Source organism: Thamnophis elegans, chromosome 2 (genome assembly GCF_009769535.1).
Source record: "Thamnophis elegans isolate rThaEle1 chromosome 2, rThaEle1.pri, whole genome shotgun sequence".
Classification (NCBI taxonomy): domain Eukaryota; kingdom Metazoa; phylum Chordata; class Lepidosauria; order Squamata; family Colubridae; genus Thamnophis; species Thamnophis elegans.
This window is the reverse complement of record NC_045542.1, coordinates 45749748-46038105: the sequence shown is the minus strand read 5'-3', so window position 1 is coordinate 46038105 and position 288358 is coordinate 45749748. Positions and strand designations below refer to the sequence as shown.

Here is a 288358-nt window from a genome sequence, read left to right as displayed (position 1 = left end):
ATGTTCCCAAAGTGCTGTATCAAAGCACATTAATAGAAAGTTATGTGGAAGGGAAAAGTGTGGAATAAAAAAGGTGCACAAGCAGCAGGGGTGACTGCAGCCTGGAGAGGATTGTCAGAAAAAGGCCATTCAAAAGACGGATCCTGGACACGGGCTTCAAATGTCGTATTCCTCTTGTCAAGCCGCTCCTGAACAACAAACAACATCAGAAGCCTCTTACCTGGGCTAAAGAAAAAACAGACCTGGTCTGTTGCTCAGTGGTCCAAAGTTCTGTTTTCTGATGAGAGCAACTTTTGCATCTCATTTGGAAACCAAGGACCCAGAGTATGGAGGAAGAATGGAGAGGCACACACTGCAAGATACTTGAAGTCCAGTGTGAAGTTTCCACAGTCTGTGTTGATTTGGGGAGCCATGTCATCTGCTGGTGTTGGTCCACTGTACTTCATTAAGTCCAGGGTCAACGCAGCCGTCTACCAGGAGATTCTGGAGCACTTCATGCTTCCTTCTGCAGACGAGCTTTATGGGGATGCTGACTTCATTTTCCAGCAGGACTTGGCACCTGCCTACACTGCCAAAAGCACCAAAACCTGGTTCAATGACCGTGGGATTACTGTGCTTGATTGGCCAGCAAACTCGCCTGACCTGAACCCCATAGAGAATCTATGGGGCATTGCCAAGAGAAAGATGAGAGACATGAGACCGAACAATGCAGAAGAGCTGAAGGCTGCTATTGAAGCATCCTGGTCTTCCATAACACCTCAGCAGTGCCACAGGCTTATAGCTTCCATGCCACGCTGCATTGAGGCAGTAATTGCTGCAAAAGGAGCCCAAACCAAGTACTGAGTACATATGCATGCTTATACTTTTCAGAGGTCTGATATTGTTCTATATACAATCCTTGTTTTATTGATTGCATGTAATATTCTAATTTTCTGAGATGGTGGATTTGGGGTTTTCATGAGCTGTAAGCCATAACCATCAGAATTATGAGAAATCACGATTTGAACTATCTTGCTTTGCATGTAATGAGTCTATCTCATATATTAGTTTCACCTTTTAAGTTGCATTACTGAAATAAATGAACTTTTGCACGATATTCTAATTTTTCGAGTTTCACCTGTAATGTAACAACCAGTTTGCCCAGCACCGAAAATGTGAGTGAGCGAGTGCAGCTTCTGCACATGCACGCTACTTAAAAAACAGCGATATAGGACGGGATAGCGCCAACCCGCTAGTCAGAACTACTGGTTCGCACAAACCGGTTCAAACCAGCAGCAACTCACCTCTGATTGTTCTGGAGTCTAAATGCAGATGGCAGTGGAAAGGTGACATTTTGGTTGAGCTCAAGAGCTTTACTAACATGTTAAACATGGTGGGGTCTTTTATGACTACAGGAGACCTGAGGAGCAATCCCTCCTACCTAACAGTTTTCTCAGTAAAAGGAATGGAGCTGATTAAAAAAAAAAAACTTGGTTATGTTTTCATGCTTTTGAGATACGGGTAATTCAGAGCTTTTTTCATTTCATGTCAGTACATAGTTACAACAGTCTCGGAAAAGTGAATTAGGATCTATCCTCAAAGTTTACAACTGTCATAACACCCTCTTGTACAGGTTGCCCTCAACTTGCACAACAGTTCACTTGGTGACATTTGAAAGTTACAACGGCACTGAAAAAGTGACTTATGACCATTTTTCACACTTAAAACCATTGCAGCATCCCCATGGTCACATGATCAAAATTCAGTAAAAATTATCATAAAATTGGGGTCCGATCATGTGATGACTGACTTATGTATTTATTGTTCCTTTAATGCAGGGCCTAGTTTGCACTTGGGGATTTTGAAAAAATGTAGTTGATGATAACCAAGAGCCATAATAGCGAACTTATGGCATGCATACCACAGTGGCACATGGAGCCATTTGTTAGGGCACCCCAGGCGTTGCCCTGTCAGCGCCAGTGTGCATGCGTGCGCTGGCCAGCTGACTGGCTTTCTTTTTTTGGCCGTTTTTTGCCCTCCGGAGACTTCCCTGAAGCCTCCGGAAGGCAAAAAAACACCCAATGCGCAAACAGGAAGTTTGGGAATGGACTTCCGGTTTCTCTGTAGGGCCATTTTTCACCCTCTGGAGGCTTTAGGGAAGCCTGAAGCCTCTGGGGGAGGGGCTGTTTTCGCCCTCCCCAGGCTCCTAGAAAGCCTCTGGAGCCTGGGGAGGGTGAAAAAAGTGCGTCAAAAGGGGGGGTCGCACTGATTGCGCTCACATGTATGCGCTGGGGTCGTGCATAGCATTATGGGTGTGGCACGCCTGCACACGACCCCCCTACGCTTCCCCTGCTTTTGGCACACAATCCAAAAAAGGTTAGCCATGACTGACCTAGAGGATATACTGCATCCATACCTCAGTGTGCTACTGAACTGAAAGCACACGCCACACAATTGTTCCAGCTAAAAGGAAATGGGATATGATAAATATGGCTCATATAATAAAGAGCAGTAGATCACTGAGAGACCACTTGACAGTTGAATTAGGAAGAAGTATCACAGAATGATTGTGCTGCTTGTTATAGCTAATAGCCTGATTTACATACAGGTAGTCCTCTAGGACCAAAATTGAGCCCCAAATTTATGTTTTTTAAGTGAATTTTTTCCCCATTTTACAATTTTTCTCACCACATTTGTTAAATTAATAATCATTGCAGTGGTTAAATTAATAACCTAGTTAATGAATCTGGTTTCCCTATTGACTTTGCTTGTCAGAAGGTCGCAAAAGGGGATCATGTGTCTCCTGGACACTGCAACCATCATAAATATGAGTCAGTTGTCAAACATCCAAATGTAAATCATGTGACTATGGGAATGATACAATGGTCATAAGTGTGCAAAACGGTCACACAAGTCACTTCTTTCAGTGATGTAATTTTGAATCACTAAAGAACTGTTGTAAGTCGAAGGCTGGCTGTATTTTGTCTTCCTCATCTAACGTTGTATCATGCACAAGTGTCACGGTACAGGAAGTCCTCAACCTACGACCACAGCTGGGCAAAGAATTTCCATCATTAGGCAAAGCCGTTGTTAAGTAAGTCGTGCCCAATTTTATGGCCTTTTGTGCCATGATTGTTAAGTGAGTCACATGCTCATTATCTGACTCCCCTCCCCCCCCCATGGGCTTTGCTTGTCAGAAACTGGCTGGGAAGGTCGCAAATGGTGATCACGTGACTCTGGGCCGCCACCGCCATAAATATGGGCCCGTTGCCAAGTACCTGAATGTTGATCACATGATCGCAGGGATGCTACGATGGTTGTTAGTGTGAGTACCAGTAGCAAATCCCTCCCTTTTTTTTTAGTGCCGTTGTAACTTTGAACAAGTCACTAAATGAATGGCTGTAAGGATTCTCATAGTCATTCTAATATAAGAGATAATGGCAATGATTTGCCATTTGGAGAAGCCTGAAAAGAGAGGGCTAACCAGACGCTACCTCATAGCTGCACACATATGGTTTGTAGAACAGCTCCCTTGTTTTTAATTATCCTGCTGTCCAAGTATCCTAGCTGAGTTTCCTTACTTAAAGAACATCATGGAAGGGGGAACACGCCAGATAAGCAATTATGCAAGTGATATAAGCTGTTTCCATCCTCCTAAGGCATCCCTGGAGAGTAATTCAGCAATGTGTGGTTCTGTATTTACTGGTTTTATAAGCCAAGTCAACCAGGTGAGGAGTCTCTTGAGGATTTGATATTTATCTTCCAGCTAATTTTTTTTTACATTATCCTCCTACCTGTCCTTTCACTCTCTCCCCCCCCCCCCCCCCCCCCCCCCCCCCGGCAATTTAAATTCACCAAACCCAATAGGAGATCTTCCTACACAGTTCCTTTCAAATGATCCCTAATGCAAAGCTTGGATAAGGAGCTTATATGTTGTATGAGAAGGCTTTGCGGACTGGCTCAGTGCAGTCCTTCATTTACATTTTAGTAATAATGGTAAAACAAACACAAAAATCAGGCAAGAGATTGCCTTCCATCAAAGTGGGAATGTAACTTAACATCCATATTTAGTATGGTTTCATCATGGGATTGCACATTGCACATTATGGTTAGTAGTGTTATAGCCATAATATGTAGAAGATATGTTTACATGAACTATAAAGCATTTGAAAGAACTGTAACTATCTGCTGTTTCCATAGCCTTAACCTGTGGCCCAGGGATGGTATAAAGCAGGTGCTGACAGTTCTGGAGAAGCGCGGAAATTTTGAGTAGTTTGTAGAACCCAGCTGATCAGAAGGAAATGGGGATTTTGCAGTATCCTTCCCCTGGAGTGGGGAGGGAATGGAGATTTTATAGTATGCTTTCCCTGTCACGCCCACCAAGCCATGCCACACCCACCAAGCCACGCCCACAGAACCGATAGTAAAAATATTGAATCCCATCACTGCTGTGGCCTACATAGGTGATGCTTCAAGATAGGGTTAAGGTAAAGGCAAAACCTTATCTGAGCTGCTGAAACACAGATGGCCACTAGATGGTAGCACACCCTTTTGCAAATTTTTGCTTCCATCTACTGGTTTTCTGTATTTTTGACCTAAACAAACCACTAAGCAGCAGGAGGAGAGTCAAGCTTCCTGTATTCTGTGCATGATGGTTCCAAGCACCAGTTTGGTCAAACCCTCAGCTCTCTGCTCCAAGTAGAAACTAAGGACCAATGCAGATTTGGTAATCCATTCAAGACAGGATTAAAACCCCAAAGGAAGCCGGCATCTAGGATTAATTACATTTGTTAAACAAGATTAAAAAACCCAACTCATTGCCGGCTTTCACGAGACAAACTAATTAAAATCAAATAACAAAATACACAAAATGAACCTCTAAATTACAAAATGCTGTAGAACAAAATGCATAAAAATCCACGTGCTCATCAAACCAGGTGATCAGCTACTCAGAATCAAACACGCTTGGTGGTTCTGCTTCACCATTAAACCACCTTTCCAATCAGTCTCCATGTTTCCAGCATCTTTCTCCCCATTTGGAACTGAATCCAGATGGACATTTCTTCCCACAAAACCATAGCTTTGCGCAATAGAAATGGAGGAAGAAGAGTATATACTAGTTAAATAAGAACCTTAAATCAGAGGTGGCATTCAGCAGGTTCTGACCAGTTCTGGTGAAATGGTAGCGGAAATTTTGAGTAGTTCGGAGAAGCAGTAAATACCACTTCTGACTGGCCCTGCCCCCATCTATTCTCTGCCTCCTGAGTCCCAGCTAATCGGTAGGAAATGGGGATTTTGCAGTATCTTTCCCCTGGAGTGGGGAGGGAATGGAGATTTTACAGTGTCCTTTCCCTGTCATGCCCACCAAGCCATGCCATGCCCACAGAACTGGTAGTAAAAAATAAATAAATCCCACCACTGCCTTAAATCCTTCATAACTCTCTTCAATGGAAGGCAGCGGTTCAGCAGAACGTTATAACACAGTTTTGTTTTCAAAATACAGCTTGTAAAATTCCCAGCCATATTACAGCAAAGGTCCAGGCAGGTTGGGAATTCTAAAACCTGTACCAGATTGGAAAAAGCTGTATAAGGGACATTATTTATTTACTAGTGGCATTTCCATAGGATAGTGGTGCATCTCTGCTATTCTGCTTGTGGGTGTGTGAGAAAAACCTGTGTAGAAATTTCACATTGCCCACCGGCTTCCTTCCTCCAATCTCCTTATTTTCTGTGGTCCAGAAAGTACCCAACAGGTCCAGCTGATTTTGTTCAAAAGATAAAGCAAAGCCTCATGTTGAGAAACCTACACCATGCCCTATGGACACCTCAGGAACATGTTGCACTGGTATCACCCAAGCACTATTTCAGTAGCAAGTGTTGGCATCACCATGGATACCAGCAGAAGAGTGTGAAATTTCCCACCACCTGCAATGACCATGCTTTCCTTATAGCAAGAGCCAAACTGTACTGCAATTGTCTACTTTGTATTCTATAGTCCAAGTTGTGCTCTTTTTTTTAATGTATACAAAATTCAGAAGAGGATTTAAATTTAAGGCAAACCAAAGATAATGATGGCTGCATTTCAGGGAATGCTTTTTCCCATAACAAATGCCTTTAAGTCATCAGCAGAGCTCCATATGACATGAAGGGGATGGGGATGAGAAGATACACAAGATTGACATCCTGGCTTTGGAATATCTTTCCTAAAGACCGCCGGTTATCCACTCTGCTTCTTTTTAACTACTTTGTTGAAGTAGTACAGATAGTCCTCGACTTACAACCACAATTGAGCCCAAAATTTATGTTGTTAAGTGAGACATTTGTTAAGAGACTTTTGCCCCATTTTACAATCTTTTTTGCCACACTTGTTAAGAGAATCACTGCAGTTGATAAGGTAGTAATCTGATTGTTAAGTGAACCTGGTTTTCCCATCGACTTTCCTTGTCAAAAGGAATGCGGTGGCTCAGTGGCTAAGACGCTGAGTTTGTCGATCAGAAAGGTTGACAGTTCAACGGTTCGAATCCCTAGCACCGCATAACAGAGTGAGCTCCTGTTACTTGTCCCAGCTTCTGCCAAACTAGCAGTTCGAATCCATATAAAAATGCAAATAGAAAAATAGGGACCACTCTGGTGGGAAGGTAACAGCATTCCGTGTGCCTTCGGCGTTTAGTCATGTCGGCCACATGATCACGGAGACATCTTCGGACAGCACTGGCTCTTCAGCTTTGAAACAGAGATGAATACTGCCCCCTAGAGTCAGAAATTACTGGCACTTATGTGCGAGGGGAACCTTTACCTTTTTCTTGTCAAAAAGATTGCAAACGGTGATCACATCACTGGTCACAAGCAAGAAACCAGTTGCCAAGCATCTGAATTTTGATCACATGATCATGTACAAAGGTCATAACTGTAAAAAAATGGCCACCAGTCACTGTTTTCAGTGCCACTGTAACTTTGAATGGTCATTAAATGAACTGTTGTAAGTCGAGGACTACCTGTCCCCTCCTCTTACTAACGTATTGTGTTAATGCTTTTGACATTTAATTTTAAAAAGGCTTTTAAAGTATCTACAATCACGTTAGTAAAAGAAGGGGGCTTCAATAAAATTCACCAAACTGGCTTTGGAGAATTTCTCAGTGGAGAATTTAGTAAAGATATACTTGCCTATTAAAAATAAATCATATAAATAAGTCTGTTATGTATGTATAATTTGATGCTAAAGACATAACTACTACAGTTATTGGCATTCACAATGACCTTCATGTGGTGGGATAAATTCTAGTTGTAGCCATGGTGATGCCATTCGGCATAGCCTAAGATGATGTTTCGGTGATACTGGTGTTTCTTGTTCCTAAGTCAGTACAGGGAGTTCCTCAATGCAATGAATGGAAATTGTTGCCCTTTGTTGACCTCAGGTATGGAGCTTTTGTTCTAATCTGGCCTGCTTACCATTCTTGCACAATCTGGGTGGGACTGGCATAATTGAGCTATTCTAAAGTTATTACTGCTTAGACAAAGGAGCAGCCTTTATGCAAGCCAGTGGTGTATGTCAATATTAGGGCTGTGCATGCTTTAAAAATGATGTGAAGGAAGTGCTTTGACTTTTCCCTGTGTGCAATGCCACTTCTGCTCTTTTTCAAATCCTGCACAGACCTAGTCAGTATCCTGGAGATTGCTGTGGGTTTTGTTTCTCCACCTTAGCTGCAAGTACATGTGATGAACATTTTATTAGGATTTGGCTGTTAAAGGTTTACTTGACTTTGGGGAGTAAGGAGGAATGTAGTGTTACTATTTAGAAAAAACAATATTTTTAAAACTTATGTTTATATTTAATACTAGCCGATAACCTGAGATTGCCTGAGTATTTATTTATAGGGGGAAAATGTCCGGATTAAACGTAATTTCTAATGTTGGATTTTCCCCCTTACTAGAGGGAGCCCCCTTGTGGAGTACTGTGAAGCTGTCACCATGGAAACTCCACTACACTGCACAGTAAAGCCATTTTAAGGCACAACAGGCTGTATCTTAACAGAACACACACCCCAAGGGGTATTAGGGGTATCTTACACCCCCCCCCCCCAGTATTTGTTTCCAGAGAGTAAGTCATTTGTGTACAAAGTTTGGTTGAAATTGCTCGAGGCATTCCAGAGTTATGCTGGAACATACACACGCACAGCCATATATATATATTAAATAATATCATTAAAAAAAAACAAAGGTGACTGTCACCAGAATCTGACGCTTTCATTAAAAGTGCATTAGGCCAGTGATGCAAGCTCCTCCCTTTTGGTGTGTTTGTGTGCCTCGACACAATGCATTTATTAAAAGGGAGAGATTTGCATTATGCCAATAGGATGCTTATTTTGTCCCTTTTTCCTTTCTTGACCAACCCTCCCTCTACCAATATTGCTAAGGGTACCCTAGTAATATCATGATGCTAAGGTTCCAGCCGTATCATTGTGATTGCTGGAAATTACATTCAGGCAGGTGATGGTTTAACAAAATAATGTTTCTAAACCTATGCTTCTCTACATTTTGTCAATGATATTATATGTCACTCAGAAAGGCTGAAAAATAGTATCTTCCTCCATTTCAATTGCTCTGATAGCTAGAAGCAAAGATACAAGAATTAAAAAGAGCTATGGTAGATTTGCAACCAACACTATTTAACTGTTTTATTTCAATCTTTTGTGGTTCTCCTAGAGACATTGCTAAACTCCAACTCCAACAGCTTTAAGCAGAATGCCCAGTGAAGAAGGAACCTGATAGTATAGTTTTATAGATCTTTAAAGATCCCTGGTTCTGCACTTGGGAGGTTATTTTTATTTTACAATATATCTTTTATGCTTGCCAAGAGTGTTTTGATTTCCCTGAGGAAAAAAATTAAACAGAAGATCGATTGATTGATGAAAGTAGAGTAAAAAGCAAAGCAATGCAAAGCAAAGTTCCCATTTATGAAAGAGAATCGGGATTACTCTAAATTCCATTTCATTTTAATCCAAGCCTCACAAGTACAATAGTTTATGCTTCAGGTTAAGACTGACTATTCTGTTTAGTTTTCAAATTCTTGACAATTCACATATGGATGATCATTGATGAATAAGCATTATTTGTTTAGCACTTAGCAATAGCACTTAGACTTATATACCCCCTTCACAGTATTTTTACAGCCCTCTCTAAGCGGTTTACAGAGTCAGCCTTTTGCCCCCAACAATCCGGGTCTTCGTTTTTCCCACCTTGGAAGGATGGAAGGCTGAGTCAACCTTCAGCCTGGTGAGATTTGAACTGTTGAACTGCAGCTAGCAGTCAGCTGAGGTAGCCTGCAGTACTGCACTCTAACCACTGTGCCACCTCAGCTCTTGTTTACTTTTCCTACGTAGTACTCCTTTGTGCAAAACTAGGCCGGCATCCATGTCTACCCCATATCAGCTTATGTTTTTACTTACTTAACTTTCTCTATTCACAATACTTGTTCAGACATTGTAGCAATGATAGAATAGAGAGAAAATCTTTAAGAGGAGAAAGTGAATGAAAAAGTTATTTATGCATATCAGTCCCAAAACATGTCAATATTGGCTTGTTTCTTTGTGCTATCCTCTAGTCTATACTGATCTAAGGTGTCCAAGGATCCATTCAACAAATCCAACAGTTATGGGAGGCTTCCCCCCCCCCCCCACATAATAATTGAAAATTAGATGATGGGAAAATGGCTTAATGTCTTATTTGCATAACTGTATTCAGATACCTAGGAAGACTGATGCCATTTTAGTTCAGGTTTCTGCTCCAGCCAGTCGGAATGTCTCTGAGATATTCACAAGGACAAAAGGAAAACTTTGTCCTCTAAGCAAGGTTCTTTAGAGGAGTATTGCCTCAAACACTGTAATAATAGAATCAATGTCATAATAATTCGATATTTTATCTACCATTATTTTTTGTAATATTTTCATAAAACCACCCAAATTGACGGCTGCTGTTCCCTCTTGTTCTTTAGCAACTTTGTTAATTCATTGCTATAAAAATAGTGTGCTTATTGTTGTCATTGTTACCATTTCTGCAAGGTGGGAAATGAATAACGGAGGCAATTCTGGATGATTATAGAGATTTCCTCAGTTGCATAGCCTAGCCAAGAGCTCCTTAGGTTCCATTGTTCTTTGGGGTTCAAATTTTCCTGAGTAACAGTTACGAGTTATTAGAACTGCAAGAAAGTCTTCTTGCTGCAGGGAATTGGAAGCTGAGTCTTAAGAGTTTTAAGAACCACTTTTGACCTCACAAATTGAACAGTATCAGAAAGTTAACAGCCTTGGCAAGAAAAGCCAGCATCAAATATTTTTTGATACCAGCTACCTCTATTATGATAAAATATCACTAAACATCACTGAAGTTCTTCTTTAAGCACATGCACACTCAAGCATTCATAGGTACATACGTTTGTGTGCATGCACACCAGTGGTGGGTTTCAAAATTTTTTAGAACCTCTTCTGTAGGTGTGGCCTGCTTTGTGGGAGTGGCTTGCCAGCCATGTGACTGGGTGGGCATGGCCAACTTGTAAAATGTGGTGAAACTCACTTAACAACGCTCTTGCTTAGCAACCAAAATAATGGCTCAGAAACTCTGGCATTTGAAGCACGCAAGTCTTAAAGCTGTCAAGTTACAAGACCTTGGCATCCCTAACCCTTTAGGAAAAAAAACCCAGGGGTGTTCAAACAGCTTTAAGACTTGTGGAGTTCAACTCCCAGAATTCCTCCTCCAGTCATGTTGGCTCAGGAATTTTGGCATTGAAGTGTGCAAGTCTTAAAGCTGTCAAGTTACAAGACCCTTGCACCCCTAACCTTTTAGAAAAAAAAAACCCAGGGGTGTTCAAACTTGACAGCTTTAAGACTTGTGGACTTCAACTCCCAGAATTCCTCCTCTCGCTCTTCACCTTGATGACGGGCGGGGAAGGGAGCTGGAACCGGTTCTAAACGGCACTGTAGATTTGTGGAACCTTTTCTTAGAAGAGGTTAGAACTGAGAGGAACCCATCCCTGACGCACACACTGGGAACTGATAATGTGGTAGTTCACTAGATGGCAGCAGCCAACTCCTGGAGCTTTTCACTATAGGTTACTAAGTCTTTATCTGGTAGGAGGAGGAGGAGGGCTGGTGTTTCTGTGTACTTTCAGTTGGCATAGAAGCTATGCCAGATCTCGATGACAGCTGTGAGAAGGCAGCTTTGTCTCCACTCTGCTTACCCATCCAGACAATCAAAATAGATCAAATGGAAGTAGTGTAGATAGCAAACATGAATTGCATCATTGCTGCTCTGCAGGTTAAGTTCACAATAGTGTCTCTGTACTATTATATCATTGGGCAATACACTTTTAAATAGCTTACTTATGACACATTTTAGCCACAGAGCCACTGCGCCTTAGCTCCACGTAACAGGGTGAGCTCCTGTTACTTGTCCCAGCTGCTGTCAACCTGGCAATTTGAAAGCATGTAAAAATGCAACTGGAAAAATAGGGATCACATTTGGTGGGAAGGTAACAGCGTTCTGTGCGCCTTCGGCATTTAGTCATGCCGGCCACATGACCACAGAGATGTCTTCGGACAGCGCTGGTTCTTCGGTTGTCAGGGTTCCAAATAGCATCCAAAATTAAATCAGAGTCTAAGACAATGTATTGCTCAAAGTTCCAATTTATTAAGAGAGCCATGTTGGCACATCTGGGAAAACCCAAATCTGAAAACCACGGTTTCCCCCACCCATTTGAAAGTCCAAGATCTTGCCCCCACATCCACAAGTCCATCACATGGTCCAATCTTCCACTGCCATGCTGGTAGTTCCACCCATCCAGTTCCGGTCACGTGCAGAGGTGCAAAGACAAAGGATGACCTTGGCTTTCTAGAAAGGAATTTTGTTATGGCTACATAGCATCGTACAGTCCCCCCCTCCCATTTTCCCACAATAGAAAATGCATAGTAGAATAATAGAAAGTGTGACAGGTCAAAGATCCAACAGAAAAGATGGCTGCGGGCCTCCCCTCAGAAGAAAAGCATTTCAGACCTGCAGGCCTGACATTGGCTTTGAAACGGAGATAAGCACTGCCCCGCCCCCCAGCGTCGGGAATGACTAGCACATATGTGCAAGGGGAATCTTTACCTTTACCTATGATACATTTTAAAAAGTGAATTGGTCTGCAAACTGGATATGAGACAGAGGACTCATCTATACACAGTTGCTTTCTCATTTCTTGCAGAATCGAAGTGGAACCCATTGAGCCATCTTTATTATCCTGCTGACTTGGTCGTGTGGTGGGTTTCAGAGATTATATTTCTGGTAGAAATCAATAGAAATTTTATATCAAGGGGCCAGGAACTCTTGCACATTGTCATGTTGCATTTGTATCCATATGCAGCTGTAGCATGGTGAATGGACACGTATTGCTTGTGAAGTATGGTCTCACATCTGCGATCTTGAACCCAAAATGGAGATGGTACAGCATAACAGGCAAGTGATTTAGTCAGCCCATTCATAAAACTTCCTCATGTTGGCACAGTAATTTATTGCAAGTTCAGGTTTACTCTTATCTTAATAAATGATCAGCAAACATGTCAGCCAGTGTACAACTGCCATCAATTCAGACCAGGTGTCAAACGCCAAAGACCCTCCAGGATTGAAATCAGCAGGCCCGTCATTGTTGACTTCATTTTTCACTGTTGAAAAGAATATCAGACTGAGCGAGAGGAGTGGCTCTCTCAATTTTTTACCTATTCTTATAGATCACAGGCAGGCAAATTATGTCCTTCATAAATCATATCTCATGCAAGAGTGATGATCCCGTTTCCTGGCAGGCTGCTAAATGAGAAATGGGGGGAAGGGAATAAGACAGAAAGATAGAGTGGGTCACCCCCGCTGCCTTGCCCCTGGTAAATGAACCCAAAGGAAATATAGAGCTCAACAGAAAAAAAATGTCCCCCACATCCCACTCATATTACTTTATAGAAGCTGGAGGTATTATGAGCTTTCAATAAAATAACACTGAACATCAAGCAATGCTGACAAGAGTCAGAATACAGAATTAAAAAATTGGAAGAGACCTTGGAGGTCTTCTAGCCCATCCCCCTGCTCAAGGAGACCCTATGCCAATGATGGCAAACCTATGGCATTCGTGCCACAGATGGCACACAGAGCCCTCTCTGTGGGCACACCAGCCGTCGCCCCACCCCAGCTCAACCACACACGCGCATGCACCTCCTATCAGCCAGCTGGTATTTGGGTTTCTGTTGTGCATGCGTGGGGGTGGGGTGCATGTGGGGGATGTATGCGTGCGTGTGCAGGGTGGACATATGTGTAGGGTGCTCAGATTGCATTTTTGGGGTTTGCCCGTGTGCATACGCCTCCCCCCACCCTGTTTTAGGGAAGCCAAAAATGGGCAAGGGGAGGAGCATGTGTGGGGAAGCACGTGCATGCGCAGGGCCATACACGCGTGCCCAGTGGGAGCAGGGCGTATGCATGGGGCGCTCGCATTGCATTGTGGGGGTTCACTCGCATATGCATTCACATGCACACACACGTGCCAAAAACGCTAGTCATAAACGTTAGCCATCAATGGCCTATACCATTTCGGACAAATCTCTTAAAAGCCTCAAATAATGGAGCAACCATAATTCCTGGAGGAAGCTCTTCCATTGGTTAATTGATCCAAGGGATTTGGAGCCACTTCTCCTCCCTTTCCTATCCCTGAATTCTGAAAAACAGCCATTAACTTCTCCAAGGAGGCTGCTGGAAGAACTTTTCTAACCTGGAACCAGGTTATGACACTATGCCTAAAAATGCAACACCTTCCTGCTCTCCCCTGTGGCCCTTCCTAATTCACTTACATGTTTAGCATGGAACTTCCAGAAGAGACTTGAATATTACCATTTGAACTGGATTTATGCTACCTAGCATTATTCACCCCTATTGAGGTTAGTGCAGAAATGTCTTCTTTGTCAGTTCTATTTTATAAGCATTTGTTAATAAACCAGAAATACCACAATGTATTTGGTTTCTGTGAGCCATCAGTTCTAGGTTTAGATGACTTGTTAGTAAAGCCTTACTCTGCTTGGTTCCCTCAAAGTGTATTCAGCTGTAAACCCCATCATCCCTGATCATCATAACTCAATTGGCTGGGGTTATGGGGACTATAGTCCATCATATAAGAGCCCTGGTAGTGAAGGTGCAGTATTGCAGGCAAACTGTGCCCGCAGCCTGGTGTGTGATCTCGATAGAGCTCAAGGCTTACTCAGCCTTCCACCCTTCTGAGTAAAATGAGGACTCATATTGTTGGGGGCAATATGCTGACTATGTAAACCGCCCAGAGAGTGCTATAAAGCACTATGGGGCGGTATATAAGACTAAATGCTGTTGCTACTGTTATCATATCTGAAATTTTAACTGGGAAACCTAAAATAATTCCACAATTCTAATTTGTGATCTTAACCTTTACTGTAAACAACTGGCATTGGGATCCTTGCAAGGATGGGATGAAATAAGAATGGAGAACAAAATGTTCATACGCCATTTGATCATGTTACAATTCTAGGTAAAACAACAAGGGCCCTCATACGCTCTGCTAACTTCAGAACAAATCTGAATTCATTAAAGTACAAAGAAACATCTTGCTATGAAATAATAGAAAATATTTGTACCTCGGCTTTTAGATTTTGGCAGCAGTTGGCTCTCTAAGCTGGTTTCAATTTAGTTTCTGAACGTTTCATTACCAGACTAGGTAACATCATTAGCAGGATTTTCTTGTCCTATTCTCCTTTTAAATGTCTTGCGTGCCAGTTTAGTCAGTTGATCGTGTGATTGGTTGCTCGTTTGGAGCTATATTTAAATTCTGAGCAGCTCTCGTTGACTGGTTGTTTGAATGGTCTGGTTTCTTACGTATTCATATCACTGGTGGGATTATTTTTTTTTACTACCGGTTCTGTGGGTGTGGCTTGGAGGGCGTGGCAGGGGAAGGATACTGCAAAATCCCCATTCCCTCCTGATCAGCTGGGACTCGGGAGGCAGAGAATAGATGGGGGCGGGGCCAGTCAGAGGTGGTATTTACCGGTTCTCCGAACTACTCAAAATTTCCACTACCAGTTCTCCAGAACTGGTAAGAACCTGCTGAATACCACCTCTGATTCATATGCTGGATCTAGATCAATATGCTTGTTAATTGCTCCTTTGGTAGAATACCAGACTTCAATAAATTCACTTGTTTGGCAGATGTTGGCATGGCCAATGATATTTCTTCCTTCCTAATCAAACTGGTGATGTTTATTATCAATGTGGTTTGAGATTAGGGATTTTTGGTCGTGCCGTTTAACTGCCAGTTGATGTTCATGAACCCTTGTTTTCAATTGCCTTACTGTTAAGTCCCACATAGAATTGGTTACAATCATTGCAATTGATTTTGTCTTCCTTCTGTATTTTGTCTTTGACTTTAGATAGCTCTTTTCTGAGTGTAAATGTGGGTTTGTGAGCAATGGTTATTCCTGGGGGTTGCAGTATTCTGGCAACCATTTCGGATGTTCCTTTGATGTAAGGCAGGACTTGTTTTTGCATTGTAGTTGGCTGTTGTATTTTGTCGGCGTTTGGATGACAAGGATCTCATTATGAAATATTTGGGCTAGCCACTGCAGAGGAAAACATTGAAAAGGTGTTTCTCTTCTGCTTTTCTTAATGACTCAGTGCTGCAGTGCATTTTGGCTCTTTTGAAAAGGGTCTGGATGCAGCTCTTCTTGTTTGCAGTGGGTGGCTGCTTGTGAAATTTAGAATTTGGTCTGTGTGCGTGGATTTTTGGTATACACAGGTTGTTAATTTGCCATGATCTTGTCTCCTTATGTCAATATCTCAGAAGGGGAATCGCCATTCTTTTTCTCCCTCACTCATGTCTTGCTGATTCATTTTCTCAAAAATTGCTTGTTCACTTCATCCTGTTTTCCTAATAGAAAAGCTGGCAACAACTAATCCAATATCCATTTGTATATGCTGTAGCTGGTTACATCTGACAGGTTAATCTGAAGAAACAATTACACAAGATTAGTCCTAATTAAATATTTTCCACTGTAGAACAAGATCTTTAAAATAAAGAAAGAGAAGTAAATATGTATCATCTTGAACTGAGCAAGAAACAAGTCATTCAGAAGAGATAAAATTAAATATGAGTGCAGGGGGAAAATTGGGAGAATTGGACTGCTCTGAACTGTAAAACAACAGCGAGATAAAGCATCAGCTCTGGTGCGAAAACCAATTAAAGGGACCGGAGGAGAGAATGATAAATTAATCCAATTCCTGCACATTTGAAGAATCCCCAAAGGACGGTATTAGAGCTCAAAACATCGGAAAATATTTTTAAAAGTATTTTAAACACCTCTGTCTTCTGCAGATAGTCCATAACTATCTAGATTGTGTGGAGTGGTGTAAGGTGACCAAATCTGGGCTACAAAATTCTCAATGACCATGAGATGGCAGCAAAGACATACAGGAAAACTAATGCTCTAGTGCCCCCTAGCAGTCATTTATAAGATTGGGGGGGGGGCATGTTCAGAGAGAAGGCAATAGAAGACAAAACAATAAAAAAAAAGAATTCTCTGCCTGGAAAGACTAGAAGAAGAGATTCAGTCTTATCATCGTCTTTTCTTGGAATATTATGTCTGCCAAGAGATTTTTAAATTATCTTCTTATTCTGGTTTGTAGTGATATGGGAGCATAGATCTGAATCGACCCAAAGATGCAAAACATTTCTGTCAAAAACCATATTTGTTCTTTGAACAGTGTTGTTATGGTTAGTTTACAGATTGATGAGGACTCAGGAGGCAATTTTGTAACTCCTCCATTAGCAATAAAAAAATTCACCCCTTTGCCATTATAGGAAGTTAAAACCCACCCCTCTCCTAGAAAAATGAAATATCCTGGAAAATATTGAAAAGGCAGAATATTATACTTCCCTCGATCCAAAATGGAGAAACATGTTTTTAGGCAGGAAACAGACTCACTCTTAATAGCCCCCGCCTTTGTCAATGGGCCATTAAAAGGCCTGAGTCAGTTTATTCTACATAACAAATATCTCCCCCTTCAGGTCCAGGGTGATGGGATTAAGGCATGTTAGTATTAGCCCTTTACCCATCTCACCACAGGGCACCTGGGATGGAGCAATACTTAACCAAACTTGGACTCAAAGCAAAGCCTAGAGAGTTGCCCCTGCATGGCCCCATGGGAGTCTGACAACCAATCAGAATACAAGATCAAGATCAAAGGCCAGAGAGGGGACAAAACCAGGGACTTTCAGGATCTTGACCTCTTTTCTTCTTCACCCAACATCTGGAAGCACCTGATCCACCTTTTCTGTTCAGGACCTCAAGGCATGTGATCCTGTTCACCATTAAACCACCTTTCCAAGCAGCCTCCATGTTTCCAGTGTCTTTTTCCCCACTTGGAACTGAACCCAGAAGGACATTTCTTCCAACATCAGTTCCCAAGAAAGCCACTAGAAAGAAACTGGAAAAGTTTCTGCCCTGTTGGACTATTAGAGGATAAATTGATTCTGAATTAGAAATATTCCAGTTGCTGAAATTCTTGTAAACCTATCCCTTTAATTTCAATATACCTTGCTAAAAATTCTTTGAGAATCTTGTATGAATATATATATAATTTATTTTTATATGTTGACTTCCTCCTGTTGGAAGAAATGTCCTTCTGGGTTCAGTTTCAAGTGGGGAAAAAGACACTGGAAACATGGAGGCTGCTTGGAAAGATGGTTTAATGGTGGACAGGATCACATGCGTTGAGGTCCTGGGGGAAAAGGGTGATCACATTCTTCAAGATGTTGGGTGAAGAAGAAAAAAAGGGGAGATGCTGAAAGTCCCTGGTTTTATGCCCTCTCTGGCCTTTGATCTTGAACTTGTATTCTTTTTTTTTATAATATAAATTTTTGATCTTGTATTCTGATTGGTTGTCAGACTCTCATGGGACCATGCAGGGGCAACTCTGCAGGCTGTGCTTTGAGTCCAAGTTTGGTTGCCTTGCTGCCTGATGCAATCCTCCCAGGTGCCTTGTGGTGAGTTTCTGTAGAGAGTTAATCCTACCTTTGTAATGTCGAGTAGACTAGCTCAGGCTTTAATTGCTCATTGACAAAGGTGGGGGCTATTAAGAGTGAGTCTGTTTCCTGCCTAAAAACATGTTTCTCCATTTCTTATCCAGGGAAATATAATATTCTGCCTTTTCAATATTTCCTAGGATATTTCAATTTTCTAGGGAGGGGTGCATTTTAACTTTGTACACTTCTTTATGCACCAGCCTTTTTACCAGTAGATGGGATTGCTTAGACAATGTTCCCTGATACATGAGCCAGAAAACCAAGTTGGGTCAAGTCTCCTTTAAGTCAAACTGGACTTACGATGACTTCACAGGCACATCCATGCAGTTCTTTTGGCCACAGCATGGAAATTATGTACCGCAGCTGATTTCTAGGATCATCTTTAACTTCTGAGGCTAATTTACAGCCTCCAAGTACTAAATACGTCCAGCCCTGCTTAGCCTCCCAAATGATCCAAAATATCAGACAAGAGCTATCACTTATTGAAAACTTCCTTTCTTCCTTCCTTCCTTCCTTCCTTCCTTCCTTCCTTCCTTCCTTCCTTCCTTCCTTCCTTTCCTTCCTTCCTTCCTTCCTTCCTTCTTTCCTTTCCTTCCTTCACTCACTCACCCACTCCCACCCTCCCTTTCTTTTCTACAGGATAGTTCTATATATTTGAAGCAGCATATTCAATTCAAAGATCAAGGGCCTTAGGGGGGGAAACCAAAAACTTACATCTGTCTATCAGCAGCTTTTAGCACCTGAAGAGCTGCACATTCAGCAGGCCTACAGATCACCTGGATATTACACAACATTAACATTAATTGTATTGATGCTTCAATTATGTAATTGTTTCTGCCTTTGAAGCCAAGCTTTAAATTACTATCTCAAGCATAATTTATGCAAATCTGAGTCCTCTTTTTTAAAATACAATTTCCTCATTTTGAGAGAATGGTTAAGTGGCCTCCCTAATGTATGCAATTTTAGGAGGACATCCACACCTCTAGAAGATTTGGGAGCTGCAGTTTTAATCAGCATAGTATAAAGCCTGATCAACCTATTGGGGCGGCGGTGAGGTTTGATGGGACTGGATAATCTAATGGCACAATGCCAGTGTTGTGCACTTCAGCAGTGGCAGGAACTGTTGCAGATATTACCATCAGTCTGCAATAACCACAGTGGGTTGCCTGGCACCAGTTCAAATGTTACACGGCAGAATAGAATTGGAATGGAGCTGAAGCAAGTAATTAAAATATCCGTTTCAATGTCTCTACATTGAAGTATTGGCTAAATTCATATAAAGCAATATCATCCACCTTCACTCTCAGCCAAATATAGTTAAACCTGAAAATAGTAAAGAAGAAATGCAGTCAAATAGCTCCCTGGGGCGTCCATTTTCAAGTTATGATAGAATTGTTAGATCAGATCAAAGGCAACACGGATTATCAAGTAGCTGTGTTGCCTTTTGTGATTACCGGCTGATATGCTGCTTTGCTTTCTTCCCTCCATACTTATAGGTGGAGCACTAGTTATTTACTTATTATTATATTTTATTTAGTTCGTCAAACATGTATAAGATAACAGGTATAACTAGAAACATGGACATGAATGAAATAACAATAGCAATAGCAGTTAGACTTATATACCGCTTCATAGGGCTTTCAGCCCTCTCTAAGCGGTTTACAGAGTCAGCATATTGCCCCCAACAACAATCCGGGTCCTCATTTTACCCACCTCGGAAGGATGGAAGGCTGAGTCAACCCTGAGCCAGTGAGATTTGAACAGCTGAACTGCAGAACTAGCAGTCAGCTGAAGTAGCCTGCAGTGCTGCATTTAACCACTGCGCCACCTCGCAAATAAATAAATGAATAAATAAATAAATAAATGGGGACAGTAGGACAGGTACAGTAGGCACGCTGGTGTGCTTATGCACGCCCCCTTTACAGACCTCTTAGGAATGGGGTGAGGTCCATGGTGGACAGTTTAAGGTTGAAGCTGTGGGGGTTTGAGGCTGTAACAATGGAGTCAGGTAGAGCATTCCAGGTGTTGATCACTCTGTTGCTGAAGTCGTATTTTCTGAGTATAAGCTGGAACAAGTTTTCCCTCAAAAAAGAGGGTGAAAATCTGGGTGCGTCTTTTACACTGAATACAGCATTTTTGGACTCCCCAAACCCCACCTCCTTTGCAAAAATGGCCATGCATAGCCTTTAGGAGGCTTCGAGAGTGTTCCTGGGGGCTAGGGAGGGCAAAAATGGGCTGTTTTTTGCTCGTTTCCCCCCCCATCCCCAGGAGCACTCTATAAGCCTCCTAAAGGCTATGTATGTCCCTTTTTTAACAAAAAGTGTGTCTGTTTTTGCAAAAAAACCCATGCTGTTTTTGGGAGGTTTTCAGAATGCAAAAACTTTGTTTTTTAATTTGCCTCTTCAAAATCTTGGTGCGTCTTATACTCGGGTGCATCTTATATTCGGAAAAATACAGTAGTTTGGAGTGGTTTACCTTTGAGTTTGTATCTATGGTTCACCCGTGTATTATTGAGGTTGAAGCTGAAGTAGTCATTGACAGGTAGCATGTTGCAGCAGACAATTTTATGTACTATGCTGGACCCGCTCAATTGTATTGATGTCTGATATACAGTGTGGATTCCAGGCAGACGAACTGTATGCAAGAATTGGTCTGGCAAAGGTTTTGTATGCCCTAGTTAGCAGTACAATGTTATCAGAGAAGAATGTGTTTGGTTGATACAGAATATCCAGAATATCAATGCATCCCTCTAGAGTTAACTTTTAAATGGTTGGAAATATTCAGTCTGGATGGAAATTGGAAAGCTGCCAGCTAACCCAGGAAGATGTTTTAATTCTTATTATTTCATATGTGCCATCATTGATATAGCTGCCCTATGGCTTCCAAGACCATTTCAAAGAGCTAAAAGTCTAACTTTTAAAATGATGGTTTCCTGGAATGTACTTCTAATTATTCTTTGGTGCTTTGTGTTTTTCCCAGCTTTCAGCTCAAGTTAGACTACCTTTTTTCCCCCTATGGAAAGCTTTTGCTTCCTCATGCTTTTCAGAAGCAGCAGCAAATTTTTCTTTCTGATTTTTTAAAAGATTGCTTGAAGGGGGCTTTCTTTTTCAAGGCTGTTGATTTTTGGTGCTACATGCCCTTGCACTGTATCGATTTAGGTGATCCCTATTTTTCTTATTTATTTAAAACATTTACAGAGCTGCCCATCTTATATCAAATGCTGGGCAGCTCCCAGTCAACAATTAAAACAATATCAGTAATAATTTCCCTTTCTATTAGCTGAAATTGCTTTACTAATTTGTTTGCACTGTTGGATGCCATTTAGGGAGTTTAGGGCAGTGTTCCTCAAGTTGTGGTTGGTAGACCCCTGGGGGAAGTGATGTCATCACAAGGGGGGGGAATGCTTGAAGAAATGTTATGATTTAAATCTTGAGTTAAGTCTTGGTGGTCCGTGGCCATGATCCATGGCCACAAAAGGTATTTAAAGGGGGGTCTGTGGTGAGGAAAAGGTTAAGAACCATTGGTTAGTGTTAGCAAAAAAAGTGGCAATTTTTAAAAGTAGTAACATAAAAATATTTTAATAAAACAAACTGGGTGGATGGTATGTGCTATATGCCAATTGCCTTCAGAATAAAGATATAAGATAAAGGTAAAAGTTCCCCTCACACATACAGTATGTGCTAGTTGTTCCCAACTCTAGGCAGTGGTGCTCATCTCCATTTCTAAGCTGAAGAGCCAGCATATCCAAAGACGACTCCATGGTCATGTGGCCAGCAAGACTAAATGCCGAAAGTGCACTGAACGCTGTTACCTTCCCACCAAAGGTGGTCCCTATTTTTCTACTTGCATTTTTTTACATGCTTTCGAACTGCTAGGTTGACAGAAGCTGGAACAAGTAACGGGAGCTCACTCCCGTTAAGCGGCACTAGGGATTCGAACCACCGAACTACTGACCTTTCTGATCAACAAGCTCAGTGTCTTAGCCACTGACCCACCGCGTCTCTGTAGAAAGTTATACAGATATGGTAATACAACAATGATAAGCATCGTATCACCCTAATTTGTCTAGGCTAAGCTGATATCTTCTAGAGACTATTTGAATTCCAATTTCCATTAGTCTTTACCAAAGTAACTACTGGCTTGCTGATGTAAGAGGCTTTAATAGAAGAGAATATATGTAGCTCAGGGTTAAACTGTGCAGTTCTTGATGCTCTCTGAGCTCGGTTGTTTTCTTGAAGATGTTTCATTACCCAACCAGGTAACATCATCAGTACAATAAGGAGGTTTTCAATTCAATGTGTCAGAAACTACACCAAGTTGGGGAAGGAGGATCTAATACAAGGTATATCTTAGTCAGGCATTTGTCTTTGCTATTGGCCACAGCAGGGGTGGAATCAACTTACCTTCGCTACCAGTTTGCAAATGTGAGCACGCACATGCCACCACCACCTCCACGCATGCGTAGGACCTGCCGTGCATGCACAGGTGGCTGGAGCCTCCTGCTGCCACCGCTACTGGTTTGCCCAAACTGGTTAGAACTGGCTGAATTGCACCACTGGGCCAAAGATACTAATGGGCAACTTGGCTGAGGTCTGTAATCATGTTTGAATGTACTTTGAGCCATACCGATCCATCGACTGACAGGCAACTGCCCAGGACTCCTCAGCATTCTTGCAAGTGCCATGGATTGTGACTCTTTCCTCTTCCATTACTCAGAAGTACCTTCAAATTGGTTTTATATGGGACTTCCTGGGAGGAGCCTGCTGGTGGTGGCAGCAAAAAAATCAGCTGCCTCCGAATTCCTGGCTACGTACCTGTCTAGAGGATCTTCCATCTGACGTCTTATCAGGTTTTCTTATCCTTCAGGCAAGAAGGAAAGAAGAAACTGTTTTGCTGGCAAATGCTCTTCGATTTTTGCAGCTTTTGTGCTTGCAGGGAAAGGGGGGCTAGCCCAAGGCAGAACGGCTGTCCGTGCTGGGAACTTCAAACTGCCTTGTGCAGGACAAAGTAGGTTTCCCCCACTCAGTTCAAAGTTTTGTTTGATTTAATCTTATCACGAGCTGAATCCATTTCCGTGCACAATAATTGTTTATCAACATTTTAGCTTCTTTTCTTTTTCTCCTCCGAAAAATTATTTACTTAGAGGCTTTTAAAATGGCGCCGAGCAGGCTGGTTTCTCCGGTAATAATGAACACTTTTTGTTAATCCTCACAAGAATTCACAAGAATTCAAAACAAAAGAGATTGCTTATCATATGTTTTGGTTTCACAATAGGCCAGCAGAAGCTTTTTAATTAGCTTTATTTCTACAAGAATGTTACTCCTTCATTAACTTTGCTTATCTGGAAGTTAAATGGTGATGAATCTGCTGAACGGTCTTGTTACAATGTTTACTCACTGAAAGTTTTGCCAAGCCTTAACTTCAAAATAAAAGGGGAACCCAGCCTCTTTACTTAAAGCTGCATACTCAGGCAATAGAGTTTTATTAACTGCAGGCAGATAAATTTTGAAATGGCTTCAAAACCAAATATTAACTTGAAGTTGTAAATTTTTTTCTTATTACTATTCAAAATACCAGCTTCAATTTTGTAAAAGGCTTTCTTATCCAGCTGCATTACAAGATGGCGATTTTATAGCTTCTGCGTTTGATATATGACACACTCAATCAGTTCTATTCTCCTGAAGACTTCTCCTTATTAACTGTTAAAAGTCTATAAATTGTATCCCATTTAAAACTGAGGGGAGCAGAGACTTTGTTTGTTTGTGCGTTTTTTTATAATGGCTCCCAAATCGAAGCAGTCTAAGCGTTTCCTTAATAATACATCTCAAGAAATTGTTACAAAATCGCTGCCCTTGCCTCCCACGCCCTCTACTGGAGATCTCTTAACGCAAGAATTTCTTTTTGAAACCCTTAAAGAGTTCAGACAGGAAATTAAACAACTTTTATCAGACTTATATGATAAACTGGACGCCAAGATTGCTCAAACAAGGGAAGATACGATCAGAGTTATGACTGTTATGACAGGCTATGTTTCTGAAATGGAGGACAAATTGGAACTTTTGGAAAAAACTAATTCTAATTTGACATCTAAAATTCAAACGTTACAACAGGAAGTTGAAAATGCTCAAAAACAACTCGTTATGATAAATTACAATAAGACTGCGTTTGCAATAAGAGTCAGAGGATTGCGTGAAAAGGAACAGGAGAATTTGAAACAGACCTTTTTTGAAGCTTTCAGACGTTCGGTGGGAAGTCCGGGATTTAACTTTGATTGGCAGATTCAAAAAATTTATCACCAGAACTCGTGTGTAGCAAAACAACGACAGCTTCCGAGGGACATAATTATATATTTCACCACAAGAGAATCCAGAAATGTGATAATACAGAAGTTCTACAATAACAGGCTGCGAATCGATGGACAGGACTTGATTGTTTTTAAAGAAATACCATCTCAAATATTAAGAGCAAGGAGAGACTACACTTTCTTAACTGAAAAACTCAGAGATTCTCAGATACAATATAAATGGGAAGTGCCATCTGGTATCACAGTCACATTTGAGAACCAAAAATATCGTCTCAATTCTGTTTGCGAAGCCCGAGATTTTTACTACAAAACTCTGAAGGCGGGACTTCCTGATTCACCCGGACTTGGAGAAAGACAAGGAGAAAAAGAAGATAAGCAGCGGGACACGTGGCTACAAGGCGGAGGGTGTTGCTTTCCCTTTCCGGAAGGGCAGAAGAGTAAAGAATAAAGATCCAGCTATGCCTTTAAAATACTTCTTAAATTTTTAATTTGAATAAAAATTCAGGACTCCTGTCTGGTATAAAATGACAAAGCTGGATACCGATGAAGAGATATTGAGACTGAAAGAAGCGGTGCTGAATTTGGACATATATTGTATGGGACTTATATAAGACTTGTTTGAATCTTAATTTAAACTGCGCATGATCTATTCTTTGGGGCGAGGAGAGTGGAGATCATAGTTTTCTTGGATTGTGGTTTGGGATGAATGGAGTCGGGTGCGTGGGGTAGATGGAAGGGTAGTGAAAGTTCAATTAGATTATCTTGATCCAGAATGTAAGCTGATTTTTGTATAAATTGTTATTTGAATACAAGGTTAAGAAAGATTATCTGGAGAGTCTACACGAGGGTGGAGTAAATATGAGAGGAGCAATGGATGAGGATAAAATATATATGCGGACACGGGTAAAGGCAGGATGGGAGGTATAGAATTTATATGCGGAAGCAGGTAAAGACATTGTTTAAGATTTTAAAAATAATGAGAAGCTGAGTTTAATGTTAGAGAGTATATTGACTTCTCTTTCTTGGGGGGGGTGTTCCCCCCCCTTTTTTCTTTTTATTATTCTTTTCTTTTTTGTTCTTTATTTTTTATTATTTTTTATTATTTTGTAACTTCTAATCTATTTGGTTTCAATATACTCCAGACTTTGCTTGATAAAGAACGATGCCGGGAATGGGACCTGGGAAGTCGGAAGGGGGTCAGGGAGGGGGGTTCAGGGGGTGGGTGGGGGGGAGGGTGGAAGTATAGACTCAATTTTCAGAACAATGAATGCACTTGGATACTGTTGCTTTTTTTTCTTTCTTTTTTTCTTTTCTTCTTTCTTTTCCTTTTATTTTTCTTTTGTTTTAGTACAAAACAAATAGACCAATGAATACTAGAAATACACCGAAGCGAGGTGTAGAGGGAAAGAAGAGGGGGGAATTAAGAGGGAGTGAGAAGGGAATGTAAGGAGGGTGAGATGGTGGGAAGGGGAGAAAGGAATGGCTGAGGGGGAGGGGAAGTAGAAGAGGGGATTGTTGGAAGGGAGAAATGAAAGTTGGAGGGGTAGAAGGAAGGGTGTATGTAGGATAGAAGTGTTATGAGTTGTTTATTGCTTCTTCTTTTTTTAACTGCACAGTATTTAAGTGATTGTATAAAGGAAAATGAAAATGTAATAAAAGAATCTTTGATCGGTGAAAAAAAAAATGGTTTTATATGATGGGCTACCTCGGTTCAAGCTCCCGCTGTCCTTGGCTGGTTATGGGGCGAGAGGCAAGGGATGGAGGGACGGTTCCTGCTGTCAGAGCAAGAGATGATGAAGAATTCTCCTCCGTCACACCAGCTGGAGGTAATTGGGCAAAAAGGGGAAAAATAGTATTCATTTAAAGGATGTGAAGATTTCTTTTTTTTAAAGGGTTTTTTATTTTTTGTTCTCTTTATACAATTATAGGTATACATTCACATAGTTATTATTCTTTTTTACATTCGTCATTCTTATACATTTGTCATTCCATTTACAGGGTTGTAACATACCGTTTGGGTTGCTTTGTTCACCATCCCTCGCCTGTTTTGACACCACCTTCTTTTCCCTTTCTTTTCTCCCTCCCTCCCTTCTCTACTTTCTTCCTTCCTCTCTCCTTTCCCTTCCTTCTTCCCTTCCTTCTCCCTTACTCCTCTCTTCTCCTTCCTACCCTCTCTCCTTCTCTCTTCCATCTTCCTCTCCTATCTTCCTAAGGACGTGAAGATATCTGTGAATTCTGTTCATACAGCAATAGGGAAATCTGCATACACATGTGATTAAATGCTGCAGACATGTGGTTAAAGATTGGATACTTAGCCCCTTCAGTCTGTCTGGGAGCTTCATATTCTGGCTGGATTACATTATGGGCTAGAGCTGTTCCTGTTGATTTAATGTTTTTCCATAGTATGTTTTAAAGATCATTCTTAAAATACTTTAAAAACCTCAAATGACAATGACGGCTCTTCCTTTTATATTTCTAGCTTATGAAAAACAAAACCACAGTTCCATTTTCTGTCCTCTTCTTGTTTCAGCCTTTTTCTTTTAATGCTACAAAATTATACACTCACAGCCCTCCCCCTCCCCAAATTATAGCAACTATCTTCTGTGCAAGGTTTTTGTTCATGGGTACACACATATATAATAAATTAAAAACATTTTTTCCAGAGAAAGAAAGAACGAACAGGAAACGTGTCCCTTTAATTGAAATTTTATGCCTAGCTAAAAGTTCCCATATTTTTTTAAAAACCATCTAGTAATAGATGGCAGATGCTTGCATCAAGTTGCTTTTGTGTTAGAACAACAGCAGCAGCAGCAGCAGCAACGACACATTGCCTCATGATCTGAAACTCTTAACTAAGTGAGGAAAGACTTTATTATGGGATTCCCAACTATGCAGTGGTGGGATTCAGCCAGTTCACATCACTTCGGGAGAACCAGTTGTTAACTTTCTGAGCAATTTGGTGAACTGGTTGTTGGAAGAAATCATTAGGGCAGAGAACCGGTTATTAAATTGTTTGAATCCCACCACTGCAACTATGTAGTGTTGGACGGCTATAACAAATTTGAATAAATAAATTGAGAATTTAGATTGGAAGAGAAGCAACCTTGGGCATCCGTCTGGTTTCTTCCATATCTTTTTTTAAAAAATCTCATTGCTGAATTCATATTTTAAAGCAGTTGATGTCCTATGTTTAAGCAAGAGTCATGAGGGATCAAAGAAGCAGGGCTGGCTCCAAAATACCCCAGGTAAGATCTGTTCAGGACGGTTAATAGAATCCCTGAAAGGCAAAAGACACAGCCTGGAGCCCCAGAAAACCTCAGAAGTTCCTCCAGTGATGACATATCCCCCCACCCCAATGTGACAGAAAGGGAGATTGGATCCATATGCAGCAAGCAATAATAGAAACTTGAATTAATTCAATGAAATAACTTTTTTTTAAAAAAAGTTAAAGGTAAAGGTACATTAAAATAGATTCAACTTCCTCCCTCCCCCGATCCCCGATCTGTTCTATTTTTGGTAGTGTTTCTTTCCAGTGTGCATCTTGTCAGCGATCCTTAGCCTGAAAAACTTGGTGGGCTTCTACATTAAGGAACATAGAGCATGAGTCATAGGGTAGATCTAGGGTCTTTCATTGTCTTTTTTTTACAGAAGACAACATTAAACTTGAGCAATAATGCATTCCCTGATCCCATAATGGAGGAGAGGTGGGAAGCAGAGGTATCAGGTTGGACTGGTTCGGCCGAATAGGTAGTAACTTGGCAGCCTAGGTCGTAGGAACCAGCAGTAACCCAGGCCTGCCATGTCCCCAAACTAGTTCTCTTGGTGGTGCCATAGGCACCGCCATCTTGTTTTTGGCTTCTGCGCATGGTGGTAGAGTGAGCTGCCTGTAATAACCACCTTAAAACAGAGGTCGTATTCAACTGGTTCGGACCAGTTTGGGTAAACCATTGTGGACCCTGGTGCTATGCCATCCTATTTAGTCACATTTTTGAGGCTGGGTGCATATGCGGAAGGTGCAAGCATGAGCAAAGCACATGCACGGAAGGCCGGGTGGATGCTCAGAAAGTGCCTGCAGGAAGTAAGCGTGTGCGCGGGGGGCGAACTGGTGGTGAAAATAAGTGAAACCCACCGTTGCCTTCATTGTTCATCTGATGTATAAGGTGGCCACTTCAGTCCACGCTGGACCCATCTATGCTAACTACTAATACATGTTTCTCCTTTGCGGTCATGACAGGGAGAGGCAGATACGGCGGGGACTTTAGGGCAGGCCATCATCGGGGAAGGAGGGCTCGCTGTGTCATAGAGATCCCTCCTTCCGGCCCTAGGAGTCCCACTCCAAGGTCAGATGGCGCGGGTGTTCAGGACCCTGGTCTCAGGCTGCTGTCGCTAAATGCCAGGTCTGTTGTTCATAAGGCCCCCCTCATCCGGGACTTGATAACTGATGAGGGCGCAGACCTGGCATGTATTACTGAAACATGGCTGGGCCCTGAGGGAGGAGTCCCCCTCGTCGAGATGTGCCCAGCCGGATTTCAGGTGCTACACCAGCCGAGAGCCCAGGGAAGGGGTGGCGGTGTGGCTATTGTAGTCCGGGAGTCTTTAGTACCTCGTAGGATCCCTGCTCCGGAGCTTGTCGGGTGTGAGTCCCTGCTAGTGAAGCTGGACCTCAAGGGTCAAGTGGGTTTGCTGCTTACGTACCTGCCTCCCAACTACGTTGCAGCAGCCCTCCCCTCGCTCCTCGAGTCAGTAGCCGAGCTAGCGGTTGAGTTCCCTAGACTTATAGTTCTGGGGGACTTTAACTTGCCTTCGCTCGGTGAACACTCTGATGGAGCGCAGGAGTTCATGGCTTCCATGACAGCCATGGGCTTGACTCAAGTAATTCGAGGCCCAACTCACTCAGCGGGTCACACGCTTGACCTCGTATTCCTCTCGGAGCAGTGGAGTTACGATCTTGGTCTGAGGGGTAATGAGATCATACCCCTGTCGTGGTCAGACCACTACCTACTGAGGCTAGACTTCCGGAGGCCAAACCTCCACCGTAGGGAGGAGGAACCGACCAGCTGGTTCCGCCCCAAGCGACTGATGGATCCTGTTAGGTTCCAGACGGAGCTTGGGGTTATTCCTGATACCCTCGCCCACAGTTCGGCGGAGACTCTCGTCGCTGCCTGGCACTCGGCAGCTTCGGAGTCTCTCGACCGGATTGCGCCGCTACGGCCCCTCCGGGTCAGCGGCCCCCGGAGGCCTCCTTGGTTTACTGAGGAGCTCCGGGAGGTAAAGCGCCGGAGGAGACGCCTAGAGCACTCGTGGAGGTCCGATAGGTCCGAGTCGAAACGGGCACTTTTGACAGCATGCACCAAGGAGTATATTCGGACCCTAAGAACAACAAAAAGAACATACATTGCCTCCTTGGTAGCGTCCGCCGAGTCCCGCCCAGCCGCCCTGTTTAGGATAACCCGCTCCCTCCTAAATAGGAGGGAGACGGGGGACTCCTTACAGGGTAAGGCTGAGGAATATGTCCAGTTCTTGGCGGACAAAGTTGCCCGGTTTCGAGCGGACCTGGACTCCACCCCAGTAGATCCAGCCGAGACACAAGGAGAAAACTTGGCAAACCATCTCTGGGTTGAGTTTCAGGAAGTTGCCTCTGGGGATGTGGACAAGGCTATGCGAGCTGTGAGTGCCTCCACCTGCATACTGGACCCGTGTCCCTCCTGGCTGGTTGCCAACAGCAGTGAGGTGACACGAGGCTGGATCCAGGCGGTTGTTACCGCTTCTCTTCGGGAGGGGTACTTTCCCACCGCGCTTAAGACAGCGGTGGTGAGACCCCTCCTGAAGAAGCCGTCTCTGGATCCAGCTATTCTTAATAACTATCGTCCAGTCTCCAACCTTCCCTTTGTAGGGAAGGTTGTTGAGAAGGTGGTGGCTCTCCAGCTTCAGCATACCTTGGAGGAAGCTAACTATCTTGACCCCTTCCAGTCTGGCTTCAGACCCGGTTACAGCACAGAAACCGCTTTGGTCGCATTGACTGATGATCTCTGGAGAGCTAGGGATGGAGGCCATGCTTCCATCCTAGTTCTCCTGGACCTCTCAGCGGCTTTCGATACCATCGACCATGGTATCCTTCTGCGACGACTGCGGGACATAGGGGTGGGCGGCACTGTCTTGCAGTGGTTCTCCTCCTATCTCTCGGACAGGTCGCAGTCGGTGTTAGTGGGGGGGCAGAGATCGTCCCTGAGGCCCCTAACCTATGGGGTGCCGCAGGGGTCGGTCCTATCCCCCCTACTATTTAACATTTACATGAAACCGCTGGGCGAGATCATCCGAAGGCACGGGATAAAATATCACCAATATGCGGACGATACACAGTTGTATCTGTCCGCCCCGTGCCAACTCAATGAAGCGGTGGACGTGATGAACCGGGGACTGGAAGCCGTTAAAGACTGGATGAGAGCGAACAAGCTGATACTCAACCCAGACAAGACCGAGTGGCTGTTGTGTTTCCCTCCCAAAAATTTGACCACCATACCATCACTCAGGCTGGGGGGACAAAATTTAAACCCCTCAGAAAGGGCCCGCAACTTGGGAGTCCTCATGGATTCACAGCTAACTTTTGACCACCATCTCTCAGCTGTGACCAGGGGGGCATTTGCCCAGGTTCGCCTGGTGCGCCAGTTGCGGCCCTACCTGAATCGGGAGGCCCTCACAACAGTCACTCGAGCCCTTGTGATCTCTAGGCTGGAATACTGTAATGTGCTCTACATGGGGCTGCCCTTGAAGAGCATCCGAAGACTTCAGCTAGTCCAGAATGCGGCCGCGCGAGTGATCGTGGGCGCACCACGGTTCGCCCACATAACACCGATCCTCCGTGAGCTGCACTGGCTACCTGTTGGTCCCCGGGTGCACTTCAAGGTCTTACTCACCACCTATAAAGCGCTCCATGGTAGTGGATCTGGCTATTTGAGAGACCGCCTTCTGCCAATTACCTCCCTGCGTCCCATCCGATCGCATAGAGTTGGCCTCCTCCGTATTCCATCCGCCAGTCAGTGCCGACTGGCGACTACTCGGAGGAGAGCCTTCTCTGTTGCGGCTCCGACACTATGGAACAATCTCCCCGTGGAGATTCGTACCCTCACCACCGTCCAGGCCTTCCGTACAGCCCTCAAGAACTGGCTAACCCGTCAGGCCTGGGGATAATCTTATTTCCCGAATGCTGAGTGAATGTTGAGTTTTATTGTCTAATTTACTTTGTGCACATTTCTTTTTTTGTATTGTCCTACACTCCCCTTCCTTTTTTGATTGTAAGCCGCCCTGAGTCCCCTCAGGGAAAAGGGCGGCCTATAAATAAACTACAAACTACAAACTACAAACTATAAAGTCACGTGGACTCTTTGATTTTTTTAAGCCCTTGCATTAGTTCAATTCCACTAAATTATTTTAAGAATTGCTTACATCCATGTAAATCTGCTTGTGTTTAAGATCAGTTTTGAAGACTTGATTTGCTATCCCAATATGATGGCCACTGTCAAAGAAGGGAATTTCGTTATCTTTCTGCAGGGGTTTCTTTCCACAAGACACTCAGATGATCCCACCCCCTCATTGCTTTTGGAAGGTATTAAAACCATTGTTCTCCTTAGCTTGTTAACTGAAAGTTTAACAGCATTTCTTAATGCGGATTTTACAATTGCATTTTATCTTCAATGTAATTTTATGGCTGGTATTCATTTACCTACCCTACTGGTTCACAAATGTGAGCACCTCCGTGCATGTGCAAAGCCTTCCGTGCATGCGCCTTTGGTAAAGTGACCAGATTTTAAAATTGGTAAAGTGGGACACCATTGATTGGGGGGGAATCAAAGGGGTGCCCAACACGTAGGCCAGCATGCCCAGGTCCTTCTTCTCGCCTGGCCTCATCTTCACTCTCTGGCCGCCCGAAGCCTTCCAGCCCGAGCACTAACAGGAGTCGCGGGATGGGCTGGCCAAGCGACCTCACGCAAGCAGCTCACCTCGCTGCCTGATGGAGGCTGCCCTACTGCTGGCGCTGCTGCCCCTCTGCTCTGCTGCCAAAGATGCCACCGCCACCCCCTCGCCGGCTCTTCCCGCCCAGACACCTGCCGCCCCGGAGCCGCCCGAAGCCTTCCAGCCCGCCCGGGGCGAGTCAGCCACGGTGCAGCCGGTGGTGGGCAAGAAGGTTTTGGGAGGATCCTGGGTGGCGGGTGTCCGGGCGGGAAGAGCTGGCGAGGGGGTGGTGGTGGCATCTTCGGCGGCGGAGCAGAGGCACAGCAGCGCCAGCAGCCGGGCAGCCTCCATCGGGTAGCAAGGCGAGTTGCGTGTGAGGCCGCTTGGCCAGCCTGCCCTGTGACTCCTGTTAGTGCTCGGCAGTGTGCAGCCACCGTGCAGCCTCCAGTCCCGCAGGCCGCCCTCCCGGCGCACAGCCACTATAGTCATCCTGCAATTCCTTGGCGGTGTCGGTGGCAGCGACGGCCACAAGACCCCTCCTCAGCCACTGCCATCTTGGCTCCCCCCTCCGTCCGAGCCCCCTCCTTCTGGCTTCCCTCAGGCCCCGCCCTGCTGTTCCCTCGTCCTCGCACAGCAGATCCTGGCAGCACTCCCGATGCCCTTTCGTCCACTCACCCATGGCAAGCGCTTTGAATTTCTCCCATCCACCCATCCAGGGGACTCTCGCCCTTTGTTAACTCTCTGAAGACGGAATGGTGAGAATGAATTCCATTTGGAAGCACGGGAACCCGATTCGACGTAGGAGAATTCACCACACCCCTTCTTCCAGGACCGTATAGCAGCAATTAAGTGAATGGTGGGGACGCTTTGTGGGGGCGGGGTGGGTGGGAAAAGAGCCGGAGAGGCCCGCCAGCCAATAGGGATATAAAAGGGGAGGGACGTGGCCCCAAGCAACCAGCCAATGGGAGGGAGCAGCTCAGGCGGCCACTAATGGAAACTCTCAGCTAGCATAGTGAAAAGTCACCGGTGGATTTCTCAAAATCTATGGAGTGAAACTGAGATACTAACTTGTGCATTCTTTAAAAAAAGCGGGACACAGGACAAATTGTGAAAAATCGTGACTGTCCCACCAAAAGCAGGACGTCTGGTCACCTTAGCCTTTGGTGAAAAAAAGGGCCTAAATGGGATGCCTTAGATGCCGGGGCAGATGGGTGGGGCCACCCGCAATTTTTGCTACAGGTTCGGGCGAACCAGTCCAAACCGGTAGAATACCACCTGTGTTTGGTGTATTGTATCTAAATAGCCTTGGAAAATGCTATGGACTTGAAATGCTTTCAGCCTTTCAGTCAATCACAAAAATGAACTGGAAGTTGCTATCAACTGCATTTTTTGTGTGTGATCCTCCATTTTGTTTTATCTGCAATGCTCCAGGCTTACAAATTGGATGGAGTATCTGGGGTGGAAAATATCAGTTGTCATCAGCTGAATTCCTTCTATCAGAATGTAGTATTCTGGAGGGTTGCCATATACGAATGCCTACTCTAAGTTAAACAAATTCTGAAATGAGCAATGCAGTGAAATATCAAAAAGATGTTCATAGCAAGATGGGGTGGGTGTTCAGTCATGCCTTAAGGAATTCCTTTCAATTCCTTTACCATCAAAGGCCAATGACGGCATTCATAGAGCTTGTCCTTGCTTACCAACCATTCATTTAAACTTATGACAGTGCTGAAAATGGAGATGTTTTTCTTTTCAGTGTCATTAAAGAAAAGAACGCAAACTGTAGGTTTAGGATGTAGAAAATTAAATAGAGATTAAACATCAAGAGAAACAATTTAGCTCTTATTCCTATTTAAGCAATAAAGACAACCATATATTTAAGTGTATAAGTCATTAACAGTAATAGTTTGTCCTTCGGTTATTGAAAACTTTTTTAAAGAAGTGTTTGATTCAAAGAAATGGGAAGTTATGGGTTAACTTGCAGAGCACCTAGAATTCTTCTTCTTCTCATTTCTCCAGAAATCTCTTTCTCCAGTTCATCTTTCCATTATTATTATTTTTTGCAGTCTCAAATCACACACAAAACCTCCAAACCAACCAACCATCCCCGGGGTACCACAGTAAGCAAATGCAGCAGAGGTACGGCAGTATATCACTGTGTGACAAATTGCACAGGTGGAGTGAAAGAAAGAAAGAAAGAAAGGGGGGGGGAACCAGGACGACACCACACACACACTGTCTCTTGCACATACACACATACCTACAGTTAAATTGGGTGGATTACATAATATACTGTGTTGCTACAGTAACTCCGCTCCATCCCATGGCAGCTGGGGGCAGATGCTACTGTTCTGTGAGCCAATGCATTATAATTTTCATCTCTCTCTTTTTCTGAGTAGAAAATATACCCTGAGACTAAGAGGATTTGTGGAAAGGAAGAAAGTGGGGGGAGGAGGAGGAGAGGAGAAAACCTAAAAGCTGGAACAGAATTCTATAAGGAGTTGGTGCCTCTAAAAGATGCTTTCAGCCATCACTTACTTTGTGCAGTTCCCTTGTTTTTTTAACCTAACAGAGCCTCTCTGTCTCTTTAGCAGGTATGTGATTATTTACCATCTGATCTGTTATACCTTCCCCTAAGTGGGGGGCGTTTCTTAGTGTTACCCCAGCCTTGTTTAGGTTGGCTAGCAGAGACCCCCAGATTCTCAGGCAAACATCTTTTCCTTTTGAAAGCAGATATAAACACCGTATAGGAGAATCCAAGCTACAAAGATGAAAATACCTGCCATGATAAAATTGAAGCCAGCCTTAAAGACAGAACCTAGCATTCAGTATTTGCTGATGACGGCTCGAAGTGATACTTGTAATCCAACTATCTTCAATCTATGCTCTCTAGAGGGGTAGACAGATTGCAACTTCATGCCAGCCAAACCAATGGAAAGCATATTAGATATAGGTTTGCTCAGTGGTGGGTTTCAAATTTTTTTAGAACCTCTTCTGTAGGTGTGGCCTGCTTTGTGGGAGTGGCTTGCTGGCCAAGTGACTGTGTGGGAGTGGCTTGCCAGCCATGTGACTGGGTGGGCGTGACCAACTTTTAAAATGTGGTGAAACTCACTTAACAATGCTCTTGCTTAGCAATCAAAATGTTGGCTCAGAAACTGGCATTTGAAGCATGCAAGTCTTAAAGCTATCAAGTTACAAGACCCTTAAACCCCTAACCATTTAGGGAAAAAAATCCCAGGGGTGTTCAAACTTGACAGTTTTAAGACATGTGGACTTCAACTCCCAGAATTCCTCCTTTCGCTCTTCATCTTGATGATGTGCGGACGGGCGGGGGGGAGGGAGCTGGAACCGGTTCTAAACGACACTGTAGATTTGTGGAACCTCTTCTATAGAAGAGGTTAGAACTGGCAGGAGCCCACCCCTGGGTTTGCTTTGTGTCTCAGCCTCTTGGAAAGCCTATTAAAAAAAAATCCTGGTTCACACATTGTGCTAACCCAGGATTTGATTACTCATAAGTATCTCGCTGAATGAAACCATTTGTCAAGTTCACATAAGATGACAGGTGCAGTCTAAGAAAACCACTTTAACGCAATTTCCTCATAGAACTTTAGCATCTTCTAGCCATAGTCAGGTGCAATCAACTTTACCGGATTGCTTTGTAACAGGAGTTGTTGGCAGCTCGGACAACTTTACAACCTGTGGACTTCAATTCCCAGAATTTTTGAGGCAGCTAGGCTCTATATGATCCTCTTCATTCTTTAATTCTCATGCAAAAGGGCTAATCTTCAAAAACAATAACTTGAGCATGCAAATGAGCTAGAAAAACCACAATGTAACCTCCAACTTAGCCACAACACTGCCCTCATCTCATACCCCCCCTGCCCATTAGCAAAATACAAGTAGTCTTCAATTTATGACCGCAATTGAGCCCAAAATGCCAGTTGCTAAGTGAGACAGTTGTTAAGTGAGGTTTGCCTCATTTTACGACCTTTCTTGTTAAGTGGATCACTGCAGTTGTTAAGATAGTAACACGGTTGTTAAATGAATCTGGCTTCCCCATTGACTTTGCTTGTCAGAAGGTACAGAAGGTGATCACATGATCCTGGGACATTGCAACCATCATAAACAGGAGAGGGTCAAGCTATTTTCCAAAGCACCTGAAAGCCAGAGAAGAAATAATAGATGGAAACTAATCAAGGATTAGATTCAACCTGGAAATAAGGAGAAATTTTCTTGACAGTGAGAACAATCAACCAATGGAACAGAAGTTGCCTTCGGAAGTTGTGGCAGCTTCATCACTGGGAGCTTTCAAGAAGAGACTGGACTGCCATTAGTCAGAAATGGTGTAGGGTCTCCTGCTTGGGTGGGGGTTAGATGAGTTATAAGGTCTCTTCCAACTCTGTTAATCTGTAAATCTGCAAAGATTTCAAATATGAGGATTGGTTACAAACATAATTTTCATCACCATTATAATTGGGAACAATGGCTAAACAAGGCAGTCACTAATTGAGGATTAACTTTAATATCTAGCCATATTGGCTGAAAACAGCATACCATAATTGTGTTGCATCCTTCAATATGCAAATCATTAAATTTGGGCCCTAAAATCTAAAGGATAAAATTTTTAAATGCTTTTCAAATAATGCTGGTCTTTTCAGTTTTCTGGAAATTTTGTTTAAGTTCTTTCATTGTGGAGTGATCATTTTATGGTAGGACATGTTTGTGTGTGTATATAATTGCACTATATGTTATATATTATATGTAGCTTTCTGAAAGCAGCCTTAATTTAGCATCCAAGTTTCACATCTGGAGCTGCTCACCACACAGATTCCCTGAATTATGTGAAGAATGTTCCTATTAATGCCAGTTGGGGAAGTTCTCCATACAAGCTGGATGACCCATATGTGCGAAAATCAGAAACCTACAGCCATAGAAGAGATCAGCAGTGTGTGTAGGCTTGTTTCAGCATCTTCCATATCATGGCATAGTAGGTCATAAAGGTCTCATCAGGGTTCTGTTAACTCCCTCTTTCCTATTTTGTTATATAGAAAGTAATCTCAAGAAAACTCTCTACAACAGCTTTCCCCCAACTAGATGCTCTTCAAATGTGCCCATTTCAGCTTCTAGAATTCTTCAACAGCATGGTTATTGCTAGGAATTCTGGGAAACATGTATCTAAATTTATTACATTAGGGGAGACTAGGACAGTGTTTTTGAAAGTTCTGAAGACCACTTTCAGAAAGATACATTGAAAGCAGTAGTGTCTTCAAGGATCACAAAAGGCAAGATGGCAGGCACAATGCCCATCATCTCACCTTTTTTGATCTTTCCCTTACCCCATCAACAGATGTTGGTGGATGAAGAAAAAGATAGTGAGACTTTCAAGGATTTTTTCATTTAAGAGGTCATAGTCACTATGAGTATTCATCCAAAAATCACATTGTTTCAATGTGACATCTGAGGAAGCGTTTGACAAGATCTTTTCTTCCATGGATAGGGAACTTGAATAGCTAATAAAATTAAATGCATCCAAATTCCACAAAAAAAAAAACCCAAAAAGAAAAAAAAAAGAAAACGTTTGTGTGTGTTCTTAGGCCAGCTCACAGAATGCCTTTAAACTGAAGGAAGAAAAATAGATTTTATGCAAGCTGGGAGACAGCTTGAGGCAGCCATGAAGAAAAAAATATTTGAGAAAAGAGACTTCTGCTGATGAAGCTAAAGAAGTAAGAAAACCTGTAGTGAATATAAAAGCATAAATACAAAGGAGTAACAAGAAAATAAATAAGGGGGTAAGAAATTTATGCTGGATCAGCAACATGATAAAAAGTTGGCATAAGGTCTCCTAGACCTTAATTTTGGAGCAATATGGCACTTTTCAACCGAATAAAATTTGTTGTTTTACTACTCTCTCTCCAGTATTTATACATTCTTTCCTTTTCTTCCCTCAACAATACCTTTTTGCCTGGAAGTTCATTCTGCATTTACCTGCTTGCCTTCTGAACAACCGAAATTATATATTTTTAAGTGGCAGTTTCATAACCTTGTTATGAAATTTAATGTGGCTGAAGAACTCCAAATGTACAGTGCCATTTTGAAAACTGGACAATGGTGGGCTTAATTGCGGTGTATAAGCTTCCTAGTGTTTTTTAAGAATAAGTTAGAAATGAAGAAAAGGACAAAACAAATAAAAGAAAAAGGTATAGCTTAGGCAATGCTACACCAGAGCACTAATGTAGTTTGCACGATAAATCTTATTTTTAGATCCCTTAAGGAAGAACTCATAAAATGATAGAATCCTGGGATTTAAACTATATTGTGGATTACTCCAGTTGAATTTCAGTGTGAAATCTTGGCAGCCTTGGAAAGGTTATAACCTGGACAAAGGGTAGGGGGTTGAGAGATAATGAAAAAAAAAAGCTCAGGTAATCTGTTAACCTGAGATTAAAGAGATTCTCTGTTTACCTTTTACATTTTTGACAGGAAAAGTAAACTAAAGTACCATGGTGAAGAAAAAGAAAAATAATATTTCGAGCTAGAGATGGGGAGATAAAAATGTGCTTGAAGTGGGAGCCTAATTCCGTGAAAAATAACTCCAGAGATGAGCTTCCTAATGGGAAATTATTGCAAAGTCTTTTATCTCACTTGCCAGACAAATAACTTGTTTGAACTGGTAGGCTGTCTCTCTCAACGTAATTGCAAGCATCCTCTTTCCTTCTTTGTTCCATTCCTAGCCCCCTCCCCACCCAAGTGAACGCTTAGTGTAATGAAAAATATCTTACATAACATCCTATTTATAATACGAGGGATATAGGCAGGCCTTGCTCCGATCTGAAATTTTTGTCTTGAGTCTCTCAAGGGATACTTAATTAAAATCTGGGACTTAAAAGTCATCAAATAAAGAGGGTCAGTATCCCAGCGTTCCCTTCCTCACCATCAGAATCTTAAGTTAAAAATAATTCTCTGTCTCTCTGTGTCCTGAAAACAAACGTAGCATTATTGTCTTTTTAATTAAAGAAGCAGTGCCCATTTCTGATACCTGCAACATCATCTATAATGTTGCCTTATATCTTATGATTTTCATGTAAAGGCCTCTTAAAATAATGTACTGACCATCGGTTCATGTGAGTGAAACAAACACTTTGAGATAGATGTCTGAAAGAGATTAACCATATTCTGGATTGTTTTTAATCCCTTGAAATAAGAATCAGCCTTTGAGGACTGTGATGTGCCTAGCAGACTTTCGTTTCTTAACCACTAAGGGCTAGATTTCCAGAGGTTTCTGAGAAAATGTAAATTGAGTTCAAGTTTGGAGAATCGATAATGTCAATTTTTCTTCTGTCTCTCAAAAATTAAATGTTGCTGCTAATACTTTGCACCAAATAATATTAGTTATGCTTACCAGCTGATAATGTTGTTGTCAGTTGCGAAGTTGTGTCTGACCCATCATGATCCCATGGACAACATTCCTCCAGGCCTTCCTGTCCTCTACCATCCCCCAGAGTCCATTTAAGCTCACGCCTACTGCTTCAGTGACTCCATCCAGCCACCTCATTCTCTGTTGTCCCATTCTTCTTTTGCCCTCAATCTTTCCCAGCATTAGGCTCTTCTCCAGTCAGTCCTTCCTTCTCATTAGGTGGTAATATTAGCTGATAATATTGGTCTGTAATCTCTAGATGCCTTCTCTCATGTTAGTTCTGGCTTTCCTTCCTTATGAAACCAGAACAAGGTCTGGTGTTTCTAGCTGTCATTCTTTTGCCAGTTTCAGAAATTATCTTTGTCTAAAATGAGCCAGTCCTTCCATTGCACTGTTGTGTACCACGTCTGGCAGAACATAGAACATTCCTCCTCGTTTAATTTATCTTATTCGATTGGTTTCTTCCACTACAGTGACATATGTTTAACCAGTTAACTTACTCTACAACTGTGTACTTACTACACTACACACTTCTAACTGGTTTCTAACTGGTAGATTATCATTGCTTAGAAGCACTGCTGTATTTCACATGAGGAACAAGTTTCAGGTCCCCAAGTCTTGGTTCAAAAGGGATTCCCCATTCTAAATATTAATTTTTAAAAATTACAAGACCATGGCACATGCAAGCTTACATCCCAAGCATGGGCAATCCTGGAGGGTTTCTTATTCCTTACTAGGGTTGAAGAAAATTTAATTGGATTTGGCCATGTGTGCCTATGTTAATGCTAAGCTGTTCTGAAAAGTGGCTCTTTTCACTGAAAGGAAAAGGCTCACCCAGGAAGCATGAAACAGGTTGGAGCTGGTAGCAGTGGTGAGGTGGCTTGCTGATATTATTATTAAATGGCAATTCGTGCATGAGGAATCCGATCTGATTAGCCAGAATGTCAGTTCCCATGAGCCATCCATCCTTCTGCCTGAGCAGTCTAACAGCTTTAGAGAACCTGAGTCAAGAGGGATAGACGGGATCTTTGGAGAATGTCATTGGTGTTGCCTGGAGGTCTGCTGGTAGCATCTTGTCTTCAGCTGCTCCCCCCCTGTTCTCTGGGAATTGCTTCTAAATTATCATTGCTAGTCTCAAAACCATGCAAGGAAGTGAAAATGAAGAAGACCAGAGAGAATATTCTTCCACAATGGGAGTTTGCCTCCAAACACACATCCAAAGCAAATCACATTTAATGCTAGTACTAAACAGAGATTGAAAGAGATTCAGTGTTGTTTATAGAACCAGGATCCCAGTAAAACAAGATTTCCCAACCTCGCCATGCTGGTTGCGGAATTCTAGAGTTGAAGTCCACCTGACTTAAATTTGCCAAGGTTGAGAAAACCTGCAGATGGTATTCAGCAGGTTCTGATCAGTTCTGGAGAATGGTAGCAGAAATTTTGAGTAGTTTGGAGAACTGGTAAATATCACCTGACTGACCCTGCCCCCATCTATTCTCTGCCTCCGGAGTCCCAGCTGATCAGGATTTTGCAGTAACCTTCCCCTGGAGTGGGGAGGGAAGGAGATTTTACAGTACCCACCAAGCCACGCCCACAGAATTGGTAGTAAAAAAAAATGAATCCAACTACTGCTGCAGTAGAGTGTCTTTTATCAGCTCTGGGGAATATGACCGACTTAAGGTTATGATCATCCATGTATTGGTAACCTTGATATGTTAAGCCAGTGTTTCTCAACCTTGACAACTTGAAGTCCTGTGAACTTCAACTCCCAGGACTTCAAGTTGTCAAGGTTGAGAAACACTGTGTTAAGCTAAGAACTAGCCTGAAGGCCAAACATTTCTTCAACTTTTGTGCAGAAATAAAAAAAAGAAGCATAAATGCATTTTTAAAAATCTTATAAACTATCCCTTTTTATCTAACAAAGATCTCTCTTGGTTTTTATGCCTATCCCATTAAACAAGTCTCACTGAGATACTTTGTTGAAAAAAACAAATAAGGTGCATTCATTAAAAAAACCCTAAAAGTTACAGAAGAAAAAAAATGCAATTAACTGAAATATTTATTTAGTATAGTATTTAGAAACAAAATATTGGACTCAATTGACTGCTAATCACTATTTATGTGGATCTGAAATAAAGGAGAGAAAAGCACAGGAAAAATCTTCTAAAGCTAAGGATGCATTTTGAAATTGGTGCCTAATTAATTTATCTGAGTTAATTAATTGACTCAACATTGGTGGACAGGAGCTATGATGTATACAAGCACTGTCTGGTCTCAGTATGATAATTATGGATGCCAATTAAGTAAGATATTCACTTCATAATCTTTCTGATCACATGTGGCTATGTATATCTATGTTATGATAAGGTATGAGATAGATAGATACAGTAGATGATAGGCAGGCAGGCAGGCAGGGAGATACTACTGTGTTCACTTTTATTGCAGTTGATTATGGACTACATTACAAACTGAATCTTGCTCTTGCCCCAATAGCAATTGATACCTAAAACCATATACTTTTTGTTGATAACTGAAATGCCTACATCAATTAACCTCAAACAAACAAGGAAACAAGAAAGATTTTAAAACATTCTATTACAACATATACAGATTTAATTCTCATTCTTATTTTGGCTTACAATTCTTTCTCCACTGTTCAGCTAGTGATTTTTCTGAATCCAAAATACATTTTATTTATTTCATTTTCATTTTCAATTTATACAATCACTTATATACTGTGCATAAAAAAAAGAGAAAAAAAACAAAAACCCAACATAACACTTCATTCCCCCATACACCCTCTCTTCTCCCCCTCCAACTTTCCTTTCACCCCTCCAGCATTCCCCTCTTCTACTTCCCTTCCCCCTCAGACATCTCCCCCTCCCTCCATCTCACCCTCCTTACATTCCCTCTCACTCCCTCTTTACTTCTCCCTTCTCTTTCCCTCTTCTCCTCACTTTGGTGTATCCATACAATTCAGTTTGTTTTTAAAATAAAAGTAGAAAAAAGAAAAAAAGAAAAAAAAAAGAAAAACGAGCCGCAGTATACAAGTGAATTCTTATTGTTCTAAGGATTGAAACTGTAATTCCACCCTCCCCCCTCCCCCCTATAATCCCCCCTCCCTAACCCCCTTACGGCTTCGCAGGTCCCATACCCGGCATAATTCTTTAACAAGCATTTGAGTATAATAAGGCCAGCTAACTTTAAAATTAAAAAAAGTAAAATAAAAGTAAAACCAAAAAGAAAAAGGAAAAATAGTAGAAAATAAGAAATTAAAAAAAAAAAAAAAAAACCCCACTCACACACAAAAAGAAGAAAGAAACAAAAAGGGTCAATAAACCCACTACGTTAACACAGCTTCCCATTATCTGTAAATCTTAAACAATGTAGCTCATTCCAAATTTCGGTTATTTTGCTACTTGCAGGGTTTCAAACTGTATTAGAGCCAGGTAGGTTGATCAATTAGGATTCCCCAACTAAAAGTCTCATTGCTTTGTCTATCTATTCAGACCTTTAATTTATCTCTTTTTTATCCAAATATCCAAACCTTTCTATAACACCATTAAACTCAAGTACTTCTTTCATTTTTCATTTCCAACACCTCCCTTTCTATCCTTACCCACCTCCACATATAAATTTTTTACCTTCCACCCTGCCTTTATCCATATCCACATATATATTTTATCAATAAAACATTGATAAAACATTCTATTACAATGTGTAAACAGAACCTTTGTTTCTATAATTATTGCTACAGGCAGGCTGAGACACAATACCTGGATTTTTCTTTGCATAGCTATGTAACTATCCCAGACATGGGGGGAAAAAATCCAACAGGCTGTTTGTGAATAACTGGCTAGACAGCAAATCTGATTGGGTTTGATGCAGTCAGGCTATATTTATATTCTTCAAGATGTGGTAATCAGTCTTCAAGCATCACTAGCGAACAAAAAGGGCTTTCAGATGAAAGCCTCCCATATACATATACAACATAATGTTATTTCCTTTCAGATAACTTTATATTATGATAAAATGAGCAATGAATAGTGGGGAAGCTATAAGGGGGAGGAGTCAAATACAACTAAAAATAATGTACAGGCAGTTCTCGACTTACAACCATGACGGAGACAATTTATGTTGCTAAGCAAGTCGGTTAAATGTGTTGTGTCCCATTTTATGACTTTTTTTGAAACACTCGTTAAGCAAATCACTGAAGTTATTAAAGTGGACCATTGGTCGTTAAGCAAATTTGGCTTCCCCCATTGACTTTGTAAGCCAGCTGGGAAGATTGCAAATGGTGATTGATGTCATAATCCCAGAACATTGCACACCACACACACACAGACACAGAGAAAGAGGGAGGGAGAGGGAGAGAGATTTTGATCAGGTAACTGTGAGGATGCTGCAATGGTTATAAGTATGAGGACTGTGATAAGTCATTTTTTCTGCCTTGTTGTAGCTTAGAACAGTCGTTAAATGAATGGTGGTAAGTCAAGGACTACCTACCTGTTCCCCCAAAATAAGTCCCAGCTGAAAAATAAGCCCTAGCATGATTTTTCAGGATGCTTGTAATTTAAGCCATACCCCCAAAATAAGCCCCAGTTAAGAATGTCAGCCAGACAAAAGCATTTAGTACTGTATTTCCCCAAAAATAAGGCCTAAGTAGAAAATAAGCCCTAATGCGTCTTTGGGGGCAAAAATAATATAAGAACCAGTCTTATTTTTGAGGAAACATGGATATATACCAATATCATTCACAATGCCTTTCTCTCTTTGAAAACTATTCTTGCTACCACCCAGCTTGAGTGACAATTAATGCAGCCCTGCCATTAACACCTCCACCACCACTGTTGGCATAATTTCTATACATAAACAAGGAAAATGTCTATGGAGATCATCAGTCATCCAGATCATGGTTGCCCAAAAAGTGCTTTTTTTCCCCAAGAGGCAACTGGTCTTTCTGGTTTTTCTTTGAAGACGTTTCACTTCTCATCCAAGAAGCTTCTTCAGCTCTGAAGAATGGAATGGAAGAATTTATACTCCTTGCAGACAGCTGGTCATCCACTAAAAGGATGCAAATGACCAGCTGTCTGCAAGGAGTATAAATCCTTCCGTTGCCCATCATCCAGTCAGAGCTGAAGAAGCTTTTTGGATGAGAAGTGAAACGTCTTCAAAGAAAAACCAGAAAGACCAGTTGCCTCTTGAAAAGAAAAAAAGGGGGGGGGAAGCATCTTTGGGATAAACAAGGAAACCAAGATGAATAGTTTGCTGTCCTCCTCTCCTTAGCCAAGTAGCCAGCTGCAGAAACATGATTTTTTTTTTAAAAAAAAATGTATTTGATCATCTATTTTTAGTAAGTAACCCGTTAGGTCACGGGTGTCAAACTCGTGGCCCACGGGCCAGATGCATTATGTGCTGACTCCGCCCCCACCAGGTTTAGCGATGGGGGAAAAAGCCACAATATGTCACATGACACCACTGTGAGAACATGAGTTTGACACCCCTGCTTTGGGTGTTCTATTGGGAGAGCGGGGGGGGGGGGAGGAATTACATACCCTCCCAGGACTCTAAATTGATCAAAGCTTCTTTTCTTTAAACTTCTCACTATTTGTTTTTGAGGATCTCTCTGACTCCTTTGTACCAGATTTTTATGATCTTCCCTTTCCCTCAGTTCAGTCACTTGTGCTCATGTAACCACTTTGTACTTGATCCATATGCATTCTCTGTATATGACTATATGCAATTCTATTTGGCTGATAGCTACATTTTTATATTTAATCTGCATTCATTCAGCCTCCCTTTGGGTTTCAGCTTTTACACACACACACAAACACACACACCCCTCAAGCACCCTATTCCCACAGCATTCAATTTACTTTTATGTCCCCCCCCCCATATACTCTCACTTTTGTATAACTAAATGGGCAAAAGCACATTCTTTTACACAGCCATTTTCACTTCTTTCAGCATCCATTCATTCCTCACAGCAAGCCTTCTGCTACCTTTTTAAAGCATTTACACATCTCAAAAATTTGACAACTTCAAACTACCCGTAATAAACATTCTACTCACAAACCTTCATTTATTGCTCGAATTGTTCACCGTTTTTCGATCACACGATACTTTCCCCTTCAAAAACACAATTACCACTTTTGATCTATTAATTTGCAGATCCATATTTCACCTTGCTTTGTACAAACTCACATTTCTTGCAAATTGCTTGGCTTCTCAGCCAACAACATTGTACCGTTTGCATTATAAAAAGATGCATCCATTTACATTGCTGACCAACAAATCCATAAACCTTACTATAAACATTTCTTATGTAATTATTCACATCTGATCCGCATGCTTATGCATTTTATCTATAAATACTTCTTTGTCCTTACTCCCTACTCAGTAAGTTTCAAACTTTTTGGTAAGAATTTCACCTATTGTCACACCTCTTTCCTCCCATCATATATTATTTTTATTACATTAAGCAACCTCAAATCCACTTTTATACAAAAGTTCCATAATTCAAGGCTATGCTCTTTATCATGTACATTCTCCTTTTCTTTATGTTTTAATCACTTGAATTTTAGAGTTTTAAAATGATTGTATATGTCTTTTAATTTTGAACTGAGAGCTGCCCAGAGTTGAATGAAAGATGAGCAGCTATATACATGTTTTAAATAAATAAATAAAAATGAACAAACCTGCATTAAACTATTTCTCACCTAAATACATTTCTCAATAAACTGCTGAAGAGCAAAATGTTGGTCTGCACATTCCCACCTGGGCAGAACAAGGGTGAAATCAAGCAGGTTCTGGAGAACCAGTAGTGGAAATTTTGAGCAGTTTGGAGAACCGGCAAATGCCACCTCTGGCTGGCCCCCGAGTGGGGTGGGAATGGAGATTTTGCAGTATCCTTCCCCTGCCACGCCCACCAAGCCACACCTACCAAACCAAACTATGCCCACCAAGTCACGCCCACAGAACCGGCAGTAAAAAAAATTTGAATTTCAACACTGGGGCAGAAAGCTCCATTGCATAGCATTCCTGTAGTCATCAGCTGCAACATTTACATACACTTTAAACAAGAAAACTATTTTCATAAGCATTTTCTTTCTTCAGTTAAGAACACAAGGGCACAAGCAGAGCCCTGCTGGATCATCTAGTAAAGCAATCTGTTCCATGATGGCCAACTAACTGCATAAGGAAGCCCCCTATTCTCCCACAGCCATCAGGGCTACTTGCCACAGGACCCCAAGACTTCCATTTATTTTATTTGGTTTGTATGCCGCCCTATTCCCGAGAGACTCAGGGCGGGAGACTTCCAACATTCCCGAGAGACTTCCAACATTCCCTCTGCTTCAGTTTCATCCCAAATAATGTCATCACTTTCATTATTAATCCCATTTGCTCTTCTTGAAGCACCTTGTTTTAACCCATATGTATATATTTTAAAATTCCCATCAAAATTGCTGTTTTCTCTTTTCATCTCAATACTCTCTTGCTTGCTCTCTTTGCGCAGTCTTTGCTGTGTCTTTTTCTTTCTATATATATTGTAGTATGCAACTATTTTCCTCATTTTTATAGCAGTTATGCTTGTTGTCTGCATTTTCCCTCATCCATAGGCTTTTTTACTTCAACATTCCATCAATAATTCTTTTTCATGCTTCCCATGAGCATAACTCAACAAATTTCTATGGCAGCCTGAAACATAATTCTTTTTCATTCTCTCCCAAGCCTCTTCATCATCCTCTTTATTTACGCCCACTTTTCATTCATTCTGTTGAAAGATTCACCTGTCCTCTAATTTTTTTTATGCAGAACTCGTATTTTTTTCCAGCACTCACTCTACTTTCCCTTCCTTGTCTTATCTTGTTTTGTCTTCATGTCCATAATTTCTCAATTATTCTCCATAAATTCTTGACACTGTTAAAAAAAAACACACCAAAGCTCTGTCTTCCATTCAGGTTTCCAGGATGCAGGACTATTCCATCTGTCCCTTCTCATTTGGAATTTATTGTGAAGAAAAAAATTGAGGAAGTGTAGACAAAACAGAGGTAGGTTACAAATGGAAGTCTGCCCCATCTCTGTTTCTCCTCGCCATCAGCATTTCCTGGCTGAAACAGGCAATGACTCTTAAAACAGAGGTAGCATTAGTTGCAGTGGTGGTATTCAGTTGGTTCGGACTGGTTCAGGTGACACAGTAGTGGCGACCTGCGGGTAGGCCTGCCCACCCACCCCTGCTCTATGCTGTTCGATTTAGCCACGTTTTCTAAGCCACACACACACATGCAAGTCGCATGTGTGAGCAAAGTGCATGCACGGAAGGCTGCACGCAAACGCAGAAGGTGCACACACTTAGGAACTGAGCGTGCACACACACATGCTGGCAGTTTTGGTGCACGGTGTACCAGTGGTAAAATTATGTGAAACCCACCTCTGATTAGTTGCTAGTTGCAGTAAAATGCCTGGTTAAAGAAGGAAAACTATTTTTCCAAGGATATATTCTTTGTCACACAGAAAATTTCAGACTGTTTGGGCTTGGTTCGTTGCCTAAGAATCAGAGCTTCCAGTCAAAATAGGAGAGGTTTTGGGCCCAAATGATCTCTTCCAAAAGCAGCCAAAAGGACAGAAATCAAAAATGCTTTAAAAGCAATATTTTGGCAACAGGAAAATTAAGTGTGGACATACATTAAATTCCCTGAAAATTTCCAGTCTCCTGGAATCAGATCAAAAAGAATTTACTGGCTAAGAGTGGCAATGGCATCTTAGGAAAACCCACACGTATATTTTGGAGACTTTTTCATCATCTCCCCGCCGCGCCCCCCCCCCCCCCGATCGTCAGCATCCAAGTTTACCAGTACAACTAAAAGTAGTAGTATAAATCCATTCATTTGGCTTTTGTGCTGTGTTGTTGACAAAGTGCTGCTCTTCAATTGGATAGAAGTGCTGGGTTCCGATTTCTACTTCTTAAAGATTAATGAAACCTGGGCGCTAATTCCTTACTTAACCTGTAAGGTTGTTTTGAGGGTAAGATGATAAGGAATCATTCCAAGGAAGAATTCTATACTTCTAGGACAGGGGTGTCAAACTCAAGGCCCGCAGGCTGGATACGGCCCGTGGGGTGCTTAAATCTGGCCCGTAAAGCCGGGCTGGAAATAGCAGAGGACCAGTCCGTTGTGCGTCTAGCAGCCCATTTTTGGCCTGGTCACCTCCTGCAGCACTTTGCCAGCCAAAACAGGGTGCAGGGTGTGGTCCCTCCCGTGCCCCATTTTGGCTGGCAAACTGCTGCAGGAGGCGTCCGTCCCGTTTCCCCCTCCCTCTCTGGCTGGCCTGCAGAGAACTATAATGCTGATCCTCGAAGAAATCTAGTTTGACACCCCTGTTCTAGGAGAATGAATTTTTTTTAATGATGGTTTTTTTTTTTTTGTTTGTTTAATCCAGTTTCCAGTGGCTGCTCACCTGCTGGGTTCTAGTTACAGCTGGGAAAAGATAGGCAGGGAAGGGGGGTGGGATAAAAAGTCCTGAGGAAACCAGGAAGTGGCTGAGGTTTATTTCTCACAAGCAGAAGTGGAGGAAGTGGTAACAATGATATCTCCATTGCACCACATCAGGCTGCAGAGGGAGGTCTTCAGTGACTGAACGATGATTAGAGACTCCTCCTAAAATCATTATTATTATCAGTGTAGAGAAATAGGTGCCTTGGGAAAGGCCTAGCCTAATCTGGTTATCTATTAATAACTAATCAACTTAGCTATTTAAGTAGAGGAACACTGAATTATGTCAACTCACATCATCAATCTGAAGTAACACAACTCAAATAGCACAACTTTACCATCTCATCTGCTGTTTCTGAGAACTAAGCCAGAAAGTGGAAAAAAATCAGAGTAGGAGTTTTCTGAGTGGGAGTTAATGTGTGGGGCATGAAAAAAAGGACATCTTTAGAGGATTTCTGCTTGAATATTATTTGTCGCCAAGTATTTATATTTTTATTCTTTCCTCCATCAGATGTTCTTGGATTACATATAATACTTTAAATATAGTAAAAAAATAGGATAAAAATACATAATCATAAATATAAATACATTTTAAATACGGATGAAAGCAGCACCCTGAAGAGCAAAGACAAAGGCCTGTGTTTAAATACATCTTTCACCTGAGAAATTTCTGTTTTGTACCCCAAAAAAGTATCTGTTACCAGGCAAATCTTGGGGAGGGAGTTTCTCAGATTGGTTGCCAAAGCAGAAATTTCTCTCCTTTTCTTTATTTGGCATCCGTCTTCCTTCTGAAATGTATAGCTTCTCAGCTGGTTTATATAAACGAAGGTGTTCCTGTAAGAATACCATTCTGGAGCCATGAAGGCCTTTGAAGGTAAATGCCGAACTTGAAATGGGTTGGACATAAGCCAGAAATAAGCAAATCCTTATCAGTTTCAAAGCAACGGGAAAGGTATGTTCCCAGAAATTTATCCTGGTTAAAATATTCCTTGCTATGCTTCCAGACCACATGCAAGGACATCTTTATGTGGTAATCTAAAATAGAAGATTATTAGAGATTGGATAAACAGCAGCAAAATTGTCCAAAGAATGATATAATTAAAAACACATTTTTTGTCACCGATTCCTTGGGTTTTTAGTAGCAATCCATAAAATCTGAGTATGCTAGTGCATATTATTATTCAAATTAATTTACTCTTTACTAATAGGAAACACACCTTAAAAAGCCCAAGTAATATGACATTTGTAGACAAGGACACATACAGTGATAAGAGAAATGTAATCCATATAACTGGTCAGTTAACAGATACTGTAATTCTTTATGCATTTCCAAAATATGAATTTGTCACAACTGATTTAAAGGCAACGTTACTTACATTTATACCAAGACTTTACCTCTTAGCTTGCTCATTTTATCATAGGTTCACACACTGATGCTATTACTTTAAATGTCTACAATTTTGCAGCTTATCAAGTATTTATTAAGGAAGCAGGGGAAGTAACATCTACAGTGGTGCCTTCCCAATGGGTGGGAGAAGTGTTATATACATAGGTGTGTGTGTGTGTGTGTGTGTGAGAGAGAGAGAGAGAGAGAGAGAGAGAGAGAGACAGACAGACAGACAGACAGACAAACTAACCCACAGCTTGAAAAAAATATTGGTTTTAAGGTACACTGATTACTTTTTTAATAATGATGAATGATTAAATTGCACAGATGTCAGTTTTGCATTGCATTTCTTGGAATTATTTTACTAGCTTTCATAAAGTTATGAAATGTGTCACAGTATGGTGATTAACCTGGGTGGGTTGACTCAGTAAAATGAGTTGCTAACCAACAAATTTAGACGTAATAACAAAACTCCTTCAATTTTGCACTTGGTGGTTAACATGCCAGCTGGTCAGACTGCTGGAAGATGATGGAAGTTGGGATCCAAATTTTTTTGGAGGGGATTACTTTGCCCCCCCCCCGGGACTAATTACAGGATATTTGAAGCAGAGAGATATGATATACTTGAGGGCTGGATGTTAGTAAAATTAAGACATAGCGCATATTACAGAAACCTGATGAAATGGATAAGCTGCTCAGAAGCTCGAAAGAAAAGACAGAGAAGTGTGTGCTGCAGGCTAAGTTGCCATTATGTCAAAGTCCATGAGTCCTGTAAACAACGATTCATAAATGGAGGATACTATGGGTGCTTTATCGTTGCACAAACATTAATAGAAGAGATTTCCTATAATCTCCTCCCTTGACTGAGAAATTAAGGAGGGCACTGAAATTTTGAGTCAGTCTCATCTATCCTTCCTGGTAAAATACACAGGAAAACCCAATTGGGGGGCAAATACACCTAGGGCTAGGATTTGGTCTCAATGAATTCAGAGAGCAAAATGGACAACGGCAAAAGATTCGGAGTGCTTGATTATGCTTAGGAAAGTGCTGAATTTGTGAGTTTCCCTTATCTATGTTTCCTGATAAAATACATGGGAAAATTACGGGGGGGAAATAGAACTAGGGTTAGTGTTAGGTCTCCATGGATAAATTGAGCAAAATGGACATCGCCAATGGATTCGGAGTACATGGTTATGTTTAGGAGGGTGCTGATGTTTCGAGCCTGCCTTATATGTGTTTTCTTGTAAAATGAATGGAAAATACCATTGGGGGGCATATAGAACCATGGTTAGGGTTAGGTCTCCATGGGTTTGGAGAGTAAAATGGACATCAGCAATGGATTGGGATTGAATGGATTCAGAGTCCTTTATTATGCTTAGGAGGGCATCGACTTATCGAGACAGTCTTATCTACATTTCCTGGTAAAACATCTGGGAAACTCCCTTTGGGGGGCAAATACAACTAGGGTTAGGGTTAGGTCTCCATGAATTTGAATAGCAAAATGAACCTTGCCAATGGATTCGGAGCCCATGGTTATGCTTAGGATGGTGCTGACATTTTGAGCCTGTCATATCTACCTTTTCTGGTAAAATAAATGGGAAAATCCCATTGGGGGGCAAATACACCAGGGACGTGCAGTCAGGGGAGGCAGGGGAGGCAGAGCCTCACCACTGTCATCATGAAAAGAAAAGAAAATATAAAAGGAAAAAGAGCGACTTTGGAGGACCAGTAACTCTGAATCTGATCGAACACTATTAAGAGCCTTAATTAGGACTTATCTAGTGGTGATACGGGCGGCAAAATGCATGCATTTTCCGCTCTTATTGCGTCCGCGGAATCCCGCCCAACTGCCCTGTTTAGGGTGACCCGCTCCCTCCTGAAAGGTGAGGAGGTGGGGGAACCCCTGCAGGGAAGAGTTGAGGAATTTGTTCAGTTTCTGTTGGATAAAATCACTCAGTTTCGGACAGACCTTGACTCCGCTTGGGCAATACCAGCCGAGATGCTGAGGGTAAGTCTTAATCGGACTTCCTGGGATGAGTTCGAATTTGTCACCACTGAGGAAGTGGACAAGGCCATGGGAGCGATGAGCGCCTCCACCTGTTTACTGGACCTGTGCCCTCCTGGCTGGTTTCGACCAGCAGAGAGGTGACACGATGCTGGATCCAGGCGATCACCAATGCATCTTTGCAGGAGGGGTCTTTCCCGCAACCATTGAAGGAAATGGTGGTGAGACCCCTCCTCAAGAAGCCTTCCCTGGATCCAGCCATCCTGAAAAACTACTGTCCTGTCTCCAATCTTCCTTTTCTGGGGAAGGTTGTTGAGAAGATGGTGGCGCTTCAACTCCGACAGACCTTGAATGAAGCGGATTATCTAGATTCCTTTCAGTCTGGTTTCAGGCCTGGGTACAGCACGGAAACCGCTTTGGTCACACTGATCGATGATCTCTGGCGGGCTAGGGATAGAGGGCATTACTCTATCCTGGTGCTTCTTGACCTCTCAACGGCTTTCGATACCATCGACCATAGTATCCTTCTGCGACGTCTGGAGGAGGTGGGAGTGAGAGGCACCGTTTTACAGTGGTTCTCCTCTTACCTCTCCGACAGGTCGCAGTCGGTGTTGGTCGGGGGGCAGAGGTCGACCCCTAGGGCCCTCAAATGTGGGGTGCCACAGGGTTCAGTCTTGTCCCCCCTCCTATTTAACATCTACATGAAACCGCTGGGTGAGATAATACGACAGCACGGGATAAAATACCATCAATATGCAGATGATACACAACTGTATTTATCTGCCCCATGCCAGCTCAGTGTAGCGGCGGACATGATGTGCCGATGCCTGGAACCTGTCAGGATCTGGATGGGGATGAACAAATTGGTGCTCAAACCCAATAAGACTGAGTGGCTTTGGATGTTGCCCCCGAAGGACAGTCCAGACAGTCCGTCCTTGATCCTGGGAGGAGAAAACTTACACCACTCAGAGAGGGCCCGCAATTTGGGGGTCCTCCTGGATTCGCAGCTGACACTGGAACACCATCTGTCGGCTGTGACCAGGGGGGCCTTTGCCCAGGTTCGCCTGGTACACCAATTGTGGCCCTATCTGGACCGGGGGGCACTTCAAACGGTCACTCACGCCCTTGTCACCTCAAGGCTGGATTATTGCAATGCACTCTACATGGGGATACCCTTGAAAAGCGTTCGGAGACTACAGCTAGTCCAGAATGCAGCCGTGCGAGCGATATTGGGTGTACCAAGGTACACCCATGTTACACCTGTCCTCCGCGAGCTGCACTGGCTACCAATTGGTCTCCGGGCGCAATTCAAGGTGTTGGTTATTACCTTTAAAGCCCTACATGGCTTAGGATCAGCATACCTGCGAGACCACCTACTGCCACATACCTCCCAACGGCTGATAAGATCCCACAGATTGGGCCTCCTTCGGATGCCGTCAGCCAGTCAGTCTCGGCTGGCAGGCCCCCGGAGAAGAGACTTCTCTGTGGCTGCTCCGACCCTTTGGAATCAGCTACCCCCAGAGGCCCGGACCTTGCCCACTCTCATGGCCTTCAGAAAAGCTGTTAAAACCTGGCTGTTCTGGCAGGCCTGGGGCTGTTGACCTTATTGTTAAGGTCCAGCCCCGATTAGAATGATTGTGTGTTGTGTATTTTAAACTATTCTTTTTATTTTTCTTTTCTTTTTTTTCTTCCTTCTTTGTAAGCTACCCGGAGTCCTTCGGGATTGGGCGGCCTATAAATTTAATAAATAAGTAAATAAATAAATAAATAAATAATAAAAAGGCAAGAGCTGAGGTCAGGCTGTGCTAGTTGTTGCCAGAGTCACCGTAGATGACTCTGCTTAGTGCTTAACTGTTTAAAAAAGCCTCTAAAAAGCGCCCTCTACAGGAGGCAGGAGAACGACGTGCCTCACTTTAGCCGTTTTATGATCACTTGAGCAGAGTTAAGCAAGGGTTAAAAGCCTAAAAATTCCTGATATAGGTGAGGCCCACCGTTCTCCTGCCTCTTCCTGTAGAGGGCACTTTTTAAGAGGCTTTTTTAAACAGTTAAGCAGAGTCATCCATGGTAACTCTGGCAGCAACTAGCTCAGCTTGACCTCTGCTCTTGCCTTTTTCCTTTTACATTTTTTTTCTTTTCATGATGACAGGCAAGAGCAGAGTTGAAATCCTCTCTGAAACAGCTGGAAAGGGTACGTGTGGGTTGGAGGGAGGGGGAGGAGTTCAAACTTCATCCTCAAATGTAGATCCCTCCGCAAGTGTAGTTTATTTGAAGGCAGAGCCACGTTGCCTTTTCAAACACACACACACACACACACACACACACACACACACACACAGACAAAGCTGGATAAAACTACATAAGCCCAGCTTCACTGATTACAAGTTTGAAAAGGCAACGTGGCTCCGCCTGCAATCAAAGGCTCGGATCGGCTCCAATCCAACTTCTGTGTTTGTGTTTGTTTGAGAGAGAGTGAGTGAGAGAGGGAAGGGGGTAGGAGAGATAGTCCAATCCAACTTCTCGGTGTTCGTGTGTCTGTTTGAGAGATGGAGGAGGAAGGGAGGGAGGGAGGAAGGAGGGGGAGGGAGAAGAAAAAGAATGAAGGAAACTTTTTTGCAAAGGAGAAAAACAAATGCTGTCGCTTTAAATCAGTTTAAATTTAAACTGAGCATGCCTGGCTGTGGAATTCTGAGAGTTGAAGTCCACAAGTCTAAAAAAAATTGAAATCCACCACTGTGTCAGTGCCTCACCAGCCATAAACCTCACTGCACGTCACTGAAATACACCTACAGTTAGGGTTAGGTCTCCATGAATTCAGACAGCAAAATGAACACCACCAATGGATTCGGAGTGCTTCATTATGCTTAGGAGTGTGCTGACGTTTTGAGCCTGTCTTATGTACATTTCCTGCTAATATACATGGAAAAATCCCATTGGGGGACAAATACTTCTAGGATTAGGGTTTACAATACAATGCAATAGCAGAGTTGGAAGGGACCTTGGAGGTCTTCTAGTCCAATACTCTGCCTAGGCAGGAAACCTTATACCGTTTCAGACAAATGGCTATCCAACATCTTCTTAAAGACTTCCAGTGTTGGGGCATTCACAACTTCTGGAGGCAAGCTGTTCCACTGATTAATTGTTCTAACTGTCAGGAAATTTCTCCTCAGTTCTAAGTTGCTTATCTCCTTTACTAGTTTCCACCCATTGCTTCTTGTTCTACCCTCAGGTGCCTTGGAAAATAGTTTGACTCCCGCTTCTTTGTGGCAACCCCTGAGATATTGGAACACTGCTATCATGTCTCCCCTAGTCCTTCTTTCTATTAAACTAGACATATCCAGTTCTCAGGTTTGGCTTCCATGAATTTGGAGAGCAAAATGGACATCACGAACAGATTCAGAGTCTCTGATTATGCTTTGAAGGGCGCCAACTTAAAATCACCTTGTGGGGAAAATACAGTTAGGGTTAGGTCTCCATGAATTGAGAGAGCAATACTTAGGAGGGTGCCAGCTTTTAGAGACAGCATTATCTACATTTACTGGTAAAATACATGTTTAAATCCCCTTTGGGGGCAAATTCACTTAGGGTTAGAGTTAGTTCTCCATGAATTTGGAGAGCAAAATGGACATCGCCAATGGATATGGAGTGCTTAATTATGCTTAGGAGGGCACCAACTTTTCAAGACAGACTTATCTAAGTTTCCTGGTAAAATACATGGAAAAATCCCCTTGTGTGGCAAATACACCTACAGAATGTAGGATGGTCTGCAGAGGGAAATGAAGTTTGAGATATATCTGAAGAAGATAACAATGGTAATTGCTGAGTTTGATTATCCTCATATACAGTAAATTGGAGATATTATTTTCCTGGATGCAATAAAGCGATCAGATTTCCAATGCTCTAAATGATAGGAGTGAGATTTGGAGAAGCACATAGTAAAGAACATTTGAACACAAACAACAACATTTTTCAAATATATTTGGAACAGGAAAGTGACCTGGGAAACCATTGGGTCATTGGAAGATGTGGCAGTTTGTTAAAATGTATTATATACAGCCTACTTTCCTTCCAAGAGCTCAAGGGAATATTTAGAGCATTGACTTCTTCATTTCCCCCCACAATAATAACTCTCCTATAAGATGTTGAGACTTTAAAAAGAGTGCAGAGGAGAGCAACAAAAATGATTAGGGGACTGAAAAGTAAAACATGTAAAGAACAGTTACAGGAATTGAGAATGACTAGTTTAATGAGAAGAAGGACTAGGGGTGACATGATAGCAGTGTTCCAATATCTCAGGGGCTGCCACAAAGAAGGCGGGGGCGCAATAGACTGAAACTAACCAAGAAGACAACCAACCTAGAACTAAGGAGAAATTTCCCGACAGTTAGAAGAATTAATCTGTGGAACCACTTGCCTCGAGAGGTTGTGGGTGCTCCAATGCTGAAAGCTTTTAAGAAGCGATTGGACAATGATTTGTCTGGAATGGTATAGGGCAGGGGGTTGGTCTAGAAGACCAAATGAAACAAAAAAAGTGGTAAAAGTTATGATATTTATATAGTTCCTTACCACGCACATTAGGGGTGGGTTCCTGCCAGTTCTAACCTCTTCTATAGAAGAGGTTCCACAAATCTACAGTGCCGTTTAGAACCGGTTCCAGCTCCCTCCCCCCGCCCGCCTGCACATCATCAAGATGAAGAGCGAGAGGAGGAATTCTGGGAGTTGAAGTCCACAAGTCTTAAAGCTGTCAAGTTTGAACACCCCTGGGGTTTTTTTTCTAAAGGGTTAGGGGTGCAAGGGTCTTGTAACTTGACAGCTTTTAGACTTGCATGCTTTAAATGCCAGAGTTTCTGAGCCAACATTTTGGTTGTTAAGCAAGAGCGTTGTTAAGTGAATTTCACCACATTTTACAAGTTGGCCATGCCCACCCAGTCATATGGCTGGCAATCTACTCCCACAAAGCAGGCCACACCTACAGAAGAGGGTCTAAAAAAATTTGGAACCCGCCACTGACGCACATCTAAATTATATTAAAGTAACCAAAATACCTTTATAATCCCCAAGGCATGTCACAACTTTTGAGCACCCCTAATGTTTGGAAATTGAAAGTTGAAAAATTTGACACAGCTTAATCCTTCAAAGTCCTTTCCAACTCTGTTATTCTGTTATTCTACATTGTAACTTAGGTTGGGAGTGGCTTATTGACCCATAGTCACTGCTTAAGAATTTTCATGAGTGTGGATAGACTTCAACGTAGATCTCCTTAGTCCTAGTCCAGGGCCTTAATGGAACTAATTCATCCTTCATTCAGTTATCAAATTTATATAGCTGCTAATCTCACAAATTTCATACTGGACAGAGTACAAATAAAAAAAAAACCTGTAGAAAACAAACATCAAAACATTCCATGATAAAAAAAATATTATTTATTTAAAAGCCTAAAAGACATAATCTTGTAGCCATCTCAGCAATTCTCCATTTCCTTCCATGCTCGGTGACATGTTTTGAGGGGCTTCCGGGAAAAATGCCAAGAATGAGTTCACTTTAGTCTCTAAAAGAATCTAATGCTAATGATCTAATACAAATACCAATGCCTGAACCAGATTTTTCAAGAAAAATATAGGGCAAACTGAGATAAATAGAGGTAATGAGTGCTGAAATTATAAGTCAAATTAATGAACTAAAAATAAATCTTTAGGCTCACCCAAGAGTTTTTGAAGAAGTTAGATATGAAATTGTTCATCTTTTTACTAAAATATGAATCTTCCCTTTAATCTCGGCATTCAACCCTGAAAAAGGAAAACAGCCATTGAGATCACATTTTTTTAAAAATGGATTTAGGGGCAATGTAAGAAACTTAACATCTGGAGAAAACTGCTGATATTATTAATGTTATTAATATTATTAATTAATAATTATATTATTAAAGATAAAATAATGATATAACTCAGGGGTGTCAAACTTGATTTCATTGAGGGACGCATCAGGGTTGCTTGGACATCGGGGGACGAGGAGGACAAGTGGGCGTGGCTGGAATGGGCATGGCAAAGGCCAGGGTGGGCATGGTCAGCTCAACATCACTCATGTTGGGGGCATCTGTTGTGGCCTGGGTTTTCAGCTGCCATAGCCTCCTGCAGCCCTCTGCGTGAAAATGTAGTTCCGTTTTCACTGGCAGTGGCACCGTGGGCTGGTCCTTCACTGTTTCCAGAGTGGCCCTGCCAACCAGATCTAAGCACCCTGCAAGCCAGATCCGGCCCCTGGGCCTTGAGTTTGACACCTCTGATATAACTAGAAGAAGGAGCCTTGTTGAAAAGAAATTAACATAGCTTCCATAAAAGTAAGTCAAGTGTCACTTCCCTTTTAAATTTAAAGTAATCAACAAGTACATAGACAAGAATAACTAACATGTATTTTCTACTTAGTCTTTCAAGGCTCCTTTGACAAAGGATTCCAGAGGAAACTGGCAGCCAATTAAAAGAAATTGGCTGCTGCTGCACAGCTGCTGGCTCATATTTAAGTGATCATCCACTAGGACTCCAAGGTCCCCCTCACAGTTACTGTTTTTGAGCCAGGTTTCACCTAATCTGTACTTACACCTTTGGCCATTTACGGAATCTGATTGATCGATTGATTGAGCAAGTAAAGAAGAATAAATGGACAATTCTCACACTGGTAAGGTGTGTGTAACATGAGGCCCTTTATTGTTGGTACTATTCTTTTTAATCTGCCTATAAATTATTGCAGTTGAGCAATAAGGCTGCTTTGCTGATGAAACCAAACTGCTTAAGGTGGTAAAATAAAAAATGGATTGTTAAGGATCTTGCCAATGTGATGAATTAACTTCAAAATGGCAAGGGCAGTTCACTGTAAATAAGTATACAGTGACATATGTTAGAATAAATAAAATCCATATTTCATTAATGAGACCTGAGCTGGTAATTGTTGGCCAGGGAAGAGATCTTTGACTCATGGCAGGCAATTCAATGAAAAAGTCAACCCACTGTGCAGCTCCTGTAAAACACACACACACACACACACACACAACCCATAAAAGAACACAATTCCGTGTTCAATTGGAATTGAGAATAGAACTTTCAATATAATAATGTTCTAATACATTTATGTGTCAAGTACACGCTTGAAGAATTGTTCAAATTCGCAATCCAAAATGATGTTATAGAATTTGAAAAGCTGCAAAAAAACCGACAACCAAATTGATTAACAGAGCAAAGCAGCTCCATTACAAGAAAAGACTACACAGCAATCACCAGCCAGGACTGTTTGGCCTTGAATCAAGGAAATAACCATGCAGGGTGAGGGGAGACAAGCAGGCAGGATGCTGTGAGTTTTTCCTCCTTCTCTCACAATATAATAATTCAAAACCAGCTTCTGAATTAAAGGCAGGGAAACATGGGGGCAGCAAACTACATTGTTACACAGTGCATAGTTAAGTTCTGGGACTCATTGCCGGCACTTGTAATAATAGCAAGGAGTTTAGATGGGACGGCTCAGGTTCGTAAGATTAGATAATCAGTGACTACTAATCCTGATGACTATTTATTACCTTTTGAATCACAGCTTGCTGTAATACCAAATGCTGGGAAGTGATAGCGGAGAGGGGTAATTTATTTATTTACCAAATATCTAAGGTCATCAGACCCCATAATGATTCTGGGTGGCGTACAATACTGAAAGCACTCAAAAACAATATAAAAAGGAAGGAAGGAGCACTAAAACACCCAATTTAAAGATAAGCTATTCCATTAAGAGGCCCACCTGGTGGAAAAGGTAGGTAGGGTCCGTGTGGATCTCAGTGGAGATGCTGCTACCTGGACTCCATTGAATGAAACTGTTTAAAGGAGGCACTCCGGCGCATGCTAATTCTGTTTGACAGTAAGGGCAGGCAGAAGCTCCAGAGATAAATGATCTCTCAGATAACCAAAAGCCCCTTGCCATGAAGAGTTTTGTAGCTGATCGTCACTATTTTGAATTGTATCTGGCAGCCAACTGGTAACCATTGCAGCTCATGACGCAGAGGAATTACATGATTGTGGCATATATATCATTTTCTGTGCCACTGCATTTTGGACCAACTGCAGTTTCAGAGTGGTAGCTCTGTGTAGCCTCCAGGTCCAAGAATGGGTGCAACTGATGCATAAGAGAGCTCTGTGTAAAGATCTCCTGGCCAAAGCTACACCCTGCTTTTCTGCGACAAGTATACAAGTCCAGCAAAGTCGAACACTTCCAAACAGAGGGACAGTCTGGACCAGATGGTCCAAATAACTGCAACTACTCAGTTTTCCTTGGGTTGATCTGGAGTCTGTTCCTCCCTATCCTTCCCCCCAAAGCCTCCTGCCACTGGGCCAAGGGTGAAAATATGTGTTCTCCAAATATGCATTCAGTTGCCCATCCTATTGAGATACACAGAACGCTGGACAAGGTGAATTGATTGATTGATTTGATTGATTTATTAAGTTTGTATGCCGCCCTATTCCCGAGAGACTCAGGGCGGCTCACAATAAAAAGGGAGGGGATACAAAAAATAAAATAAAAAGAACAATTTAAAATTCTACAACAGCCATAACCTCAAATGGGGCTGGATAGTTCAACAGCCCCAGGCCTGCCAGAACAGCCAGGTCTTAACTGCTTTGCGGAAGGCCGGGAGGGTAGTAAGGGTCCGGATCTCCACGGGGAGATCGTTCCAGAGGGCCGGAGCAGCCACAGAAAAGGCCCTCCCCCGAGGATTCGCCAGCCGACATTGGCCGGCAGATGGAATTCGGAGGAGGCCTAGTCTGTGGGATCTAATAGGTCTTTGGGAGGTGACTGGCAGGAGGCGGTCTCTCAAGTACCCAGGTCCGATACCATGGAGGGCTTTAAAAGTAACGACTAGCACGTTGAAGCGTGTCCGGAGACCAATAGGCAGCCAGTGCAGCTCGTGGAGGATAGGTGTAACGTGGGTGTACCTAGATGCACCCACAATCGCTCGCGCGGCTGCGTTCTGGACTAACTGAAGTCTTCGAACACTCTTCAAAGGCAGCCCCATGTAGAGCGCGTTACAGTAATCCAGTCTTGAGGTGACGAGGGCGTGAGTGACTATCTGAAGGGCCTCCCGGTCCAGATAGGGTCGCAATTGGTGCACCAGGCAAACTTGGGCAAAGGCCCCCCTGGTCACAGCCGACAAATGATATTCTAGAGTCAGCTGTGGATCAAGGAGGACTCCCAAATTGCGAACCCTCTCTGAGGGGCATATAATTTCACCCCCCAGACTGAGAGATGGGATAGTTAGCCAATCTTTGGGAGGAAGCATCAATAGCCACTCAGTCTTGTTGGGATTGAGTGCAAGCTTGTTCGTTCCCATCCAGACCCTGACAGCCTCCAGGCACTGGCACATCACTTCTACCGATTCAATGAGTGAATCAATGGGCGGATTCATCCAAGGCCGTTAGAAGGGCCCATTGAGGTTTCAGGTATACATCCACTTTGGATCAGATTCGGCTCCTAGCCAACACTAAGAAGCCAACCAGCCAGTGGCAAATTAAGGTTCACTGGTGCCCTAAGCACTGACAAATCTTGTTGCCCCCACCAAATTTGGACATACTGTACAAATCTTCATTGGTTTTTTAAAATCTTTCTCAACTTTGTGGTGCCCTCTTTCGGCCTGGTGCCCTAAGCACGTGCTTAGTTTGCTTAATGGTTAATACACCACTGCAACCAGTGTGAGTGTGTGGGCGACTGCTCCTATTCTGGATTGCGCGGAAAATCACAGGTTATTTAGCGCGAACATTCCGCAGAAGCCGTCCGAGTATGCATTATGCACGAGAAGCGAAGCCTTCCTTCACCCTCCGTTACGCGAGGATGCCGGCGACGGGACGAAATTGTTCCGCATACTTTCTCACTTTCTCGCTCGTGGGCGGGCAAGAGAGATTGCGTGTCCTTCCTTCCATCCATCCTCCCTCTCTCCTTTTTCTCTCTCTCTCTTTCCTTGGCGTGAAGCGGCGCGCAAGAAAGCTGCCGGAGCGCCTGAGGTCTGACTGGGCTGTGGGCGGCGGGTGAAGGTGGGCGGCGCGCCGCGGTGCGCGCGTGTGGGCTTTGCCTGACTCTCCGTCCGTCCGCTCTCCCTCCCCCTCGCTCCAGCCTCCTCTCTGACTCCACTTCGCCTCCTACTTGCCTGCCTGCTTTTCCCAGGCGGCGCTCCTTGAGGCAACCGCCAGGGCAGAGCAAGGCGGAGCAGGCGGAGCTGGGGGCGGGTGGAGGCGGGGGCGGCTGTTGGGGGGTGGGGGATGCGCCCGGCCCTGAGAGGCGATATAAAGCGTCGCGCCTCCCAGTCGCTTCGCCTGCAACGTTCACGGATCTTAGCTGTGGTGGCGGCCGTCGCTCTCCCGCGCTCTCCGTGGAGCCCTGCGTCCTCCTGACCAGTCTATGGTGTTTCCTGGAGCCCCCGGCCCCGTCATGTCGCGCTCGGAAGAGGTGCATCGGGTCACCGAGAATGTCTACAAGGTTAGAGGCGATCGTCTTCTGGAGAGGGACGGGGGCTCGGGGCATCGGGTTTTGGAGCAACTTCCCGTCGCGTCCCGGGTTGCGCCGGAGTCCTTTTGGCCGTGCGGGACCTCCCTGCCTTTGGCGCACTCCTCTTCCACCGCCGCCCGGCCGCGTCTGGCAGCGATGCCTGCTCGTTTTTCCTTTGTGTGCTTTGGCGGAGTGGCGATCACCTGTTGCAGCCGGTTTTTTTTTTTGTACCTTTCCTCGCTCGCACTTCTCACTCGGGACGCCCCCCTCTTCAGATCGCGGTGGTCTTTCCGCCCTGTTGCTCGGTGGGGGTCTTTTCCCCCTTCAAACAAATTATTATTATTATTATTATTATTGAAACCTAACCGAATAAAATCGGTTTCTTTCTTGGATTCTCCCGATTCTGCCGCCCAGCGCTGGCTGGCTGGCTTGTTTTTTTTTCTCTCCTGCCTCGGCATGGATCGTTTCGTAATTGCCAAAAGAATATAACCCAGTTCCACCTAAACTCCTTCGCGGCTTTTTTCCCTTCTTTTTTGGTCTTTCTTCCTTGTGAGGTTGGGTGCTGTGGAGACTTGATTGAAAACCGTATTTCCTGGGGCGAGGAGAGAATGTGTGCGTTTGTGTATGTTGTGAGCGATTTGCGGCTGTGTATGAGTTTCCCTGGGAAAAGCGGGAGCGAACCATAAAGAAATAGGCTAATTTGCCAAAAAAGGGAGAAAGCAGCAACTCCTCTCTTAGAGCTCGTTTTTTAATAGGGTGTACTGGTAGGTTTGCTTCAAAAGAATTCCAATTTTTAGGCAAAGAACCGCGTTTACCTTCTTCCTTCTACCTGGTTAATATCCACTGCGTTGGTCTGAAGCTTTAGTTGCTCTCTGTCAGGTATTCCTGGGGAGGAAACATCATCCCTTTATTTATACGATAATAATACAATAGCAGAGTTAGAAGGGACTTTGGAGGTCTTCTAGTCCAACCCCCTGCCTAGGTGGGAAACCCTATACCATTTCAGACAAATGGCTATCCAACATCTAAAATTAAGATTGGTCCTCTTCCCTCTCTCTGCCTTTTTTTTGCCTCTTCCCTGGTTTCTCCTTTGTATCTAAATAGGGGAGGAAATAGATTTTGTCCTTTAAAAAGGGGGGTGGATGGGAAAAGATAGGTTATGTAAGAGTACAGGTGATTTGTATGTGGAGTATTTTTTTTAAATAATGTATTTCTTGTATTAAAGTGAAAACCAATGTTATAAATCGGATGTTTTATTGTTCTGGTTGGAAAATTCATCTTGGAAAACAAAAAATGCTAAAGGACAGAATCGACCCCTCCCTCCATGTCAACACATACTTCCTGGTACATGATTCTGTGGTTAAAAAAAAAAAACTTCATCCTTTCTTTGCTTTTGATGTGGTTTCTAATGGAATGTAAGGATCTTAAAAAAGGACTCCTGCATTCAGAATTGTAAAAGTCCCAGGGCACCGGTAAGATGACCAGAACTGGATTCCAGTAAAAGCTGAGATCTCTCTCGACATGCTTGTCGGTATTCGTGGTTTCCGTAGAAGCTGTTCTGAGGTTTCTGTGGAATAGAAAATGTTCCTCTTCTAAACTGTTTCTCTGCTAGGTAAAATCGCTGCTCCCAGCGTGGCATGTCACTTGCATGAATAGACATCTTTTTTTTTTCCTTTTCAGTGGTGTCATTTTAATTTTTACATTATTGGGTTCATTCGTTGTATTTTAATTGGTATGACCCAAGTCAGTAAGAAATAGGTTATTTTAAAAAGGAAGGTAGATTCATATTTGAACACAATTCTAGAAGGGCATAAGATGGCAATGACACCAAAACAACCATTATTACACTCATTGAGTTAATAGCTAGTTTGCTAGCATGCCATTCAAAAGCATGTATCCCTTAGTAAGCAAGGAACTGCTAATTCAGGTGGTTCTTCGTGGCTTATTTGCATGAAGTGCCATAATTTAGCTGCATGCCTAATCCAGCGCTACATGTAAAATAGGTCTGTACTATTTACCACCTGCACATATGCCACATGCAGAAATCATAGACTGGGAGCACAGATGGTGCTGTCGGGGGCGGAGGGGGGGGGGAAGAGGGTGAGAGAGAAAGAGAGCTGTTGATGGAAGTCTTCCAACACAATGTCATACTTGAAAGAACAAGTATACTTTCTATCTTGGGCATGGAACCAAGTGTATTGGAGTTGGCATATGGTTGTTTGCCCTGACCCGCTTGTCCCCAATGTGTATGGGAACATTGGAGTAACTTCTGTGTTTTTCTCAAAAGTTAGTGTGTGTGCGTTTGAAACTGCTTGGCCCTGTTTTCCAGTTAACAAAAAATATCATTAGGCCAGTACTTTGTTCTGTGTTAAATCTCTCCCCCATCCCCCCCTCATATTAATGACTCTTTGAAATTTTTATCTCTTGGACATCTTACTGAAAACATTCTCTTAAATTGATATGTTCTGTACTTCAGTAGACCCTGCGAACCACACTTAATCAAATCTTATTTAACTTAGGAATGTAATGCAGGCTGTCATGCATTAAACTAGATCTAGTTACTGTGTTGTCTGGGGTCAGTCTCTGTTCCTTCATTTAAATTAGTGTAACATTAAGTTATCTAGGAGAAGAATGAAGCGTCTAAAGTATTAGACTCCCACCATTTAGCCCTGTGTGATATTGAAAAGCTTTCTTTTTTCTTTTTGTTCTTTGTCGTAGCTTTTTTGCCTATTTTGATATAAAGTCATCCTTGGCCATTTCAGGTTCTATCTTTCACCAAGACCTACTCTCCTTTTTTCCTTTTTTAATGAACAAGTTCATGTACTGTAATTTTTGGATCCAAATAACTTTGAAAGCAAGAATTTTTGATGTTGAATAGCATCTGCTCCCTGCAACAAGGCAAGTGCTTTTTCAAATAGTGGATTAAGAGCTCTTGAAACCCATTGTGCTAAGTTAGTTTTCAAGAGGACTTAATTTTATCATGATTAACACCCATATTTTCATGTTTTGGTAGAGTCCAGTCATAGAAGGGCATATATTGTTTTCATTTTTATAGAAGATAGAAATGCTTTTGAGTTAATGTTTAAGTTCTATGCAGTTTTCTTGGTAGCTATGTCTTCTCATGGAAAGTTTCTTATCAAGTCTGGGATTTCCAAGTGATCCTCTATCCAAGGACAATCAAAGTTGGCCTTGTTTGGTTTTGGAGAGCACCCTAAGTCAGCAACAGGGTGCCACCTATGGTTTTTAATGCCATAGTCCTAAATAGTTTCGTTATATTTGTAATAAGGGCTGCTAGTTATCATTTGAAACTTATTGAAAGATAAATATAGACCTGATTGTGACATTGTGTGGGTACAGTACTTGGAGAAGCTTCCCTGGTCCAAGGGCTGGACTTACACACCATGCTAAACCAGTAATAGGCAATCTTTTGGTTGCCATTGGCTACCTTTGAAGAGTTTAAAGGCTACAGTGCTCTAGCAATTTATACCGAATGGCTATGAATGGTTTGTGCATGGAGGAAGAATCAGAATTTACCAATCCCCCCTCCCCTGATTTGGGTTGCCAGGCCTTCAGGGTAGATTACATTAGGTCACTGCTTGTCAAGCGCCAGGGAAATCAGGAGATCCAGGCTGTTCAAATGGGTATAAAGATTTATTACAAGCTTCAGCGCTCTGCAAGAATCTGAACTACTAACAACCCAAGTAAATTGGCGGCAGATAGAAGTAGAAGGTGGGCTGGAATTAGATCTCTTGTGGGTGTGAAGACTCATGACTGATGACACCTTTGACCTCTCTCTCAGGCTTAGGCTGGTCATCTCCTACACTGCTATTTCTATTGCAAAGCTACAATAACCGAATCTTTCGAAGCTGAATGCGCTTCCCTTCTCTTCTGTTTTTTTATTTTTATTTTTGAGGAGTGTTGATTGGGACCCTGTTCTACACTAAGACAGTACTAGTCTACACTTGGTTTATTCAACAAGCTCTAAGGGTTTAAAACAGAATGGCAGAAGTCACCTCAAGGCGGAGTACAATGTATGTACTCTATCAGGGTGATTTGTAAACCATGAATTACAGCTTAGCAATGACTCACTGTTTCTCCTTGCAAGGGTTTGCTGAGAGTATGCAGCCACTGCAGTGGACCCTGAGATTCTGCAGAGCTGCACAGTGCTGCATCCCTCACCACTGGCCATGCCAGCCTAGGCAGTCAGTTGGGAGTTATTGCAGAAATAATGTTATGTGCTGCGTGGTGTGGGTCTCCATTTGCGTAAGCATTAAGAAACAGCCACGAAGCTACATGTCATGCTGCAATGCAATATGTTTGGCAAGTAGGATAAAGGGTATCGCTGCCTTCTGTGTTAGGTGGAGATTATTAAATTTATCTCTAAATCAAAACTGTGTGATAATAGGTTGCTGCACTGAAATAACAGAATAACAAAATAACAGAGTTGGAAGCGACCTTGAAGGTCTTCTAGTCCAACACCTCGCTCAGGCAGGACGCCCTATACCATTTCAGACAAACGGTTGTCCAAACTCTTCTTTAAAATCTCCAGTTTTGGAGTACCTACAACTTCTGCAGGCAAGTTGTTCCACTGGTTAATTCTTCCAACTGTCAAGGAAATTTCTCCTTAGTTCTAGGTTGCTTCTCTCTTTCATTAGTTTTCTTATATTTCTTAGTGTTGTGAATATCCCTTTTTTAACTGTAGGGAAAAATAATTGGAAATGCCCATTGTAGTTCTTAAACGTTCTTCCTGGCATATGCACTGTTTAGATCTATTCCATGCCTTGATTCAGCCAACAGCCAAACTAAACTAAGGTTTAACGTTGACTGGTAGAGTTTGACAGAGAAACAGTCAAGCTGCTCCCATCTTGTTTACTTGCTATGTTATTTCACACCACACTTAATCTCCTGCACAGCTGTGGTCAGCTTGCTCACTTTCCAGTAGCATCTTCCACAGTAATGTTGGGTTTGATCCTCAGAGGTGTGATTGTAGCAGTACAAAAGAAGAAAGTTATATATATGCCTCAAATGAGCCTTAAATAACTTTGTGAATGAAATTGCTTTCCTTCTTCTGATAGTCTAAGATCAGCCTCATAGTAGTATTCTTATTGACTTATTTTAAAAATACATGTGTGTAGCTGGTCTTTCTCATTATTTCTTTGTTGTTGTTTTGCTGTCTTTTATGGAAAGCTATAATGGGGATGTTACTTATGGGAATATCTTAGATTTATTAAAATCTAGCATTAGTAAAGTGCATAAAATATTCAGACTGCTCTTGGTACGTTTTATCTGCAGTTCTTACGACAGACCAGTAAAAATAAATTGAAATTCTTTAGCCTACATTGTAAAAGATAAAGGCCAAGAGAGAAGTAGAGGCAAAGTTGAAGTGAGATCTCAACTATTGACTTTCCAGCAGAAGTATTTACACTGCCAGTAGGCCTCTCAATAGATCCAATATCCTGTAGTTGGAAGGCACTAAAGTCAGGCAAAGCTGTCTTAGAGCATTGAACCAACTTAAGAAATCTCATGGTAAATTCTGCTTTTCCATGGTAGGAAGTTTGGTTTTTACAGATAGGGCAATTTGTTTTAACCACAATTAAAAGTTGAACACGTGACTAAATACAATGCTAAACTGCAAACCAGGATTTGTACATCATAAAGGCTGGTTTATACATCCTACTAATCCAGACAAGTCATGTTATGTTTAGTGCAGATATCTACAACTTCTGTAAGCCTCCAGCATTGCAGTAGACTTTAGGTGACAGGTCAAGACCACTTTATACAAGTGAAGGTACTGCAGCATACTTGTTTTGGGATGGTGCATGAACTCAGCCTTGTGGCTTGTAATCATTGTTTCTTGGGATGAGTTCATACATCATTTTAAGCCAATAATTAACAGATCATGCCATATGTTTGCCTGGTATATTTAAATCACTCCAGTTGGTATACTGCATTATCTTCTTATCTCCCTCACTCATAGTTCCTTAATAAGAGTTGGTGACTTTTCTAGTTAAGATATTCAGGAATGCCCCCCCCTGCTTCCCCCCCCCACATTTTTGATCACTGCCCAATAGAATTGGCAGCTTCTTTACCTTGTAACCAAAGAAAAGCTATTGACCATGGTTAAGGATCTAGACAAGATGGAGTTAAGGCAGTCGCATGTCTTAAAGTTAACCAACTGCAATGGTTTAACATGTTATATGAATAATGGCTTAGTTTTATGGGAGAATCAGACTGATTCTGAAAAGCACTTTTTTTTTAAAAACCCACGCAAGCCTATTTTAAAATTTGATCTCAGCAGTGCCCTCACTTATTAAATCATATTTTATCCCAGTTTCAGTGGTGGGATTCAACATTTTTTACTACCGGTTCTGTGGGTGTGGTGTGGCTTGGTGGGCGTGGCAGGGGAAGGATACTACAAAATCCCCATTCCCTCCCCACCCCACCAACCTGCCTTCCAGCTCCATTCTCCTGTTTAGAGCAACAAAAGAAGATCAGCCAGGAGGCAGCAGGGGTTAGCCTATTTGCCTGTTCTCCGAACTACTCAAAATTTCCGCTACTGGTTCTCTATAACCTGGCTGAATACCACCTCTGCCCAGTTTATAAAAGTATTTGGAACAGGCTTGGCACTTGCATTGTGTTATGTTTTTCTTAGTAGCAGCCAGAATTGCACTGGTAACATGTGCTGAGGATGAGCAGGGTGGCTGAGTATTTAGGAATACAAACAGGAAGCGAGATGATCCTGAAGAAGGAAATGGCATTTGCCAGTTCTCCTAAATCAAGCATGCTGGCCATGGCTTCTGAAGCTGGCCATGGTTGCTGCTGCTGCTGCTGCTGAAGTTGTTGTCTCTCAAAGAGCTCCACTAATGGCGCAGTTTCAGGAAATGTAACTTTCTCTGGGAGTTCAGGCACAGTGTTATTGTGAGCTTGCTCGCTCTTTGCTGTATCAGTAGATGCCCGATTCTAAGAATAGTTTGCTTCATTCTCTTCAAAGGGATGAAGCTATGGTCGAAGTAGAGCTTAAGGTTCCCCTACTTTGAAAGAAGGAGGGAAAGCAAATGGGATCTCCACATACAGGACACACTGGTCTCTACTGGACTTACTTTGTATACAGAGAAGCTGCTTAATAAGGTTGCTTCAGGTATCTCCACTCACCTGGATTATAAGCGTTATTGAACTCTGTTATGCTGTCAAGCTAGCTACAGCTTTTTCAGTGCCTAAGATTTTCTGCCAAATTAAATTTGCTGCCACTGGAAGATTTAGCAAAATAAGAATTTAACCTCATCATGGAAGAAAATAGCAAAGTGGCCATTGCTGCATACTTACTATCCAATGGCTGGGTTTGGACAGAAGACCAAAAACAAAATAATGGCTCTTTTGGAATTTGCTTATTGCCAGAACCCAATTGATTTTATTAACTATAGTCAAACCATACCTTAAAGCAATATATGAATTCAGAAAATATATTACGATCTCTTTTTTCCCCTGACCTTTCCTTTCCAGCTTCCTGTGAATGATTAAATAGCGATAACGAGTTTCTTGTTACACCACCAGCATACATACCATTTAGTCGCATATAAGAAAGTACAGTTTCTGCAGGAATTCTATGTGAGCCTTTGCTCAGCACATAACTCAATCTATTTTCTGGCAACAGCTAAGGGGGTGGGGGAATCAATAAAGGACAATTTAAGCCAGTCTGATGATATTCAGATGTGCCTTTGGTCACACCAGCTGAAAATGTTGTGAAATGTAATCTTAACAAATCTGGGGGTGGGTGGGAAACCATGTTGAGGAGAGAAAAGAAAGTGTGTTCATGTCTGTCTGTTATACAGGCTGGGAAAGAAACACCCATGATTAAGCCAAAAGCTTCAGAGGAAATTATCAGAACTGGCAATTGTCAATTATTTTTAACATATAATTTATTGTTTACCACCAAATCAAACGGTTGTAATTATTGATATTTCATAAAACCATTAAAATTACAATTTGAAAAGACAGCTTGCTATGATGCCGCAAACTACAGTATAGAAACTTTACTATGTGCCTGCCATTTATTTAAAATGATAGTTAATGGGCCCCCTTTAATTATTATTTTAAAATGATGATTGGAGTTCAGCCATCAATGGGTGAACTGAAAAATGAAATCTTTCATTTTTTGTTAACAGTTGTCTCAAATTGAGTCTTCCTTTGCTTTCACTTATTTGTATAAGCCAACTACAAAAACAGTTTTTACAAAAACATTATGAGGCCAAAACAAATTACAGGTTCTACCAGTGCTTTTTATTCCTTATAAATATTGATAGTAAGATTTTTTTTTAAAAAAAGGTCTTGGACCTTTTCTAATTTAATTGTATATCACAGGGGACAGTAGTAATTTCACCCAGGTTGTTCATTACTCTAAACCAGAGGTGGGGAAAACATGGCCCTTTTCTGACTTGTGGACTTCAAGTCCCAGAATTCTGGGAGTTGAAGTCCCCAAGTCATAAAGGGCCCATAGTTTCCCACCCCTGCTCTAAACCAGCCATGTTATTTTAAACAGGTGTGAGGAGGCCAACCCTTGCTTAAGCCTCCGCTTTCTTGGAAGCCATGCTGAGAAGTTAAAGGGATGAAAATCTAATCAATCTTCCCACTTCGTTTTAAAGTGATGTATTATTCATTTAGCTATGAAAAAGTCTGAAAAACCTGTGCAAAGGAAGTGAGAACTTGGTTCCATGACAACCTGATATTTTCCTTCCTAATATTGAAATTAAAGGAAAAACATCTCTTGATTGACTTGATGCTACCCAGCAATGATTGTGCAGAGAAGAACATTTCTGGCAGCATCTCATGCAGTGGCTTCTTAACGGAAAAGAAGTTTACGAAATCTTGGTTTTCAATGATCTTTTTATCCTTCTTGGGACCATTTAGCCCTGCAAGCAGCTTCTCCATGCTTCAGATTGGAACTGGAATCTTTAAATGCCTTGAAACTGAAATTCAAATTTCGGATTATTTGGCATTCATTTTGAGTTCCCCAAATGGAGGTCCTTAGGTGCAGACGTAGTTCTACTGTATCACCGGAATGCTCTGGTTAGTTTCCTCCAGTGATGGGCTGATGCCTGATCTGATTGGTTCAGGTGAACCGGTAGTTGGTGATCACTGGCTGGGCCTGCCCACCCGCCCCTGCATTATCCTATCCACTTATAACTAACTTTCTGGCTCGTTCCCCCTGTCCACACTGCCCAGCTGAGTTCCGCACTGCGCCTGCTACACTCGCCAGAGCTGCCTGAGTTGATTAGCTGCATGTTTGAAGCTCTGTTTCTGCCCCGAAGAGGTACGTGCGAGCAAAGCAAGTGTGCATGCATGCTCACAACCAGCGAACTGGTTGTTAAGGTAAGTGCAGCCCACCTCTGGTTTCTTCTCTCAGTAGGATTCACAGAAACACCTCTAAACCTGGATATATAAAGTGCAGGTAATCCTTGATTTATGCCCACAATTGAGCCCAACATTTCTGTTGCTAAGCAAGACATTTGTTAAGTGCATTTTGCCCATTTTACAACCTTTTGTCAGGGTTCCAAGAAACACCCCCAACAAAAGGAGACTCTGAAGGTTGAAGTTCCTCAAAGTTCCATTTTATTAGAGATGTCAGATTGGCACATCTGAAAGCTTCCATGTTTCCCCCACCCCAAATGAAAGTGCAAGCCCCTGCCCAGCACCCACATGTCTGTCACATGGCCCAATCAGGCACCATCCCAACTGGAGATGCTTCCCAGTTACACCATCACAGCTGCAGGGCAAGGTGTCCTTGACTCTCTGAGAAAGAAATGTTATTTAGACTATATATCTCCCATACTCCATATAATCCCCCCTCCCATTTTCCCACAGCATTGAATGTTGCAGGCTGGAAGACCCAATGCAAAAGATGGTTTCCATGCCTGACACCTTTTTTTGCCACAGTTGCTATGTGAATCACTGCAATTATTAAGTTAGTAACACATAGTTAAGTGGATCTGGACTTTGCTTGTCAGAAGGTCGCAAAAGGTTATTGCATTGGGACACTGGAACCATCATAAATATGAACCAGTTGCCAAGCATCCAAATTTTATTGACCATGGGGATGCTGCTACGGTCGACGTGTGGAAAACAGTCATGAGTCACTTTTTTTAAGTGCCATTGTAACTTTGAATGGTCAATAAACGAATGGCTATAAGTTGAGGATGACCTTATATTAGAGAGAGAGGGCAGTGTCTTCTTGTAACTTTCTTTTCTATTTTCCCTCCCCACTCCTGGGGGAAGAATATTACAAAATCCCCATTCCCACCACACTCCAGGGGAAGGATACTGCAAAATCTCCATTCCCACCCCACTCTGGGGCCAGCCAGAGGTGGTATTTGCCGGTTCTCCGAACTATTCAAAATTTCCACTACCAGTTCTCCAGAACCTGTCAGAACCTGCTGAATTTCAGAGCGAATCTGATTGCAAACTGGATGGAGAATTGTATGCATTCTTAACTGTTTTTATTGGTCTTTTGAGGATGGTTTCAATCTTGCTGTAAATGAGATGATATTGATAGAAACACAGAGTTGGGAGGCATCCAATCCCGCTCCCCCCCCTCCCCGGCTTGGTACACCAAATTCAAGCAGCCTAGCCAGATGTCTGTACAATCTCTGCCTGAGCATGCCTGTTGCATGGGAGTCCCCACACTTTTCTCCATCTGAACTGCTCTTCTTTAATGTCCATGCAGGATTTGCTTTCCGGTGATGTTAATCCACTATTCTATATCTGACCTCGACCATGGAAGAATAAAAGAACAGATTCTGACCTTTATGTGCAAAGAGTGTTAGCTTGCATATTCCTTCTCGGTTTTTTCTCTCTCTCTCCCTAAGACTATTTTACAATATGCGTTTACTATGGGATTTTAAAAGCTGCATTTTTAATCTACTGACAACCTGGGAATCCCCTCAGTATGTTTTTAAATTCAGAAGACTGTTTTCTGGATGTGTTGAGATATGTCATCTGGGCATTTGCTTAAGCTGCTTGAAAAGTAAGCAACAATGGTGACTTCTGTTCTAAAACCATATTTTATTTCTGTTTGGCGGTGAGTGTGCCATAGTGTCTGCTTATAAGAACAGGGAACATGAATACACTGTGTCACTTCTAATGACAAGGAAAGAAGCAATATTTTGATCTTGATCTGAAAAGCTTCCTCCCCCCCCCAAGTATTTGGTTATGACTGGCATTCGTTTGCTTAGCATCTTCCTGCTCAGCTGACACCATATGAGGCAAAGCAAGAACAGCTTCATCTAGGAAGTTGAAGAAAGGGTTTAAAATAATCTAATGGAAACTAAATTAAACTAAATATAATGGAAACCCTAAGCCTGACTTTTAAAGCGGCATTTCTTAAACTTTTATCTCTCTTTCACACTTTAAAAAATTATGGTGAACTCCAAAAGATCTTGTGTTTGTATGGTCTACATTGATTGATATTTACCATATGAAAAATTAAAATTGACGCATACACTGACTGTCACTACCCCTTCTTGCAATTGTTTGATTGGATTTTAATATTATATTTTTCAGCATAGGCTGGCAAATAACTGAGATTTCATGAGCCCCCAGGGGATCATTGGACCACACTTTGAAAAACATTGTTTTAGAAGAAATGAGTATTAGAATGGGTGCCATATCAGATGGGGAAAGTTCTCTTAAGCTTGTGTGGCAGCGGATAATTTTTTAAAAAATGCTGAAGCAATTCATGTTGCTTTTGCTTTTTAGTTTTTTCCAAATAAAAACATACCATGTTTGATCACAGGTGCTTTTAAGAATTGTCTCACTTGGATGTCGGTATTTTCCAAATTCACACTAAGGAAAACAAAACTGGAAAAGTTTTATAATAATGACCAAGATACTGGCTGTTTTTCCGCCATTGTTTAGCCTGGAAAAACGGACATGGGAAGTTGGAATCTTCCGACATTATCTTAGCCACCTATACTGAATGTAATGGATAAAGATTCCTCACTGCAATCTGGATACTTCTCCCTAAAACTCCCATTCTTGCAATTTCTTGTTAAAATCTTGAAGAATTAATGTAAATTGATTACTTTGTTGTCATAGTAGTTGAGTATATTACCAATATAGATTCTGTTTCATTTTCTGAGTCTTACCATTAATTACTATGATTTTGGGTTGTCAAAATTATGTGTATATCTTTTTTGAAAATAATAGACACATAATTTGGGCAGTGTAAAATCATAGTAATTAATGGGATAGATTTTGTAAAGTCTACCCATCATTATACCATTGCCCCTCCCTCAAATCTGTTTACATCCCCCTGCTTGTTGTGATCTACCCATTCATTTACAGTGTGGCATCAAAGTCTCCTTCAGGTCAAGCTATTTTCTGCTAATAGTCTGGAAATTATAGGTCATTGCCTTCTTTTGGGATGTTTTCTGGTGTTCTTCCATTTAATACTAAGTAAGGTCAACACTACAGCAGGGGTGGTATTCAGCCAGTTCTGAAAGGTTCTGGAGGACCAGTAGCAGAAATTTTGAGAGTGGGGAGGAAATGGAGATTTTGCAGTATCCTTCCTCTGTCATGTCCACAGAACTGGTAGTAACATTTTTTCAATCCCACCACTGCACTACAGCACTTAGTTTTGTAGCCCAGGCAAAGTTACACAAACATATGGAAAATCTGCATATTTATAGAATAAAAAGGTACTGTTACATCAGGTTTTTTCTTGTTTTTCTTGAATCTCAGCTGCTTGTGGAAAATGGTTGCTATGGAGGGGGGATACCTCTGTCACAAACACTTATTTCACAAACCTGAGTATAAGGCAGAGGTGGGGCAAGGGGCTAAAAGTTAATCCCATTCATATACCCCCCCTCTTCATGTGTGTGCGTGCACACAAGATTCATTCCATATATAGCATGAACTTTTCTCTGTCATAGTACTGTGTTTCCCCGAAAATAAGACGCAGTCTTATTTTCTTTTGACCCCCGAAATAAGCACTTGGCCTTATTTTTGGGGAGGTCTTATTATTTTTGACGTGCAGGAGGTGTGGTCACCTCATGGCTGCTGCCATGTTGCAATATTTTCGGGGAGGGCTTATTTTCAAGGGAGGATTTATTTTACCACATGCTCTCAGAAGCTTGATTGGGCTTATTATCCGGGTATGTCTTATTTTCCGGGAAACAGGGTATGTTTTCCATTTTCCCTTTTCTCCCACTTGGTCACTATGTTGGTCTGCCTTTTTGTCTTACCTTGTGAACTTTAGCTCTGGTCTCCTGATGTGTCTTCTTCTCTAACAAGTCATCTGCTGTTTCCTCCCCTCCTATTATATTGTGTTGTCCAATTGCCACTTCCTAGTTTCTCCCCTTGTCAAGTATAGGCAGTAAAGTCTGTCCTTTCTTTCCTTCCTTCCTTCCTTCCTTCCTTCCTTCCCCATATGTGTGTCTGGAACCCCTTCAAAGTGCGGCACTATTTTATAGTGGACTTCCATCTTTGCTATCTAAGAATGCTAATGACTTTTGTGTTCCAGAAGTATTCTGGGAAATTGGGAATATGGAGATTCTCAGTCATCTAGGTCATAGCTGTCTCAAAGGTGCTTTTTCAAAAGGCAACTGGACTGTTTTTTTAATGTCTTCCTCAAAAGGAAAAACAGTCCAGTTGCCTTTTGAAAAGGCACCTTTGAGATATTCTGGTAAATAAAAATGTCAGACACTCAGAGGCCATCCCTTCTGAGTTGCTCCTTAGTACCGGGGTTTTGCTTTAAAACTTTAGAACAAAAGAAGTAGAACTAGTAGGGTACTTGGCAAGGTCAGGAGAACTTTGTCTACTCTCCAATACACAAGATTGTTCCTTGTAGCTTTAAGTGTATCCCAGCTATAACAAAGGCCAAAGTCGGTTCTAGCTTTTCTTTCTATATTGCACTTTGTGGATTTATTTGGCTTTGGGATCCACCAGTTATTTCTCAGACTGCTTTGTGAAAAGTGTGTGCGTGTGTACGTGTGTGCATGTGTGCGTGAATGTGTGTGTTTGTGTGTGTGTGTGTGTGAGAGAGAGAGAATGTATTCAAACATTCCCCAACACTTATACAATGACCTTCATTTCATTTTAATGTATTAAGTGACCCAGGTCTCCAATTTTTCTATGTTCACTTTTGCTTAGAAGGGCTTTGATTCCAAGAATCTGCGATTACTAGCACTCATCCTTGGAATGATTACACTTAATGAGAGTGGAAAGAACTATCAGCCTCCCCCTCGCCACTGCTGCCTCTACAATCGCTTGCCTACACATGTGGAATAATTACAGGGGGAGGTTGGAGAAAGCTTGGCACCTTCCGCCAACACCATCCCACTTCTCCTCTGCGGTGACTCATCCTGAAAGCTCTCACTGTGGCACTGATAGAAGTCTTATCACCTCTGCTAGTGATGTCTGAAAATCTGCCTCTGCAGCACAACCGAAGCCTCTGCTGTGAAGAAGTGTAAATTCCCTCTGCTGTGAAGAGGTGCAGACATTAACCACTTAAGTTGAGTTCTGCCTGTATGGAATTATAGCAGGAAAGCAAATGTATTCACAGCAAGGTTTTCTTTTAGCATAGAAAGAAAGTTATGAGATGCCGAAGAAGGCTGGAATAAGAGCAAATCATCCCCTGAAAACCATGCTTTCAAGTTTGGGGAAACATTCCCCCCCCCCCATTCCTCCTTAATATTATTTTATTTATCTTGGCTGCACACAGCTAGAATTTCTGATCATGGGCTTGCTGCAGATTAGCAAGTAAAATGTCATTCCAAATAGAAGAGCTGATTGCTTTATTATCCTTAAATCCGTAGAGGAGACAAGAAATTCTCCTTCACATGAAGCCTAATTAAAATGGTGGATGGCTGTCGTGTCTTGACAGCTAGAAGGAGATACATGCAGGTCGATAGAGGGTGATCTTGCTCCCTAAAGCTCCATTGAGCCTCTTTACGGATGTAATTCTTTCAGATCTTTGCTGCTTGCTGAAATGGTTTGCAGTCATAGGGAGCATGATACAAATATAATTACTAGCAGAAGATAATTGAATGTGGAGGTATGGTTTGGTTGGTGTTCCTTAGGTTCAGTTAGGAAATTGCCTTCTGTGAAATTCTGTTTAACAATCTACTTCCTACTGACTTTTTAAAATATGGCTGGATTCTAGAGTTGCACCAAGTCATGGTTAGCTATAGCGTGGTTTGTTGATCTATATTTTCTTATAGCTAGGCGGCTGTCACATATAAACCTAGCTAGGTTTAGTTGTATTGACTTATCAGTGCTGTGATGCAGGGCCTACATCTGACAGTAACACTCTCTACTGATTGCGATCTTAGAGAACAGCTATCTTGGATGGGTAGTCCTCAGGTTAAAGACCAATGGTTCCCTACGGGCCCAGTTTTGCCATATCCCAGTTTTGCCAAATCCCAGAAGTCATTGCCAGATTATTATTTTTTTGGCAAATCAGTTAACATATTTTTCAGAGTATAAGACACACCGGAATATAAGACGCACCAAGATTTTGAAGAGGAAATTTTAAAAAAAAAATTTGTTTGCTTGTAGAGTGCTCCTGAGGGCTGTGGGGGGGGGGGCAAAGATGAGCTCATTTTTGTCCTCCCCAGCCTCCTGGAGCACTTTGCAGGCCTCCTAAACTCTCTGCAGGTCCATTTTTTGTGAAGGGGGTGGGGTTTCAGGAGGCCAAAAATGCTGTATTTAGTGTATAAGACACACCCAGATTTTCATACTCTTTTTTGGGGGGGAAATGGTGTGTCTTATACTCCAAAAAATACAGTATAAACCACTGTCATGAGACTAAGGGATGCTGTGAATGGCTGTAAAGGTGGCCGTGTTACCAAATGGCCAAAGAACAGTCATGTGACATGGGAGGGACATGATTGTCAAAACTTCAGATTTGGGTTCCTAAATCCCCCTTTTCAGATAAGTAGCTAAGCCAACCGGTCATTAGCCGAGGACTACCTGTATCTTGTTGTCCACTCTGTACCTTGAATGGAATATATCACAGGGATTACTGCATGCTTAACTCTTAATTAAGGATTAATTATCCAGGTATGCAGAGCATTGTTGTCTCAGGGAAGAGATTTATTGAGAGATAAGACATTGCTGACTAGCTGGTGGTACACTAATTGTTCTACTTGACGTTGAAGATGGTGATTAGCATTTGTACTTTTATCTTTTCTTAGATAGCTGACGTTATCCTGTTTGAATATCTTAATGTTACACCCCCACCCCCACCCCCAGCAATCCTGTGAGGAAGGTTGGACTGAGAATATGAATGAGCCAAAGTCACATAGCACGTTTCCTAACAACAGGTAGTCCTCAGCTTACAACTACAATTAAGCCCAGCATTTCTGTTGCTAAGCAAAACATACGTTAAGTGAGTTTCGCCTCGTTTTATGGCCTTTCTTGCCACAGTAAAGTGAATCACTGCAGTTAAATTAATAACACGGTTGTGAAGTGAATCCGGCTTCCCGTTGACTTTGCTCATCAGAAAGATCACAAAAGGTGATCCCAGGACACTGCAACCATCATAAATATGAGTCACATCTGAATTCTGATCATGGGACCATGGGGATGTTGCAATGGTCCTCACTATGAAAAACGGTCATGTCTTTTGCTTTCACTCACGTTGTAACTTTGAGCAGTCACTAAATTAACTGTTATAAGTCGAGGACTACTTGTATAACTGGCTGAAAGCTAACTTGCACCCTGTTTCAGCAAGTATCCTGGATCATATGAGAATACTCCCTCAAGGTAGTTTGGTTTGGTTCACTTCGTCGCAAGCTCTGGCATAAGGCGGCTTAGGGTATTGTGTGAATCTCGCCATGATGGTTTGTAAACTATGGATGTGATCTACCATTTTATGTGAGCCCATTCAGATTGTAGCATGTCTAATAAACAACAGTCTAGTTTAGTTTACTTTATTGTCATTGCACATGGTACAATGAAATTAAATGCCGTCTTCAGTGTACATTACAATTATAAAAATAAAAACACAAACATACATCCTTTAAATTCTATTTAATTGAAATTGAAAACCTGATATTGCACTATACCATAGAATTCAATATGGTTATTGCCCTGGGTTAGAAGTTGTTTTTCAGCCTGTTTGTCCTTGTTTTTATTATCCTGTACCATCTGCCAGATGGTAATAGTTCAAAAAAAAAAAAGTACCCAGGATGAGATGGATCTTTGAGAATGTTTTGAACTTTGTTAAGGCAGCGGGAACTATAAAGCTCTTCCAAAGAGGGGAGAGAGCAACCAATGATCCTCTGGGCAATGATGTTCACCCTCTGGAGTGCTGTCCTATCTGCCACTGTGCAATTGGTAAACCATACACAGATGCAGTAAGTTAGAATACTCTCTATGGTGCAACGGCAGAAGGTCAACAGCAGTTTTTATTCAGTTGTTGTTTCCGGAGAAGTCTCAGGTAGTATATTCTCTACTGGGCCCTTTTGACCAGTGCTGCAATGTGGCACAATGCAGTGTTGAAGGTGAGTCCATGGGCTGCTCAATAAACTTTGAGATGCAACTATGGCAGTCTGCAAACTCTTAGGGTGTTGCCTTAGGCAAATCTGAACTATATTCTCCTTCAGGTTCTGCCAAATTGGAAGTATCGGTACAGACACAGATTAAGGGTGTTTTCCGTGTGTGTACGGTATGTGCTGCCGAAACTGGATTTGGGCTTTGGTAGAATTGTGGTTTCTGTTCCTTCTGAATCTACAGGGAGAGATGCTTTGAATACATGGATGGGAGTGTCAGATGTAAATAGTGATTGGTTTGTTTTGAGCAACACACTTTAATACCGGGGTAAAGTTCTGAAGCAGGATCAACCAGTTCAGATACTGGAGGAACTCCTTTCAGCATAGGGCTTGCACGTTGCCAAAGTGCTGATGCTATTTCCAGAGAAAGGGGGGGGGGAGTGCTTTCCCATCAGCAGCTCTCCATCTGTGACATTCCTGAGTGCAGTATTGTAATCCTGTGGTTATAAGACGATGAATACGAATGGGACAAAAATGGCATTGTTCAGGTATGGAATAAAAGGCTGATTACCTCCATGTGTTTGCATCATGGCATGGGGCTTGACTTACAAAACCTGAGGATCTGGTTTCAGTCGAGTGCCTTATTGGTCTGGGGAGGAGGAGGAAATCAGAATACAACATGGTGATCCCAATAGCCAGGCAATACTCTATTGTTTTCTACTCCAAATGGTACTTTGGAAAAATCCAGGATAACCACTGTACTGCCCTCAATATATTCCATGCTGCTTTTCTAATCTCTTCCTTCTGTTTCTCTGCACCAACTCCGAGTGAGTCCCTGCCTTATCCTGGAAATTTAACATGCTAAGTCAGCTGCCCATCTCAGCTTCAGACTCCAAAATGATGCTTCCTTCTCCCCCAGAAGAATTGGGTTCTGCGAAAGTCATAAGAGCAAAAGTACGAAATGCAGAAGAATTGGACAAAGAACTTGGGGAAAAAATCTCTTGCATTAAGAGCTTTCCAAGATCTGCGGGTCACATTTATGTTTGCCTTGCCAAGTAGAGAGAGGTGTGTGTTTGGCTGCTTCACTCTATTCTTTTAACCGCATCCTTAAGAAGATAAAGGAATGTCATTTGGAATAAGTCCATTGTTTATCACTTTTCTGAAGTCAGAAGAGGAGTCTTAATTCTTTTGTTAATTTTTAGTAGAATGTTTTCTACAAAAGTTTTAAATTATATTTCATCAAAGCAATGTTGTTCCAAATAGAACTTGGATAGGGATTGTTCCATAGACTGCTGGGGCTTTTTAGGGGGAAGATCCAAAATGGCTAAAACTAAATTTGTCTGCAGATTGATTTAAGTTTATTTTGGAATATATGTTGCTACCTTTTCTTGTTGTTATCTGATTGTGAGTTATAATATAGTAAAGATAACGGTTCCCCTCGCACATATGTGCTAGTTGTTCCCAACTCTAGGAGGCAGTGCTCATCTCCGTTTCAAAGTCGAAGAGACAGTGTTGTCCAAAGACATCTCCATGGTCATATGGCCAACATGACTAAATGCTGAGGGCGCGTGAAGCTCTGTTACCTTCCCACCTAGGTGGTCTGTCCCTATATTTCTATTACATTTTTACATGTTTTTGAACTGCTAGTTAGGCAGAAGCTGGGACAAGTAACGGGAGCTCACTCTGTTACGCAGTGCTAGGGATTCAAACCACCAAACTGCCGACCCTTCTGATCGACCAGCTCAGCATCTTAGCCACTGAGCCACCACGTCTCCTATGAATTATGATATAGGTGAAGATTTACTTGTGCAAATAAGATAGCATTTTCTGAAAGGGCTAAAATATGGGCAAAATATGGTTGCCAAGGAAGTATGCAAACTTTTGAATCCTGATTACCACATAGCTTTGTTTCACTAAAAAGGTTTGCACTACTACTATAAAAGAGCTTCATTGTTTTCTGAAAAGGATATACAGGAAGAATCTAATAATGAAATATTTCGGAGTGGAATGCTCCTACTTATTATTTCTGTCTCTGAATGCCCTACCTAGTTTGTCTTGGTGATGTAAACTGTCTTATCCATGTTCAAGTCTATTAAAGTAATAAGTAATAAGTTATTTTAGCCAGAAAAGGGCATAATTGTTGCATCAGATAAATCTCAGCAAATACCTTTTTGGCCATAGCTGCTATCTGTTTCTTGAACTGGAGTTGCAAGTTGATGAAGAAGACTCCTAAATTATGCACCAAGCCTTAAGAAGTCAAATGAAGAAGGAATGGGATATCAATGTCACCTACTCAAGGCTAAGGATCTGGATCTCTGGATCCAGGGAGTCCAAATCTCTGGATCTCTGGACTCCTTGGATCTCTGGATCCAGGGAGTCCAAATATAAGGTGACCAGATTTTCAGATTGGTAAAGAGGGACACCATTGATGGGGGGGGGCCCTTCATTAAAAATTTTATATTTTGTCAAAAGGTCACCTCAGGACACTGAAACCATCATAAATACGAATCTGTTGCCAAACAAAATTTTGATCACGTGACCATGAGGATGCTGCAACGGTCGCTAAGTGTGAAAAATGGTCGCAACGGTCGCTAAGTGTGAAAAATGGTCATCAGTCACTTTTTTCAATGCCATTGTAACATTGGTCACTAAATGTTTTCCCCCTCCTCGAGACACCTCACTTCTTCCTTCATTCCTCTTGCTTATCTACCTTCACCTTATCCGTCTTCTGCTCTTTCCCTCTCTTCCTTCCTTTCTCCTTCCATCCTCTCTTCTTTCCTCACTCACTCCCTTCCTCCAAATAAAGTCAGAAAATCTTATTAAAACTTTCCTATTTGTTGGATCGCATTGCTGCAAACTTATAAACCAAATCAGGGGAACATTTTGCAACCGAGGGTGCTGCAAGGAGAGGCAGCCCTGCCCTTTGCAAGGAATGAGAAACGGTGCTTTAATCTGAAGCAACTGCAATCGGAACCGCAGACAGGGAAAGAAAGAAAGAAAGATCCTTGTAGCACAAAACCCACTTTTGCATGGTTGTGAGAACATAGGTAAAACAAAACAAAAAAAAGCACAGCGTCCCTCCGCCCTCTGAATGGGCCTCAGCGTGATTCCGATTTGAATACAAGGACAGCCGGGCGGGGAGATAAGCACCTTCATTTGCATTCTCTGCGACCATGATGCTTTGCAAGGAACATTCCCTGGGCTTTTTGCAGATTTTTCCTTTCGTGCTTAAAAAAAAAGAACGGGACTTCTTTAAAACGCCACTGAATGCGCTTTCTTTCAGCCTGACAAAAATGCAACCCCTTCCTTCGTCCTCCTCCTCCTCCATCACTAACATCTGGGGGCTCAGAAATCAGAGCAAAAAGACAGTCCTCCATCTCTTCCCTCTTCCTGGATTCACTCCGAAGTTTTAAATCTCCCTTCTGTGCATAAACACTCCCCCCCCTCTCTCTATCTGTTTGTCTCTCACTCTCTCTGTGGCTCTTTGCCTCTATCTCCCTCCCTCCCTCTGTCTCTCTCTCTGTCATTCTCTGTGTGTCTCTGTCTCTCCTCCCTCCCTGTGTGTGTGTGTGTATCCCTGCCCCCGCGGATGGGCTCCGGACTAGCGGAGCCTCCTCTTCCTCCTTTTTAACCAGGCGATCTTCGGCTGCTGCACAATCCCAAGGGCACGCGCTGCCCGGTTTGCTGAATCTGGACCCTCATCCCCGCTGCCTGAACGTTTGAATGAAGGAGGCTGCAGGCTCCTTTGTCCTCGGCTATGCAATTTTCTTTCGTTCTCTGCTGCCCGAACGAGTGAATGAGGCAGAGGGAGAATGAAAGGAGATTGCGTCCCTTCTGTCTCCCTGTAGCTCAGAAAAGCAACTCCGGGAAGGTCCTTTGGTGGTGGCAGGCGTCCTAGAACCTGCCTGCTAGCAAAGGACCTTCCCAGAGTTGCTGTTCTGAGCAACGGGGAGACAGAAGGGACAAAATACCGGCCGGCTGGGACATATACAGTGCTGGGGTATACAGGTATACAGGGCTGGGGGCGGGGCAGGCTTACTTCTGGGTCCGGTCACAAAAATCGGGATTTTTTAAGAACGCTCCAGGACACGGGACAAATTGTGCAAAAGCGTGACCATCCCACGAAAATCGGGACGTCTGGTCACCTTATCCAAATAGCCATAGCCACTCAGACTTAGCAGAATTGGGTTAGAGCTTGTTTCTCTCCCCCCACCAACTCTTATGACTTCTAGACCCTGGAACTCTTCATTGGCAACATAATTTAGATATTTTGGGATTGAGATCATCAGAATACTGAGGATACCTCACCCTGAAGCAAAAGCGGACCTCAACCAAAGGTTTTATATAGATATTAAAGAGAAGCCTTAAGAGAATTGAGTCTTGTGGCACAATATCATGGGTGCCAGGCTTAATCTCTTACACATACACACACCTCTCATAGACACTGTCCAGAATTGTCCAAAACCAGGCAGGACACCTAACATCAAAAATGTCATCAAAAAAGCACAACAAAGAATGTTCTTTCTGCGCCAACTCAGAAAACTCAAACTGCCCAAGGAGCTGCTGATACAGTTCTACAGAGAAGTCATTGAGTCTGTCATCTGCACCTCTATAACTGTCTGGTTTGGCTTTGCAACCCAACAGGACAGACACAGACTTCAGAGGATAATCAGAACTGCAGAAAAAACAATTACTGCCAACCTGCCTTCCATTGAGGACCTGTACACTGCACGGGTCAAAAAGAGGGCCGCAAAAATGTTTACAGGACCCCTCACATCCTGGACATAAATTGTTTCAACTCCTACCCTCAAAATTACGCTATAGAGTACTGCACACCAAGACAAGAAGACACAAGAACAGTTTTTCCCTGAACACCATCACTCTGCTAAAAATAATTCCCTCAACACTAAGTCTGCATTACTATTACTATTAATCCTCTCATCATTCCTATCATCCCTCTCCTTCCTCTTATGACTCCAGTACTGTAACTTTGTTGCTTGTATCCTTACAATTTATATTGTTTCCTAGTATGATTTGATTGCTTATTTGTACCCTATGACTATCATTAAGTGCTTTACCTTATGATTCTTGATGAATGTATCTTGTTTTTTTATGTGCCCTGAGAGCATATGCACCAAAGACAAATTCCTTGCGTGTCCAATCACACTTGGCCAATAAATAATTCTATTCTATAACTGACCATGGAGAAAGGAAAAGGACCAGTGAAGCATAATGTCTCCCAAACCACAGACCAATCAGAAGGATGCTGTGGTTGATAGTATTTGAAAGTGTAGGTCTGTTCTACACTTTCCCTTCACATTTTGTATTTCTGTGTCTTCCTAGCCTTTCAAGCTTCTCTTTTAGGAGGAATGGCTTGAAGAAACACTAAATATTTTGACTGAAGTTAAGTGCTGCTATGATAGGGCTACTTGATTCGGGTTGCAAAAATCCAGGCTCTCTGTCCTTCCAAAAAGATTAAGGTAATTCAATGTTGCCTTGGATTTTTGCAGTTCAGATCTGGTAGCCATACATCATGGGCAGAATGCACAAATGTCATTGTCAAAACAATAATTTTCTGGAATTTTTCTGACTTTGTGGGAGTTGGATTTTTGGTTTCTGACAACCCTTATTTTAAAATAAAGAGGAAGTCTAAAATAAGACTAAACTATAGTTTGTGTAGTTCCTACTTCAGAGCAGAGAACAAAAATGGTGTTAGATTGATTGATTATAATTTATAAATATACCAGTCTCACTCATTGGACTGTTTTAGTTTTCCCTTCCCTGCTGCATTGAGAGGAACTGGAACAAAAAAAACCATATTGGAAGATCATAGAAGTTTTGGAAAACGTCATTTCTTTTATTACTTCATTTAATAACGTCTGCATATTAATAGTGAAATCAAATGGCATTAGGGAAACTGCCAACTTCTAATTGAATCCATTTTCTTATCTTTCTCTAGCATGATGTGCAAAATACAGTTTTCACCCTTTCCTAGGTTGCCTTCAACTTTTATCTGGGTGATATGGAGGAGACCCAAGAGTGTAAGGCATCTGCTTTGCTTTGCTGCTTGCTTAATATCAGTCTCACATCTAGGAGATGATCCTCATGTTTCATTATGTTCTTCAAAAACTCAATGCAAATTCTGATTTTGTTTTGCTCTATATCAGTGGTGGCTAACTTTTTTGTTGTTGAGTGCCGAAGCATGTGCACCCATAATGCAATGAGCACATGACACCCCCCCCCCATGGGATACCCCCCTTTTCCTTTTGCACATGACCCCCTGTGCCCCATTGTGGACCTAGTAGGCTTCCCTGCAGCCTCTTGGAAGCAAAAATGGCCCGCAGGGGGAGGCACTGCCCCCCTGATCATGCATGCACCCCCTCACATGCGCACACATCTCCCACATGCGCCCAACCCTGTGCCTGCGTGGTAGAGACCCGAAAATCAGTTGGCTGGCAGGAGGCACATGCATATATGGTGGAGCTGAGGTGGGGTGACGGCTCACGTGCCCACAGAGAGGGCTCTGCGTGCCACAGTTTTGCCATCACGGTTCTATATATTCTACAGCAGCGCCCCCCCCCCCCCGGCACCAGGGAACGGTTCTGTGGAGAGGGGTTTTTCTGCAGACTGGAGGAGGCGTGGTTTTACATGCTGCCTGCATCCTACGGATGGGGTTGTGCTTGTTTGCGCAGCCTGGTTTCTGGCATGCCGCAGCCCATTCCCAGTCCACAAACCAGGGGTTGGGTACCCCCGTTCTAAAAGCTTTGCTGTGTTCATCATAATAAAACACAAAAAGAAGGTGGGAACCATACTTCATAGAGAAAGACAATTTCTCCAAGAACCTCCAGTGGCATCCTTTCAGGTGTAAGAATCTTGGTCTGAATAAATCATGATTTATGGATTGAGAACAAATATTGCAATGTCATATTGCTTTCTTGTTCAGTTTCAAGAAACTTATAGTTAAACTATAGTTTCTAGTAATTAAAATAGCAGTGGGTTTCACAGTTTGCTGCATGTGCACCCATTCGCTTCGGGAGCACATGCGCCCTTCCACACATGCACTGGGCCTTCCGGGCAAGCACTTTGCTCACACATGCACCTTCTGTGCATGCTCCCGGCCTCAAAAACGTGTCTAAATAGGATGGCATAGAGCCGGGGCAGGTGGCCGGGTCCACCCGCAATTTCCACTACTGGTTTGGGTGAACCGGTCCAAACTGGCTGAATACCACCTCTGAAACTGTGGTTTAAAAGTGGTTTACAAATCAAAGAAGATCTTAATTGGTTTCCCAGCATTATGCCTATAGGCACTATGTAAATCCTTCTATAAGGGCCTTTCACTTAGACTCCTTATATCCATTTTTAAAAAAGATTAAAATATTTAATTTTAAAGAAATTAAAAAGGGATTTGACATGTAGAAGTATCTCCAGATACATCTTCACAGAACACAGTCATTTTGAGAATGGACAAGTCCCATATTCTCCATAATCTGAAAATATGCCCATTCACTCAAAATGTATGGAGACTAATATCTTCAGAATACAATATCTTGATAATTAATGGTTTGTTATCATAACTGAATGGGTGCATTTAATCAATTTGAGCCTGTGTTCAACCTTAAATTGTTCTCGGAGCCAAATATTATCTAGAATTTGTCCATAAAGACCATGCCTTTAATCTATTATGCTAGACAATTTTAACCAAATCTAATCCATATGGGAATTACGGCAAAGGCTTCCATGATAAAAGGTGTGACTTCTTGGATCTTGGTGTATCTTGGCTTTGGAAATGATCACATTCTTTCTTTTCTACCCTATATATTGAAATGAGGTTTTTTTTTGTGGTTAGAACAGTAATGGTTTAGATGCAATTAATCATTCATTTGCCAGTTTGATTTTGCAATAACCATGTGCCATATGTTCTTTTGGGGCACACTTTGAAAGACTGTGTTATACAACTGTCCATAAAACAGTGTTGTCCCATTTCTACCCAGTAGGTGCACTTCATATTGTTTGGTTAATGCTTTTTTAATGTAGAGTTAGATTTAATTTTGTCTTAGATCATGAAATTTGTTTACAAGAAAATGTTCCTGTTATGAGGACTGTTTTCCCCCAACATGTTGGCCACTGAACATTGCCATTGTGTAGCAGGAACTATCCATTATTCAAGCCAGACAACTATTGCATCCTATTTGGTTCCTTATCCTTCATCCTTCTCTGCACACTCCCTATATTGCTAAATAATTTATTTTCCCCAGAATTAATATATTAGGACATTAACTTTAAACTGATCAATGGCATTGAGGACTATAGTATCACCTCTCTCCTGTAAGTGTATGATGCCTACTCCAGGTTGTAGTAGATGTGCACCATGATTTGAATATGACAGTCTTAAATCCCTACCAAAAGCCATCAAAAATATATACTGTTCATACTTATACTTCCAAACTCTGTTTTCGTTGCATCAATTTTTAACAAGATTTAACCAGGATTTATTTCATTTTACGTACTAAACTAACTGAATAATTCACATGTTGTATGTTTAAATACTTACCTGTGTAGAGATTGTCCTCCATTAACAATGGTAATAGAGACTAGAATATCCATTGTTGTGGTTAGAAAATACAGTGTTGTGTTGTGGACACATACAATGTCATGTGACTGCATTACTTATGGTAGCAATGGCAGTCCTGGCACACACCCCCCCCCCACTGGTTGCCATTGTTAAGTGTGGGCCAGAGGTCATTGAGGACCTCCTTGCAACTTATTCCTAGTTTCCAACAAGCACAGTCAATGGGGAAGCTAGCAGAAAAGTACAAGTCCCAGGCTGGAAGTCATGTACATGGCTGTTACTGGATGAGGGAGAGTGGCATGACACAAGCGTGGCAGGGTATGGAATGTCTGCTGCAGTATGTGGAAGGATGTTTGAGGGTCCAGCAAGGCACAGCCTGAACCCCACAGGACTGGGAGTGGCTGGTGCAGAGTGGTAGAGACTTACCCAAGCAACATGCAAACTTTTTCCTGCTGGCTTCCCCATTGAGTTTGCTTGTGGGAAGCTGGCTGCAAATGGTGATCGTGTGGACTTAGCAGGACAATTGCAACCATAGTAAGTGTGAGCCAGTTGCCAAGCACTCAGATTGGGATCACGTGATTGCATGGGTGCTGGGACAATTAGAACTTTGAGGACCTATCATTAAGTACCACTGTCATCACTTGGAATGGCTGCTGAACAAGTGGCAATTAATACTATCTGCACTTATTTTATAACAAAAAGTAAAATCTCATCAGAGTTGTGCTCAACTTCTGATGACTTCATGGACATACCTTTGTAGTATTTTTTTTACCTTGTGTGTATGTTGGTGTGCTTTCAAGTCAGTATTGACTTCTGGCAACATCCTGAAAACAAGTCCCTGTAGTTTTCTTGGAAAGATTTTTTTAAAGTGGTTTGCCATTATCTCATTCTTAGGGTTGGGAGAAATCAACTGGCCCAAAATCACACACCTGGCTTTTGTGCCTAAGACAGGATTAGAACTCTTGGTCTCTCAGTTTCTACCCTGATTTCTTAACCACTGTGCAAAACATAATCTCATACCGTGTTTCCCTGACAATAAGACAGGGTCTTATTTTCTTTTGACCCCCAAAATAAGTGCTTGGCCTTTTTGGGGAGGTCTTATTATTTTTGAGGTGCAGGAGGCGGCAGGTGTGGTCATCTCATGGCTGCTGCTGCGTTGCAATATTTTCAGGGAGGACTTATTTTAGCACATGCGCTCAAAACTCCAATTGGGCTTATTATCCGGGGAGGTCTTATTTTCAGGGAAACAGGGTATTTTTTTATATTAGTTGATTACGTAAAGAGACTATTGATTCCACAAATACATTATTTGAATCATGACTGTTAGTCCTCTTATAGTATTTTGGCAATTAACTCTGAGGTGTGTATATGAGTCTAGATCTTGATATATAGAATCCGCCATAAATACTTATGGGATATGATTTTTTGGCATAGTTAACCAAAGAACTACAGCGTAATGAAAAATGCTACTACATTTTACATTTCTGATGTCCAGCATGTCACCAAAGAAAACTAACTTTTCATGTTTATAAGTTACATTGTTATACAATATAGATATAAGCAACCTTTTTGTGTCCAGGAACTCTGTTGGCTAGGTTTTTTTTTTTTAATGGTCCTCAGAGGTTACAAAAATCATCATACTCAAAATAGTGATTTCACTGGAGAAGATGTAGATAAAATTTTAAAGCTGCTTTTAGACTGAAATCAAATATTAAGTAAAACATATTACATGTATCTGATCATAAAACATTCTGCATAGAAATTTTGCAAAAAGTCTCTCAGGGGGGAACAACTGCCTTTTTTTGGGTGGTAGCGGAGGAGGTTTGTTGAATTTAAAATCATAATAATGACAATTTAGAATGTGAAGATCCAAAAATAGTTGCAGGAAGAATGCAGGTTTCTGTAGTGACAGATGATTTCTTTAAAAAAAAGACCTTAAAACTAAACTCACTTAAAGTTCAGGAGTTTCCCCCAGAATGCTGAATTTGCCTCCCATTCTCTTGTCAAAATGAAAAATGAGATTCTTTAGATTCCAAAGCTTTCATCTGGGAATACTTGAGACGGGTGGTATACAACATCTCTGTGTGCCTATTCAAATAGGTCTATAATTATAGTCAGTGAGACAATTGTTCCTGATATCATGTGCATTGCAGCATTACAGAATAGATAGTGCCTATAAATTTAAAAAGATTGCTCTTGGGCAGATTGTGGAGACGAAAAGAAACCTGAAAAATAAGGAGGACTGCATAATATTCAGTTTGAAGTGAAGAATTATTGGGGGGAGGGGGGGGACAAATCACATTTCCAGTGAATCATGTAAGCTAAAAACTAAAGTGAGGAGATAGCAGCTTTTGAAAGTTAAAAAATGTGGTGCCTACTTTAAATGAGCAATCTAGAATAATTATTTACATATATAATTATACAGAAGGAGCTATCAACATGTGAGCGCTTTCATCTAGAATAATAACTGCTTATATGTGTCAAAAATGAAATTGTAATTATTTTACTAAAAATATACTGGATGTTGTTCTCTATGATATAGCTGAAGAAAAATCGGGCTTGCTTTAGGGTATGGAACAGTAATTTTAAAATTACACAAATTAACAGTGTTCCATAGACTGGAACACCACAAGTGGGAGGCAGACAGATTGTCAAGTATTTGGAAACGTCTAGTCAACTTTTCCTTTTGTGCTTTGACAGGGAAAACTTGACCACATGACCATATATCAATTCATATTATGAAGAGGTAGTGGTGAAGGAAAGAACAACCACGAGGACTGGAACCACTGGACCTCATAGAAAAATTGAAGACATAGCACCTATACCATTCTTTGCAGATATGAATGGTTGATAAAGCAATTGCTTCAGATAAGACTGTCACCAGTAGATGATAATAATGCAATGATCGTTTCAATGTGCAAGTGTCATCTATGCTTAGCGTGAATAATGGAAATTGCAAGGGGAAAGGTACTAGATTATAATTCTAGCATTACAACTACAGGTAGCCCTCGAGTAATAACTAATTCAGCAACTCATGGCAAAGCTACTGGTGAGGTCTTTGGTGGTCTCTGAACTTGCTTGTTTTCTTGCAGACATTTCATTACCTAAATAGGTAACATCATCAGTGCTAGAAGACAGAGGGGCTTGCTCTTTGCTTATATTCTATAAATTCTATAAACAGAGAGCAAACCCGTCTCTCTTCTAGCACTGATGATGTAATCTAGTTTGGGTAATGAAACTTCTGCAAGAAAACAAGCAAGATCAGTGAGCACCAAGATCATTTCAGCCCTGAGCTAAAAATATTCTCCTTTATTGACACTACTGGTCTTTAACGTTCAGGCTGTACCAGTGACCTGGCAACTGTGTCACACTTATGATAGTTGCAGCATTTACTGTCACATGATTGCAATATGCAGCCTTCCTTGCCAGCTTCCCACCAGCACAGTCAATGGGAAAATTGGCGGGGAAGGTTGCAAGTCACTTGGTAACTCTCCCCAACCCTGCAACAGCCATCCCAAGACCGACCATGCTTGGGTTGTGCCACAACCGCCCCTTGTGCACCCTCCCCCACCTGCCTGATAACTTGTTTGTGAATGGCAACTTCCTGCTGGCTTTCCAATTGACTTCATTGGTAGGAAGTTTCAAGAAGGTCGTTGCTTAATGATCTATGATCCTCATTTAACAACCATGAGGAATGCAAGGTTTGCCACTGCTAGGCGATGTAGTCACATATTGTCACATTTACAATTCTATTATTCAGCAAGGGAAATTCCAGTCCTAATCACCATACTTAACTGAGGTCTGCCTATGTATGTTTGATTCATGAGGACTTGATAACCAGTGCGTAATCCAAATAGCCCAAGAAACCAGGGATCCCTACTGCCTATTTCATTTCCCAAACAAGGCACTGGAGAATTATTTAAAATATTATCAATGCACCACAGTTGTGTCATGCATCTGTAAGCAGGCATTCAGACACATACAGGGATGTGACAGGTGTTTCAAAAAGAGCGGACAAATGTGTTGAATATGTGAATGCTTTGATGGAATACAAATGTCCAAAAAATCATGTCTCACAGTTCAGAGAAGTTTGAAATACAATTTGAAATACAATTTGAAATACAATCCTAACTATTTGCTCTGTGCTAGTTTGATGATAAAACAAATAAACTATTTGTACCTATGTGCAGGAGAAAAATATATCAATTTTCCTGTTAAATGCAACTAAAGTGAAAAATTGCAAAATGAGTAAGTTTGCAAAAAAAAATTAAATAGATCAAATATGAATTATATGCATTAGCAAAAAAAAGCTAGAAGTAAAATACTTTTTTTGCAGGATATAACTCACAATGTGAGGAGAGCCAAACTAACCTTACTATAAACTTTGCAAGAAAACTGCCATGATGTCAGGGTATTGAAAGATCAAAAAGCTATAAAAGACAGTGTGTGTGTGTGTGCGTGCACGATGGCATAGAAAATGGGCAAATTAACTGCCTCTTACTATGATCCCACATCAGCAATATATAATGAACGCTGGACTCTTAATAGTTGCTGAAATTCTAAAGTTAAGATAAATATACTACTTTCAGCTCTACTAGGTAGATCAGACCATGAAATCAGCTCAACAGGAAGGCTAAAAAACCTCAATTTTTGAGGTTGGCTATAATAAAAAAATCTTCTGCATCTCCTTCTCCTACTTATGATTCAGTGAATTAGGGAGGTATTCTTTTCAGAGGTATTTTTTTTTACCATTTGCCCACTTGAGTAAAAAAAGGAATTTAGTTTAAATCAAATACAGAAATAGATTAATTTCAAACAGAAACAAAAATTTAAAAATCTCAAAACTAAAGGGGGAAATTGAAATGGGAAAAGGTTTTGTAAATACCAGTCTTTTAAACCTGGTCTCTCCAGAGACATTGGACTTCATTGCCTGTCTTCCCAAACTACTATATTAATCTTCTAGTTTTAGATAAAGTGTACAACTCATCTCAGAAACATTTATTGATTTATTTGTTTGTTTGTTTGCTTGTTTGGTTTATATGGCCAACCATCTCACAAAATATATGACCCTAGGTGGCATATTTGCAATTAAAACCATGAAGTGAACCACTTAAATAAAGGCTAAAAAAGTGCAGGAGAATCCATACATTTAGCATCACCTAATCATTTTGCAGGCTCGCTATGAGATGCCCAAGTCTGATAGAAAAGCCAAGTCTTAAAAGCCTTCTGAAAGGCAGATAGGGATGGGGCCAATCTCACTCCAGGAAGGGTGGAGGCAAGAGCAGACAAGGCAGGGTATCTGGATCCCGCTAGGCGAAACTCTTTGGGAGGCGGGGTCTGCAAGTATACCCTTCCTGCTTAATCTGATTATTAAACCAATTTATATCGCCACCCATCTACCAGAAGGAACTCTGGGTGGCAAATAAAAAAAACAATTAGAGAGAAAGAACACACAGTTCATCAAGCTGCTTTTCTAGCTAGTTCATATGTCAGGGTTCCAAATAGCATCCAAAAGTAAATAAGAGTCCAAGGCAAAGTATTGCTCAAAGTTCCAATTTATTAAGAAAGCCATGTTGGCACATCTGGGAAAACCCGAATGTGAAAGCTTCCCAGTCCCCCCACCCAGTTGAAAGTTCAAGATCTTGCCCCCACACTCAAGTCCGTCACATGGTCCAATCCTCCACTGCCATGTTGGCAGTTCCACCCATCCAGTTTCGGTCAGGTGCAGAGGTGCAAAGGCAAAGGATGACCTTGGCTTTCTAGAAAGAATTTTGTTATGGCTACATCGCCTCTCACTCCTACAATCCCCCCTCCCATTTTCCCACAATAGAAAATGCATAGTAGAATAATAGAAAGTGTGGCAGGCCAAAAATCCAAATGAAAAGATGGCTGCAGGCCTGACATCATACTTCACTTTAAACTACCAATAAACAAGACATAAAAGTCGGTAGATCAATTTCTCTAGACTTGTCACCACCAGATATATGGAAGTATAACTTGCTAACTATTTTGCAACTGAAGTTGGGCGAACCCACAATATATGGTAGCAGTTATTGTCTTAGAATATTAAGATAGGACTCTGTCTGTACAACCTAGAGATATATTATTAGGAAAAAACTAAAAGATGTGCTATTGTTCAAATCCAATTGAAAGAGAGCTGGTAAGTACAAGGTTGGTTGTGTGTGTGTGTGTGTATGTGTGTGTGAGAGAGAGAGAGAACATGCGCACGCTTGAGGTACACTTACATGCACTTATAAGTTAAGTCTAATTATAGGATGAATTAAGTTGGTAATTTAAATGACACATTTGTTAATTATCTCTTTCATCTCTTAATAAAAGAAGACTTCGAAAGGTCTGGAGATTGGAGTTGCATTTTTGAAAATTAGTTGTGTAAAGCCAAGAGGAGTTGTCCTTAACATTATTTTTGCTTAACCTCCCTTAAGTGGATGTCCATTAATTAACAATGTATTTCTTTGAAGTAGAATAAAACCTTTCTTTTCTTCTCCCTTCACTTTACTGTTGTACTGATTTTCTTATTTTTTTCGGTCTAACACCATTTCTCCTTTTAGAGTGCTTGTGTTTTGCATTACTTTCAGTATTTTTGGCAGCCAGATGAAAGGAGTAACAACCCCAAAGTGTTGAGTAGTAATACCAAGGAAATGTAGAGCAATGGAACAAAACCAAAACTCCTTTCAACCTCTAATTAAGAGGGTTTATGTTCTTCCTTTTTGTCCAAGTTCTTTCTAGTATATAGAAAACTATGCCAGTGAAAAAAAATGTGGGTGATTTGACAGAACAAAATTCAATTGAAAGTATTTTTTGCTTTTATTAATCAGTAGATGCCGTTTACTCTTAATAATCTGTGCTGCATTCATATAAGCAAAGAGACTATTATAGAGGCCTTTAGAGTCTTTCAAGACTCTAAATCAGCCTGCCTCAATTTCCTCCAGTTGATAGCTTCCATCATGTCTTTCCTGACTGGGGCATGATGGAAATATCACCTTCACATATCTGGAGGGCTTAGTTGCTTTTCTTTATACTGAAACTTTCTGGTTGACAAAATGGTATAAATTCACATTGGGGAAATAGGTCTATTGATTAAAAATATGTAACAGTATTTAAGATTGATATACTGTGTTATACAGTACAATTTGTAGAGACTCTTCAAATGAATATTCACTTTAATTTAGCTGTACTGAAGATCCATATTACAACTTGAACTATCATTTTGTAGTGTATTAAGTTGTTATTTCTTTCCAAATAAATGTAGCAAATAAATTCTCTAATATCCACCCAGGAGCTGGTAAAAGCAGTTCGGATAGGGATGTGGCAGTATGCTAACAGCAGAGTTCTTGGTGGTCTCTGAGCTTGGTTGCTTTCTTGCAGGTGTTTCATTACCAGACTAGGTAACATCATCAAGTCTAGCAGTATTGCTAGGTAACAGTTTTGCTAATTTGCAGTATTGCTAATATGCTAACAGTTTTTTCTATTACCTTTTACCTTGACCCTTTCCTATCTTATCTCCAACAATGCTTTCTATTTTGATTTCAGAATTGGAAATTCCTTCCTCCCCTCCAGCAAGACTTCCCAATTTATTATTTTGCTTCATTTAGTTCTTTTTTCCTCTTCACCTCTCAGACCTTCATATCTCCTCCAACCTTGCCTCATCCCTCAGTCAATACTCTCCTTCCATTATTCACATTATCCATCAGTTTTCCAGGAAATAAAATTTAACCGCCTAATAATAACAAATTTATCTATCATTCTTTAGGAATCATAGCCACTGAATTGTAATTATCTAATATTCCAATGTTTTATTCCAGAGTTCTTGCAAACAACTAACATGCTCCTGAGCAATGTTTTTTAAATTGTTTATTTAAAAATTGTGCACACGGAATTATCCAAAATACATTCCATTACTGATAGTAATTCTGGATTTTTGTACATGGTGAATGACATCTGGTGAATGACCTTCACTGGATGAGAATGAGTGTCCTTGTGTGACAAAGAGTTTTTCTACTGTTTTTGGGCCCCTCAGCAGATCTTGATAGAATAGAATAGAATTCTTTATTGGCCAAGTGTGATTGGATACACGAAGAATTTTGTCTTTGGTGCATAGGCTCTCTGTGTACATAAAAAGACAAGATACATTAATCAAGGATCATAAGGTATAGCACAATGATATTAATAGGATACAAATAAGCAATCAGTAAACAATCAATATCAATATAAATCGTAAGGATACAAGCAACAAAGTTACAGTCCTGGAGTCATAAGTGGGAGGAGATGGGTGATAGGAACCATGAGAAGACTAATAGTAATAGTAATGCAGCTTTAGTGAATAGTTTGAATGTGGTGGGGGAATTATTTGTTTAGCAGAGTGATGGTGTTCGAGGAAAAACTGTCTTGTATCTAGTTCAGTGGTAGGTTGCAGGTGGTATGCCCCGGTTCGGGCGTACTGTTGCCTGCTGGGAGCACCGGGTATCGTTCCGGTACGGTGCTCCGGAGGGCCCACCCGCCCGCCATCTTTACTTGTATTTGAGCTCTTTGGTGCTTCCGCGCACAAGCACAGAGCATACGGCACCTGCGCAATGCTCCGTCCAGCAGCTGGAGCATCATGGAGGTGTCATGGAGGGTCACAGGAGGTAAGGAGCCTTCCGGAGGCTTCCCTGAAGGCTCCAGAGGGCTAAAAACGGACCTATGAGCAAACCAGAAGTCCGTTCCTGAACTTCTAGTTTCCCTCTAGGGCTGTTTTTTTGCACTCCGGAGGCTGTTTTTGCCCTCCCCAGTCTCCTATAAAGCCTCTGGAGCCTGGGGAGGGCAGAAAATGGCCTCAAAAAAAGGCTGAAGTCAAAAAAAGGCTGAGAGGGCAACACCTCGCGTGCCCTGACAAATGGCTCTGCGTGCCACCTGTGGCACACATGCCATAGGTTCATCATCCCAGCACTAGCTGATTTAGTTTAGTTAAAAGAATGTCTAGTACAATGGTATTGAACGCTGAACTAAAGTTTACAAAGAGGATTCTTGCGTAGGTCTTTGAAGATTCAATATGTTGTAGGATGTAGTGCAGAGTCATAGCAATAATGGTGATATGTTAATTTGATTTACATATTGGCTTCGGGAGTATTGTTATGCAATGATTCCCCTCCTGTCACTGGGGCAGGTTTCAGAGAATAGCATTGGAAGGACAGTCCTTTGGTAGTCTTACCGAGACTGTAATTTGAATTGAATTGAATTCAATTCAATTCAATTTAAGGAACTCTTTTGTCTCCAGTCCTGTTTAATATTTCTATGAAATCTTTGCCGCAGTTCTTAGGAGCTTGGGGTAAAGGATTGTTTTGTCCTGACTTTCAGATATGCTATAATTATACTGGATTAAAAAAATCAGTGCAAAGTATTTACAATGGTGGACAGGGAAGTGACTAATCAAGATCTAGGAGAAGTTTCCAAAGTCAGGATATTAGAGGGAAACATTCTCTGAATTCAGACAGACATCAAATTATGGGTAGTCCTCAACTTACGACCACAATTGAGCCTAAAATTTATGTTGCTAAATGAGACATTTGTTAATGGAGTTTTGCCCCATTTTACAACTTTGCTTGCCACAGCTTTTAAGTGAATCACTGCAGATGTTAAGTTAGTAACATGGTTGTTAAGTGAATCTGGCTTCTCCATTGCTGTTTTACGCCCTCCACAGGCTTCAGAAAAGCCTCTGAAGCCTGGGGACGGTGAAAAACGGGCCGATGGGCTAACCGGAAATTCGGAAATGATCCATTACTGGCTTCGGGAGGACCTCCAGGGCTGGAGGAGGCCATTTTTTGCCCTCCCCAGTCTTCAGGAAAGCCTTTGGAGGGTGGGGAAGGTGAAAAAAGTCCCAACAGGCCAACCAAACCTCCGATTGGCCTGTTAGGCCTGTTTTTTGCCCTCCCCACCCTCCAGAAACTTTCCTGAAGACTGGGGAGGGCAAAAAATGGCCCCAACAGGCAAATCGGAAATTCAGGAACAAACTTCCAGTTGGCCTGTTGGGCCTGTTTTTCGCCCTCCCCAGCCTCTGGAGGCTTTCCTGAAAACCCTCCTCCCCCGGCCCTCCAGAAGGCCGAAAATCAGCTTGCCAGTGCACATGCCGGCAAATATGGCCCCGCATGCCACCTGTCACATGCGTGCCGTAGGCTTGCCATCGTAGCACTAAGAGAACAGATATAAATCTGGGCTGTTGTCTCTGGAGTCCCAATGATGTCAGTGGTTAGGAGCATCTACTGCTACCTGAGACAACTGTACCTCAGCTGCCCTCATTCCTCGACACAGATGAGTTGGCCACAATTTCCATGACAATCTCAAATTTGGATTATTGTAATATGCTGTCCAGAAGCTACAATTGCTGCAGCTTACATAATGCTATTCATTAAATTCTTCCATTGTAGCCCAAGATAAGGTTGCTGCATTCTAGCAAGAAAGAAACAATGGTTTTTTGTTTTTTTTTTGCTGAATGCGTAATATGCTTTGATTTTTATCACACTTTTATGTAGGAAATAAGCATTCATTCATTTGTATATCATCTGAATGGCTCCTTAAAAAGAAGGAATGATGGATGGGTTTTTTCCCCCCTTTTGTCTCTTTTATGCCACAATAATACTTTAGTGTTTGTCTTGTATTGGTCTGTCCATCTCTAGGAAAGTCATAATATTCCCTCAAATGCATTTCTTTTCTTTGTAATCCCTCTAATTCCCGAGATTCTTGAATGTAGCTTAACCTTTGAATTCATCCACGTGGATACAGGGTTGAATTTTTTCAGCTCTTAAATTTTGAATAGAAAAGCAGATGTGCAGATTCATCTTTCCTCATATATAACTGTTATCGGCAGTGTATTTAAAAAAAGCCCTCCCTGTTTATATCTCAAATTCAGTCCCAGATATGTGCAGAAATATATCTATCTATATTTACGTCTCCTAAAAAAAATCTAAGAAGAATCTGGAACACAATTATGAAGAAAGAGAGAGTACAATGCATCCTCCGAGCTTTGAAAATGTATCTTGTTTCTGGAGCTGCAGAATAATTTTTGGGAAACTCTGGTATAATTGCTTTTGGATCAATATTATTTAAAACAGGACTACTAATTGCTTTTGGATCAATATTGTTTAAGCAGGGCTGCTGAGATAGCTATTTCAGCAATTCTGTTTTTCACTTTATAATATCAGTGGCCTCCAACCCTTGTGGTTTTTCGGCCTGGCAGGGGGAGGGGAACCAGATCGCACAAGTGGTGGGCTGGTGTGCATGTGCATGCACAGCTGAACTTGCACAAGTGGCAGACCAGCGCGTGAGCGCACGGTTCAACCCGCACAAGCAGTTGAGCTGCTTGTGTGGGTGCACGCATGCCAGCCCCCACTCATGGGGCCTGGTTGCAAATAGGTTGGGGACCCTTACTTACACTTTTGTGCTTGCAAAAATAATAGATAGAAACAATTGCTGCAATTTTCTTATAATGTGTGATATATTCTTTAAAAATGTGAATAGAATAGTGCTGCTACAAACCTGTCCCGATTTAATCTCTGTAAGCAAAATATACATATTGTCAAAATTCTTAGTTGTGGCCCCTGCGTGTAATTCCTTAAAGTGATCATGCTTTTCCTGCAGTGTGGTCCTGGGACAAGACATATCTATCCCAATAATTGGTTGTTTCTTTTTATTTTTATGAATATGTTAAAAAAAAACCTGTGTCTACCATAAGCTTATGATAATAAATGTGCTGGAATTCAGTCCCTATAATCCAGAGAAAAAACAGGAAATGGTTTTATAGTCACTATTTGGTTTCTATATCTTGAGGGTATACCCTGATAGTTTTGTCATTCAACCAGTTGGTCTCTGGAATAGTCACTTGGGGAGGATTCTAAATGAGACTGAGAGGGAGGGAATACTCCTGCTAGGTCTCTCGTGGCATTTGATAAAACCAGTCATGGTATCTGCTTGACCATGTATGCGTTGGGCATTAGAGCCACTGTGCTACAGTGATCTCATACCTTCCTGAGTCCATGAGTCCAGTAAGTGGTGATGAGGAATAAGTGCTGAAATCCTTGGTTACTCCTGCATGGGATGTCCTAAAGCTTAATTTAGTCTCTCATTTTGTACAGCATCTATAGGAAGCTACTGGGATAGGCAATACAGTGGTTCATGGTTGAGTTATCATCAACATACAGTTGTTCATCTTCTCTCTAGGGCCTAGGCCAAGCAAGAGAGATGCTAGAGGTCCTAGCCTGGTATATAGAGGGGGAGGGGGCAAATAGACTCCTGCTTTACAACTTTTGTCTGCGTTAAGCTAGTGTGCCAGAGTGACCATTTTAGAGCAGGGTGCACCAAAGTGACAGACTCATAGTCTTATCATCTTGCGTTAGTGAATGAATGTTATGACATCTATTGGGGTTTCCTCAGAAGACCATTTGTATTTACAGATAGTCTTCAACTTATGATCTCAATTGGAACCGAAACTTCCTTAACTAAGTGAGTCAGCCATTAAGAGAGTCATACCCAATTTTACAACTTTTATGCCCCAGTGGTTAAGTAAATTACTGAATTATGGTGATTGTTAAGTGAATTGTGCAGTCATTAGGCATATCAGGCTTCCCCCATTGATGTGTGGGTCAGATACCCCCTGGGAAGGCTGCAAATGGTGATCATGTGACCCCAGGATCTTGCAGCTTTCTAAATACATGCTGGTTGCCCAGTTTCCAAATTTTGATTAAACTTGAAACTCAGCCAACTGAACATTCAAAAATGCATTACAAATACCATTGACTGGTGCTAATGGTTGATACGGTTTGCTGCATTATTATTCATCACAGTCAGCCAGATATTCAGTCTGGGTTTGGCATTTTTGTCTACCTATGTGTCCTTACCAAGGACCTGGGATAAGGCAAATCTAGATGTTTGATGGTGTTACAGATATCATCGCAGAATGGAAGCAGTTCCAAGTAAAGCTGCCTTCTGCAATTGACTGATGGCAAATTTGTTAATGCGTAGAGTGTTCAAGTGGTGCTCCAGATGTTTAGGGATTGCACCCAAGGAGCCTATTACTATTGGTACTACCCTTGCTTGCCTTTGCCATAGTCATTCTATTTCTATTTGTATGTCTTTGTATTTTGTTATTTATTATTATTATACAATTGTATCACAGCGGCCAGTTGTTTCGCCGGATTTGGCATTGGTTACTAGTCGGGCCCCACCCAGGGGCCTAGGATGTTGTAACGTATTTTCGTAATATCCGTGCAGATCCAAGCAGTGCGGCTTTTTGCATTTGACTGATGGTGATTTTGTCAATTTTTAACTGTTTTAAATGTAATTCCAGTGCTTTTGGAATAGCACCCAGTGTGCCAATTACCACTGGAATTACCATTTATTTATTTTATTATTATTATTATTATTATTATTATTATTATTATTATTATTAACATCATGCTCATCATCAACAACAACAATTTTGCAAGAAGCCACATAACTCGGAATTGCCTATATATTCAGATGTTACCTTTACAGCAATTAGGTTTTTGGGGAGGACTTGAACTGTTAAGTTTTTACCAATCCCAGACTGTGAATCAAATTGAAGATTAGAACAACAACAACAATAATAATTTCTATGCCATCCATCTCATTGTTATATTTTTATAGTTGTGAATTGCTCTGAGCCTGTGATTGGAGCAACCGTGTAAATTGTGTGAAATAACTAAGTAAGTCTCTGTTACTGGATAACTGTTCAAAGGTGTGAGATTGAGGAAACTGTTTGCTTCCTTGAAGAATCCCCCAAATGCAATTATTTAATATATCATTGTTAATAGAAGATCAAGGTCATCCTATTTGTTTGTGTAAATATCTCTGTTCCCTTAGCATGTTCAGAAGCCTGCTGGAATAAAACTATTGTTCAGAACTAAGCGTAAGGTTTACAAAGCTTAATTAGTTTTTCTCCGCCCAAATTCTAATAGCATTACCTTCATCCACAATATACTCTACCAAGCTTGGAACTATCACTGTGAGAAGAATGTTGTTTATTCTAAAATGAATAATCAGCTGAAATAAAGATGTGTCATTGCTACTCAACACTAGCAAGGAGTTGCATTGGTCATTGGCTTGAAAGAATAAAATCCAGAAATAAGGGATAAAATGATTCAGGTAGCAAATGAGATTTTTAGCTGCGTGGCTGGCTTCAGTTGAGGTAGCAGATGTTTAATCAGTTTATTTGGCAAAATAATCTTGTTTTGATTTTCTCTTCTCTCTCCAATCCCCAACACTGTGCCCTCCAAAGGGAATGTGATAGCCAAAACTATTGCCTGCCATAGTGTGAGAAATGAATGGTAAGATAGCTTGGACAGTTTCATTGCACCAGTTGTATATGCAACCCAACTGGTTTTAGGTCAATGATAAGGCTTTTTTCAGTGATAAGACACTTCTTCCATTAGAGCATTAGATTGGAGTTCTCAGTTGTGTGTGGAGAGAAAGAGAAGTAGAAGAAGGGAGGGAGGGGGCATACCAAAGTCTCTTTTCATATGGATAGTGTCAAGTGCCAGGAAAATCAGAAGATTTCAAATGAATATCAGCAAATAGCCCGAGCATGTAAAGATGAAGTGAGGAAAGCTAAGGCTCACAATGAAGAAAGGCTTGCCACAAAAGTAAAAAAAATAACAAAAAAAGCTTCTTCCAACATGTTAAAAACAAGAAAAAAGTTAAGGAAACAATTGCTCCATTGCTGGGAGAAAGTGGCAAGAAGGTGACAAGCAACAGGGAGAAAGCAGAACTATTTAACTCATGTTTTGCATCTGTCTTTACACAAAGGGATAAAACAGTCCAACCTATCAAAAACAGCACCACAAAAATCAGATTAGAACACAAGTTGAAATAGGGAAGAAAATGGTAAGTGAGCACCTGTATACCCTAGACGAGTTCAAATCACCATGACTGGATGGATTACACCCCAGGGTTCTGAAGGATCTGGCAGACGAGTTCTCAGAACCACTGAACTATATCTTTCAGATATCCTGGAGCACCGGGGAACTACCAGAGGACTGGAAAAGAGCTGATTTGGTTCCCATCTTCAAAAAAGGGGGGGAAAACAGATCCGGGAAACTACAGACCTATCAGCCTGACCTCAATACCAGGAAAGATTCTGGAAAAGATAATCAAGTAATGAATTACCTGGAAGCAAACAAAGTAATAGCCAAAAGCCAACATGGGTTTGTCAAAAACAGATCATGCCAGACTAATCTTATTGCACTCTTTGACAAAGTGACAAAATTAGTAGACCAGAGGAAGGCTGTCAATATAATTTACTTGGACTTCAGTAAGGCATTTGATAAGATAGACCATAACTTATTACTAGATAAAGTAGAGGAATGTGGGCTAGACAGCATCACCACCAGATGGATTTGTAACTGGCTGACCAACCGAACTCAACGTGTAGTCCTCAATGGAACTGCATCTTCATGGCGGGAAGTATGCAGTGGAGTACCCCAAGGCTCTGTTTTAGGCCCAATACTCTTCAACATCTTCATCAATGATTTAGATAAGGGAATAAATGGGGAACTCATCAAATTTGCAGATGACACCAAGCTGGCAGGAATAGCCAACACTCCAGAAGATAGGCTAAAGATACAGAAGGATCTTGACAAACTTGAACATTGGGCACTATCTAATAAAATGAAATTCAATGGTGAAAATAGTAAGGTTCTACATTTAGGCAACAAAAACAAAATGTACAGGTTGGAGTCCTAGTGGACAACCATTTAAATATGAGCCAGTAGTGTGCAGCAGCTGCCAAAAAAGCCAACACAGTTCTAGGCTGCATAAACAGAGGGATAGGATCAAAATCACGTGAAGTGTTAATACCACTTTATAATGTCTTGGTAAGGCCACATTTGGAATACTGCATTCAGTTTTGGTCACCACGATGTAGAAAAGATGTGGAGACTCTAGAAAGAGTGCAGAGAAGAGCAACAAAGATGATTAGGGGACTGGAGACTAAAACATATGAAGAACGGTTGCAGGAACTGGGTATGTCTAGTTTAATAGAAAGAAGGATTAGGGGAGACATGATAGCAGTATTCCAATATCTCAGGGGTTGCCACAAAGAAGAGGGAGTCAAACTATTTTCCAAGGCACCTGAGGGTAGAACAAGAAGCAATGGGTGGAAACTAATCAAGGAGAGAAGCAACTTAGAACTGAGGAGAAATTTCCTGACAGTTAGAATAATTAATCAGTGGAACAGCTTGCCTCCAGATGTTGTGAATGCCCCAACACTGGAAGTCTTTAAGAAGATGTTGGATAGCCATTTGTCTGAAATGGTATAGGGTTTCCTGCCTAGGCAGGGGGTTGGACTAGAAGACCTCCAAGGTCCCTTCCAACTCTGCTATTGTATTGTATTGTATTGTATTGTATTGAATATAGGTTTAATGTATGCTAATGCTCTCTACAAGAATCTGAACTATTAACAGTCAAAGCAAATTGGTGGTAGATAAAAGTCAATGGAATTCAAGGTGGGCTGGGCTTAGATTTATTGTGGGCATGAAGGGACTCAAGATCAGGGTGGATTTGATTTAAATTATGATTTAAATCACTAGTAAAAAGGCTTGATTTAAATCAACTCGATTTAAATCATAATTTTTGAAGAGCAACTGTCATCTCTATCCTGCAGCAGCTCCTCCTCTGACTCTTTGTTGACTCAACTGACAGTCCCAATATTGCAGAATATAGTCTCATGCTACATAACTAAGCTCCATTTCATTCTGAATAAACTAACTTATTAACGTACCTTGAATAGAAAACTTCAGATAGATTTTTACTCCAAAAGCATTTTATTAAAATAAATTTGATTAAAAAAAAATCTGATTTAAATAAAAAAATCTGATTTTTTAAATATTTTTTTAAAAAGAAACATCGATTTTATCCACCCTGCTCAAGACTGATGATATGTTTGACCCCCTTCTCCGGGTTCAGCCTTGTCATCTCCTACAAGCACAGTTTGAAGATTAGTCTTCCTCAACCCCTTGTCCTGAAATTGGACTGGACTAAACTTCCCAAATTCCCAATTAGCATGAGAATCCAACATATTAGGAAAGCATGGGTTAAGAAGGGTGCTGTTAATTGTTATTTGGCATTGAGAACAGAAGTAATTACAATGTTGTTCCCTTATTAGTATGTTTCCTTGGTGATACCAGAAACATCTTCAAGAGCTCTATTTTATAATAATCTCTTTGCAATGCTTTTCATTCAATGAAATTTAATGGTGGATTTGATATTTACCAACTGTAAATATTTGTATTAGTTTAAAATTTAAAAAAAATAACTTTTATAATTCACAGTTTTTAAGCTACTTGGTTCTGTATGGTTGTTCGTGTTGGTAAGGCTGTTTTATTAGTATGCCTCTAGAAATAATCTTTTCCAAAATATAAATCTTTTTATAGGGATCTTAATGTTGATTTTCCTTGTACTGCTTTATTATGAATTATGGGTTCACAATTTATGAATGGGTGGCTATTTGATACACAATCATTTAAAATAAATAGTAACACTTTAAATAAATTCTTGAATATAGTCTTGTGTATTTGTTTTTGTTATAGCTACCAGGGTAGATCAACCTGAGCTTCGATTCAGATCCTAAGAAATTTTATCAGCAAAAGTATGTCTGTCTAATTGGGAAGGGGAAATCTCTAGTAAATATATTCAGAATTGTTCCAGCCCCTGTTCCACTTTGAAATATCATTTTTTTCTGTAAAGTGGCAGAAATCCTTGTAACATTTATTTTCCTACTGAATTAATTCATTTATTCACCCTCCTTTAACAATCTGGATGGTGGTTTCTTAATCCTCTGAGACAGCATTTTAGCTTTCGGGGAAGAGAAGTGGGGGAAAAAAGATCACAGAGAACTAGCTAAATGGCCAATCAATTAGCAAGCCCTTTGAACCTTTAGAAAGGTATTAAAATGAATTTAGGTCAGAATTGAGTATGTTTTTGAAGATGCTTTGGCACTGGGGGAGAATAGACTTGAAAGTTTGAAAACAAAGTTTTCAAACAGTTTTTCTTTAAAGTTTGAAATCAGAGTTTGTTTCTCTACATTTGTTGTAGGGAAAATAGTAGAAAATAAATAAAGTTGAGGCAGGCTTTGTTAAGTATCATCAACTTTTCTGGGCTTGTATATACATTTGCAAATGAGAGAAATTAGGAACCAATCATAAAATGACTGCATAGCTATCAAAGATAAGTAGGTTGCCTAATTAAAAGGCATAAATTAGGTCGAAACTCCACATGCCAAGCTTTCTATTTCAAGCCAATACAACTAAACTAAAAAGACTAAACTAAAAACTAACCTAAAACTAAATTATAAACCAAACTAATTTTGTGGAATGAAAGCTGATGAGCCTAGGATTTCATCCACTGGTCAAAGAAGGTTTAGAATGTTTATTAACATTTGTAGGCCGCCCTTTTCCCTGAGGGGACTCAGGGCGGCTCACATAAAATCAGGAAGGGGAATACAAACAATGACGTAGACACATATAGTAAAAATAATAAGCAACATTCATTCATCATTCGGGAGGGGCGGCTATCTTTGTCCCCAGGCCTGACGGGCTAGCCAGTTCTTAAGGGCTGTGCGGAAGGCCTGGACGGTGGTGAGGGTACGAATCTCCACGGGGAGCTCGTTCCAAAGGGTCGGGGCTACTACTGAGAAGGCCCTCCTCCTTGTAGTTGCCAGCCGGCACTGGCTGGCCGATGGAATTCGGAGGAGGCCCAATCTATGAGATCTAATTGGTCGCAGGGAGGTAATTGGCAGAAGGCGGTCTCTCAAGTACGCAGATCCACTACCATGCAGGGCTTTATGGGTGACTAGTAGCACCTTGAAGCGCATCTGGAGATCGACAGGTAGCCAGCGCAGCTCGCGGAGGATAGGTGTTATGTGGGTGAACCGAGGTGCACCCACAATCACTCGCGCGGCCGCGTTCTGGACTAGCTGAAGTCGCTGGATGCTCTTCAAGGGCAGCCCCATGTAGAGCACATTGCAGTATTCCAGCCTAGAGGTCACAAGGGCCCGAGTGACTGTTGTGAGAGCCTCCCGATTCAGGTAGGGTCGCAACTGGCGCACCAGGTGAACCTGGGCGAATGCCCCCCTGGTCACAGCCGTCAGGTGGTGGTCAAAAGATAGCTGTGGATCCAGGAGGACTCCCAAGTTGCGAACCCTCTCTGAGGGGTGTAAAATTTGACCCCCCAGCCTGAGTGATGGAATATTGGTCGAATCTTTGGGAGGGAAGCACAACAGCCACTCGGTCTTTTCTGGGTTGAGTACAAGCTTGTTAGCCCTCATCCAGTCCATAACGGCCTCAAGGCCTCGGTTCATCACGTCTGCCGCTTCATTGAGTTGGCACGGGGCGGACAGATACAACTGGGTATCGTCCGCATATTGATGGTATCTTATCCCGTGCCTGCGGTTGATCTCTCCCAGCGGTTTCATGTAGATGTTGAATAGTAGGGGGGATAAGACCGAGCCCTGAGGCACCCCATATGTTAGGGGCCTAGGGGACGATCTCTGCCCCCCCACTAACACCGACTGCGACCTGTCCGAGAGGTAGGAGGAGAACCACCGTAACACAGTGCCTCCCACTCCCACCTCCCGCAGTCGTCGCAGAAGGATACCATGGTCGATGGTATCGAAAGCCGCTGAGAGGTCAAGGAGAACCAGGATGGAGGAATGTCCTCCATCTCTGGCTCTCCAAAGATCATCGGTCAATGCGACCAAAGCGGTTTCTGTGCTGTAACCGGGTCTGAAGCCTGACTGGAAGGGGTCGAGATAGCTTGCTTCCTCCAAGGACCGCTGGAGCTGGAAGGCCACCACCTTCTCAACAACCTTCCCAAGGAAGGGAAGGTTGGAGACTGGGCGATAGTTATTAAGAACAGCTGGATCCAGAGATGGCTTTGAATCCCTTTTCCTCTACACATTTCATCAAGATGTTGCCAGGACATGTTGTGCCATGGTTAGAGGCGCATGGGAAAAGGCCCTAGGGCTGTGTTCTCTTGTGTCACTTAGATGGGTGGCCATATAAATGCAATACAGAAATTAAGGCAGGACGCTGCCTATTAAAATAATGGAAATTTAATTCTAAACATATCTATGTTGAATGTCTCTGCTAGTCTCTGTCCGCCCTAAAAGAAAAGGAAAAAGTCTCTAATCCCCACAGAAAGAAATGTTCTCCTCCCTCTTTTTCTGAGATTTTCCTAAGATGACGCTTTCTTCTTTAGGGTTGGAGCTTTCACCCAGGAAAGGTTTGATGCAGTGGTGGGTTCTTACCAGTTTTAGTGGTTTGGTGGCCTGGGTCATTGGAACTGGCAGCGACCCAGGCCTGCCATGCCCCCAAACTGGTTCTTTGGGCAGTGCCATCTTGTTTTTTGCTTCTGCGCATGCGCAGACCAATTTTATTGCATTGTGCATGCGCGTGCGCAGCGTGCCCATGAGCGAACCCGCAGTAGTGCCTGCCAGAACTCACCCCTGGTTTGATGTCCATCTAAATGTGGGAAGGACAAGCAACAAACAAGGAAGCTGAGTGAGGTGAAGGAACGTGGCCAAACCTGTGAGGAGACAAAAAACTACAACAACAGGCTGGGATATATGAGAAGAGGAAAGAATCTGGGTAGACAAAAGAAATCATTCTTTCCTATGGATGCTTGTTTGCATATAATTGAGAAAGAGGGCCTTATGCCAAACGCAAATGGCCTTTAAAATTCATCTTGGAAGGTCTGAAGGGATTCCGCTTCAGTTGGCCACTACTGCTGCTGCTGTCAAAGACCGCACTACTAGAGCGGTGACAGGCTTTTAATGATGATGATCATTTAAAAAACAATAACCATGGATTCTGTGCTGAAGTTCTTGTTCTGTTACCAGCCTCTTTCCCTCAACCCTCTTATTATCTGACTCTGGTTTGCCATACTGCCTGGTGACATTCAGGGATTAGCTTCTGGGCCTGAAAGAAACAGAAATAGTTGTGATTCCTACCAAGCTCAGTTAGCAAATTCCTTGTCTCATTTGTAAGGTGCCATAATGACAAAGTGATTGAATGACTTTGGGGACTGTGGAGCTACAGTAGGCAGGAGGACTTGCTCACAGCTTGTTTCACACAGTGAACAAAGAGCCTTTCTTTTCAGTGATTATGAAGAAAAAAGGTTTAAGAACATAGTTCACTAACTGGAGGTAAGTGAGCCCTTCCTTATTCTGCGCCTGGCTATCCTCCTCTTCCTGTATGTGTGGGCACATATTATTTTATTTAGTTAGTTATTTGTATCCCATTTTTATTAATTTTGCAAATAACTCAAGGCAGTGAACATATTCAACAAACCTGCCTCCTCCCATTTTCCCATGCGCGTGAGGCTTTTTCAAGCAAGAAAACCTGTTAATCACTCAAAATACTTCAAATTTGGTCTCAGCAGAGCCCAGATAAGTTTAGACTTGATTCTCTGCCACTCTCTGTCTACACACACCATCATATACTCTTTGTCATCTGCCACAGTATTTCTATAAAAAGCTTTGGTCTTCCATTTTTTGACTATAAAAGTGATAATTAACAATCTATACTGGGGCTGTGTGTAGGGGTGCAATATTATAGATCAGGGGCATCAAACCTAAGGCCCATGGGCCAAATCTGCCCCTTGGGGTACTTAGATTTGGCCCACGGGGCCGTCCTGGAAACAGTGAAGGACTGGCCCGCGGTGTGAAAACGCAGCTTGGGAGGGTCATGTGCAGACCTCCCGAGCACCGTGCGTGTTCCTCCCGAACACCGTTTTCGCTGGCAGAGGGTTGTGGAAGGCGGTTGCAACCGAAAATGGGGCTCAGGAGCCCTTTTTTGCTGGCAGAGCGGTGGTTTAGTGGTTTAGTGGTTTATTTGACTTGTATGCCGCCCTATTCCCAAAGGGACTCAGGGCGGCTGACAAACCAGGAGGGAAGGGGAACAAATACAAAAGAGTAAAACAGAAACAAAACAACAATACAAAACAATTTAAAAAGTCACAACAAGCACAACCAATTCGAGTAGGGGTGGAGCTCAACAGCCCCAGGCCTGCTGGAACAGCCAGTTCTTAACGGCTTTACGGAAAGCCTGAAGGGTGGCGAGAGTCCGAATCTCCAAAGGGAGATCGTTCCAGAGGGCCGGAGCAGCCACAGAGAAGGCCCTCCTCCAGGTGGTCGACAGCCGGCATTGGCCGGCAGATGGAATTTGGAGGAGGCCTAATCTGTGGGATCTAATGGGTCTATGGGAGGTGATTGGCAGAAGGCGGTCTCTCAAGTACCCAGGTCCAATACCATGTAGGACTTTAAAAGTAACGACTAGCACCTTGAAGCGTATCCGGAGACCAATAGGCAGCCAGCGCAGCTCGTGGAGGATAGGTGTAACGTGGGTGTACCGAGGCGCACCCACAATCGCTCGCGCAGTTGCATTCTGGACAAGCTGAAGTCTCCAAACACTCTTCAAGGGCTGCCCCATGTAGAGCGCATTGCAGTAGTCCAGTCTTGAGGTCACAAGGGTGTGAGTGACTGTTGTGAGAGCCTCCCGGTTCAGGTAGGGACGCAATTGGTGCACCAGGCGGACCTGGGCAAATGCCCCCCCTGGTCACAGCCGCCAAATGATGATCTAAAGTCAGCTGTGGATCCAGGAGGACTCCCAAATTGCGAACCCTGTCTGAGGGGCGTATAATTTCACCCCCCAGCCTGAGAGATGAAATACATGGCCAATTTTTGGGAGGGAAAAACACAAGGCACTCGGTCTTGTCAGGATTGAGAGCCAGCTTGTTCACCCCCATCCAGACCCTAACATCCTCCAGGCACTGACACATCACGTCAACCGCTTCACTGAGCTGGCACAGGGCGGACAGATACAACTGAGTATCGTCCGCATACTGGTGGTATTTTATCTTGTGCCGTCGGATGATCTCTCCCAGCGGCTTCATGTAGATGTTAAATAGGAGGTGGGACAGGACTGACCCCTGCAGCACCCCATAATTAAGGGGCCTAGGGGTCGACCCCTGCCCTCCAACCAACACCGACTGTGACCTGTCCGAGAGGTAGGAGGGGAACCACCGTAGAACGGTGCCTCCCACCCCCACCTCCCGCAACCACCGCAGAAGGATACCATGAATTTCATCAGCCTCAGGCCTGCCGGAACAACCAGGTCTTCGTGGCTTTGCGGAAAGCTGAAAGGGTGGTGAGGGTCCGGATCTCAACGGGGAGATCGTTCCAGAGGGTTGGAGCAGCCACAGAGAAGGCCCTCCCCCGGGGAGTTGCCAGCCGACACTGGCTGGCAGATGGAATTCGGAGGAGGCCTAGTCTGTGGGATGTGATAGGTCGTAGGGAGGTAATTGGCAGGAGGCGGTCTCTCAAGTACCCAGGCCCAATACCATGTAGGGCTTTAAAAGTAACGACTAGCACCTTGAAGCAAGTCCGGAGCCCAATGGGCAGCCAGTGCTGCTCGTGGAGGATAGGTGCAACGTGGGTGTACCGAGGTGCACCCACTATCGCGCGGCTGCATTCTCGACAAGCTGACGTCTCCGAATACTCTTCAAGGGCAGCCCCATGTAAAGCATGCTACAGTAGTAGCAGCCCCATGTAAAGCATGCTACAGTCTTGAGGTCACAAGGGCGTGAGTGACTATTCGGAGGGCCTCCCGATCCAGGTAGGGTTGCAATTGGTGCACCAGGCGAACCTGGGCAAATGCCCCCCTGGTCACAGCCGACAGGTGATGTTCTAAAGTCAGCTGCGGGTCTAGGAGGACTCCCAAATTGCGAACCCTTTCTGAGGGGCGTATAATTTCACCCCCCAGCCTGAGAGATGGAGTAAATGGCCATTTTTTGGGAGGGAGCATCAATAGCCACTCAGTCTTGTCGGGATTGAGTGCAAGCTTGTTCATTCCCATCCAGACCCTGACAGCCTTCAGGCACTGACACATCACTTCAACCGCTTCACTGAGTTGGCACGGGGCGGACAGATACAACTGTGTATCGTCCACATATTGGTGGTATTTTATCCCGTGCCGACGTATGATCTCACCCAGTGGCTTCATGTAAATATCACCCCTGACATGAGTGACATCGAGCTGGTCCCACCCACTCTGGCCAAGCTCACCCGCCCCCCAAAATCAAACACAACCCTAATGCAGCCCTTAATGAAATTGAGTTTAACACCCTTGTTATAGATGTACATGGCTACTACAAAATTGAGATCCACAATAAGATGAGCCTAGATTTATCCAGGGTGGATTAGAATCAAAGTACTGATTTTGGATGGGATAAAAGTTGCAAAATTTCTAAGTATCTCAGCCACTATTGCCCCACTGACAAGAAAATGGGCCATAGGAAATTGGACCTTTAATATCCAGTTTGCTGACACCCAGTGATTCTTCATTTGGAACTTCCTATCAGATGACTCAAATGAGAAAAGCTGAAATGAAGGTATGGCTCAGGTAGTAGATGACACCAACAGGAATCCATCCTTATGGCAGTTGGTTATTCTCCTGTCAGCAGATGTTTAATTTTAGTAATACTTGTCTGGTTATTCTGGATTCTTTGAGGTTTCAGTGACGTGGACAGGGCGTGTGAATAGATTGCAACTCTTTTTTTCCCAACTCTTGGCTCCATCTCTGTGATGGTGTCTCTCTCTCCATGTGTGTTTCCGTGCTGTAGTTGATTGATTGCCTGACTTTGCCATGTATGTGTATATTCCTTGTAGATAAACCACTATTTGAAAGACAAAAAAATGCTATTGAAGTCTGCTGAGAGGTCAAGGAAAGCAAGCATAGACGCACCATTCTGTACTTGTCAGAGATCATTGACAAGAGCAGCCAATGCTGTTTCTGTCCCATAACGAGGCATAAGTCCTGATTGGAAGGAGCCGAGAAGATTCCTTGCTTTCATTCATTCATTTATTTATTTTATTTTACTTTACTTTGATGGCATGCTGGCCTTTTCTTAGCTTAAAATAAAATTTATATATTTACTGTGATGATATGAAACTATTCATGCTGATAATTTATAATTTATATTTTTTACTAGTTTCAATATGCTACAGTATTCTTTCTATGTATCTATGCCATTTTTTCCCCTTCCACTTTAATTTTGACGTAACAAAAGTTTTATATTTTAAAATGTCTGCTTTGGTAGTTAATTTTTTTAGGAGAATACAAAAATCTGGGGAACCAATTGGGAAAGCTTTCAAACAAACGAGGAGTTCATTTTTTATTATCTGAAGTATTTCTGATTTGCCTTGCAAACATTTGTTAGAACCTATCTATTTGAGCCAATAGCCTTCATTCAGATTGTTTATGGCTGCGATAAACTAGAGGTTACTTCTCAGTAAAATAACCTTCTTTAAAAAGATCTTTAATTCTTGTAAACTCGCTAACGATTATTTTATAGCAACCGGAGGAATTAAATAGTTCATTGTTGTTTCCTTTTTAGCTTTTTTATTGTGTTTCTGGAATGGTATATAAATGTGGTTTATCTCTATGGCTCTGTTGATGGCTAATTTGTCTGAATGCCAAGCAACCAGAAATTCCCTAGCATTTTTTGGCATTTAGCTTCATCTAGGACATGCGCAGTGCAATAAAAATAATTCTGCACATGCACAGAAGCAAAAAGCAAGATGGCGATGCCTATGGTGGCACCCTGAAAACTGGCTCGGGGGCATGGCAGGCCTGGTTCGCTGCCAGTTCCAGCGACCCAGGCTGCCAAGCCACTACTGGTTCATCCGAACCAGTCCGAACCAGTAGGAACCCATCACTGATCTGTTGGTTGTTTGTGATATGTTTATAATGTATGACAGTATTGCCCTTTTCATAACTTAAGTTGATCATGCTGTGGTGAATCGAGTGGACAGATGCTTTTTGATAAAACCACGTGGGTATCCGTCCATTTTGTTGGAAGATGTTGGATAGAGAATCTGTTTCCTTTTTCCCGCTGCTCTGGGTTGCTTCATTTTGCTTGTCATTGTGTGAATAATGTTCTTACACAGTTCCTCTGGTGGAAGGTTGGGTTGTTACTTTGGTAATGGAGCACTTGGTTAGTGGTTGATACAGGTCTCAGTTCTGAAAAGACCCTATGGAAAAGCCAGGTCTTTACAGTTTTCCAGAAGGACATCAGAGTGGGGCTCATTTGTGGAATTGCTAGTCCTATGAGGACTAGCATGCCTTGGTGGGCATGTTCCAGCTCCCTTCAACCGAACAATGCATTTTTGAAAGATTATGCAGTGAGAGCTTCTCTGTTGTTGCTTCATTTTCTAAGAACACTGCTTTAGAAAGATATCAAAAGCTTGGTTTTTCAAGGAGCCAGGGACCAAGGTGTTTTGTGATCCTATAAAATGATGAAAGATGAGAGATGGTTGAAACAGTATTTATGTACTTTCCCATTTAATGTTTACACTTTTCACACTCTGAGTGTTGTTTTTATTGGTTTTCGAATATAAACTGCCTATGTCCAAATTGGTGGCAATATAAGACAAATAAATAAATAGCCTATCAAGCGCCTATGTTTAACTTTGTATTGGTTGAAGTATAACATTTATATTAGTGTTGTAACAGCTGAGAAAAATATCTTTCTAAAAATATATGTAAGATGGCATCTGACCAAATCAATTAACTTATTTAGCCCTGTTGTATTTACATATTTCATCTTATATATCTCATAGGTAATTGTTCTTCAAACTTGTTTCGGTTTCATATTTTTCATTCCTGGCAAAATGAATAGTCAGGCAAGAAAGTTGTAGGGGCTGGGATTCATATTGCATGTAGCTATATAGTTAAATCATAGAATAAGTTGTTAGAATACATTATTATCTTAAAAAATATCAATCAGAATAGCGCTGGAAGGGACCTTGGAGGTCTTCTAGCTCAGCCCCCTTCTCATCAGTGACTTAAGTTTGTATTGCCTGTGTATGTGCACATGGGAGGATTCTTTTTCTAAGAATTCATGGAATAGTGGGTTAAACTCTTGGGTATTTATACATGTTGTAGAAGGAGTAGAAAAACACAAATGGCTTTCACATTAAGATTGCTAATGTTTTTTGTTTTCTTATAGACAATCATGGAACAATTTAATCCTAGCCTCCGGAACTTCATATCCATGGGAAAGAACTACGAAAAGGCCTTGGCAGGTAAGTGAAATAACACTGTATTACTTTGTCATGGCTGTAACATGACAACTGTAAAAATGGCACCTCTTTTTTTTACCTTTGGTGATGGCAAAGGTGGGTAAAACTAGTAGTATCTGTGGAAAGTGTTGTCAGCATCATTCTTAGTGCTAAAGAGGCTTTCAGTTATCCCAGACAAGCTGCAAAGCAGTTCTTTGAATTAAGTTACAAGGATAGTATTCTTTATGACATATGAGACATGAAAGCTCTCTTAAGGAAGATTTCTTAGAGTGCTATAATACACAACATATTCTTTACAATTATGAGCCGGTAACAGGCTGCTGGTTTACCAACATGATAATCCATTCTGTATTCTTAGGACTTCCGTTTTCTTAGTCTCTCTATGTCAGGGGTGTCAAACTCATTGAGAGCCACATTAGGACTGTGGTTGACCTTGGGGGATGGGTGGGTGTGGCTGACTGGGTGGGCGTTTGAGTTCCGGAGCTTGAGGCCACTCAGTGGGCGTGGCTGTCTGGGTAGGTGTGGCCAGCTTGATGCCACTCCTCAAACTCTGGCATGTTTCCTCTTTGCATTGGGTAGATTGGGCCGAAGCCATGCTGACCTGATGTTTCCTCTTCGCATTGGGTAGATCGGGTCGAAGCAATGCGAGTAGCCTGGGCTGAGGCAACGCAGGTAGACGGGACCGAAGTGACATGGGCCGGCCCCTTATATTTTCCGTGATGGCCCTGCAGGCTGGATCTGGCCACATCGTGGGCCGTTTCTGGTCCGTGGGCCTTGAGTTTGACACCCCTGCTCTATGTCATTTTCTCTTTCTATACTTTCTTAACATATTGTACCTTTTAAAAAATAACAATTGCAGACTGTAGTGTTGTATTTGCCAGTATACAGTCTTATTTTTAAGCTGAAGTGGTAGAGATATGCAAAAGTTTTGAATGTAAATGTTTTTGAAATTGAAATGCCCTACATCAAGTTTAGAAGAATTGTTTTGAGTGCAAGATGCCCCCTTTCAAGTTCAAAATGAGCATTTCAATCATTTTTAAAATGTTTAAAGTTCAGTGTCACATAAGATGAAAGCTTGGAGTTAAAATTAGATAAAACTGGTTTCATGTTGTCAACTTTAGCCAGTGTGTCTATTGCAACTTTATCCACATTAGATGTAGTGGGATTAATGAATTAATTTACTTAAATCTTATGGCTTCATGGCACAGGTAGTCCTTGCTTAATGACAAGTTGCTTAATGACTGTTTGGAGTTACTTTGGAAAGGGTGTTTTATGCTTTGTAAAATTCTCCTGACCATTGTAAAAGGTCACCCTGGTCTCCCACGGTCACATGACTGGTTGCAGCTGTCTCACATTTATGACTGGTTGCAGTTTTCTGTGGTCATGTTATTGCAATTTTTGATGTTTTTTTGCCAGTTTTCAGCAAAAAGCACCAATTGGATATGCCGGAGTCACTTAACAATTAAATGGTTTGCTTAATGATTGTGGTGATTCATTTTATGAACATCGCAAAAGCAGTTGTATAATCAGATCAGGTGACATGACCACCCTGATTTATGGCCAAAATTCCAGACACATCTATGGTCATAAATCGAGGACTATGTGTATTTCACATCTGCCTTTATTACACATGCAATCATGATAAGCTTCTTAGGCAAGATCACTTGTATCCAATGTTGTAGAGGAAAACAGGGGTCAAGCTGGTGAAGGAATGCAGGAACTGTTAACAAACAAAAGAGACAGTAAAGGGCTGTGGGAGGCAAGTGTTCCAACCCTAGGACAGGTGGAGACATGAAAAAGAGATCAAAATATTCAAAATAACCACTGTATAATGTAGATGCAGTAACCACATATTTTATATTGTACAAGACAGTATTAAATACAAAATAGTATTTAATTACTAATCAGAGTGTGTTTCCTGAAAAATTCCTTAAATGATTTCACAATTCTTTGTTCCGTGATGCCAAACCTATGGCATGTGTGCCACCTGTGGCATGCGGAGCCATTTCTGAGGGCACGCGAGATGTTACCCTGTCAGCTTCAGCTTGCATGTGTGCACTGGCCAGCTGGTTTTCAGCCTTGATTTTTGGCCGTTTTTCTCCCTACGGAGACTTCCCTGAAGCCTCCAGAGGGCAAAAAACCACCCAACACACAAACCGTAATCTCCGGAACGGATGTATGGTTTGCTCATTCGGCTGTTTTTGGCCCTCCGGAGACTTCAGGGAAGCCTCCTGAAGCCTCCAGAGAGAGAAAAACGGCCCAACGGGCAACCTGGAAGTCCGTTCCTGAACCTCCGGTTTGCGTGTTGGGCCGTTTTTTGCCCTCCCCAGGCTCCAAGAAAGCTATGCGAGGGGCAGCAAGGGGAGGGTTGCATGCGCACAGCACGGGGGCATTAAATTACAGGGGTGGGCATGCGAGTGCATGTGTGGTTTTGACACTGAAGCGAAAAAGGTTCGCCATCACTGCCTTAGTTGTTCAATGACTTTGCCCGCTTGGTTGAAATACAGCATTGGCTAGCATCCTTGGGATTTTTGCTTGCTGGTTTATATTTAAATATAATTTGTGCCATGAAGTCAATGTTGACTCTTAGTGAACCTGTAGATCTCTTCTAGGATTATGTATCCCTGATTTGGCCATTCAGGTCTCTCAAAAATGCCCTGATCACTACTGTAATCATATCTGGCATCCAGCTACCTTGTGATTGGTTATCTTCTTTTTCCTTCCACCTTTCCCAGAGTTACAGGGTTTCCCCCCCGCAAAGGAGTAGAGTCTCTTCATAATATGCTCAGAATCTGAGCTTAGTCCTTTGTTCTATGATTAATGTGTTTGTTTTCTTGCTGTCCATGGTATTCTCAAGATTCTTCCTCAACACACAAAGTTCAAAAGGGTCAATACTCTTTCTACTCTTCTTCTTTTGAGTCCACGTTTTAGCTTCCATAGTGCCACAAAGAAAATAATTGTCTGCACAACTCTGATCTCTGTGCACATCACAGTATCACTATATTTTTTCTAAATCATTAATTACTACCCTACCAGGTGCTATTCTGTGGCTCTTTTCTTGACTGCTGGTTCCTTTATTGTTGATAAAACTATCTATCAAGAGGCTAAAAAGCAGAAATTATCTACCATTTCAGTGTCAGTTCTATGGTTGGTCGCAGTATCTGATATTGTTAGTTTGGGCTTCTGTACGTTTAATATGCCATTTTTCATTGTGATCTTTAGCTTTCATTACGAGGGCTTGCAGATTATTTGCATTTTCAGCTATCATATTAATGTCTTCAGCATAACATTATAGATTATTGATGTTTCTTTCACCAGTTTTAAAACCACTTTCCTCTTCTTCTAATCCAGCTTCCCTGCAGCATAGAGGTTGAATAAATGAAAGGATACTATATAGCTTTGTCCCACTGCTTTGCTAATCTGGAGCCAGCAGAATCAGACCAGTGTGAATATTGGATCTTCTGATTTAGAGAAATCTGTTAAAAACCAGCTGCTTCTTACCTTTGTGAGCCAACTACTTAGCATATCTTTGAACTGCTTTTTCAGTGGTTACTTGAGGTGCTGATACCTGCTAAAAGCCTGCGTTTTCTAAGATGCAGACCAGGGTTGAAATCCTCCCGATTCGGCAAAACCAACAGGGACGAGTGGCATTGGTTCTCTGAACCGGTGGCAAAAATCCCTTGTGGCACTACCCACGTCCGCTTGGTTGCCCTGCTGCTACTCACCTCTTCCAACAACTCGACCCACCCACCCAATCTGAATGTTTCTCCCTCCGTTCACAGTAGAGCTGCTGCAGCCTGTCTCTTTAAGGTAGACCCAGGGAGGGAGAGGGCCGGGGGGGACCATAATGGTAGCAATAACTGCGCTGTGAATGGAAGGAAAAATGTTCAGATTGTCTCTGCCACAGAATTCAACGTTAAATGCAGCAGAGACAATCCAAACATTTCTCCCTTCATTCACAGCAGAGCTGCTGCAGCCTGTCCCTTTAAGGTACTTCAACCCCCGAGAGGGAGGGAGCCAGGGGGGGACCATAAAGGGAGCATCTGTGAATGGACTCATACACATTTTTTTCCCTACCAGGTTCTGTGGCCGTGGCTTGATGGCGGTGGTGGCATGTGACTGAGTGGGGGTGGTCATGAGTGTCATCGAGTTGGTCATGCCCACTCACTCACAGGACCCCACCACCAAGCCATGCCACAGAACCGGTAGTAAAAAAAATTGAATTTCACCACTGGTGCAAACAGAACTGGACTTTCTCATAGCACGATAACTTGATACACATTCAAGAGTTGCACTTTTCCATTCCATGTATTCAGAGACTGAACTGCAGTCTTCAGAAGAAGCTGAAATATTGAAGCTTTGATTTAAATTATGTTTTGGTGATCTTTTGCCAAAAAGAAAATTTACATAAGAAGATATTTTTCTATCATAAAAATGCATGAAATTATGCAGCCCTCTTTTGATGACATTTTGACATACAATGCTTTTCTAGCTCATCAAAATAACAGGGAATATTTGTAAAGGGGTCCTTGCTATGGTCTGAGCTTAGTTGCTTTCTTACAAATATTTCATTACTTGAACTAGATAACATCATTATTATGATGTTACCTAATTTGATTAATGAAGCATCTGCAAGAAAGGAACCAAGCTCAGAGAGCACCAAGGAATTGATTCATATACCCAAGGATATCTAATAGACAAATTTGCAAGAATAATATACGTTTTCCACATTGCTTTGGATCAGTATAAATAATCCTTGACTTACAACCAGTTGTTTAATGACTATTTGAAGTTACAACAGCCCCAGAAAGGGGGCTCCATGGCCCGTAAAACACTTCTGGCCATCATAAAACATCTTGGCAACCGGTTTGCATTTACTACCAGTTGCAGTGTTCTGTGGTCACATGACCACAATTTGTGAGGGTTTTTTTGGGGTGGGGTGGGGAAATTTCTGGTTAAAAAAAACATGTCCATTGAGGAGAATGGATTTGCTTAATGATTGCATTAGTTCGACTTACGGCTTTGTGATTTGTTTTAATAACTGCTGTAAAAATAGTAATAAAAATAATTCATTCACATGAGGAATGTATGTATAAAATATGGATATTTGAGAATGCTTTACAGTTGAGTAGCCTATGCTATGAGAGGAAAATTGTGTACTTACACTATATTGCCAAAAGTATTCGCTCACAACTGCTTCTGATTATTTGGATGGATGAGTGAATACTTTTGGCAATATAGTGTATATATGCAAGATGTCTGTCACCAAAATCAGCAGAAGTAAAAAACATAGCATGATTTATGACAATGCAACTAATTTAAAATCCAGCATTTCAATATAATTCCTTTGTATTCTTGCACAGAAAACATTTATTAATCGAGGTTAAAATTAATATTTATGACTGTTCTGTGTTTTTATTCATGATAAATCAGTTACTTTGCAATTCAGATTTTTCAGAACAATTTTAAAAAATTGCATTATGTACATTTATCCCATACATATTTGCTTTTAGGCAAAAGGCCAAGAAGTAATCTACACCATTATCCTTCCCACAATTAAGTGCACATCCAGATATTGGTTAATGTAATTATTGCTGAATTTTGAGAGTTGTTACCCTTCTAACAAATTCAAGAAGATTTATTATGAGGTCAAATTACGCTTTGAATTTTAAGATGCTATATAATAAAAGGCTGAAATGGTTATGGGCAATTTAGTTATGGTAACTATTATGGAATAGGCAGGAGGTATAAATTAAATATAGGGCAGACAATGAACTATAATGTCTGGGAATTCAGAATTCTGGAGACTAAGTGGTAGTAGAAGAACTAGGCACGGAGGAATTACAAGAAAAACTCTTCTCCTGGTTTGTCTGTGAAATGTGGAAAAGTACAATTTAAGGGGTTTACTTTTATTAAGGACTAAGTACAAACGTTTAGAGAACTATTGAACTTTGGCTTTAATTTCAGGTAGTTTCGAAGCAAATGGTAACTGGAATAGTTACATGCCAATATGTATTTGTATCACAACTGCAAAGCCCTAAACACTTATTGGAGGATCAGTGGGCTTTTGGAGGGTTTTTTTTTTTTTAAGGAACCAGTAATTATGCTTTGAAAATAAAAGAGGAATCAATTAACATCCTGTATTATGGAAGAGGGATGTTACTATATTAAACTCATTTAACAAAACAAAAGTATTTCAAAAATACTGCATAACTTCTTTCATGCTTGGTCTGTCTTTATTCTAGATCTAGTTGTAGGAGAAATACATTAAGATATCTGAATGAGAATTGATGCTTCCACTCTAGTTTCATCTGATTCCAGCTTTGATTTAAAGATTTCCATCATAAATCTATAATAATAAATGGCAGTCTTTCAATTTGCTGCAATCAAATAGTGATAATGGCCAATATTCTGCAAAATAAAATAGTATTAATAGTAATAGTTTTAATAATAGTTACTTTGATTAATGTTATAATTATAAATGGTTATACAGTAGGATTACTATTATTAATGAAAATAATTGAAATATAAAAACTCGTTTGTGTGATATTTTGAGAATTTAAGTTAAAATAAATATGGTGTAATGTTTTAATTTTATACTTTTTATTATCTAGGTGTGACATATGCTGCAAAAGGATATTTTGATGCCCTGGTTAAAATGGGAGAATTGGCCAGTGAAAGTCAAGGATCAAAAGAATTAGGTAAGTCAAGTATATGAATGATGTTAGTGTAAATTACGGGCATGAAATTTATTTATGTATTATTTTTATAAACAACTCAAGGTGGCAAGCATATTTAATACTCCTTCCTCCTATTTTCTCAACAATAACAATTACTCTGTGCAGTGGGTTGGGCTGAGGGACTGACTGTCCTAAAACCATCCAGCTGACTTTCAAGACTAAGGAGGGATTCGAACTCACTGTCTCCTGCTTTCTGGCCTGGTGCCTTAAATACTAGACCAAACTGGCTCTTGAAATTTAAAGTTCATTTAAATCACAATGCATGCCTTATTCAGAAAGTCACTAGGAGTCACTAGGAGTAAAAAATAACCCAAAAGTACTTTATTGTGGTTGTGGTACCACCAACTGCCCAAAATCCAATTGTTTCATGGTGTGGTGGAATGTAGTCAGCTCCCAGGAGGGAGAAAATGCATTTCAGAGGAATGAGAGACAGCAAAATTTTAGATAGTTTGATTGGGAAGAAGAAGGTCAATTTAGCTCCTCACTAGAGGCTCTCAGCATATACCTTTAATGATGTGAGGAGTTTGCTTTATTTTGGCAATGTACAAATATATATCAACATAGTGATTAAAATGTATCAAAATATTCAATAAATTTTAGAAAACAAATATAAAACCATAGTGTCAAATATCCCTGAACTACAAAATATTCATTACATGCAATTACTTCCACCCACTACTGTTTCAGTAAGTATAGTGAAGCATACAACTGCTTCAAATTGCATATTTGAAAAAGCCATGATTTTTTAAACTTCCTGAACATTAAAATTGGGAGCAGGAAGAAAGATTTTACTTTGTCTAACTGTGTCATAAGGAGCCAGACTTCAACTCCTATAGAACTTTCAAGGTGATTACCAGCATTGAGAAATGCACTTGGAAACAAACTGGCAATCAATGCAGACCCTTTACTATTGGTGTTTTCATGACACTATCAGGTGTTCCAATCAATATAGGGACTATTCCTGTGGTGGGTTACGACTGTACACCCCAGTACGGGCATACTGGTGCCTGCCGGGAGCACCGGGTACTGTTTCAGTACGGTGCTCCGGAGGGCCCACCCGCCTTCCTTTCCTGTATTTGAGCTCTTCGGCGCTTCCATGCACGGAGCGTACAGCACCTGCACAATGCTCCGCCGAGCAGCTGGAGCGTCACAAAAGTGTCTCAGACGGAAAGTACGTATGTGTGCACTGCATGCATGTCTGTGCATGTAGCGCGCGTTCATGTGGTAGACACCGGGCCCTGTTGCATTGTACCGGTTGCAACGGGATCCGGAACCCACCACTGGATTATTCCCTATTTTGCATACCATAGTTGCAATTTCTGGATCATCTAAGTGATGAGAATGCAGTGACTGTAGCCAGTGGTATCTTCTCCCGGGTTGTTGTATGCTCTTACATTGTGCTAAATACAAGGCAAGCCATTTTTACCTTAATGCTTTAAAAATACAGTAAATAATACAGTTTAAATAAATTCAAATTCAAATTCAATGAATTTATATGTTGCCCAATCCCGAAGGACTCCGGGCGGCTTACAGAAATATATCTCTAAAAGAATAAAAAATTAAAAACAAAAAAGAAAAGCAGGTTAAAAAAGACACATCATGCACTCAATCTAGGCGGGGCTGGACCTCATGAGGTCAACAGCCCCAGGCCTGCCGGAATAGCCAGGTTTTAATGGCCTTTCGGAAGGCCGAGAGAGTGGGAAGGGTCCAGATCTCTGGGGGTAGATCGTTCCATAGGCCCGGGGCAGCTACAGAGAAGGCCCTCCCCCGAGGAGCCGCCAGACGACATTGTCTGGTCGACAGCACCTGGAGGAGGCCCATCCTGTGTGATCTAATCGGCCACTGGGAGGTATGTGGCAGAAGACGGTCTCGTAGATATCCGGGTCCTAGGCCATGTAGGGCTTTAAAGGTGATAACCAGCACCTTGAAGCGGGTTCGGAGACCAATAGGGAGCCAGTGCAGCTCGCGGAGGATAGGTGTAACATGGGTGTATCTTGGTACACCCAATATCACTCGTGCGGCTGCATTCTGGACCAGTTGTAGTCTCTGAACACTTTTCAGGGGCAGCCCCATGTAGAGCGCGTTACAGTAGTCAAGTCTTGAGGTGACGAGGGCGTGGGTGACCATTTGAAGTGCCTCCCGGTCCAGGTAGGGCCGCAACTGGTGCACCAGGCAAACCTGGGCAACCCCCCCCCGGTCAAAACTGACAAATGTTCTAGTGTCAGCTGCGGATCCAGGAGGACACCCAAGTTGCGGACCCTCTCTGAGGGGTGTAAAGTTTCACACCCCAGGCTTAAAGATGGAGTATCTGGACTGTCCTTGGGGGGCAACATCCATAGCCACTCGGTCTTGTCAGGATTGAGTGCAAGCTTGTTCACTCCCATCCAGGCCCTGACAGCTTCCAGGCACTGGCACATCACTTCCACCGCTATGCTGAGTTGGTACGGGGCGGAAAGATACAGCTGGATATCATCCGCATATTGATGGTATTTAATCCTGTGCCGGCGAATGATCTCACCCAGCGGCTTCATGTAGATATTAAATAGGAGGGGGGACAAGACCGAGCCCTGCGGCACCCCATATTTAAGGGGCCTAGGGGTCGACCTCTGTCCTCCAACCAACACCAATTGCGACCTGCCCGAGAGCTAAGAGGAGAACCACCGTAAAATGGTGCCTCCCACTCCCACCTCTTCCAGCCGTCGCAGAAGGATACCATGGTCGATGATATCGAAGGCCGCTGAGAGGTCAAGGAGCACCAGGATAGAGGAATGTCCTCTATCCCGGGCCCGCCAGAGATCATTGGTCAGTGCGACCAAAGCGGTTTCGGTGCAATAACCAGGCCTGAAACCAGACTGAAAGGGATCTATATAATCTGCTTCATCCAAGGTCCGTCGGAGTTGGAAGGCAACCATCTTCTCAATAACCTTCCCTAAAAAAGGGAGGTTGGAGATTGGACGATAGTTTTTGAGAATAACTGGGTTCAGAGAAGGCTTCTTAAGGAGGGGTCTCACCACTGCTTCTTTCAAAGGTTGCGGGAAAGATCCCTCCTACAGAGAGGTGTTTGCGATCCTCTGGAGCCAGCCTCGTGTTACCTCCCTGCTGGTCGAGACCAACCAGGAGGGGCACGGGTCCAGCAAACAGGTGGAGACACTCATCGCTCCCATGGCCTTGTCCACTTCCTCAGGAGTGACAAGCTGGAACTCGCTCCAAGAAATCTGATCAAGGCCCTCCCTCGGCATCTCCACTGGTACTGTCCAAGTGGAGTCAAGGTCCATCCGAATCTGAGTAACTTTGTCTGACAGAAACTGAGCAATTTCCTCAGCCCTTCCCTGCAAGGGTTCCCCCGCATCCTTCCCTTTCAGGAGGGAGCGGGTTATCCTAAACAGGGCGGACGGGCGGGATTCTGCGGATGCAATAAGAACGGAAAAATGAGCACATTTTGCTGCCCGTTTCGCACTAAATAAGTCCTAATAAAGGCTCTTAGTTGTGTTCGGTCAGATTCGGAGTTACTAGCCCTCCAGCGTCGCTCTAGGCGTCTCTTTTGGTGCTTCATCTCCCAAGGTGCCCTCCTGGATCCACTGCCGCGGAGAGGCCGCAAAGGCGCAATCCGATCAAGTGCCTCAGCCGCTGCTGTATTCCAAGCAGCAACCAAGGACTCTGTCGGATTGTGGGCAAGGGAGTCAGGTATCTCTCCAAGCTCCGTCTGAAATCCCATTGGGTCCATCAGGCGCCTGGGGCCGAACCATTTAATCGGCTCCACCTCCCTGCAGTGGGGGAGTAGCTTCCGAAAATCAAGCCTCAGCAGGAAGTGATCTGACCATGACAAGGACGAGATCTCTATACCCTTTAGCTCCAGATCACGTCTCCACTGCTCCGAGAGGAACACAAGGTCGACCATGTGTCCCGCTGTATGAGTCGGACCCTGAATTACCTGGGTCAGGTCCATGGTTGTCATGGAAGCCATGAACTCCTGGGCCACATCTGAGCGTTTGCCGAGGGATGGCAGGTTGAAGTCCCCCAGTACTATAAGTCTGGGGAACTCAACCGCCAGTCCGGCTACTGACTCTAGGAACGCAGGCAGGGCTGTTGGTACGTCAAAAACAAGCCCACTTGACCCCCCCTAGGTCCAACTTCACAAGGAGGGACTCACACCCGACTGTCTCTGGAGCAGGTGGTGCAGTGGGTGGTACAATGGCTCAGTATTTAAACACACTGAACCTGATAGTTGGAAAGCTGACAGCCCAGGTTTTACACTCAAGTACTGCACAACAGGATGAGCTCCTGTTAGTTGTTGCAGCTCCTACCCACCTAGCAGTTTGAAAGGATGCAAATGTGAGTAGATTAATAGGTGCCACTTTGGTAGAAAGGTAACAGCATTCTATGCACCTTTGGCGTATACCTGTGCAGGCTACCTGATCACAGAAGCATCGTTGGACAATGCTGGTCTCTCGGCCAAGAAATGGAGATGAGTACCACACTCTAGAGTTGGACATGATTGGACAGAGAAACCTTTACTTTTACTTTAACACAACCCTATAGCTATTATCAGGAGAAGAAAAGATGGTTAATGACTTGTACTTTGCAAGAGATTCATAATATTGTTGGATACAAGATGAATGGCAAATAAAATTTATAAACAAACAAACAAACAAACAAACAAATATTTTCTAGTTATTGCTGTGTAAGTAGGTACCAGAAATTATGTTTGCCAACAGATGTGACTAAATACCATCAGTATATCAATCATTCTCTGCTGATAGATACCCTCCCTCAACTGTTTCAGGTAGATGTTAAAGAGGAATGGAGAGAGTAGACAGCCTTAAGACATTCCATGAAGTAGAGACCTGTGAGCTGATCTCTCATCTCCCCTCCCCAAATACCAACCAGAACTAACTCCTTGGGCAGGAGAAAAATCACTGAAGAATAGCCCACAATTCCAGTCCCATAAAGTTGATCCATCAAGATATCATGGGTCCACTGACTAATGAAGGAGGATCAAAAGGGTTGCACTCTCCTAATCCCAGTCTCTCTAAAGCTCATCCACATGTGATCAACGCAGTTTCTATGGTATACGGTAGCCAAAACCTCTCTGCCAAAATCCAGTTGATCCTGTTCTTCTGGAGCCTTCTGAAGTTGCAGCGCCATCACTTCCTCTACAGCCTTTTCTAGAAAGGGGAAATTGGGGAGCTGTCCAAAATTATCAAGAGTAGCCAGATTGAGGGAAGGCTTTGTGAACAGCTTCTTTTAGAGGTACTTAAAGGTAAAGGTTCCCCTCGCACATATGTGCTAGTTGTTCCCGACTCTAAAGGTCTGTGCTCATCTCCGTTTAAAAGCCGAAGAGCCGGCACTGTCCGAAGATGTCTCTGTGGTCATGTGGCCAGCATGACTAAATGGTGAAGGCATTGGTCCCTATTTTTCTACTTGCATTTTTCAAACTGCTATGTTGGCAGAAGCTGGGACAAGTAACGGGAGCTCACGCCATTACCCGGCACTAGGGATTCGAACCGCCAAACTGCTGGCCTTTCTGATCGACAAGCCACTGAGCCATTGCATCCCTTTTAGAGGTACTTAGAGAGGTGTAAATTGCTGTTCAATCCTAACTTCTTACCATCTGTGAGAGCCCTTGACTAACTATCAGAAATAGGAATATAGCTGAGAAGTAGCAGAGCTGACACTATAGAGACTTTTATCCACTTCCACGATACTCACAATCTCACATTGATCACAGATTACTTCACAAAACCCAGTCCTTTCCATTGGAACTGTCCAGTTAGAGTCCAGCTCTGTTTGGATCTGAGTGGTTTTATCCGCTAAATCATAACATAAACTTGAATTACACTTTGGGAAGTAAAAAGCCGGTCTAAGGCTGTGTAACTCTATTGAACTCAGCAGTGTAAGTGATCTTAATAGCAGCTGCATATAATGTGGGTGTATTTCAAATTGGGGTAAATCATTATGCTGCCGGTGTCCCAGCCTTTTAGTGCATCTATTTGCAGTTTTCACTAGCCCAGCGTGATGTTAGTAATTGTTCCAGTAGATGGTAAACAAAGCACTAAAGAGCAGTTGATACAAGAGTGCTGCTTCAATTTGTGACCTGCCGAAAACAATATTGGTTTAAGAGCCAAAGAAGGCAATATTTTTTAAGGGAGCAGCTTGCTTTAGAAGAATTTGGCTGAACTTAAAATTTAAAAATATTACCTTGGGCAAAGAGTTAAGAGAAAAACTGACTAGTTCCCCATTTTGAATGAGTGTGTTATAGATTTTTCTGATTTTTATATATAGCCATAGAACATTTGAAAAAGGCCAGGGATGAGATTTTGAGGCATTTAAAACTTTAATCAGCTATATAATTTGCCACAAATGTATTTACCTTGGGCAAAGGGTTGAGAGACAAACGGACTTATTTCCCACTTTGCACAAGTGAATGATGTTTCTTTCTCATCTTTATATAGAGCTGTAGATCATTTGACAAAGGCTAGAGAAGAGATTAATAAGCTCCTTCCATATATTCTAGACGTGAGTCATCTCTGTGCATGGTCCTTGCTTCTATGATGTTGTCAAGAAGAGTCGGCACATCTTGTGTGAATGATTGTGAAGTCAGTGTAGATCTTTGAGAGCTTTAATATATTTCAGATAAACTAGCCTCTAGGAAGAAAATTGCATTTGTAGTATTTACATTAAAACTACATTATTTTTGCTTTCAAAATTGTATGCTGTTACAAAATAGGTTTGTGTAGTAACAGGAAATGTAATATAATTTATCTGGAGAAGTACAGTAAAATGGTTGATAATCTAAAGGTCCAGCTCAAGACCACAGTCTATTGCAGTGTTGGCGAATCTTTTCGGCACCAAGTGCCGAAACGTGTGTGTGTTTGTGTGTGTGTGTTTGTGTGTGTGCCAGAAACTGGAAGAGCAGCCGTCAGGTGCTCATGGGTGCAGTGGGATGATCATCTTCTGGTTTCAGGTGTGCACATGTGCACTGGCCACCTGGTCTTCAAGCACGATTGTATGCACTGGAAAAGCAGAAGATCATCTTCCTGGCACATGCATGTGCACCGGGCGGCTGCTCTTCTGGGTTCTGGTTCTCCCACACATGTGAAGACTAGCTGGCCGGTGAGCCAGAGCCCAGAAGATGGCTTGCATGCCTGGATAGATGGCTCTGTGTGCCACTTCTGGCATGCGTGCCATCATGGGGCTATTGTATTAATGAATAAAGGTGATGCTACTATTATTGATAACAGTTTTTTAGGGACACTAATTGAGGCCTTCAAGTTAAACTTTAGAATTCAACAGGAGCTGTGTATACACATCCTCCCCAACTCAGACTCCCCAAAATCCAAAATCATTTTGAATTACTTCAAGATGATTTTTTTCCAAGGCACAGTAAATAATTTAGTTCAACTACTATGCCAAGCCACATACAGCATTAACTATATTTTGAGATAATTATCAAAATGATTTTGATTCTGATTTGCTAGCTGATCATAAACTATGATTTGCCAGTTGGAACATCCTGCTGGATTGATATGGTGTCTGTATTCCATTCCAATTATTTCATAAATATCTTTTTGTGCTTGAAACTTCACAGTAGCAGATGGTGCTTCTTCAATTAAGCCTTAGTTCACTAGTTTCATAGAAGTGAATGGTTAACAAAACAAATGCCAACTCTATTCAAAACAACAACAATCCAGTAATACACCATAATCAGAATTGTAATGTAATTTAATGCAAAATCTCTGGCAAATCATAAAGCAGATGTAAGATGAATGCTCTGCCCTAGGACTGCCAGTATAAATATATAATCTAATCATTCTTTGTAAATACTCCATTTTCTGGATGTTTAGAAGAAACAGCCTGAGTTCTTCATTAACTTCCTAAACAACTTACTTTAATTTTACCAGAATGTAAATTAAATTAATCAGGATTTTCTGTGAATCTTGAGTGCATTGTTCCATCAAAGAAAACACATTTTATTTCTGAGTTCCATGGTGGATATTTTAAATATATTCTCTATTCTTCATTCAAATTAGGAATATTTGGAATTAAAGCCTTCAGTGTTATAAACTCATACATCATCCTTTAATTCCTAAAAACAGGGTGGGCAGCTTAACCTAATTGTTTGTATCAGAGTTTATTGCAGAAAAATCAAATCCAGAAAGCACACACAGATAACTGATTCAGCTGGATTCATTAACTTCTTTATATACTAATAAAAGATGAATAAATGTACAATACCAATAGTAGATTCTTTCAACCTGGTAGAAGTTACATGCAGGAAAAAACAGTTAGTTCTCAGAGTTCAGAGCAGACATGTCTAGTTTCAGTTTTGATTCTCAACACACTCAGATCTGTTTAAGCTCCCATTGGCTGACAGTTGTTATGCCTATTCATTGGCTGACCTTGTTACCATGTCTCCCCCAGTCATGAATATTCTAACAGTTTACACTTCTTGGCTTCACTCAATTGTTTAGAAAATTGTTTCAGATAAGAGATACTGTGTACTGCCTTTCTTTGATACCTGCTGTTTGGCAAAAAGGGAGATGGTATCAGGAAAGAAAAGGAAAGAAAGAGGAACTACCAACATAGATATGGATATCCATGTTACATTTTTTTTCTTTCCTCTTTTGGTTTTGGGTCTATTCCTCCATTGCTTCAGCCCCATCCATTAAAGATATTTCCCCCTCTTCAAGTGGGAATACAACTTATGATAGTAAAGAGGTTGGTCATACTCCAACAAGAGCAGTATTTTAGGAAATAACTGGAACAGCCTCCATGGTGCCCAAACATTGGCATAAGATTCTTTCTGTTGTAGATGTGACAGCATCTTTATATAACTATGACATCAATAACACATTATAGATTTTGAACCATGAGCAGGAAACCAATTCAGGAAAAAGACTTAGGAACACAGAACTTTGTTATGTCCCTACAAATCTTCTCCTGAAAACCCCACTGCAGTGGTTCAGGGGTTCCCTTTTGTCTCAACTTTTTCTTCACCACAGAACCCCTTTAAATATCTTTTTGTAGCCATGGACCATGACCACAGACCACCAAGATTTAACTCAATATTTAAATTGAGTTAAGAACCACTGCTCTACTGTATATGAAAAAATGGTAATGTCATACAAGACTTTGTACATGTTCTGAAAAGCCAGACATTTATAATTAATGTCAGTGTTTCAAAAAATTCTTGCCAATATATGGAGAGTTCGCTTGGGCTTCCCCAAAATCTCTTTGCAGTTTTTTTTTAATTCCCATCAAGCAATCACCCACATTTAATCTTTCCTTGCTGCTCAATTTCTAAATCCCATCCCCCTTCATTGTTCCAAATAAATGTGCTAGACTGCATGATTGGTACAGTAAAAGTCATAATGCAGCCTTCTGGCTCCAATAAACTCTCCAGTTTCAGGAGTATTTAGGGAATCATCTCGAACTTCAAGCTGTTAGAACTCCAAAAAGTCTTTCCAGACGCTTTGCTAATCTGATATACACACAGTAGTGTTCCCTTTTGTCCCAAGTCAACAACTCATTTGGGTTCAATTGCAGCCGTATGCAGATACATGACATTTCCTGAAGAGCAGCAGAGTGAAGTAGGGTTTTTATTATTATTTTTTTGCCAACTGGCCTCTGAGGAGCCTTTTATCTGTTTTAAAAACACCCTGTGGAGAAAAATGCCAGTTCTGTGTCTTTTTGTACTTTCCTTTCTTCAGTGGGTAAAGCATTTAAATGTACTGCTTTTTCTGCCTTGAAGAAGTCAGAGAGAGAATGTAGGGCTCTCCATTAGCTTCAGTTAATCCTCAGAGAACTGGAGCATCCTATTGTGAATACAGGACATATCGTACTTGAGAAAGTAGCTATGGATTTGTCTTACATTTTCTCATTCTTTTGGGTGTACATGCTTTGTTAGTATACATTTTCTTTTAACACTGAAATTCTTAGAGCTTGTGAATTCCAGTACATTGAATCGATGTTACTCTGTTAAAGGAAGGAGTATTTTCTGGGTGAGATTCACTGGACGGACGGACACAATATAAACAGTGTATAAATATATACACTGTCTGTATATATAAAAGGAGGACTCCTGCAAGTCTCTTGTACTGCAAGGCAATCAAACCTGTCAGTCCTAGAAGAGATCAACCCTGACTGCTCTTTAGAAGGCCATATCCTGAAGATGAGACTCAAGTATTTTGGCCACCTAATGTGAAGGAAGGACTCACTGGAGAAGAGCCTAATGCTGGGAAAGACTGAGGGCAAAAGAAAAAGGGGATGGCAGAGAATGAGGTGGCCGGATGGAGTCACTGAAGCAGTTGGCGTGAGCTTAAACGGACTCCGGGGGATGGTAGAGGACAGGAAGGCCTGGAAGAACGTTATCCATAGGGTTGCGATGGGTCAGACATGACTTCACGAACTAACTATGTACACTATATTGCCAAAAGTATTCGCTCACAACTGAGTCTGATTATGTGGATGGTTGAGCAAATACTTTTGGCAATATAGTGTATGTATCAGGGGTGGGTTCTAGCCAGCGTTACTGCTGGTTTGCTTGTGCACGCACTTTGCGCACGCGTGCACGCTGGATGTGCGCTGTGTGCACATGCACAGTTCACTGGAAATTGTTCTGCGCATGTGCAGAACTATAAAAAAAGATGATGGCGGTGGCAGTGGTGACTGGGAAACTGGTTCGGGGATATGGCCAGCCTGGGTTGCTGCCGGTTCTGTGACCCATGCCGGCATACCACTATCGGTTCGGGTGAACCGGGACAAACAGGTAGGAACCCACCTCTGGTATGTATGAATGTATGGTTGTATGTATGTAACAGAATAACAAAATATCGGAGTTGGAAGGGACTTTGGAGATCTTGTAGTTCCTCTGCTCATGAGCGGGCCCTATACCATTTCAGATATATACTGTATATGAAAAGGAGCAATTTTTAATTCAAAACTTTGTAAGAGGAGCTGTGTATAATTTAAATAAATTGTTACTCTGTTTCTAAAATGTAGATTTCCTATTTTGTTAATGCATTTTGGGTTCATCAGCATTTCCTCCATTCCATTTATATTTTATATACTTTAGAGAGCAGGAAGCTAAACTTCAGTTTAATGTAAAAGTTTTTATATCTTGCCTTCTGTAGTATATCTTTAACTGGCAGGGTTACTTTTAGTCATTTATAAATGGAAAAAAAACTTTAGTTACTTAAGGCAATGACTTTAATTATGAATTTTTGGAAGTTTAAATTTCTGAGTCTACTTTGTTGTTTGCATATTTGCAGTGATCAAAAGGCTTGTGAAACTTCTGTCATTTCGTCTAATCAAAGTCATGAATTTCAGTTGCTAAATTATATTTCTTAAAAATTTAGAGAGGACAGTAGAAAGGTGGAAACAAATACTCCCAATGAATTTTTTTTTTACTGAAGGCCTTGAGAAAATTTTAAGAAGTGAGTCACCTTACATGGGTATAACTTTACCATTCTTTTACTTCTAGTTGCTTTACCTAGTGGTCACTGGCATCTTGCCAGCTACTATTACCCAGGCAGAATAATAGAGAAAACACCTGAATCAAGCAAAAGTCAGTATTGCCTTCCTGAAGATTTGTTCTGCCAGCTACATTTTCGAAAGATAAACTCTTGTCTATATACCAAACTTGTTTGCTTTATAGCTCCTGAAAAGCTACATTCCTCCTCTCTTCTTCTTCTTCCTAGTTCAGGGACATGCTAACCTCACTGTAAAACCTGGCACTCTATTCAGAAATGACATTCTCCAAAGGATTTTTTGAAACAGAAAATACATATTTACCGTGTTTCCCAGAAAATAGGACAGGGTCTTATTTTCTTTTTACCCCTGAAATAAGCACTTGGCCTTATTTTCAGGGAGATCTTATTATTTTTGAGGTGCAGGAGGAGACAAGCGTGGTCACCTCATGGCTGCTGTAGTGTTGCAATATTTTGGGGGAGGGCTTATTTTGGGGGGAGGGCTTATTTTAGTGCATCTGCTCAAAAGCCCGATTTGGCTTATTATCCAGGGAGGTCTTATTTTGGGGGAAATTGTGGTGGTTAGGGAATTCAAGTGTATAAAGAAAATAATGAATTAGGAAAAAAACTAGAAAGGGAAGAAAGAAGCCATTCTTAAAACTTTTTAAAAGATCTGGTGAATATTTAGGTTAAGAACAGAGGAGAAAAAAAGATGATTCTCGTGAGACATTTTACTGGCAGAAGTATTAAATCAAAACAGGATTTCTGTCAAGAACAGAGGAATGATCTATATTTGATTAGCTGAAATTAATTAAAGGTGTACATAATATAGTAGGAAGTTTGAGGGGCCCTTGAGTTCTAAGCTTGAGGGGCTCTCTTAGCCTGGTTGTTTTCTTTTCTAGTTTGGGTTTCATTATCCCAAACTAGGTAACATCATCAATACTGAGTACCTAATTTGGGTTGTCAGACCTGGAAGCCATTTTTTGCAGTGGGCCTTCAGGCCTGCCACATTTTCTATTGTAGGAAAATGGGAGGGGGGATTATATGGAGTATGGGAAATATATAGTCTAAATAACATTCTTTTCTCAGAGAGTCAAGGATAGCTTGCCCTGCAGCTGCGATGGGGTGATGTGACTGGGAGGCATCTCCAGTTTTGGACGGTGCATTGATTGGGGCATGTGATAGACATATGGGTGCTGGACAGGGAGTTGAAATTTCACTTGGGAGGGGAAAACCTGAAGGGGAAAACTTTTCCGATTCGGGTTTTCCCAGATGTGCCAATATGGCATCTCTAACAAAAGGGATGGGGATGTTACTTGGAACCCTAACATGGGTAATGAAACAACCAGGCTCAGAAAGCACCAAGGGCCCCTTATTTCAACCCTGAACTATCAATATTCTCCTTTATTAACTCTAGACGTGCAAGTAGAACCTTCCCCTTCCTTGTTCTTGTTCATACAAGTATTACATTTTTCTCACGGTATTAAATAGCATGAATTTGATTAACACATAAAAGTTGCCAAAACACATTAAGTATCATGACAGGAATGTTTGTGGATTTTATTTTATAAGAAGTCAAAATGGCAGCTGTGATGGTGCGATGGAAGCTCTGCCTAGTTGTCTGTATGCATTGCACATACACAATGCACATAAAAAACAGCTGGATCTTTCATTACCTCACCAGAGTTGCCCTCTTTACTTTTTTGGGCCTTGCTGTGCAAACACACTGATCTGGAATATATCTAGAGGCGCCAGATTCTCAAAACTGAGACATGTTGGTATCTAACCTATATGGAACTGCAGGAATGAGTGCCAATTGGTACTGAAAAGAATATGAATAAAAAATAACTTCAGAAAGTTTCCTCTATTTTATATTTAATGAAGCTGTTCTCTCCTGACAATATGTTTGGGTTAAAAAGAAAAGAAAAGTTAGAACTGCCTCCCCTCTTACAAATAGGCTAAAATTGGCAAGGGAGAAGAGGGAAGCTTTATTCATTACTGCAGTTGTAAGAGCAAAGACTGCATTATCTGAACACAGAACCTAGAATAAGAAGGTTGGAACGGACCTTGGAGGTCTTATAGTCCAACCTTCTGCTCAAGCAGGAGACCTTATAACATTCTAGACAAATAGCTATCCAATCTCTTCTTTAAAAACTCCAGTGATGGAGCACCCACAACTTTCAGAGGTAAGCTTTCCATTGATTAATTATTATTTATTATTTTATTTATTTGGAGTTTTTATATGCCGCCCAATCCCAAAGGACTCCGGGCAGCTTACAAGAAATATAAAAAACACATAACGACAAAACAATTTAAAACAACAGACACCCCTCATACATTCATTCTAGTCAGGGCCGGACCTCAACAGTGAGGTCAACAGCCCCAGGCCTGCCGGAACAGCCAAGTTTCACGGCTTTCCTGAAGGCCATCAGAGTGGGTATGGTCCGGATTTGTTGGAAAGTCTTGGGTTCTCCTAGATATAACTTAATGTTCAGTGCCAAAAGAGGTAAGCTTGGAGAAGTAACTTATATAGTAGGAAAATGGGGAAGAGGGTCACTAGTTAATTTGCTACTTGCTAAAAAATCTAGACTCTTCCTTTCAATATACCATCAGTATCCTGAGCAAAGTTTTGCAGCCTTGACTCAAACTAGATAGAAGCTTGGAAGCATTTTCCAAATTAGCATAGACTGAAAAAGAAAAAGAAAAGAAAAAAAAATCATGTGTGAAAACTTCACTTCACAGGAAGCTAAGCTCAGAATGGCATTTTATACTGAGGGTCTGTTGCAAGTTAATCCATTCCAGATACTCATGCTGATTCCTTTCCTACTAAATGTTGAAATTCTCCTGGAGAATTTAGACAGATTGGCTTTGTGGACAGGATGTTTTCCTATTTGTACATTTTTGACTAAATTGCAAGGAGTGAAGGTACAGAAGATGTGTCATCATTGTGGATCAGTCTTGTAGAAAAAACAACAACCTATGTGGCGTTGGAGGTAATTAGAGCTTGCTTTCTGGCAGTTTTTGTGTTAGATGTGTGCAGTAGTTTGTGCTGCGAGCTTTTCTTTGTGAGTGCAAATTGTGTATGGAACTACTTCCTCTTAAACTGTGTCAGGCATTGCCTTTGACCCAGATTGAAAACCTTCTGGAATTGCTCCTTTTGAATCCTCTGGAGTGATTAATACATCCCTTAATTGGATTTGTACTTGTTTGAGGTATCTGTGTTAGCAGAAGGATGTGGCGACGATAAACATGGTGAATGTAGAAAGGTCATTTTCTATGTAAGGGAGTTACTATAACAACAGATGTATAACAAGCTAGGGTCATCCTCTTCATTGACTGGAACTGATTACGACTGCCAAGCCCGGTTATGAGGCTTCTGAATTGCGAATGGTTCAATTTATGCTCCTAGCTTAGAGTGACACAGGCATCTCAGGAAAATCAGTGAATCATCTTGGTCAAGGGCAGCCAGTCTTAGAAGCATTCCTGTCTGGAATCCGCACTGCATATCAGACATTAACACAATTGAGCGAGTCCAGAGGTATTTCACAAGAAGAGTACTCCACTCCTCTACTCGCAATAGAATACCCTATGCCACCAGGCTTGAAATTTTGGCCTTGGACAACCTAGAACTACGCCGCCTACGTTCTGAGTCCGACCTAAGCATAGTACACAAAATTATCTGCTACAATGTCCTACCTGTCAGCGACTACTTCAGCTTCAACCGCAATAATACATGAGCACACAATAGATACAAAGACAAGGTAAACAAACTGCTCTAAACTCAATTGCAGAAAATACAACCGCAGCAACAGAGTGGTCAATGCCTGGGATGCCTCGGGAACCTGTTTTCGCTGGCAGAGTTCTCAGGCCACCATAGACACTCCTGACATAAATGATGTCAAGCTGGCCACACCCACCATGGCCACACCCCTTCCAAGGTCAAACATGATCTGGATGTGGCCCTCAATAAAATTGAGTTTGACACCCCTGCCTTAGAGCAATCTATTCAGTGGATGCTCCAGAAAACCTAGTGCAGGTAGACTTAAGACCACAATTTAGCCCGAACCTTCTGTCCCTAAGTGAAACAGTTGTTAAGTGAGTTTTGCCCCATTTTATAACCTTTCTTGCTAGGAAAGAAAGAGTGAATCCCTGCAGTTGTTAAGCTAGTAACAGGGTTGTTAAGTGAACCTGGCTTCCCCACTGACTTTGCTTGTCAGAAGGTCACAAAAGGGGATGACATGATCCCAGGACACCACAAAGGTCATAAGTGTGAGTTAGTTGCCAAATATCTGAATTTTAGTCATGTGACCATGGGGATGTTGCAACAGTTGTAAGTGTAGAAAATGGTCATAAGTCACTTTTTTCAGTGCCGTTGTAACTTCAAATGGTCACTAAATGAACAGTTCTAGGTCAAGGACTACATGTAATAATTTTCTGCCCATAGCTTTTGGTTACAGGCTTTCCCAGCACAATCATGTTCAGATGAATGGACTTCAATTCCCAGAAATCTCAGCAGCGTCCAGCCCTAAGGAATTCTAGGGGCTGAAGGCATAGGGAAGTTGCCACGATTGGGAAAGACCATTCTAGTATCTCTCAGCAGATCCAGCATTTCAAAGAGAATATTGTCAGACACTAAAAGCAACTTCTTCCGGCTGTGTCAGCCACTCAAAATGCTTGTTCCACCATGGAGCAAGATATTGTAGATGAGCTAGTCACCGAGTCTCAAGTGATTAAAAGTAAATGTATACTGCAGCAGGACACTGTTGTGGCCCACCAGTGGCCAGCAGAGCTGGCAGTAGATTCGGACAGTGAGGAGGTTGGGGAGGAACATGGGCCAGTCCTGGAGTCTGGGAAAGGCTCTGATGAGGGCTCTGTGTCGGAGGCAGAGAGGGGGCCAGAACCATCAGTTATCAGCTGCCTTCAGAGTCAGACATCAGTGAGGCAGACAAACAGCTGGAGCCTGTTCCCAGTGTGCACATGCGCAGAGTTGCCAGACAAAGGGAACAGCTAAAGAACAGGGGTCTACTTGGGAGTAAGGCCACAGGTGGACAATGAATGGCCCCTCCCAGAGGAAATAAAAGAGGAGCGAAAGGGGAGTGGAGTTTGCAGGAGACAATTAGTTCGATTAATTGGTTCGTGACTCTCAGAGACTCCTTTCCAAGTTTTTCAGATATCAGCCTGTCAGCTCTTCAAGCCAGATAAGGTCTGTGACTGTAAATCCTCCCTTGAAAGACTTTGCTGGATATGTATGAGCAGAATTCACAGTAAATTAATAAAAGGGTTTTTTGTTGGGACAAGGAGTTGCTTCATGCTCTTGGGAAACCTACATCAGAACAGACACTGCCAAAACAAGTAATATAAGGAAATACTGTCTCCTGCCCTAGAGAGAACTGATTCTTCTACTTTATAATGTAAAGTGGGGAGGAGAAAAAGAGGCAAGACATTTAAACAGTAATAAATAGAATGTACAATGGATACTTAGCAACTGTTGGAATTCTTTCTGAATAGCATCTGAGGAGCAGAAAATAAAATCTATTTTCAGAGGTTCTTAGAGTCTTGGATGTATGCAAAGCTGTTTCAAGTCCAGCCTGCAGGGGAAAAAACCATAACATTAATCTGTGTTGATGTTGTAAGTAGCTTATTGAACTCTGTCCATTCTAGAGATTTCAGTATTTATTTGAGGGGCTGTCTTACTCAATGCAGCAGTGAATCGCAATCGCACTTAAACTTATATACTGCTTTATAGTGCTTTACAGCCCTCTCTAAGTGGTTTACAGAGCCAGCATATTGTCCCCAACAATCTGGGTCCACATTTTACCCACCTCAGAAGGATGGAAGGCTGAGTCAACCTTGAACCTGGTGAGATTCGATCTGCCAAATGGCAGTCAGCCAGCAGCCTGCAGTACTGCACTCTAACCACTGCACCACCTCAACTCTTTCCTGCAACTTGCTCTTACGAACCATCTCCACCGCTCCAAAGAACTAGCGAGATGGGAACAAGGATAAATATAGAGTAATGGTTTCTCCTTTCTAAAAATAAAAATAAGTAAAAAAAATCCAGGGCCTATTTAAGCCCAGCAGCTGGTAGACAAACTATAAAGGTCTAGGATTCTAGGTCATCTTAAGTATGTTACAAACTTATCAATTCCAAACACGAAAAACATATATTTAATCTAGCATTTTATTAGAAAAAAGCATAAAAGAAAAGGAATAATATGAATGGGAATCCCGAAGAAAGATGTAGATTTCAGGAGTGACAGTAAATAATAAACAAAGTGACAGTAACTAGGTTCACCTGTAATTGAGATGAACCCTGAGGGAAAATAGCTGTGAGAAGAATTGGGTGAAGCTCTGACATATACAAAGTAAATCCCAAAACTTAATGCAGTTCGACGGATTGTTTATGGAATCTTGGTTCAAGAGATTTCTTTTTTCGTAAAACTTTAAAAGATTGAATTTCTAAATTTTCTCTTTTTGGTCTTTCCATGTGAAGATTCAGAAGACAAAAATCATTCCGCCTTGCCATTTAATCTCAAGAAGAGACGTTATTAGTGATTAAGATAAATAATTCATAGGCCGACTGTGGTTATACTGCTGATCCGGTGGGAACCCCTAGACGTTACTGCAGAAATGCCTGCCACAAGAAAAATAGCAACTACAGAGAGCGAGATTAGAGAACCTAACAGAAGGTGTGTGGCTACGGTTGGCTTAAAACTTTGAAATATGTTGGCACAGAACTGGAACAATTCAAGCAGAAATGCTTCCGCTATTTCTCTCTTTCTGGGATGTTACAAACCCTGCAAAAGACAACTAGCTCCTGTCATAAATCAATTCAGAGATACTCTTGAATGTGTGGGGCAAATCTTTTATGTTTACCATTGATTTGGTTATACAGGTAGTCCTTGATTTACAGTTGTTCATTTAGTGACGGTTCGAAGTTACAACGGCACTGAAAAAAAGAGACATCACATGACCATTTTGCACACTGATGACTGTTGCAGCATCCCCATGGTCACATGATTTACACCTCAATGCTTGACAAGTGGTTCAGATTTATGACAGGTGCAGTATCCTGGAGTCATTGTGATCATCTGTTGCAACCTTCTGACAGGCAAAGTCAATGGACTTGAGGTGAACGCCCTCTGTTCTCTTTCTCCAACTTCCACATTTGCCTTCCCAGTAGTAACATAAAAAGGCCAATTTTGCATTGTTTAATGTTCTTCATGCACGTTTGTCTGTGTGGTCATGTTCCCTTTTTATTGTTTAGTTTGTTAATTATGTATTCTTCTAAAATTTTAAACTGTTCAAAGTCTTTCTGGAGTTGCACAGAGGTGCACTGAACAGCTGCAGCACCAACAGAATTGTAAAAAGATTCAGAAAATTTCTTTGGATCAGAAGACAGCCCTCAATTCTGTTACTTTAGAATTCCCTGTGATTCCCTAAACCTCTTGTTTGCCGAAGAAAGAATGGAGGGACATATAAATGCCTTCCAGGGAAAAATAATCTTGTGGTGCAGGAGGCTGACTAGGTCATTCCTACCATGACCACGCCCACCCAGCAATCAGGGAGAGAACCCTTTGCTAAAATTTTTGAAGCCCACCCCTGGGGGTATTCTAGGTTCCCCAGAACATCACTTTTGAGGTTCTGATATGTGATTTTCCTGATACTGTGCTGCCCAGAGACCTTTGGGATTCCTGTGGTTTAGAAGTACCAACAGTGAATCAATAATAAAGAACATTAAACAAGATATAGCTCATGCAGCACTCAATAAATCTATTGTTTTAAATTTTGGTTTCTTAAGCTGTGGTTTCTCCAGTAGAGATCATTTAGACAGCTAAATAAATGCTGCTAAAGGGATCTTGGGAATTCGTTGGTAACGCAGAATAAATCTATTTCAATGCAACATTATATATAATATAATGCAACGTTAATAAAGCCTTACCATTCCTGTCAAAAACATCTTGCTGCATTATGTTGTATCATTCCTGATCTTAATAGTTTAGCCATAGTTTTGAACAGAGCTGTAGCTTTAGTACCAAATTTTCACATTACAGGTGTTTTTGTTTGCTATAATTGTATTGTCCTCATCAAAACATTTTCTCAAAATTCCAAAGGTGCTTTTCCAAAAAGGCTATTAGACTTTCTTGGTTTTTTCATTGAAAAACGTCTCACTTCTCATCCAAGGAGCTTCTTCAGTTCTCTTCTTGGATGAGAAGTGAAATGTTTTCAAGGGGGAAAAATGAAGAAAGTCCAGTTGCTTTTCTGAAAAGCATCCTTTGGGACAACCATGACCTGGATGACGGAGAATCTCCATAGACATTTTTTCAAAGAGTTATTCACTTGATGCATCCAAAATTGTAATCATCTAAAAGAAAAACTAGGTTTTCTCAAAATAAATTATTTTAAAGCAGGAAAGTTATCTTAGATTTGCTGAGCCTGTAATAAAGGAAGCATATATGTGTTTTGGGTCTAAAAATTCAGCATCTTTTTATTTTGGATAAATACAATAGGTTGTTTCCCCATTGTATCAGAAATATTTATGTCCCCCTGCCATTTTTTTCCCCTCTTGGTTCTCCCTTTTTGTTTAGGCTATGGGAAGGAAGATTGTCCTTTTCACAACTCTACAAATATCTGGTGAGATGATGAGATTTTAGAACAGAAGATGAATAATTTTGGAGGAAAAAACATTTTATTTTAAATGTCTTAGATCCATTACAAAGAAATATTGTTGTAAAAATTCTAATAAATCAGAAACATCTGCATTTTGTAATCTGATCTCTCAAAATTGACTTTTTGGGGGGGAGGGTATAAGACTCCTTGCAATGTAAGAGAAAGCCTGAAAGATCTGCTGTGCTCCTGCTTTGAGGATCTTGTCCAATGATGAATATTCAGCATATGTTAAAATGTTTTGACAGCTAAATGTTTCGTTCTCGAAATGCTGACTTCAAACTTTGTAGTGGCCTCTTTCAGCGACAAACCAATTTCAATAAAACTGGAATGAGTCATTCCAACATCAAAATGCTCCCATGAAGATTGAAATGGGATGGTTTTGAGCTGGTGTGCCAGTGATGGGTTGCCAATTTTTTTACTACCAGTTCGGGTGCGCTCCGGCCCACATGTGACGCTTCTGCGCATGCACACAAACATCTGGGCGGATAGATGGAGCCCCCCTGCCACCACTGCTACTGGTTTGCCTGATCCGGGCCGAACCAGGAGCAACCCACCTCTGTGGTGTGCTTTAAAATCAAAGCATTTTGTACAGCTTTTAGATACCTCCTCCTACAATATGATTGATTGATGATTATGTGCTATTAGGTTTGTTTCAACTCTTATTTTTTCCCCTTCCTCTCATCTTTCCTACTAAAATATGGGGAAATTAATTGGAAATAAATTCTTCCCTCCTATTTCAATGTTTGGATGATATTGCACCCAACCCTGCAATTTTTAGCAAATGCCCATGGCAACTATTTAAGACCTTTGTTATTCTGCTTTACCAAGCTGGTTTACAAGTAATATGAAAAATTAAAACCTGCCACGTACTGTTATCCCCAAAACTGGGTTCTTGCTTGGTGTCGAAGCTGATAAGTCACCAGACACAAAGTGTGATACAGAATTATACTTTTATTTTGGTACCAAGATATAAGGACCCTGGTTTGAAAAGCTAATGAAGGGCCAAGATTAGAATGTTATAGCAATTTTTATAGTCAAGGGATGGTCGCATTCAATTCTTTGCCCTTTCCCTAATAATGCATGCATAACAGTTAATATTGATTGGTTATTTGGATTTCAGCCCCCCTAAACCCTTACGCTTGTTATGATAAATAGCTAAATGTCATGTCACCTGTGTCAGGCATGCCTTCTTCAATATCCAAGAAAGAAAACCCCCAACTCCATTTGAGTAGAGATAAAGGTACTTTTACTAGATATGAAATGAAAACAGCAAAAGAAAAGCAAGATCTGAGACAAAAAGGCATGAACATGTACATATCAAACGTTTTCCCAGGACCCTCCCCCCAGTTACCCCATCCCAATGTCCAATTTGCAACTCCCAAAGGTGTCATGTGGGGTGCATCTCCAAGAGGCCTCATTCAGTTAGTATGCAGAGACGGTTGACCTTGACCAAGCCCAAACACGAGCCATTAGCATGCGTAGAAGATGGTGAGAACAAAACTCCCTTCATGATAACTCCTCCAGCACCTAGCAACCCCCCCCCAAATACCACAAGCCCCCACCCTCCCCATTACTATGGCAGCTGATAGCAAGCAAGCAAAGTAGAGGCTGACATGAGGTTTTTCACCCCAGTATGCCAGTTATGTGGGTTTTGGGGTTTTTCTTATAAGCAAGCTATTCTTGTTCCTAATATCCTGGCTAGTGGTTTTAAGGTGCTAACTTCTGTCTTCCTATTAATATGCAGCCCTCCCCCAATCCTATTGCAGAGCAGAATAAAAGAACAAGTAGTTTTATTTGAGGCAGCTCCCCCGTGACCCCCCCTTCCCCCGTGCAGAGAAAAGTAAAATGAGTTTAAAATTTTTGTCTGAAGCAGCAACCCACCCACCCCAACTCCCTCTTCAGTGAGAGAGACAGGAAAGGAGCAAAGCTCTTAATTGTCAAGGCAAAGAAATGAAGAGAAGAGAAAATGTTTTATCAGAATTCATATTCCTCACTCTCATGTCCATTCCATCCATATCTGGGTCCTATCTCCACATGTGACCCTTCCTCTGATCCACAAGGCCTCATCTGTACATACATTCCATCATCTGATCCTTCAGTACAACTATAACTGAAACAAATTATAGTTGTTTGGAGTTGCTGTTTCTGAAGATGATGTACGAGCATGTATATCTCTATGAAAATACATATCTTTTTAAAAATTGCTAAGGTTACAGAAAGTTAACTGCTGTAAAGGAATATGGGACAAGCTTCATAGCTGCATTCTCTTTTGGCATTTCTGATAAATAATTTGTCCCATGAATTTTTACATGGTTTAGCTGTTTGTTAGGCTAACATCTGTTGCTACTGAATAACATGTTCCTTTCTTTTCCCTGTCCATTTAGCAATTGTCTCTGCCCTTAGCAGCAAAATCCATTCACTTTTGAACACTAAATTATATGTGTGTTGGTCTTTTAGGTTAGTAATAGATACTGACAAAGTAGAGTTGATTGAAATAAAATTGTTTTAGAACCACAATTTAATTATTTAAATCACTACTCAGGAAGATTTGATTTGATTTCTGTCATGATGTATTCACTAATCAAGAGGATCCTATAATCACCATTTCCAGTAGCAATGCATTCCTGTTTTATTTTACAGCCTGAATGCATATTTTTCTGTGCATGCAGAGAGGTGTATATTTTACTTTTTAGAAGATAGATACTGACAGTTATTTACTCATTTTTAGAGATTGGTTTTAGTTAAAAAAATGAATGGTTTTCGCCCTTCCCCAGCTTCAGGAAACCATCTGGAGCCTAGATAGGATGAAAAACAGGCCCAACAAGCCAACTGGAAGTTTATTGGGCCTGTTTTTCGCCCTCTCCAGACTCTGGAGGCTTTCCTGAAGCCTAGGGAGGGCCAAAATGGCCTCCCCGGGGGGTTTTGCCCTCCCCAGGCTTCAGGAAAGCCTCTGGAGCCTGGGGAGTGTGAAAATCCCCCCCCCCACGGAGGGGGCACTTGCACATGCACTGGGGGGGGCGCTCGCACATGCGTCGGTGACGGGGTCGTGGCCATGATAGCTTTGGCACACATTTAGAAAAAAGTTAGCCACCAGTGATATATATCTCGATTTTAGAATCGGAAAATTCTTCCTGAGATTTCAGGATTGGAGAATTCTGTTCTTCTAAACATGTTCTTAAATTATTTTTCTGTTACTACCTATTCCTCCAAATCAAAGATGAGTTCTATCTCTCTCTCTCTCCCTCCCTCCTTCCCTCCCTCCCTCCCCCATCCAGATTTCCCTCTTTGCCCACATTACCCTGCATTCTATTAATTTTCTTTGCCATTTAGAGAAAGTTTAGTTTCAAGATCTGTTACTTATCTCTCATCTCCATAGAAGGCACGTAGAATAGAATAAAATTATAAATTGCATACAATATATCTGTTTTAAAAGATAACAGCTTTAAAAACTGATCCAAAATTTAAAACTCTGATCTTACATTTAGAAAGTCCAATTTAAAATGTCATTTATTAGTTTAGCTAGTCCTGGTTGCTGAATCTATGTTGACTTTCTTCCATTAAAGGTTCATGACCCATACTAAAAAATTAGTGGGTCATTAGCATGAAGGCAGAATATTGAGAAATGTACACCTGCTTTAAGTTCTACAATTTAAAGGCATATAACTTTTGTATTATATAGTGGACTAACTAAAAGATAAATTGAATAAATTGTTCATACAACATTTTTAAAAGGAAAAAAATAGAATGTCTCTTCAGTGTTTGAGCAATTATTGATATCACTTGACAGGTATAGCAGAAATAACATTGTAGATCACTGCTTGTTTCATGCTAAAGGGGAAGGAAAAAGATGGGACTAAAAGAAAAGCATAGAGGGATATGTAGAACCTGTGCATTCTTTCCTGGATACAGAATTGGTACAACCCGTTAAACATGTTTTAACCATAATGCTCATATATGGGAGAGCTACAGAGGACTTTTCTAAACTTCCTTCTTAAGCACAAACTGGGTTTTATACACAGCCTCACATAATGGAAAGATCTTGCAGCTAGATTCAAATACAGGGATGGGAGCAAATATGTCTTATGTTAGGAAAACTAGCACAGGTCAATATATAGATTTAGGATTATAATCAGAGGTGGGCTCTTATCGGTTCGGCCGAACTGGTGATGCTATGCCAGCCTGGGTCGCAGAACCGGCAGCGACCCAGGCTGGACACTCCTCCGAACCGGTTCCCCAGTCCGGTTCCCCATTGCTGCCGCCATCTTATTTTTGAGTTCTGCGCATGCGCATAACAATTTCCATTGAACTGCACATGTGCACGCAGTTCGGTTCGCGCACGAGTAAACCAGCAGTAACTCAGGCCAGAACCTACCTCTGATTACAATTCCAAATGAGCTAAGCCAAAAGCACTAGGGAAAAATAACATCAAATCAGATAACTAAAGCAGAAACAGCTGCAGTAATAGAAATGGAATATTACAGCTATCTTCAATTTGGAGGCAAATGTTAGTTACAACATTGAAGAAATTTCTAGGTGGAAATTGGACCCTGCTAGTTAATCAGTAAACAGATAGAAATGCTAAGTTCTTTGTTAGCTGGAACCGGTTTGGTTTGGTTTTGCCTAGAAACTTTGTGATAGATATCCTTTTTACAAACAATTCTTGATTTAGCTCAACGGTGTTCTCTGAATGTGCCACAACTGGTATCCAGCTCACAGGTGGTATTCAGCAGGTTCTGACCAGTTCTGGAGAACCGGTAGCGGAAATTTTGAGTAGTTCGGAGAACTGGTAAATACCTCTGACTGGCCCTGCCCCCATCTGTTCTCTGCCTCCCGAGTCCCAGCTGATCAGGAGGAAATGGGGATTTTGCAGTATCCTTCCCCTGCCAGGCCCACTAAGCCACGCCCACAGAACTGGTAGTAAAAAAAATTGAATCCCACCACTGATCCAGCTCTCTGATAAAATTGATTATAGTATAATACTCTCAACATATGAGTGAAAAATGATCAAAACATTCCATCATTTTTATCTGAGAGTTATACACCTTCAATTTTATTAAAACATTTTGCTAAATTACTTGCTATGTATAAATTGTGGAATGAAAAACAAATATGGAATTGGGAGGGACTGGCTGTCAGTACTGTTGTGTTGGAAAAATCTCAGATTCAAATTATAATGTTAGTTAAGTTATATAACTTCTGTCTGAAACCATAGAGAGATAGATAGTAATCTTGACATTGTGAGGAACTAAAATTCTTGTGCTTAGTTGCTCTTTCTGTAGGGAATTTTAAAAAAAGAATATGAATACAAAGGCCTAAATTATTAGGACAGAATAAGCTGCTGCTCCTTGTTCAACTATCATCATAAACCATGGAAGGAGATTGACAATTTATTTCATGACTCGTGTGGCTAGTAGACCAAGGGATGAAGATGTAATGCCCTATCACACAGTCATTCAGTCTTAACTATCAAAATGGCACAATGGGAAGTATGGGTGAGTAGCAAATAAAATGAGACTTGATGGGAGTTGAAAGGGTCCTTGAAATATTCTCATATCTCTTCTCTTTCTCACTGTGTATTGCAGTTTTGACACAACAGTTTTTGCTGGCTGACTGCCACTAAACTTCTGCTCTATCTAATACCAGTTAATGGGGAGGGGGTGCCCTGAAGGGAGACACTGCCTTTCCCCTGTGTTCTGTTGCCTAGGTAATTGGGCATTCGAGAATTGCTGATACAAGCAGTCTTCTTTTAACATCTCTTTGAAGAAGAGCAGTCACAAAAAATAAGTGTAGGTTTTCCCCCTTAATGTTCACGTAGTAAAACAATATGATCAGTTAATTTTTTGTGTGACATCTCAGCTTAAAATATATTTATGCAGGTAACTTAATAGTTAACCTTTACATTTCCGAATATGAAATGCTTCAAGTTTTCTCTGAAAATTGTTTGCTAGAATTTGGGCTTAGAATTAATTGGACTTAAAGTGCGCGGCCTGATTTTTAAATACTGCATTATACTAGTTTAATCACTTTTTATTTATTTTAATCCTATTCTTCAATCTTATTTAATAATGGACTTAAGTTTTTTCATTGTTTATTTGCTTTGGTTTAATACTTTAAAGCATATATCTGCTATGCAGAAATTTTTAATTAATGAGGGAAATTAAAAATATAATAATTGCACAGGAGAAAATTTTCTTTCTCCACTTCAAAGATTTAATGATTTAATTATATAATACAGAGTAACCGACTATGGGAAGTGACATATTGACAGATTAACAGAGTTGGAAGGGACCTTATAGTCATCTAGTCCAACCCCATGCTCAAGTAGGAGATCCTACACTTCTAACAAATGGCAGTCCAGTCTCTTCTTGAAAGTCTCAAGTGATGAAGCTCCCACAACTTCCAAAGGCAGGCTGTTCCATTGGTTGATTATTCTGTCAGAAAATTCCTCCTTATTTCTAAGTTGACTCTCTCCTTGGTCAGTTTCCATCATTATTTCTTGTCTGGCCTTCAGGTGCTTTGGAGAAATAGCTTGATCCCCTGCTCTCTGGAGATTTTAGAAGACTGCTATCATGTCTCTCCTGGTCCTTCTCTTCACTAGACTAGCCATGCCCAGTTCTTGTAACCATTCTTCATATGTTTTTCTCCAATCTCCTAATCATCCTGGTTGCTCTCCTCTGCATTTTTCTAGAGTTTCAACATCTTTTTATAGTGTGGTGACCAAAACTGGATGCAGTACTCTAGGTGTGGTCTTACGAAGGCTTTATAGAGTGGTATATCCCTCTGTTAATGAAACTTAGAATTGCACTGGCTTTTTTGGCTGCTGCTGCACACTGTTAGCTCATATTTAATTGATTGTCTACTAAGACTCCAAGATCCCTCTCACAGTTACTATTATTAAGCCTGATTTCACCCAATTTATATGTGCACTTTTGGTTTTTCTTACCTTAAGTGTAGGACTTTTCTTTACATTTAATTTCATTTTGTTAGATAGGGCATATATTTACATATTAGTTACATATATTTATTTACAGAAAAGACTTACACGGCTGCCCATCTTATGAAGCACAACTCTGGATATCTCATAGTAATAAAACCCAACGAAACCTGGAACCTGGCCAACAATTTCCAATACATCCAATACTATACTCCTCAAATTCCAACCTTACCCCATCCTAATGCCTGGGGGGGAAATCCAAACCTCATGCCTTTTCAGAAGGCTAAAGGGTGGGGGCTTTTTGGATCTCAGGGGAAAGGGTGTTCCACAGAGCAGAAGTTGCTACAGAAAAAGTGTGCAAGCCAACTAATTTTTTTCTTACATAATAAGGGAGCTGGGAGGGCAGGTCTTAATGGATAGCTTTGTAAACAAAACCTTGCTGCAGAGAAAAATTGCATTGGGATCAATTCTGAATTTCTCGAGGCTCTGATTCTATGCTTAAGAAAAACATGTACAGGTAGTCCTCGACTTACAACAGTTCATATAGTGAACAAAGTTACAACGGCACTAAAAAAAGTGTCTTATGACTGTTTTTCACACTTATGACCGTTGCAGCATCCCCATGGTCGTGTGATCAAAGTTTGGGTGCTTGTCAAGCAGTTCATAGTTATGATGGTCGCAGTGTCCCAGGGCATGTGATTGCCTTTTGTGACCTTCCTACAAGCAAAGTCAATGGGGAAGCCAGATTCACTTAACAACCGTGTTATTAACTTCGCAATTGAAGGTTGAAGGTTGAAGGTTTATTGCATTTATATGCCACCCTATTCCCTGCGGGACTCAGGGCGGCTAACAAACCAAAGGGGGGGGGGTAAAACAAGAAGGTAATGCAATGCAATGATTCACTTAACAACTGTGACAAGAAAGATCGTAAAATGGGACAAAACTTACAAATGTCTTGCTTAACAATATAAATTTGGACTCGATTGTGGTCGTAAGTCAAGGACTATCTGTACTTAACTCCTGGTAGTCACAAAAATATTTACTACCCTCTGCTATGTATGTTAGTCACAGCAACTGCTGTTGGCATTTGGTCATGGTTAGAACCACAATCCGCGAGTTTTTCCACCGCTGGTTGGTTTTCTTACAAAACATGCAAGAGTTCGATATAGGAAAAATAAAAAGAGAAAAGAATATAGAATGTATTCAATGCATTTCAGGAATCACAGTGAGTACCATATGATACACAGGTCTTTATTTGTGAAATTTCATAATAAGTGAGATTTCCTACAGAGGTTTGGATAGAGATTGTTAGAATTATGTAAGTTGCTGATCATACACAATCATATACCTGTTTCTGTGATTAGGTCAATTATCCAGCTACCCAGAGACAGAGATTTGTAAATAGGTTGGACCTAGACCAGTGATGGTGAACCTTATAGGTACAGAGTGCCCAAACTGGAAGGTGTGTGTGCCCGTGTGCCATAGCACTGGAAACTCGACGACCAGCTGTCCGGCATGCATACATGCCTTGGAAACGTGATGACCAGCTGACTGAACTCGGGTGACAGCGCGCATGCCCACAGAGAGGACTCTACATGCCACCTCTGGCATGCGTGCCATGGGTTTGCCATCACAGACCTAGACAGGAATAAGTAGAAAATACTAGATTGATGCACAGACACTGATACTTTATCTGCTTCCCAAATCTTTAAACTGTCATTACCTACCTTGCTAATTTGTTCAAAGGTTTTTAAGTGCTCACTAAAAACACAATTACTTTTCATGTAAGAGTCTGATCATTATAAACTTGAAATCAGTTTACCTTTTTTTGTTGCTGTATTAACATTTCCAAAGCATTACTGTTTTGCTGATTGGCTTACAGAGACTCTTCAACCGTGAAATTGTCCACTAAAATTACAGCTGAGAATATGTATTAGAGGTGAATTGAAAATTACCTTAGAAAATAAATGTATTATTCTCCCGGCAATCATTTTTTTGTAACCTCTTTACCTTTGGTTTTAGACTAATAATTATTTTTGCCACATGAAAGATCTAGCTCAGGTTTCTATCATTGACAGCGTTTATATTATACAGTAGATTTGATTAGGATTTAGAGTGTTGTAAAAATCCTTCATTGTGCTTCAGTTCATTGTGAGAAGTTGCAATATGATTTATTTCTATGCATACAGCAGGCTATGCGCATACAGCATTCTTGTTTTGTTAACTAGCTACTTATTATATGTATTCTTCATGAGAAAGACGCTTTGCTAGGAATAGACATTGTGGCCTTTCCTAATCTTGGTTGCAATCTAGATATCGTGGAATTTTGCCAAGTGAAACTTTGGTAATCAGAAGAAGAAACGAGAGGGGAAGCTATTAAATAGATTATGATCTTAAGGTTTTAAGTTCTATCTCTTAGTGGATCAATGACTTGGTGCCAGTTTTTGGGATTTTTGGGTGTTCAAACATATTAATTGCATGACAATTTTATGATTTAAGTTAGGAAATGGTAGCTGCCATGATGCTATTGATTCTGGTTCCAATAATACATTTTAATTTTTAAAGCCTACAAATTAAGAAAGAATGAGCTGGTATTGCAAATGTGAGACATTCAACTTTCAGTCAAAACTGAACATGTTTCCAAGCCTCGTGGCTACAGAGAAAAATGTGTACGTTTTTGGCAGTGTCTGTCAAAAGAACAAAAACTAGAAAGACTGAATGGCTCTGATGGGTTTCCATGAGAGAGTTCTGCATTGCACATTAGCTGGAGTTTTTCATATCCTTTTACCTTTCTATGGTTATTACAATTCCCAACCCATCTTTCCTGTTAAAATTTTGCATCCAGTCCATTGTGTCATGTGAGAATATTTTGTGAGAGGCATTCCTATTTTAAGAGTTGGGCAAGTGTAACAGGAATGTCACCAATGATACCGACACCTAGACAATGATCCCCATTTAGCAAATAAGAGCTTTGCTTGAACAATTAAGCAGAAAACATTTGGGTTTCAGTGCAACAAACTAAATTAAATTACCATTCTTTTTCTAATCTGTATCTAGTTTTCAAATCTTTGATAACTCTTTCATTACAGCCTGCTAAAGTCTTTCAATGTGTGGAGGAAAGTACAGTTATTATATCTACCTGAGCCTCTATACCAGCAGTGATTGTAACTAACAAAAGAGACCTAGATTTTCCATTTCCTTTTGCAGATACACATGCTGAGAGAATTTGTTTCATAGACTTTTTAATCTTTTATGAGTCTGAAAGAAACCTGGAGGAATTTGAATATGAGATTTTCTTCTTTAATTGTCTCCTTTTAATATAACTTTTCATGTGGTCAGCTATGTTTAAAACCAGTTGATGATCTTTTTAATAAAATGTAGCTGGCCCGTTTGATCAGCTGGTGTAGCCGCCCGACGAAGTCAATGCATTACCAATTGTTTATTGCCAAGCTTGTAACCAGGCTGGCTCTTCCTTATAAATATTAACTGATAAAGGGATAAAAAGGAGCTGCAAGTTCAGCACTTGAAACAAATGCTAAACTTTTTCTGGATGAGCTGAGTGTGATGGCAGGTGAAACCAAGTGGGAAGGAATGTTCCAGAAGAATCAATTAGCAGGCATTGGTCTTACCAGTTTGTGCAAATCTAGCCTTCAGTTTGGTTTTTTAAATATTTTAATTAATCTGTGCAAAATGTGCAGGTCATGGAACAGTGTCAGTGGAATTATGCTCAAGGGTCTCCCCAAACCACTTGCAGAAGCTAAATTTCTGGTACTACAATATAGCACAACAGCAGGGATAGATGAATTTCATTCAGTTTGCTGATTCCTTGAGCACATTTTGATGACTCGAGAAGGTTACGGTTAGCCATAAAAACACTTTGGGGCCTTCCTTCATGGATATCATAGCTGCAAGGCATCCTACTGTGACCGAGTTTGAGGTTGCTGTGTTACACAAACAATAGCCAAGTAGCTTCTTCTAGAGGGGAAATAAGACCTGCAGTGGTTTAAAAAAATCGGAATGATGTCATGGCAGAACTTTTAGAAATTGAAGATTTTAAAAAATCAGCTGTTGAGACAGCCACATTAAGGGAAGTTTCCTGACCTACTTTATTTTGAAAGAGGAAGATTCCTCATGTTGCTAGATTCGCTCTGGAATGGTTTGCAAATGGTGTTGATGATATTTCTTAATGAGGAAATTTCTTTAAATGCAAAATAGCTCCTATTATTTAGCATTTGTATGCCAAATCCAGTTTGATAGCTTCAACCTCTTCTGTGGACTTTTATTTCAAGCAAGAAATTACTGCAGTTACTATGGACAGGGTGTTTAATTGCAAGAAATGGCTGGCAAATTTAAGAACTGCTTGGATTTATTCAGGAACTATCTGGAAAACACTTTCCTCCACCATTTGATATACTTTCTTGTAATTGTAATAAAAATGCAAGAAATGGAATAAGGAAGCACTTGTACTGCATAGACTTCTTTTGCCAAGCATCAATAGAACAAGATTCCTGGACAATGTGGATGTAAACACACACACCCTTGAGAATGTGTTGCTATGGAGCCAAGTATTTTAAAGTTTTTGAAGGATGAGTGTGTTGCTGTTATTTTGCTCTTTTGAGTCAGGGTTGACTTCTGGAGACTGCCCATACAAGTCCCTGCAGTTTATCTGGCAAGATATTTGGGAGTGATTTGCCCTTGCTTACTTCCTGGGTCTAAGAGAGTGACTGGCCCAAGGTCACCTAGTTGATTTCTTACCTAAGTCTAGACTAGACTAGAACTCAGGGCCTGCTGGTTAAAATGATGGGAAATTGTCTTGTAAAGTAGTGGGATAAAATTATATGAAGCTTTTAGAAACTGACAGTGCAGCTCACCGGGTGCTACATCAGTATGCCAGCAGTGAGTGATCTGGTGGGCATTTCTTTTGTACCCTTCAGGATTTTGTCCCATTGGATTTTATTTGTTTAAATTATTATAAATGATTTTAAAATGAAAATCAAACACACTGTGAAGCAGAGTACCAGCTCCAGGCACCATTATTATTAAGTAATCTAAGAAAATAAATATGTGAAGAAATGCAGACTAAGGCTTTGTCTGAGAGTATGGCCAGCTATTCTGAAAGAAATAGAAGCGCTGTGGTGTGCTGAATGAGATGTGGAACTAGGAATGGGAAAACCTGGGTACTAGGTCACCCTCACACACTAGCTGCCAAGGTGATTATGGAGTAGTTAGTTTCTCACAATCCATCCATCACTTCATGGGTTGTTGTGGGAATAAAAATGGATGAGGAAGTGTTGTGTGTGCTATCTTTGAACTCCTGAAGGAAAGATGGATGTAAATCTAATAAATAAAAAGAGAAATGTAAGCTGCAAGGGAACATCCTAACTCCTACCAGCCGTAATACCTCCCAGCATGTTCCCTTGTAAACTAGTGATGTTTACCTTCTGGTCAGTGTACACCAGAAGTGTCAAACTCATGACATCCAGTTGTTGTCATGTGACATATTGCAACTCCCCCCTTTGCTAAATGGGTAGGTGTGGCCAGTGTGTGATGCATCTGGCCCACGGGCTGCGAGTTTGACACCCCTGGTGCATATCTTGTGACTAGCCATTGCTCCTGTGACAGAGTTTTGTTGATTCAACCCTATCTCTATGGCGGTCATGATGTGCTCTTAAGCCCCAAAGTCTCAAAAGATTGCAAATATTTATTTCACCTCAGGAAATGGTGATTCTCCAGAACCTTATTTATTAGTGCATCCAGAGAGCAAATCTGTAACATTAGTGCTGGAGATATATGCTTTATCTCAGAGCTGTGACACATCCTTAACTTAACTTAGCTACTTGAGGTTCTGATTTAGAGAGGTAATTTGACAGCCTGCTTCAGATAGTAGGAGCTGGGGAAAGTCAATCATTGAAATTTTGGAGCAGGTAGAAAGAGGGAGGGGTTGGGTCATTAGAACAATCCTTAGAGATTCTAACCAATGAAGGCAAACCTAAATTTCCTGTTGAGCTTCATATTGTCATCCTCCTCAGCTGGCTAGGTTAAATTTATGGCTGGGAATATATTTCTAATCCGGTAAAATGGAAAGCTTTTCAGTACAAGGCTTGATAGAAGCAGATCTGGCAGGACATGTTAAATCAGAGGTGAAATCCTCCCGGTTCGGCCCAGTTCGACTGAACTGGTAGGGACGATTGTCCTTGATTCTGTGAACCGGTATTTTAAAAAAATCTTTCCAGGATTGCACACCTCAGCTATGAGTATTGTGATTGTCAGAAGCTTTTCCCCTGCTTTTTAAAGTATTCTTTCCTGCTGGTTCGCATGAATAGGCAGGGAAAAAATGCTTTAAAAAGCGGTGGGAGGATGCTGCGAAAGAGAGAGAGAGAGAGAAAGGAGGGAGGGAGGGAAAAAAGGAGAGGGAGGGAGGATCACAAACCTGGCACTAGACGCAGCTTCAGAGGATACCTTGAAAGAAAATAGCAATCCAGGGCTGGAAGGTACCTGGAGGTCATCTAGTACAACCCCCTGCTTCATCAGGACATTGTTAAAGTGAGTTTCTGTCTTTTGTCACCCCAGTCACATGACTATATAGCCATGCCCACCCAGTCACATGATCCCCACCAAGCCACGCCCACAGAACCAGTAGGGAATTTTTTTAGATCTCACGCACTGTGTTAAAGTGGTGAGTTTGCACATGTTTGCGTATGTGTACGCAAACCAGATGTTATCATCTGTTAACATCTTCTTTGCTGTATCTTGTTGGATGACCAAATTTTCAGGAGAAAAAAAGAAAGAAAGAAGAGGGAAGGAAGGAAGGAAGGAAGGGAAGGAAAAAGAAAGAAAGAAAGAAAGAAGAAAGAAAGAAAGAAAGAAAAGAAGAAAGAGAAGAAAGAAGAAGCAAGCATGGTAGCCATTTTGGTCCATGAAGGGATAATGACACAGATCTATAGCTGAGTTCTGCCTTACCAGAATGCCATGATGGATTTGGGAATTGAATGTAGAGAGTGAATTAGGTAATGTGGATATCTAATAGAACTTTTCCACAGCAGCATTTTACATGATTTTGGGATGTTTTCACGCACCAGTGATGGGCATGCCCTGGTATAGGTGCCTGCTGGGAGCAGCAGCCACTATACCGGAATGGTTCTGTGGAGGGCCTGCCCGCCCGCCCATGTTCCTTACCTGTATTTGAGCCAACTGGGCCATTTGCGCGCACACACGCATTGTATGGTGCCTGCGCAGTGCTCCGCTGAGCAGCTGGAGTGTCGCAGGGCAGTGGGTGCCCATGCGTGCATAGCGCCCGTACACGTGGTCGATGCCCGGCCCGTTGCAGCGTACCAGTTGCGACAGGATCTGGAACCCACCACTGCACTGGACGTCACTGATTAACTGGTTACTCTTTAGTAAGATGGGGAGTCAATAAATTTAATAAATAACTAGATAATTAAATAACATCTGTCTGAGGGATCAGTCACTTTAATTTTGACTCCATGCTCTAGTAAATCACTGCAGAGTGGTTTTCCTTTGAAGTCCCACAGTTCTGCAGTCTTGTGGAATTTTCTCATGGGGGGAGGCAGGATTGTTTCTCATTCTTCCTTGGAGTACAGGATCAGACCAGCCTCTCTGTCTCTCTGTCTCTGTCTCTGTCTCTCTCTCTCCCCCTCCCTGTGCCCCCTATAAGGTCCCGTGCCCTGCTCCTGGCATTGGTCTGTTTCTTCTGCACTGTTTAGCAATTAACCTGCCCCATCTCCATAGCAACCGATCCATTGAAAATGATTGAAGAAATACTTTGGGCCTTGCACAATTACAGCACCTCTCAGTCCTTCAGTATAGTAGACCACCTTCTTTAGATTTCTGCCTGATGGGGTTTTGTTACTCCACAACTGGCAGTAGTCAAAGGCTAGGACAGAGATTGGATTGTAGTTTTTGCAGTCTGCTGTCAGTCAACTGGATGATAAGCACTAAATGATTAAATGTGTTCTCTGGGTTTGAAGATGGTCAGAAATGAAGATGGCCGGGATCACTTTTGAACTGCCCTGTGAGGATTTATTGGAAATGCTGATAATGTAAAAATATACACCTTGCTCAGGGACAGAATAAGTTGTTGTTTCCTTTAACTCTGAAAAACATATTATTTATTATTAATTAGATTATAATCACAACATACAATTATAAATAATACATAATACTTATACATTATAATTATATATAATCCATAAGCTTTATACATTATTTATATTATTTAAACAATGGCTGCCACAGCTCCAGTGGACTCTTCAGAAACTTAGGGAGCATGCATAATTCACAAGGGAGTTGGGAGAAAAGAATGATGGCTTACATGTGTGTATGTGAAGGCTGGACAGATTTGATGAGATGCATTGGGTAGAGAGTGATAAAGCTCCCACGGTTTTTTGCTGCAGGATTTTGCATAATCTCAAAGACATAAGGTCATAGTGAATGTTTCTAGCATTCTAACCAATTTCATTGTATACATGATATACAATGACAATAAAGGCTATACTGTACATTCCCCTCAAGTGTCCAATGTCAGACGAGAGGCAGTAGCATCTTAAACAGGGCTGGGCAAAATGGTTTGAATTTTAAGTAGCTACAGTTTTGAAATAGCCTGGTTCAAGTTTGAAACAGTTGTTTCAAATTTGAAGCAGGCTGTTTTGATAATTGTGGAAAGGTTTCCAGAGCTATTTCTAGCTCAAAACACTTCCAAGATGATTGAAATTGTGAGTTTCAAGTCTGAAAAAGCTGTTCTGAGTTCAAAGCAAGGCATTTTGAATTTGAGGTGTTTCAGATTTGAAACATTTTGCTATTCCTGTCATTACTCTTGGAAAGAATTGAAAAAGCACATGTTGGTTGGTTTTGTTAAACTGGAAGTTTTCTTGCAGTTCCTTCAGCTTTCAGTATAGCAACATGTAATAATATTATAATTTTGAATAAAGTGAAGGGAATTTGATTCTGTAACTCCTAAGGAAGTGGACATGATTCTCCAGTTATGAACTTGGCCACCTTTTGGTTAGAGCCAAACCTGTTAATGTCATTATTTCATTTCATTTATTATTTTATTTATTACATTTATATGCTGCTCATCTCACTATCAAAGCGCTCTGGATGGTTAATGGCATGGTTGGGCCCATGCTGTGTTGTCTGCTTTCTACATGATGGATTAGTTCCCTCAGCCTTCAAGGAGATCATGGTGTACTACCTCCTTAAGGAGGTCATGACTGAAGCCAACCCTCTTGGATAATTTCCATCCAGTCTTCAATACCTCCATTTTTGAAGAAGGTGGTAAGGTAATCAGGTTTCAGCTCCTGTCAGCCCTGCTATGCAGACCAGAGCAGGAAATCACCTCCATAGGAAGGCTAATCTACTCTTATGGAGATTGGCTATAATAGCTAATTTTTCCTCAGATTCCTGTCCTTCTGTGAATTAGGGAGCTGTCTGCCTGTGCCATTTCCAAATTTGGTATTGTTCTTAGAAATTCAAATGTGTTTCAACCCCTTTTGCCAAGATAACACTTCTTGCATATTTCTGCCAGGGTCATCTTCCCTTACATTCTGCAACTCCAAAGGACCTGGGAGGATTATCTTGATATGTTTTAGTCAGGTTTTTAGCCTGGCATCCAATACATAAACACATTGGTTCCACTTGTGGATTATCTGTGGTGGAAGCCTAGATGGGGGGGCATCCATCCTGGGGTTCCTTGATTGCACAGTGGCTTTTGATATCATTGACCATAGTATACCTATTGGGACAGATTTGAGGAGCTGGGAGTTGGAGGTCCTGTTTGTGACCCCAACAGAGTTTCCTACTGCTCCCACCCATGTGACTTTCCTCAAACTGATGAAAACTTGGTTGTTTCCCAGGCCTTTGGAAAAAGGGAGTAGTGAGCCTCCTTGCTTAATTTGGTTTTTTATATCAGGTGCTTGTTATCATATCTTATATGTCATATCGTATCTCCTTTTTAATTTATTTTTATTTGTAAGCCTCTAAATAAATAAATCGGATAAACAAGTGGGAAAATGTCTCGTTGGCTCATGGGATAGCTGTGCTCATCTGTTGTAGGCCTAGTGTGGCTAGCTGTACTTTTAAATATTGGTTATTAAAACTTTTTTTAGGTGATCAAAGGTGATGAATGATTTCATACTTCATCGTGCAAGGAAGAGTTGAAAGGAAGTAAAAGCTTGACAATAAACAATCTGTAAATCTGTGATGGAGATTAATTTGAAACTGGAGACCTGTTGCTCGCAGGGTCTTTGTCATGGTGCTAGTCTAGAGGTAGGAAATGCTTAGGATCTCGTGGTATAACAAAAGGGAGGAAAAGTCTGGAGGAAAAGGAGGGGGAAGTTCCTGTCCATCTGCTGAAGCCAGTCCCTGAGGAAAATAGAGTAATTCTCCTTAAATTTGATTAGAATGTACACTTTAAATGTGCATTGATAGCCTACATTAAAATGAAATTTTGTAGCGTACAGCTCTCAAAGGGTCACCACCTCCAATATACACTACATAAACATGACAAAATCAATCAACAAATAAAAATGTATGCATATACCCACATATACTATATGACACAGAGGAACAATATGTTCTAGTTCGGATTCACTCTCCTTTTTATAGGCAAAATGTAAGAAACCAATATTCAAAATAAACCCCTTCCACTTTTCTACAACTATAATGGATTGAATGAGGCATTAATCTAGTAGTGATCATTTGGCCTTGTGATCCAAATGTTGGCCTTGATTTATACCCAGATTATCTTTCTCAGTTCTAACAAGAATACAGCCACAACTGGAAAGGCCTCAGAATACCCAAGGGTGGGGTGTGGGAGTGTCAAGGAATAATTTAACAGTACAAATTGCATCAAAAACAATAACAAAAAACTCATAGCTACAGTACTTATAAAGTATGATATGCACATTTCCAAATGGGAATCTAATTAGGTGCTTCATGTAGGTAGCAGAACTGTAGAGTCCCTGTGAGTGTAGCAGTCAGAAATTGTTGTTGGTAGCGTTGAAGAAATAAACCTCTGGCATCCCCCCCCCCAAAAAAGACATTTTACCTGTTTACTCAGTACAGGTAGTCCTCAACTTACAATCATTTTTTAATGACAACTTGAAGTTACAGTGCAATGAAAAAAGTGACATGATTATTTTTCACACTTCGGACTGTTGCAGCATCCCATGGTCACATGATTAAAATTCAGATGCTGGGCAACTGGTTCATATTTATTCATAGTTGCAGTGTCCTGGGGTCATGTGATCACCTTTTGTGATCTTCTGACAAGCAAAGTCAGCAGGAAGCCAAATTCACTTAACCACCAGGTTATTAACTTAACAACTACAGTGATTCACTTAACTGTGGTAAGAAAGGTCATAAAATGGGGCAAAAATCACTTAACTGTGTCGCTTAGCAACATAAATTCTGGGTTTAATTACGGTGATAAGTCAATGGCTATTTCTAATAAAAATACAGGTTTTCTTCTTCAAACTGGGTGTTGTATGGCATAATTTAAAAAAAAATCATCTGCACAGTTTATGATGAAAACGATTAGGCAGCTGTCTAGAGTAGGAAAAAGAGCTTGGGTTATAACTAAAACTTTGTGGGGCAAAGAAGGATTTTAAAACCAGCATTTATTTGGGTTCATGTTTAAGTGAGTCACACGGGAGCCTTTTAGCAGCTACAGTTAACATTCCAATTTTACCAATTCCAAAAATGTCAGGTTTTTTTTTTCTCTTTTTCATTCTTACTTTATGAAGAAACGGTGTGTTCTGCTTAATGGTGAGAGAAGAACAAACTGAATTACAGTTGGCATGTGTAATATGAACAAACAACGTTATGATATTTATGTAGTTACTTACCAAGCACATCTAAATTACCGATATTAAAGTAACCAAAATATTTTTACAATCTTCAAGGCATGTCACAACTTTCCTAATGTTTGAAAATTGAAAGTTGAAAAATTTGACATGTCCTACATGCCCTGGACATTAGCTCTTGTATTTTTTTCTTATATTCCTTATTCCTTTTTTTTCTGCACCATCTCCTGTACTGCAACCCTGCACCTTTTTCTGCATTACACATTCAGGATAGGGAATTAGTGGCCCTTCAAATGTTGTTGAGCAGTAAGTCAATGTTTCTCTGCAGTTTCTTAACCATGCTGGGTGGAGCTGCTAGGAATTATGGTTAAGTAACATCTGAAGAGGCACAGATTCCTTGCTGTTAGTCTCACCTAATTAAGTCTGCTTAATAACTCTTCCAATTCATCTTACATAATTTAATAAATGCAGGAGTGACCTAATGGAATGATTCTCATGGCTGAAGAATGTATTCAGAAGGAAGAGAAAAAAATCAAAACAGAAGAAAAGTTGCACTATAAAATAAAAGACCCAAAGTTAGTAGAACTTAAAGAGCAAAGGTTAAATAGTCTAGCATAAATAAAAGCAATACTGTAGTTGATGCCTATCATCATCTAAGCAACCAAGGAAAAATGTTGATGAGGCTTTCCAAAAACAAATTGCAGATCTTTCAAAGAAGCAGAAAGTAGTAAAGATAGTCTTCACTTACCAACCACAGTTGGAATTGGTAACTCCATAACTAAGCAATATGGCTGTTAAATGAAAGTCACATGCGTATGCCATTCTTATGATGTCAGTTCCACTATGATTATTAAACAAATCATGATGGGTATTAAGTGCAACATTATATGACCAACAACTTGTCATTTTCTGCTGGCTTCCCCATTGACTTTGTCAGACACTGGCTATTAAGGTTGCAAATGGGGATCATGTGACTGCGGGATCTGTAACTATTGTAAATACTCACTAGTCGTAATGTGGCTATATCACAATCATGTCCCTGTGGGGATGCTCTGATGGCTGCAAGTTTGAGTTGTTAAAACTTTTTCAGTACCATCATAACTTCACATAGTCACTGAACAAGATAAGTAAGTAAGAACTACCTGTATTGAAGGGAAACTTTTAAGTTCCTGATTTCTGTTAGCAGATTTCCGAATATGGTATTTCAGGTAAGTTCAAGATTTATCCTGTGGATAAGTTTCTTCTACAGAGGATAAAAGAAAGCATAAAAGAATTCCTTTTTTAAAAACTTGACACTAGCCAGAAGGGACAACTTATCTGAATGTTTAGTTAGTAAGATATTAGTTGTAGCAGGAAACTGACCATGCAGAGCTGGAATTTTTGATTTTAAAGGAAACGGAATATAATTGAACACACTTCTTGGGAGCTCAAGAAAAAAAGATTTCAATATATTAGGGAGTAAAGAAAACATCTCATGGCAGGAGAAGTAAAGAAAAAGGAGATCAAGATGGATATGAGTTCCTAAAAGAGGAAAAACTAAAAAATGCAATTGAAATATTCTAACAAGGGAGAATAAAGGAAAACAACAGAAGACATCAGTGTATCAGCAAAAGAGGCTTAGTAAATCTGAAACATATGCACACACAAAGGAAATAGAAATTGTGACAAGTCACTGGGGAAGATTAGCTATATGTAACCTAGAAATGTAGAGCTGGCAGTAGGAAACTAAAACTAACAACTACATAAAGCTCTCCTTCAAATTTGTTCAAAATAAAAGGAAGTGAATAAAAATGGCAAAATGCTAAGACGAAGTAATAAAAAAGCAGAACTTTAAATCTTGTTTTGGCTCAGTCTTTCCTAAAAACACGCTTTGGTTCTGTTAGATAATTATGCTGAGCAGAATGAAGGAGCAGAGTTGAAGCATATAATTGATAGAAGCTGTGATTGACAGCCAATTCAATTTAAGTTTTACAAGCCATCAAGTTAAAAGAAAGGGAATAGAAAAAAGGCCTAGTAAATAAACAATGGAAAAGCATATAAAGCAATCTATCTTATTTTCTGCTATACAGCCCCTGTAGGAATCCTATTACCAAATAACACATTTTTGTAATGTCAGCAAGCAGGAAATCAACATAGGATATCGGATTGACTAGGGATTCCTGTTAAGAGGAGAGCGACATAGTTTTGGCACAATATGATATAAAACCTCCGTACAATGTAAAAGAATTTATGTAATTGATTCTACCTTTTGTATGCCACTTGGATAGAGATGATAAGCCACAAGAAGATTACAATATCATAAGCGCACCTACTGTTCCCTTTTATTTGTACTCATTTCTTACGGATATACTTATACCTGCTTATACTTATATGTTTATATGTTATTTCATGCTTATACTTGTTTTCTCTACGTGCTTGATTAACCAAAATAAATAAATAAATATCTGCCCTATGACAATACTGAACTCATTCCAGCAACTCCTATAAAGTTCAGATGAGTCAGTGAGTAAAGACAGACAGCCATACCTTTATGATTAATTGTGCAAAAGCTGGGAAATCAGTTCAAATGCAACTGCAACTGAATTTCAAGTACTTATTTAGTTATTAGCTGTTTTTTTAACATGAGGCCAGCCATGTTTATATAAAGTGGGAGAGAGAGGCCATGTGAAAGTAAGGAACTTCATCCACAGTTGATTGAAAGGTATCACTTAAAACAGAATAGAGCAATTAGGGAGGTGATAGGTGAATTTAAACCAATAAGTAAATATAACCAGCTACGCTCTTGTATCTACTCTAATCAGCTCTGCTTCTAGCCTGAGAGCTACATTCAAGACACGTTTGGGAGTACCGAATATACCAGCAGGGAATATCTCTTCGCTCTGAATGTGTTTATATTTCTGTTGGTCTAGAGCACTAAAAATACTTGGTGATGATCTGGCTGTACCTTGTATTTCTGAGAAATCCTGGAGAACAGATGAAGACAATTGCAAAGAACAAATGTCCCTTTTTTTAACATGCAGAAAAAGCAAGATTGGGGAAACTGTAGATTAGTTAGATAATAATACTATCAGGTATGTTTCTAAAGCAGATCATAAAACAACCATTCTATCAGGAGCTTGAAAAGATTGTGGTAATTATAGGTAGTCCTTCACTTACAACTGCAATTGAGCCAAAAATTTTGTTCCTAAGTGAGACAGTGAGTTTTTCCCCACTTTGGGGCCTTTCTTTCCACCATTATTAAGTGAACCTCCGCAATTGTTAAGTTAGTAACATGGTTGTTAAGTAAATCTGGCTTCCCAGTTGATTTTGCTTGTCACAAGATTGCAAAAGGGGATCGCATGACCCCAGGACCCTGCAACGGTTATAAATATGAGCCATTTGCCAAGTGTCCAAATTTTGATTATTGTGACAACGGGGATACTGCAATAGTTAAGTGTGAAAAAAATCATAAGTCACTTTTTTCAACGCCACTTGTAACTTCAAACTGTCATTAAAGGAATAGTTGTAAGTTGAGGACTGTCTGAACTGGAGTGAGATATTGATTTGTATAACAGGGTTTAGTCCTGGGCGTTGCAGTTTCAACATTTTTATTAAAGGTTTAAGAGGTGGAGGCACAATTTATGAAGTTGTTAGATAATATAACATAGTTAATGTTTTGAGAAATGGAAATTATTTTAAATCTTCATAGATCAGGGCAACATGCTAAAACAACAGAATAAAATTTAATAGAGCAAGAGTCTTCACAATGGAAATCGAACAATGTATTGGTAAATAGATGGATATATCTAGTTTGGCATAATTTTTCTTAAAGAAAAAAAGTGCCTCTCCAATTATTTTATGGAATCAAACAGTTCCAAAAACATTGACCATACTGTTTGAAAATCATCTATCTTCCTGCTTTGACAGACAATATTTTAACTCGTATTAGTAGTCGATTACTGAAAAATGGATATCTGTAATAATTTTTTAAAGCAACTTACGCCTGAAAAGTTTAAATTATTGTATATTAAAATGACAAACACTACAATATCTAGCCAATAAGAAATATGGTTTTCAGCATACATTAGTTGATTCAAAGTCATATCATTGTTGATTCTGATCTACAGTGTGATGATGAAGCTAAATTTCTTATGTTAACTATGTAACTAAATTCACATTAATTGAAACACGTCAGAACATACAAACTCTTTATTCCAGCAGTGGCATAAAATATCTCATAACACTTCTTGAAATTTCTAGTAAAAACAATTTTAATCCTGCCCTAAGACTCTAATCCCGTGATGGCGAACCTATGGCATACATGCCACAGGTGGCACACAGACCCCTCTCTCTGGGCACGTGAGCCGACGCCCCAGTTCAACTCCACTGCACATGCGCACAGACCTCCCACCGCCAGCTGTTTTTTAGGTCTCTGCCGTGCATGTGTGCAGGCTGGGGCACCTGCAGGAGATGCACGCCCCTGTGTGGGGGCCTCGGTGCACTTGAGGCATTCGTGCGTGGGAGGCAGGGCACACGTACATTGCATTATGGGTGCACACGTGCGCTTTTGGCACGCGTTGACAAAATGTTAGTCATCATTCCTCTATCCTCTAGGGCGTTAAGAATAGACATATAGTTTCCAGTTCATGGGAAGTAATTACTATATTCTGTGTTTATCAGACCTATCTTACATCTTTCATTTGGTTTTAAGCATTGATAAGGAATCAGATAAATGAACAAGTTGAGGAAAGGGAAAACAGGATGATCCAAGTTTCATAGAGCCTAGGAAGAGAGGTTGCAGAATGGATATGTTCAGGGTCAGACTAGATAGCCATCTGTTTGGGATGCTTACATTTGGGTTCCGAGGAGACTGGGTTCAATATCCAAAATTCCCCCTTCCAAATATGCCAGAGGTAGGTTTCTGCCGGTTCAGCCTGGATGAGGCAAACTAGTAGTGGCAGCGATGGGAGGCTCCACTCACCCACCCTGACGCTTCTGCACATGCGCAGAAGCATTATGTGAGCACACGAGCAAACCAGTAGTAAAAAAATGGAAACCCACCACTGAACTATACCTGTATAAATCTGTGCAGGATTTTCACCATATCCATGCTTAGTGTTTGCTTTACACATTCTTATATTATTTTGTTAAAAATACAAACGGAAGAATTTTGCTGAACTCATTACTTTGTGAGATTTCTTTTTATTAAATTCTTATCAAGACTAACATGTAATTCAAATTGGATTTTTTTTTTCATTTCACTGACTGCAAATGCTATTTGGCAATCTCGCCATCCATCCATCCAAAATTTCAAAATAACTGCAGAAATATTTCTATGTATTTTCATGAACATGTCTAATGTACACATCTGATCTATCTGCACATTTTTGCAAGTACTTTTATATGTACCTTTCCTAAAATTAACATTTTGGTACATAGTTTTCACAGTGCACAATTTTAAGCATATTGTTCAATTGTAAACAGAATAACAAAATTCCAAGATGCACATTTTGATATTTATTAGTTCTTCAGGCTGTCCTATATATTGCAGCATTCCAATATTTACAGGTGTATAAATTGAATCCACATTTATAAAGGTATTATGCTACTGTTGCTGCTTCAAACATTTTTTCTCCTTAACTGGAATGTAATTAGCTAGCAGTAGCTATTATCAGAGATTGGTGATATTTCCATAGCAGACATGCCTAATATTTGAAAGGAGCCACTATTCTTTAAAAGGCAACTGGTGTCAAATAGCTTCTGCTAAATGGGATGCATTTAGCAAAACTTTAAAGGTTTAACTTTCTAGATCTTTTTTTCCCTCTGGGAGAGAGGCCAATGTTGACTCTGTGTCTCCTCTAGGAAAATTCATTTGCTTGAAGATCTGAAAGAGCTTCCAAGGGAATAAATAACTTGCAAAAAACTGTGTTGCCTTTATTGCCTCTCTTGGGAATTCAGCAAAAAACACAAGGCACAAGATCCTTAGCTATTGCAGTGTTTGGAAAGGAATGGCCATCTGCTAGCCTGAGCAAAACATGCACTGGTTGCAGTCACATGTAAACTAAACCAAGACGTAAATCATAGTTTATTGAGCAAATCAGAGCAGCTTCAATTGCACATTAAACTATGTTTTACATTGTTTATTATAACACACCAGCCAGACATCAAGGATAAATATCTGCTTTTCCTGTCTTCATTCTCTCTGGCTGGATGCCACTGTTGTATATTCACTTCTAATCTAAATTAGTCTTAAATGAATCCTTGAAATAAGCTTTCCTTGTTTCAACAAAGGGAAACGGTTAACCAAGGTTGCAGTTGGGATAGAGGGGAAGAGAAGGTTGATACAAAACAGTCTCTTACATTTTTTTTTAATTTAGTCTCTCTTCTTTTGTCTTACTTTTTCCAGGGGATGTCCTGTTCCAGATGGCTGAAGTCCATAGACAGATTCAAAATCAGTTAGAAGAGATGGTAAACACTTGTGTTCTTATTAACTTGTCTTTTTGCAGAGCCTAGCCAAGGGGCAGCCTGCAGAGCCTTTGATACACGTGGATTTAAAATTTAAACACATCTGCTGTAGAATAGCTGCCAAGTCCTTTAAGTAAGAATAGGGACCTCAATTCAATAAATTGTGGGCCAAACAAAATTGCAAATCATGTGCTGGCTTTTGAAATGTCCAAGAAATCTGACCATTTTCAAGTAATTTCCTGATGAATTAGGAGATATATGTCCTTAATTATGCCTCGACCTATAAGTAGAGTGGCCAATTAAGCTTTACTCAAAAGAATAAGAAATAGAGATTATTTTACATAGAAATATGTTGAATCTCAGCCTAGTGGGGAAGTCGGTTAACAGATGACCTGCATGCCTTCTCTGACTTCTCTCCAGCTGCCAACTAGAAATGAGAAACTTTTATTTTTATGTCTTATGCTTCTTTATTTTCAAGACAGAAGTGAATCAAGTAGCTTTCAGCTAGAGAATATCTTCAAAAATTGTCCTCTAAAGCAGAGTTCAACCATGCTACTTACAACTATTCATTGCTTGTTATTCCAATTATCCATTATTGCTTCATTGCTTTATTTCATTTCATTTTACTATATTTATCTGCCATTCTTTCTATTATCATCCACTTATTGATCTGTCAGGTACCTTAATGTAGATTATTTGTATTTATTTATAGTTTTCCTCCAATGATTAATATTAATATTTACATTTGTTCTGTTCACTTCTCAGCTGAAGTCCTTCCACAATGAACTACACAGCTTGAGCAGAAAGTAGAGCTAGATTCACGGTATTTAAGTGTAAGTAGCAAGCAACTTTTATTGAATGTAAATTGGATTAGTAGCTATGTAGTTATAACATGGCATTATGAAGCTAACAAAGTTCAACTATCTGACAATGAGCAAAACTATAAACTTTGCCTAGAGCAGGGATGACTTTGCAAGAACTGGCCAGATGGCTTAATCTGTTTTTGCAAGGTGCAGATTAAGAAGTGTTTATTCAAGATTGTTTGAATAAGCATTGGAATAAGTGCTGTAAGCAAAAAAAAACATTTATTCAAGATCATTTTATTCAGACAAACTATGCTTTAATTATTGCATAATTGTAAGGATGCTTGTGGTTTAAATTAAATCCACAGGGATTCTCATATAGGTTTTTTTTTAAGGAGATTCACATAGTCCTGGGGGAGGGGAAAGTGTTGTACTGTGTATTGGAATTGGAGTCCCGGGACTCATGGGAAATGCTTTTTTGGCATGTCCCAAAGGAAGACAGCTTTTGTTTCTAATCAATGTGCCCTAATTCAAAACATGTCCTCTACAGCAGGTGTGAGGTTGAGACCTTTCTGCCTGCAGGAAGCATATAAACTATGCTCATTACCCACATGGGAAATCTCTGCCTATGTCTTCAGCCTATTATTATTTCAGCTATTCAGCACTCCCACACATCTTCCATGTTTCAGGCTGCACTAAAGAAGTACCAGACCGAGCAAAGGAATAAAGGGGACGGAGTAGAGAAATGCCAGGGTGAATTAAAGAAGCTTCGGAAGAAGAGCCAAGGAAGCAAAAATCCTCAGAAGTATTCGGATAAGGAGCTGCAGGTAGGTCTCTGAGTGATAAGCTGGGACAGGGCATCATCTAATTGGGATTGTATTTGATTGGCAGGTTGATGTTACCATTATGGGTTGGTCCATGTCAGATGGAACTAATTTGGGTGAAAGTCATTGGCGCTGGCTTTGAACTAGTGGTGGTAACCTCTTACTTTCCCTACCGGTTTGCAAATGTGAGTGCATTTGATTGCACACATGGCTTGCACACATGCGCACGGCTTGAAAATGTGGCTAAATAGGACAGCATAGTGCTTGGGCGGCCCCCACCCACAATTTCTATTACCGATTCGGGGGAACCGGCCTGAACCAACTGAATACCACCTCTGCTTTGAACCCCTTGGTATGAGAAAAGCCAGTATGGCCATAAGAATATAAAAGTTTAATCCTTTACACATATCCTTGGGAGTAGATTTGACTCTGGTCGGTAGGATTTCTTTCTAAGTGAACAATTTGGATTGCGGATCTTTTAACTTGAATAGCTTCACTTTATTCTTTATGACATATAGATAAAGGTGAATATATACTGTAAATCCTGACATTCTATTTTTTGAAGAATTTTATCTACTAATAGTCCAGAATTGGTAACTGATGTGGTCATTGACATCTAAGAATCCACTTAATTTTAAAACCAAAAACTGGTCTGTGTGCCTATATAATGTATTGTTTAGAATGGAACTCATTCTTTCCAAATCTTATATATGCCAAGGTTTGCTGAAAACTACTGATGTACTTTTGTTCAGGCTTTCTGAACTTAACCTTTACTATTTTGGTGAGCTTCTAAGCAATGATTCAAATGTTGATCCAGGTTTTCTTGCCTTGTTAATGTCGTGGCAACAACGTCTGATATTCTGTCTGCAATAGCTACATATTCAATTGTAGAACAGGATTCACGGGTTGAAGTGTATATTACTACAGAGTATGGGTTGAGGGGGGATTAAATCATTACTCCTGTGTGGATTGCCTGCAGCATAAACCTTCTTGGGGTTAAGAGAAGCTGTAGTAGAATTTCTAAGGAAGAATTTGAAGCTTGGGAGAATAAATGAAAAGCTTCAAGTGGAGGAGATTGAAAAACCGAATGGCAGCCAGATTCCCTCACACAGCATTATTCAAACGAATGCCTTGAGTCCAGAGAGCTTCAATCTGAGGCCTACAAGCATAGGCCTCTCTAGCACAGACAGGCCAAGCTACAATACTCACTAATATCAGAGGGTGGGAATTGTGGTTGGATATTTTTAAATTTTCTATACTGCCCATCCCACCTAAGTGACTCTGGAAGGTCTACAAACAACCATATTCACAGTGCAAGCTTAACCCTATCATTTTTTTTTGGTTTTATTGAGCAAATGTGATAATCTGCATTTATTTATTTTTTTGTTTGAAGACTATGCCTAAAAGAATAAAAATTTGCATCCTGAAATGAAATTGTTTTGCCATTAGATAATTTCATTGATTAAATGTAAATGCCACCCAACTGCAAGCAATTCTTATTGCTTCGGTTAATTTGCAGACTCAAATACATAGGGGAAAGGGTTTGGTCACCATTTACTAAAATGGTACCTGTTCTTTTTTCAAAACAAAGAGAAATAAACTTTGGAATTTGGGAGTTTACGATTTGAAATTTCACCAAATGTAAAAGGTAGATGATCAAGATGTTCCATAACCTGTATTTAGGATGTGCATCATCAGAGAAGTTGTACTTCGTGCCTCATTTCTCTTAAGTCCAGAGGCAAAAGTTGAAGCCCCGGGATGTGGCACACTGCTGTATCTCATCCTAGTCTTAGGAATTCAGGAATTATGAAGTTATCTAAGCCATTGTGCATGATTATTACTGCACCTGGAACATGTCTGTTAAGATGCCAGATAAGCAACTCTTTGGAGTTACAGTATCTAAGTTTCTAAATGCAGGTATAAGAAATAATTGCCAGGTGATGCATATAAATAAAGAGTATGCCAAGAAACATCAGATATTTTATTGTGTGAAAAATATAAATTTTCTCAATCCTAATTGGCAGCGTGCCCTGAAAAGAGCTGCTCAAGAGAAGTAGCAGAGTTTTTTTGCAGTTGCCTCTCAGGTTGCCTTGAGCTATTTGATTGCAGAATGAAGTGCAAAATAATAGATAAACTTCAGAATATCCAAGCACTAGTCATTTTGGCTCAAGCAGAGTGACAACAGTGAACTTTCACAGTGCTTTTTCTTTGGCATGATTACTTTTGATTAAATAAAATGTTCTCTTTACCTTGTGCTTTTATGTTTACTTGCTTAATTTATTTGCAATAGGTATTCCAGTAATTTTTAAGAACTGGGTGAAAAAAACAACAAATAAGCCAAAATTTGAACTCCCACATTTTTTAGGAGAACAGATATTTCATATTCCCCATTCAGGTAGTGTTTGACTTGATCAGTAAAGTGTTCTTAGCTGTATTAGAGCAGATATTTCAGAAAGACGTTTCTGAAGGAAAAATTTCCGCAAGGGCATTATTGTGTGACCTCTGTTTAAATTTCTTGGGATTATACTGCTGTATTGAAGCCTATCCTTACACCCTTCTGAAGAATGTAAAAGCACAGCCACTTTATTTCATTGGCAGTTCCAGCACTGATGAAATATTGTTTGTGTATGCATATGCAGATAATGTTCAAAAGAGCCACCTGAATCTTGCAGAAGAAAAGTCTGCTTTAATGATTTGAAAAGAAGTACAAGTAATCCCCAATTTACAACCACAAATGAGCCCAATATTTCTGTTGGTAAACAAGACCATTGTTAAGTGATTTTGCCCCATTTTATTGCCTTTCTTGCCACAGTTTTTAAATGCATCACAGCAGTTGTTAAGTGAGTAACATGGTTGTTAAGTGAATCTGACTTCCCCACTGACTTTGCTTCTCAGAAAGTTGCAAAAGGAAATCCCATGACACCTGGACACTGCATCCATCATAAACACATGTCAGTTGCCAAGTGTCCAAATTTTGATCATGTGACCATCGAGATGCTACAACAGTTGTGAAAAAAGGTTGTAAGTCACTTGTAACTTAAAATTGTCACTGAGTGAATGGTTGTAAGTTATGCATTATCTGTACTTGGTTTTCATTAATACACTTTGTAGAGCAGCTCTTAGAAGTCATTTGTCCAGCTCTTAGAGTCCAGCCTCTAATATTCTTCTATACTTTGGAAAGAAAATGTGGGATATATACCCTGTTTTCCCCCCAAAATAAGACTTCCCCGGATAGTAAGCCCAATCGGACTTTTGAGTGCATGCACTAAAATAAGCCCTCCCTCCAAAATAAGCCCTCCCTGAAAATATTGCAACACAGCAGCAACCATGAGGTGACCTTGCTCGTCGCCTCATGCACCCAAAAATAATTAGACCTCCCTGAAAATAAAGCCAAGTGCTTATTTCAGTGGTCTAAAGAAAATAAGACCCTGTCTTATTTTGGGGAAAATACGGTAGTACTTCTTGCACTCTCACTTTATTTTAAAGAATTGTCCTTGCATGAAAAATCAGAAGAATGTCTCCTATCTTTTTGTGCAATTAAAACGTGAATGATTGCAAGTAATGGGAGTTCCCAACCTAAGCTGGGTTCTTGACATTGTCCATCCTGCTCAAGCAGCAGGAGGCTGGATCTGACTTTTCAGCTCAAATCACTTCCTTGATTCCTTAGCCTTGATCCATAAGACAGGGATAGGGAAGAATGCTGCCAAGAAGATAGTAAAAGTAAACCCACTCATGTTCGAGTTTACTTTTAAATGCAGAATTGTCCCTGGGATGTAAGACAGGCTCCAAACTTTAGAAGGCCGATAATGGAGCAGGCATCCTAATTGTTTTCTGAAGGGATATCCAGATAAGTGAATCCTGGAGCCTGATGCACAAAATTGAACAAGTGGAAAAACATTTTCATCACAAAATTCTAATGTGCACCACAGTTGAAGAACTTATCAACTATAACAATTTGCAGTGTGAAACATTTGTTTTGGGTAAGTTGGCCACCTGCGTTAACATTTGGTGACAAGTGACATCCAGCAGGGAAAGTAATTCTCAGCTATGAAATTTCACAGCTACTTTAAGGAACAGTTTAACACTTGTACTATTCAGATACTAATTTTTCAAGACCAATTCTTTATGTGTTTTAAAAGATTTAAATATTTGCAGTTACCCAAAGCACCCTAAAATTTCCCTTAAGGTTTTGCACATGCTGCTTTTTTTTTTTTTTTGATTGGGAAACTAGTCCTTTCTCTGAGGTTACGGTTCTTACATTGTTGGATAGAATGTATTTACGATTTATAATGGTTTCGGGATATGTGATACTTTTTTTTGGCTGTATGGCATTCTGAGATGGGTAGCCATATAAATCTGATAAATAAAATACATGTAAATTGTAGACTATAGTAGAAAAAATGTTCCCATTTCAAATCCATAGGTGCCACACATGTGTTCTAGAGGAATGAGAGGCATCTCTTGGAGGAGAGTCAAGGCAGATGAAAGGCTGTAGAGGAAGGAGAAAGAAAATAACCGTATATGAGCAGGGTGCCCTCAAATAACATTGGATATAGTCCCTGTTATTGTATTTCAGTGGAAGAGTAGACTTGCTGGCTACTTCCCCCAAATAACCAGAAGAATTAGTGAAGAAGCACAGGGTAAATGAAAACATATTTATGAAATAGATAACACATCACATATGGCCCATATAGGAAGTTGCTTTTCTATATTTACCCAAGGGTTTACTGGGATATAGCTTAAAAGTTTATTTCAGTGTTGGGATTCTAAAATAGGACTGTTTCCAGGACTTGTTATACCAAACAATGCCATTTCCTGAGCTGCTTAATCAGAACTTGCATACAGTATCTCTGATAAGGACAGAATAAGTTTAAAATCTGTACCCATAACTTTCAGGAGAATTTAAACCCAGTAAAGAAATAATAAAGACAGATTGCTAATTTTTAAAGTACCGTGGCCATAGAATCTCACCTCAATATACACCTATTAGATCTTTTCCCACTTATATTTGATGTGAAATGTTCCTCTGTCAAATGATAATATGGATAAGTATAACTATGAACAATTTTTTCTATATGTATCAATTGTAGGTGTAATTTAGGGCGCTCTTCTCCAACCTGTACAGAATCATAAATTAGGTATTTATGGTATTAGAACCATAAATTCTGGCTTTCCTAACAACCCATAAGAATAGATTGCTGAAATGTGGGTGTTTAATATTGGAACATTATGCTTTCTGGGAATCTGGGAGTTGTAGTACAAGCACAAAGAGGGGATCAAATGTGGACAACTGACTGGCAATATCAAAGGTTGTGCTAAGTCAACATTTTTCTCCCAACAAACATTTTTTACACTAGAAACATGTTTTTTTTTTTTAAAAAAGGTCCGTTCTCCTATGCAGTTCAGGTACTCCTCAACATACAACCACAATTGAGCCAAAAATTTCCATTACTAAAGAAGTTGTAAGCCGTAGTTCCTTTCTTTGGGTCAGACACCCAGTCACAACACCAAAGGAAAAAGACAAGATTTAAATTCGTTTTTAAACATCAGCAGGGTTGGGGCCAGTCAGAGCGAGAGGGAGATTGTCTTGCTCAGAGAGCAGGTGCCACAGTAAGTGACTGGTAGGGGAGTGAGTAACTGGGTGTGCTCCTAATTATTAACAATGAAGGTAAAGACAGGCTTTCATTGCCAACCTGCTACAGCAATGCCATTCTGTGTGTGTTCTGATCTTTCACTAACACCCTTTCTTTTTTCTTATGGAAGTGTGGTTGTGTAGTTGACAGTAGTTATTTTAAAAACAATGCCACTCCCTTTTTGGCACAAGACTCCACACAGATGCTTTGAGTTTATGGAACTTTTTCAGTCCTTCCTAAAACTGGTGGAAAGCAACTGTGGATTTAGACTGTCAATCTAAGTGGAAGACTGCTGATACTGGCAGCATAAACCCTAAATGTCTTTGCCTGGCTTTACTGTAATGACTTTTGAATACTTTCACCCCCACCCACCCCCCGTTTCCTCCCACCCCATCCAGTTGGCAAAAGATGTCATATACCTGTCCAACCACACTCTTCCCTATTGGGGGAGAGAGCACTCTTCCCTATTGGGGAGAGAGAGACAGAGAAACCCAATCTGTTTGCAGAAAAGTCATGGGTTACTACTTTAGGAAGAATCCTAGACTTTGCTTTAGTAGACATGTTTATTTAACTGGCGGTTAAACATCCACAATTCAGTTTCTGTGAATTTCTTGTTTTGATATTTTGGGACCCCAGGAAGTTCAAACGCTGTTTTTGTGCACTGCCATTGTTTGCAGAATGTAAGATGTTGTCATTGTCCTGAAGCATTAAAAAAAACACCCTTGCTTTATGCTGCTCTGATGACAAGGTTGAATAAATATCCAAACTTTGTTTTGTTTTATGCAAGCCTAACATATCAAAAATCTAGCAGCTGTTCTCTGGTTGTTTTGCTAGGTCATATGAAAATTTCAGCAAGCCGTGTTACTTCAAAAGGATTATCGTCCTTAAACACAACTTTGAAATTGCTATTCCAAATAGGAATGCTCTTTTAGGAAATGGTTGTCATGCGCCTGAAATGTAAACTTCAATACATTATTTATTGCGGTGAGGTTCGGATCCTCAGTTGAAGGAAAGCCCTTTAGCGTCATAGAAGTATTCCAAATTTCTATTCTGCAGAATTTAATAGAGTTGGAAATAAATTTATGCATCCAAGGACCAGTTCTCAATATTTACTACTTTGGGAGAATTTTTCCCCAGTCAAGAATTTAGTGTTCAGTTGTTCTCTGACATGTGTACTCCCCACCCCACTCTGGATACTACTAAGATCCAAGCTCTATTTCAAAATGAACCACAACAGAATATTTGGGTTGTATGTTCATTCATCTTCATCCGGTTGGGTGGATCACTCTGTTTCGCTTGGGAAATAAACCTTTACAGATTTCTCTGACATACCTAGAAGAAATGAACATTAGCCACAGTGGAACAGTCTTGTTTCCTTCCTTTAAATCTATGTGAACCAATTGCTTGTAGGCAACATATTTCCCCATGAGTAGAAACAATATTGAAAACAGTATTGAAAGAACTTATCATCTGTTAACATTGCTTTGTACTATATGATTATTCCAAGTACATTACATTACATGTGATAGAAACTGACCTGGTAACAACACTTATCAAATGGTGGTGTTTCTTTCTCCATGGCAGATAAGTAATTTTGTATCTTTGGTGAAGGACAAATCTATCGAATTCATTCAATCCTTGTCTTTTACAGGTAGTCCTCGCTTAGCAACCATTGATTCAGTGACCATTCAAAGTTGCAATGGTACTGAACAAGTGGTAGTTGCAACTTTCCTCACCAGCTTCTTACAAAAAAAGTGAGGAAGCCAGTTGGGAAGACCAAAAATCACTCTGGTAGTTCCAACTCATCCTGGCTTTCCTTTGGTTATATCTTTGCTGCGCCATCCATCCCTTCCCAGTCTTTCTGTGCTTCCATATGAATTTTGCCAGGCCATCCAAGCCAGTGGTGAAATTCAATTTTTCTTACTACTGGTTCTGTGGGCATGGCTTGGTGGGTGTGGTGTGACTTGGTGGGTGTGGCTTGGTGGGCATGGCAGGGGAAGGACACTGCAAAAACTCCATTCCCACCCCACTCTGAGGCTAGCCAGAGATGGCATTTGCCAGTTCTCCGAACTACTCAAAATGTCTGCTACCGGTTCTCCAAACTACTTAAAATTTCCGCTACTGGTTCTCCAGAACCTGTCAGAAACAGCTGGATTTCACCCCTGATCCAAGCCCTCCCCTGACCTCCAATTCATATGCGCCTACATTAGGTCTCCTTGCACTTCCACTGATCTCATCCAACCCCAGCAGCACTTTCCCAAACCCCACAGCCTCTCTGTTCTCCTGGGATTTCTGCCTTGTGGGTACAATAGCAATGGAACTGCTGGAATTGCTGGTGCTAAGCAACACAGTCACTAGACACTGTGCTTTGCATCCACATCATTTAGTGACCAGGAAATCCTGGTCCCAGTTAATGTCATAAGCCAAGGACTACTGGGTTACCTTTAGCTATTTCAGTCTTTGTTGTTGTTCAGTTGCTAACTCATGCTTAACTCCCCACAGCCCCATGGACCATAGCACATCAGGCCACCATCTATTCTCCACTGTCTCCCGGATATGGTGTTTCAGTATTTCAGTATTACTAAGCATAAATATTCTGGGCCTTTCTGTCCATGAAATGACTAATAGGTGGTTTAGCTTGGTCAAAGCAGCTCTTTGGTATCAAGTCCCTGAATGGAGTGTGCATAACAATGGACGGAGGATGACAGCTCACAAAGGAACATTATACCCGATTGAGACATCTTGTCAAGCACGTTTAGAAACAAATAGATCCTTCTAGCATAGCCCAAACTCAACCTATAATGCTAATTCTTAAAGCAATTCATTGCTAGGCTGATAACTTTTATAGCCTGATCTTGTGTGTGATTACTCAGAAGTAAATAAAGCTTACTCCCAAAGCCATAAGATCAGTTGTTTCATCAGGAAGGCCTTTCATTGTCTAGCAGTTTGTATGGCTTATATTTTCTAGTTGTTTTTCCTGCCCTGTTGGATCAAAAGTACTTCAGTGAGCCATTTCTTTTAAAGATATTTCTGCACCATAATGTTTCCATGTCTAGTCTTTTGGAATTCCTTACATCTGCTTCTATGGGTCGTCCTCCCAAGCTATAAATATAGCTTTACAGCCTTTGGAGTTGGAAAGGAAAGCATGAAAGGATTAGTGGCACAACTGAACAAAAACCAGGTGCTTGTAGTCATCAGATGAGGTGCATTTGGTGGTCTGTTTTCTGCTCCATCTGGCCTTGACAGTAAAGAGGCAAATCCTAAGAGTTGAAAAAAATCTAGCTTGTTACTCTCTCATCCTAAAGCCGTGATGGCACACGTGTCGGAAGTGGCACACAGAGCCACCTCTCCAGGAACGCGAGCCATCACCTGTTGCTTTTCTGAGTTCCGACCAGCTAGTTTTCACTCATGCAGGAGCACCAGAAACTGGAAGAGCAGCCTCTCAGTACACATGCATACGCTGGGTGGCTACTCTTCTGTTTCCAGTGCATGCATGCAAGCACACCACATGCACAGTCTTCCAGTTTCTGGCATGCATACATGCACAAAGACCAGCTGACCAGTGCGCATATGTATGCTGGAAACCAGAAGATCATCTTCCCGGCTCATGCATGTGCACCAGGTTCTACTCTTTTGGTTTCCAGCATGTCTGCCGGCATGCACTCCCATTTTGGCACTTGGTGCTGAAAAGGTTCACCAACACTGTCCTAGAGCCTGACTGCACTGACAGAGGCTCATTAGAGGAATTGTTGGGTCCATCTGACCATTCATGTACTCTTAGCAGAAGGGTGTGCAGTAGTGTCATTGGACCCCCGTGTCATAAAAGCGCCATCCTCTGTGAGGGTTAAAAAATGTTCTCAGGCTCCTTGTGAAAATGCTCCCTGTGATGAAAAGAGCGAAGCAATAACAGGACCTACAGGTAGCCTCGACTTACAACAGTTAATTCAGCGACTGTTCAATGTTATAATGGCACTGAAAAAGCAACTTATGACTATTTTCCACACCTTGCAGCATCCCCATGGTCACGTGATCAAAATTCAGATGCTTGACAACTGACTCATATTTATGACGGTTGTCGTTTTCCAGGGTCCTGAGATCCCCTTTTGCAACCTTCTGACAAGCAAAGTCAATGGGGAAGCCAGATTCACTTAAGAACCATGTCACTAATTTAACAACTGCAATGATTTACTTAATAACAGGGGCAAGAAAGGTCATAGAATGGGGACATTTTGCTTAACAAATGTCTCTCTTAGCAACATAAATTTTGGGCTCGAAGTCGAGGGTTACCTGTAATGGATTTTTAAATATACACAGTTATTTTCTTATGGTAAGTTGGAGAGAATTGAAGGAGAGGAATGAATGGTCTATTCTAAGGAAGGCCTTAGTCTCATATTGTCATTTTTCATGTTCAGGTATGAAAATGTAAACATGTTGATTTTGTACAAGGATCATATTAAATGGACTGACTGTGATCTATCATGGAATTAAGCATTCATATGTCTTTCAGGGGACTGGAGACTTGTCTCCTTTGACTACTTGCTTCAGCAATATTTGTTCAACCAATTCTTACACAATTTTCATAATTGAAGCCTCATTTTGAAATTCCCAGAAGAAGAAATAATTTTAGTTATTGGCCAGGGAATGCTAACGAATAGGAAAGCCAGCTCAAACCAGGCCATGTGCATTTATATAAGATACATTAATAAAAAATAAGTTAAAAGCCCAGATATAGTTCAATATCTACTTTGTTATTCATTAGGGAACAATTGGTAGCCCAATTAATAACCTTTAGTATCAGGTGTGAGCATTCTCTTGTGGCCCTGCTTAATGTATAAGATTTTATTCTGGCCCATCAAATTCTAACAAACTATCTCTTGAAACATTGCTTGTCATGCTCTGTATCTCTGGAAGTTTTCAAGAAGATGTTGGATAACCATTTGTCTGAAATGATATAGGGTTTCCTGTCTAGGCAGGGGGTTGGACTAGAAGGGCTCCAAGGTCCCTTCCAACTCTGTTATTCTATTATATTCTAATAGAGAGCTGTTGGAAGAAAATGCTGAATGAAATACAGAAACAGAAGTTGCGAACAATATTCCAACAGATTTTAAAACCAAATTAAATATCTACTACATGTTATATTTGAATTAACTAAATGGCTCTTGTATTTCTGACTTGATGAATCTCAAATTTCAATTTCAGCTGTGAGTCATGGCAAGCAACTTAGGTGAGAAGAGTTGTGTAGTTTTTCTAAATGATTGAGCAGGCAGAACGGGATTTGTCCTGCTTTACTTGGATAAATCTTCAGTGGACTGTGCGAAGCAGGGAGTAAGGCTCAGAACCAGTTTTGAAAGCTGTCCCAACCTATATTGGCCATATGAAATAGAGGTTCTGAGTGATTTGGAGCCAGTTCTTCTCTCTCAGCCCACCCTATCTCAAAAGGTGATAGTTATGGGGGGAAATAGAAGAACAAAGTGTTGTGTATGCCGCCATGATGAAAAGATGGGATATCCAACCTATCAAAAATAAATCATCAACGTTTCATTCTTTATTTAATCTCTTATTTATTGTACCAATTCATGTATTGTTACAATTCTGTGTGGTTTAAAAAGCCCTGCCGTGCTTCTTTACTAGGGGTTCATGAATGTCAATGTGCTTTTGTCAGTCAAACAATTATGTGAACATCTGTTGCTTTGGCTTAAGCATAGCCAACATTGAATGTCAATGAACAGGCTAAATGATACTGCTCTGAAATAAAATTTCAGTCTGGATTCCGGGAATTGACCTGGGCTTGGTAATCATTCATAATTATAAATAACATTTTAACATACTGCATATAACTGTGACATGCAAATAAAAATATCACCATAATAAACATATAGTCTAAAAGGAAAAAGAATAAATAAGATAACAGTGAAAAGTTCTTTAAAAGACTCCAATTTGTGTAATTGGAGTCAAGGGTTGAATTAATTATTGTGAGATCCTAGGAGTTAAATTAATAAATAGTAATAAATCAGTGTAAATGATTCATTAATTATTTTGTATATCCTTGTTCAAAATTCATTCATTGTAATTTTAACAGTACATATTTTTGCAACATCCAGTTTATTATAAACTGAAACCTGTTCATTTACGAATGAAACAGTTTAGTCAGTTGAACAGATTCTGCTTGGTCTTATATAACAGATCCTCTGAGTATTTTTTGAAGAGCTGCAGGGGATAATTAATAAAAAATATTTTAAGACATTGTAATTTGATTAAAGTTAGTTATTTCTCTTTGTTTCTTTCAGATACTAAGATGATAATTTCCCGAAAAGCATTAATGTTGAATTCTATTTCAAAAAAACCAATCGAAATTTTTTTTGTATAATTTTCTAGAGTCAGATCATTGGAAAACTTGAAAAGACTGACTAAGCAGCTCCACAGGGAATATTTAGTAGAGGATATACTTATACATAATCTATAAAAATATATTAACCAATATACCAACACTACTTGTTGGAAGATTGAATGAAAAACAAAAAAAATTGACATTCTTGAAAACAGATCTACCTAATTTATAAATTAAAATAATATATTACATGTAAAAACCTCGCAAAATGTCTAGAATGTTAGGTTACTTGAAATACTTAAAATACTTTAAGTAGACAGTCTATTTTCTATGAAATATTCCTTAGCACAAGAATTTTCACTTACAGTTGACCAGTCTTGATGACCTTAATTACCTTGTTTGGTTTTTAACTAATCTATAGAATATTGATTTGGCATGCAATTGCATCGCACAGTCTATTTATGTAAGTAGCCCTTGACTTACGTCCATTCGTTTAACAACCTTTTGAAGTTATGAGGGCTCTGAAAAGTGACTTGTTCTTGCACTTATGTTCATCGTAGTATCCCCATGGTCATGGTCATGTGATTATAATTTGGGGTATTTGGAATGCACACTTCTTGACCCCTTCGCTTAGCAAAGGAAATTCTTCTTCCAATTGCAGTCATAAGGTGATGACTAACAGGATGACTACATTTCCATAGCAGTTGAGTGTGTTTAATACAAAATGATAACTTACTTTCCTCGTGCAAAAAAATAGATGATGCCTACCTCATACAATTTCATTTTGTAATTAGTTTTGCTTCTGTATTGTACAGTCTCTGAACTAATAAATTATACCCTCTGTCTGCATGTAATCATGGGTGCCCCTGGGAACAGGCTTCAAGTAAAATATTTCAATCTGTACCAAATGATTATGTTTTCACTCAATTCCACAACCTTAAGCTTTGTTTTATAACTGTTTTTTTTTTAAAAAATGATAATAGTTGTTTAGATTATATCAGCATAATCTTTTGCTCCCTTTTTTCTGTGTGATATCAGAAAAGATCCAATTTCATTTTATAATAATGCTGAATAAGAGCCAAAACTTTCAAGACCATTTCTATAGCTTTTCTGATAAGGCACATAGAAGTTTTTGATAAATTTCAGAATATTTTTTGTCAGGAGTTAACCAAATCAGTCCTCCTAAAAATGCACTACCATTAATCAGAAGCAAGCAGCTTCAAGGTCAGGTGTAAAATAGCAGTAAAAATATTCTCCTGGGCTGCCTTCACCCCTCAGGACAAATTAAGAAGGAATAAATCTCTGCATATGGTTTTTTTTTTCATCTTTCCATGCAGCCACCTCTCTTTCCATCTTCTAAATTCTTTGGCATGGGTGGAGGGTTAGGTATTTCACCCTATAACTGGGAAAGGCAAGTAATTTGGACTGCAAAGGCAATTGACATTTGTGAAATTCTCCTTACTGTAATATGGATTTATACTCATTGATTAGGCTGCCCTTCAGCCAACTCCCTCTGGTTCTGGGGCAGTTTGCATCCAGTCTGAAAAGAAGAGGCTTTTCCTTTTATCATGTGCTAGAAGACAGTTTGTATTCATCCAACAACAACAACAAAACCCCAATCATGATTGGGAGAAGGCCAAGAGGCAGCATTGCAAAAATATAAATAGTACTTTGGCTGTTTTGAAAACTGTAGTGAAGAAAATAGATTAGCTACCCTTTTAATCTTCTACTGTATAATTTCATTCACTGTAGATATTTGTGATACAAATGCTGTCTTCTTAGAATTTTAGATATATGTCAGTTCACAAGTTTTCCATATTATGCAGCAATCTGGTTTTTTTTAACATGTCCCTTACATTTTATACATTAGACAAAGCCAGGTTGTTATATGGAAAATGTAATTGCAAATGTGTTCCAAAATTCACAGGCTTGCGTGATGTGAATTGTTATGAATGTCACAATACCATCTCCATATTTTTTTTACCTTTCATATGCGCTGGCTCCAACGTATTCTTGGCATCACCTGGCATGATGAAGTTCCAAATAGCGCAGTCTTGGAACATGCTGGAATTTCTAGCATGTATACACTATTGAAACAGCAACTACGCTGGCTTGGGCATGTCGTGAGAATGGCTGATAGTCGGATTCTGAAAGAGATCCTGTATGAAAAATTAGTGCAGGGAAAGCACGCCAGAGGGAGGCCACAGCTGCGATATAAGGATATCTGCAAGAGGGATCTAAAGGCCTTGGGAATGGATATTAACAGCTGGGAAACCTTGACCTCTGAGTTGTTCAGCTTGGAGGCTAAAGTTGCACGTGGCCTTCTCCAATTCGAAGAGGCACTTGTTCGGCAGGCTGAGGCAAAGAGGCAGTCCCGGAAACAGCTAAATCTGGGCACTGGGCAGGGAACAGAATGTATCTGCCCTCAGTGTGAAAGGGATTGCCACAACCAGATGCTGCTTTAGGACCTCTTTCCAGAGCATGATACCATAGTCTTCAGTGATGTGCAGTGAGCTTCATGGCCAGTGAGGCAAGCGCAAAAGCCCCGCTGAAGCCCCGGCGCCGTGTCTGCCATAGAGCAGGACCGGGACCCACTCTATGGCGGATGGCGCAGGACTTTAAAGTCCTGCTGCCGGGACCCTGCCTCCACTTTAAAGCCATGCCTCAGCCGCCCGAGCAGCCTCGCTTCGCCGCCCACCCATCGCCTCCAGGCCTCCCTTGCCCTCTCCGCCCATCGGGATGGAGCTGGAAGCCTCGCTGGAGCAGTCGGAACTTCCAACTCACCCATTTGAGCCAGGAAGAATCAATATTTGGTGAATTAAATGTTTCTTTGAGGAGACTTTTTGGGCTTATAAAAAGCATTAAACTGAAAGGAGGAGAAGCTGCCATGTGGTTCCGGCTGCAGTAGGGCACCCATCCCCGGGACGCGTGAGAAAAGCAGCTGAGGGAGAGCAGTCGTTGGGCTTCAGCTGTACCTTTAGAGCAAGAAAGCCGGGTTATTCTGGAAGGCTTCCAAGAGCGGTCCTGGTCTGAGCTTCCGTAGGACCCTTTGAGCAAGGGGGCCATCTGGGGCAGTGGCTTAAGGTCCCGTCTTCATCCGTGTGCCCAGCCTCCCTGCCTGCTTGCCAGCATGCGCCGTCTTGGGTTTGGCTTGGCTGCTCAGGAAGTGTTTGGCAGGGCTCGCTCGCTCCCTCGAAGTTTGGCTTGCGGGCTGCCGCTTACCTCCTGCTCGGGGCGGCTCAGTCCAAACCTGCAGAAAGATCCTGGTGCCCTCCAGAGGACAAGACACACTTCTTTTCCTGTCCGAAGATTGTTGCTTCACTCGGCCTGGAAGGCATGCCAGCGCTTTAAAAAAATAAAAAAATAAAAATAACATAATGGAAAAAAAGAGAAAAATAAATAAAAATAAATGTGCCAGCCCGCGCGTCAGCAGAGGCGGGTAGAAACACACACACACACACACACACACACACACACACACAATAAAAACAAATTACAACTACTTACATTACAAATAATATTGAATTCCTCCCCCTGCCCCCTCCCTCTGACCCACATACCCTTCCAGCTGCGTCAAAAATGCAAGATTTGGTCTAGCCAGGGCTAGGCAGGCTAGGATAGTTGCTGCTAGAGTCACCACGTGAATGACTCTGCTTAAATGTTTTTAAAAAAGCCTTTAAGCCCTCTGCAGGAGGAGGCGAGAGAATCACGTGCCTCATTTGCATAAGGAATTTTTCGCTTTTAACCCTTAAAAGACAAAAAATTCCTTATGCAAAGGAGGCCCATAGTTCTCTCGCCTCCCCCTACAGTTAGCACTATGCAGACACAGAGTCACTGTGACTTGGAGTCTGGCAGCAACTACCTTGGCCTTTTTAATTATTTTAAAAATTCTTTCCTTTTCCTCATGAGACTGGTGAGGCCCCGCCTCCCCTGCCTCCAGTGACTGCACGTCCCTGATAGTCTTTTGAGACTGAAGGATGCCAATATTTTTTTACCTTTTTAAAAACAAAAGGAGAATTGCAACACAGCCTTCTCCTCAGTAGATGAGTTATTTATCTTCCTATTTTTACCTCTTTCTAATTCATTTATGTAGACTACAGATAGTCTTTGACTTATAACCACAACTGGGACCCTGAATATTGTTTGTTGAGAGAGAAATGGTTGTCAAGCAAGATACACACGTGACTGCCGCACTCAATGTCTGCAATCCTGGCATTCCCAGTTGCAGTCATTAAACTATTCCCCAGGTCTTTAAGTGGATGGAACAAAAGAGCTGCCTCTTTAGTTCAGCTCCCTTCTATGCACAGAAGAGAACTGTTCTGGTGGGCTGCAGGAACAGATTGTTGGAATTTGAGCTCAATTTCTCCAACCCACCAGAGGTGTTCAGATACCCTCCATATATGAAAGAGACTACTCCAGTGGGCTGCAGGAATGCAGCTCAAAACTTCAAAATCCACATTTCATTTTTCTACCCTGCTTCAACGAGTGTCCATCTCTGGGGCAGTATAGCTTTATTAAGCTTAGAAATAAAAAAAAACATATGTTGAGTCATTTGAGGACTTACAATCAAAAAGTTTATTAAATGTTTCTTACCTGTGGAACACTTAGGGCAGTGATGGCGAACTTTTTCGTATGCACGTGCGTGCCCACACCCACAATTCAATGTGTCACACCCACCTGCGCATGTGCCTGAGACCCTCACGCATGCGCGCATGACCCCCCCCCATGCGGGGGGAGGTTTTTTTCCCTTCCCAGGCTCTGGAGGTTTTTCTTCAGCCTGGGGAAGGCCAAAACGGCTTCCCCTGACCCTCCGGAGGCTCTCCGGAAGCAGAAAATGGATTGATTCTGAACTTCTGGTTGGCCCGTTGGGCTCATTTTTCACCCTCTCCAGGCTCTGGAGGCTTTCCTGAAGCCTGGGGAGAACAAAAATGGCCTTCCCCGACCCTCTGGAAGGCCAAAATCCTGGTGGCTGCTGTGCGCATGCGCGCCAGAGCTGACAGCTCATGTGCTGGCAATACAGTTCCGCGTGCCTCCTGTAACACATGGGCCATAGGTTTGCCATCACAGATTTAGGGGATTATACTTACTGCCATAGTCAACAATTCAAATTGTTGCTTTATAAATCTGACATACAATTACCTGCGTTGTTCATAAGCTTGGGTAATCTCTTCCTATCTTCAAATAAAAAGACAGTAAGCAAAGCAATAGAGAGTTGTTACCAGCAAACAGTCACATTCTTGCAGACTCGGTGTCATAAATGTGCTTTGTTCTTCATTTATGATAAGCAGATGCCTACTGAAAAGTAGTTCAGCATAATTCTTTATTTAGTTATCAGATTTACTGTGTACCCATATCACACATAAAGCAACTCAGTACAATAAAAACGTCAATACAATAATGAAGTATAATAAATGAAGCACATCAGAAAATAAAAAAGAAAAACTGAGGATAAAACAGTCAGAAACAAATTCATTCAACTCATAAGCTTAAGAATATGACATAAAATGCATATTCCTTTTTCATTTTTTTAGTATTCTGCCCTATGTCAATGTTCTTCAGATGGGTTAAACTATGATACTTTCCCCAAATGACAGGTTAGCGAAGACTCAACAACAAAGAATAATTCAGTTGTAATTTTTTTGAAAAGTAAGTGTATGTGTGTGTGTGTGTGTGAATGGAATATAGTAGGATCTTTTCTTTCAGATTGTCTACATTTTTATTTATTTAGTTAGTTATTTTGTCAAACATGTACGAAATAACAGGTATAAGTATAAACATGGACATGAACACAGGAAATGGGTACGAAGAAATGGGGACAGTAGGACAGGGATGGTAGACACGCTGGTGCACTTATGCACGCCCCCTTTACAGACCTCTTAGGAACGGGGTGAGGTCCACGGTAGACAGTTTAAGGTTGAAGCTGTGGGAGTTTGAGGATGTAACAATGGAGTCAGGTAGAGTCTTCCAGGCGTCAATCAATCTGTTGTCGTATTTTTTACAATCGAGTTTGGAGCAGTTTACCTTGAGTTTGTATCTATTGTTTGCCCATTTATTATTGTGGTTGAAGCTGAAGTAGTCATTGACAGGCAGGACATTGTAGCAGACAATTTTGTGTACTACGCTTAGGTCAGACAGTAGGCGGCGTAGTTCTAGGCTGTCTTCTTGAATTTTCTTCTTGAGTTCTAAAAATTCTGGGATGAATCTTGGAACAGCCCTTTGTTCCGTTAGCTTTATGAAGCTGGATTCCCAGATGCTTGTTCCATAACTGTCTATTTTAAGAATTTGCATTTTTGCATACATGCTGCATATTGCACTTTTCAGACAGGGAAAAGGGCCTGTTTTTCTCTCTCTCCTTATTCCTGTCTAGTATGATAATTAGGGAATTTGCTTTTCCACTGGAGCAAGCTGGTTCCAGTGTTTGGAGGGCTTTGTGCATTTTTGGTAGCATAGATTCCTGGGAGGAATGAAACCTTTGGAAGAAAACAATGCTTTGGAAACAGACTTGTTCCATTTTTCATATAACTGAGGGTTTTAAATTCTTGACTACAAGACTCAGAGATATACATGTAGCAAAGTTGATTTTTTTAAAACTTATGTTTTTTTAGAGACAGTATGGTATAGTGATGGAAAAATTGGATTAGGAGCAGGGAGAGCCATGTTCTAGCCCTCCCATTAGTCTTGGAAGATGACTTGCAACAGTCACAACCCTCTCATCCCTTATCAGCATCAGTCTGCATAACAAACCATCTCATGGCATCATGCATTAATAAGGTAGAAGGGGAAATGATTAATGATCGAATTCCTGCTCTAGTCTGTCTTTCTCGGCTCTCAACAAAATAAAATGTGCCTACGGGTGCTTAATATTCCTTCTCCCAGTACAATATATGGCTAGTTCCATGTGAAAGAGCAGTGCTGATGTCCCAGGAAAGCAGATTGTAATGTTCATTTACTTCTGTTGTTGTTGTTGTTGTTGTTGTCAGAATCTTCATTCTGGTCAAAATGTGCATCTTTTTTTCTGTATAAAATACCTTTTCCCATGGAATGGGTCTGAAAAATTTTATTTTAGTAATTCCCTTGGCATTAGTCTAAGATTTTATAAGGACATAAGAGCAGTGGTTAGAATGCAGTACCGCAAGGATAACTCACTGCTTACTCCAGGAGTTCAATTATGACCGGCTCAAGGTTGACTCAGCCTTCCATCCTTCCGAGGTGGGTAAAATGAAGATCCAGATTGTTGGGGGCAATAGGCTGACTCTGTAAACCACTTAGAGAGGACTGGAAAGCACTGTCAAGTGGTATATAAGTCTAAATGCTATTGTTACATATGCTGTTCAAGAGCTACAGGGCAACTTATACCCTGTCTGCCTTCCATTTCTGCAATAATTTCCTGACTAATCCTGCATTCATTTCATAATTTCTTAACCTCCTTGTTGTCTCCTAGGCACCTAGGCACCTTCTTTATTTGGTGCCCCACCCTTTTTTCTTTTCTCAATGCTTGCATGACTCAGTTTCCTTTGTTAGCTTTACAGGGCTGTTCTGTCAGGAATTACCTTTTTTTTACCCTTTGTGTGTGACAGATTCTTGGTTACAAGGCAGTAAAACATGATGTGCAACCTCATTTTTAAAACTGGTGGCTGGAATAACAAGTTTACTTTTAGGAGTGATTGAGAAAGATGCATGCCTTCCTGCCAGATGTTTGAATTATCTGTCCTTTATTTTAATAGTGGCAGAGCATGTGGCTTTTCAATCCTACCTTCTTTTACCTCTGCGGTATCATATACGTCAGTGCTGTCTAACCTTTTTGTCATTGTGTGCCAAAATTGTGTGCATACGGGCGTGTTTGCGCATGCGTGTGCCCACCCATGATGCAATGCCCCCTGCCCCCTGCGCATGTGCAGGCAAACCCCCCACACACTCCCCCCCCCCATGCATACGTACAGCCAGGGATAGGATTCAAATATTTTAGCAGCTGGTTTTCTGTCCAGTTGCTGGGTGGGTGTGGCCTACTCGGCTTCCTGCCCCACAGCTCTGGGGGGCATTTTTCCTCGAGCCTTCAGGAGGGCGAAGACGGCCTACCACATCTGTCCGGAGGCCCTCCAGAGGCCCGAAACAGGCCCGTTTCCAGACTTCCTGAACTTTCGGGAAACCTGTTTTTCGCGCTCCCACAGCCTCCGTGGAGACCCTCAACTTACCTGGCATCCAAAATGGGCTGCGTGGAGACTCCTGGGAGGGACAGGGGCAGGGACTGCCCATGTGCATGTGCACATCCACGGCAGAGACCCGAAAATCAGCTGACCAGCGGGAGGCACTCCCATATGCGCAGTGGAGTTGAGCAATGGCTCGTGTGCCCGCAGAGAGGGCTCTGCATGCCACCTGTGGCATGTGCACCATAGGTTCACCATCATGGGTATAGGATATTTTATAAGTTGCATAGAATAAACTTACGGAGCACTCACAACTCTGGGAGGCAAGCTGTTCCACTGATTAGTTGTTCTCACTTTCAGGAAATTACTCCTTAGTTCCACGTTGGATTTCCCTCTGAAGAGTTTCCCTCTATTGCTTCTTGTCCTGCCTTCAGGTGCTATTTGATCAATATTAAAATAAGACACTTTTTTGACAACCATTTATGGACTTCTGTTGCCACCAAGATTGAAAAGTATGTTTTGAGCATTTGCTTGTAAGATTAGGGATGGTATATGGGGTAAATAATATTTGTTTCTAACTTTATAGGGGGTATTGTCTGGTCATGACTGATACTATCTTATCTCCCACTCTAATTATTTTCTGGATACTTGTGTTTGTATGCCTGTGTGTTTGTATGTAGAGATTCAGCTACAGACAGTCTCTTTTAGGTTCTGGACTTTGCCATTTTCTAAATTTGAAGTGAGCTTTCCATATGTGTCCATTTTTAAAAGCCATATTGTCTTCCTCAGATCATGGGATTGTTACATTCCTTTTAATATACAGGAAACTTCTGAGGCTTTGCTCAAAATTAACTGTCTGCTTTCAAATGTTATCTAGATGCTTTCATGATCTTAAAAGCTGAAGTCATCATTTCTTTAAAAAGCTGAAATAATCAAAATCCTGAATGTTTTGCATATATTTTTTTTACAACCAGCACCTACATTTATTCTTCTTTCTGGATTTAGCCTTGTTAGCCTGGGGGGTAGTTCTTAAACATATGTAGCTTTTCCTTATGACTTCATTTCCATTTTTGACATATTTTCTCTATCAAGATTTCCATTGTGGAAACCATCACTTCATTTTTCAAAACAAAATCAGTTTTTTCTCAATTAGCTTAACTTTGTTATGCCTAGTTTTGAGTAACAATCCTCCCAGATGTTATGCTTCCCTAACATACAGTCATTGTGTTTCCTCTTAACATTAACCGATTTCACAACATTGCTAGAAAGTAGCCAAAATTTGTTGGTTTCTTCTGTCAGCAAATTCTGCTATTATATGGAGTCATCTGTATTTATACAAACAAGCTTTTCATTTTGACAGTAAACAGAGTAAAACAAACCAGAGTTTCTAGGTCACACATTATTCTAAACCAGAGGTAGAAATTATTTTCAAAGAGAGTCTGCACATGTTTCTAAAGAGGCCTTTGAAGTTCTTGTAAAATATGGTGATAAGTGATATCATCAGTGAGGGGAGAGTGGAAAATCTCAGTGTCCCTCTCCTTTTTATTATTATAACACAAAAATATGAAATTACAACTTCCAATTCTTTAGGTAGTGTTCACTTTCATATTCATCAAGTTTTTCCCATGAACCTAGGATTTTTTAAGATATTGGTATGGTACATGTGCAGATTTCAGCAGTGTGACATTGACAGATAGAAATTTTGTCAATATGCACATTTTTTAAGTGCCCTCCAGTAAATTTTGGTATGGCACCCAGTGTGCTGATAACCACTGGGACTGCCATGGCCAGTTTATACCATGATGCTTAAGTTTTGATTTTCAGATCCTGATATTTTGTTATCTTCTCCAATTATTTGTCTTCTAATATCCTTGAAATTGCCACATCAATTATCCACACTTTCTTCTTTTCAATCAAAGTTAAATCTGGTGTATTATGGGGCAAGACTTTATTAGTGTGGAATCAGAAATCCCACAATACTTTTACCTGCTCAATTTCAGCCAGTTTTTTTTGTTTGGTTTGGTTTGGTTTGGTTTGGTTTATTTAACTTGTATGCCGCCCTACTCCCGAGAGACTTTTTCCCCACCATTTTTTTTTATTCTTGGACATGATAATATTTATAGATATTACAATGAATCATTTTGGCAACTGTTATATTGTTTATAATGAATTTGTATGATCTTCTTGCATGAGATGATTTTATGATCCACCATTTCTCCTGCCTCTGTACCTTCTGCACTTGAATCCCTTGATGATATCTCCATTCTAACCTTGATTACATTACTTCAAATAGCTTGCTCGTGAGCAGCCAAATTCAAACCTCCAGTTTCTTTTTTTACTGGTCCGGTTGTAAGCCATTGCCTAGTTTTATCTTTATCCATTTCCCCCTCAATCTTTTGTAGAAATTGATCATGCAATGCTTTTTCTTTTGAGCATTCTATTCTTTCTTTTACTACATTATTTCAAAATTCATGTTTTCTTTCATGCACCTTAAATTTCTAACTTGTATTAATGCTTGTACTTGGCTGTCCTTTATGTAATTGGCCAATGGATGCTTTTCTTTGACTGTTTGTTTGACTTGAAGTAAATCTCTAGCTCCATTTCTGCAGGGTATATATAATCTATCATTATCACTATAGGGATGTAATCAGTGGTGGGGTTCAGCCAGTTCGCACCTATTCGGGAGAACCGGTTGTTAACTTTCTAAGCAGTTCGGAGAACCGGTTGTTGGAAGAAATCTCCTTTTGGTTTTTTCCATTTTTACAGGGCTAATGCTGTAAGGAAGGCAGGAAGGAAACATTCTGGTGTTGTTTCTAGCCTAATCTTTATTGCATTGCTAACAGAAACTGCCTCTCTGGTTAACCCTTATTACATTGTAACAGCTAAAGCAAAGCACCCATTGACGTAAGTGACTTTGAGTTGGCTATTCCCACACGGTCACATGACAACTGATCCACGGCTACCCAGCTGGTCATTAGGGCAGAGAACTGGTTGTTAAATTATTTGAATCCCACCACTGGATGTAATGCATAGTGAAGAGTCATTAGCTTTATAGTTTTGGGGTTCAAACTGTCAAATTCATATTGTGTCAGTTAATAATGCCAGCCGTATATCCTCTCACAGGTATGATCCAGGTATTGATGACCTTGATGGTGTCTCCACCATTCAATTTTGTCTTTAGCACAATTCTCACTCTGGATGTAGTCTTTACTAAACATATTTGTAACTTGCTCATGCTTAGGGTTATCCAACTGTAAAATGTCCAGATACTTGTAGTCGTCCTCCCGATGGTTCCTGATGTTTTGGGCATTTGGCTTTTCAATTCCATTATAGTTTGCGATTTTAAATTTCTCCTCCTCCTGCAGAGTTTATATGCTACTCCAACCCCAAAGGACTTTGAGCGGCTTATCAACAATCTTACCATGAAAAGGTTAAAAACAACTCAATAGAATTAAGTTACAAACATAGTTAGCTTGCACTTAAGCAACACTCAAAACTGCAGAGAGAGAAAAGAAAAAAGCCCATCACAAAATGTCAATTTCTCATCTTAATTCTGGCCTTTAGTTCCTCTCTGAAAAGCCATATCGTGCTGAAATCATCACTAAGTCATGTATACTGTGTTTTGCAAGAGCACACGGAGGGAGAAGCGCATGGCCATAAAGTGTATTTTCAGCTTAACCACAACATGACTTCCTGTAATATACCGACAGATACACTGTAATGTCTTCTCTGGGCTCTACATGAGGGCCAGGTAACATAAGCTCATTAGATTAAAATGAGCTAAAAGCAAGTTGTAATATTATTATTAAAGCGAGTGTGCGAAATTCCCACTGGGGAACAAGAGGAGTGTGATTCTGTACTCTGTTCCTAATAATCTTCTTAAGAATCCAGAAATACCGTGTCTGTGTTGCAATCGCTTCTTTAAATAGAACCTGCAGTGAATCTTTCCTGTGGAATGATCTTGAACCAGAGAAATGCTACAGGTACGTTCTTACAGCCAGAAGAAGAAGGTGGCTGTTTTTCTTAATTCAAAAATCACAGTTTGCCAAAGTGGTCCCTTACTGGCTGTTTGCCTTGTTCAGTGTTAAGTAGCAGTGCTTGCATGGGTAATAAATAAAAGTGATTTTTAAAAAATAACCTCGCTTTAGGAGTGAGGTTGAAGTTGATCCACATATTTTAAAGGATAATTAAGACTCTGGGTTCAGTATTTATATGACCAAACCAGAATTTAGAGTTTGGGTTTCATTTATTTTGCACAATTATTTAGTTCCTTGCCTTCTCTAAACAGACCATGGCACATTCATACAAAGCGTGCAATCAGCTAGATATATGAAGGCATGAAGCCTGGCAGAGCTAAGCCTGTCCTACTTTTTCTGTAAACCTTGTCTCACCGGCCTTCTGGATTTTTCCCAGAAGAATGTGACTTTTTCAATTTTTTTCAATTACTTCCTGCAAAGGCTCATATCCATTTGCTCCTCTTTTATGTTTTATGGGAAGGGCCAATCATCTCCAAGCCTTATCCCTGAGTCTCCCTTTTTTCCTTAATTGTTCTTGCCTTCTGGCAGCTCCGCGCATGTGCACACTGGGAACAGGCTCACACTGTTCTTCTGCCTTGCTGATGTCAGGCTCCGGAGACTCCGGAGGAAGCACGTAACTACCAGATGGCCCTGGCCTCCTCTCTGCTTCAGATGCAGAGTCCTCATCCGAACTTTCCCCAGACTCCAGGACTGGCCCATGTTGCTCCCAACCTCCTCACTGTCCAACTCTGCTGCTGGTTCTGCGGGCCAGCGGTGGACCACAACACTTGGCCTCTCACCATTGTAGGTGTGCCTGCCATTTAAACTGTTCAGTGATCAACCCAATAGAGGAGACCATCATTTTAAATAACTCTAAAATGATACACAATGTGATAGCTTCTCCACCCGTTTCCCAATTTTACACTAATGGGGTCTCTGGGCGATTTGTACCTATTGAAGAAAAGGCCTTGGGTTCGGGTGATATTAGTGGGGGCATCAATTCAGCTCTTTTTAAAAAAAGCCAAGTTAGCAGAGGGACCAATTGCCAAGGTTGCAATACCCTTATACTAATCTATGTTGCAGTTTGTATGTTTTACTGGGTAGAATTAAATGTTCAGTATTTTGGATAATGCTTTTAGATTCATTTCAGATTAAACTGAGTATATCTGGAGATGAGATCTTTCTAGGAATCTTTTACAAATGTTTCATGCATTTACATAACTTACCTTCTGAGTAGTCGGTAGACCCTCTCTTCATGGAAGAAGCTTGCATGATGAATTTGCCTTAATGGAGAAGGGGGAACCATTCAATAGTATGAAAGCTAAAGGATTTCTTGCCTCTTGAATTTCCCTTCTGAGATAGGGTTTTGCAAAAGCCCATCTGCAATATTGCTTACTTTATTACTATAATCCTAATGCTAACAGACCTTCTGCAACAAAGGTTTACAGCTGTATGTTAATGTGCAATCCATGTGGGCAGAAGCTGTGCTTCAGAGCAGCCCATTAATGATAGAAATTTTTCTCTCTCTCCATAGCTGTTTTTCTCTCCTTCTGTTCTCTCTTCCCACCCACCCACCCCCTTTTCCCACCCCCACACATGCCGAACAATAGAGACTGCTTATAATGCAACTCAGTCTTCAGGATCTGCAATACTAGAAGCACTTCTCGTGAGTCACCAGCTTTAGAAGATAGCATACCTTTCCCCCCTTCCTTCTAAGACTTGCACTTTCTCCTTTCTAATCTCTCCTTTCTTTCTTCTTCTGATTATATTCCTTTGTTTGATGTTGAGACTCTAGAACAGGGCGGTCAAACTTGCATCCTGAGGGCTGGATGTGCCACACACTGGCCAAGCCCACGCCAGGTTTAGTGAAGGAGAAAAAAGTCACGATACATCACTTGACGACACCATGACAATGCGAGTTTGACGCTCCTGCTCTAGAAAGAGTGCAGAGAAGAGCAACCAGGGTGGTTAGGGGACTGGAGGCTAAAACATTGAAGAACAGTTGCAGGAATTGGATATATCCAGTTTAATGAAAAGAAGGACTGGGGTGATATGATAGCAATATTCCAATAACTAAGGGGCTGCCACAGAGACAAGGGGATTATCCATCCCAGAGATGAGTTGCTCCAGGTTTGGCTTGGTTCAGATGAACTGGTAGTGGTATTTTAGCCTGGGCCACAGAACCAGCAGCAACCCAGGCTAGCCACGCCCCCAAACCAGTTCCCTGGTCATCGCTGCCATTGCCAGCATGTTATTTAGTAGTGCGCACGCATGCAAAATTGTTTTGCGCATGGCGCACATGTGTGAAGCGAACAGGTAGTAAAACCGGGAACAACCCACCTCTGGGGTCAACCTATTCACCAAAGCACCTGAAGGCAGGACAAAGGCAATGGTTGGAAACTAATCAAGGAGAGAAGCAACCTAAAACTAAGGGAAAATTTCCTGCCAGTTAGAATAATTAATCAGTGGAACTGCTTGCCCTCAGAAGTTTGGGTGCTCTGTCACTGGAGGTTTGTAAGAAGAGATTGGACAATCATTTGTCTAAAATGGTATTGAGTCTCCTGCCTGAGCAGGGGGTCAGACTAGAAGACCTCCAAGATCCCTTCCAACTCAGTCATTCTGTTATTCTTTGTTTGCCCCGGGGAAGATTCTGGTTTATTTTAGCCCAGAAACATTTTAAGCCTTGCCCAAAGAGCTCAATCTGATTTGACTGTCCTCTTATTATCATGTCTTTAACATCCCGAGTAGACTGCTTAAGATCACATCCTTGTTTTAATGACTGATGTGACTGAGTTAATTAGAACAAATTAGAATATTTTTTTTGTGCAATATTTTTACCGGAAAGAATTAAATGTACTGTACAAAAAAATACTTTCCTTCTGAAAAGTGTCATTTTTTTAAATACATGAGTTGTGGATTAAACTCTAGAATTCATAATGCAAATAAATATTGCCCATTGAGGTGGTGAAATGTCTCTTCAGGATTTTTTTTAGGACAATAAAAAATTTGTTCCTGACTGATTTGTCCTCAGTAGCTGTTTTTCTTTTTGTTTTCTGATGTATTTCATGCATTTCTTACTGTATTGAAAGTTTTACTGTGTTAGCTGCCCTGAACCACTTTATGTAGGATGGGTGGCCCTATAAATCTAATAAATAAACAAATAAAAGAATTATGCTGGATTACTTCTCAGTATGCATCTGCTTGTCATAAATGAAGAGCAAAATAATTTTATGACACTAAGTTTGCAGAGAATATATCTGCAGCAGGTAACCACCCTCTACTGCCTTACCAACTGGTTATGTAAGGAAAATAGGCATATATTATCCAATAGATAGCTGTGTATCAGGTTTATAACCAACAGTTTAAATGTTGATTGCGGCCAGGATGTGTAATCCCCTAAGTGATGGCCTAATATTTTTTTTAAATGGGGAAAATATTTTTTTCATGACATCTCAGATGAGAATGTAGATAGCTCGTGAGCTACTGTTTGGGTATAGATAGAACAGGAACATTGGCTATTTGTGTTGTAGCATCCTCTTTACTCCTTACTAGTGAATTTCTTATATATTGATGTATTTAGGCACCTGGAGCTAAGTGTCTAAGTGACCTTATCATAATGGGGAACTGGTTAATTGACATTATTGTTGATGTTTGCTGATAGCTGCAAAGTAGGGTCTCTTTAGTTCCATCCTCAAGCTTACCTGAGTGCTGTACTATCCCAATGTACACTGAAAAGGCTGTTTCTTTCAGGTACAGAAACAAGATGAAGGTCTCACGAGGTCCATAGATCCATGATAAAGAATGATGCTCCTTTTGACCAATTTCCTGGTTGAGAAAACAGCATGAATTGCTCTCATTATAAACAGGCACTTGAGGTTGGAAGTGGCATGGGTTTTTTTCCCCTCAGTATAAATTGAAAGCATTTCAATTGAAAGTTTTCATCTTTGTTTTTATGTGTCACAGGCACATGCTATGCTATGAAAACCCTTAGCAGTGACTGTTCCTCACTCCTATCCCAACATCTCTGCCAAGAACATCATATTTCATCCTGTATATGGACCATAACGTTCAAAACATGCCTGTTTCAATCCAGACGCAGGCTACCCGAAACCAGCTGTTCCATCTATGGAACACTTGGCACATCCCTACTTGGAAGTTAAAGCAAAAACAAAATTGGAAGAAGGGAATGGTAAACCACTTCCATTCTGTAGCCTATGCATTATGTGAGAATCCCCCCCACACACACACATTTCTTCTTCCCTAGCTACTAGCTCCTGTTGGAAATGTTTTTTGAAGTTGTGGTTTGTCATGGCTGCTAGTGAAGCTAACTTCATATCCCCAGTAGCTTTTGCAGCGGGAGTTCCTTGTTAATACAGAACTCAAAATCAAAAGTTCCTTAAGATCTTTGCCAAGGGAAGGAAACATTTTTAATGTATGAGGGTTCAAACTGCTTGCATTTATTTTGATACGGTGATATTGTTTAACCAACCCAAGCTATAATACCAGCCATTGTAATAAAAGAAAATACCTAACAGCAGAAGAAATAGAATAGAATAACAAAGTTGGAAGGAATCTTGGAGGTCTTCTAGTCCAACACGCTGACTAGGCAGGAAACTCTTCACCACTTCAGACAAATGGTTATCCAACATGTTCTTTAAAACTTCCAGTGTTGGAACATTAACAACTTCTGGAGGCAAGTTGTTCCACTTATTAATTGTTCTGTCAGGAAGTTTCTCCTCAGTTCTAAGTTGCTTCTCTCCTTGATTAGTTTCCACCCATTGCTTCTTGTTCTATCCTCAGGTGCTTTGGAGAATAGCTTGACTCTCTCTTCTTTGTGGCAGTCCCTGAGATATTGGAACACTGCTATCATGTCTCCCCTAGTCCTTCTTTTCATTAAACTAGACTTACCCAGTTCCTGCAAATGTTTTAGTCTCCAGTCCCCTAATCTTTGTTGCTCTTTTCTGCACTCTTTCTAGAGTCTCCACATCTTTTTTATATCGTGGCAACCAAAACTGAATGCAGTATTCCAAGTGTGGACTTACCAAGTCATTATAAAGGGGTATTAACACTTCACGTGATCTTGATTCTATCCCTCTGTTTATGCAGCCTAGAACTGTGTTGGCTTTTTTTGGCAGCTGCTGCACACTGCTGGCTCATATTTAAATGGTTGTCCACTAGGACTCCAAGATCCCTCTCACAGTTACTACTATTGAGCAAGTACCAAATATACTGTATCTGTACATTTTGTTTTTCTTGCCTAAATGTAGAACCTTACTTTTTTCACTATTGAAACCTTTTCCAATATAATATAACCCAGAACCATTGGGCTGAAATATCCAAAATTCTTAGCCAACGCGACACCCCATCATACAGGCTGGGAGTTTTCAGCTTTGTAGTAACCCGCATCACCCAAAAAAAACCCAAGGTTGGAAAGCAAAGCTCTAATTATTTCTGCTCCTTGTGAGAAAGTAGTCATAATAGGGCATCTTATTGCATTTGAGTAAAACTTTGGGGGAAAAGAGATGGCTTAAAAGGGAGCTGAGTGCAGGCAGTAGCCACTTTTCAGTTACACTTCCCATGTCTTCCATGTATGCCCTGGCAGCAGTGAACTTAAGACTTTTTCAAATAAACGGGGGAAGTGTGAGATTATTGGATGATGATACCTTGAGTGACTTCCTTCTGGGGCAAACCCACTACTGAAGAAAGGAACAAAACATATTGCTTTGATTTAAAGAAATCTTGCCTTAATGCATTTGCTGGTTGCCAGAGTTTAGACAAGTGGCAGAGAAAACAAGCAAGCATTATTGTCTGCAGTTCACAGACCTGTCAGGTTTAGGCTGGTATTGTAATTATTGCACTATTTTAAACAAGTAACGTAGCATATGCTTGGGTGCTGCTGTTGAGTGTGTTGGGAATTTAAGGGAGAACGTCTCAAGCTTTATACTTTATACTTCCATTCCATTCCCATTTCTTTTCTCCGCTGAGAAAATAGAATATTCATATCCACCCAATAAATCTTTTAAAATGGAACCTTTATTTGCAATTCTGCCATTTCCCCTCAGGTATTAAAGTTGCTAATGTGATTGCAGAGACATTAAAAGTTATGTTCCAAAGAATCTGTACCAGTACAAAGACACTGCAGGAAGAGACAAATGGCAGATGTGGATCCCTTCAGCTGAAAAGGAAGCACATCAGCTCAGGTGTTCAGAGAGAAATGTATGCTGGAGTTAATTCCTTCCTGAAATAAAATCCATTTGATAAAGCACATATCCCCCCTTTTTCCCCTGGGAAAAAAAATGGAATTTCAGAATATTTCTTAGGGGCCAAATTTACCTAACAGTCAGTGCCAGCAAAGCCTGTGATAGGGATATGTGAAACCTCAATTAAAATCACACAACCTGCTTGAAACAGCGATTTCAGATGTTTGAAGCAATCTAATTCAAACTTTGTGGAAGGGTTTTTAGCTTGATGTGTGTTTTGAAATGCAACTATTTTGTCCGTCACAAATAAGATATCTATGAATCAGTGTGTTTGTCTAGCATGGTCCTATTTCCATTGACTGGCTGTGTTTTTTAGCACTACCTGGAGATGTTGAGACTTGAAACTCCAATCTTTTGTGGATCCAGCAGAGGATTCACTACTGAATTAGCACCCTTGCTTGGATAAATGTTCTATAATACAAATGGAACATATCCTAAATATATACTCTACACCACAAGTGTCAAACGTGATTGCATCACGTGACCTATCTTCACCTATCATGATGTTTTTTGCTTTTGCGGAGCCGGGGTAGGAGTGACATGTGCATGACGCATCCAGTCCGCGGGCCACCAATTTCACAGGCCTACTTTATACCTGTGAATTTAGAAGGAAAGGCGTGTGGTTTCTCCCTTTCTCTTGATGCTGCGAGGCATGATATAGTGAATAACAAGAATTTTCCAAAGGTGTTCAGCATGAATATAAACAAATTTACAATACAATACATACAGGTAGTTCTCAACCTATGACCACAATTGGGATTGGAATTTTTGTCATAAGTAGTTGCAGTCATAAGTCAAGTCAAATCTGATTTTATGGTCATTTTTATGGTAGTCATTAAGCAAATTACTGTGGTTATTAAGGGACTCCAGCTTCCCCAGTGGGTGTTTTTTTCTGGAAATCAGTAAAAAAAAAAGTTAGCAAATCATGATCATGCTGTCACTGGTCATAAATGCGAGTTGGTTGCCAGGGGCGCAAGTTGCAGTCACATGACTGGACGGGTGATGTGACAGTCATAAGTGCAAGTACAGGTTGTAAATCACCTTTTCCGAAGCCGTCATAACCATGGCTTCGGAAAAGGTGGTCCTCAACTTATGGTTAAATGGCCATAAATTGAGGACCACCTGTAATTAAGCAGAAGTTATGACAAATTGATTTAACTCGATATAAAGAAGCTTTAAGTGGCTTGATCATGGCTGCATGGGAAGGAAACTGAGTTCCTCCTTGTTTTCTCTTTTCCACAAAGACGAAAAGCTTGTATATTGTAGTATTACAAGGACAGCTCTATAGTTATTGTGGAAAGGCAGCCATGTTGGATTAATATTATAAAGGAGGTGGCAGAAAGGAAAGCAATTCTTTGTCACTTCAGAATGGAACCCACCTTCTTCAGGGAATGGTGGAGGAAAGAAAAGGATTCAGAAATGAAATTAAAAGTGTGGCTTGGTTATACTGCATATATCAGAGGAAAATAGCCTGGAGCTATTTTTCTTTTCAAGATTTTGCCTTTCTTGCTTTTGTCCTTGGCTAGAAATGGACCATCATCTACGGTAATTACAGGCTTCGTAGCTGATATATTTATTTTAATTGGCTAAAATACGTTTGAATCTATATACATGTGGCATCTGAATAAATACTAATGGGAGGAAAGCGTGCTGCTCCTTAATATGTATTTATCCTGCAACAGGCTTCCTCTTAGGAAAGGCATTTTCCTTTTTCACAGTAGCCTTTGTTGAAATGGCATCAGCAACCTGCTTGCAGAGTCTTTTGGGGTGAGGAAGGAGGGAGGGAGGGTATCCAGAAAGCAGGCACAAGTGATTGCCCAAGGGGCTGGTGTATGCAATAAAAAGGGGGCTCTATTAACTCTTTTGCAGTTAATGACCTTTTAAAGCCACAAAGGTTTACATCTAAAATGCTTTAGGATATTCCAGACTTGTAGGCTATTCAAACTGAGCTTGGAAGTGCTGAGTGCAGAGAAACCCCTGAATGTGAGAAAGGAAATTTATTGCATTGTGGATTTCTCGGGCCATTGGTTGCAGAATTAAGTGGGTGACTTTATGTCAAAGTTTGAAGACTTCACATGAGGAGATGCTGTTTGGTTAAAGGGGGATATGGGGCTCTTGAGTTTTGGTGTCTTTTTTTTTTTTACTTTGTTGCATCTTCTCACAGGAGAGGAGTTGTGGGTTCAAGTGGACAGCGTGAAGCCTTTCTACATCACCCGCAGGTCTTTGAGGAGGACCTCAATTTCCTCTATGATTTTCAGAAAGAGTAGGGGAAGCTGATTCTCAGTAGCCTACAAAGGAGAGCTCAACGGAGGAAGTGTAGGGGGGAAAATCCTTCTGAAGGCTCTTATGTGAGCCACCAAAGTCGATTCATAGCAATAGGCAGTAGAGAATTAGCAGTATCCAGGTGCAGAGGGAGTAGGAGGGAGACTAAGAATCTCTCTGCTCTTCTGCCACCCACACAACATCTGAAGCCCACGTACTGAGTCAGGAGCTTTTCTGTGAGGGAAGTCAGATGACTAAGGATGGATGTTACTGAGGGGGAAGGAGAGAGATTCTCTCAGCAGGCTTATGCTCTGTGGCCCAGTGCCCCCTGCTGTCCAGGCTGCAGCTGAGCACCAGATCAGGGATCTCTCAGAAAGTCTTGTAGGGTACTGATGAAGAGGCAGCTGCCTACTTCTTTCTCTCTACTTCCTTTCTCTCAAGCAACTGGAATAGATGTTAGGTTTGCAAAGGAATCTGCTGTATTCAGGCTTGTGTGCTCATATTACTTACATACTTACATACTTACATACAGCTTCACAGTGCTTTACAGTCCTCTCTAAGCAGTTTACACAGTCAGCCTATTGACCCCAACAATCTGGGTCTTCATTTTACACACCTTGGAAGCATGGAAGGCTGAGTCAACCTTGAGCCTGGTGAGATTCGATCTGCCAAACTGCTAGTGATCAGCAGAAGTAGCTTGCAGTGCACTCTAACCACTGCCCCACCGCAGCTCTCACATATCGTGATTAACGTGCTAGTTACTACTCACCTCTAATATTTCATGTTCTCTCTTTTCTTCCAGTTTATTGAAGCAATGACCAATAAACAAAGTGAACTGGAGAACTATGTATCTGATGGTTACAAGTTGGCACTCACAGAAGAGAGGCGGCGATTTTGTTTCCTGGTGGAGAAGCAGTGTGCAGTGGCCAAAAATGCTCTTACGTATCACTCCAAGGTAAGCAGAGGCCCTTAGTAAAACTGAACTAAACCACTCCAGGGATATGGTTTCCTTTTTTTAAAGTAGTAATTTTATTAAAGATTACAATGTACAACATTACAAATTAATGTAAACTAAAAAGATTAAAAAGAAAAAAAGAAGGAAGGTGCATAAAAGAAAAAATAAGAATATAGTAAAGAAAAAGCAAAGAAATATATAAAGAAGTGTCTTGACTCTTTATCACAAGTATAAACAATTTTGGTAAATTATCACCTTTTAAAATGCAACAAATGATCTCTTCTTGCCATACCCCATACAAGCCCAAACAAATCCATAAAGCTTCCTTGTTTCAGTTCTAATGTAAGCCTAAGTCCATTAAAGGTAATCAGAGATAACAAGATATCTATTTTACACTTGATCAAAAAAAAAACCCACCAATCTCTTCAAATAATATCCTGGAGCGTGATTTGTTTGATTTTTTCTTTGTCTCTTCTCACAAAGTTCTTCAATGCTTTAACAGGCCTGCTTTGTAAGTGCAATATTCAAAAGTATCCAGCCCACTCCTTTGGTTTGTTATTTGTAATATCGATTTTAATTATAAGATATCAGCTGGTTTCCAACATAATTCTTGTAGCTATCATTTTTAAATCCATTTTCAAATCAGCCTCGATCATGTAAAGTAATACATGTTTCTCCGTCATAATACTTTTTAAACACAACCTGTTTATAGAGGCAGACACTTAAGTTCTAGGTCCATTGTTCAAAAATATCCTTTAGTATGTCCAGTGTTAAAATATTTTGCCTCGTTCTGTATTAGTAAGTCAAGTCTTTATCTTCTTTAACTGTAACCTTTAGTTCCTTCTAATTCCCTATAATGTCCAGTTTTTAAAGTCATGTAGTATGTTTTTTTTAAAGAGTTCAAAATAAAAGCATTTTCCTTTGGGAAGGATTCTTTATAATTAATTACGAAATCTTATTTCAAATTGTCCGTGGCTATGTTATCTTGAGCTCATAGTTACTATAGTAGACTGCCATTAGTGAAGGAAAAGTGCTTACCAGTAGTACTTTCTATAGTGCTTCCCATGTGGGTAAAAAATGGAAACTAGTCCATTAAGATCAAAAGGTTGGGAGGTGGCCCTGAATAATTTGTAATAGATATTCAGCTCAAATGCAACTGTTGTTGCCTACTGGCAAAATCCTTGGGGAAGGATATCTTAACTGCATGCCAACCAATGCAAATTCAGTCTAAATAAAACATGTGTTTTATTTTCATGGCTGAAAAGACAAGTTGGAAAAATAGGGAGAGTACGACATGGAAGTATATATGTTATTCTGTTATTTTTAATGGTGAAATAATTTGTTCTGTTAGTATCATTAGGGTCTTATTGGCATTGGTTTGAGGGGGGAAAACCTTTATGGTTTATTGCTGTGTGTGTGTGTTTATTGTCTCTGCATTTCCTCCACTCAATTCATTTATGGTATTCATCCGGGTAGATTGAAGTTAGTCAGGTAATAAAAAAATGGACTGCAAAATCTCAGTGAGTCACAAACACTGTTCAAGTAGAATTGTATGTTAGGCTGTTTACTAATATATGTGGAGAAATAAAAGAACAACGCTGTTTTCTTTCATCTGGTGGATTATTATTATTTTCTTGCTGTTATTTTATAACAATACTCCAATGAAGATAAACTTTCAGTTTTTTATTTATTTTTTATTTACATTTTTATTAAGTAAATTACCTTGGTGGTAATTTAACTGAGATCATTGGGAGTTGTGCTAAAGCATATGTGACTTGTTTTATAACTTGTTCAAGAAATATTACACACTGTTGCATTCCAGATCAAAACCATTTGCATGGTTTGGATGTGTTGGTTTATAACATTCACATAGTCATATACAAAACACCCACACGTATACTTCAAAATGTCATCAAAATCTTCTGGGAAGAATGGGCTTCTACTTAAATTTAACTATGCTGTTATCTTGAATATCAACCTTTGGAGAAGGCTCTAATGTTGGGGAAAGTGGGAAGAAAGAGAAGAAGAGGATGACCAGCAGCAGGTCGGATGGACTTGGAGAAGAATTGGAAAACCTGAAGAACCACATTAGAAGAGATTGTCATGGAGAAAACCTTATCTAGATGATTGCTAAGATTCAACACCACCTTGATAGCACATAAACAATGTTCTTAGTTCCTTTGTCCTAGTGAAGGGACCAAGGTGCATCTTGCCATTCACACAAGATTCATGGCAAGCCACCACCATTATTCTTTCTATATAACAATTTTTCTGTGATGGAGCCTTCCCTTAGAAATCATACATTATTCACGCACTGTATAGTCTGCCTGAAGACACCAGCACATATGTTTACCTTTCCTTCACCCTCTCTTCAACCTCCCATAAAAATAGCTAGGCATCCAACAGGGCAGGTGTGCCTATTTCCTGGCAGATGATGTATGAGTGGCACAATGGCCCTTGTGTGCTCTTCAGCCTGGAGCTTATAAATACACAGTGTGCTGCTTCCAATAGAACAGGATAAATTAAGAAGCTGCACAACTGCTTTTTGTGCCATCGTTTTTTCTTGTTTGAACTCAAATATAAGTAGTCCTTGCTTAACAAAGGTAATTGGGAATAGCAACTCTGTCATTAAGCAATGCGATTGTAAAGCACAATGTCACATGACTCTGCCAACTTAGGCTAGCAGTGGTAGCAGTCCCAGTTGCTGTTAATGGGTGAATTCGGTGCGGTCACAGCATCCTGCAGTCACATGATCACCACTTGCAACTTCCTGCCTGCTTCCCCATTGACTTTACTTGTTGGAAGTGAAGGTCGCAAATAATCGCATGACTGCAGAGCACTCTGACATCATAATTGTAAGCCAGTTGCCAGATGTGTAAACTGCATTGATGTGACCATGAGAATGGCTACAGCTATGAGGACCCATCGTAGATCCCCATTGTTTAGCATCATAACTTTGAACAGTTGCTGGACTGTTCAACAAGAACTACCTGTAAGTTCCTATTTCAAATGAGAAGGTTGAATGTTTTTCTTTTGCCCCCAATTTGCATTTTACTTAAAAAGCTGGGATGTCTGCCTACCATTGGTTATTTTTTGAATCACCTGGACTGTTTTTACCGCTTTCCTACTTATGCCCTTTGCGACTGGTCCCAGAGATTCTAAACTTAAGTTTTTTGAGGGACGGGAAGGGAAACTGAAACTAATGCAGGGGATTAAGAAGAGATTGAAGCAGCAGGACTTTCCAGAATAGCATCTCCTCTTTCAGTGGAAGCTAAGAAGCTCCTGCTGCTCATAGTGATAGGGAGAATTATTTCCATGCACACAATTAATGTGCTTTCATGGAGGAGAGGAAAGGGAGCAATCCTCACCGAAATGATCCATGGAGCTATTATTGACATTTTCACTGGAAGCTTCTTCTTCCACCTACGTGACATTAATAGTTACCGGCCTTCTCTGGAAAACCCAACCTTTTCTCATGTTCCTCTTCAAAGACTCAAATAACAGGCAGCCATTATGCGACAGTCTCCTGTCCTGCAGCTGACCTATGCTCCCCTGGGGGCTGCCAAAGGCTATTCTCAGACTTCCTTTCAGATTGCATGGTTGCTGTGGAGCAGCTGATCTCTGCAGCTTAGGCACCTTGGGGGCATCCTAGGGGATGTGCAGAACTAAGCAGTCGGTTTTGTTTTGTTTTTTCCTAAAGAAGTAGCCCACATGTACTAGTTCCTGCTTTACCTTTTGCCCCTATCAGTTGTGCTGAACCTTCAGCTGTTAAGAGAGAATGAGCCCACTCTGCTTGGGCGGCGTTGTTGAGAAAGAGCGAGTTTATTGAGGTAAATGTTTCTGTGAGGATCTGTTGTGTGTGTCCCCCACCCAGCTATGTGACTTTTTTCAACATTCCTTTTGCCCCCGAACACCCACGTTTTATACGCTTCTCTTTCAAACATTTTTTTCAGAACAACTCACAAAGATTTTGCTAATCAGGAAATTAAAATTGGGGATGCAAGGCTTGCAACCTGGTTTGAATGTGTTTATTTGGAAGGAGTTGTTTTTTTTTTAAACGGGCTGCCCCTCAGGAAGACATGTCCATGTGATTTCCATCCAGTGAAATAAGAGAGCAAGTGAAGAGAAAGGAATAGATGTGAAAAATCTGGGCATTTTCTTATATCCCAGCTCATTCATTATCCTCAAGGATCTCCCACTTGGCGCTCAGTACTAAATGTTTTCATCCAGGATGTTAGATATTTTGGCTTGTGTCAGAATTACATATTCCTGAAAGCAGTGTCAGGTCAAACCACTTTCTTGAGACACTCATGCTTGGTTAATTAAGGAAAAAGTATCTGGAATAACAACTTGTGAACAGCCACTGAAGTAGAATACCTCTTTTCAGAGGTGGGAAGAAGGAGCCAGAGAAATGCACAGAAGTGTATTGTGCATGTCTTGCTTTCCAGTTTCTTTTCCTTCCTCAAGTTGTTCAGTTACAACATTTTAGTACTGCCTTTATTGCTTCAAGAAGGGAAGAGTACATTCCCTATAGAAGAGAGGTTCTCACCTGTGATTATTTTACGCTATACACTACTCTTGAGGGTTTTTCTTTCAAAGTGAACATGTAGTACCTGTGTTAAATTTTTAAAAAATATAGCTGGCTACTTTTGCATTTGGGAAGGATTTCAGTTTTGCTTGGCCCCATCTTATGGAGTATTTTCTTTATATCACATGGTTCATTGTGTCTGTGCCTTTACAGCTGTGCAATTTTTTTTAAAAAAAAGGCTGTATATGCTAAAGTGTTCTATATGTGAATGGGGGCTTCCAAGATTCCAACTCCCTTAATCAGGTCAGAGCTCCTAGAGGGGGAAGCAAGCTGAAATTGTTCTTTGGAGTGAAATTGGAAGGAAGGCCGCTGCAGCTCAGTAACACAAATAGAAGCTCTTGCTTTATATTTATATTTAACACTACTTCTACACTAAAGTAAATAAATAGCCTTTAAAAGAGCTAAATGTTTACCTGGTCTATAAGTAAGCAATGATTGAGGTGATTTTTAACTGTGTTTCTTAGTTTAATATAACACTCTGGTGAATTTGAATGAAAGAAAGGGGTCTTGCAGTTGCCTGAGACTGACAAATGCAAAATGTTTTCTTTTTAAAATCAAATTATCATAACTGGGTCTTGTCCATTTCTTTGGCTCTATACTTTTGGTGTCCTAACTAGTACCAGGCCTAATATATATGAATCTCTCAGACCAGATCATAGGTCCTCTCCTATCCTCTCTTCTCCAGCTTTTAGATTCATGAGGCAATCAAAAAGAGACCTCCAACCTTGAATAGTGAAAATTGGCTGAAAGGAATTATTTAGAAAGGAAAATATTATTTTCTCCCTTTATTATTTGCCCCCTTTTACAGTGGGCCTAAAAGGGGAGAAATTGAATGTTACCCAACCTCATTCTATCTGTACATTATTTCTCAGATATGCTTTATCTGAGAAATTGCCTCAGAGAACAGTTTCAAAGCAGTGGTACACAAATGCCAAATTAGCCTTTTTCCCTCCTGCTCTAATGACAAATAAATTTATGAAAATTACAAAGTTACAATAGTTTAATTTCTCCTAGAATAAAAAAAAAAGTTATTGGCCAGTTAAGTGTACCAGTTCCATTCTCAGGAAAGTTATGTTTGGGAATTTGTTGATTTCCTTCCATCTTTGGATTAAAATCTTATCTGGGTTTTTCTTACACTCTGAACTATCTCTCTCTTTCTCTCATTTTGACAACTTTAAGGGAAAAGATATCTTGGCACAGAAGCTCCCATTATGGCAACAATCTTGTTCAGATCCCAACAAGATCCCAGACCGTGCTCTCCAGCTTATGCAGCAGATGGCCCTCAGCAGCAATGGCTCAATGATGGCTACACCTCTGTCAACATCCAAGTCAAATCTCATCATCTCGGACCCTATACCTGGTGCCAAACCTCTCCCAGTCCCTCCAGAGCTGGCACCTTTTGTAGGAGTAAGTATAGTGTGGATTCATAAACTGTGGAGCGACATCATCATTCATCTTTCAACAGAAAGATGAAGACTTGGTACTGGGACGTGCACGTTTTTCCAAGTCAAAACTACAGTGCAGTGGTGGGTTTCAAATTTTTTTAGAACCTATTCTGTAGGTGTGGCCTGTTTTGTGGGAGTGGCTTGGCAGTCATGTGACCAGGTGGGAGTGGCTTGGCGATCATGTGACCAGGTGGGAGTGGCCAAGTTGGAAAATGTGGTGAAACTCACTTAACAACGCTCTTGCGTAGCAACCAAAATTTTGGGCTCAATTGTGATCATAAGTTCTCTTTCTTTCCCTTCCTTCCTTCCTTCCGTCCTTCCTTCCTTCCTTCCTTCGTCTCTCTCCTCACTTATTTTCTTTTCCTTCCTTCCTTCCTTCCTTCCTTCCTTCTTTCTTGTCTCTCTCTCTCCAACTTTCTTTCTTTCTCTCTCTCTCTCTTATACACACATACACCATTTCCCTCATGTCTGCCACTGACAGCTCTCAAAGAGAAGGAAGGACTCCTGCCTTGGAAAGGGGTTGGACTAGATTACCTGCATGTCCCCTTGCATTCTTCTATGTTCTCTGTCCTATTTAGTCACAAATAGCCCCATTCACTTTAAAGTTGGTTGCAAACTCCACTCACCCTCACGTGCCCTGGTCCCACGCAAGGAGACAAGCTGTGGGGTGGGGGAAAGGGGGGAGTCTGTGGCTCCATGTTTTTCGATCTTCTTCCCCACGTTGGTTCTGCAGATGGAAGATGCTGCTGCTAAGGCAGCGGGGCAGTGGCAGGGGAGTTGGGGCGCTGCCCACTACCCACAGCGAGCCCAGGAGCAGTAGTCACCGCTGATTCGCGCCACCATCACTCGCTCCCACTCAGGCCAGCAGCCGGGCATGCAGAGGGGGTGGGGCGGCAGTGAGGGAAGCCGAGCGGGGGCAGCGCTTTGGTGGGTGCTGAGGGAAGGAAGGAATGAAGGAGAGCCAAGCTGAGAGAGGAAAAAAAGCTCTGCCGGAAGGGGGAGCAGGCTGGGTCGCTCCATGACAGACTGGTCCCACCACCACGGAGCCTTTTATTATTTTTTTCTCTTCCCCTCATGAGAGTCGTGTCAACAGCGGCAGCAGCAGGAGGAGCAACAGCTTGGCGTGTGCTCCCGATCTGGCCTGCCTGAGGAACAGTTTGGCTGTTTGAAAAGCCCCACATGGAACTCCTCTCCTGTTCCTTCTTCTGCTGTTTAAACAAGCGTGCTGCCTTGTCTTTCACAGCCACCTTGTTTCCAATTGTGGGGGGATCCATGGAGAGGGAGGGAAAAGATGGATTTCTCCCCCCCCAATTGGAAATGAGGCAACTGTCAAAGACAAGGCAGCATGCCCCGTGTGGCTTGTTCAAACAGCAGAAGAAGGAACAGGAGGGGAGGATTCGTTGGACAAGCCCACGGGCGCACGCTGCTCTCTCCTCTGACAGCTGCCTCGTTTCCAATGAGATTTAAGAATCTCCATACTTTGGGTATGTTGTCTTATTTTGCTCAGATACAAAGCACAGATTGTTTCTGAATTAAAGACAACTTTTGCAGACAAATAGGTCCCACTGCATGTATTCTGTTGAATATAAGCATGCCAGGTCATTTCTTGGCAAAATGTGAAGTGCTGGTCATTACCACCAAAGCCTAACAAAGCTATTTGAGAAAAGACCCTTTTTTCCTGTTTGAACCTCCATGCTTACTAAGATCATCTGTGGGAGTTTGCCATCATCTAAGGAGGCAAACTCATCTGGTGGCATTTTGGGTTCAAGCCTTCTCTGTTGCTGCCCCAGTCGTTGGTATGTACTCCCTGCAGAGTTAAGGAGACTAACAGCATCATTAATTTTTTAAATGGCCCCTTTTGAAGTAGCAGCCTGGCAACTATTAATTTCATAACTCCTGCAACGTGTTGTACTTGATGCTGCCTTTCAAGACTACTGAGAAACTGCAGAAAGCCGTTCCCCACTTGCTGGCAGATGAGTGTCATACCAGTTCTTCAGGATTTGTGTTGGTGGCCAGCAGGTTTCCAATATATTTTAGAGTGCTGGTATTAACCAATTGGTGATGGTATTTTACATACATGGATTAGCTTCCAGTTACCTTCAGGACATAACTTTTAGAAAGAAAGAATGGAGTGTTCAAGGTGAGAGGGAATGCTTTTAATTATTTTCCCTTCAAGAGACAGGACAGGTGGAGACCCAAATAAGATGTTCTTATTGCTCTCCATTCACCTTGGAATAGCTTTATCCCCTTGAGACCAAGATTGGCCCCACCTGGTCTAGTTTAAGAAAGAGGGCATTGGATCCTAGCAACTTACAATTAGAGTGGGGGGGTTATTTGCCCGTTATTTGCCTGCTTTAATTCCTCAGTTTTAATTTTTAAGTATAAACTGAAAGCAGTATATTAAGTTACAATAAATAATTAGAATACAATTTAAAACGTATTGTCACAAGAAGCCTCTCAGGTGGCCTTTTTTGTTCATTCTTGGAAAAACAAGGCACCGGAGCTGAAATATGTCGATACGTTGCTGATAAACTTGCAGAAGTCAGTAACTGACTGGGTTCCAAATTTACATCTGTCTTCAAAAGCTAAATTCAGTGGTGATAGGAAAATTGAGGGATTAGGGGATTGTATGCTTCCTCCTGCTGAAGTATTTGGGTTTCCACTGAAACAATTCAGGGACCTTTGGTTTTTCTTTTCATTACCTTGCATTAACGATTTTCCCAGTTGCTGTCCAAAACCTATGTATTTAGTCCAGTTCTACAGCTGTAATATGATTACATCTGGGATAGGCTGGCCATGAACTGTGTGGAGAAATTCTAAGTTAAACAGATTTGCAAACTTGAGCACAAAGAAGCTGAACTCCCAGTACTCTGACAGCCATTATGCAAAATATAATTATATAAGACTGGCTTTATTTTGGCATGTCCTTCTGGGCAAAGTTGAGCATCTTCAAGCTAGCTCAAGAAGAGCCATGGTTTGAGGTCATATTATAGGTAGCCCTCGACGTACGATCACAGTTGAGCCCAAAATTTCTGTGGCTAAGCAAGGCAGTTGATAAGTGAGCTTTGCCCCATTTTACAACTTGGCGCAGTTGTTAAGCGAATCACTGTAGTTGTTTAAGTTAGTAGCACTGTTGTTAAGTGAATCCAGCTTTCCCACTGACTTTACTTGTCAGATGGTCACAAAAGGTGATCACAAGATCCTGGGACAGTACACTGCAAAGCATTATAAATACATGCCAGCCACCAAGCATCTGAATAGTGATCACCTGACTACTGGGATATTGCAACAGTCACAAGTGTGAAAACCACTCACTTTTTTTCAGTGTCATTCAATGTAACTTCAAATGGTCACTAAATGAATGGTTGAGATTCAAGGACTACCTGTACAGGTTTAAGCCATTGGATGGGGCCACTTATTTCCCCAGTCTGCCAGTCAAAAGACACTGTGCTCCATCTTTTCCTCCTTAATCAGTAATTGCTCTTTCCAGCTCTCTGCCAGGAAAAATAAAGAATTAAGGAGGAAGTGGTGGGGAAAATGAGAAGGTGCATGATGCAGACTACCAGTAATATTTTCTGAACAAGGCAGAATGGTTGTTCGAAACAAGCACTTGTATCAAGAGCATCATATCTGTGTTTCTCTCTCCCTCTCCCCACTCTTTCTCCAGCGAATGTCTGCACAAGAGACCATTCCAGTAATGAACGGTGTCTCGGGCTCAGAAGGTGAAGATTACAGTCATTGGTCTGACCGAAAGCCGCCTCAGCCGAAGTCCTTATCCCCACCACAAACTCAGAAGCAATTGAGTGATTCTTACTCCAATACTCTCCCTGTGCGTAAAAGCGTAATGCCGAAAAACAGCTATGCAGCCAGTAAGTCATTCTTGTAAGAGATTATTCCTCTCTCCCCTTCCCTCCATTTTGGAGGACTGCATATGTCAGATTGTGGGTTAACTCCCATAGAGTAACACAGTAGGACACCGGTGTCAAACTCGCAGCCTCACATTGCTATCATGTGACCTTTTCCCCTTCACAGAGCTGGGGTGGGCGTGGCCTGCGTATGATGCCTCCAGCCTACGTGCCCGCCAGTTTGACTCACCCACCCACCCCCGCAGTAGGAAAAAAAGGCCAAAAACAACTATCTTCAGGCTTTCCACCTATGCAAAGACTACAGGTCCCTAAATCCCCAGCCATTGCAACAGTCCCAAGAGATTTGGAGAAAGCTGGCATAGAAGCACAAAAACGGCACCAACTTCTAAAGTGTTTCTCAGGTTGAGTCTTTTAAAGGGTCCAGCTAGATCTCCTATCTTTCTGCTGGTAGAAACAAGAACAGGTATTGAGAAAGCACTGAAAATTTGGGGAGCCAAAAAAGCTAAAAAAATGCATCAGATTTGCTGACAGAAATTTTTGTCAGTTTGCTTTATCAGAAATTAATTAGAAGTGCTTGTATTTTATTTGCAAGCCCTTACACAATAGAATGGATGAGTCAGATGTTTTCACATACCTGAAGAAGCTTTTTTCCTACAAAAGCTATGAACAACGAATGTGTTTCTCCAAAGTGGTGCAGCAGGCTTGGTCCTTTTGCATCATACTAGGAAGAGTGGTGAACAATGTCTCCTTTAGACTGACATCACTCTGCAATGTTCATTATCTTCTGACTAAGGTAAAAGGTACCTTTGAGTCAGGCTCAGTTTCATGGACACAATTTGCAGCAATCCTGACAACACCAGAGAAGTAGTTTTCCACTGCTACCTGCTGAGATGTGTTTCAGCTTCCAGGCTCGTCAGTAGCACAAGCATTCCATGAAAGTTTCCTCATCCGAGGCCTTCCCTGGCCTTCCCTGTTTAGCTTGGAGCTCAAAGAAGGTTAACCAAATGTTACCACCTATTGAGATTCTACTGGTTCAGACCGGTTCAGGCCAACCGGTAGACTATCAGCTGGGAGTGAACTGGTTCACTCCGACTTTGAAGTGGGCCCGCCTGCCCGCCCCTGCACTATACTCATCTATATTTCCTTTTCCGAAGCCCAGCTGATTGGCCTCAACTGTTTTCCTTGCCAGCAGTAATGCTGAAGGTGAATTTTTGGCAAATTGTGCACGCGTGTGCAGTGCACGTCAGGCACATGCATGAACGAAATGGTTGTTAAGCCGGTAGGATCCCATTCCTGATTATATGGGACCCCTATACTACTGCTGTATTGCTTGATTCCAGCATGAAATGAAGTCCTCATTGCATGGAACAGGATGAGGTTACTGTATTGTGTTATTTTTTATTTGTTGAATTTATATAGCCACCCATCTCTGAATCTGGTCGGCACACACAATTAAAACACAGCTAAACAATCAGTATAATTCAAACATAACCATTAAAAGAAGCATAATAGCAAAAAGACAATTTTCATTGCTTCCTTTTATGCCATAATTATGATTATTAATAATACTACATAATGCACAGGTACCTAGCACTAGGTAATGTTTGTTTTTAAGAACGGGTTGCTCAGTACATCGTATCTGTGTGGGTGTTTTATTACGAAATTCAGTATTTTCTTTTGCTTTACAAAGTCATTGACATTTATGATCGAGAGATAAATGTTTTACATGATGATTTTTAACTACCTTTCAGCCACAGTTGTGGAGTGAATCACCGCAGTTATTTGGTGAATCATGTGGTCATTAAATGAATCCGGCTTCCTCCACGGATTTTGCTTTTCGGAAGTTGTCTGGGAAATGGCAATCACATGACTCTGAGACAGTGCAAGTGTCCTAAACATATGCTGGTTGCCGGCACCTGAGTTTTAAACATGCAAATGTGAGAGTCACAACTGTGAGGACCAGTTGTAAGTCACAGTGCTGTTGCGATTTCAAACATGACTAAATGAACCGTTGTAAGTTGAGGACTACCTGTAAAGGAGCAATCCGCAGTCTTTTTTTTTTTAACAAAACTCCATTTGACAAACTTTCTCTGGTAACTGAAGTATTAGCACAATAGTAAAGTAACAGAAAGAAAAAGGTTTATTTATCAAAGAGTGGACTCAATCTCCGTCTTGTCTTCCAGCTGAAAACAAGACACTTCCCCGTTCCAGTTCCATGGCAGCAGGATTAGAAAAAAATGGCCGAACAAGAGTGAGAGCCATTTTCTCTCATGCTGCTGGTGACAACAGCACCCTTCTGAGCTTCAAGGAGGGGGACCTTATTACGTTGCTAGTGCCTGAGGCCCGAGATGGCTGGCATTATGGAGAGAGTGAAAAGACCAAATTGTGAGTATGCTTGTCAGTGTGTGGGCCTCAGAATTGGGTTTTCTTTCCTTCTGGTTATATTAAAGTGTCTTCTTCGGGATTCAATTGCTTTCTTACCACAGCGGTGGGCAAAATCGATGTTATAGATTGTAACTTAATATTGTTAAGTTAACACACACACACACACACAATACTTTATTGGCCAAGTGTGATTGGACACACAAGGAATTTGTCTTTGGTGCATATGCTCTCAGGGTACATAAAAAGACAAGATACATTCGTCAAGAATCATAAGGTACAGCACATAATGATAGTCATAGGGTACAAATAAGCAATCAGGAAACAATATCAATATAAATCGTAAGGATACAAGCAATAAAATTACAGTCCTGCAGTCATAAGTGGGAGGAGATGGATAATAGGAACAATGAGAAGACTCATAGTAATAGTAATGCAGCCTTAGTGAATGGTTTCACAGTGGGAATTATTTGTTTAGCAGAGTGATGGTGTTTAGGAAAAAAACTGTTCTTGTGTCTAGCTGTCTTTGTGTGCAGTGCTCTATAGCGTCATTTTGAGGGTAGAAATTGAAACAATTTACGTACAGGGGTCTGTAAATATTTTCACAGCCTTCTTTCTTTTGGAAGGCAGGTTGGTAGCAATTGTTTTTTCTGCAGTTCTCTCAGAGGTCCAGAAGACTGGTGCCAATTGCCTATTTTGAGCCATCCTCATAGAGCGGGCACCTAAAGCCATACTGCCTTTTGTCCCCAAGATTTAGGAGTACAACTTGGGTATGCTGGGGTGCTGTAGCTAGAGCAAAGCATGGGCTGCCTCATGTGTGATCCTCTTTGTCATTTTGGTTTTTTCCCCAGTGTGGCATTGCTGCAGAAATTGCAACGAGAGTTCTAGCATTTTGCATCTGTGTCAATGCAAAATCAAAGACAAACACCGCAAGTCAATATTTTACATTAGGGAACTCTGATGAACTTTGAGCCTTTAAGACAAATTATTATTCTTTATGCTTAAAACGTAGCGTGACTTTCTAGTGAACTTTTTTTTTTCCTTACCCTGATTTGGAAATCTTCGCTCTGGTAGCCAAAACCGAAGTTGATGTGCCAAGAAGTGGAATGTATAATAAACAGTTCTGCCCTCAACAACACAGCTCCCACGCTGGGGAATGCCAGAAAAAAAATGAAGAGGGAGGGCAGAAATTGTAGGCTTTTAATTCCTGGAGAGTCTGTAGTGTAACTAGGAATAAAAGCTGTCGCTGGGGTGGATCCCTCCAGCAGGTTTGCTTTGGCATAATAGGTTTGCTTAGGATTAGGGCAAAAAAAAAAAGTCTTCCTTGGCAACAATTGTGTAGGTAAGCTCCTTCATAGATACTGAATATTTATCTTTTTTTTTCTTCTCTCCTTCCCCACATCTCAGTATTTAAAGCTCTAAATCTGGAGCTGCAGTCTTTTTTCCATTGTTCACTAAATATAGCTGTACCTTTACTCCTTCGTCCATGCAATTTGTGACTGGCTTAACAACAAATGCCAGTTGCCAAGCAAATGGTTGGCTTAATTAGCAGAACCAGATTAGGAAGCCTTAGAATGAAGGGCAGGCATGAGGGTGGACGTCTGCTGATCTGGTCATTCTTCTTTTTTAGCCCAAGTGTCCAATATGGGTTGAGCCAGAAAGCTGGCAGGGTGCAAAAGTAGATGGCTGGTAAGACTGTGCACAATAAACTTGGACAGCAGGAAAATGTTGCTTCACAAAGTAAAAACACAGATGGCAGTAAAACGCCTGTGGCCATTTGGGGAAACTGCCACATATATTTACAGCTTTCCTTTAAAAGATCCAGGATTAAATCATTCTAGATACCGGTAGTCCTCAACCTATGACCTCAATCGAGCCCAACATTTATGTTGCTAAGCAAGACAGTTGTTAAGTGAGTTTTGCCCGATTTTACGGCCTTTTTTGCCACCATTGTTAAATGAATCAGGGCTGTTGTTCAGTTACTAACACGGTCGTAAAGTGAATCTGGCTTCCCCACTCGTTTGCTTGTCAGAAGGTTGCAAAAGGGGATCGCATGATCTCAGGACACTGCAACCATGGGTCAGTTGCCAAGCATCTAAATTTTGTTCATGTGATGATGGGGAGGCTGCAACGGTCGTAAATGTGAAAAATGATCATAAGTCACTTTTTTCGGTGCCATTGTAACTTTGATCTGTCACTAAACGAACTGTTGCAGGTCGAGGAAGACCTGTATTCAAATACTACCTTCTGTTTTAACGTCTTACTGTAACACGCATATTGACTATGCCTCCAGCCCTTTTTGCCATCCTCAGGCTGTTACACACTCCCAAAAGCCAGTCTGCTGAAGTTCACTGGCAAACCACCAACATTCAGTAATGTGACATTTTGAACATTTTTAAAAACAATTAATAGGTGAAGTATACATTCAGTTCCCTTTAATTAATTAATTTAATTTAATTAAGACACATCTACATTGCTAGTGCTTTCACTCTCCAAATACCCTACTGTAAGACGGACCGGAGTATAACACGCACCAAGATTTTGAAGAGGTACATTTTTAAAAAAAAAGTTTTTGCACTCTGCAGGCTTCCCAAACCCTCTGCACACTTTGTTTTTTTGTGGGAAAAGGGGCATGCAGAGAGTTTGAGAGGCCTGCAAAGTGCTCCTGGGGGCAAGGGGAGGGGCGAAAACAAGCAAAAAATTGCCTGTTTTTCACGGAAATGGGCCCATTTTTGCAAAAAACAACAACAGGGCATGCATAGGCTTTGGGAGGCTTGTAGAGTGCTCCTGAGGGTTGGGGAGGGCATAAATGAGCAAAAAAACCAGCCCATTTTTCACTTCTTTTTGCCCTCCCCAGCCCACAGGAGCACTTCGCAGGCCTCCCAAACCCTCTACCATTCATTTTTTGTGAAGGGGGCAAGGTTTCAGGTGGCCAAAAATGCAGCATTCCGTGTATAAGATGCACTCAGGTTTTCACCCTCTTTTTGGGGGGGAAAAGGTGTGTCTTATATTCTGAAAAATACAGTACTTACTTGCAATCATATTTCTTGGCTGCCATGAAGCTTGCTGGTGCTTCTGCCCAGCTGGCCAGTGGGAGGAGAGTTCAAAAATGGATATTCATCTGGTGTCTTATTTCCCTCAGCCTCCCTCCTTGCCTTTGCTTCCCTACATTTGTTTTCTGGCAAGGAAAAAAAAAGCAACTCCACTGAAGCAGCCAAGCTGGCAGGGTGGGGAAGGATAGCAAGGTGTAATGGCTCCCAGCCTTTGGGAGGAATCCAAGGAACTGGAAGGCAAGATGAGGCAAGAATCCCCACGTGAATGAAGGCAAATATATGTGTCCCAGGATAATGTTGCAGGATCCAATCTGGGTCGGTCACCGGGAGGTCCAGAGGTTTTGTCTTCCGAACTTTCGGACTCCATCTGGAGCCCATTTTCAGGGAATTTCTGTCCAGCCTAGCCAGAGAAATTCCTTGAAGATGGACTCTAGCACAAGTCTGAAAGCTTGGAAGACAAAACCTCAGGACCTCCCGGTGACTGACCCAGATTGGATCCTGCAAAAATTTCAACCACTGGGACGTGACTATCTTCTGAAAGAGCAGCTGATCTGGGAGTGACTTGCTCACCTGCCAAAGACCTTCAATGACTGACAGAGCCAAGGGCACAGAGAGACGCAGAACTGGTGCAGTTCATGCATATGGAAGGGGCCATATTTCTAAAAAGCTGCCCCCACTTCCCTACTTTTTGAAAGAAGTGGCCAAGCAATTCATCCCCAGGCCTCCCTCACATCATCACCATTCTTCCTGAAGCTACTGCAGATAAAAAGAATTATACGAAGAAAGGATAACACCTCCCCCCCCCCACAACCATATTACTACCTCATAAACTCCTAAAATGTCATAGAATGGAGAGTAAATAACCTAGTAAACATTTTGAAGTGACAATTTCTTTATTAGGTTTTTTTTAAAAAAAAATGTTTCAACTGGAGGATATTTGATTTATTCAAGACGAGGATTAAAAATTAAGAGGCATTCTGGATTTATATGTACCCTGAGAACCTATGCACCAAAGACAAATTCCTTGTGTGTCCCAATTACACTTGGCCAATAAAGAATTCTATTCTATTCTATTCTATTCTATTCTATGATTCTATTTATTGCATTCTTCCCATGGAAAATGAAATGCATGGGGAAAGCTTTGTCGGTACTCAAAAGCTAGTTCAATGCATAGGGCTTTTGAATAGTACAGATATGGAATGAAATAGGCAGCTGGAGGAGGGGGCATGTCAGCAAAATCATTGTAGCATTCCAGGGAGGAGGCAGCACGTTGCAGAGAGGGGCCCAAAATAAGAGATTGCACAGGGGAAGGGGAGGGGAAGCAGGTAGGTACGAAAAGATTCAAGTGTACCCTGGATATACTTCAGGGTATATCTATTAGGTTAGAATTTTATAGCTTTAGTCTGGTAAAATTCAGTCTTTTAAATAATTGAAAATAATATACAAAGCCTTATTATAAAGCTTTATAGTAAGACCACTCTTAGAATACTGCCTCCAGTTTTGGTTTCCATATTATTAAAAAAGATGTAGAAACTCTGGAAGGAATGCAAAAAAGAGTAACAAAGATAATTAGGGAGCTGGAGACTAAAACGTACGAAGAACAGTTGCAGGAATTGGGTTTATCTAATCTAGTGAAAAGAAGGACCAAGATTGACATGATAACAATTTTTCAATATTTGAGGGGTTTCCACGAAGAAGAGGGGGTCAGCCTATTTTCCAAAGCATCAGAAGGCAAAGCAAGAAACAGTGCATGGAAACTAATCAAGGAGAGAAGCAAGCTAGGACTAAGGAGACATTTTCTAACAAGTAATCAAATGAAACAAATAGAGAACTGGACTTCACTGGATCACACTGTGCCCTCTTTTAGGCTTAGGACTGACATGAGAGTATCTATTGTGCCTTTCTTTCTCTGACTAATTCTGTTTTCTGCTTCTGCTCTCAGTAGTCCAAACTGAGGTTATACTATAGTGGGGACACAGAGAAGATTGGTTCATTTTGACTGCATAGCTAGTCTTTGAGGCTCATACGTCCTGGAGATTTCTACACTGTATTGAGAGAAGTGGGCTATCTGTAGTTGAAATTCAAGGATAGGCCCCTCTACTATGGCTACATAATACTGAAATTCTAATGGCTTAATATTCCTTCTCCTGTATCCCCTTCACTGAATGGGAAAAAAAACCCATGGATCTTTTTCTCTTTTTTCCTACTTGTGTTGTAGGAGAGGCTGGTTTCCTTTCTCCTACACACGTGTGTTGGACAGTGATGGGAGCGATAGATTACATATGAGGTAAGAAAGTTTTTTTCATGGATGCAGTGCCATCATCTGACATTTGAATAATGTTTATACTCAAATAGACAAGCCCTGTGTTTATTTAGCCAGAAGCGGAATCTGTCCTGCATTGCCCTCTTCTGGCTTATCTTTCGTTAGGAATTTCATTACACTGGCTTCGTTTTTTCTCAAACTAAGATTTCAGGCTTGGCTGTGAAAATCCACTGTGCCTCTTTGCATGGGTGTATAGATTTGTCCATGTATTTATACACACAGAGATACATACATGTGTGTACGCATGCATGTATGATCTGGAGCAAGCCAGTTGTCAGGGTTCCAAATAGCATCCAAATGTAAACCAGAATCCAAGGCAAAATATTGCTCAAAGTTCCAATTTATTAGGAGAGCCATGTTGGCACATCTGGGAAAACCCAAATCTGAAAGCTTCCCAGTTTTCCCCATCTAATTGAAAGTTCAAGATCTTGCCCCCACTCCCACAAGTTCATCACATGGTCCAATCTCCCACTGCCATGCTGGCAGTTCCACCCATCCAATTCCGGTCAGGTGCAGAGACAAAGGATGACCTTGGCTTTCTAGAAAGGAATTTTGTTATGGCTACATAGTATGTAACACCTTACAATCCCCCCTTCCATTTTCCCACAATAGAAAATGCACAGTCAAATATTAGGAAGTGTTGCAGGCCAAAGATCCAAAAGAAAAGATGGCTGCAGGCCTGACACCAGTGTGATATATTTGGTGGGAAAAGCCTTAACGACAGTGTGTTTCATATGGTAAATGTAATAAACGCATATGGCCCCGGATGGAAAGGCTTCCAAGTCTTGGTGGTGACAGGAGGAGGATGTTCCCTTAGTGATTCTGAGCAGGTTCCCATAGGGAAAGGCGTGTGTGGGAGGAAGAGAATCTGAAGAATCCTAATTTTGTCTGTGTGCAAGGAATGAGGCAAGTCTTAATGGCTTATAAAGTGTACCCTGTTTGCAAAATTCTGCCACAGAGGAAATGCTGACTAAATGTGCTTATGTCTTCAGCCAGGGGAAAAGCAGTAGTACAGGCAACCTGTTGGACAAAGATGATATCCCCCCTCCCGACTACAGCACGTCCTCCCGAACTTTCCAGGCACCGAATGTCAGCACTTTCAAACAGAGGCCGTACAGCGTGGCGGTGCCACCATTCCCCCAGGTGAGACAACTTTTCAACTCAGAGGAGAGGGGGGCATAACCATTGTGAGCGAATACACCAATCAGGAGGGGCTCTGCCAGAGGTAGATTCTAAGGCTCCGTCAGTGGAGAAGGAAGGTGGATTTTCAGAGAATTCTGTGGGTGTCAGTGGTACACGTCTTGTACTTTGGGTTGGGTATGGTTTAATCTTTATTTGTACTAAAATTTTGAAATGAGCATTGAACATCAAAAAATGGCTTAAATGAAATGGATGTACAGTTTGGATTGGTGAGAATGAAATGAGTTTTAGATCGTTTAAATATAGCTGCTCTGATTATGAAGAGTAAAGGAGGAATTGGCACGGCAACTTTTTCTACAGCTAGTCCAACGAAATGAGAGGGTTCTAGCTGAGTCACACTTTATTTTCACTGTGATTTGGGTAACAAGCCACAGAAGTCTGGTTCACGGACTACTAAGTCATAAACGTGGCTCAGACCAATGGACTACTGGCTCTTGTTTTCAACTAAGCCAACTTTCAACATCCGTCTGAACTCATTGTTTTCCCCTGTAGGATAGGGAAGCCTTGTGATGAGATATTTGATTCTGTGAAATGTTCTTTGGGCTATGCACAACAAGATTTCCAAACCCACCCACCACCTTATCGTTAGAGTTTGTATCTATTTGAATTGGTCGGTTCCGTGTGGTGCTATTTCTTGGTATAACCTTGATCATTCTTTCTGTTGCCTCCCTCTATTGTTTGGAAAATTCTTCTGCAATGTTGAAAACTGGGACAGGAAGTGAGTAAGCCACTTCCTTTGATGTAGCAGTTGTTCTGCCTTCTTTGTGCTAAATCTGCAAAGTTATCTTCCATGTGCAACCCAACGATCAAATGACATTACTGTTGCCATTATGTTTTGAAGCTGATCACCAGAAGGAAACTTGGGCCAAAAATCAAAGATGCGGTGTGTACATTGTTGGTAGGTAGGAGGCTGCCTTGCTAAAAGTAGATCTGGTTGCACCATGGCTGAAGTGAACCTTCCTAAAAATTTCTGTTTCGTAACCCAGGTATTCGTACAAGCAGGTGAGGCTTATCTTGCCAACAGTTGCTTGTATTCATTATTTATAGGAGTACCTTATGCCCTACGGTTGTGCAATTAATGAATATTCCCGTGGCCTCTTCCCAGTGTCACCTGCCTCCTACCAGCCTTATTCTAGGTCAACAGCCGTAAGTCCCAAGAACGCAATGTTTCCATTGGGGTTTCAAAAGCCTCTTTTCTGCCTCAAGCATCTTTGTGGCTTACCTAACTTGTATACCTGTCTCCCCATCTTCCTCAATCTCAAGAAGCCAGTCAGATGAAAGGCTTCTTAAAAAAACAAATGTAAACATCTGTCCAAAAAAGCAAGCATGGGTAGAGGTAAAGAATTAACGGATTGGCAAATTAGTGATGGGTAAGGCAGAAAGACTGGCAGGAAAGGGCAATGTAAATACCCAACTGGTAACATATGGCTGTTCTACATGTATCTAGCTGCAGAATTCAATGGCTCTTAGGCCAACAATGCTTATTTTCCCCCCATCCCCTCTCCCTTGGACCTTCCACACGGTGTCTCTAGAGGTTTGAGAAGATCAACACCAGCTAATGGGTGGATGGAGACAAGGAGAATAAGCTGAGGGACACAGGAACAGAATGTGCACATTAGTAGGCAAAGGAGGATGGGTGGTTGGGTGGGTGGGTGGAAGGTGTAAATCACTTTGAGTTTAATTTTGTTGGAAAACCACATTAAAATGTTTATCTCCTATCAAGGGTAGCAAACTGAGAAGAATTGTATCAGCCCAAGAATACTTAGCATTAGAATGAAGGCACTATTTTTGGGTGTAAAGAGGTTACGCTACCAGAGACTTTCTAAGCACACGAGTCCATCCTTTTCTCAGGGTCTTTAGAATTCAATATCTTTGTCAGAGTGTGCTGGGAAGAGATAAGTTGCAAAATAATAGTGGCCTTGGCTAGAAAGACATTGAATTTCTTTAATGGCAAGCTTTGATGCTCAAGTCAGGGATTTTCATTCAGAGACCCACTTTTCTCTGGCTAGACACATGTCAGACCCCAGGATCACAGCAAAAGAAGAACGTGACTTATCCTTAATACACACACATATCAATTAAGAGGCTACCATGGTCCTTTTTTGAATATATTTGAGTGTAGTCATTCCATTTCAACTACAGGCTGCCTGAACAGCCAACATCTTATCTAACATTTTATATTTTTGTCTAGAATACCCTGTTTCCCTGAAAATAAGACCTCCCCAGATAATAAGCCCAATCGGGCTTTTGAGCGCATGCACTGAAATAAGCCCTCCCCTGAAAATAAGCCCTCCCTGAAAATATTGCAACATAGCAGCAGCCATGAGGTGACCACGCTCGCTGCCTCCTGCACCTCAAAAATAATAAGACCTCCCCAAAAATAAGACCAAATGCTTATTTTGGGGATCAAAAGAAAATAAGACCATGTCTTATTTTCGGGGAAACACAGTATTTATTGCCGTAATCAGATGAAAACTGATTACAAGTACTGTAGTTGAGACAAATATCTTCATAGTCTGAACAGAACTAAGGGTAGATTAGTTCAGGCTGGAGGAAAATCCCTAAAACTCTCTAAGATTATGATTCCTTTTACATCAAGAATCAGGAACTGGTGGCACTTCTGATATTACTTGATCTTCAGTTCCCCAACATTTTCATCACTGGATGACACTGGCTGTGACTGATAGGAGTTGTAGGTCAGACATGTTCAAAGGCTCACAATTTAGTACGGGTAGTACTCGACTTAGAACCATTTATTTAGTGACCATTCAAAGCTACAACATCGCTGAAAAAAGTGACTTATGACCAGTTCCCCAAATTGCAACCGTTGCAGCTTCCCCATGGTCACGTGATCAAAATTTGGCAATTGGCATGTATTTATTGCAGTGTCCTGAGCTCATTTGATTGCCTTTTGCGACAAGCAAAGTCAATGGGGAAGACAGATTCCCTTAACAACCTTGTTACTAACTTAACAACCAAAGTGATTCACTTAACCGCTGTGGCAAGAAAGGTCTTAACATGGGGCAAAAGTCACTTCACAAGTGTCTTGCTTAGCAGCAGGAATTTTGGGCTCCGTTGTGGTCATATGTCAAGGACTACCTGTACTCTTGTCATACAACATAGTAGGACTTAAATATGCTTCACTCCATCAACAGTAGCTGTATGATTAGACTTCATCCAAAAAAGGGAAAAATAAGCACTTTTCTTTCTTCATTTTTCTTCTCTTCTCCTGGATGCATCAGAGAGCAGCAGTGAAAGTAGCAGGCTGCATCTCGCTATGCATGGACGCTTTGACTTCATCTGTTCTGAAGAGAAGATGACGTGCAAAAGAGATGGAGGATGAGGCGTCTGGGGCCTTCCTCCATCAGGAACTGAAATGCTATCAAGCTGCATTCACCACAGCGGGTTTTTGCAGCGTGCATAGCATTTTGCACAGTCCCTTTTTAGCAATACGGCACTGCATGTCTGTACATTGGAGACTATTTAATCTCGCAGATCCACTGTACAAGATCACCCTCTGGTGAAACAAACGTAATTTGTTTATTTTTTTTTTGGCAATGTCTTTTTTTGTACTTTTGAGACCAAGTACTTGGACTATGCCTTGGGAGGCTGCTGGGATGCATAACTTCCATTGCTATCTTTGTGGCAAAAGCATTATGGTTCCATAGCTGATATCCCCCCCCCCCCCTGTTTTTTTTCTACAGGGACTGGATGACTATGGGGCAAGACCCTCAAGCAGGTAAGTTATTTCATTTTCAAATCCATTATGGATCTACAAAATTTTAAAAGTGACATGAAATGCAATTTCTGGTGACTTCACTGACATACCCTATATCAGTGGTGGAAATCAAATAACCAGCTGGGTGGGCAGGGCTCTGTGGTCATGTGACCATGTGGGCATGGCCAACTCAACATCACTCAGATCAATGGCGCTTTGTCTTAGCTGTTACAATGTAATAAGGGTTAGCCGGAGAGGCAGGGCAATAAAGATTAGGCTAGAAACAATACCAGAATGTTTCCTTCCTGCTTTCCTTACAGGATTAGCCCTGTGAAGTGAGGAAAAAACAAAATGAGATTTCTTCCAACAATCAGTTCTCCGAACTGCTTAGAAAGTTAACAACCAGTTCTCCTGAATAGGTGTGAACTAGCTGAATCCCACCACTGCCCTATATATAGTAGTGTCTTGAAATTATACAGAAGTTGAATTTTCTTTTTGTTTATCTTCTTAGTCTAGCCTGTAGCTCTGCAATTTTTCCCATTAAAGTCCAACCTCCCAGGTCCAATATTGGCTTGGCTTTCTTAGGTTGGTCACACAGCCTGGCAGAAGCGTTAATAAAAGAAGTTCCCACAGAACTGCATGTTTTTAAAGTATGCAGAAACTGTGAGCCCAGGGGCCAAATCCCCTGTTTTTGGAGCAAGGCATGGCATAAATTGCTTGTATTTTGATTTGGTCTGGCTCTTCACAAAAAGGATTTAAATTACCCTGAGGACCTTCACCTTTATTATTATTTTTCTTGAATAGAAATGCTTCTCATAGTTATATTAGTCCAAATGATTTTCCCTTTCAAGGAAGCCAGTATTAAGCAAAATGCAGAAAATGTTTATGCATCTTGCTTAGACTCATTTGAGTGGGCTGTATAAAAATTCTGCAAATAAATAACAGGGACTATCTCATCATATATTTCTATCCTTGTGGCAATGACTTCTGCTATATCTATACCCCTCTTCATACATTCATTCTTTAAACTTCTCACCTCTTTTTTGAAGGTTCTTGTCATCTGCATTCAACCACAACTTCCTTGGTGTTCTTCCTCTTAACTCAATCACTCTTCCTTTGTTTTATAAATTTTGTTCATTATTTCAACTCATTTCTTTCCTGCTGGTCACCTTTTTGTAGTTAGTTCACGTATATGTTCATACATTCTTGATCCTATCTCTTCTTATTTTTCAAAATAACTATATCCATTGCATTCAACTGACTTTTATGTTTTTGCTGACATTCCCAACTCTTATTTCCATATAACTAAATAGGGGAAAGGACATCTTATAAACAGCTATTATTGTTTCATTTGACATTTATTCCTCAAGACAGATTAAGTATTACCCATTAGTTTTCTTTTATCAACATTTGCACAACTTAACATTTCCTCATCCATTTCCTCATCTTTAATAAACATTCTGCCAAGATGCACAAATTCATCTACTTTTCCTGGTGTGTGTGTGTGTGTGTGTGTGTTGTTATTTATAAATAAATTCAATTCATCCACTCCACCTTCCCTGTCAAACAAAATTACATTGATCTTTGATACATTAATTGTCAGACTTGTGTACTTGAGGGGTCCTTGCTGTTCTCTAAGCTTGGTTGTTCCCTTTCAGATGTTTCTTTCCCCAAACTCGGGAACATCATCAGAGCTAGTGATGATATTACCCAGACTAGCACTAATGATGATATTACCTAGTTTGGGCAATGAAACGACTGCCAGAGATCAATCAAGCCCACAGAGCACCAAAGGACTCTGCATTTCAACCATGAACTATAAATATTTTCCTTTATTGGTACTTGTATGCTTGTGGCATCATATAATGTGTTTCAATTCACTAGCATATCATTTGGCTCCTTAGCCAACAGCATAACATCTTCTCCAAACCTACATCTTCAATCAGCACTTCTTCTAATGTCACCATAAGCATCGATCTTTCTCATTGTCATGAACTGGGCAAAATGGTGCAGTCATATGGCAACAATTATTGAACCCAGGCACTTCAAATGGGCTAACATATAGAATGCCAGGACTAGTTACTCCCTTGGGAATGAAATTTGGGAAAGGTGTGGTCACTTCATAGCAGTTGTGCTGCTTTCAGCTTTAGCAGCCCTCCACTGCCACACTCAGCTGCAGTCACATGAACTTCATTTCCAACACTCCCTGACAGCTTCCCACAGGTCAGTGGAGAGGCCAGCAGGAAAGGTTGCAAATTGCTCAGTTTTAAGTCTCCCCCACACATACAACCTTCCTGGCCCATCTCTGTTTGCGCCACTATGACTATCTGCACATTCTCACGCTCCCTTCCTGACTTGTGATGCATCCCTATGTGTCTGCCCCAATCCACGTGACACCACTTGCTCATCTCCATGTTCCCTTCCTAACATGCACCACACCCCTGCACACCCAACCCGTGCACCTCCTGCACAATCCCACATGCCCTCCCTAATCCACCCCACTCCTCTTCCACACTCCTGTGTTCCCTCTCCTACTTGGCAACCGACACTTGCCTGCCTGCTAACCTTGGACTTACAAGTCACCACCAGTTTGCCCACTGACTTTCTCCCAGGAAGCTTCCCACAAGCAAAGCAAATGAGGAAGCTGGCAGGAGTTTTAGGAAGAGAGGAGGAGGGAGGCGGAAGGAAGACAAAAGAAATCACTCTTGTTTTTTAGCCCACCCATAGTTACTCTGTTTAGGTAAGAAAATGTCTCTCAAATGATGACTCAATGGGTGATAGATTGTCTAGTTCCTTATATATTTATTCATAAATATATTAAACAACTAAGGACACACCATACATTCATGTCTTACTCCCTACTAAATGTCAAACCATTTATTAATTATTTTATTTACGCTATTGGAGGCTCCTTTTCACCATTTCCAGAACAATTTTGATTACTGTCAAAATTGCTTTGCATTTTCTGTTAAGTTTTTTTCTTGCTCTCTTCTTTGTAATCATCCTTTTTTTTCTCTGTACATTGTACGATATCAGTCCCTCTATGTTTTTTGCAGCGTTCATTCTTGTTTGCATTTTCCCCTCATGCCCAGACCTCTTGCATGTCATCATTCCATAAAATATCCTATTTCATTCTTCCTGTTAAGTCAGACTAAAAAGATCAGCTTTATTGAATGCCACTGTATTGAATTACCACAGAGTTTCCCCTGCCATGTGCAGTGATGGGAAAATATGACTATTCTTTATTTTGCATTACAACTCATGCTCATGTAGGCATGCTCAAGAGACATGGCTGGTGGATTGAATTAACTGAACTTGCCCCACATCACATGTCTCCGTTTTCTGCAGTGCGTTCATGAGTCATTTATTTGGTGGGGACACAACTTCAGTTTTAAATGCAATATTCTCAGTTAAACGGACTACATTTTTTTTTGAAGCAGGGATGAATAGTAGATTCCACATTTTGCTCTTCTTGCATCTCTAGTTGCATATTTGTTAGACTACATCCCCCTCCCCAACCTTGAGGCCTTCAAACTGAGACATAGTGATGGAAATGCCCCTTACCAAACCAGGAATGAATGCAAAACCCACATCCAAGCAATTAGAAGCGACGTAGATGTCACAGAGAAGCAACCTCATCTTCTTTTCCTTTTGTTTTCTGAGTATGGCAACCACTTCTAATGTAGTGGGTTCTGCTACTTAGATGAACCCAAGAGAAGCTGCTCTTTCTGAGCGGTAATGAAGCTGCAAATAGTTTACTCACTGCTCCCTGCCCACCCTCTCTTTACCCTTGCTCCCTAATTCCAATATCAATGCATGGCAGCTTACTTGGTGCTCCTCCATCTACTCTTGGTTATTATTTCTCTGTCTCTGTCTCTCTCTTTCTGGTGAAGTGAGTTTGGGCCGAACTGTGTGCTTTTTCTTTCTGTTCCACAGCGGCAGTGGCACGTTGGTATCTACAGTGTGAGAGAAGGAATCTTGACTAGAAATGGCAGCTGCTGCTTGGAAGACTTCCCTGTTTTGCTTCTCTGTCCCCCTTCATTTCTTTCTTTCTACTGAGATGCACATTTTTTTCCCTCCTGCCTGTCCTCTTTTCAAAGCAACTGTGCCAGCTCCTCCTCTCATCCCTGGGACCCCTGAGGACCACTCTGAGGAACTCTCGGAGCTGCTCTTTCCCCGTCCCCTGGTATTTGCAACCACCGATTTTGAAGCAGGAAAACGTCCCGATAAGGAATGTTACTTTTCACAGCCATTACTGGATGCAATTGAGATAAACTAAACTAGATAAAGATGCTGCATCTCTATCTCTCTCTCCCCTTCCACACTCCCTCTTTCTTTTATAAATTAATTTTCTTACTGCATTCTCTCTTTTCAGAGACGTTAATGCAAGCTGCACATTTATAACAAAATAAGTGCAAGATTCCCGCCCTCTTTTTTTTTGTAAACAAAAACAACAATCTGGAAACAAAATATGCATGGCATATGGTGTACGTACTGTTACTTCAACTATCCTTTTTTTTGCAACTTTTATCACAAAATCAGTTCTCTGTGTCAAAAGAAAAGGGGCGTTGGGATGCTCGGGTACTACTGTGTTGGTTTTGGCAAGAATTGGACTGTTAAACTGAGCACCAACCCAGTCTCCATTTTGTAAAGTATTTTGTTTTATATATATGACAGACACAAGCATATTATATTATTATTCTATTCTATTATGATATATATTTTGTAGGAAGGTATTTGTTACCTCACAGTTATTCTGAAAAGGGCAGTGGAGTAAGGAGGGAGGGGAAGGGCCTCTTCTGTTGTATTATGCAGATTGCCAGATCAATCCAAAGACTTTCTCTTTATAAAACTGGAGGAGTTTTTTTTGTCTTCTTGGTAGAGAGGGAGGGCCAAACTGCCTGTGTTTTGAAGTTCGGGTTCTGAACATGGAGGTTTTTTTTTCAAATTTCAACTGCTTTCCTTTCTTTAAAAAAAAAGCCTTCAGTCTTCTTTATGTGTCTTAAACTAATTTCAGGGGCAAAGTAGGGTTGAAAATAATGGCTCCTGATTGGGACTGCTTTTTCCGTTATCAAATTCTAGGCCCATGATGGCGAACCTGAGGCACGCCTGCCAGAGGTAGCACGCAGAGCCCCCTCTATGGGCATGCGTGCCATCGACAGCTGCTCTTCTAGTTTCTGGTGTGCATGTCTTCACGGGCACCAGATTGCTGAAAAATGACCTAAAATCGGCCCCCAAAAATGCCCCCAAACCAGGCTGTTTTGGGGCTATTTTCCGGCCCTTTTTGGGCCATTTTTCAGGCTGTTTGGAGGCCATTTTCAGCCCGTTTTTCAGGCTGTTTGCAAGTCATTTTTCGACCAGAAAACAACCTGAAAACAGCCAAAAATGGTCAAAAAACAGGCATATGTGCACCAGCCAGCTGATCTTCAGTGCTTCCGGTGCTCTGGCATGCACACATGTTCCAGTTTGGGCACTCAGTGCTGAAAAGGTTCACCCTAACTGTTCTAGGAGGTCAGACACACAACCTATGCTGAAGACTGAAGGCTTTCAGCTTTGTGTTACAACAGGGTTTCTCCAACCTTGGAAACTTTATGACGTGTGGACTTCAGCTCCCAGAATTCTCCAGCCAGCAGGAGCTGGGGAATTCTGGGAGTTGAAGTCCACAGGTCTTAAAGAGATTAAAGTTGGGAAACTATGAGTTACAGTCTACAGTGTGAAGTTGTATTCCTGTTATGACCCAAGGGTGACTGCAGGATATGGTCCAAAAAAGTCAAGATGGTGACCCACAATGGTGCAATCAAAACTCCACCTGTGTTTTATATAACGCACATTTAAAAAGAGGCCAGGCTTTGACAATACCGTCTTAACTACCATATTGACTTTTTTTAAAACCACACTTGCCGATGCCTTTGTGTGATGCCGCCAATGTGAATTAAGTGAAAAACAGTCAAAATATTTGATCTGTATCGGAAGCTGCTGGCAATATTATCTTGACTAATTGTATATACAAAAGTTCTATCTCTACATATATAACAAAGCTTTTGTTTTATATAATAGACTTGGGGCATATGTAGTAAGATCCTCATTGTCATAGCTTTGCTCAAACAACGTTTACATCAAGGATACTCTGTAGAATGCAGACAACAAAGCAAAACAAAAAAATGCACAAGTACTGTGTGAACACTGTAAAAGTGTTGGTGGGGAGGGGAATTGTGTTCTTTTTTCTTTTTTCCTTTTTTTTAAAAAAAGCTAAGAAACAAACAAAAAAAAACCAACAAGAACAAAATCAAGCTGAAAAGAAATGTGCCCTGTACTATGATATTTGAATAAAAGTTTTACTTCCTCCATTGAGTTGGGCTTGGGTAATTTTCTTGAAATTTTTTAAAAAGTCTATTTATTTGGCTGACTTTATCCTTGTCAGATTATACACTCACACTTAGATTGTTTAGAACTGTGATGATACAGTGGTTAGAATGCCGTATTGCAAGCTAACTCTGCCCCAATCTGGAGTTCGATCCTGATAGGGCTAAAGCTTGACTCAGCCTTCCATCAAATATGGTGACTCTGTAAACTACTTAGAAAGGACTATAAAGCACTATGAAGTGATATATAAGTGCTATTAGTTGAAGAAACTTCTTGGATGAGAAGCGAAATGTCTTCAAAGAAAAAACAGTTGTCTATTGAAAAAAAATACATTTAGGTCTAAGTGTTATTGTTATTGCTGGTGTATTTGTAATACAAAAGACTGTTGGCCCAATCCCCATTTTCTCAATTTCCCTTTAATGCTTAGTCATCTCCTCATCACTGAGTGTGCAAGTTACTATTATTTCCCCTCTACACATTAAAAAGTGAGACTGAAAAAGAGACTTGCTCAAACCCAGGACAGGAATCTATACAGGCTCACCAGCTGTTCCTGTTCTAGTTCTGATCACCAACATCTGGTGGAAGAGTGTTTCCAACAAGCCCTTTTGGTCAAGAGCTTAGGTATGAAACTTGTCAGAGTATTTACCAAGAATCAGATCATTTGAACTTGAAAGTTTGTTGCAGGAGAACCTAAACCACATCTAATAAGTGTAGTTAAAGGTAAAGTTGTTAAAGGTCAAAAATTAAACAGTTCTGTTTATGGATCTGTTGAGCATAGCCTCCTAATGTTTTAGACTACAACTTCAGCAATATCCAGCCTTCGGTCATTCTGGCTCTATAATAATAGAAATCTGAGATATTTGGAAGGCAGCGGAGTGGGAAAATACAAGAATTATAGCAAATAATATTGGGATAATCTAGCCTTTTATTTTCTTCCCCACCCTGTTGCTGTCCCTGTGGTAATCAAAAATAACCCCACCGCAGCCTGGTTTCACTTTGTGGAAGCTACATTCAGTTTTCCTCATGTGGTTAATATGCTAGCGTAATATCATTCCAAACATTTTTTTAAAATTCCAAGTATAGGTAGCCCTTGACTTACAACAGTTCATTTAGTGACTGTTCAAAGTCACAACAGCACTGGAAAAAGTGACTTAGGATTGTTTTTCCCACTTACAACTGTTGCCAATGTAATATGATCAGATTTCAGTCATTTTGGCATCTGACCCATATTTATGACGTTTGCAGTGTCCCAGGGTAATGTTTTCACTTTGGGTGACCTTCTGGCAAACAAACTCAATGGGGGAGCCAGATTCACTTAACATCCATGTCACTCTTTTAACAATGGTGGTGATTTACAACTGTGGCAAGAAAGGTCGCAAAATGGGGCAAAATTCACTTAACAAATGTCTCACTGAGCAACAGAAATTTTGGTTGTAAGTCAAGGACTACCTGTACCAGGAAAGTTATGAAGACCCAGGTAAAAGATGGCTCCTTTTTGAAAGAATGTATGTGAAAAGTTTACATGTGGGGAAGAGTGTTAGGTAAAATATCTCCCCTAGCAGGAAGCCAGGACACCGTAATCTCTCTTTAAACCTGAGGCAATTGAGAAGAAAACAAAGGCAGTTTCCTCCTTCCCTTTAATTCTCTTGCCATTGACTTTGGCAGTCAAGAAGAATTAAAATTGCCAAAGGTGAAAAAAGTGAACTCTCTTGGCTCTTGGATCCGAATTAGCTGACGTCTAATCAAGAAACATCTCTCCACTGGATGTTGTGTCTTTAAGTGGCCTGGTCAGTGAAGGCTCCACCCTTGTCCCCTATCCATTAGAACAGGCTTATACGTGTTTGTCACATACTGGTCTACAAACAGCCTCTCTATTTTTCCATTACAGCCCGGATGTTGAAGTGGCCAGGTTTTGAGATGTATCCCTGACTGTGTATACAGTAGTTGTAAGTTTACCGTCTTTTTTTCCACATGCCCACTTGCTCTCCCTCTGCCCCACACTTCACTCCTAAGAATGCTCTGGACTGACTTCTTAAATGCTGGCAAATATGGAACCACAGATGGAGATCACGGAGGGCATAGAAAACTTAAGCCTGGCTGAACAATTGCAGATAAGTCCTTGAAAAGGGTTCCATTCTCTGCAGATAACTGGTCAGTTCAGAGCATGGCTCAATTTGCTTGCAGCACTATGGGTATTGGAATTTCATCACCTTTCTTTGGCTAATGGAAATGGTTCCTTTTGCTCCTCTGATCTTGGGAGTAAATCTCTCTTTGCAATCCACACTTATATCCGCCAACCCATAAAATCCTCCCTTCCTTGGTTCTTCTTTTTTTTCCCTCCAACCTTTTCTTCTTGCTACATTGCTCCTGGGTTTGAATTTTCACCGAGCTTTTAAATCTGGGCACTGGGGTTTCTGGTTTCCAGCAAGCATTTTGAAGCTTTTGCACAATTACTGCAATATTGTTGGCAAATACACTGGGTTTGGGCTCATTGGTTTTCTTTCCCTTCCGAGTGGTTCTGTATGACTTCATGTCTTTTACGGCCAGAACTTTGTCATAGGACAATGCAGCTGCAGTTGTAGGTTTCTGGTTGTGAGAAAAGAGACCTTGTACCTACAGATTGCCCATTGCCACCTTTCTGAGGGATGGGGATGTAAACTTGGAATTATCAAATGGCTTTTGTATGTGTGCCCACATAAAAGCTCCCATTGTATGTGAGGGAAAGCAGGAGAGTGCCAACAAGGTAATGAGCCAATTTTTCTTCTAAACTGTTTATGTTTTCACTTTCTTTCTTTCTTTTTTTTGCCTCATTATTCTTAGGAACAAGTCAGTGTGAGACAAAATAAAATAAGAAATGCTTTATTTTAAAAAGATGGTCCTTCGTCCCTCTGCAATTTTAGCCTTTCATGGAAGCCACGCTGGCAAACAGCTACTTTTATACAAGCCCTAGGACAAATGGAAGGAAACACAAGTTAGGACTGGTGGAAATAAAATAGATATGGCTCTCCCTCCTCCATCTTGGCTTCCATCTCTGCTCAGCAGCAATACACTTTAAAAAAAAATTCTGTCAGGCTCTCACATTTCCCCTCCCTTCCCATTTGCTATTACAAAAATAGTTAACTATTCCTTGGTGAGTCACAGTGTGAACAATTTTCAATACTTTTCTCTCTGTTCCCTTTCAGCTTCAAGAATCTATTTTAGCATCCCTTGTGGGGAGAAGGGGTCACCTTAAGTTCCTGCATTAATTAAGTAGGAAATATTAATTCCCTGTGCTTTAAAAATAGAATAATTAATTTTGCTGCTGTGAATTGAACCATCCTTAAAAAAAAAAAAGAGCCATACTGGTTACAAATAGGGGTTTGTGTCCAAAAGAGAAATGATGCTCTACTTCAGGGGTACCAAACCCCTGGTCCATTGATCGGCACTGGTCCTTGGCATGGAAGAAACTGGGCCATGCAAACAAGCAAAGCCCCAACTGTGGGATACAGGCAGCACATGTAACCATGCCCTCTCTGGTCTGTGGAAAAAACCTCTCTCAAGGAACTGGTCCCTGCTGCCCAAAAGGCTGAGAGCCGCTGCTCTGCTTCTGCACAGCAAGCCCAACTTCTCTTTCTCTCTTACTAAAAAGATGCTGGGCTGCTCAGGGGTGGGCTTCAAAAATTTCAGCAATGGGCTTTCTGCTCAGTTGCTGGGTGACCGTGGCCATGGTGGGCGTGGCCTAGTCAGCCTACTGCCCCACGCCAGAGGGAACGATTTTGCCTTCCCTAGGTTCTGGAGGGTTTCCTTGAGTCTCTGGGAGGGTGAAAACTGCCTCCCCCTGGCTCCAGAGGCCTTCCGGGAGGCCCATCCCCCCCCCCGAGCCTCCATGTGGGCCCTGCATTTACCTCACATCCAAAATGAGCCGCATGGAGACTCATAGGAGAGGCGTGGTGGGGTGGCAGGGGTAGGGTGAGCAGAGACAGCCAGGGGTGGGATTTGGAGGTTCTCCGAACCGGCCATAATGTTAACTACTGGTTCTCCCGAACCTGGACGAACCCATAGCAGCCCAAATCTGCTACTGCTCCTGCAAACCACCTGGGAAGACCTTTTTCTTGGCAATAATATGTAGGTAATTTACAATATCTTCTTCCAGTATTTTTTAAAAGAACTTCCCAGTGTACAGTGGGGAGGTCTCCTGGTAGTTTCCTATCCAAATATTAACCTGAGTTGATGATACTTAACCTCTTTGGAGACCAGCCAAGGCTGGGTAACTGCAGCCAACCTGAGTTGGGACAGCATGAAATAAGTTAGGAACAGCATAAAATGCTTATAGATCCCTCCAGATTACAGCACAGGTCAATTTATCAGCTGTGGCCTCTTTAAAAGAAGGCATGTGAATAATGATTGTGTGCATACCCCACGTGCTACTTGTTCACATCTTGCAGTTAATATTTAGCCATTGCATTGGTGCGTAGAAACATTACATTGCAAAGCAAACCAGGGACCAGTTACTGTGGGATTAGCAAACATTCTCAAAATAGCACTTTCTTTTCCTACAAGCATAAGAAGAAATACTTTCTCTTCAGTTACCCAGTAGCTCCTGGTTTATAGAGCTTTTTCCCACAGGTACTTGATTCTACCAAATGAAAACACTTATCTGGAAATGCTGTCCAGTTTTGTGCAAAGAAAGTGCCATTTTGATCAGATAAATACTTTCAACTGAATCAAAGTCAAAACCAAAACTTAATACAATATTATAAAACCTTGCTTCAGGGAATGGCTGTCTATGATTGTTTTAGAAATAAAAGATTACTGATCTGGGCAGGATTGATATTCTTCTATGACCATTATTTAATCAATTGGTTTATATGCCAGCATTTTTTTCCCACAAGCATCTGGAGAAGTAGGGGGGAAGTGGTACCTCTTGTCTTGGGATGCCCCGAGGCAAATTCCATCCCTTTGGTCCTTGCATTGCAGAAGTTGTCTCATGACATCACAAGATGTGTTTAACATTTTGGCATCATGGGGGCTAGTCAGATGCCAAAACTATAAAGAGGACCCTTGCTTTTTAATCTAGCAAATATTGTTAAATGTTAAAAGGGAAATATAACCAATTTCAAACATAAATTAACATGATATAAACCCATATTAAAATTGATGCTAAGCTCAATTAACAAATCAAAAACCGGATGAAAGAAATGTATTTGCTAAGTTTTCTAAACCCAGAGGTAATGTGGGAGAAATGCAGCTCCCAATGAAGCATATTCGGTAACCTGGGAGCAACACAGCAGGAGGTCAGAAAAATGGGCCTCTGACAACAGCCAAAAGTGGAATTGAATCCCTGCTTCCTTTTTTGGCTCCAGGCTCCATTTTCCTTCATTGAGATAAATTTTCATGGGATATAAGCTGCTTTTTCTTTCCTTTTTACATTATCTTTTCATCAGCCAAGGACTACAGGAAACACAGCAGTTAATGGATATGATGATGTCATTGGAATAAGTAGGGGCATTTTTTTCTGCATCTTGTACAGAGAGGGTTTTTGGTTTTTTAAAAAATAATAATAGCGTGTAAGTTCAGTAGATCTAAGGAATTTCCCCCCTTTGGTTTTTTACTCAAATCTGATAGGAAAGTCAATTACTCCTAAATTTGGCAACATGTTTTTGTGAACTGCAGAATCACAGAAAAGAGATTTGAGGACTTCCATGAGGGTTACAGAATACCCAGCCTTGCTTTAGATAGATAGATGATAGAGATAGATAAATACAGTAAATAGATAGATGGATAGATGGAAGGATGGATGGATGGATGGATGCATGGATGATAGAGATAGATAGACAGACAGACACAGACAGACAGATTATAGATAGATAGATGATAGAAGATAGATAGATAGATAGATGATAGATAGATAGATAGATAGATAGATAGATAGATAGATAGATAGATAGATAGATAGATAGATGATAGAGATGGATGAGAGATAGACAGACAGACAGACAGATGAGAGATAGACAGACAGACAGACACAGACAGATGATGGATGCATGGATGGATGGATGGATGCATGGATGGATGCATGGATGATAGAGATAGATAGACAGACAGACACAGACAGACAGATTATAGATAGATAGATGATAGAAGATAGATAGATAGATAGATGATAGATAGATAGATAGATAGATAGATAGATAGATAGATAGATAGATAGATAGATAGATAGATAGATAGATAGATAGATAGATGATAGAGATGGATGGATGGATGGATGGATGGATGGATGGATGGATGGATGGATGGATGGATGATAGATGATAGGTGTGTTTGTGTGTGTGTGTGTGAGAGAGAGAGAGTTGGCCAAGTGTGATTGGACACACAAGGAATTTGTCTTTGGTGCATATGCTCTGAACAGTGCTAAGCACACTGCTGTTTCCATTGTATCGCTGCCTAGGCATATACTGGAGGGCAGCGAAGAAGACTAGAGTCTTTCATAAATAAAGGGCCTCCTTACACTCTTGCACTTGGATGTTTTAAGGGTATCGTGGATTTCTTTGAATAGCTTCGTTTTCTTTTCTTAGAATCTCTGCTGATAAGAGTTGAACTATGAAGATGCCACCAGCCAATTTCTCCTATAATTTAGCTTGGATTTGAACAGTTCTCCGTCCTACCCAACCCAATAGAGATTTTACTATTGAGACAGCACTGGTAGACACGTTGAGTTTGAAACTGAAACTGAAGATCTGTGAATGAGTTTCCTCATTTTTAAGTTCTAGCACCTGATAAAGGCCAGTTCTTGTGGATATTGGATGCTAAATTTCCATACATCAATTGAATCTAGGTGGAAGCCAGGTCATTTACTATTTTCCTTTCTCTGTTGATGGGTTAAAACAAACAAGCCCAGACTTGGATCATTGTGTACCTGTGACTTTCTGAACCCAGAAAAGAGCAGAGATGTGGGCTGAATTTTCTCTTCATCTCATGGAATCATACTTTATGAAACTTACAAAAAATGTAGGCTGCTTCTTTAGGCAGACTTGGCAACAGGAGGATGCCATCAGCAGGCATGCATTCAGAAGTAATTTATGAAATGTTTCAGCCAGAAATAAGTATGTTTTTTCCCCCTTTAGCAGATAGGCACGTTGAAATTCAAGGGCACACTTAAAGGACTACCATCAGGTGAACAGTCTGTTGTGGTGGGTGTGACAAACTGGGAACGTTTGCTTCTTGCTAGATGCACTATATTACCCTAGTTTACATTTTTTGTTGGTTTTTAGAGACGTTCTTGGAAATTAGAGATATTGTCTTCTTTGCCATCTTCCTGTTTAATTTTTAAAATTAAAGATAAGTCAGGGAGTATGGCAGGTACCTAGGTAGGCACCCTGGGCATATTAGTGCCTACAATTGGTTTAGGGAAGATAATGCACTACTGGTTTTAAAACCCCAATAGCATTACACAAAGCAATACCCCCTGGCCTTCCAATAAGGAAATGCCCATTTCATGCACCAAGCATCAATTGCCAGGAATGCGGTAACTAGAGTTTCCTGGTGTTTCTGAACTATATCTCCCAGGATCCCAGTTTATTGGCCATGTGGGCAGGAGCCACTAGAAATTGTAATTCAGCTCTTCACCCTGACTATGTAGCTGCTACATTAAGCATCCATTTGTATTCTACATTATGAATCCCCTGAGCTTCTCTTTCCTCTGCAAATAATTGTGGGCCACCTGTTTTCTTTGAACACACAAGCTCCTTTCTGTTGGCTTCAGGTTGGTCTTGCTGGGTGGAAAGTGCCTTTTGCCTGTTTTTATGGCAAACATCCATCCTGCATCTACATGGTATTCAGCCTAATTCAACTCAGTGGAACTTTTTTTTTTTAAGTGGACATGTACAGGATTGCACAGGCATTTTTTTCTTGTCATGAATATGTAAGATCAAAGAAAACCTGATATTCTGTAGAGCAAAAATGAAAGAAAATCAAATGAAATGATGCTACCACCATAAAATTAGGCACATTCCACTCAGGCTGTACACGTAGCTTTCACAAATAGGGGCACGGTATAAATCTTGCCTTGGTCAATGACTCTAAAGAGGGTTCATCTAATGTCCCCAGAAACAGTCTTCAAATCCCTATCACTGAGTTGGCAAATATGGAATTGAAAGCAATCCATTAAAAAAAATCCCTCCTTTTTTTAAAGTGCTTTATGCAGCATTCCTTCTGCCCATGTCTTTAGAGAAGAAAATCTGTGTGGCCCAAAAGAGCAGAAATTACAAAGAGGCAAATTGCTTGTGTCTGTAGTGCATTGGCTATCCTTCAGATAAGCTGTGTCTCTTAAAGAGAAAGTAGGCTGCTGTAGGATCTGAAATCTGTACCCCTTGGCCAAAGGCCAATCAGTCTGGACAGTCTTCAAACACAATTTCTCTGCAGCTGAGCCACACTCTGCAAATTGTTGCTTCTTGGGGAACAGCTGATGCAACACCCCCCTCCAGACTCTATCAGCCAGGAAAGATCAGAAATGCAAGTTGTAATTGGCTGGAAGTGCCTCCCCCACATCACTCTATAACCTCAGTCTGGTTCTAGATTTGTCCATGGTGGGACAGCCTGCCTGCCCTGAGAGTAAAGTAGACCCGCAACAGTTACTTATTAACAAAAGATTGGGAGAGCAGCAGCTTGCCCTGAAGAGATGCCAGATGTTCTGGAGGAAGCAATGCTTTCTTTGTATGTGGGAGCAATATATATATATATATACATATCAATAACAGGTGACATATTGCTGGGGTGGTGGGGAGAAGAATAATCTGGTAAGAGTTTGATTGCTCAGGAGACCTGGAAATAAATTACAGGTTCCTCCTCCTTTACATGAAAGTTGACCAATAGGTAGAAGATCTAGAATTCTAACTGGGAGGTGGAACTCTGCTTTCATATCGCTTGAATTTATGGAAGAACAAGCTGGAGCTGCAACAGAAAGTGGTTTTCTGGAATAATTTTATGATTGTCATTGCCCCCCTCCCAAAAAAAGGTCACTAGCTTGAGATGGGTGTCTATGCTTATTGATTGATTGAAAAAATAATAAGCAAATAAATTCCTGACTGCAGTCAACCAGCTAAGATGTCTTTCCAGACGAACCATTCCATTCCTCCTTTCTTCTGCCAGTCAGCCATTATTCCTATCCACTGAGTGTGTTCAGTCCTCATGAAGATATGTGGAAATGGAGTTCCAGAATTGTTCTGTTGCTATTGGACATGGAGTGCTTCCACCAATGTCAGAATCCTCTCCACCTTTCTGAAATGTCTCTTCTGGTCATGGGTGATGCTACTTTGGCTGCATATGTATCCATGTTCCTCAGTAATGATCAGAAGAACTGTAGACAATTTTTTCTTACATTGCCTGTCTTAAAATAGAAGAGCACTCTTTTTGGGGGAGAAAGGGATCCATTAAAATAAGATTGACGTGAACATGCCTATTTTGATCAGAAGAATCTTTAGTACCAGCCTAAGTCTTGAAGGTACGCACTCTACGTTCTTTAGCTGTTTTTGTATTTTTGTTCCAAACTCCATGGGCTGTAAGCTGTTTGTGTTTCCTGGATCTGGGCCATGCTGCCAGTGGCATGAACATTTCTTCCGAGAATCTTAGTAGCTGATCATCTAACTAGTTGTAATCTACAGGCAAGCAGATTTTTATAGCCCAGAGCCGGTATAAGTACCCTGTGACTCTCCTACACTCCAAGAATGTGGAGCATGACAAAGTGATACCCAAATTCTCTGAGAAGAAATTCATACTGATTAGAGTCGCAGTGGAGCAACAGGGAATGAGGTATGGTCAGGAAACAAAGACAAAAGTCGACCTTCCCCTAAAGGAGAGTTATACTGTCTTCCTGCCAAGATAACTTTTCTGAGAAAGCAGCTTACTTTCTTTGTTTCAATAAGAGGAGGGACTATTGTGGTGTCATGCCCATGGCAACTGTGACCTATGTTCCAATCCCATCACTTGATCTGAGGCCAATGCCTCCTAGCACGTTTGGCTACAATGCATATTGCTCTAACTTGTTTGGGCTAATGATAGTTGTAGTCCAACATATTTGTGGGTGAGTGATCAGGGAAGGGTGAAATGGACAACATCTATTTACAGGTGTGTGTGTGTTGCTTTCTGCATGACACAAAGCAGTGTCTATTCATCCGTCCATGTCCTGGATAGTCTTCCATGCATTTAAGCTTGGCTGGAGAAAGGAAACATTGAGATAGTTTGTCACTGAAACTTGGCATTTAGGCCAAAGATATTTTTCAGGCAAAGCCATTGTTTAAAGATTCATAGTATTGCTTGTTTTGTGAAGACATGATGTTTCTTTGGCTGCGGTGGGGACTATGTTTGTCGTTATCTTTGGTGTTTGCGTCATCCCTGCATTCCACTTCGTTTTGTTGTCCTTGTCAATACAGACCGCTTGTGTCCTGGACACAGTTCTGGCTAAAACGATGCCTTGCTTTCTCTCTACAGGAATCCTTTTGCCAACATCCAGCTCAAACCAACGGTGACAAATGATCGTTCAGCTCCTGTCATCAGCTGATCCAGAAATGTTGGGTTACGGCGGGTACCTTGCACCTTTTGATTTCCCTTTCACCTATGTTGTATTTCTGTGAGGTCCTTTGTACAGTTTACATGTCTTTCCCTCCAACTCTGTTTTGGTAGTTAAATGGCATTTAAATGGCGTGCTGGTGTGCTTTTCCTTTTGCTCATTAGAAATACCAGAGAAACTTGACCCTTGGAGAACGATGAGTTTTAAAAAGGATGCTATACGCTGCTATATTGGGTGGAGACCCAGATAGACCAGAAAGCAGGCCCTGCCTTCTTTGCCTTTGCAGCAATATGCAACGTTCATAAATGTTTTTTAAGAATAGCCACGGAGATAGATGAACCTTGCAGTTTTGCAGTGTCCTAGGCTTGTCAGTTAACGTTTCTCCTGGAAATCCTTTTTCATCTCTTATCAAAACCTATGGATTTGAACAGGACTTCCGAGCTGTCAAGAGAAGCTTTGGGGCTGCCTAAGGCCGTCAGATGAAATGCACCACACAGACCCTGCTCACTTAACACTTGGAACGGACACGGACTTGAATCTTCCGAAGGGCTTCCTGGCAGCTCCCTCCTTGCCTTGCGTTGGACTTTTGCTGGATAAAAGTAAAAGTTTTACTGAATCAATATCTAGAAGAGCTGGGCTCCTCAAAGCAATTGTCTCAATTTGACACTTTAACTTTTTTATTAATGGTCTTTTCTCTCCTAATGGTCCTACATCTATGCTTGTCTGTGATGATCCTTATGCCGCAAGGCCTACTGATGGCTAAGTTATTGTGCATACCTTTTCCAGCAAGATAGGATGGTTGGGGAATGTTATGCAGCAAAGGAATATTTTCTGTGTGCAACTAGCACCATCTGTTGCTTGAGTACTTGTTTTATTTCTCTGTAGCTTTAAATAGACCAAGGAGGGACCATTAAAAAGCTAGTTTAGTCCTACAATGCCCAAACTCCCTTTGCTGTGTCTTCTTACTGACACATCTTGACTGGTGCAGGTGTGTCTTCTGTTGCCAAAACAAGTTAGTTTAGACAGCTTGACCTCTGCCTTGCTATTGGGTCCATGCTGTTTGAAAGGTCCTTTGTTCTGTGACTAAGCCAATACTGTATTCCTGGTTTGTTTGTTTTTTATTTTTCTTTTTAAGTTGCACTTGCCTTCTAAAGTAGATGTTAATTCAGTCACAAATAAGCTTCTTTTTTTCCGTTCTGTCCTATTGGCTCTCAAAGTCTGGTAAGATGTGACGAAGACCATTCAGCTCGCTCCTTCTATTTATGTAACCCAAGATTAGGGAGTAGTTCTAGGAAACAATAGTTATCAAAATGGAACTGGACTTACCCAGCATTTGGAGTGCTCTTATGGTTTGAATTCCAGTTATAGCACCAGAGTGATAATGAGCAAAAGTCTTTCTAAAGTCATCTGATCCTTTGCACAACCTGAAGTCATTTGCAGCTGCTTCCCCCCCTCCCAGTGGCTTTAAAAAGCAGTCACAGCTGCCTCAAATATAAATTTATCAACCTTATCATTATAATCATTCAAGTTCAAATGTGATAATAGTTTCTGTGCTCTCTGTTCTCAATTTCTGAAAAAACATCGACTGGTTTCTGTGATACACTTAGCCCAGAATTGTATTGTCTGGCTTAATGTGTTGAGTGAACCCAATCATTGTGGTTTATTCAGTAAATCAAAGTTAAACCATGGCTTAGCATGCTATCTAGATCCTGTTTAGGTCTCCCATGCAAACTTGGAGACTTTCTGTTAGTGAGCATTTCCATCACAACTTGTACATTTCCCTGTGGCTTATGATACACAAATATAAATATCTCAAAATCTATATTTTTATACAAAGAAACAGCTACAGAAAATTTCTAACTCTAATAGTTCAGATAAGGCCGCAATCCTAAGGAAAATTATTTAAAAGATGAAGCTCACTGGCCTTATTTTTGATCACATGTGCAACAGTTGCCTTAATATTGCATCTTCTATTACAGTTTTTTTTCCTTGAAAATCATTTTTCCAATTGTTTAATCATTTACTTTATAGTCTCTGTTCACATTGTACTGCTTTAAAAAATTGCTTTGTGTGTGTGTTGTGTATGCATTTTTAAAAAGTCAAACTTTGCCAAATTATTATTTTTTCTTTAAGGAGGAAGATTGATTTATAGCTCCTTTCATTGCTCCACTCTCAAACCAGTTCCTTTCTTAACATAATATTTGCAGCAGTGCACCTTTTGCTCTGGAATTATTTAGATCTGTGTTTCTCAAGCCTAGCAAGTTGAAATCCATACATCTTAAAAGTTACTAAGGCTGAGAAATTTTGATTTAGATTAGGGCTGTCAAACTTGCATCGTTATGGCAGCATCACATGACGTATCAGGATTTTTTCCCCTTTGCTAAACTAGGCGTGGCCAGCACATGATGCATCTGGCCCGCGGGCTGTGAGTTTGACAGCCCTGATTTAGATGATTCAAGGCAAATAGGAACTCTAGCTTGGCAAATTGAGCTTAGGGGTGGCAGGGCTGTCGGCTCCTAGACAGGATCAAGACTTGCGGGAGGGAGGGAGAGGGTCCATCTGCAAATGTTTTTTGAGGGAAGGTTGACCATAGTCACTTTTTAAATTAACTGGATTTTCATACCGTTCTTCCCACCCTAATTGGTACATCTTCCTATTTGAACTATTGAAATAATTTCTCCTCAACAGGTCCAGGAGCATGAAATAATTACTGTACTATATGTAAAAGTTGGCACAGCATTAAAATGGCTGAGGATGCATCTGAGCAATTCAACCGAATTATGTGGCTGAGAGTTTTGTAAAATGTAATCCCAGTGCTTGAGGGAAGCAGCAGGTTGGGAAAGCTGCTTTAGAGAGTGTTACTTGATCAGTTTATGCTCTTCAAGAGTCTCTTTTGTTAGGACTTGGAGATTAAAAGGTTTCTCCTGGACAGTGGTGGTCTTCTGGTGTTTCTGTGCGGCCTATACTTCATTTCTTGGTTAACTAACTTTCCCAGATAAACAATGTTATAAGATTGCCTTCTCGCCTTCATGTTGATCTTGTGAGATTAAGGTTTGAAACAATCCATGCCTAACTCCTAATTTCTAATGCAGTACCTTCCAGCTAAAATCGGAATTGGAATTGGGTGGCTTATCAATTCAAATAAAGAAATTTAAAAAAAAAATAAGTGGAGCAAGTTGATATATGTGGTGGATCTTGGGAATAAGCAGACATAATTTATAGTCACAGTCACAACCTATTCCATGATATGGAAATGTATCCTGTGACTTCCCAATGTTTGTGCTACAAGAAAAGCAAGATCTTGTGGATCTGGTCTGTACCTGGTCTGAATCCAATTGGAAACCACCATGACTAGCATTGGGAGACTGGCTCTTAGTAACAATGAAAGAATGGACCAGTAGCCAGAGAAATATTACCTTCTGAATGTTACCTTCTCTCTCCGTTGCCCTGCTAAATGTTTGGCATGCATGCTAATGATAACCACAACAGTGGTGGAACATTCTAAGAACAGATGTTGTGGACCCTACTATTAAAAGTGCAAAGGGTTCTTGGAACAGTTACCAAGAGGGGCAACACACCAGCCCAGGAATAGTTGTGATCATCTTTTCAAAGCCAAATCACCTCAGAGCCCAACAGCATATTCCTTTTGTGGATGGGGGTGCTTACAATGCTTTGACCTCCTGCAGGAAAATTACCCTCCAAAAACAGCACAGTAGTGTCTTGGAGCATTTGTTTGCATTTTTAATTGTAATTCCAAAAAATACGAAATACTGAACCTCTGATCAGTTAGCTACCCATACAGTGGCATTAAAATCAGAAAATGATTGGACATTTTAACAAGGGTTGGTTCTTGACATCAAAGGAAATTGAATAGGTGCGAACTGGCTGAATCCCACCACTGGCTGTAATCCATGCTTTATTTCTACCCAGTTAAGAAACAGAGCTAGCCTTGGATTACAAGTTCAACCAGTTTTGGTCTTAGTTTTTAATCCTACTAAATATTTCTGAAGACATACCTCCATGAATTCTTGAAAATAGCTGAGGTTTTTCCCCACACAACATTTTCACCTCTTAGGACATTGACCATCAATTGGAGAAGGAAAACAACTTGTTTTTAATTCCGCCATCCACGTCCACAAAAGGAATAAGCTAGTAGAGCTATGTGGCAATTTGGCTTTGAAAAAGTGATCACAACTATTCCTGAGCCGGTGTGTTGCCCCTCTTGGCAGCTGTTCCAAGAAATCTTCACAGTAGTAAATTGAGCCCTGTTTTGCAATACAAGCATAACAATGCAGGTGCCAATTTTCCTGAATCTTTCCAGTTTTTTCTGTCCAGCAGTTAATTGAGTCATAGGAGCCTTGGTCAAAAAAGGGTTGGGCCATTCTATATGCAAACCATTACTACACTGCAAGGTTTGATGTATTCACTGCCTCTCAAGACTTCTGGGTGAATCGGTACCATTCATAATTTTATTATTTCCTGCTGTCTTCAAAACACAGATGGAAGAGGAGAACAAGCAAAAGTTATGTTATTTTAAAAATGATTTATTTTTAATAGTTATTGGACCAATGGTATTTGACACACATGCTGGGAGCTGTATGGAACTCAGCACTGATAAAAAATACAGCAATTATGACCCGTATCAATAAAATACACTGTAAATAGCCCACTGTAAATAGCCCACCCCTCTCTATTTCTCTCTGTTTCAAAGATCATTAACCCAAAACATAGCTCTAGTTCTGACCTCATGCAGTCTCTCAGGGGTTGACAGCTGTCTGTTACTATAGACCATATACCTATAGGGGCAGCCTTTTCAAAGGCAACTAGATAAGGAAATTAAGGAAATGAAACTTAGAGAGCAAACTGGGCTGTAACTACTTACCATTTCCTGTACCTGCTCTTTTGTCATGGTATTGGTTCTGTCTTTGCCTTAGAAAATGGAATATGGCAGTGGCAAGCTAGAATCACACTGTGTAGCTAACAGATTTGCATTTCATTTAATGTGGTAGAATGAGAATACACACACGCACAGACAACACACACACACACTCCACACACAAAACCCCTCCAGGTGCATGAGTACAGCTCTCAACTATCTAAAGCCAGCACAGTCATTCCTGCATGTACCAATGTGGACCAATACCACCTGATAGTTGCTGAAAATCCAGACAGGTGCAGGACATCTACACAGAATATTTTGGGAGACCCATTGAGATTGAAAGGTGCTAAGAATCTGGAAATACTCAACAGTGACCTGCCTTTTCTTGGTAAAATTCTCCTTTTGCTTTGCCTCAATTGTCTACTACAAGGAGGAGCAGATCTACCCATGGCTTCTCAAATTCTCAATTTTGATTCCCAAATATCTCTCCATGGTAAAATAAGGAATAATAGTGCCCCCGCCACTGAATTTGTTATTTCCCCAAGAGGCTTCTCGTTCATAAATAAAAACGAATCTTGTAGAATAGCTTGCACACCCCTGTTTAGAAGAGTCTCTTGTAGTAAAAGTCTATTTTGCAGCAAGTTATGTCGCAAAAAGGGAGGAAGGACTTCCACTTTGGGCTTTGAGATTTAAGATCATCTATGCCTCCATTTGCTTTTGGCTCTTTTCTTAAAGGCATCTTATGCTCTTAGTCTCTTGTTCATCACCATAGCAGAATACAGAATAGAAAATAAGAGCTGGAAGGAACCTTGGAGGTCTTCTAGTCCAACCCCCTTCTCAAGCAGGAGACCCTGTGCCATTCTGGACAAATGGCTGCCCAGTCTCTTCTTTAAAACCTCTGGTGAATGGAGCACCCAGGATTTCTGGAAGTAAACCATTCCACTGGTTAATTGTTCTCAGACCACAGGGGTATTTTGCACTCTTTGAAATAAATCTAACTCCCATACTTGTGTCAATCCTGCAACTTGCATACCTATAGTATGCAAAATCCACTTCCTATGTATTATACAGAAAGTAAGATTGCCATGTGGGCTTCAGACCCTAGTTTTTTAGTCAAGGAAGATCAATCTTGTCCAAATGACAGCCCCCTGCCATTCAGTGTGGCAATTCCACCCCTTGAATTCAGAAATGGATGTTAAAACTCTTATGTCAGATTTCTCCTCCTGCCTCTCTCGGTCTTTGGAGTTGGCTCTTTCAGACAATGGAACCCTTCAAAAGCAATCCCAGTCCTCTGTCCTTTCTATCACTCATGAATTGGGAGGAGATTCCCTTGTTATCCACATTATTCTGAAGCTGAGATTTACAGGGGGGGGGGGGTGCTCCAGGCATTGTGTGACATGCTGAAAGCTATTTTCTAAAAGTGAGTGAGATTAGTAACCGAAGGGGATCCAGGTTGGGAGTTTGGATCCATTTGCTCTGAGGGCGCTTAGAAGGCTCCCAAGCAAGTGATGGATGGGATAGTCTGAAGCCTGCAGGATGGACTTTTTCATATTTATTTTAAAGCGGGTGGATGTATATATTTACCCAGCAAATACTGTAGCATAACCAGATCACTCTGGATCACTCCAGTAGAGACAATGGATATTGATTGTGAGCATCCTAAGCCACTTATCATCCCAAGCTATCTTGGCTGTTATGTAGTTCAGCCTTGTTTGCCATCCACAAATTATTCCAGTTCAGCATTAATTAATGGCGCTGCAGAGGGAAAAACCAAGGCTAGGAAATAACAGGCTGAGTGTGCCAAAAGGGGGAAACAACAAATCCCAGAACAATGAGGATTAATGAGTCTTTTGCATTCCTCAGAGCATCAGGGAAACCTAAACTATATATCCCCCCCCCTAAATGTCTGCTTGATTTGAATATAATATAAACTGATTGTAAAGGTGTGTTAATTGGCATGTTCACAACATGCCCGTTATTTCAAGGCAGAAATAGCCACTGGAAATCTTAACAAACAAAGTTGCAACTGCTCTGTCTTCAGTTTTGTCAGGCATTATGGAAGTAATATTTAGGCCTACTCTTGTACCTACAAGATAGCTTTTGATGTCCAAATGCAAAGGTAAGTTTGCATTTGGTATCTATTCAGTATCTATAAAGCCCTAGGATTCCCTCACCTGGGAGGGGTCAGATGCATTTTCACCAGCTGCTTCAGTCCAGACGGATATCAGTTACATTCCCCAAACACAGAACAGAGTTCTGGATTTGACAACATTCTACTGTTCGCCAGGTGTGTAAGATGAACTGGTGGGAAGTATGCAGAATTATAGAATGATGTTCCCAAATGCACAGGGTACCCTCAGGAAGGGGGAGTTTTAGCTGGGTTTGAACTCAGGTAAGGCTCTCAACCTGATCCATTCCAACAGATCAGTTAAAAAACAAGAGTTTGAAGTTTCTGATGCATTCAGTAAAATGCCTGATGGGAGAAAAAGCAAACCACCCTTTGACTGGTATCCTCTTTGATCAGCCTGGGCACATTCCGCAATATTTCACATACACAAGGAAGGACATAGACATAAAGCTATATGGATAGGAGAACAAAAATGCAGCCTCCCCCTTTAGACTTTTTAAAATTGGGGGTAAAGTGCTTTTTTATTTCAAGTTATTGCTAAAATGTTTATTCATTTTCAGGGAAAGTGCATTTTAGTGCAATTTTTCATCTATCCATCTATGAGAGTGAATAGCATGGTGCCCAACAGATTAATGCAGCAGACAGCACATGTCAAAGCCATTAAAAAGTTGAAGTTCACTTACACTTGTGGTGTTTATGAAGTTCAAATAGAAATGGAAGAAACAGGAAAAAAGAACTGAAGTGAATGGGTTGTGACAGCATCATAGAGATGCTCCATATAAAATGAGCAAGCAAAGATTCCTCCTATGGGTAAATCCAGCCTTTATTTCCCTGCCTATTAAGTCCCCAAATCTTCTTATTCCAGGTGCCGAAAAAAGATCTGAGAATGCAAAGAAAGGAAGAAATCAATTATAATAATCTCTCTCTTTTTAAAAAACTTGTGGGAGCTTGGGAAAGGGACTTCCAATGGGGCGAATCCCATTGGAAAATGCAGCTAACTGCTTTTTTAACAGGTTGCAGTATTATAGAGGACAATATAAAAGCTCCTCAGGTAAGGATGGGTAATCTGCAGGCTTTGAGATGCAGTTTGGGATTTATTACAAGCCTGGTATTCCAAAACACCTGTGGATTTTTTCTAAACTAACCGGGGAGGAAAATGGAACTGGGTATATTGCAGAAAATCAAGAATTTCATTCATTGGTTAATCTTTGTCTAGTTAAGAATTTCAGTGACTACATTATTTCTGACCAAGATATTTACCTCCTCCTCCACCACCCTATAAAAGTGGTTGGTAGTTAGCTATATGTTTGAAGAAGTACCTTGGGCTCCAATACATTCTTATTCATTAGTTTCATTACCAAGAGGCCAAGACTCATTCAGCCTGTCCTAACTAACCCAGGCTCTAGTCTTTGACTGCTCAAGAGAATTACATGCCGCCATTTTGGTTTGCAGAAGAATGGAGAGTGGGTGGGAAATGTAAACCACCAGATTCCATTTCCAGATGATGCCAATGTGCTTGGCACCTAATGAGGGGAGAGTTCCACTAAACTTGTGTCATGGCATACATCCCAGCTGCTGCCAAATTGATTTGTGACAGTGAAGTATTCTGAAAGTGCCTTCAGCCATAGAAGCCAATAGATGACACCTTCTCTAGAAAACATCTATAGTTTGCACACATTTCTTTCCAAAGCCATTGATAGAAGGACTTGCTTTGATTGAAATTTTGGAATGTGTGCAGTTTATCCTATCTCTCCTTTGATGTTAGTGGGCAAAATGCAGACAGTAAAGTACACAAAGGTTCCCTTCAGCTCTCCTGGGTTCTGGGTTGAGTAGCTGCTAGTGTAGGTCCTCATGGCTCCAGTGTTGCCTCCTTCTCAAGTTGACATCAAAATTAAAGCAGCCCTTAAACAAAACAAAACAAAAGTGGGTGGGGGGAACCAAGGAACAGGAATGCTGTCTCTAAATCCAGCTCCATACTGGAGCCTGGCACTCGCTTTCTCAGGGACTCTGGTTCAGGAGCTTTCCAAAAAAAAAGCAAGTAAGAATGCCCTAAACCCACAAGCAGGCTGTTGTGTTCTGATCATGCTAGCTAAGGGAATATATGGTAGTCCAAGGAAAGACAAGTATTATTGATTTGGGTTCACCAACTAAAAGCAGGAGAAATGAGTGTGTGGCATCTGTGTTGCCCATAGTGGGCTTCAGAAGAAGTGGAGCAAAAGGCATATAGGTCACCACCACCCAAGGAGGCCATGAAACTTTCACATCCAATACCTCTTTGAACAAAAAAAATAGAACTCACAGAAGGTTCATGCAGCATCTTAAAGACGTCTTGCTCCACTAAGTTTACACTTAGAACTGCACCTTGTGAAACCCTTCTCCAGCTGGCTGGAACTGATGTGGGTAGCAGTGGTAGGAGAAAGTAAGTCAAAACAATCTGGATGTCACTATCACCTAAATGCTGCCTAATAGAGGGATGATGAATCATTGCCTCACACATGGCTATATCTGAAAATGAAAGCTGTGCTCATGAACCAGAATCGGGCATCAGTACCAGTGCCAAGCTTGCCACCTGTAGTCACAACATACTCCAAACTGGAAGCACAATGAAGCACAACACACAAACATTCTGCAGCTCTGTAGGGTCCCCTCTATGTTTCCTCTCACCCTGTGAGGAAATGGCCCAGTAGCTACCAGCTGCCTTTTGCTCTTGCCTGTTTACCCCCCTCCCCAATTTCCAAAGCCAGTGACTGGTCTATAGTCCCCACAAGCCACAACTCCTAAGCGCAACATGCCTCTGACTCGTTTCCATTTTACCCCACAGTCCAAATTGCACAATTATTCTAAATCTTGAACTAATCAAAATCTAAGAAACAAAATAATCCCAAAACTATTCTTTTTCTTCTCCCCCAGCTGTCCCCCCCACCCCACCCTTGCCCAAGATGCCTGGATAAAAGTTAACTCTTTACATCTCTTTGGCAACAATAACTTAAATCTGCCATTCTGTTAGGGCAGAGTGATACAGTAATGGGTAAACTTTGTACAAAAATAGTTTCAGTGGCAGTTTGATCTGCTTTTGCTATGCGTCTGCCGAGCGTTTCTTCCTGCGATTGAAGGGTGACAAAGGAAGTTTGGAAAAAGCCCCCAGCCCTAAGACCTGGTATTCCTCTCACATTCCCAGCAGGTCACATCGTGGCTCTCTGGGAGGCACTCACCAAATAATGCTGTAGTAGAGAAAGGATGAAGATGGCAGAAAACGGGAAGGTAGCATTTGGTAGGCCTCAGCACCACAGTCTCTCCCAGCCAGCAAAACATTTAAATAAGTTTTTTTTAAAATTGCTGTACTCCCATTCCACCTGCAGGGATTCAGGCTGCACTCTCAAGGCTAAGGAGGAGAAATGGGGAGTGCTGAAGGCCATCCAGGCACCACTTCCGGGCTGCTCATATTGAGCCTGCCCATAACAGAAGGCAAAGTCTTCAGTAGAGATGAGTACCTGGGGCCAGGTTGCGATTCTCAAGAGGCGGTGGGTGGGGACAATTTTGAGTTCCGCAACCATGATGCAGCTGAGCGACAGCAACCCAGGGTCAGTGAAAAACAGAAGCAGAAAAAGGGGGGAAATGGCTGCTGAGACCAGGAGTCTTCCCTGCTCAAAACATTTAAATGTGGCCTTCACTTCAGCTGGCTCCCCTACCTGTTTCAGGTCGTTTGGCCTACCCTTGTCTCTGGCTCTTCTGGTAACCGATTGTGTCCGCTGGACCATCAACTCCGCCTGATATTTGGACACAGCACACTGAAGAAAGGACAAGGAGAGCTTGCCCCCTGTGGCAAGACACAAGTACCAGTGCTTGAGGATCCACCTGAAGCATGTTGGAATGGCACAAGGCGCAAGGCTACGTGCTCTCTCAATATCCCCTATGGGGTGTGGAAAGAAGACACGATAAGCTCACAGAACAGGCAGGGGGAGGAGGATGTCTCAGGGCAAGTGCCCCAACTGGGGAAGTCAGTGTGGGTCAGAACATCAAGAGGCATGAGCTAGGGATATTACAATGGCTTATGTGGCAATGTTAGCAAGGTCACAGATCTACCCTTTAAATGCTATAGGTTCTATATGTCTATATGTGTCTATTTGTACACAAACACTTTCTTGGGTGCGTGCGCACGCGCGCACACACTCACTCTCTCACACACACACTCATGTTTGCACAACCATCGCAAACCACCTCATGGTAAGGTGGCCCCAGCCCAGCGGCAGTTCAAAGTCTGTCCAATAAAATCTGAACGAGGCCCTGCAGAGTTCTGCTCCAGCCAGCTCCTGGGCCTCATCCGTGCTCATGTCCCCTGGTGCAGAAACTGTGCCGTGGGGGCAAAGTAGGAAGTCCAAAAGGGAGAGATAGCCAAGTTCACTCTCTCTTGCCATTTTCACTGTTGCCTAGAAAAGGGAAGAAGCTGTTAGAAATTGCAACCACAGAACTAGAGGCCTCAGAGGCCCCTTTCTTAGCTTTCCCAACACATCTGGTCTCCTCCAGATGCCTCAGGACTCTTAAGTCACAGTTTGAATTCAGTTCATGACATATGGACAGAAGCTTAATAGTGTGTCTGTAAAAGGGATTCACAACTTTCCTTCTGGTCAGATATGTTTTAAGAACTGAGGTAAAGTTTGTCACGGGCAAGACAGCTACCTTCCAAGGATTTGCGCCAGCTTGGCTTCTATCTGAATTAGAAATGTTAGGGATTTTTTAAATTTGATTTTTATCCTGCCTTTATTATTTTACAGGTAACTCAAGACAGTTAACATACAGTACCTAATACTCTTTTCTCCTCCTATTTCTTCACAACCACCACCCTGTGTGGTGGGTTGGGCTGAGAAAGAGGGAATGGCCCACAGTCACTCAGCTGGCTTTCATGTTTAAGCTGGGGCTAGAACTCAGTTTCTTGATTTCTACGCCAGCACTTTAACCACAACACCAAACTTGTGGAAAGAGAAACATTGGAAGTACGGAAGAAGGATCCTAAACCTCTTACTGAATGAATGTCTCGGGATTATGAAAAGGTAAACCTCCATAAACATAAAGGTTCCCCTCGTACACATGTGCTAGTCATTCCCGACTCTAGAGGGCGGTGCTCATCTCCGTTTCAAAGCTGAAGAGCCAGCGCTGTCCGAAGACGTCTCCGTGGTCATGTGGCCGGAACGACTAAACCAAAGGTGCACGGAACGCTGTTACCTTCTTACCAAAGGTGGTTGCTATTTTTTCTACTTGCATTTTTACGTGCTTTCAAATTGCTAGGTTGGCAGAAGCTGGGACAAGTAACGGGAGCTCACTCTGTTATGCGGCACTAGGGATTGGAACCGCCGAACTGCAACCTTACTGATCAACAAGCTCAACGTCTTAGACACTGAGCCACTGTGTCCCTTATTACTCCATACTCCTGCTAAAAAAGACCATCATAAATCAAGTTCTCTTGAGTCCAGCTTGATTCCAGTTTGACTCATGGTGATTGTGTGATTATATTTAGCACAAATTGTTTTCTTAGCAATACTATGGAAAAGGTTTGCTAATCCCAATTTCTACATTGCTATTCCTTCTTTTAATATTTAATGCCACAAGTATTGCAATCATCTCTTAAAAGTTTGGGAAAACTGAAATAATTTCATATTAATGTGGCCTCAGTAAAATAAATCCTTAAAGTATGATTCAACCAACAATTGGAAGAGGCTCCTGCCTGGGGCAGGATTCAATGCAGTGGATAAAAGCAACCAGTTGGAACAGTTCTTTGTGTCCTGTCCAGAATTTCAATATTATCTTATATTTTCTGACTTTAATCATGAGACCTCCACAATCAGATCATATGAACTCCACAATGCTTGCCCCGATAACAAGAAACCTCTGGATATTTGGGGGGGCTTACCATTACTTAGGAAGGTCACTCTCTTCTGCAGTTTTTGAAATGTCAGAACGGACCTTACCTCCTACAGGCTCAACATCTGAATCAGTGACGTGTGTGATGGAGAACCGTGATACTGCAGCAGGTGACACTGTGAAGCGTGAAAACTGGATGGGCAGCACTTGCTTCTGAGCAGATACTAGTGTGGGTGACAGTCTGGGGAGACTGTCCTCCGGTGCCTCTGAGGTCAATGATGACAGGACAGGTGATTTCACAGGTATGGAGGAAAAGTCATCATCCCATCCAAAGCCACCACCTGAAATGGGAAGGATAGGTATAGGAAAGACGAAGAGGCTACTCCCTTCACCCACTCTGTCACAAAGCTTCCCAAATTCCAACAGGGTTTCCTGGATCAAAGTTCGATATGACACTTTCCAGGTATGTTGGATTTTGGCCAGGCTTCCTAGAAGTGTAAACACAACCCATTTGGAGCAGGGGTGGGTTCCTGTACCGATTGGTACCAGTTCACTTTGTGTGCGCTTTGCAGATGGAATTTTTGGAAATGGGACCAATTGTCTGAATCTGCAGGATTCTTCTGAGTAAATACACATATGGAAGAAGCAGCAACAAACTCCATGTACAGGACATAAAGACAGTCCTTGACTTACGACCATAATGCAGCCTGCCTATCATAAGTAGTAAGTTGCGATGGTTGCAAAATAGGTTGGTGATGTAACTGACTCCATTTTATGACCTTTTTTTGCAGCACATAAGTGGCCCACGTGGTCATTAAGCAAACACTACTGTTGTTAAGGAAACCAATGCCTTGCTATGGTATGATTTTGCCCCAAACTAGAAGTGGCAGGTTTGGGCAAAATCATCATAAAATACAATCACATGATTGTGGGTGCTGCAAATGGCCGTAAATGTGGCCATGTTGCTAAGCGCCCCAAGTTCAGTCATGCAGGGGAAGTGACCCTCAGCCCTTTGAATCCATGTTGTAAGGGTAGATCCATTGTAACTTTGGTTATAAACCGAGGACTACCTGTTCAGTTTTGATGTGAAAACTCATTAGTTTAGTCAAAATAGGTACATGCATTCTGCTAATCCAAACAGATCAAATTCAGTTCTAATCTTAACTATCTATGGAAGATAAAGTAATTACCATATTTCTTGGGAGTATAAGAGGCACCTTTTTTCCTCAAAAAAAGACTGAAAATCTGGGTGCATCTTATACAGCATTTTTTGCCTCCTGAAACCCGCCCCTTCACCAAAATGGCCGTGCATAGCCTTTAGGAGCTTTGCAGAATGTTCCTGGGGGCTGGGAAGGGCAGAAATGGGTGAAAAATGGGCCGTTTTTTGCTCAATTTTGCCCCCCCCCCCAGGAACACGCTATAAGCCTCCAAGGGCTATGCATGTCCCTTTTTTTTTTGACAAAAAAACGAGCTGATTTTGTGAAAAACAGGCCATTTTTTGCTCGTTTGGGGGACCCCCCCACCTCCCAGGAGCATTCTACAAGGCTCCTAAAGCCTATTTATGCCCTTTTGGGGGGGAGGGGGAAAGGGCCTGTTTTTGCAAAAAATGGCCACTTTTGGGGAGGTTGCAGAGTGCAATTTTTTTTTTAATTTGCTTCTTCAAAACCTCAGTGTGTCTTATACTCCGGTGGGTCTTATACTCTGAAAAATATGGTAATCTTGCTAAGCAAAAAGGCAAAGTGAGCTGAGATCAAGAGACTCTAAACATAGTGATGAGGATGAAATGTGATCTCATAGGCCTCAAGTCCTCATTTAATCCATACTTTTATTCTCTTCAGAGGAGGAGCTCCCTTCTGAGGTGCTGTTGGGTGTATTTATCTCATCTGCTGAGCCTGAGGAACCTTTGTTCTCCACCTGCCCAGGTGGCGTTGGTGAAGCTTCTGTCACTCCTGGGAAAGGCTGCTCTGCAAGTTCCTTTGTGGGACTTTCCTACATGTAAAACATGCAAGGGATACAATTAGTTCACAACCTGAGGGAGGAAAACCTGTACACTGCTATTATCCAGGACACCATATGAAAATCCAAAAGTTACTTATTTAGTACCTTCAACATCTGCCACAAGCTGCAACCATAACAACCTCCTCCCTCTTTCATGGCTCATTTCTATATTAATTAAAAATGTGAGGTCTAGCTGGAACATGTAGTTTGTTTTAGTGTTCATCCGGACCAGTGGTGGGTTTCAAATTTTTTTAGAACCTCTTCTGTGGCTGTGGCCTGCTTTATGGGAGTGGCTTGCTGGCCATGTGACTGGGTGGGCATGGCCAACTTGTAAAATGTGGTGAAACTCACTTAACAACGCTCTTGCTTAGCAACCAAAATGTTGGCTCAGAAACTCTGGCATTTGAAGCATGCAAGTCTTAAAGCTGTCAGGTTACAAGAGTCTTGCACCCCTAACCCTTTAGGAAAAAAACACCCCAGGGGTGTTCAAACTTGACAGCTTTAAGACTTGTGGACTTCAACTCCCAGAATTCCTTCTCCAGTCATGTTGGCTCAGGAACTCTGGCATTGAAGTGTGCAAGTCTTAAAGCTGTCAAGTTACAAGACTCTTGCACCCCTAACCCTTTAGAAAAAAACCCCAGGGGTGTTCAAACTTGACAGCTTTAAGACTTGTGGACTTCAACTCCCAGAATTCCTCCTCTCGTTCTTCATCTTGATGATGTGCAGACGGGCGGGGGAGGGAGCTGGAACCGGTTCTAAATGGCACTGTAGATTTGTAGAGGTTAGAACTGGCAGGAACCCACCCCTGATCCGGACTGTGTAGAACTACTTAATCCAGGTTGCAAAATTCCAGAGTCTAGAGTTTTCTGTATCTCTACTATATGCTGCTATCTTTTACTCAGATTAATTAGGCTTCATCTGAGTACTAGACAGCATGATATTGCAGAGATACAGAAAACTCCATCGCAGCCGTTCTGCTAGCCCTATTTATAGTCCTGCCCTCCCAATCTTTGCTCATCTAGGAAGGTCTTAACCATGTTTGCATGGGTGATGAGATTTGTATTCCAATTCATCATAGGGAAGGGAAGTTAGAGGAGACTGGTTGGTATTGTTATGGCTAAGATTACGCAATATTACAATCCGAAGCCAGTAAATAATTGGTTGAAGTAGGTAGAATAATCAGATCTGCACTGCAAAGATCCAGTTGACCACAAAGAAATTTAGAAAAATCTGGATTTTGCAGTCCAGATATGGTAGCTGTGAAGTATAAAGAACCTAGTGTCTTCTAGGTGTTTTGGATACCCATTAACCCTCCCCAGCTTTGCGATGGCAGAAAAGTATAATCTAAAACCTCTAGGATGGGGGTGTCAAACTCAAGGCCTAGGGGCTGGATCCTGGCCCATGGGCCCACCCTGGAAACAACAAAGCACTGGCCCACCATGCCTCTGCCAGTGAAAACAGAGCTCAGGAGGGCCACACATGGCCTGCCTGGACTCTGCTTTAGGCTGCGACAGCCTCCAGCAGCCCTCTGCCCACAAAAATGGAGCTTGGGGAGGCCTCCTCAAGCTCTGTTTTTGCTGACAGAGGGCAGCCTTGATGAATGACATCAAGCTAGCCATACCCACACCCTCTGAGGTTAAACACAACTCTCATGCAGCCCTCAATGAAATCGAGTTTGACACCCCTGCTCTAGGAGGAATCAGGTTGCATATTTTGGCCTCGTGATATGACGATATTTAGCGCAGGATGCATTCTGTTCTCTGAGTCCTTTTCTAAGTTACTTTATGTTGCCTCTTCAACCCCTCCCCAACAAGTTACCTGGTCAAAGAGGTAGACAGTAACATCTTCGGTGAAGGAAACAGCTTTCTTCTTGCGCTCAAGGTCATCACAAAAGGTCTCCACCACTAGGCTGGGCATCTTAAGCAGACTGCGCAGGTTACGGGCACTGTGGCTCTCAGCCACTACAATGGGCACAGCAGGTGATTCCTCCTCACTTTCCTCACTCTGGTCCTGAATGTTGTAGCACCGCAGCTCCTCATCTGACTCATCACTGTCCTCAGTGTCGTCTTCTTCCTCTTCAATATCAGTGGAGCTACATGACAGCTGGGATGGCACTACTGACAGTTTGAGCGAGAGACCAAGGTTGCTCTGAAGTTCCTTGGGATGGCCATTTGCCTGTATTTCCTCAGGTTGTTCAGTGTTCTTTGTCACATTCTCCTGTCCTGAATCTTTTACCTCATTTTCTTCACCACGTACCCTGGGTTCCTCTAAATTGGCAACTACAGGAGACAAGATGAAAGATCTGGTGGTGGGAGTTGGTGCCTGGAATTGCACAACGATCCCATGATTCTTATCCTGAAATAAGTTTGAATCCAACTTATCAACAGTTGCTTCATTGATCAACAGTTCCTGTGACAAGTTAATATCTCTGTCTTTTCCCGTGTCCTGGTCCTCTGTTCCTGGAGAGATGCAACCCACACAGTCTTCATGTGGACAAATGGGTTCAGGACTGGCTGGCAGAGGCTCATCTGTCCTGCCAATTGGTTCAGAGGTTTCCTTCAGTTCTTCAGTGTGTGACTGGGAGACTTCCGGTTCATGTTCTTCAGAAGCATCGCTGTCCTCTTCTCCATCCTCCCGAGTGCCACCTTCAGTATCATAGTCAGAGAAATATGCGGAGTCACGGTAAGGGTTCTTCTCATTCAAGGCCTGCAGCTCAGCAGTAAAAGAATCAGAAAGACTCTGCTCTTTGACTTGATCATCCTTATCATCTTCAGATGTCCCTAGCTTATCAGAACCTTCAGATTCCCGTGACTCATAAGGTTCCCTGAGGACAAATTCAGGTGACTCATAGTTTTCTGTATCATAGCCACTATCCAGTGCCTTAGGCTGGCTTGAGGATATATAAGCTATGGGACTGAATGTGTCACAGGAGCTGGTGGTAGAGGGAATATCCAATGAATCCAGTGAATCTGGAGTCCCTACTTGCTTCTGTAAGGTTTTGAAAGTGGGGATTATATCTTGCTGCTCAAGGCAGTCAACTGGGAAGTCAATAAAAACTCCAGATGTAAGATCAGTGGAGTCCTCATCACTGGCCTCATCCAAGTCAGGGAAACTGGCACTGGAAACAGTCTTGTCTGGTGTCCTATCTTGTTCGCTACTGGTGTTCTTGCCACTTTCTATATTGATCTCCTGTGGCAACTTAGGTGAGCATCCAGTGGAGGTCTCTTCCATAGGGTCTTCTTCGATGTTTGACACCTCAGCTATTGATTCATCCAGCAGAGTTGGATCTATAGCCTCCATGCTGCTGGCAGCTTCTTCCTTGGAAGATAACAGTGATGGTGTTGATGACATACCCATCGAAACGTCTTCCCCCAATGATGGAGTGGTGGCTTGTGGGCTCTCCACTCTGCTGTCTGTCAAGGGATCTGCAGAGCTTTCCATGCCAGGCAATGTAGCAGCACTTTCAACTGAGACATTTTCCTCTGCAGGAAAATCGCTGTCTGGACATGGGGAGCCTATATGGGATGATGATGTCATGTGTTCCCCACCTAGCAGAGCTGCTCGCAGATCTTTGATCCCTAATGCTGGCTCATCCCGTGGCACTGTGCCCAGTGGCTGTGCCATTAGCCCCTGGAAAGTGATCATATGCCGGTAGCACCAGCTATCTTTGGCAAGGGGTTCACATGATGGCAGTAGGTGATCGTTATCATTTTTGACCGAGGCGTTGGGTGTCCAAGGCTTGCCTGAAGAGGGAGATTCGGAGTTTTCATTTCTTTCACTCCTAGGACTATCACTCAAGCGCTCCTCCTCTGCCACTTCCAGAATGACTGAGTCCGATAGACCCTCCTTACAGGTGTAATTCACTGATGGGGACACACCAAGTGGATCAGCAAAAATGTTTTTCTGCAAAGCTAGACCAGGCCACTCAGAATCACTGGGATCCTTGAGCAGATATTCCTCAGCGCTGTCCTTCAGGGAGTCCTCGTAGTATGGGGCCTCTTTACTGTCTTGTTCTCCATAGGAGTAATAGTCAGAGGGTTCCCAGTGGCTTTCAGGGTGTGCTGGTTGACCCAGGAGGGGTTCCATGGTGAGTGAGATGGTGGGACTATTGCTGGATTCGTAGGGGTCCTCCTTGGTTTGCCAGCATGAAGAACGGCTAAACTCAGGGCTGTAGGAACACACAGTATAGTCCAGGTCATTTCCACTGCCTTCAGATGCCACCTCTTCAATGCGAATATAGTACTCACTGTTCAGAGAGGGGCTATGGGCACTCAGCACAGGGACCACCCCCGGTGTGTGCAAACCAGGGCACCCCTGTATTTTACATTCATAGCAAGAGGGGGACACTCCCAGGCTGAGGTGCCCACCCCCACTGCTGCTGCTTGCCGCGTAGTAGAGCTCATGATAACGTGCAGCCCCACCAGGGCTCATGGCTGAGGCTGGGAGATGCTCAGCTTTCCCTTGGTCCCACTTGTATTCAAAGTTGAGGCCATGGCTTGTCTCCATCACAGTGAGAACATCGTCGCCATCGTTGGAGAAATGCTCCAGAAGAGGGAAGGAGGAAAGCTCCAAACCCATGTGGTTAGAGCCAGAGCCTGAACCACCGGTGCCTCCAGGTTTCATGGAATTCCAGCGCCTCTCAAATTCCTCCTCTGCTTCAGAAGCCCCCTTGGCACACAGGTAGGAGAGCAGTAGGTGCACCTCCTCTGCGGTGGGGCGCTGCTCTGGCTGAAGCCAGCAAAACTGCATCACCTCATACCTGTGAACAGCAAGAAGAAAGCAATGGTGAGCCCAAAGGTACCTTTGCTGCCAGGAAAGTGGCTATTCTGCACCCCACAAAGAGCTTATCCTCCCCCATAGGTGCATAATCTATTCCATAATGATTCTGTTTGTATGGGGTTAGTCCTCTCTTCTCAACATTATTATTCCATCTTCAAAAATACACTTTAAGAAAAGGCGACTGCTTCATGTAAAAAAAAAAAAGGAAAATGGCCTGGCTATGGGGGCAGGGAGATTTTAAAAAAAAGTATCCGAAGAAAACAAGCCTTTTTCTGATAGGATTTGCTTCCCAGCTCCAATCAACACCCTGGCCCCATCCATACTGCAAAAATCTTTATCAAAGGTTAAGATGGTGGTCCAGAGATGGCCTAGACAAAACATTATTCTGGGCTAGATACTATGCTTCTATAGAAGCAGCTTAGGACTATCTCAACCTTTTTAGCAGTTGGGTTGCCCTACTGGCTCATATTCAAGACATCTAGCTCCTTCTCATCGTATGCACTTCTGTACTCCTTAGGCAGGCAAAGGTAATGCTTGATTTACGACTGCAACTGAGCCCAGAATTACAATCGTCATTAAGGGGATCACCACATGACTGCCAACAATTTTACAGCCCTTTTTGCCATGATCCTAACAGTAAGAACAATTAATCAGTGGACCGGCTTGCCTTCTTCAGACGTAGTGGGTGCTCCATCACTTGAGGCTTTTAAAAAGAGACTGGATAGCCACTTGTCTGAAATGGTAGAGGGTTTCCTGCTTGAGCAGGGGGTTGGACTAGAAGATCTTCAAAGTCCCTTCCAATTCTGTTATTCTGATTTTTAAGCAAATACTGCAGTATTAAGTGAACACCATGGTCATTAACGGAGTCTGTTTTCCCCAATGGGCTTTTTTTTTGCCAGACCCTGGAAGTAGACACTGGAAACCAACCCCAAACATACAAAAATCACAGTCACATGACTATGACATAAATCCCAGCCCGTTGCCCAGCTCACAAAATGCAATCACATGACCTTCAAAAGTGGGTTATATGTAGTTCTGAGTCAGTCCATTGTCACTTCAGTCACTAAGTGACCAGTTGTTAAGCAAGAGCTACCTTTATCTGTCAAACCATCTTTCATTCATGCACAAGAGTTAACACATTAACCATCAAACATGATATTTGCTTATTCAAATACGATGAATGCCTACATGTTCGAGTAGGTTGAACGCCTACTCAAGAAGTTCTCCTTCCCTCCACCATCTTTGTCCCTATATTCCAATCACCCTTTTCTCTTCCTTGTCCTTAAAAAACCCTTTGTCCCCACCTAGTTACTCACCAGCGATCAGATAGCGAGAGCGGAAGTTGTGGTTTGGAAAGTTTAAGCTGTTGTTCTTTGATAGCATAAGTGAGGACTTGCCGATCGGAATAATGGCAGTAGGGCTGGCCACCCAGCTCAAACAGCTCCCAGATAGTCACACCCAAAGACCTGCCAAGAGAGGGAAAATTGGGTAAAAAATCACTATAGCCAGAATGTAAGATTGATACACAAAACCACATAGAACGGTCTCTCAGTTACTGAAATATTCAGGTGCTTCCAGATGAGAAGACAATATACCATGTTTTTCCCCCTATGGACAGAAGTCTTAGGAGCAAATGGAAAGGGCATATGTCAAGGGAGGGAAGCTGGAGTTTCCAGAAAACTCTGTGACAGAGTCCAGATCAAGACTGTTGCCTTAAAGAAACATTTTACCTACAACAGTGATGGGTAAACTTTTTGTTGTTGTGCGCCAAAAGTGCATGTGTGTGTGTGTCCCATAATGCAATGTGTGTGCAACATTCCCCCCGTACACTCATCCCTCCTGCGCATGTGCATGTGACCCTCCCACGCACCTCCTGCCCCCCGCACGACCCCCCCGCCCATCCCATTTTCGGCCTAGCAGGCCTCCCTGAAGCCTCCTGGGACCAAAAGTGGGCAGGGGGGCTCTGCAACCCCCCCATGGCCTGTTTTGGGCCTAGCAAGCCTCCGTGAAGCCTGCTGGGACCAAAAACGGCCAGCAGGAAGGTATGCCACACATACACACCTTGCACTCCCCAGGGTGACACCCCCCCCCTCGGTCATGCGCCCTGCCCCCCATGCATGGGCAGCAGAGACCCAAAAATCAGCTGGCTGGCAAGAGGCCCACGCATGCACAGTGGAGCTGAGCTGGGCCGACGGCTCTCATGCCCGCAGAGGGGGCTCTGTGTGCCACCAGTGGCATGCGTAAGGTGACCAGACGTCCCAATTTCAGGGGGACAGTCACGCTTTATAACAATTTGTCCCATGTCCCGGGCCGTTTTAAAAAAGTCCCGATTTTCTGGCTTCATGTTGAAAGCCCAGTGGATTTGCTTAAGAAATCCTAACCGGGGCAAGAGAAAAAGCACTCTGTCTAACTACCTCTCTCTCTGTCTCAGTACTTTCATTGAAGATATTAAAACGTTAAAGCAACAAAACGGACCTCCCCCGCCCCTTTTACTCACTTTTATAAGAAAAAATGACCCATTACCATAGAGCTGCAGGAAATACTTGGCTAGAGAGGGAAGCGATTGTTACTTTCTGGATTTTCCAGAGGGGAGGGGCACAGAGGTTGGAGGTCGGCTCGTGTGGGGAAAAAATGGTGGCTCCTCATTTTTCTTTGAAAAATATTTCCCTGGGACTATTTAACCATTTTAATTTGCTCAGTTCTTTGTATTAACATCTACATCATTCTCGATTGACCTAGATTGGATTGGATTGTTCCTGCCTACTGGTAGGTGAGCTGGGTTTTTTTCTTTTATTTTTTAATGTATTTTAAAATAATATTTTATTTATTGTGCATAGGATTTATTAAAATAGTTTTATTCTGTGTGGATTTAAGTTAAGAACTCCCTGTTCTTAAGCTTTCCTCAATTAATCTCTGAGTAGATTCCCACCAACTTCAAGATCCCAAGGCCACATCTTGGAAGCTACACCTTTGCTTAGTTTATAGATGATGCCTTTCCTTAAATATGAAAATAAATACATTTATTGTTCAAATGTGTACATCTCAATAGAAATGACTCTCAGGGGTGACAACAATCCACTAAAATAATAATATAAAACAGTAATTACAAAAACAGGAGCAACTGTTATGAAAATTATTATTAAAAATAAAGAATAAAAATGGAGTTATTAAGTATATTAATTGCAGCAACTACAATACAATACCTCAGTCCTTCTTTTCATTAAACTAGACATACCCAATTCCAAGGAATTAAAAGACGCTTGATCCTGGGGAGGAAAGCTATGGCAAATCTAAACAGCATCCTAAAAAGCAGAGACATCACCCTGCCAACACAAGGGCGTCTAGTCAAGGCTGTGGTTTTCCCATTTGCAATGGATGGCTGTGAAGGTTGGACCAGAAGGAAGGCTGAGTACCAAAGAATGGAGGCCTTTGAACTCTGGTACTGGAGGAGACTCCTGCATTGAGTCCCTTGGACTGCAAGGCTACCCAACTGTCAGTCCTAGAGCAGATCAACCCTGACTGCTCTTTAGAAGGCAGGATCATGAAGAGGAAACTCAAAGACTTTGGCCACCTAATGAGAAGGAAGGACTCCCTGGAGAAGAGCCTCATGCTGGGAATGATGGAGGGCAAAAGAAGAAGAAGGGGATGGCAGAAAAGGAGGTGACTGGAGGGAGTCACTGAAGCAGTTGGCGTGAGCTTCAATGGACTGGATGGTAGAGGACAGGAAGGCCTGGAGGAACGTGGTCCATGGGGTCGCGATGAGTCGGACACGACTTTGCAACTAAAAACAACAACCCAGTTCCAGCAACCTTTCTTTATATGTTTTAGCCTCCTATTTTTCCTAATCATCTTTGTCGCTCTTCTCTGCACTGAGCCTCAACATCTGATCACCAGGGGCTTGAGAGTTTATTGGGTTTTGTAATGGAATTTTACTTCAGTAAATTGCCCAGAGTCATCATGAGTGAGTTGGGCGGCCATATCAATTTTCTTAATAAATAAATAAAAAACTTAAAAGCAGCAATGAATCAAGGAGAGGAGTAACCTAGAACTAAGGAGAAACTTCCTAACAGTGAGGACAACCAGGGGAACAGCTTGCCACCAGAGGTTGTAGGTGCTCCATCACTAAGGTGACCAGATTTTCAGTAAAGAGGGACACCTTTGACTGGGGGTGGGGGCTTGATTAAAAATTTTATAGGGATCAACAAAAATTTTCATACAACGCAAAAATAGTATTGTAATATTTTTTTTATTTCAACATAACTACAATTTACAAATATAAATTGTAACTGTTGCCAAACATCAAAATTTTGATCACGTGACCATGAGGATGCTGCAATGGTCGCTAAGTGTGAAAATGGTCGCTAAGTGTGAAAAATGGTCATCAGTCACTTTTTTCAATGCCATTGTAACTTTGGTAACTAAGCCCATTATACCACCTTTCTTGCCACAGTTCTTAAGTGAATAACTGCAGCTGGTATTTTGTATTTTGGATAGAATCTTTTTTAAAATAGTCTAAGACAATTTAAAAAAAGATTCTATCCAAAATAAATTGAAGTGAAACCATTTTTAAAAATTCTATGCACAATACTTTGAAATATATTGTGCATAGAATTTTTAAAAATAGTTTTACTTCAATTTATTCTGTGTGGATTCTTTTTTTAAATTGTCTTAGACTATTTTAAAAAAGATTCTATCTAAAATACAAAATACCAGCTGCAGTTATTCACTTAAGAACTGTGGCAAGAAAGGTGGTATAGTGACCAAAGTTACAATGGCATTGAAAAAAGTGACTGATGACCATTTTTCACACTTAGTGACCATTTTCACACTTAGCGACCGTTGCAGCATCCTCATGGTCACGTGATCAAAATTTTGATGTTTGGCAACAGTTACAATTTATATTTGTAAATTGTAGTTATGTTGAAATAAAAAAATATTACAATACTATTTTTGCGTTGTATGAAAATTTTTGTTGCTCCCTATAAAAATTTTAATCAAGCCCCCACCCCCAGTCAAAGGTGTCCCTCTTTACCAATCTGAAAATCTGGTCACCTTAGGCATGCGTGCTATAGGTTCGCCATCATGGATCTAGAAGCATCCTTTGTAATTCACCATGGAAAGAGGGGGAAAAAAATAGGCATGAAAAACAGAAATGAAACCAATTTATAGGAAACATTCCAGGAACGTGAAGCGACTCCAGTGATACACATGAACACACTGCCTGCTCAGTAGTCCTATCAGTAACTTCTAGCTACAATAACCAAGATCCTAAGTCTTGCAAAAACTGTTAAATCAATTACATACTTCAAAGACTGTCACTTAAAACACTGTCCTACTTTGTTAATCAGCAGGAAAATGCACTGGGGAAGGGGGAGGGGAAATTCTCTTTTATATAACTCGGCTCTAAACAATAAAAAAGCACCACAATTTGGAATTTAGCACATAAATAAACCGACAATCAGTAAAGTTTAAATACAATTAATAATTTGTTCAGTAAGATTCAAGATTCAATGCTTCGATACAATGCAAGATTCAATGCTTCAATAAAATTACTTTCACTACAGCAGTTGCATTTTCAACATTATTTATTATTATTTATTTAATTTGTATCCCACTTTTGTTATTTTTACAAATAACTCATCAGGGTGGCAAACATATCCAACACACTTTATTCCTCCTATTTTCCCCACAACAACAACCAACCCCTGTGAAGTGGGTTGGGCTGAGAGAGAGTGATTAGGCCAAAGTAACTCAACTGGCTTTCATGGCTAAGGTGGGATTAGAACTCATGGCCTCCCACTTTCTAGCCTGATGCCTGAACCATTAGACCAGGGATCTCCAAACTTGGCAACTTTAAGACTTGAGGACTTCAACTCCCAGAATTCTCCAGCCAGCATAGAGTTGAAGTCCACAAGTTTTAAAGTTGCCAAGTTTGAAGACCTCTGCACTAGACCAACCTGGCTCTCTAACTCTGTTTGTCTAAAAGCTTTGTACCAGTACTCTCTTTCCAGGCCAAGTGGATTTCATGCACCAACCCAGATTTTTCTCACCAGATGTTGCTAGTCTTAGTCTGGTCGACGATCAGCAGGTTGCCATGGACTTCGTCAATCAATTCAGGGGCTACCCAGCGTAATGGAACCCATAGTTGGTCAGTGGTCACAAAGTAGTCATCCTGAGAGGCATGCAGGGCCAAAGGGAGAGCACATCAATCAAACCAGCAACAACAACACCTGCCCCCTTCATTCCTGGTCCTAAGTCGGAGCTGCCAAACCCTTTTGCCCAAAAAAAATAGGGTTGGCACTACTGAACATCTCCACCCATTGCTTCTGGCCCTTTCACCTCTCCAACTCAGTCATCCAGCCCTCGTTTATTAATTTTTATTTTATTTGAAATACTAGCCCGCCTTGCAGAATACAGATTTTTCCCAAAGCATCTTATGGAATAAACGAACAAATCTATAAAATTTAAATAAAAGTTATGAGATTAAAGCAAACCCCATCACCACCACCACCCAAAAGAAACCTCCCCTAAAAACATGAGTTAAGGGAAGATCATAGAAAGTCTTTCAAAGGGTAGCGATGGGGGTTCCTGAACTTCATTTGTCAGGATCATTCAAGAGATATGTGTCTATAGGTCCAGAAAGGTCTTTTCTCTTGCAGCTGCCAATATGATTGCTCCCAAGAGTGAGGGCAATAAGAAAAGTCTTCTTTGCAGTCTTAAAGTATGAGCAAGTGGGTGCAGGTGCTTCATTAAGTTAGAGGGCTTAGATTTTAAGGGTGTTTTTTTTTTAATATTACAAAGAGCACATTAAATGCAGCTTGGAAATGCACTGAGAGATTCACCTCATTTCCAACAATGCTGGCCCAGCCATCTTCTGCATCAGCTTAAATGTTTGAACCACCTTTAAAGGCAGACATATAAATATAAAATATTTATATATGAATGAGAAAAACGTATTCACCGTGTATATATGCATAAGACCCTGTGCATGAATGTGCATTAGCTTCCCTTGGTATATTGTGTCTTGTATTTGTCTCTTACCCATTTCCCCCTCCTTCCTGGGGATCTTCTCTCAACCCCTCCCTGAAAGAGAGCTGCTTTCATTGTCAGCCTTTCAGGTCCTCTCTAAATCCTGCCAATAGCAAGTGCTCTCACTCCCTGTCTGTCCCCCCCCCCTGCTCCACCCCCCACCAGCTCCCTGCCCCCAAACACACTTACTTTGTATTTGCAGTGAGAAAGGCCATAGTCACCAATTTTAACAGTAAGGTCAGCTGTGAGTAAGCAGTTCCGCAAGGCCAAGTCACTAGACAAAAGAAATATCCAACAGAGTTTATCCATGAAGCATCAAAGGGCCATTATGATGCAGATTAGATTAGCAGCAGAACTCCTAAACCAGGAGTGGCAACTGTTGTGCAGGGCAGAATTGCTACTCAGTCTTTATTGCTTAGCTTATCAAAGGCAACAAGGAATATCTCTGATTAGCTCTGGAAATATGTCAAGAAAGGAATCCTCAGAAAGAAGCAAAGTTGGAAAGCCAAGCCACAACAATACAACAACATACCAACTGGGATAGGTTCTGCTTTCTCTCAGCCTCTCAGCTTGATTTTCTAGCAAGACCCTCCTACCATAAAACCATGTGTTTAAGGGCACACCCTTTTGATTGACAGATGGAAGCCACTGATCCCCTGTAGGGTTTTCTAGGCCAGACCTGAGCATGGTCTACCAACTTTAAGAATGACACAGAAAACAGGTATCCATAATAACGAGAGGAACCCACTTCCTGCTCTACTAATGAGTCTGCACTCTGCAAGATTTAACAAAACCGTGCCACATCAAATCTCCGTTTCTCATTCTAGTTGTTTTAAAAGAAAACCACTGCATGTTTATCCACAAACCCTGAATGCAGGTAGTCCTCCACTTACAAACACCACTGAGTCTAAAATTTATGTTGCTAAATGAGACATTTGCTAAGTGAGTTTTGCCCCATTTTATGACCTTTTCCCACAATTGTTAAGTGAATCACTGCAGTTGTTAAGTTAGTAACATGATTGTTAAGTGATTCTGGTTTCCCCATTGATTTTGCTTGTCAGAAGGTTGCAAAACGGGAATCATAAGAACCAGGGACACTACAACCGTCATAAATATGAGTCAGTTGCCAAGCATCTAAATTTTGATCATGTGACCATGGCAATGCTTCAATGGTTGTAAGTGTGAAAAACAGTCATAGGTCCCTTTTTTCTGTGCTGTTGTAACTTCAAATGTCCCTGAATGAACTGTTGTAAGTCGAGGACTACCCGTACTGTTCTTTAACATAGGTAGGGGATTCTCAGAGCAGAGATGCTCCCCTGGGTAAGCACATTGACTCTAATTTTTATAAGCTGAATCACAAAAAGCAGTTGCCCATCTTGATTCTGCTTGGACCCTTACTCTGTCCTCTAGCTATTTCCTTCAGGAAAAAATGTCTCCACGAAACATGTGGTAAATGGCCATGTCACAGAGGGCTTTTTTGAAAAAAAACCCTCACCAAAATAAAAGGCAATTTCAGCCTTTCCTTCCCACTGCTGGCACCTAATTTTCTATCAGTGACCATGATGGTAGTTATAGCTATTCTTCCAACTGCATGAAAACATGCTATGATATGTGGTATCAATCACATTTGCTCAACATCTATTTTTGCATCTTTGCTATTTCAGAAGAACTGCTGAGCTCAACAATCACAATAGCTGCCTTCTTTTTTTATTTTAGGAGAGATTTTAATACAGCACAAATGGGTCTGTTTCTCTATGTGACATTTCAAACTTCACTCAATCAATTTTTTATATCCCCTCTGAAATATAATGCCAGTTTTTATAGCTATGTTAACTATGAAGAGAGAAAGGAGAGAAAGGGGGAGGGAGGAGAGAGAGGGAGAGAAAGAAAGTAAGAGAAAGAGAAGCGTGTCAAAGCAGCAAATGGCTTATCTTCTAGGCACTATTCCCTTCCAGAGGCATCTACAGCATCCCTGTCTTCTGTCCATAAAAGATGGTCCAGGAGATGGCAAAGCACCCCCTCTTCAACAAAATCACTGATGCTGGAGTCTCTGAGTGCCACTCACTCAGCACCAGGATATTGTTGACGGGGAGGAACGGGTGATAAGAAGAGAGCAGGAACAGCAGAGGTAATCCAAGCTTGTCGGGTTTCTTGCTGGAAGCCAAATGCTGCAACCCATCTTCCCAGACAAGACCACAGGAAGGGGAAACGCTGGTTGGAAAGTCAATGTTACGAAGAGCATGCCCTGTGTATCCCTGGCTAAACACATACAAACTTCAGTTACCACAATACACTATTTCCCCCAAAATAAGCCCTCCCCGGATAATAAGCCCAATTGGGCTTTTGAGTGCATGCGCTAAAATAAGCCCTCCCTGGAAAATAAGTCCTCCCCAAAAATGTTGGAACACAGCAGCAGCCACGAGGTAACCATACTTGCTGCCTCCTGCACCTCAAAAATAATAAGACCTCCCTGAAAATAAGGCCAAACGCTTATTTCGGAGGTCAAAGAAAATAAGACCCTGTCTTATTTTCAGGGAAACACGGTACATATGGGCTCAAATTTCTCCTTTGGGGCATAACTCCTCCCAAGAACCTTGGTTTCTTATTCCCAGCCCCTTGCCAGTTCTTTTTAAGGCAAAGGCTGCATTCAAATAATCAACATGCGTTCAAGAAAAGAAGATGGAACCATAAAGAAAAAGAGAGTAGGGGCAGAATAAAAAAAGATAGGGGACACATTAATATTTAATACGTATGGTAAACGAGTAAGTGTAAGAAATACTCAGGGACTGCCTGTAGCCAGCCAGATAATTGTAAAAAAAAAAATAATCCAGAAGGGGGCATGAAAGCCTTAGCAGCAGAACAGAATACCGTACTCTCATATGTATTTTTACTATCTTTGTCAAATTTTTAAAAGCCCTCATGGGCAATTTTTGGTGCCAGAATTCTGCAATTTTTAAATGGGCACATTTATAGGCATGAAGAAATGCATTTAAAAGCATGAGAATGCTGCAATTGGAAGATAAATTCCAACATATTTCTGAAGATAAATGCAATACTTTTCTCGATATCTTATGTTTGTCGGCTTCTATTTTTTAATCCCAATCGTTTTAGAGAGCCTGCTTTCCAAATTTCAGCAGGAGATGCCATCATTTAATAGGGAATGAGGCGGGGCATGACACACAGCCCATGAATTGCCAATCCATGCTTTTGAAAATTTGTTTTTGGGAAAAGACATGCCCTTGGATTATCCCCACTTCCACTCCTAGTCACCAGGCCTCAGATAATATCATACGAAATATCATCGTCATCATCAAGGCAGTGGTGATACGGAAGGGTCCCTAATTCAACGGCAGAAGATGAAGCAGATGAAGTCCTGGAATCTCCATGTAAGACTAGAAAAGATTCCTCTCTCAAATCCTGGGAAAAGATTAGGCCTTAACCCTAAAGTAGTACGGGTAGTCCTCGACTTACAACAGCTCGTTTAGTCACCGTTCAAAGTTACAACGGCACTGAAAAAACTGACCTATGACCGTTTTTCACACTTACAAATGTTGCAGCATCCCCCTGGTCACATGATCCAAATTAAAACGCTTGGCAACTGGTTCATATTTATGACGGTGGCAGTGTCCCGAGCTCACATGATTTACCTTTTGCGACCTTCTGATAAGCAAAACCAAAGGAGAAGCCAGATCCACTTAACAACCATGTTACTAACTTAACTGCATTGATTCACTTAACAGCGGTGGCAAAAAAAGGTTGTAAAATCGGCCAAAACTCACTAAACAAATGCCTTGCTTCAGAATATAAATTTTGGGCTCAATTGTGGTCGTAAGTCGAGGACTACCTGTATGTTTAAAGATCTATGGGTGTATGGATAGCTACTGCTATCCATACATGAGAGCTTTGAAAACAGGAGAGCTTTGAAAACAGCATTTGCTGCTCCTTCCTTATTTGCTAAGTTCTCCAGCTATCCATCTTCACTCTGCTAATTCTGGAAGAGAACTGTTTTCCATTCTCTTTTTATGCCCTTAACTTGATAAGCGTGGCAAGCAAACAAATCTTCTCAACTTACCTATGGACATAGTTGTTGCGGTGAAGATGCATCAAGCCACAGGATACCTCGCAGGCCATGCGTTGCAGTGTCAAAGGATCAGGTGCCAGAGCCTCTGCAGCATGGCAGCTTCGTAGGTAGCCCTTCAGGTCACCCTGTTGGGGTGGCAGACAGTAGCATTACCCACAGCCGTAACTGCTTAAAGATCTCTTTGTGAAGGGTGAGTGGTTGAAGAAGAATAAGGTGGGAGTGGGTGGGTGGGTGGGGAAGCATTTCTGCAATGGGGTCAAAAAATGAGACCGTGATCTCAAGACAGAAGAGTGTTCAAGAATTCCTAGCCATATTGGAATTCTGTGTATCTGGGGAGACAGAAGAGAGCCTCTTATTTCAATTACATAGGTAAAAGAGGGGCATCTCTCCAAAGCAGCTCATTATAGAGAGAATGAAAAGGTACACTTCTGTAAGCTAGTAACATACCTGCTGAAGCATTGGTTTCAGATGACCCCAGCAAGAGTCAGGAGACAAGACAACTCAACAAGGTGAAGGTAAAGGTTCCCCTTGTACATATGTGCTAGTCATTCCTGACTCTAGGGGGCGGTGCTCATCTCCGTTTCAAAGCTGAAGAGCCAGCGCTGTCCGAAGACGTCTCCGTAATCATATGGCCAGCATGACTAAACACCGAAGGCACACGGAACGCTGTTACCTTCCCACCAAAGGTGGTCCCTATTTTTCTACTTCTATTTTTACGTGTTTTTGAACTGTTAGGTTGGCAGAAGCTGGGACAAATAATGGGAGCTCACGCCGTTACGCGGCGCTAGGGATTCGAACCGATGAACTTTCTGATTGACAAGCTCAGTCTCTTAGCCACTGAGACACAACTCAACAAAAGGAACAGCTCTTTAACCCAACCACACTTTTGTCCTTTTCCTGTCCCAAAGTTGAGGGGGAAGAAGGAAAATTGTATTTTCTCCCTCTATTTAATAGACTTACCAATGGGCAAAATTCCATAACCAGCAGATAGGGCGTCACCTCTGCACACTGAGCCAAGCACTGCAGGAGATTGGTATGCTGGAGTGCCCTGGGCAGAAAGGTAAAAGGTGCAAATGAGACTGGAAGGAAACAAGCAAGTGGCAGAGTCTAGAGCCAAACGAGAGAGGGCTTAGGAAACTTTGCAGACCTGGCAGGGGATTTGGGTCATGATGGGTTGAGGTGCATCAGCATTCTAAAGTGAGATAAATCAAAGGGCTAAAGCAGTGAGAGAACAGCTAAAGATCAAGCAGGGACAGGGAGATCATAGCTAAGAAGCAGTACACTAGGCTTACAGGTGACACCCCAACTCAGCTAGTTGAGAAAGGATTTTCTTTGAAGGTGCTTCTTTTCTGTTTTCAAGCAACTTTCACACCAGTTTATATAAGGACACGGAAAGGTTCCTATGATGCAACCACAAACTGGCACTGAATAAATGGGTCCCAAGCAGTGCCAGCTACCTCATAAACAATAAGGACTGTTTGTTCACGAGTCAGTAAAGTAATTCATTGCTTCCCCAGCACTGTCCCTCCCCTTCTGTGCATCTTGGTCAGATTCTCTAGATACAACAACAGATTTATTTGCTACTCCAGGATTCATAGTGGGAGAGCAGGTGTAATACTGAATATGCTATATTGACATTTCAGAAGCTAAAAACAATACCAGCCCTACTTAGCCCTTAGGTAGTATCTAGGAAGCACCTGCAGGTTTGACTAGGAAGCAGAAAAAAACCACCCTGAAAAAAGACAACAGCAAACTACATTTTGTAAAACTGCCATTAAAAACACTCTGGATGTATAATAATCAAGAATTCAAGGATACCTTTATTTCCAATCTTATCCCTAGCTTTCCTTTGAGGATTACAAGCATGTAGATCCTCTCATAACTTCTCAATATCATTTCTTTGAGGGAGGGACACCATAAAAGATGCACATTTTCAATGTCCTCAACCGTGCAAGATTTTAATAATCTTAACTGAAATTTCATAATATATTGGGTAAGAAGGCTGAAATTTGCCAGTTCTCAAAGAAATACAAAAAACTTATATTTGGGTCATTTAATGTTTTAAACTTAACATTTTCATTTTATATAAGAAGAGTATGAGTTTCTACATTCAGGAAGCTCTGAACTTCAGCAATCTCTCTTTTACTCCTTTGTCAGTGTCAGATCAAATTACAGTCTTAAAGCTGCTTCTTGATACTGATGCTTTGATCTAGAGCAGTGTTTCTCAACCTTGGCAACTTGAAGATGTCTGGACTTCAACTCCCAGAATTCCCAGCGAATGCTGGCTGGGGAATTCTGGGAGTTGAAGTCCAGACATCTTCAAGTTGCCAAGGTTGAGAAACACTGATCTAGAGTTATTTTCATCACCCATCTCTTATGATCCAGCCCTGTTCTGTCAACATGGGAAGGCTGATAGTGTCTATTCACATAAGCCTTGTGTTCCCATATATCGTACACAGATCATGGCTGGAACTGGAATAGCCCCAAATAAAAGAACACTTCTAGCAGTGCAGCTCCTCAGAAATCTTGTCAGAATGCTGAGGAAATCTAGACAGCCCATAGCCTGCTATGGAAAGGCGTAAGAGAACCTACCTGTAAGGTTGTGCCTCTTCCAAGAACTGCATTTGATCCTGCACGCTGGCACTGGCCTTAAGCTCCTTCACCACCACCTGAGTACTGCTCAACCCTGCGTTTACCTCACCGAGGAACACCTAAAATAAAAAAAAGGAAGAGAGAGAGAGAGAGAGGCACCATGGTTTGGAATCTTGCACTTCTGATTTAGGACGATAATGACTTTATGAGCTAGGGAGAGCCACGATAGTTGTCATATAAAATTGTGTTAATGGATCAATATCCTCTTAAGTAGCCCCCAGAGATCCATCACGAAATTTACTGCAACTTGATAATCCAGCAAGAATAAGGAATTTGCTAACCCTTCTCTCCCTTAGTTTTTCACGTATGGACATTCTTAAACAATACTGGGAAACTTTCATGCATTAGAGCCATTAGTCATCCATGGTACCAAGCCAACGTTTTGATCAGTAGTTTTCCAATGTGTGACGACTAATGTTCCACTAGCAATCACAACCCAAGGTTTCTGCAAAAGCACAAGTTCACTCAGTAACTACGGTGATTCAGGACAGACTATGTAGTATGAATTATCTTTATAAGTTGACCTTAGGTTTTTATGTTCCACACAGCAATTTAATTCATGTATTTATTTTGTAATATTTATTCCACTGGTTTCTATGTCCAACCCACCACCACCCTGCCCACAAATTCTTGTTTACCATGCTCTTAGGCTCCGGGGTCTTAAAACAACTTTGCTATCAGTTCTTCAGCTGGCTTTCTCTGGCAATTTAATGGAAAACCAGGTGAACTTTCTATGACACCCAGAAATAAATACAGGAAAAATCAGTGATGCTGCGTGGGACCAATGGGAAGTGCCAGATGTAATCTAGTAGCTACAGAGTTATCCTTACTTTTGAACCTCTGCCTCTCCTCTTTTGGCAATTTCCCCTCATTGAGTTGAATAATAACACCCTTTTGTTCTTTCCACTCAATTGCTCACTTTTATGTACTGGGAGCTAATGCAGAATTGACATTTCGATTTTTTTAATTCTGTAAGTTAATATATATTGTTCCACAGTCTCACTTATCTGCTGCCAAAAGCACTACTCAAAGGGGCAGCACCTATGCCTAACACTAAAATCTATTCTATTCTTTCAACTTACTTAATTCACTCCCTGTGGCCTTGGCTCTTTCTCTGTGTCCTCTCTTCCTCCCCATCCTTCCCGTGTTAATTGAAGATTGGGGATCCACCCAGCTTACCTTGCCAAACCATCCATGGCCAATTTCTTTGAGGTATAGCAGGCTGTGGCGTCCCAGGTCAGTGGATTTGAGCAACTGCACTGTGAAGGAACACATAGAGCAATCTGAATTTCTGCACCCTCTCTCTGATAAGTCGGTTGCTGTGCCAGCTTGACCCCATGCTGTCTCATTCTAGTTTTCTGCAGAAGAAGAGGCCTGGGACAACAGCTGCATGCAGGTGCAGATACAGGAAAATCCTCAGAGAAAAGTGGAGAGATCAAGTTCTGGAACCAGGTTCGTGGCGATTCTTTGCTACATTGGCAGAGTCAAGCTGGGGCCGAAGAATTTTTCCCAAGCACAGGAAGAAACAAGGAGCTTTCTACTACAATCAGATGTCTGCCTTAGCTTCCAGGCATTAGAAAGCATCTGTTCAAGATCTACCCAAGCGGGCTCTCCCATGTCCCAAATGCAGCAATGCCACCCTTCATTCCCTCAGTGCCAGACACCACCGTTCCCATCGCACTGAGAAGCAAAGGCTTTATTGTTGTCGTTCCCCCACCCCCCGGCAGTGGTGGCTAGAGCTAAACATTGGATCCATTCTTTATGGGGTCCGTTTGGATCACACAATGCTCTACTGGGCTACAGAGTGTGTGGGCAGAGCAGAGCGGAGCCATCGCATGGCTAAGGGGCTCGTCCCTCTCCCTCCTACCCAGTGGGATAAGTCTCGGATTCCTCAGTTGTTTCACATGTGAAGGAATGCGGGGTCCGTGGGATCTGGGATCAAAAAGCCCTTTGTCTCCCATGTAGTGGTGGGGAGAGAAAACCTTCAGGCAGGACAAGCAGCAGCCTCTGCTGAGGTGAAAAGATCAAGGGCAAATGCCCTATCGGGAAGCCTGTCCCATTACTTCTTGTTTTGCCTGCTCCCCAGCTAGCTAATGGAGGCAGTTGACTGCACAGGCACCTGTTCTCCAGGTATATGCAACACAGGGAAGGTGCCCTACCAATTCTTGTGTCCCCTAAATCAGAATGCCTTGCCACTCTGAGCCCACAAGATGGCATTGGCAACTCACACTACAGCATACGTATGCGCGAAACCAGAATAATCCGGAAGATACTAGTTAAGGGGGGAAGAGAGAGAGAGGAGAAAATTTGGAATATCGCCACAAATATGCTGTGCAGTAATAGGTTATTAAAACCTATTGAAGAAAGGGCTGCCATTACTAGCTCTCCTCTTCTGTTTATACCTGGCACTAAAATGACTAAAGCAAGATTTGGGCTCTCTTGCTTTAGGGCAATCCACAAGATTTTGAGGTAAAATGTGAGGAAGGAGCGACCTTCACCCCATAGCTATTCAATAGAAATAGGCAACCTAGGCAGCAAATACATCCTGTGAGAAGATGTGAGAAGATATGTGACAAAGCGTGACTATAACCTAGGGAGGAAAGGGACTCGAGAACCAAGCCATTAGGTGCTCTGAACAAATGGAGAAAAGGGGAAAAAATATGCTAGAGAAAAATCCTTCTCTCCTCAACTGCTTCCAATGGCAACAAAGCACTGACCTCATAGGGCAGAGGTGGGCCTACAGGAACCGAATTCCATGATTAAAAGAGGATTTGATCCACCTCAACATATTCTCTCTCAAGCAGCTGCAAGTGGGTTGTGTGGGAATCCAGCCAAGCTCATGTATTCCCTTGACAAAGGTGGGTTGGAAGATATGAAGCCTGGAGATTTGCAGTATACAAAAAAAGATGTCTGAGGCCAAAAGGATAGAAGACATCTAAGCAGTCATCTGCAGAACAGGATCTTGGGAGAATAAACCAAGAATGTTGGATACATACCATTATGAGCCTAATGTAGTCTTGTTTTAGCTCATGGCAGGCAATTCTTGTTACATTAGCTATAATTTTCTCTACCGAATTAAGAACTCTGAACAGAGATTGGGGGTGTATATAAAACAGATCAAGCAATATTTCATGGTCAAAGCTTTCATTTTATACAGAATGTCTGATTTTTCTGGTGAAATGTTTTACGTCACTCAAAAGCTTCCATCTCACTATAGCAGCTATCGCCAACCTGGCCACACTCCAAATGTAATGGACTTCAGCTTTCAAGATTTTTGGCCATGGTCATGCAGGCTACAGGATTCTGAGAATTGAAATCCAGACATCTGGAGAGTTTTCTGACCAAAGAAGGCTTTCTTATTTCAGCCCCATAGCCTATAACAATGAAATATTAAAGTAAAAAGCAGAACATTGAAAAAATATATATCACGTTAATTCAAAACTGACAGACCCAACAGAATGAGTATGGTGGCATTAGGGGTATTTTGTAAAGAAAAGGCTTCTATTTAAAAAAAGGTTTTAAGCAGACACCTAAAGCACTAGGGTTTGTGAGATCAAAATCAAATCTGTGTTTTACAAGATAGAAAGATCACTACATTAAAAAAAAATACATTAAAAATGCTCAGAGAAAGGTCTTGGATGATGAATAGAGGATGTAAGAAAGAATGGCATTTTCTATTATTTCAAAGGGATGATATCCATTGCATATGATAGAATATAGTCCTTAATATTTTATGTGTATTAAAAGTATTAAGAATATTGAGCAAAAACTATCCTGATTATTTGTTAAAACTAACTCTAAAGATAGGTGGGGATATTCTTATTGTTTTTGGTTTTTTTTTTTTTTTGCTCTTTTCCATTCTCCTTAGCAACACAGGGAGTCAAGATTGATGGAGAAGTAGGGGGAGGGGGGAGGGGGGGAGAAGATGAAAGAAAGAAGAAGGAAGGAAGGAAGGAAGGAGAAGAAGGAGGAGAAGGAGAAGAAGAGGAGGAGGAGGAGGAGGAGGAGGAGGAGGAGGAAGAAGGCTTTGAACAAGCTTGTACTCTCTAAAAGCATCTGAGTTACATTCCCAGGATGTCCAGGCAATATCTGACACCTCTGTGACTTTAGTCCCCATACATATGGAGGATACAAAGTTTAGACATTCTGGGTCATTCTATACAGCACCAAAATGGCATATTTGTCTATTTATTTGTATGCAGCTCTTAATAGTTCAGAGGAACTAATACCCTAGTGCCATTACTATCATGTGTGTGTCCCCCTCCATCCCACTGTTTGATGCCATCTTTTTTTATGAAAGGATATGTACACATTAAGAATGTGCAGTAGGATGACTATGCAGAGTTTTGGTAGAAGAAGAAAAAGAGGAGTCCTATAACATTTTAAAGTCTAAGATTTTTATTGTAATAGAAATACTTGGTGAGGTGAACACTGCGGTACAAAAGCTTGTATCTTTAAAATGGTATTGCAAGTCCTAAAGTGCAAAAATGCTGCCCTCCCATTTTTAAAAAAATCAAATTGAATCCACATGCATAATGGGCTTTGAGAATAACTTTAAGGAAGAGAAGGAAGATGAACAGCCAAGACAACGATCAGATAAGAAAAATCTGAGCCCAGAGCAGGAATGGAATTAGAGAGAACATCTCAGACTGGACCCTCCCTTGTTCTCTTTAGGAGAAAAGCGGGTGGGAGGGGAGACACATTCAGAGTTGCAAGATTCTGTTACTGTATAATATTCATGACTCTGCCATTCATGTTTGGCCTATCTCTGTGATGGCAAACCTATGGCACGTGTGCCACAGGTGGCACATGGAGTCATTTCTGAGGGTACACGAGGCGTTGCCCTGGCAGCTCCAGCACGCATGTGCACACTGGCCAGCTGATTTTCAACCTTGATTTTCAGCCGTTTTTCGCCCTCTGGAGACTTCTCTGTTTGCAGTCTTCCGCTTTGCATGTTGAGCTGTTTTTTGTCCTTCGGAGGCTTTAGGGAAGCCTCCTGAAGCCTCCAGAGAGAGAGAAACGGCCCAACAGGCAAACCAGAAGTCCATTCCCAAACTTCCGGTTTGCGTATTGGGCCGTTTTTCGCTCTCCCCAGGCACCAGGAAAGCCATGCGTGTATGCGCAGGGCAGCAGAGGGGAGGGTTACGTGCGCATGATGCAGGGGCACATTAAATTATGGGGTTGGGCACACGAGCGCACACGATAGCATGCATGTGCTTTTGGCACCTGAGGCAAAAGAAGTTCACCATGACTGGCCTATCTCAAAGGGATGGCCCCATTACCTTTTGATAAAGCTGCTATTTGTATGTGCACTTTCTCTTCTTCAGGGTTATTCTCACAGATCAATTCAGCATAATAACAATAATTAAAGGGCTCCTTGTTTCTTTTCGGAAGCACAAAATCTAGGTGATCATTCCAAGGCTGTCAGCAAGAGAAGAATTCAAAGTTGTACTGTCTCCCTTTCCCAAACAGATGCCATCCAGGTTTCTCACTAAAATGGGAATCTCCTGAGTTGTGGGACTTGCCGAACACGCTGCTCATGAATTTAGGAACCCTGGGAATTATAGCCCTACACCTCTGGACAGCATAAATTTGTTGATGATTCTGTACACACAAAGCATGCATATCACTGCTGCAACTATCCAAAGGGGGAAAAAAAGTTTAATGAAGTAAACTTAATGCTTCACTAGATTACCTGAGCGCCCAGGTTGCCTAGACATTGGCAAAGATACTTCGGTGAGAGGCAGAATATAAACTTCAGGGCCATTCTGGGTGGCTGGTGAGCCTTGAGCTGAGAATTCACTAGGATAATCCTCCCCGTCAGCATTACTGAATTCCTGGGGCAAAAAAGATAAGGAGAATGAAAGTGTAGAATGGGGCAATAGAGCAATGCTTAAGAATGTGGAGAGGAGAAGGTTTGAGACATGCATTTGGTCATCTCTAGATGCATAATCCTCCTCTGGATGGAAGGATTATGGCAATAAAGCATGCAAAGCAACTTCGATTCATTCAAGCAGCCTTCCCCAGCCTGCTGCATTCCAGTGGTTGGATTGCAATCCCTAAAAATCCCAGTTATTTCAATAGTAACTGGGACACCGGGGAAGTTGTGTAACAAACATCAGGTGATAAAGGCTGCTTTGAAATATCATCCTCACTACCACCAGCAGTTATGTTTTCACACACGGATGACCTTTTATAGATATTCCACAGCAATACACAAATAAGAAAAAGGCTCAGCGACAGAGCACAAATTCTGCATGCAAAGAACCCCTGACTCAGTGCTTGCTATCTGCAGGGAAGGCTGGGGATGGCCCTTTGCCTGAAGTATTTACTAAATCCCAAACCATGTGGACCAATGGGCTAATTCAATATATGGCAATTTACTCTGTTCTTAAATACACCTGAAAAGGTGCAAAGAACCCATATGTCCGTTCTTTCACACGTGGAACCAAGGTGTGAATAATCACATTGAAGGGGAAGAAAAATGATGTCCTTTCACTGCCTACAGCGCTAGCAGAAGAATCTCTGCACACACAGTTGTGTTATACACTTGTGAGAAGAACTGAATCTATGGTCCTCACATGTGGACTATGTTCTATTTTCTCCCATAATATGGTTTAACGAATACCCCTAGTGGACTTGGAAAAAAGCAGACGCAGCCCAATGGACAGATACACCTCACTCAGTCCTACTACATGGATCCAGCTGCTTGAAATGGAATCGCAGAACGTACACTTTTCAGTAGTAGCAAACCATTGGCCTGAAGCCAATCCCACGCACACTCTGGGCAGGCTAAGGATCACTGCCGCAACCTAAAGGTTCAGTGCACTACTTCATAGCCCCTGGGCAAAAGAAGAGAACCATGTGGAGAGCTGATTCACACAAACAGTTTTCCCATCGGTGCAATTCCATTTCAGATAACCACCTCCAAAGCAGGAGGAGATATTTGCAAACCATGACAGAGGCACATAAAGTATACAATCACTCTTTCCCATCCAGCTACAAACATGCCCCGTTACAACTGGGGGGGTAACAGAGACAGCCGTGCACTCAGTCACTCTTTTTTCTCCTTTTTTTTTTTTTGAAAAAAATAATCCTTCCACCCACAGATCTAGGCATGTGGGGGAAATGCAGTGCAGGGTTCAGGACGAAGCCCAAGGTGATAAGATTCAGATGTATTTCATGACGGCCAATTTCAAATTTTCTCCAAAAGAAAAAAGATGCTCCATGGAGACAAAGGTTTGAAAGAGAGGACAAAAGCGAAATAAAGACAGCCTTCCCTGCCCAGACTCTCTGCAGGTCCACAGGGCAAGGTCATAGCCAGGGCTACTGCTTCCAGCTCCTGCCCCAGCCTCACCTTTGCATGGGGAAGTAGGCAGACTTCAAGGGATCCAAATGCAGAGCAACAACCCATCGCCCCACCTGGTAGCCTTCTCCTGCCATCCCACGTCGATCCCCCCAATTTTTAAAGTGTGGTCAGCGGCGGCTGCTCTGCTCCCTCCCCCTGCACCCCACCCCTCCCCCGGTGAAAGACGTTATAAGCACAGCTGTGGGAGAAGCAGCCTCACCTTGGTCAGGGGGCAGGGGGAGGGCTGCCCAGGGTCCCCCAGTTCTACATTACAGGCTGTTTGGGGCACTGTGCTGGCCCCCGTGCAAGGCAGACACCTCAAAACCATCCTCAGCCTCTTCTCCCGGGATTCGCTTCTCCAGCTCTAGGCAAGAGTGCCCAGAGAAAGAGTGTTAATTAGGTGCACCATCCCTTGGTGCTCTGTTCCCCTCACTACTGCAGGCAGAGTTCAAGGCACCCCCCATCCCTCTTCCATCCACCCACCTGCCCATCCCTGCACTAAGGCTGTGCCTTCTTCGCTCTCATTCAGTCCTCCTGCAGAATGAGACCAGTGGCTTCTTCTAATTACCTGGATGAACTTTTTCCTACTGAAGGTTGCCCCAGCAATCAGGTAGGATAGGGTGAGCATTCCCAGGGAGCATCTTAAGCTTGGATGCCCTCGAGTTTCTGCCTTTCCGAGGCTGTTCCAAGAGGAAAGCACAGAGCCCACTCACAAGCTTGTTTCGTGCCCCTATATAGGCAGTGTGGGAGGATTCTGAATTGGTTCATTGTCCCCACTGTGGAACCTGGCTACCTCTATCAATTGTGACCGCACAGAGCTATCTATCACTCCATGCCGAACGCTCCTCCTCCTCCTCCATGGCTGGCCAACAGCCTCCACAAGAATGCCAGCAATGGGGGCAGCATTTTCCAGCACATTCTGTGCCTCTGAAATCATACTTCTGCCCACTTCCTTTGGGTCTTTCTAGAGCACATGGCAGCCCACTATATTTGGGGAGATGCTTGCCAAATTGGGAAGCACTTAAGCAACAAGTACTTCAGAGGTGGGTTTCTACCGGTTCGGACCGGTTCGGCAAAGTAGGAAGTAACTTGGCTGGACACACACCTGAACAGGTTCTATGCTCGGTGGCACCATCTTGATTTTCTGTTTTGCACATGCGCAGAACAATCTTCATTGAAATAATGTATTTTTTTCCTTTTCTAATATGTGCATGCGCAGACCTTTTTAGGGGCAAATGTGCACAGGCGTGGAGCCAGTAGTAATACCGGCAGGAACCCACCCCTGAAGTACTTGTATCTTTAAACTTAAAATAAGAACTACTTAACTTGACTTTTCTAAGGACTAAAAAGCAAGTACTCAGCTAAGAAAGGACAGGGAATTACTCCTGGTTCACAGTATTAGGCTCTTGTCTCTCTGGTGAGCAATATGTCATACATTGGGCACAAATCCTCTAGCTCCAGATGAAGGCAACAGAGCCCATAAACTCATTCTGTGACAGGGTAGAGGACGGACAGAAAGAGGTGACCTTCCTCTTAGAGCCCTTTGCCTGAAAGAGAAGCAAGTGAAATAGATCACAGGCAGGACATCCTGAAGATGCTTTTTCCAACAGGTAACTGGACTTTTTCCTTTCCTTTCAAAATGTTGAGGAGCTAAATGTTTTCAAAGAAAAAAATAACCAAGAAAGTCCAATTGCCTTTCAGAAAAAGCACCTTTGGGACAAAGATGACCTGGATGATTGAGAATCTCCAGAGACATCGCAGGCAGGAAACTTTGAGCATCCTCTCTTGATGGAACTGCATCCAGTTATCACCCTCAAGAATTCCCCTTTGCTATGTCAAGTCAATTTATTAACTCTTCCCACCTCTCTATATTTCTCTACTGGTGCCTCTTCAGTTGTATTTTTTCCGGGACTCCTGTCTGCACCGCACAATATAGTACAACCCCAGGAAGTTGCTTTCCCTAAAAGTTCTTAAACTTTTCCTGAACGAGAACCACCACTCACTCCATAGTGGAAGAGACCTTTAAACCCACACAGGAGCAGGACTAGAAAAGCTACCTGCATAACTGACCCAAACTGTTCAATGTATAAAAAGAAAGTTTCGCTATAATCACCATGGAAGCCAAAGCCAGGCCTAAGCGGTCTCTATACAACATTTTAGAAAGAGTGAAAATGCACCTTGCATTCACACAACATTTTGTCTCACTAGGGAAAGACTGGAAACTCATGTACGCTTTGGTACCTTCTACTAAAGAAGATGGAAGTAGCAGACTTTTCTCTGCCCGAAACCCATGACAAATGCTGTGGATCACACCTAGATGTGCAAGAATCTGACCCGGATAAGATGGTTTCTTATGCTCCCATTCATCGACTTCTGCCTCTGGCTTCCAAAAGCTCATTAGGCTTTTTTATTTCTATCACACTGCCAGACAACCATCCCCTGTTGTGCTCAGAGACTAGCTTCTCAGCAAGCCCCTGCCACAAGGCTTTAGTCTGATGTCCCAGCCCACTTCTCCTCCTTACCCCCACTGAATGCCCTCCTGCTGCAACCCCTGCTGCTGAGATTGCTTGACTCATGCTTCTCGTGTCTGACACATGAATGTACCATGTTGTTCCTCTGACTCTTAATTTCTGTCTGTACTTTATATTCCAGGCTGGGCGACACTGCTTCTTCAGGACTATTCTGATAGGAACTTAATAGTAAAGGCATGATCCAGTTTTGAGAATTATTTTCTTCTCCTTGCAAACAACAGGGCCTGTTATTATAACCTTTCCCAGCCTGGTGGCTTTTAGATTAGCTAGATGACAAACTTCAGAAATCTCAGATATGTATCCAGAAGCCTCCAGGATGGCAAAAGCTGTGTTAATGTCATGGACTCAGTAGAAGACTTTGTCTTATGCCTTGCTATGCCATAGGCAGCCAGAGAGATTTGGACCCCCCTGAACTTACCTTGAAGCCAATGCCCCCTTTCTTGCAGCACAGACAGGCCAACATGAGGAAGATGAAGGTGAAGAGTCCTGAGAAGGAAACGGCCACCACCACCAGAGAGGAAGACCAGGAGAGCTCACTCAAGGGAGTGCCATCTGTAGGGAGATAAGCAAGTGGGAGAAGATGAGAACGGAAAGTTCAGGAAAGATTGATGGGAGGAGGACCAAACATTTGCAGAGTAAAGCCAGAGAGAATGCAGCTGGGACAGAGCCCAGCAGGAGGCCTGTAGTCTATGAGTATATCTTGCAGAGTTTTAGTTCTCTTTTCTTGCAGACTCAAAGCCAAGTTCGGAAATCAAAGATGTATCCCTGCTCTCTTACACCCACTTGTCTCTGACGAATCCACTATCCTTCAAATCCTGCTTGAAAGAAAAGGAAAGATGCCATTCTGTTCTCCCACTGCTTTCCTACCAGCTAGTTTAAATCCAGAGACACAGAAGAAGCAAAGAGCCAACCTGGCTTTTTCATCTATGGAAGAGAACAAGGCTTGTCAATGATGCCATGGTCTCCCAGCTTGGACAGGCATGGAATCTCTGCAAGACAGAAATCCTGCCATATCATGTGGTTCTATCTATGCAGCAGTAATCGTGGATACTGATGACTTAACAGTATCAGGTCAGTGAGTAACCTTATCTCCCACTTCCCACAGCTCTGATGACTCCCATCTGCACTTCCCTGATTTGTAATTGCTACGTATATAGATACAGCCTAGGTATACTTCACAGCCTGAATACCCAGTGCAGTCCGGTCCCCATCATTTTGTCAATATGCACATTGCTAAAAAGCAACATATTCAGAAAACACAGAGGGCAAATTTTTTTTCTTTTGCCAGCCAACTGGTTGACTAATTGAGCAATGGCTTTGAACAAAGGCCCTGCTTTGGGAGAAAAAAAAAGTGGTTTCCATTAAATTTAAGAATGGTTTTCCTCCTGAAACATTATTTTTTGAGAAAAAATGTATAGATTTACAAAAGAGGAAAGAATGGACGTACATGCCCTGTCTTGGAGACTCACTATGTCCATTTCTTTTAAAGAAAGACATACATCCTGGCTTTCAAAAGACCAAAGAGGAGATGAGAAACAGAGGAGATAAAAATTAACCTCACAGCATGGGAGAAAAGGAAGGTCAGTAAGCAGCAGAACAATTAAATGCAGCCGAATCACAGTGTCCAGAAAGCTTTGTAATGCAAAATAATTAATCTGGCATTTAAAGTAATTGACATGGTGCCAAGAAAATGATTGAACTGGTTGCTCCATGAGTTGATAAGTAAGTGCACCGGATGTAAGGAAAATATGGGTGGGATATCATTATAGCATGCTTAAATGGGAGGATGAAGGAGATAGTGTACTGTAAGTGAGAACTCTTCACAGGCATTAGGCATATTAGACAATATGGTAGGTGCTGCAACACCTATGTGTTTACAAAGGTAAAGGTTCCCCTCACACATATGTGCTAGTCATTACTGACTCTAGTGGGTGGTGCTCATCTCTATTTC

General features: G+C 41.4%; 2 protein-coding genes across 2 annotated transcripts; one reads left to right on the top strand and one right to left on the bottom strand.

Annotated features, from left to right (window-relative positions):
• Positions 1-62911: 62911 nt before the first annotated feature.
• Positions 62912-246055, top strand: BAIAP2 (BAR/IMD domain containing adaptor protein 2). The gene is given in 15 exon segments (XM_032208986.1): positions 62912-63130; positions 116267-116342; positions 122954-123040; positions 168359-168420; positions 169183-169201; positions 169204-169250; positions 169910-170047; positions 203490-203642; positions 209410-209637; positions 213343-213544; positions 215725-215926; positions 221195-221263; positions 222292-222442; positions 226204-226238; positions 243048-246055. Coding segments are annotated over 15 exon segments (1617 nt in total). The 5' UTR covers positions 62912-63052; the 3' UTR covers positions 243118-246055.
• An 8476-nt stretch (positions 246056-254531) lies between these two features.
• Positions 254532-286951, bottom strand: AATK (apoptosis associated tyrosine kinase). Its single transcript, XM_032211858.1, has 14 exons — positions 286826-286951; positions 284097-284240; positions 282224-282365; positions 277708-277787; positions 276469-276587; positions 274837-274924; positions 273868-274001; positions 269985-270069; positions 268817-268938; positions 264083-264232; positions 259806-262746; positions 257813-257978; positions 256097-256330; positions 254532-254560 (listed from the first exon to the last, which is right to left on the bottom strand). The coding sequence occupies exons 1-14, from the start codon at positions 286868-286870 to the stop codon at positions 254532-254534; spliced, it is 4479 nt and encodes a 1492-aa protein (XP_032067749.1). The 5' UTR covers positions 286871-286951.
• Positions 286952-288358: the final 1407 nt, after the last annotated feature.

What these genes read in the sequence shown, in the direction of transcription:
- AATK (XM_032211858.1), bottom strand. Translation starts at nt 286,870, where the DNA reads ATGTTGGCCTGTCTGTGCTGCAAGAAAGGGGGCATTGGCTTCAAG. An exon ending in CGCAACAACTATGTCCATAG is followed by an intron (nt 270,070 to 273,867) that starts GTAAGTTGAGAA and finishes TCTTTTGTCTAG; the next exon opens with TGACTTGGCCTTGCGGAACT. An exon ending in CTCCTCTGAAGAGAATAAAA is followed by an intron (nt 256,331 to 257,812) that starts GTATGGATTAAA and finishes TTCCCATTTCAG; the next exon opens with GTGGTGGCTTTGGATGGGAT.